We start from the raw sequence: 288,358 nt of genomic DNA on the forward strand, positions 1-288,358 counted from the left end.
CATTTCAAGAAATGATGGCATGGGCCACAGAACCCACTGGCTTATTAACTGGGTCTACAACTATTTAATGACATATGAGAGAAATAGAACTTTTCAAATTACACAAATAATATAAGCAACAAACCAACACGAAAATAAACATGGCTTTGGCTCTGCTTCGAGGGAGTAGCCACTATGAACCTGTTGACGTGCGGCCTTCTCATCTTTGGTCTAGATGTATATTTGTTTGTTCCCTATTTCCTACACGTCTTCATAACCTGTTCTGTATTTTTTAACTTTAACAATGTATTGTGCGTGTTTTCTTTCCTCAATCATCTCTGAGAACACATTTGAATAGCTAATATTACATGTTGTGACACAACTTACTGCTTATAGTTTAATACTCATATTCTCATTTGGAGTTTTCCAAACATTGGCACCAATGTCAGTGTAGCTAAAGAAGCCATCATGTAAGTGTTTGTTCTGCTTATTCTCACCTTTATCCCCTTAGATTGCCAATAAATTCCCTTTCCCTAAACTTAACTGTAGTCCGCCTGTATTCACAGTCTAAATAATTTGTTAAGCATTCATGGAATCAGCAGTGGAAGACAGTTCTGTGAGACCAAAGTGTGTGTGTGTGTGTGTGTGTGTGTGTGTGTGTGTGTGTGTGTATGTGTGTATGTGTGTGTCACAGTGGCTGTTACTAGATAATTTGCCTGATGTGACATTAAGCCACTTTGGTAAAACGGACGGCAAAGTCTGGTCCCATCACTAGAAAGAAAAACATCTGCACCCCACAGCTTTCATCACGTCTCTGCATCCATCCTTAAAGCCATGCATGTGTGAGGATGCCACACAGCCAGGAAGGATGAGTTCAAAGCTGAAACAATGGGAAATGGAAGAGTAGAGTGTGGAATGGATCATCTGACTTAAATATTCTGCTTGGGAAGAGAGGAGGAATGAAACCTTCTCTTAAGAGCTGATTTTGTTGTCCTGTACCGTTTTAATAGATTCCCAGTGTGTGTGTGTGTGGGTGTATGTGTGTGTGTGTGTGTGTGTGTGTCTGTCTGTCTGTCTGTCTGCCTGTCTGTCTGTGCTTGCACACATGTGCATGTGTGTATACCCTTCTCAGAGAGATTTAGAATCTCTTTGTGTGAGATCCAGCATGTGCAGGAATGTGGTAAATCTTCCTCGTGAGCTCCTCTTATCCAGATTATGGGAGGCAATTTCATTAAATGTGTCATGGTTTATATCCCCATTCAGAATCTTCTCACCATATAGCTCACCTTTACAGTTTAGTTCTTTCTTAGAAAAAAGTATACCTTTTTTTCTGGAGATTTGGGCATATCTAATTTTCATGCCATTGTATTTCATAGAGTGCTCTGTCTACTGTATTTTGAGCTATCTTCTCTGAATGGGAGATGAGAAAGAAAAGAACCTCTGCATTTGAAAGGGGTTTAATTTTGCTGCCTAAGAATCAGAGCCAAGTGTGAGAGGATTTCTTGGTTCACAAAGTCAAGGTTAATTTTAGGAAAATAGCGTTGGTGTCCCAGATAGCTTGAAATTGAATTCTAGTAGTTAAAATTGGCTTTATTCCCCTCTATTTTTCATAACCCCACATTGCATATGAGCAATGCTCCAAGGTGTGTGTTGATTGAATATCACATTACCCTCCTTGACCTTTTGAACAATTATCTCTGTCTACTGAACACGTGGGCATTGCATCTAAATTCTGTGAGGGTAGAGAATAGGCCCAGTACCTGTCATAAGCCTAAACATATAGGAAGTGGTCAGTAGTTACCAAATGAGCAAATAAATGAATGAGCCATTCAAACTAGAAACTTTACTACTAGATAATCCACATTGCCAAAATGAATTTCCTTTAGTTACTGACAGTTTGCTGGATTGACATACTATTCTTTTGAATACTGGGTTGGTAGCAGTAAACCAAAGAATATTAACATCTCCTTGTAAGCATATTTAGGATCAAAGATATAAACAAAGAAATCATGTAAGACAAAGATGACACCTCACAAAGGAAGTGTAGGAACACCTTATTCTTGTGGACTCAAAATGGAACTATGTCTAAAAAATTCCAAAGTGCTCACTACCATTAATTTCTTTCATAGGACACCTTTCCTGGATACTAGACAGGAACATTTATTTGATCAGCCTTAATATCAGATTAACCCATTGTCTTTATGAGGTCTGTATTTTCTATATCATATTGATGATACATTTTTTCACTTTAATAATTTAGTTCTGTGCCTCAGTTTCTTTGTGTGATTAGCAGCTAGAAAAATAAGAAATTAAAAGAAAGATGGTGTATCTGTACAGCAAGGATCATGTATTCTCATCCCCTGTCATTTCTCTTAAATGTTGCTCTAGGCTTGTTTAAAATTAGGGCCAAAGAGATGGCCCAGTGGTTAAGAGTGAATATTGCTTTTGCAGGGGACCTGAGTTTGGTTCCCAGCACCCACATCCATCAGCTCACAGTTATTCATAGCACCAGCTTCAAGAAATCTGATGGCCTTTTCTGGCCTCCATGGGTACCTGCACTTATGTACATGTGTTCCCCACTCCCCCTAATTAAAAATAAAATGATTACTCAAAATTTTAAATAAAATTTCAGTTAATTGGCTTCTTAATTTAAATTAAATAATAGCTTATGAAGCCATCACGTGACGAGAGCTTCACTTGTCAGGAAGAGCAAAGGAACTTAGAGCAGAGGCTCCTTTGAGTTCAAAAGAACTGTGATAGAGAAGGATGGACCAGTGTCAGATGCTGTAGATATTAGTTATGGCTAGTTCATAGAGTTAACTCATTATGTATTAACAATATGGTAATAACAGTTGTTAACTCTGACAATACATTTTATCCATTATACGTACAGAGACAACTAAACTAGTGGGAACTCATGAACTGTGACCAATAGCTGTGGATCCTCCATCGGACTGGACTAGGCCCTCTGCATAAACAAGACAGTTGTGTAGCTTGACCTGCTTAAGGGGCCCTTGGTAGTGGGATCAGGATCTGTCCCTGGTGCATGCATGGGCTTTTTTGAGCCTACTACCTATGGTGGGACACCTTACTCAGCCTTGGTGCAGGAAGAGGGGCTTGGACCTGCCCCAACTGAACGTACAAGGTTCTGCTGACTCCCCATGGGAGGCCTTGCCTTGGAAGAGGTGGGAATGGGAGGTGGGTTGGGGAGGAAGGCTGGGGGGCAGGAGGAGGAAGGAGAGAGGGAGATCGGTGGTTGGTATGTAAAATGAATAGAAAATTTCTTAATAATTAAAAAAAGAAAAACAAGCCGAGCGGTGGTGGTGCACGCCTTTAATCCCAGCACTCGGGAAGCAGAGGCAGGCGGATCTCTGTGAGTTCGAGGCCAGCCTGGACTACCAAGTGAGTTCCAGGAAAAGGCGCAAAGCTACACAGAGAAACCCTGTCTCGAAAAAAACAAAACAAAAACAAAAACAAAGAAAAAAAGAAAAACTAACAAAAAACCCAACCAAACAAAAAAATAGAGTTTACCCATTGTAAATGAACAATAGCAATGATGGTGGTTTGAAGTACCTATGACAGTGTATGTAGGTTTCATGGCAGTGCGGTGGTATTTCATAGAGGGAACCTGAGCTTCCTCATGGGCTTATATTACAAGGGGGTGCTGAAGCCAGTGTCCAGTGGATATCCAGGAACTCAGTACTGAGTGCTCAGTATTCGTTGATTTCAATTTTTGAATCCTTACGTGTTTGTTCAACCACCTGTATGGTACAAATACTAACATTGAGGATAAGAGGATTGAGGTTCCATCCTGGCATGGTCTATGCATTCAGTAAATAATAACTATTATCAGCCCTCTTCCTCCTGCTACTGAGAAAGCCCGCGAGAGATTTTTCTGGAAAGTTCCCAAGTCTCTGATTTTTACAAAAGATACTGGGGCGAAGATGAGGTGTAGCTATGGTGCGGGTGGATCTGTCAGGGAGAAAGAAAGCCCCCGCAGCCGCACATTCCAGTCAGGACTTCTGTCTGGCACAGAGCAAGAACCCAGCTCACTAGCACAGGTACAGGGCTGCCAAGGTGATCCAAGAACTGGGAGATCGAGAGCTGAAATGGGAACCGGGAAGGATTAGGTAAGAAAATAAGGAGGAGTAAGGGCCATGGCGGACTGAGATGAATAGACCCTGCCCAGGTGTGTTTAAATTTAAATTTGACGAATAGCATCTGGCCAAACATCTCCTCTCTGTGGTTTCCAGGCTGTCACTGTGCCGTCTGAGAATGAAACCAGTACTTACTTTCCTGAAGGGAAAGCAGGGACATTCACTTGAAGGACTACAGATAAATGATTCGTTCTTTGGTCAGAATGAAAATGAACCTTGTACCTTAGATTTCTTGTATGTTGTTATGTTTTTTATTATATTAATTAAATAATGGCTCGTTACTAAAAGTTTAGAAGAATGAAAAAGTATCAGAGAAAACAAAATGATTCCTCACATCAAGGTGGCCCATTTTTAGAGCAGGATTCTCCTAGAGTTTCTCAGTACAGATATATAATGTAGACATTATATATATGAACTCACATAGAATGGAGATCACATCATATAGTCTGTTTCACTTAACCCAAAATTATAATGTATTTTCCTGTGTCATTTAATGCTGCTTTAAGAGTGCCATTGGCATTTTATCAGGTGAGTGGGCCAAATTTTATGTTACCATTTAATAGTTAACCATAGAAATGGACATTTAGATTCTCTATAATTTTTCTCACTTTTAAATAATATTGTGATGAAAATCATCTCATATACATCTGTCTGCAGGCAGTTCTCTGATATTTAGGGTCAGCTCATGGAAAAGGGTATGGATATTCTCCAGAGTACTGATAAACATAGCCAGATTGCCCCTCAGAAAAGCTTTTACTGTTCGTGCTTACACAGCCCATGTCTATAACTCTTTTCTGTACTAGACGTTGTTGTTTATGATATGAAATAGGGCTGGAGATGTGTAGCTTAGTTGGTAGAGCGCTTGTCTAGCGCTTGGGTGAGTGCTTGGGTCCAATCCCCTGCACCGAAAATGAAACTGTAGGTGTGTAAGGCTAAAATGTCATCTTCTAATTCTTATTTATGCTTCATTAATTATTGGTATTTATTAGTCTGTTGTGTTTCTTTGTGAATGTTACCTGAATGCGATTACTGTTACTCTTTGGTTTGCTCATCTATTGCATAGGCGTTTATTACTCAGCTTCATGTCCTAGGCACTGTTATGGCACTGAGAAGACAATAGTGAGGGAAACGGCAAACATCTGTCATTGTAAGAATGACATGAAAGAATTTCTGTAATATCCTTCATGCAGTAACATCTGGCTCACACAAGACCTCAGCAAGTTACCCACCATTTTTGGTATCGGTGTAAGACTGTATTTATAGCACTGTTATTTAGATCTAGGGGTATAGCTGGGAGATTTCTTTTATTGAGTTGGCTAGCAATATCTCTGTTTTCCTGGCCATGACTATGAGGCTCATATAACACACTGCTGGTGATGCCTGGCTGTGGGAGAAGAGGGGAGTTGTATAGAGCCAATGTGAAGGGAAGCAGAGTCCTCAACTGATGGCTTTACATATTTTACTTCTGAAAAATTGGCAAAAAATACATAAATCTGCCCTTAGTCTCTCTGTCTCTGTCTCTCTCTGTCTCCTCTCCCTATTCTGCCCTCTCCCCTCCCTCCCCTCCCCCACCTCTAGGTAATTTTCTTCTGTGTGGGATGGACCTCCACATCCTTGTATAGGATTGCTCCGACCACACACTCATGCAGAATGACCAAGAACCTTCTGTGTGTTCTTCATAAACAAAAATGTTCAAACCCAGGCACATCACCAGTATGACAGCTGCAGGAGCATCATGGAAACTAGCCGCCATGAGAGCTTCCCGTTTCCTACGACCAATCTCACCCGTGTCCTCACTTAGCATGTTTTCTGTAGGACTGGGTATAGAAGGGCTGGCTTTTGTTTTTCCATACCATTCCTCTATGATCTGGCTGCAGAAAGCCAATTCCTGAGCCTATTACGGGTCTGCCTATTTCAGCTGGACCCCAATTCCTCCAAACCCAATCTTCTTGTAAGCGTTCTCACCCATTAGGATCAGGGAGAGTTGGCGAGGTACTTGTTCATTTCCAATAACATATTTCTTGAAGTTGGGTGGTAGAGAAGTGGGGTGAAGGGAACAGACATATAAAACATTAGGTGTTGGATTTATATTAGAATAATCTCCTATCAAGCAAACACCCAGGGCTGGAGAGATGGCTCAGTGGTTACAGTTTTACTGTTCTTACAGAGGGTGCAAGTCTGGTGCCCAGCACTCATACCAGGTGCCTCACAACTGCCTGTAACTCTAGCTCCAGGAATTCTGGCACTCTCTTCTGGCTCTTGTGGTCACTTGCACACATGTGGAAGACAGAGGCATGTGCATGCATATGTGCATGCATGCACACACAGACACATACTTATAAAAATTAAGATCGTTAAAGTAAAAGAAATATGGAAGAAAACATCACCAAGTCCTTGCCTTTTCCTATAAGCAAACTAGCACTAGCCTAGCCATGTGTGTGTGCGTGCGCGCGCGCACGTGTGTATGTGTGTGCTTGCACGCACATGCACACACATGTGGGAACCACAGGACAACCTCAGCTGGAGACAGCTGTAATTTCTCGGGCAGTTTCCACTTTGGTTTTTGAAACAGTGTCTCTAGTGGGCCCAGGACTTGCAGTATAGATGAGGCTGGCTGGTTGGCAGCCACAGGAATCTGCCCTCTACTTCTCCCCAGTGCTGGTGTCTGTTTTGAAAACACAGGTTTTGAGGGATTGAACTCAGACCCCCATACTTGTAAGGCAAACGCTTTACTGAGTTACCCCAAACCCAAACTGGACACTTGCCATCTTCTGTTTCGATGGCTTTGAACTTCTGATGCCAGAGGCTGGTGGGGCTGTCTGTGGAGTGCTGTGTAAGGTCCCCTTTCCTGTGGCCCATGTGCTACGGCATCTCATGAGGGCCTGAATGGTTATTGCTTTTCATAGTTAATGAACTGAGCAACTGGGAACGAGACCTAGAGTCAGTGCTTGGATTAAAGCTTCTGAGCCTCAAACTGTGCTCTGATTAGGAACTGGGCAAAAGGAGAGTCCTGAACCATGGATGACAGATGATAAGCACTCACCTTCCCCAGGAGCCCAGCAAGCTGCCTGGGAAGCCCATCAGTGACCAGTGGTGGCCATGTAGACAAGATGTGAATACCAAAAGGCTTGCTGAAGGATCCATAACATGTTTAGTACAATTTCCCCTCCATTATTTTCCCACACATTTTTTTCTTTTTTCTTTTCTTTTCTTTTCTTTTTTTTTTTTTTTTTTGAGACTCCTTTTCATGTTAGGAATATTTGAGGTGAGGCTCTTGTACATTCATAGGCGGATATGTTTATTAGTGGTGCAGCCTGTGGTGATCACTGAGGAAAATGGGCTCGGGCAGGAACCAAAAGAAACTTCCGGTACACAGAAATGAAGGGCAGTAGGGTTTGGTGGTCTCTGAAGGGTGGGTGGTCTGCGAACAAAGGAATTTCAAGATAGAGTCCTTCGGGTGTAGAAATGGAAGTCTCTCTCTCTCTCTTTCTCTCTCTCTCTCTCTCTCTCTCTCTCTCTCTCTCTCTCACTCTCTCTCTCTCTCTTTTATTCCACAGAAAAGACAATGTCTGTCTGTGGGTATTTCATACCCCAGGGAGGAAGGACTGACCCAGTGCAAGAGTAACTGCATTAGGATTATTTCCAATAGGTCCCTACCAGCTTTTCTTCTGGTGTGTGTGTTAATTTTTCTTGAATGCCTACAGAAGTCCTTTTTCCTTCTATTTTCCTGATATTCCGTGATGCTTGCACTCATTTCCAGCGAAGGACGTGAACATTCTTCTGTATGGCAAGGTGAAAATAATTTTATTTTCATCACTTTCCTCACCCCCCCCCACCCCAAACCTTGTGATGGATTTCCTTGAAAAAAAATAATGACGGGGCTTCACAAACTGCCCTGACAGTTGTGATGCGGAGAGCGAGCCGGCTGAGTGGGAACGGTGAGGCATCTCTGTACCTATTATGGCAAAAATCAATAATGCTTTCTGTAAATTGCTCCTCCCAAAGGAGACGAACAAATGCAGGAGACAGGGGAAGCCATCATTCTGTGTGAAGGCTCTGCACACTCAGACCAGTGCAATTATGAACAGGAGGGCGGTTAGCTTTGCCAGTGTGTGTGTATGTGGTCAGAGTAAGAATTCGGGGTGGGGGACTTATTTGTCATAAAATTTTAATTGTCTGCTTCCTTTCTCAGAAAGGCGTATGTTTCCATCTGTCCTTTGGAGGAGGGAGCACCTGAGTCTAGACACCCCAGTAAAGCCTTTGGAAGTTGCAATGGGTGGATTAAGGCCATAGTCCGTCGATTTAACTGTTGATTTCCTGGCAAGGGACTTAATGCACTTGTGCATTTCTGAAAACTCCCCTAAGCGCTGTGGGAATTTCACACTGGATCTGTGTCTGTAAACCATCTTGGAGCTCGAGCTGTGCTAGTCATAGGTTCTAAATCTCAACAATCCCTTTAGGTTCTGTATCTTCCCAGGCCCCTCTTCCCAGTGCTCACGGTACAGACGGGAGTTAGCCACTCCTGCAACGCTGAGTCTCACGGACCACCGCTCTAGGCACTCTTACTCCTAGCAAGCAAAGCCTCGAAATTAGTTACCGCCACGACACACAAGTTGGTAGACATAGGTAAGTAAGACCATGAAAGTCATTTTCGATCCTTGTGTCAGGTTAGGGGCGGGGAACACACAGACTGCAAGGGCTTTGCGTGGACTATTGTGTAAATACGATGAGGAGGGCATATGTGACTGTGGGACTGTTCCTGAGGAGATGGGAGAATGACTCTTCCCTCCCGGTCGGGCACTGAGGTCAGATGAAAGAAATGCTTGCAGGACTGTGTGTGAGGAGTTACACACAGCATCATGGGTAACTAGGCAGCTGCATCACGGGAGTTGCCTGTGCACCTTGTTCTGTGAAAGTCTCCACTTCTCTAGCAATTGTGCACTGAATATATGACCTGGAGGAGGGGATTCCTAAGTGTCACAGGCTTCTTGAGTCTGATCAGACTGTCTCATAAGGCAGGGACCATTTTAACAGAGGAGATACACTATACAACCTATACACATTGGGAAAGTTACTGAGTACAGAGGTCAGAAGACCTGTGTTTAAAGACCAGCTGTGCTATGAGTTTCGTGACCCCTAATAAATCCCAGCCTCCATGTTCCAATTCATGAAATGGATGGTGATACCCACTGTGGTTCCCTCACAGGCTGTCAGAAAGTTTTGTGAAAATCGTCAGCGTAAACACACCACATGGTTATCAATGAGAAGTGTTAATGGACAGAAGCCAGGTTAGGCCTGGACACACTTGAGTGCAGTGGCCAAGTGTGACTGTGGCTGCCTTGTAGACTAGGAAGCTGTTTATTAAAGTCAGTTTCCAGACATGGAGTTATGAAAGAAACATTGGTATTAGCCCACGTTGGAGTTCAGCTGTTACGATGTTCGGGGGAGAGAAAAGTAGTTGTGAAGAAGCAAACGTTTGAAATTTTAGCTGAGCACTCTGGCATGATAATGCCACATTTCCCATGGCATCCTGCTTGGATCCAGCAGGGAGATTAAGGGTTGACATGATATTCTCAAAGGAGAAGGAGCGCCAGCTTCAGGGGAGTGAAACTGGAGGAGGGTAGAGAAACAGAAAAGTCCTTTAATAGGCGCTGGAGGCTGGGTGTGGTGACGTACCTAGAGGTCCAGCATTTGGAGGTGGATACGCAAGGACTGAGGAGTTCTAGATCAGCTACATAGTGAGTCTGAGGCTAGCCTGGGCTCTACAAGGCCCTGTTAAGCAAACCAAACAAGCAAGGGAAAATAAGACAACACAAGGTTCTCATCAAGATCTAGATTTTTATCTGAAGAAATGAGTTTCTAGGTTGGTTTTCATGCTTTTTTTTGTTTTTGTTTTTGTTGTTAAATTCTTCAAACTAACAGGAAGAATAATAGATGAGTGGGTGGGAGGGTGAGCATGCATTTCCGAATGAGGACTTAAAAGGCAGCCAGAGTTGGAGGATACCACAGTGGAGAGAAGGGAGACACAGAGTCAAGAAAGGGAAACAGACACTTCAGAAGGCATCAGCAGTAACGCGCCGTCCTTCTGACCCAAGGAGAGCACACAGTCCTGGTTGAAAACATGTTCTGGGTGATCAGGAAAGTGGAATGATGGAGAATCAGCAGAGAAGGATGCTCACATGCATACTGAGATGGTGTAAACAGATACTTCCATGCCTTAAAGAACCGGAGGGAACTTGGAACATGAATGGGAAGGTGTCATGATTTGGAGAGCGTTTGGGTGGATGGACACACTAGAGGATGTAACATTGAGAAACGGACTCACAAATACCCTGGGGAAAATAAGGCTTCTCGAATCCTACCAAGTCATGAGGACTCCAGGGTCTAACCATCCTCTTTAGGAAAGAAGATAGAGTTGAGGGAGAGGGCATCTTCTAACCCAGGCATTGGCAGGATGGGAGGTGTGTCCTTTCCAAGGGAAATGTCTGATGCCTGCCCCCTGCTGGATGCAGCTGCCACCCTTCTTAAAGATGGAGTGTGAGAAAGCAAAGGCAGGGGGATAAAGAAATTGACCCATTAAAGTCAATAATTCCAGGATGCTAATGTATCCAAGTGCATCTGAATAGCATATTAAAATTACCAAAATTGTCTTTTAAAACCTACCGATGTGGGTCACCCAAGCGGCTTGCACCCGGTTGTTAATGAATACTGCACATCCTGGGGAGGAATCGCCGTGGATAATTGTAGCCAGTGAGTACAAGTCTGGCAGCCCAGTGTGCTGTGGGTCAGAAAAGGGCAGCGAGGAAGGTATCATACATCATGCTGGTGCCAGCCGCTGGGTATCGGCGATCTGCTTCCTCTAGCTGTACTTATTCTTGAGATGCGAAAGCCTTCTAAACAAGGCTGTGAATTGGTTTTCATGCTCGCATTGACAGATTGGGAAAGCAGTTTGTTCTACCAAATTTAACAATGATATATCATTATCACAACTTTGGGGGAAATCTATAAAATCAATAAGTTTGTAGCCTGAACAGGATTTGTATGGCTCGCTTGCTGTGCCGGTGTCAAAGCGTGAGCATATGGATTGAGTCACAGCCTGAGATCAATGGAATTTGTGGACAGTCAGCTCAATAACAAGCCCTTCTGAAAAGAAATAGATGTAAAAAGCAAATTTACTAGAGTATAAAAAAAAAAAAAAAAAGCTAATATCTTTTCCGCGCCTGGCTGTAAAGTGCTGTTTGGCTGCTGTGGGCTGCGGGTACTTTGAAAGCTGGCTAGGGTATGTGCTTGCAATGCCCAATGCTCCTTCCCCGGCTTCAGACACTGCATGCATAGTTAGGCACTTCTATTTGCAGGGTTCGTCCTAGGAAACTCGCCAAGAATAGGAGAAGGGGGGAAAATGGCCCTTTATATTGTAAACTGAATAAAGAATAAAAACAGCCAGTGCGTCTGCTGAGGGGAAAGACCACGGTGGCTTTATTTACTTTGTGCTGGTAGCACTTGCTAACAGAGGAAAATAAAAAGGCATAATTAAAGAGTTTAATGAATTCGTAGCTCTTTTGTTTGAGTGGGACGGGAATGCATGTTCCAGAGAGGCCTCACAAAGAGCGTGGCTGGCAGTGAGTTAAGAGTGGGAAATCAGTTCTTTGAAGGCATTTTTATACTTCATTATCCCAGCATGTAAAATGACTTGTACTAAATGATCGAGGATTTTATTTTTCACTCTCTCTCTCTCTTGCTCTTTCTCTCTTTTCTCTAAACAAAAGAGAGCATGGGGTGGCTGGTGTCTAATTCCCATCCGGGTCCTGAGCCTGGAGATTAGCCTGTCACCAGGCTGGTGGGCCAGTCCTTGCAATCCCAGAGACTGAACACCTGATGAACCCCTGTCGGTGGCAGGGGACAGCCCTGTTCAATGCCACAAGCTCTGGAATCTGCTGTGAAGGCCACCGGAGGCTCCCTGCTGCCCAGAACAGGGCTGTGAATTGAGGTGTCTTTTATGTGGTGGTTTGGGAGAGCCAGGATCGCTCATCTTGCCCTTCTAGGGTGGAACAAAGGAGAAACAGAAAAACCTGGGGGAGATAAAGCTAAGAATGAAGAATATGTTCCTGGATTGTCAACTGTGGCTTGCTTGCTTTCTCTCCCATAAGGAGAGTGTTTCTAGGGTAGGTGACAGACTCTTAAGGGACAACTGTCTCCAAGCACCCAGCCACTCCCTCTACTCTGGCTACAGGATTCTCTTGCTCAAAGAGCCTGTCTCCTGGGTACAGAGGGGCTGGCGAGGTACCAGAGTCACACAGGGCTCATTGTCTATGTGCAGAAACAAAGTTGAGCCCCATGAAGGTGGCTTTTCCAGTGCAACCGGTCAGAAGGCTGAGGGTGGGCAGGAGACTTCGGTGGCCTGGGTTTGAGTTCAGGATATTTGTTGATGAACTACCAAGGAAAAGGCCCCAGGAAAGTTGCTTTTTCCTTCCTGAGGAAATTGGGGGACTTAGAGGGTCGCTGAGAAGCTGAGTGTGGTCCTAAGGGGCTGGTAATCGGTGGCACTCCAGGGCTGTTGTTTAAAACCAACACTACTAAGTGATAAGCTCAGCCTCACAAAGCTTAGGGAGAAAACTAACCCCAGGGTAACTCCCGGGGCTCTGTAGGCCTCATGACCAGTCCAGACCACACTTCCACCTCTCCACCTCCACAGAAGAGCCCACAGGTGGAGAGAGACAGCAGACTGCTCTCTTTTAAGGTCTTGATTATTTTAACTGATTGGCAGATGTCTGTCACCCATCCCTCCCCAGGGTGTGTGAGATCAGGGCTTCCCTGAGGGTGACTTTCTCAGCTGCTCTAGAGCCCTTCCACACAGGTGTCCTCATTTCTTACTTCAGCCACAGTGCCAGGTCTTTGGGAGCACTTCCTGTGGCAATGCATGCAAGCAACAGGAAAACAAGCCAGCTGAGGTGGTTCTTGACGACACACCTAATCCATCTTTGCAGGAGAAATGCCCTCTTGGGTCTGAAAATAATGATTGTTCCTGTCCATCAGCCTGCTACCTCACCTTCCTCTCTCCCTCCACTATGAGCACACTCTGGTCTTTCTTCCACATGGAGAGCCACAGCATGGGTTTCTCAGCTGTCTCTCCACTTGGACTCGTGCCCGGAGGACCCCTCAGTAGTGTTTCTCCCACCCCCCACTGCAGAAGACCCCCTTGGGGTCTCCTTTTTTCCCACTTGCAGAGTCAGCTGCCAGCAGCAGGGAATTTCCATTTGTTTTTCTGTCAGGTTCAAAGATTTGCATTCACAGAGCTTCTGTATGCTTATTTGCTTATAAACAACCCTCCCTGTTTGCTGCTTGTTAGATTTTACCTCATAAACAAAGATTACTATGGAAGCTCTTCCTGATAATTGTTTAATCTGGAATCCTGACCCCTTTTGTTCTGTTTTATATACCTATAATGCATTGACTATAAACCTACAGCTTTAACATTGTTACTGGATGACAGTTTTTCTGACTTTCCTCAAGGGCTGGAGGTTGGTCTCTGCATGGTCTCTGTATGGGAACTAGAAATGTTTGGACTGATGTCCATAAATACCAGGTAGAGAAGGCCTCTGTGGGGATGGGCAGAGTCAGTTAAACCCTCTGGTTAAACTCTAAATGGGCAAGTTCTGCATTCTCTTCTAGCTCCTTCTTTGATGGGGGTCCTGAGAAGTGGGAAAGAAATGCTGTTCACAATTAGTCCTAACTTTTGAATGACGACATTTCTCTCAGTGGAACGGACGGGCAATGTGGTAATTTACAGCTAGTCCCTGGCCTTGCTGAGTAGCAGGGAAATGCTGTGGAAGTGACTGTTAATATTGATCAGTGAGGGCTAGAGAGAGTTGGAGACCCTCAGCACGGCCACTTAAAGTGGGCAGGAAACCCAAATTGACCAGTAATAAAGTGTTTGAGGTTGTACAAGGCGGCTCCTGGGAAACTGCTGTTCTGAGAGGGAGGCTGGGGGGAGGAGCTGTCAATTACTCCTGTCTGATACCCAGTGACTCAACAGGACAGAGCAGATCGAGAGCCTGTGGCAGGAGGCAGGCACAGGCCTGCCTCGCTGCAAAGCCAGCTCTGTCAGCCTGGGAGGGAGGTGAAACTCAGGGCTGCCTTCCCTAGCCCTCTGAGGTCACCTGTTCTGGGACTGAGTGTTGCTTTAGGTTTGGGGGGGGGGGCAGGCAAGGTGACTCCTGAGGCATTTGTGACTTTTCTCTCACCTGTGTGCTGGCTATTGGTAGATGACTGGGCTTTGATCTTTGTAGTCATTGGTGTTATGGGTGAGAAAAAAATAGAAATAAGCAGGAAGGAGTGTAGATTTGAGGGTGAAACTTAGCTTTTCATGGGTGTTAGCCAAAGTTGAGAAATAAGAAGAAAAAAAAAAACCTGTCTTTTTTAAGGCTTTAAACTCTTAGAGGACCGTGTTCTTATTCCCATTTGACACATTTGTTATTGTTATTCTTGTTATTATTACTGTTATTATTATTATTATTAGTAATAGTAGTAGTATGAATGTGTGCTCTAAATGCTGATGTCACAGGGAGAAAAAAAATCTCATCTTTTCCTCACCCATCCCAAGGCTCACAGCTGCCACCCCAATAACAATGGACAGACGAACAAAGGGAAAAGTCTCCTCGGCAGTGTATTTAATCAAAGTTGGATGTGAAATGACAGCATTCAGAAATGAAGACCCAGGGAAAACCGAGTTATTATGCTAAATCAGATGAGGGAAGGAGATGGGAATAGGGAAACCTGATTGGACAAAAGAGGGGTCGTGACCTCACGGAATAAACTGGGGAGAACTCTGTGAAACCCATTAGGATTCTTCTCCCCCCCTCTGTGTAGCAGTCCTTTCCCTGGAATGGGGCAAGGAATGAGACTCCTACTTTGGAGAAAGGTGGGTCAAAGAATGCCTTTCTGAAAGGCACTATCGCTTCCTAGTAGTCCAGCCTATTTTAATTCTAGAAACAGCGTGGTGAGGGTGGCTACTGTTAACTCCTTACTCGGGAGAGATGGAGTACACCGTTCCTGGAGAACATGTTCCCGTGGGGAATCTGTGAGGAATCTCTCCTTCTCAATCTTGTGCATTATTGCTGGAGTACTAAATCCCTTTTGGTGGGCTTGTGCTGTACCATCATTCCTTGGTGTTTGTGTGAGTAGCCTTCCAGTTTATTGGGTTTTCATTTTTTAAAGCAGCTTCATATTTTTAATTGAGAGATGAGTGATTTAGTGCAAACAGATACTGAGTCATTGACCCAAAATAGATTATTGTGATTACTTTAGTAAAATTACAAAATCAAAAAGTATTGATAAAATCTCGAGAGTTTAAGGATTGTGATAGTAATTGTCTCTTTTCACACTTTGCCCAATGCTACATGGCATGCTTTGTTATGTCATTGATCTGAGGTACACTCACTTGAAAATCCTGCCCCCCAAATCAGAAGAATTTCTAGTATACAAAGAAGCATAGAGATTAATATCTACTTTACCCAATTTTGTCCAATCTAAACTTTTTTTTTCATGTTTGTTTCCACATATAGAGCATTCTGTGAGGCTTGTTGTCATAGTCCTATACTTCCAGCCATTCAAGGGCCTGAAGCAGGAGGATTGCAAGTTCAAGGCCAGCTTGATCAACTTAGTGATATCCTGTTTCAAATTACTGCAGACAGGGTTCAGGACATACCTTGTGATGGAGCATTTTCATATTGTGAACAGGACTGTAGGTTCCAGCCCCATACTTGGGGGGTGGGGAGTTCATTTGTAGCTTTCTATGTGGACTTTTTGACCTCATGTCTCTCTCCCTTCCTTCTCATTATCCAATCCCACCTACTCCCAAGAATTAATAGTATTTCAAATTTGGTCCTTCTCACTCTTTGTGTGCATTTTTTTCTATCTCGGCTTGCCATGGTAAATGGCATGCAGTTTTGTTTTGTCTGGCTTTGAACTTCATAGAGAAGTCACCGTCGTCATGCATACATCTCTCTACACACTGCACTTTGTCACTCCCTAGCTCAGCCAATTATTTTTATCACCTTGACTGAATTTAGAGTGGCCTAGGAGATGGTAAGACACACTGCTGGGCTATGTCTGTGAGGGTGTTTCCAGAAAGGAACAACTGAGGCGGGGACTCCCACCTTGACTGTGGCCTCTAACTACACACCTGCCCCATGGACTAGGAACCGGAAGAGGGGGGAAGCCAGTGGAAGGCCTCTATTCCTGCATCCCCTCTTCCGGTTCCCTTCTAACACAGTGTGAGCAGCTCTGCGTCCGTTTCCTGTTGTGTTGGACAGAACAGACCCTTTGACCTTAGGTTGTCTCATGTATTTTGTTAGAACAGTGGGCCAGGCAGCGCACTTTGCTACCATTTGAAAAGCATCCCCTTGTTGATGTTCTTGGGACTTTACTACGGAGCATCTGAAAGTCTGTTTCCTCAGCACGTCCATGACCACCCTGTCAGAGCACAGGGAAGCATACTTAATTGGCTCCATGCACAGGTGTCTCTCTGAATGGTAGGATGTTAGCTTCAGTCCCAAGGGGGAAAAAATCAAATATCAAGAAAGGTAGACAGAGAGCATTTTTAAAAGTCAGCTGACCATTCAGACAAGTTGAATTAATGTTTTTGTTTGAAATCTCTGACCAACTCAATACACCAAGTGCTGTAACACAACTAGGTTTTAGACTTCCAATCTGGATTGTCTTATTTGGACTGAAATGGGCTGAGCATCAGTTGAGCAAGCATTAAAGTCCAGCTGTGTGCACTTCGCTGCCAGGTGCCTGAGGAGGGAGGAGGTTAGAATAAGCCGGATGAGAGCAGGAAAAGCAACTCAAGCTCCAGTTGGCAGGAGCGCCATGAACCAGCGGGGCAGAGCTGCTGCCGTGTAGAACGGGGAGTCTGGGTTTCAGGGAGGAATAGCGTATTGATAAGACAGACTGAGGTTGCTTTTGGAAGGATGGAGAAGGTACTTCCGAGGAAAAGTACAGATGAATACAAATAGGACATTGTTAGGGACGAGCATATAGTTTCATTTATTAGATCATCCAGGTTGTGTGGGAGCTGGCGGGTTGGGCCGCAGTGTAAAGGTGGGCTCATTCCCAGGGAAACTCTAACATTCCGTTGAGGTCTGCTCTGCTCTTTAAGACAGGGGTAGGTGATGAGCCCAGAAGCAGTTTCTGGTGCTTCAAACTAGAGAGTTGAAGCTGAGGGCTGGCTCTGGAAGTACTGAGAAGGATCTGGAAGCCACAAGAGTCTAGAGCATCCCACCATGAATGGAACTGGGCAGGCAATCTAGAAAGCTGTCTTCAGAGCTGGGTGTAGAGGACAGTCGATACCATAAGAGTTCCAGAGAGCAGGAGGTGAGCAAGCTGGGTAGGGAAGCAATCGTTCCTTAAATAGAAAGATGAAGGAGTAACGGTTTGTGGAGTGGAGACAGGCCTGGGGCTGGGGTTGTTTAGCCTGCATTCAGTCTTAATGTTCAAGGTGGGACACCGTGAATGTGGGTTCAGCAGACAGGGAGGAGGAGAACGGCTAGTGAAGAATTCGGTCACTCCAGTTAAGGAGCAGCAAGGCCACCACAAGTCAGCAAGAACTGGACTGTCAGGAAACAGGAGAATTCTGGGAAGCCTTGTATACAAAGGAGCAGCATGTTCCGGGGGAGCCCTCTTGGGCCCTCTCACCTATAACCCAGCTTCAGGCTGGACAGGCCCAGTGTCCACATGATGGCACAGTTCCTCAGGCCTTGGGGTTTGCTTTATTGCCTACCCCAGATCAGAAGTGTCCCGTTCACTTCCCATTGGAGAGATCCTTGAGTCAGTGACTGAGTGGAATTTCTGCCTGGGAGTTTGAAACTGCCTTGTGTTGCCTTATAGAGCTGATTGTTAACGTTGCAGGGATTTTATGTTTAACATAGTTGTTATTAAAAATTAGATTGCATACAATTAAATAAATTATATCAAAATCAAAGATAATAGACAGCCACTTCCTAATTATTTTGCTACAGTTTCCTGTTCTCCGTGCTCTTGTCTTGAGATTATGTCTTTGTGTCTGTCTGTCTTTTGGTTAAAAGTGTACATTTAGTGATGTTTGGGTTCTCTTCCTAAGTCCTTTATGTCTAGCACTGTGCTGTTGACAGCTTGAAGTCATCCATGATGGGAGTCCTTAGACTACAGATGTGGGCAAATGCCCTGAAGTATGCCTCTGCCGTCCCCCTCCTCTCTGAACTGGTGTGGAGAGCTGGCTCAGTTGGTGACATGCCTGCTGTGTACACATGAGGACCTGACCTTGATCCCCAGTACTCACACTGGGAAGGTGGGGAGGGGGGCTCACAACTATTGTCCCAGCGCTGCTGGGCAGCTGGAAACAGGTGGATACCACCTACTGTCTTAATGGCTAGCCTAGACCAATCAGTAAGCCCCAGGCAACCCCCACCCCACCACATGTGCACATGCCCCCCCCTACACACAAACACACATGCATACACACACATACACACACACACAGGCATGCAAACATAAATACATATGCATGCATGCACACTACACACACACAAACACACACACAGAGGCATGCAAACATAAATACATATGCATGTATTCTCACACACACAGAGAGAGGCATGCAAACATAAATACATATGCATGCATTCACACTACACACACACACACACACACACACACACACACACACACACGAGTGTACCATTGTGCTGCTGAGGTGGAATATAGAGTTTAGTCCTTTATGTCTCGGGTGGGGTGGCTCTGAGGTGGCACTCTCTACGGTCCCCAGAGGGGTATCCTGTGAGACAAAGCTTCTTGGTCCCTCTCCTCCTCTTTGTCTTCCTAGCTTGCTCCCTTACCAGTGAGGTTCATCCTAAAACAAAAGACTTAGAATTAAAGCTTTGACAGGGGTAACTAAGGCAAGCACCAGGAGGCCCTTCTTCCAGGTAAGGAGAAATAACAAGGCAACCACAAATACATTGCACACAGTGGGTGGCAGGCGCTGGGGGGGGGGGGGCTGGCCAGTTCCTCCCATCTAGGAAGTATTGTCATCATCGTAACTCTGGAACACTTGGCTTTCAACCTTATTTTATTTCTTGGTATTGTATTTTGTTCATGTTTTAATTAAACAACAGGAATTAATTAAAGCCAGGAAAATCTCACATGGCTCAGGCTGCCCTCAAATTTGTTATGCCACTGTTAATGACTTTGAGTTTTTGACCCTCCTGCCTCCCGAGTGATGGGATTATAGGTGTACCCCAATATGCCTGATGTTTGTGGTTTGGGGATGGAACCCAGGTCTTATCTGTGCTAGGTAAGCACTCTGTTGACGGAGCTACACCCCCAGGCTTACTTTATTATTATTTTTAAATCATCTGTATTCTTCTGTTTGAGAGTAGCCTGTGAGAACAGTTTCCTGTCCTCTGAGATTTATTTTCATTCCTGTACATTGGCCCTTCTGGAGTGGGAATTATAGGAGGGTGTGAGCCACTTGATGTGGGCGTAAGCTCAAACCCTCTTATCTGCTTAGCCACCTCTCCAGCTCACTACTTCCTGTCTCTTTCTTGAAGAACAGTGGGTATGGTGAACAAAACATGCTGCCCTTTTCAGGGCCTAGAGGCTCCCATCCCTGCAACATTACAATAACAGGAGAAAGTCACCCAACAACTGCAGGTACAGTTGTGACTGATTGATTAATTACATTTTTTTTGTTTAGTCTTTGGAGATGAGGTCTAACTATGTATCTCCTTGAACTCACTATGTAGCCGAGGCTGGCCTAGAACTTGTGATCTCCCAGCCTTGATGTCCCGAGTGCTGGGATTATAAGCCTATACCACCACATCTCGCTATTTAATTCTTTTTCATATAGAAAAATCATCAGTGTGAGTGAGAAGAGTCCTGCTTTTTCTACCTAGAATTATATAATATGAAACTGTATAATTTCTGATTCATCTTCATGGCTGCTAGGAAACAAACTTCCCATGTTTAGGTAGCTCTTACATGAGATATGATCTTCATTCCACAAGGCAATTTCCAGCACCCACAGGCATGATAAGAGCCAGCCACATGGGTAGAACAGGCTAGGTTATGGGCAGCCTCCTGTTCCCGTTCCCCTGGCTTTCAGTTTTCCTACTTTTAACTCACGCCACATCATTACAACTGAGATCCCTTGAAAACATACCACACGGAGGCAGACAATTTTTTTTAGTGGATCTTAAACCTGTATTGCCTATCTGTGCTTTCTTTCCATCTACCCCTGAGTCCACCTTAATGTACTTCTGTTTAGTTATTGGAAAGTCTTGTCTGTTGTCTGCTGAGAACCTCCCAGGACTCTTAAATATTTCTCACTCCTCAAACAATTCAGGTAGGCACAGTCTCCCGATCTCTGCACACTTCTTTATTGCTGGATCGTTATGGGTACCGTTTCATGGCTCTCTCCGCTGGTACTGCAGGAAATTACAGACTGTTTCTATAAGACTGCCCCTTCCTCTCCCTGCATCAATTGTTCTCTTTTCCCTTGCATTTTGGATTTCAATTCTTATTTGAACCTAGAAAACCTATTTTTAATAGTATTGGCAAATATCTATATATTATGTGAGATATATATATATGGAATGACTCTTTTTTCCCCTCCCCTTAGGTGGGTTGTTATTTTTAATGATTGCTTTAATGGTAGTCTGAGATGTCCCTGCCTGGAGAGGCCCTTTCTTTCTGTCCATAATGAGACTTACTTCATTTGCACCGTCCTGAGATTTATGGAGGGATGGGGGTGGGGGGCACACCCTTCCGATTTACTGCATCTTAAATGAGCTGCTTCTAGGGCAAAACCTAAACAAAACAAAAGAGGCCGTAAAGCGGTGTGTGCATACTGTGGAGTCTGATGTTTATTGAGCCGCAGAGGGGTTTTGTGAAGAGTCTAAGATTAGGAGGTAGGGGTGGTAATCATTCTTTTGTGTCCTGCTCGTCCTTAGTGATGTATCCTTCTCCACCCTCTCCACCATACCTCCCATCACCACCTCTACTGGGTCATCTCTGAGATGTCATGTCCTCTCCCCTATGCTTTTAGCTGTGATGGTTCATTTTGCCATCGTTTGACTTTTGGGTGGAAGCAGGAAGAAAGAGGACTCTCTATTTCATGCCATTTGGCAGAATGACATCAGATTTTTAGACAGCCGATCTCAAGAGCATTTGTCATTTAGAAGCAATGGTCTTGTTCCCCTTTTGTGTGAAAAGGGGATGAAAATTCCATTGGTTTTCCACTGTCACATTGCCTCACAGATCCCAGGCCCACATTCTGTGCTGACCCATTTTTTTCCCCACCTCCTTATAACAAGGACTATTCCTCCGGTGCACTGACTTCTCTCTGTTGGCTTGATGGTGACTGGGAACGGGCAGCTACTTGTACAGTGGGAAAGCTCTGATTGGGATGTGTGTTCAGATTGCCACCAATGGACTTACAGAGCTGATGGCGGAGTTTAAGGGCACCATGGCAGGCTGCCAGGTGTCTATTCTTTACTCTTGATTTGCCTGGGTTTTGTTGTTTTACTTTGTCTTTAAATCCTGGAATGCACGGGTCAGGCCTGCCCTTCACCACGGTTTTGACACATCCCAGGCAGCCCAGAGGTGCAGGTATCTCCTCCCAGCTGTGCCAATGTTGCCAATGAAAAGGCTTATGCCTCAGCCCCAGGGAACGCCTTCTCTTTGGTATACCACAACATTTCAGGCTGGATCTAGGTGCTCAGGCTGCAGGGTCCATTCTCCCTTGCTCTCCTTCGCCCACGTGAAGAGAAGAGGTGAAGTTTTATCACCCACGGTGTCATTGTGTACTCTCAGCTCAACACAGTTGCTGCTTCAGGCATCCTGGGTTTGGGAAATGAGGCATTCTGTTCCTCATCGTGGTTTAAAGACTATAGAGATGCATCTCGCACAGTACAAAACACCAGCGGTACATATATGGATTCCAATATTGTTTCATTAAAAACCCTTTGGCGTCTTCCCATTGCTTCTCTTGATAGGCGAGGTGATAAGAAGCTTCTACGCACCTAAGCTTTCTTTTTTTTTTCCCCTAGACTCAAACTTCAGAATATTTTCAATATCTGCAACATTATCTTTTGAATAATAATTACCTCTTATATTAAATTATAAGACAGCAGGATTCAGGATTAGATCTCTCCATATTATTCTAGTGAAGGAAATTATGACAGGGGTCATTTTTTAGAATTATGGAGCAGGGTAAAAGGTCCCAGGCAGCATTAGAAGGCAAAGGCGTTTATAATTAAATTGTAATTTAGGCCCGTGATTTATCGTTTTCTCAATGAAAAATTTGGTGCCGCCGAGAGATCCTAAGAGGAACTTTAGTGAGATACAACTTAATGAAATAATAAAAAGAAAAATTATTCTGGAATAGATTGCATTACAGCGCAGAACAATCGTAGCCTGCCTTCTGCAAGCACCTCCATGATCCAGCCTGTATTTCAGGGGTTTTTCATTTTAACTAGAATTTTCTTTTGAGGCTAACGCAGGACATAGGAATTTTGAGTTTGATATCAAAAGCACTTTTGTAGACTGGCGAAATATGATTCAAAACTTCGATGTGCTATATTTTTGCACATTCATGTATGTATTTGCAAACATTTGTCAATTTGCTAAAAGCTGCACAAATTGAAGCCATGTTGCCTGGCTAATCACTGTAATAAAACTTGATTGATTGGTTCTATGATTGGTTCTATAATAATAGGTGATTTCTTGTGCTTTGTTTATCATTGAGGCTATGTCCATGAAGGTGGACCTCTGGTATTTTTATTGTCTTCCTTTGGGCGTACGCTTCTGTGTCTCCCCTGGGTGGCTCTATCTGACTACATAGCCATAGATATACAAATACACAAAACCAGAAGAGGGAGTGCAGAGAATGAATCGTTCAGATTTCATGACATAAAAAGGTCATAGTAGAATTCAAAGAAAAACAATGGAATCCTTGGCTTTAAGAAAAAGAGAAAGACTTTTTTTTTTTTTTTTACAAGCTTTCAGTATATGAAGTCAGCGATTTTATAAAACTAATTTTGACCAAAGATTTATTTCACGATAAGTCCAATTCAGTGGGTGTTTTGAGCAGAGAGATTAAACAGTTGAGTTATTAAAAAAGAGTACATCTTGTACTGGTGATAAGATTCTTGCATTTATTGTAATTCAAATTGTTCACTTATTGTTATGTATTAATTGAATCCCCAGAACCTTGATTGCTTTAATGAGCTTGGTAGTAGTTCCTTAAAATAATCAAGCTAATAAACTTTTAATGGCATGTGTTTTAAATAATTGATTGGAAATGATGTAAATATCTGTTTATCTAGTAGTCTCTAACAGCTTCCTTACTCAACGCCTAGTCTGTGGGTTAAGAGTGTGTGTGTGTGTGTGTGTGTGTGTGTGTGTGTGTGTGTGTGTGTGTTTACATGATAAATTTGAGGTATATTAAGAAAACATGTATTTTCCATTTTCTCTAAATATTTTCTTCAGTAGCAGACATTGGTAGTATTCAATGACTAAATAACAGATGTGTGAGGAATTATCTAAATGCAAGGCTATATAAAAGTTCATCATGCCTTGCAAAGATCTTTTAAGTTGTATATATCTCTGATCTCATAAGCTTTTTGCCCTTTTTATGTCTTAAAATATATCTGCTAACTTCAGAGAACTGAAGCAAGGGACATCTATTTTTCAGAAAACAGGTTTTTCTTTTTGAGATAAAGTCTCCTTTGTTCAAGGCTGGCTTTGAACTTATTGTAGCCAAAGATACCATGACTTTCTGGTCTTCTCAAGTGCTGGGATTATAGGTCTGGTCCTCTGTGCCCAGGGTATGTGGTGCTAGAGATGGAACCCAGGTCTTTGTAGCTGCTAGGCAAGCATTCTACCAGTTGAGTAACTTCCATACCCCAAGAGACATTTGACTAATATTTAATCCATGATATTTGACAATGTCCTTTTGAATATCATTTCTATCATAATCCAAGATTTGTTATTCTGTTTTCTTTCTTTATCTTCCAAACTTCAGGCAAGATGAATGTGGTATGGTGGTCCTGGCCTTGTTCTCTGGTTGGCTCAGAATATGGTATGGTGTCCCTGCCTTGTTCTCTGGTTGGCTCAGAATATGGTATGGTGCCCCCCCTGCCTTTTTTCTCTGGTTGGCTCAGTAGTGGTTAAAAGCACAAGCTAGCAGCATGACCTTCTGAAGTACTTCAACTATTTCTCAAGTTAACATATGTAACAAACTCAGTAAGGTGTTGGGTAAACAGTAAGTACTTCATATGTGTTGAAGTCTTTGTTTACTTGTAATTATGGAGCATGACATATTTTGATAGAAAATTTTTTCAAGGGCCTTTATTAATAACAAAAAATAATACTTGGCCATCTACATTTTGCCCTAAATGAAATGACTAATTCTGAAGGGAGCCTATAAAATGTTGCTCTTTCATGCATGTGAAATATGTTAATCTCTCATTTACTCTTAGACTCTCGCAGTTTTTTTTTCTTTTCAAATAATTGAGACTTAGGGAGAAATAGCTATGTTACAGAGATTCTCATCTACTCTTGCATCACTACTTGAAAACTCTCTCTCTGCCAACATTGATGAGATGAAGTGGAGCAAGATTAAATCCTTCTTGTGACTGAAGAACTGTCCTAAACCTACACTGCATTTACTTGTCATATCTTATTGCTTTTTAGTCTGTCTTCCATTTCTGTGACCTTGACAGTTTTGAATAGTAATGGTCAGTTAGTTTATGGATTGACTCTTTTTTCCCTGATTAGATCAAGGGTGTATGATTTGGAGAATATCATAGACAGGCTACACCTTTCTCATGCAATCATGTTATGATCTGTGTGTCTTATTCCTGGTGACGTCACCCTTGGTCACAAGACTAGGAAGGCATTATGCTATGGTTCCTGGTGACATCACCCTTGGTCACTAGGCTAGGAAGGTGGCTGCAGCTTTTCTTCTCTGAACAGTTGCTGGTTTTCCCTTACTGGCATAGAGATGAACTTCCTGGAGATGAAGTTGAACTCCTGCTTCTTCTCAGCTTCAATAAGTGTTAACATCCATTGGTAGGTCTGCTTGCAACAGCTCTTGCTGTGAAAATTGAATCGCAATTTCCTATCCATTCTTCAGCCTGATTATCCTTAATTGTCAACTTGACATAGCCTAGCGTCACCTGAGAGTAGAGTCTCAGCTGAGAGCTTACCAATTTGTGTGGGCATACTTGTGGGGGTTTGCCTTGATGGTTAATTGATGAGGAAGGCTCAGGCCACTATGGTCAGTACCATCCCTACACACGTGTTCCTGGGCTATGTAACAAATTTAGCTGACCATGAGCCTGGAGGACTCAGTAAGCAGTGATCTCTGTGATTTCTGCTTAAAGTTCCTGCTTGATTTCCCTCCTTGACTTCTGTCAATGATGGACTATGACCTGGAAGTATAAAATAAACTCATTCCTCCACAAGCTGCTTTCAGTCAGAATCTTTTATCACAGCAGCAGAAAAGAAAACAGAACATCCTTATTTATTCTACATTTGATAGTTATAAGTAAGAGCTACCTATTCTTCAAAACTGGTTAATTAATTTTACCTCAGATCACTTTCAATATTAAAAATAGTTAAGACCTTTTTTCCTTCTACATGATTTTTTCTTATTTTCCCCACCTACATTAATTCTCCAATGTATCCCCTTTTGATTGTCTATGTACACAAGTATTAGAATTAGTTGCTACATGTTATATATAGCAGTTACTATTGATTACTGTGTAATTTAAGCATTTTTTGTGCCTTTCTTCAGAATCTTTGTTAGAACTAGGCCTGGTGGCTCAAGCCTGTGATCCTAGCACTATAGAGGTTGGGACATGAGTTTAAGACTAGTGTGATTGCTGGGCAAGCCTGGGCTACAGTGAGACCCTATTCCAAAATATCTATCTATCTATCTATCTATCTATCTATCTATCTATCTATCATCTATCTATTATTTAAATGTTCTTCTCACTTTTCAGAAGTCTCTGGAAAGGCTCAGTAATGAAAGGCAGAAACATAGCAAAGTGGAAATTAATAAAGGATTTTGTATAGTCTTGTGGGAGTACGAAGGTAATTAGAGGAAGACATCTGACTGCCGCTTGTGGCATTGACACATTTAACATGTCTGGTTGAGTTGACACCACACACAAAGGCACACCACGGTAGCAATGACTGTAGCTAAGCCACATCTGCATTCTGTTCCTGTTGATGTGTCTTAACAACTCCATCTTATGAGGCACTTTTCAGGTTAATGGGTGATGGGGCTTCTGCTGATGTCATTTCCATGTAGATTTCTTGACCCAAGAGCCCATTTCCTTAGCTAATATTAATCCCAACAGCCTCCAGAAGTAGCAAGTGTTGCAGTGTCTGCTTTAGAAAGAATCACAAGGTGCTATTTATTAAGCAGCCTCTTTAAGTTGAAAGCCACATTGGTCACCATGGCAACCCTGAATGCTTTGTCACCCATATCTTATGTGTACCCATGTCTCTATACTGAACATTGCTGTGAACAGCTGTAATCCACAGTATTTGGCTTTGTCTGGCTGCATGTTTTACATGGCTGTGTATAACAAGCCAGACTTTCCACAGTCTTGATGTCACTAGATGCAGCCTTCATCCAACAGCCAATAAAAGTTTCAGAGATGTGCCTTCATTTTCCTTTGTTTGGACTAATATGTTACTCCCAATGTCCCCAGTAGGTTTGAACCACAATTTTTCATTTACCCAGAAGTCTGTAAAAGAACAACTTTTGTTATCATCATTGTTGCAAAATTTTCTTTCAGGGGTGCCAAGAATCCTGCCAGACCAAGCCTAAGTAAAGTGTTGACACAGATATATTCTAATCTTTCTTCTTCTTCCTCCCCTTTCCCTACCTCCCTGCATCCCTCCTCCCCTCTCCTGGGTGTTGTCTGTGGGGTTATTCCGATCTCTTCTCCTATTAATTACTTCCATGAGAGCTTGGATTTGAGCTGATGAGTTGGGCAGAAGGCAGTCAAGGTCCTAAGACAAACAGACATTGCGGAGTTGGGAACAGAAAGAAGAATCACTCACTAATTAAGCCCTGCTGTGACTGAGGCCCTGCAAGCAGGGCGTAGGTGGATGACCCTGACTTTGTAGATAAAAGAAGCTGCTATAAGAAATCAAAGATGCATATAAAGTTACAAACCTGCTAATAAGTGGGACGAGGTTTAGACCCCAGCTATAACCCCATCTTTCCTGCTCTCTTGCCCTTCTACAAAGAGACTTGGACTAGAGCCAGAAAACCTGGGCTTGAAGCCTAGATGTTGTATGTGCTGAGGTCTTGGGCACGTAGAACCATTTGATCTCGTAGAACCTGTTTTATCAACTCTAACACAAGAGATTTAAAAAAGTGATAGGAAATAAATGGAGTGACTTTTTCTTAAGTATTAAACATTAGTATCAGCCAGTCGGGTGTATTGGGGTCATTGTTTTCAAGCACAAAGGCAGTAGCATGCAAACATTTGTCTAAAAGCACGTCTGAAAAGGATGCACTGATCGACCAATCCATTGGAGACAGGGGGAAGTGATCTTCCTTAAACAGCTGGCTTGTGCACTTCCATGTACAAAAGATGCAGCCAAGCACCTGTGTGAGTTGTCTCAACCCTACAGTGGCCCACATGGCCTTCAGTAGCTCCAGCTTCTTGAGTTCTTGGGTTAGTCATGATCATTTTTTTCCCTGTTGGTCAGTGAATGGTCCATTGCTTTATATCTGTCACCGTCAAGCTGACTGTGTGTTTTGAAAAGCTTCCTATACTCCTTACAATGAACAAGAAGGAAGAGAGAAGCTGGGGAGTGAGGGAGTTTTCACTAAGGAAAGTTCCTGTTCTCTGCACAGAGACTCCAAAGACCAGAAGATGCTCAGAGAGACCTTCCTGCACTCTCCCCTCCAAACCATTAAACTTGAACAATCTGTAAAAATACTTTTTTAATAAAAATCTATAAAAAGAGAAAGTGAAGCTCAAACCTCATGGTTATTTAAGTCTGGAGAACTAAAGGCATCCTTTTTCCAAATTACACCATGACAGGCTTAATTGTAGATCTCATTTTGGTTCTGATCCTTTATCATGTTCTTCCATTTCTTCTTGCTCAGGAGTCATTGGTAAGTGTTTCATAGTCCACAGGGAGACACACAGGCTCATGAATGGCCTTCTTTGGTCACTGTAAGAGAAGCAGAAGATTTCTAAGAAAATCTTATGAATGGAAGCTAGACATTTGATATTATGTTTTGCCACTGGGATCCTAATTGAAGGGAGAGGCCTTCTACACTGACCTGCAGAGATTCTCTTTATGGGATGACAGAGGCCAGCACAGAGCTGTTCTCCCCTCCTTTCTTATGGCCTTCAGGAGAAGGAAAGGAGTTGGCTTTCATGTCACCTTGATGGTGCAGGTTGTCACTTGGTCCATATTCTTGCCTGCTAGGAGCTGCTTAGCAACACATCTGGATGGAGCCTAGACCCAAACATCTTAAAAAGCCCTAATCCAAAGTGAATCTGCTATAAATAATAAACAGCACATTGGCTCCACTTACTTCTATTAATTCCCAAATAGGTCAGGCACGTTGTTTAAAAATGCAGGCACCACAACAAAGAACCGTCCCTAGATGCAGAGCTTGATGTGTGCGCGCAGATTTTCTGGACACACTACGGAAAAAGTAGCCCACACCTCTACTTCTCTACTTAAAATATTTATATATTATCTCTGAAAAGTGCTACTTCTGAAATGCAATTTATTATAAGCTGATGGAGCTCAAGGGCTCTCCGTCCTCTGAGAAGCCCTTCTTATTCTACAGCTGCTGAGTGATTTGCGCTAACTTTACTTTCTTGGACCCACGGAGTCCTCAGGAGGATTGAGGCTGTTGCCAAATTTCTCCCAGTCTCTTGCCGAACAGCTTGGCACTCATCCTCAGTCCTCTTTTGTTTCTTCCGAGGGTCTAATTTCACACATTGGGGGAGCTCATTGTTAGCAGGCCAAAATAAAATGGCATATAGTTCAAAACTCTTTACACAATTCACAACATTCCCCCGCCATCCGGAGTTTCATCAGCTCTCCTTTCTGCTCAAGTCCAATGTTAACTTTCTCTCTTTCATGGCAAGAATAATTAGACAGGTATCTGCACTTTCAATGTGAAATGGCATATTTTCTTTGCCCCCTCCTGAAATTCAGAGGAGTCACGTGTTCCACTGAGAACATGAATGGTTAGAGCCTAGAGTATATCTCCTTGGATAAAGATATCATAGTATAATTCCACTGGGAAATGTCAGTAATTACTTTTTTCTGAGTAATCATTTGCAATTAAAAAAATATACACAGGTGACCTTCATTACTGTGTTTAAACTTCTTGACCCTTAGAAACCAGTTACTTCCTTTAAGCTAGCCTGAATTGCCTCCTGTCTCCTCCCCAGTCCCTAGAAAGACTATAACTAAGAATGAAATAGAAGTCCTGTGGAGTTGGGACTGAGTGTACATCTGGCTGGATCCATTCAAATAAAAGTGATATGAGACGGCTTGCAGCCTGATTGCTGGAGGTCCCTCGCTTGTCTCCTACATGAAGTTTGCACTGGTTTCTAATAAAAAAGGAAACCCTTCAAGACTCCGGAGAGCATCCTTCCTACTCTCCACTCTAACACTGTCTGCTGCTGCCATCCATCCATCATGGATGAGCATCTAACTCTGGGACACACTAAAGAGGAGGATTCATTTATACTCTGGGAGGGAGATGTAGCCAATAATTTGGGGATATAGTTCACATACGCCAGAGTCCTGGAAAGGGAACGCAGACAAAGGAGAGACTCAGGTCATACAGTGGGAACGGCTGATTGGAAAGTAAGGCACCCTATGCTGACACAGGGAGAAACTGAGTCACTTGGCTCTAATCTTCTTTCCCTGTTAAATCTGAAATGCTTTATGAGGCAGGGTCTACCTCACCATTGATCTTCAAGCCTTAAATCCCTTGTATATAATAGGTATTTTCCCTCCTCCCCTCCTCCTTTCCCCAGTACTGGGGATTGAACTCTGGATATTGCATATGCTGAGTACACATTTTACTACTGAGGCACCTACCCAGCCCATGTAAAAGGTATTCCTTAACTACTCTTGGCATGACTAAGTCAATGGGTTTATTGATTAAACAAAATAAACAAACAAATACATCGCTATGTCACACAGTTCAAATACCTTGAGTGACAGTTTCCTAAAATACTGGAGAATGTGTCTCTCAGAGTCATCCTGCCTAGATCAGATATAGACTCCACCACATACCAGATCTATTGTTTTGGAAACTCACTGAGTTATCCTAAGTGTTGTATAAAGATGAGACTATTTACAGAACCTGCCCCATAAAGTTATTGTAAAGATTCTGGGCTAGTGATTATTAGGCACCACATTGGATGCATAATAAACACTTAATGGATCTCACTATTTTTACCCATCTTCTCTAGCTATTCAATACCAGCACCAGAACTGGAATCGATGTGAGTCCCAGTGTGAGCCCTGTGGAATTTCTAGACCTCCACACCGCAGGCGGCTTTCTTTCCTGGACAGAAGTAGTTAACACTCTTGGAGTTCAGTTGGCCATGTGTTGATACAATACTTGTTTATCTAGTCTCAGAGCTTTCTAGAAACTGAGTTGTAGGTGAAGACCGAGGAGCTTCTCTGGTGTGGTGATTTCCCAGAACCTTTGCTGTGATTCCTAGACCACAGCAGCAGGGCTTTTGTCCTGTTTAAGACATACTTGTTTCTACTGAAGTTGATACACTAGGAATAGAAGCAACAGTGAAAACACATTGCAGTTTGGTTTTGATAACCCAGAGAGCCTGCACACAGCCCATGTTGGTGAGCAGATGAACCATTCTTCATCCCTGTGGATGAGTGTTTCTTACTTTAATATATTCTACCTCATCTAGGGATTGGACATTAGGTATGTGTGCCATAGATTGTTGACACATTGTTGGATAATATACCATTCAAACTCCAGAAGCCAAAGACTATTATTTAATTTGCTCAACTATCTTGTATGCATGTATGCATGTGTATATGTCTCTGTGTCCATGATCATGTGTGACTACACCTATGTGCACAGGTATGCACTTGTATGTGGAGGCCAGAAATTGATGTTGAGTTTCTTCCTGGGATTATATGTAGATATACACTACCTACCATGCTCAGCTTTTGTGCATGATTCCTTCAGGATCAAACACAGGTCTTGACATTTTTTTGCCATAAGCATTTTTACCACCTGAACCATTTTCTCTGCTGCTCACCAGTCTTTGGTTTTGGGTTATATAGGCAGTGCTATATAGAACCTTCACAACTGAGTGGCTGTGATAAGGACATCAGTCTGATGATGGGATAGTGGTGGTCTGAGCTCTATGTCTCTGGCGTCCAGTAGGGTTTAGTCACATGATGGGGTCAGGATTCCAAAAGTAGCCCATAGAGGGAATGCCCTAGTCCCCAAGTGCTTTTCAAGCCCCACCTTGCATTATGTCAGTTAATGTTCAGTTGACCAAAGAGAATAACACAACCATGACCAAGATGAAAAGTAGAGAAACAAACACCACTCCTGATTGGGGAGCTTCAAGGTCAAATTGCAAAGGTGTGAGACAAATCATTATGACCATTTCTTAAAAACAATTCCCAACGTGTGAAACATAGTTTCAAGTTTATGGTGGCAAGGCATAGATTGAAAGTTTTTAAACACCTGCTGAGGCATTTCCAGCTCAGAAGTCCAACAACCCCCAATTAATTTGAAGTGTGTTTCTTACTTCAGGCAGACTACTTTGGGGTTATATGGTTTTAGTCTGGGGTCATAGACAGCTTAATGCTTATCACAAAGTGTGCAAACAGAGCCTGGACTGGTCCAAGGGCATGTAAAAATCTCCTTTATGCTTCTTTTTTTTTTCTTATACATTTTTTAGACAGTGTTTCTCTGTGTAACAGCCCTGGCTGTCCTGGAACTCACTCTGTAGAACAGACTGGCCTTGAACTCACAGAGATCCACCTGCCTCTGCCTCCCGAGTGCTGGGGTTAAAGGCATGTGCCACCACTGCCTGGCTCCTTTATGCTTCTTAGGCACTGTGTGTCTCTGGTTGTGGATAAGCTTTGCAAAGGGATATGTGAGTCCCTCTGACTCAGGTCCCCTTAACTCCTTGTCTAAGACAAGCAGCTATTTAGATGCTGAGTAAGTTGGGGAGGAGATCCTTTTCTCCCAGAGCAAAGGAGGCTTCTGAACAGAGCCTGGCCTGCTTCAACTCTTGCTGGATTAGCTGATGTGCCTGGAGTGGTCTCTCAGACCGTGGTCATGCAGCTCTGACTAGCTATAAAATCAGCCCCTGGGGTCAGTCTGTGGGACCATGTGGCTGCTTCTCTGGGATGTTGTAAGTTCAGTTAGGACTTTGAGGGCTTCTTAAAGTATACACATATGTGGAGGTCAGGGGCCAGTTTAGGGTGTTGGTCCTTGACGTCCACCTTTTTTGAGACAGTCTCTTCTCTGTTTTTTCTGTTGTGTATGACAGGCCACCTGGCCCATGAGCTTCCAGAAAGTCTCCTGTCTCCACTTCCTTCTCCTCATGGGGGTGCTGGCATTGCAGGCACTTGTACTACGTCCAGCTTTTATGTGGGTTCTGGGGTCTAAACTCAGGTCCTCACGCTCCACCCACTGAGCCATCTCCCCAGCCCTGGCAGCCTAAGCTGTTACATGATACTCACTCAGAGTCTTGGGGAACAGCGTTCATGGATCTTGCAGTGTCAGCTCCCTGCAGAGAGCATTCACTGCCCTGTGCTTTGCTGCTGTACCCTTGACCTACTTGAGGGTGTGGTACCAAGGACCTGTCAGTGTGGATGCATACTTGGGTATTGTAATCCACATTATCACACAGTAGGCACAGTGTGAAGATGCACCTTATGTTAGGGGTCCTAGAGTTGTTTCTACCTATTTAGTGTGTGCATGCATACATGTGTCCTAGTTCACGTGTGGAGGTCAGAGGACAACTCGTAGGAGTTGACTCTCTCCTCCCACCACGTGGGTCTAGGGAATGAGACACAGGTCCTCAGCCTGCTGAGTGACTTCACCATTCCCCTCATAGACATCTCTTGTAGTTGATATAAGAGATCATCCCATACCCAGTGGGTTAGCAGGTCAGTACATCCGCCATGTGTCACCTTACATTTCTATAGGTAGGTCTCCCTTGGCTAAAATCAAGACGCAATAGGGGTGAAATCTCCTCTGTGGACTCTCAGGATTATTTTTCTCACTTTGTCTGACTTTTCTGGGCATCAGCATTTCTTGACCCTAACTCTCTCCATCTTCAAAGAAAGCTGGTTCAGCCTCTGATGAGTCCAATTTGGAGTTTCATTCTTCTTCCCTCTTCCACACTGCAGATAACCACTGTGTTTATAGCACCCACTTCGATAACCTGAGATAATCTTATTGTAACTTTAGCTGATTACATATTAAGTTCCCCTTTGCCACGTAACCTAAACTATTGTAAAGAACAGGTGTTGGATGTCTGTCACAATCCAGTATATAATTGATCCTCTTTGCTTTGACTTCTAGGATACCCAGAGGCATCAAGGAACTGGACTATCTTCCATCTTATTCTCCTGACAGTTTTCTTTTGTCCCTGTATTCTAATTCATGTTGTCATATGTGCCCAAATATATGTAAGCCATGCTGAAAGTTGATAATTACTACTGTTGGTGAGCTTCCAAGGCGTGGATCAGTAAATTACAGCCCACAAGCTAATCCTGACTCCCTTCCTGCTTTTGTAGATAAAGGTCTATTGGAACAAAGCCTCTGCTTTACCACCAAGAAGACAGGGTTGAGTCGTCGGGGTTGTAAGTAGCTCTGGTTCTAGCCATGCTGAGGGTTAGCGCACGCCACTGTTTCTTCTTTCTATGTCTTCTACATTGGTGGCTCCCTTATCATTCTTGGAAAATGTTGCATAGATACCTCGTTGGTTTCTTGCAGATTCTGATTTGATTTAGGGATTGTAAGATTACTCAGGGACTTTGTGACAGTGTGGACTTGTCAAATCATGTTGTGTTTTTGTAGCCAGATGATCCTCTTGAGGCATGAGAGTCCAAAGAGACTGTTTATTAGGGGGTCACTCTAAAACCCTGATGCTCCAGTCTGCCTGACCCCACAGCTTAATCTCTGGAGGTCTGAGAGGAAAGTGAGTGGACTTTGGACTAGTTTAGCATTCTATAAGCGGCATGATGGTGCAGTACTCACCCATAATTCACATTGGGGGTGGTTTCAAAATACAGCGGCATTACTTGAATGAACAGCATTTGTTTACTAGACAAAAATATAATGAAAGACAGCTGTGTGTGCATGCATGCCAGGACTCTCTGGTGTGTATAGTCTATCTCTGAAAAAATAATCTTACAGTTGTCGTTTACTTTTTCTTAAAGCAGTGCAATGGGTAGGTTTGCAGGCTGTATAAATAACGGCATTCCTTGTGATTATTTCAAAGGAAGTGGAGTTGAATTTTCTTCTAAGCAACTACTATGTTTTACATAATCATTCTTCAAAGCACCATTCCTGGGGCCTTATGCATAAAAGTACCTTGAGTTTGAAGTGTGGTTTGTACACACAGGGAGGATTGGATATTGAGTTTGGGGACGAGGATCGGTTACCTGTCTAAGGTACTTCCTATCTTAGAGAACCTACATTGGGCAATACTAGGCTCAGCTCAGAGAGAGAGGGTTTTTATCTTGTAAGTGGTTTAGAAACACCAACTGCAGCTATCAAGACTTGAGACTGTTCTGAATTAAGTTCTAGCATCGATTTCTGGTTCTTTCTTCCTGGTTTTGGTCATTCTCACCCCCTTTAACCTCCAACTTCCTCTATTTCTGGTAGCTGCAATGAGTTAAGGCTCATGCTTGACTTTTATAATTGACTCTGCATTTCTTCACACTGTGGCTTGAGATAGTCCTTCTTAAGTCTGTCTTGCAGAGCAGAGGGCGACTAGATCGGTAGCTGTTTACCGCTCCTCCAGAGCCGCTCCCCTCTGCGGCAACAGCTGTCCATCCAATCCCTTCATTTCTATAGCTATTATACTCTGGGGATCAGAATAGCAAGTGCTTCTGGAAGCCACCCTTTGGGTGTCTTGACGTTCACTTCTGCACTTAAATAAGTAGGGTGTTCTCCCCTTTGACTAAACGAGTGATTAATTCTTACACTGGGCAGCATTACTGAATGGTATTTTCTAAATAATTTGGGCCTGTGCTCTTCCTGTTAGCTTCTGGACTTTGGATTTCCTCTTTGGCACTCACTCCATGCATCAGTTTTCCCTTACCTGAGAGCTGTTGAGGAGGGACAGCTTCAGCTGCTAAGGCATTATCTCTGTGTCAGCATTAAGTACACACATCAGGTATGTCTGTGACTCACACCTGAGGCAACAACATACTCAAATCCACCCCCTTTTCCAAAATATAGCCTGAGGTTTGCCTTTTTATCCTAAGTGTGTGTGTGTGTGGGGGGGTGTGTGTGTGGCTATTTTCACCATGGACTCCTGCCAGAGCTTTATCCTTAAGTTAGAATTTTGTTTTCTATTATTGGTGAAGAAAGTTCCTTTTATTTTCTTCCTACATCGAAACCAGTAAGAAAATCACAAATTCCCTCCCATCTTTTCTCAGATTGTATTAGCAATGAATCAATGTATCCACAGATGGAAACTTACCGTTTAATGAAAGTATGCATCTCCTGCCACCTTCCCGCTCCTCCTTGGGAAGGGAGGGCATAGGCTCTCTCTGCAACTGGAAGGCATGCTTTCTCTCTTAGCTGTAGCGCCTTCTGTGTTCATTACAACCATCACACCCATGGCTTTGAAGATTTTTGACAATGTTCTACAACCCCAGATAGGCCTCATTTTTAACCAAGCATATATGCTTTCAACTTCCACAAATGACTTTGATTCCTATTTTCTAGATCTTTTCCTGAAACCAAACTTTTTTTTTTTTTCATATTTGCAGGCTTCTGGAATTTTTTGAACTCTTCTGAGACCAAAAGAGAAATAAATCAAAGAAGACCTCTGACCTTGGTATGTAGACACATCCCAGTTGGGGTGTCCCAGAAATGATCAGGGCACCTCCTCTGAGTGCTTTGTTTTATCCAAAGTTCAAGATTGCTTGAAGCTAGGAGCATGTGTTCCTGTCAGATTTCTTAGACATAATGATTTGGAATACATGTGACATAAAAATGAGCAACTTGAACTTGAATGGATTTGCTTTAAAAACACCTAGATCTCTCTTGCTCCAATACTCGGCCATGAATTTGACTTCAGCCGTCAGGCGTCTATTGCAGAGTAAGATACTGTACCTACTGGCTAACGTTTGGTTCTGGATAAGTGAATCTAGTTGCTAAAGATTGTTGCCATATGAAAGTGGGAGCAAGGGGCAGTTTCTAAGGAAGGTGTGTTGACCTTCTAAGACACTTTGCTTGGATCATTTTGGTGTATACTTATGGCCAGTCTGGGTGAGTGCCTGTGGATGGTTTAACGTTACATTCCTTGTTTAGATGTAATGTAAATCTAGACACTCATGGCTCTAAATCCAGAATGAAGCACAATGATAAATTCCAAGGATAGTGGCTTGGGTGTCATTTGTTGGGGTCATTTCTGTGTCTGCAGGTGGATAAGGATATTGTAGGTCCACTCACCAGCAAATGGAGATGTGAGGTTTTCTTGATGGGAAGCAGGGAGCTTTGTAATGTCAAGGTTTCTTGGAGGCAGAAGTTGGTTGACAGTTGCTTTTTCTGAGCCTCCTGACTATCATAGAGGAAGAGAGTGTTCATAGAGCTGTGGACTCTGGAAGCATTTCACCATCCAGTGGCCTGAAATATACAAGACAGAATTTCTCAGTGTTTTGGTATAGACTTTCCATGTTGTCATTTGAAAATGGCAACACTTAAGAAAGATCAGGGACCAGGGTCCGGTGGCAGATGCAGAAGATAATCATTTTGATGTAGTGCTGAGTAGCTCACAGGCTTGCTATCCGATACCTTGATAGCATATTTTAGAAAGTAGAGCTGGTCCCCATTCACAAAAATATTCCCCTCTGGTGAGATTGTCTCATGCCTTTGATCATTTTGTTTTCATTTAGTTTAAATAGCTTTGCAAAGTAAGTGTGGCTACAGGCACAAGGCATGCTTGGATGGTGGATGTGGAAGAGTCCCATGCTTGACCTCAGATAGTTGGTCTCTGTTTATTGTCACTTGCTGCTTTTCATCCTGGTGGGCAGAGCAGCGTTGGTTCAGACAGTGTGAACCTTTTACGTAGTGAACCTCCCAAACGCTTGGATTTTCTACCAGGGAGAATTCTGGGTGTTTCTCTTTGTGTGTGCTAATGGTATGGACTGATCTTGCAGAATCATTGCAGCAAGCTGTAAATGATGTATGAAATGAAAAATTCCTGCCCAGTGCACAGAGCGAATAGATACAGTTCTGTGCAATCACCGCAGTGCTGAGCTATTCATTTTAATATTTCCTTCAGACATACAATCATTTTTTGGTGAGTCACATTCATGTGCATGCCATTGGCACACTGCTCAGATTTCCTTTATATATGCTTCCAATGAATTTCAGTGCTGTACACTCATACGTGAATGAATATATACTGCACGGCAGAGGAATCAGCCTCTCAAAAATATTTTTAATAAAGACAACATCAGCATTTTCATTTTTGAAAAATGTTGAAAATAATGAAGAATGCAAATAGCAAAAGTAGAAATGATTTAATTCCATGCTGGGAAAATGCCCTTAGTAACATTTGGTATCTGTCCTTGAAAGCATTTCTCCTTCTGTTATTAGATAAATGGTCGTCTTCTTCTTCTTCTTCTTCTTCTTCTTCTTCTTCTTCTTCTTCTTCTTCTTCTTCTTCTTCTTCTTCTTCTTCTCCTCCTTCTCCTCCTCTCTTCCTCCTCTCCTCCTTCTCCTCCTCCTCCTCCTCTCCTCTTCTTCTTCTCCTTCTCTTCTTCTCCTTCTTCTTCTTCTCCTTCTTCTCTTTCTCCTTCTCCTCCTCCTCCTTCCCCTCCTTCTTCTTCTTCTCCCTCCTTCCTCTTCTTCTCTTTCTCTTCCTCCTCCCCCTCCTCTTCCTTCTAATTCTATAAATTTACTTTCTAAATTTTTTATTCTTAGTTATGGATAGGGCTTGATTTCTTCCCTTGGTCTTCTTCACTGTAAACTTGAATCATCATATATTGTCTGTATGTGAACACAGCACACAGTTTTCCTGGTTTTTATCATTGGCTAGTATATATTTATTTTTTTCTAATTCTGCTACTGCAAATATTTTGTCTCAGTATTGTCATGCTCATGTGCTGATAGTAATTTTGCTGTTTATTCCTGTTATGCCCAATGTGTCTGAGTTTTCTTTTTCAATATTTCCTGACAATTGTATTTGTTTTTCCGTGTCAGATTTGGATGATGACTGAGTTGTATCTGTAAATTATGGGATTGGAATTATTGTCTTTGTAGTATGAAGTCATTCCATTAGAGAACAAGTGTGCATTTCCATTTATAGTGTGTGAATTCATTCCAACATGAATTCATCTTTGCATCCTGGACTAAACCTCCCTAAGACATGAGCTTATTTTACTCAGGGCTTCTGAACATTATAGTTATACTTGTGTAATTGTATTTTTATTATGAATTTTCTGGTCAAGACTAACAGTGGCCTCATATTATTGACTAATAAAGACTATTTCATCTCTTTCTGGCTCTGGAACAGGTCACATAGCATGGAGGGACCACTCCTTTTCTTTAGATGAGAATTAGTGTGTGAACTGTTTCACTGGGGGGCAGTAAGGTATTTGAACCCTCTAATTTTCTTTCAAGATTACAATATGTTCCTCATGTCTTTCTAACCTCTGTTTGAGTTAAGTTTAGTAAGTTTATAGTCTTCTGTTGAAACACCAGTTCATCTGAAGTTTACACTCGTGAACACCGTCCCCACCACATGTGAATTTACAACGTGATTCTGTGCAGCTAGTGTTGAATCACTTCATGGGTCGTCTTTTCCTTGACCATGAATGTCAAGGATCGTTAAGAAGAATCAGCCCTTGAGATTTCTTACTTTTAGTTTAGGTTTTGTATTTCCTTGCTGGATTCTTAAGTTGTATGTTTAATTCATTTACATTTTATTTCTTTCTGTTTACTAATGACAATATGTAAAGCTATAAATTTTCACATGGTTTCCACTTCACTTGGTGCCATACAGTTTTCTATGTGCTGTGTCCTCAGTTTTACATTGTGTAATATGAACCTGAGATGGTGTTTTTTTATCTTTCATGATCCCAAATTATTTTCCAAGAGTCATCTTAAATTTTAAAAGGTGAAATTTGAATGTTCTATTTGTGTTATTATTACTTTTACTTAATCACTTTAAACATACATGACTTTAAGTTTAATTTTATTGACATTATCCTTTGAGGGGATAGAATATAGGGAAGGAGTCCATGGTCATTGGAAAGAAAGGTTGCTCACTATGAAGAGGAGAATTTATTCATTCCTTTATCATGCTCCTTTGGGTCATGCTTCCTGATTTACCTCTGGCTCCTTGATCAACTGTGAGGGACTTAGTCTTTTATGAATTCGTTGTTACTGTTCTTTAACTCTGATTTATAAGGACATGTGCCTTCTCTCAATGAGCAACACACTTTTGTGATTAATTGTTCTCCTTCCAGAAGAAGTCCTTCTTTAAGAGTTAACATGTTTGCTCTTCAGGCTGGCCTTAGCTAGCTAGTAGGCTCTTCTGTAATGCTTACATGTGACGTGTCTATAGGAGTGGGGTATATGTGCATGTGCAAGAGAATGTGTCTGTGGTTTGTATGTGTGTACATGCACACGTGTATGTGGGGTGTGTGTACATGTGTGTGCATGTATATGTGTACGTGTGTGTGCACTTGTCTGATTTCTGTGACAGCAGTTGGGTTCCGAATCAATGTATGTGCCTGATATCAGAATCACACTTAGATCATCGACAGGGGCCACCCCTAGTACACAAGCACTTTTCAAGCCTGATTCAACATTTTGCTAAGATTCTGTGGGCCAGAGTGTCACATGAATGACCATCCCAATTTGAGAGGTAGAGAGATAGACTCTGGACTTTAAATGGAGAAGTTGCCTCTTACCGTGTCCTCTCAGTCGTCAGCCACCTGCCCTTTTGGGTTCTGACTTTGGAAGATGGATCTATCTATGTTTCACTTCCTATTTTTCAAGGAGCTTCACTAACCCCTGTAGTCTTAGTCTCTGGCCTATGGAAGGCCATGAAAACTCCAGTTCCCAGCATGTACTTCTGTCCTCTTTTGCCCAGGGTTCAGTTTAGCACTTCAATTTTGAGGCGATGTCCTTGGGAGACAATATGGTCTCTCCCTCCCTTTTCTCTGTAGTCACTGTTTCTGAGCAGATGTCTAGCAGGTTAGTAGAGAGAGTTTTGTGGTAAAGATTCCAGCTTCGCTGGAGATAGCCCTTAGCTGCTCTAGAGATAGCTGTTAGGCTGCTTATCTCCTGGATTGACAAGCCAGGAGTCTCCCTCATAGAGGTGGTTGTAGAAGATTTAAACAGAGGAGTACAAGTCCCTTCCCTATTTTCTGTCTTCATGGTTGTATGACTTCTTTGCAATCATTTTTTTTTTAAAATCAGGAATACTGTATATATACAGAATGAAATATATGCTAGAGATGCCAGTTATGGGGTATAATAATGAAACAAGTGCCACAAACATATTAACTTGGTTGAACAGTAGGATAACAAGTCCATGGCACATGCTCTGTGTATCTCCTAGGTTCAACCTCTCCATCCTTTTCTCTCTAGGAGATGGTCAGTATTCAGAATATTGTCCTATGGGACCTTTGCATTTCAAAATACTATTTAATTCTTTAGGTATGTTTAATTAAGCAGTATATTGTTCAGATATTTTAAACTTCAAATATTACAAAACTATGCCATCCTGAGTGTAGGTTGATAAATATGACATGATGAACTTGCACTCAACATTGTTTCTAAGATCCACCGAGACTGTCACATTTGCATACGTTCTTGTCCTTTCTATTGCTGTACAGTAGGCTTGTGTATGAAACATTGTACTTTAAAATCTATTTATTAAATTGAAGCTAATATTTTTTATCTTGTAATCATTGTTTTTTGAGATCAGTTCTCATATCATATAGTCTAAGCTGACCTCAAACTTAGTGAGGGTGACCTTGAACTTCCGACTTGCCCACTTATCCAGGCTTGCACCATCAGGCCCAGCTTCTGCAGAGCTGGGGATGATAAAAGCTATGACTTTATGTATGCTGAGCTCTCCCATTTGAGCTACATTCCTACCCCCTTTCCATAATATTGCTTTGAATATTTTTGAATGTTCCTTCCAGTATTCATGCATAAAAGAAAGTTTTTCCAGCCTGTATAGACACTTCATCTCCATCAAAATGCGAAGTATAAAAGGCGATGTGACCTTACATTCCTTGCTGGGTCTTACATGTAGTGTTGATCAGAAATGCCATGTCCGTCCGTCCCCCCCCACCGTTTTGATTCTATCTCATCTCATGTTTTCTTATTTTACTATTCATCCTCTTGATTACTTGCATTAAGTATCACTTTGGACAAGGCTTTGCAACATAGCCCAGGTTGGTCTGAAACTCCTAATCTCGTCTCCAGCTTCTGGGCACTGGGCTAACAATGATGCTCTGTCCCGTTTGGCTCACGGTATTGATTTTTCTATTTTACTGTTTCTTGTTCTTACCTCTTATTTGACATGATTTCTGTGTTTGGAAGGGTAGGTATAATTTGGCCAGCCGAAGCACATACAGATGCTTAAATATTTGCCAGACATGAAGCATTCTTGAGAGTATTCATGGGAGTACAGGAACCGCTGTTTCAATGTGTGTTTTAAAACTGGTTCATCCTGTTCGCTACCCTGAAGTTCAGAAATGTCAACACAGAACTCTTAAAGCTTAAGGTCATTTTATTTCATTTGAGGGTGACTGATGATATTTGAGGTCTTCTGTTTGTCTCGCAAGCTCATTACATTTCTCTTGTTCTCAGAATGTTCTAGTCCCTTCTCATTCCCTGGTTCTTGTTGAATTCTGTCTGCAAGACAGAAATAAGCTACCAAGGAATGTCGGAGTAGAAATTACATGCTGGGTAGTGTTTTCCTAATTGATCTGATGGGCTACCTCAATCTTTCCTTCATGCACGACTCCATCTTTAAGCTAGCATTGATTTTTATTTGCATCTGTAATCTATGTTGCCTTCATGTAATTTTATCTCCTCAATTCTACCCTTCATTTTTAGGTCCTATCAGTTTCCTTCTGTTGGTATTTCTATCTTTGTCAAATATGGACAGATGACACTGTAAAATGTGCCATTTGACTAGAGAATGGTATGGCCGCCCTTCCTTTCCATATGTATATAATGAGAGCGACGTGTGTAGGTTAATGTATATATTTATAGAGGGAACTATTACAGCTATTTTATGATATTTAAAACTAAATGCCACAGTTGTATTTTTTTCCCTAAGTAAGTCAAAACTTCCCTTAAAGAAAAGCCGAGCAAAGTAGTAATTTGGAACTAGTTGGCTTAACTTAAAAAGCTCCCTGGTGACACCAGAGCATGCTTCATGCTATTGCTTTCTTAGACTTGCTCATTAAAATATTGACTACTCGTTTTCCTCAGTAAATGCTAATCCCAGCTCCCATGTACATGTGTTTACGTTTCACCACAGGCAGCCTGCCAGGCTAGAAAGAAACCCAATTTATTAATTTCGCCATTTCCTTTTCAGCAACGAAAAGATACATTAAATTAAAGGTTTGCTAAAAATAACAAGAAACAGTTCCTGTCCGTGCCAGGCATGTATGGCTGTCTCTCTGGCTGAGGTGGTGATGGTTCCGGTATAAAGGTCTGCATGTGTTTGCTCATCCATGCTCCCATCTTCTCTGTGTGGAGTTCTGTCTTCTAAAAGATCTCCCCGGTAGGCCCTGATGTTGGCTTTTCTTTTGTTCCTTCTTCCCGGTGTGCTTTCGCTGGCACCTGCTGATGTCTAGCCGAGGAGGCAGAACCCTTTCTGTTATTGTTGTTAAAACACGGACAAGTGCGGTTAATCCTCCCTGAGCTCATGCCACCATGATGGAGCACTCTCCCCAGAAATCTTAGAAATTTTGGGGGTGCGAGAGTGTTCCCATTTGGTTTATGGTTCATAAATGGATCGGTGTTATTAAAATCCACAGAGGTCTTTTGTTCACTGAGTCATTTAGAGGACCACCCATCATGTGCTTTCTTATATGATTTGAACTGGATCATCCTCCCGGGTCCTAGGGCTGTTTCTCAAATAGCCCTTCTGTAGAAAGCAGCTAATTACACAGCTGAACACCTTGCCCTTTTAGGAACTGTGGAGTAAGTATGCACATTGCATTATCTAAACTTGCAAAGTCAAGGGAATTTTCAACAAAAGCCAGCCATCATTAACCTTATCAGTATCCCTTGCCGGGGTGGATGGTGCTCTTTACTTTGTGGAATATTTAATTTATAAACTGGATTGACTGGCAGAGGCATACTGTGAGACCCACCATCCATAAGGACAAAGGAGTCATTTGCAAATGTAGCTGTCTACTTTGGCGCTGGGTACAGTGAAATCTGTGCCCTAAAAATGGGTTTGTGTGTTGTCTTAGTTTTTTTTTTATTTTTATTTTACCCCCTAGTGCCTTGTGCTTCCCCACTGTCTCTCTTGCTAAGAGCAAATGGCCTTCACTTTAGCAGGGCTAGAAGAACAGGTCTTATTGGTAATCTTCATGAGCTGTTTCTGCTTTGCGGAAATATAAAGAAAACAAGGTTTTCCCAGTAGTTCGTTGATGGTCTTTGTTCTATTTGTCTTAAATGGCCTTAAGATTTGAAATCTTCAGCACAAAGTCCATATGTCTGTTAGGGTTCTGAACCCAGGCAGGGGCAGTGGCTCAGTTAACAGACTGCTTGCTCTGCAAGCGTAAGGACCTGAGGTCGATACCCTAGAAATCATAGGAAAAAAAAAAAACCACTATGTGTCATATGTCTGTGATCTCAGGGAGGGAGGTTCCAGGAGGATCCCTGCGACTCACTGGCCAGTCCCCCATCACTCACACACACACACACACACACACACACACACACACACAGAGAGAGAGAGAGAGAGAGGAGAGAGAGAGAGGACAGAGAGACAGAGAGACAGAGACAAAGAGAGACAAAGACAGAGACAGAGAGACAGAGAGAGGGGGGCAGAGAGAGGGGGGCAGGAAAAGGAGAGGATATGTTAGAAACCCCTTCCCCTCCAGAGCCCTTGAATTATTTCTGCTTTGTTTTTATTTATGTATATGCTTATATATCTTTGCATGTGTGCTATGCATGTGCATCTGCCCACAGAGATCGGAGAGGGTATCATATCCCCTGGAACTAGAGTTACACACAGTTGTGAGTTGCCCAGTGTGGATCCTGAGAACCCAGTGTGGGTCCCCTGGAAGACTGGCTAGTGATTTTGAATGACTGAGCCATCTCTCCAATCCTGTTTGAGGGAGTTTTATTCCATCTTATCTCATTCCCTTTGAATGAAGCTGCTCCTTGTATTTGTATTTGGGGTGGGTGTGTTGTCCTGTCAGTTGCTAAAGTCTGGCCAGACTTGAACTGGATGCAAACTAACAGCTTGATGGCCTCTCTGTGATAGTTTTGCTCCTCAAAGTGGTCAAGTTCAAGACGCTTCTTGGGAGGACATAGTTAGCCGTGAAGTGTTGTTTCATGAGGGAAACTGCCTCATCCAGCTGGTAAGCAATTTATGCCCTGAAGCATGAAGATTTCATAGCCCTTGTAATTTTATCCTTCCTGGTGTCGCTGCAGGTGCTATTTTTATTCATATAAATATTTAATCTTCTATAAAACTTATTAAGCTGTTGGCCTCAATACTATTTTTTTGGCAAGTTCCCTAGGTTAAAGGCACACAGTTGAGTACAGCAGCTTAACTCTAGATCACAGTTTTAAATAAAAATATACACGGCGATTTTCTGAGATTTAAAAATCAACCCCAGCAAAGCTGTTTGGGCATGGCTGGGACATTCCCATCATCCGGTCAGTCTCACGAGCACAGGGATGCTATCTGAGAAATCAGAAAGCAGATTCAGGGAAGCTGAGGGGAGGGAGCATAGTTAACGCCTGCCTTTCTGTACAGCTGGTGAGGACAAGCAGAAAAAGCATGCAAGCAGTACCCTTCACTTTCTTAGGGCCTCATGGAAAGGATTTTTTTTTTAAGCTCTTTTTTCTTATTGGTTGAGAATTTCATGCACACATATCATATTTTTTGATCAAATCCACCTCTTTCCCTCCCCTCCAGTTTCTTCCCTATCCTCCCTCAGTACATTTCCCTCCAACTTCATGTACTCCTTTAAAAAACCATTGAGTTCACTTAGTGCTACCTATATGTACATGGGTGTAGAGCATCTGCCGGAACATGTGTAGCCCATCAGGGGCTGCATCCATGAAATAAACTGACTCCCACCCACCCCCAACAACCACTTGCCAATAGCTTCTTCAGCTAGGGTTGGAACTTCATGAGTCCCTCCTCCACCCATGTTGGGTGTTGGCTGGCTTGATCTTGCACAAGTCTTGTGCATGCATCACAGCCATTGTGAGCTCATGTGTGCAATGGTTCTGTCATGTCTAGCAAAAAAAAAAAATACTGCTTTGCTGCATGTATCTACCCCCTCTGGCCTTAATGGAATACACCTTACAATTTCTAACTGTCTCTGAGGAGCTTCCTTCTTTAATGGCTATGCCATTTGCATCTTAAAACCATTTAAGCTTTCCAAGGCTCTTGATCAGGTGGGAGGACTAACTAACCAGGTGTGTATTGGTGATATCTTCTTCCCTTTAAAAGACTCTTGAGAGTAGAAGTCAGGCGCAGATTCCTCCAGTTGAATTCATCTAAGCTAGACCTCCATTAGAAACTTTTTAAGGTAAGTGGCATTCTTTATATGCACATATTATTTAGGTGTACGAGAACTTGCTGTAGTTGTACATGGCTTTGTCTTCCTGGACACTTGTGGCTCTTGTGTTTGTCCTTGAATGTGATGAGTACTTGTATCACAGAAAAGCTGGAGACTCACAGTAGCTCAGAGAGTGGTAGGTAAATAGGAGTCAATTTCTTCCAGTAGACCCAACAGAGAACACAATCCCCAAGAAATAAAAAATGAGTAGATGAGAGCCTGAAGAAATGGCTCAGCTGTTAAGAATGGATAGTGCTCTTCCACAGGACCCCAGTTTGGTTCCCAGCACCCATGGCAGGCAGCTCACAACCACCTGCAACTCCAGTTCTATGAGATCTTCCTCCTCTGGCCTCAGGGCACCTGCTTTCATGGGCACATACCTTCAAATCTATTCCCCATTAATATATTTCCTTCAACAGGCTCTACCTCCCAAAGATTCTATTTCCTCCCCTAACAGCACCACCAACTGGAGGCAGGGTGGAGTCACTTCTTTACAGGATTAGAGATTGTTCAAATACCTTGTAGTCATCCACTTCCTCTGGCTCTTACAGTCTTCTTCCCCCTCTTTCACAATGGTTCCCAAGCCCTGGGAGTAGGGGCATGTGATCTAGATATACCATCCAGGCTGAGCATTCCACAATCTCTTATTCTCTGCACTTTGACCAGTTGTGGGTCTTTGTGTTAATCACTACTGAGTGCTAAAAGCAGCTTCTCAGATAAGGGTTGAGAGATGCTCTAGTCTACAGGTATAATGATAAATCACTAGGAGGCGGTTTAGTACTGTGCTCATGTAGCAGAGTTAATAGCAGTAGATTCTCCTATGGGGCCTATGACTTGTCAAGTCACAGGTTCTGATGATGATGTCAGATGTGGGTACCAACTTATGGAGTGGGCCTTAAATCCAATAAGAAAGTGGACAGTTACTCCTATGACATTAGTACCACTGTTGTAGCAGTTGGCATGTCTTTCCAGACAGGTTGTTGCTGCAGCTTCCAGGGTTCACAGCTAGGAAAGATCTGTGATTCTTTTTCTCTTCTGGTGGTGTCATAGGACTTTCCAGTACTGCGAGAGCTAGCCAGTGGGGATGAAGCTTCCAAGTGAGCCCCCAGCTCGGTCTTCCCACGTTCTATGACTCAAGTGAGTGATGTCTTCAGACACAGTATTTTACCATCAAGTTTTAGAGGGTAGCCCAGAGCACTGATAATAGCCTGTAATACTTCGGGGTCTATGAACCTCCAACAACTCCAAAAGAGGTAGCCCATTCATGACACTGGAGTTTTATTTGTTAGTTCCTGGTTTCTAGTAGGGGCATTGTTGCTGCATTAGATGGTAACCCCACTTAAACTCTTTTTATGTGTGTATGTGTATAAATATATATATATATATGTATATAAATATATATGTGTGTGTGTGTGTGTGTGTGTGTGTGTGTGTGTGTGTATTTTAGGAAGCTTCTACAGTAGGTGTTTCCATATGACTTTTAGAAAGGTCTTTAGTGTTGGTTATCATCCCCTCTTCTGTGCTCCCATCCCCCACACCATTTATTAATCATTCCTGTTCCTTCATTTCCCTTGAACACTTTATGCTACTGCATTCTATCTCCCCTGCCTTGAAATCCCTCTCCAATGGCCTCTTAGTAATTTTCTGACTCTCTATGTATTCCAAATTGAGCATCTCTATCTGGAGTCAAAGGTAACATCCACAGACAGGGGAAACATGACCTTTTTCTTTCTGGCTTACCTCACTCGGAATGATTGTTTCCAGCTCTTTCCACTTACTTGCAAATTTAATGATTTTTGTTTGCCTTAAAAGCTGAATAATATTCCATGTATAAATATACCACATATTCACTATCCATTCATCCATTGCTGGACATTTCTAGGCTGTTTCCATTTCCTGGCATTTTTTTTTTAATAGAGTGAGTATCAGTGAACATGGCTGAGTAGACATCTCTATAATAGGATACAGTCCTTTAAGTATAAGCCCAAGAGTGGTACAGCTGGGTCATATGGTACATCTATTTCAAGCCTTTTGAAGAACCTCACATTGATTTCCATAGTGGCTGCACCAGTTTGCACTCCTAACAACAATAAACATTTTCCTTTCTCAATACCATACCAGCATTTGTCATCATTTGAGGTGATGTGTGTGTGTGTGTGTGTGTGTGTGTGTGTGTGTGTGTGTGTGTGTGTGTGTGTGTGTAGGGTGAAAGGCATGTGCCATGATGTGCATGTAGAGATTAGAAGACCACTTGCAGAAATCACTTCTCCCTGTCAATCATGGGAGTCCCAGGCCTTGAACCAATACTGTCAGGCCGGACAGCAAGAGCCTTTAGCCACTGTGCCATCTTGCTGGTTCCACAGTCCGAGTCTTTTTTATCTCTTACGTTAGGCACTAAGATCTGTGAGAGAAGACAATAATACCCTTTCAAGCATTTCTTCTTTAAGTTGCTGTTTGTTTGTTGTTTGTTTGTTTTGGTTGGGTTGAAGCAAAGTGGCAGTTCCTTCAAACAAGTGCTCAGTAGAGATGTCACCCTACTGAGAAAAAAAAAAAAAAGCCTACCCTTGTATGATGCCATTCTTTTCCTGTCAAGGCCTACATAGTTTTTTGTTTGTTTGCTTTGTACTGTACCATATGCATTTTACTTTGATACTTACTATTAAAGTTTTACTCTGATTTCCATGCCTTACATTTTCCAAAAGGCATTCATTCCCTCTTGAGTAAATAATTATGTATCTTCTCCCATCTCAGCTGTGGTCATTCCCTTAGGATACACCAAACTAAAGGACAAGAGCGAAGTATGTTCAAATCCTCATCCGTATCTCTTGTCCTTACAATCATGTAAAAGCCACACATCTTTTATTTCTTATTCCCATTAGGAAAAGAGAAAGGGTTTGTGCCTTCCACTGAAAATGCACAAGAAGTCACTGTCAAATTAGTGCCGGAAAGCACAGCTTTGTGCTTCCAGTGAACTTTACCTTAATTACACCAGGCAAGACCTCAGGGTGTCAGGAACAACAGTAGCCCATGGAGCTCTGCATCTAAGCCTGTTGCGTCTGTCTTCAGGTTGTGACCTCCTGAAAGACCGCTGGACTCTTCAGCAAACTATACCAATGTTCCTACAAAATGAGAGTCAGTCCTAAAGATGGTAGACAAGGCATTGAGTTTCCATTTTTTGGTATGTATATTTGGAAAGAGGGATATATATAAATAAATAAGCATATATATTTATAAATATTTTACATTTATATATATTATATTTATATAAATATATATTTGTGTGTGTGAATATATATAATTATATCTATGATTTTATATATATATATATATTGTGTGTGTATGTATATGTATGTATGTGTGAGAGAGAGAGAAAGAGAGAGAGCGATTCAGAGAAATGGTGTAAAACAAAAGCAGTTTTTCCCAACTCTTATGTCTGTCAAGACAAAACTAATCAGAATGGCTTTCTCTCCATGCCTCCCCACCTCGGTTATTTTTGATTGTGTTGGAAGGGGAGGGATGGCCCTGCTGTATTTTGGAGTATGCCTATAGCAGCTTTTAGCAAATCACAGCCTCAGTGGTAGGTTCAGCTCTGAAGAAAGATTTACAAATCCCTCACTGCTTTATAAATATCTGCATTTATATCTTAAAGAGAAAGAAGAAAAAGCCCCACGCGGCTGCTCCCAGCCTCTCCCCCCTCTCCCCGCCCACTTCCCCCTTTCCTTGCGTTCCTCTTTCAGAAATTAAAGATTGTGATGTGTGCAGGAAATGAGGGTCTATAAAATTGTGATAAAATGTTCCTGCAAAATTGCCTTTGAATTTTCGCCCTGAATTGCAGGCGAAATGAAATTGTTCGCTCTCAGCGTCGCTTTGTTTTTGACCCCTTTTTGTGAATTCTCAAAGGAAAGAAACATGTTCCCATCTTTTATAGTAATCAAATTTATCTGGCATCTTTCAGCCTCTTGGATTACTTATGCTAGAGTTGGCTAGCCTCCGGAAGGCTGTGGCTGGTTTATTTATTTATTGTTCTAAAGTGAGGGTTTTTGACATGACGTTCTCTCCCGTTCTCCTGTTTGGGGGGCGGGCGCGGGCCATGTGGGAGAAAGGGGCTTTATGGCATCCTGTGTGTATATGCACGTGTGTGCCTGAGTCTCACGAAAGGTGAATGGTGTCTATCTGATGAGAAATAATAGAGGGGTTTTAACAATCCTGGGTCATAGATACTTCATTTGCTGTTTTATCAGGGGAGAATAAGTCTTCTTCTCACTAATAGAAGATTTTACATAAAGAGGAATTCTAGTGAGAGCTTTATACCGAAGTATTGAGGCCTGGCTGTGGCCTGTTAGCACCGGCTGTTCCTGGACCGGGAGATGCAGTGGCTTTGTGCTAGCCTAGCTTTAATGTGACTCTTGGCCGTCATAAATGCACCGTCAGAGGCGGCTTGCCGGGCATGCCGGGGTCACCTGCCACAGCTCTCCAGTGCCTGCCAACGCCGAGTTCTGGAGGGAGAAGATTCTCTTGTCTTTTTTTCATTTTTATCCCTTTCTCCTCTCAGACCTCAGACAAACTGACGAAACCGAGGCTGGGGGAACAGACTTGCAGAAATGGAGTTTGTGTTCGAGACAAACTCTTGCACTAAGAGAACAACGTTGAGGGTAAACACTGGTTCTGGTGTCACCTGGATCGAGTGAAAAATTAAGCAAAGAGATTTTTTTTAAAGTGTCACCAAGATGTCACCTGTTCTTTATCAAATTGTTGTTTAGATTAAATTATTGTTGCAAGAATATGATACATCCAGCTGCTGCAGACTTTAGATCGTGCTTAGAGACCTCTGAATTAGATTGAATTGACTCTAGGTCATCCCTAAACAATTAATTCTTAATTTTTCTCTCTTATTCCTTTTTTCTTTTCTTTCTTTTTCTTTTTTTTTTTTTGCAGTATAGGCAAAGCATGTTTACACAACAATCTATTCTCCATACTAATTTTTCACCGACTTTCATTGTGTGGTTTTGACTTATATTCATTTCCTAGGTAGCAACTCACATATACAGCAGTACTCTTTCTTTACAAAAATTAATACTAAGGCCACTGGGTCATCTGCATACATTTCAGAATCTGCAAAGTGAAGGTCCCAAGAAGATATGTGTAACAGGCAATTTCAGTATCTTTCCTTTAGTCTTTGCTTAGGTACTAGGCAAAGTTTAGAATCCTTAGGATAGAAAGTTGGCTGTGGGACCCCTTGCAATGAATTTGAATCTGTCTGCACTGGGAGTTGAGGTTAAGCAGAAAGTCTGTGAGTTCAACATACACGGGATGGTCTGTATTGTAGCTAAGTACATACTATGTGCTTTAAAGTTACTCATTTGCATGAATTCGTTTCTAATTAATTTGTATAATCAAAGAAATCAACTTTACCACCTGTCACATTTTTTTAAAAAAAAGTTTTTTAATGAAGAAGAGAAGAAAATGGATTGTCAAGGTTTACACACAGAAGCGGAAGTTTTCAAAGGACATGGCATCTTAGTGAGTCATGCACAGGACACTTGCTGCCTGTGTGTATTGTACTTCTGTTCTCATATTTACATACATACATATACACATAAATTAACATTTATATAAATGCTTAAATCCACCAAAAAAAGGGATTGATGTGGTCCTTAATTGTGAGGGATCCAGAAGGACTGTGTTTATGTGGAAGAATTTTCAAAACTGTTTTCTCCAGTCCACTCTGAGAAGGTAGTACATACTTCTAGTTCGTGCCTGATCATTTAAATGCATTCGTTTTGTAGTTTTGCCTCTGAATCAATGCAGCATGGCCTGATCCACATCGGAAGAAAGTTAAATGCCGACTTTGAAAGTAGAGGAACCTTCCGTGGCCCTCCTTCGCTTTCAAACACAGCATGCACTTGACTGTGAACCTTAAAAGCTTTTTATCAAACTATTTTACTTTTTCTGTTTGCAAAATTCACAAAGAGCTGTTCTGTAAGCCCTCTTCTCATGCCCCCCTCCCTGGCTCAGTCCTAAATTTTGCCTCAGGGGAATAAACAGCAACAGTATTCAATTTCCCTTTCCGAATGTATACGCCAACACAGAGAGCTTTTATTACAAGGAAAGAAATCAAATCATTGTCACCTAAAGTGCTAATTATGTCTGATAAATGTACAGCATACACTTAATGCAAAGAGCTTAGGAAATGATACACCTTCAGTAATTACAGTGACCAACCCAGCTCCATCAATCTACATCTTTTTTTCAATCCCTCTTCATTTGGGTGGCTCTATTTTTATTAAATGGCTTTCCTAAGCCTCAGCAACCCCACTTGCTACTAATAGGGAAACTCGCATTAAGTATATTTTGGAACTGTGTGTCACTTTTTTTTTTTAAATGCCTGTTACACAATACATGCCCAGATGCGTGCACACAAAGGGGCATGAACCACAAACAAAAGCCGTTACATTCTGACGTGCCCTTTGGGGCCCAGAAGTGCTGTGGAAGGCTTCTTTGCCTGTCCTTTGGGTTCTTAATGAAGTCGTATATGGGGTACTACCTGGGGGTGGCAGTTCAGAGAGCCTCCACTCCATCTCTGGGGACATCATGGGCTTGGGTATAGGTACGTCCCTGGGACCTCCCATGACAACGCTGCCGAATGACCCCTCCTGCCCACTTTCTCTTTACTAGAGAAAGCCGTCGTTCCTCCCAGAGCCAGCCCGTACCAGCATCAACCAAACCTGACAGTTTTAAACAAATAAAACAAAAGTAAGGTTTCACGAAGCCAGGGGATGCTGCTTTTCTTTGACTTGGCTGTAGAGTCCTTCTTGTCCCCATGGCCCCAGTGGACAGGTGGGGCCCTGCCCACATGCTCGGCTGCTGGAAGGTCTTGCCCAGCACCAGGACTCACTGGTCTGGGGTGGGGTGGGGCTCAGGTTGTTACTGTGTCTTTGTGCTATGAGTCCTCTGGGGTTTTGTCCCTTCCATACCCACGAAGGTGCACCCCACAGGCCAGGGAATGCTTGAGTGACTTCCTTATCGGGAATGACTGCAGACCTAACCTCCTCCTGCGGTTTTCTCCTTACTACTTATTTTCAAATCCCTTCTTCTCCCTTAACTCCCCCACCTCTTCATCCTCTCATTTCCTCAGCCTCACTCCCCTCCTTGATGCTTTCTTTTTCACTCTGAATGTTTAAGAGGAAACGGCTCATTATAAAAATGTGTATTTGGGGAAACAGTAGAGAGGGGTCTCAATTCTTCTACGTCCTCATCCTCATGTTTGGTCTTGGGGGGTGGGTGGGAGTTGAACCCAGGGCTTTATGCAAGCTGGGTGCATCTTCATCCCACCATTCCCTTTCAGTTCTGTCTTCTATCTTTTGAAGTTGGGAGGAGAGCTGGGGCAGGTGGATAGCTCTGTTGAGAAAACTGGTTCACAGCATTTCCCATTTTTTCCCCTCTCTAACATTGTGAAACAGACCAGTGATGCTACAATTCAGTGTTTTGTTTGTTACATGGTTATGCAAATAAATCTGGGAAAGAAGTGCCGTTTTCTGGAATCTTCTTCTTTTTTTTACTCTTAGTTTACAGTGAGCTCCCTGCTAAATTTGCAAATTGCCAGTTCATCTCAGGCTGCTTTCAAAAGCATGCTTTTGGATTGTGTTAGGTCTGGTATGGTTAAAATACAATAATGTGTTTGGACTTACTTAGTTGGGTTCTGATTACATGATAGTTCATAAATGTGCTCTTAAGTAAAGAAAGCCAGAAGGAATTTCATTCTAGTTTGAAAATTCTCAAGGACTAGGAACTATGATGTTAAAGACTAGGATTCCCTGAAAATCACTAGCTCTAGCTGAACAAATTTAATTACATTAGTCAGAAGGATAAACATGAAGTTAATTGTAATATTGTATCTTCAGGGTAAGTTATACGTCCATCTCAGTGAGCTCTACTCAGCACTAGAAAACTGACTGTATTCACAGATTCTTGTTCCCAAAACAGCAGAGGAGAACTGTGCTTTCCAAATTATATTGTCATAGGTATGAAGCAAATACTAAAGCGTTCAGACTAATTCTGTTTAGTGGCATACGCCCCACAGAGGCAGCATATATACATCCCACAGAGAAAGAGCATTTCTTTCTATGTTACATGCAGATCTTTAAAGCTGAAATTGAGAGATAATCAAATGCCTAATGGAAAAAGAAACTGTGGTACATCCATAAAATGAAATAGCATACAACCATGAAAGTGAGTGGCATACTGATATGTGATATAACATGGATGGCCCTCAGAAACATCATGACTAGTCAAAGAAACCACATCCCAAAGAGAACATATCATACGATTTCATGGAGACTAGGCAGGTTTCTACAGACTGTAACTTTATGGTTCTGGGTTTCTCCAGAGGATGAGAAAATCTTCTAACACTGATTGTGGTGATGTTTGTATAGCTCTGGAATTAATCCACCCAAGTCCACAGAGTTGACGTCTAGGTGTGTGTTCTGTAGTGTAAGAATTATGCCTCAGAACAATAGTTGCAACTGATTTCAGGATTTGTATTCTGTTTAGAAACACCAGCTCGCAAAGAAAACACCACATTACTTCTGCAAAGGAAAACTTCTTACTTAAAACTGTTTTGTGTAGGATCAAGTCCCAAGCTAGCACTCTGGAGCTGTGCTTACTACTGTTCTGTCCTGGGTCTTCCATTTCCATCAGGAAACAACAACAGTAATAACAAAACCAAACCAAAACAGCAATCACAAAAAAGCAATATTGTGTTGTGTGGCTGAAACTCTAGAAATGGTGTTTTCATGCTGATTGTTATAACATTTTGATAGAAATCCTTTCTGAATTTCAGGAGGATAAAACTTGAGTCTGCTTTGTTTAAAAATTGTGTATGGTTCTCTAACTCTTTCAGCTACCTTTGAATATTGTTAGAACACCTTGCTTAAAATTGTGACTTGAAGTCATCACTAGGAAGTGGCAGGGTTCATCTTCCTGGTTTATTATCTTTTTAGAATGAAATTTAGCATCCAGAGAATCCCACAGCGCATGCTCACATACACACACCCTTCATCAAGTCACTGGGCAAGCCACACTTCTATGTCTCTACCACACATATGAGGGAGAGACTTGCTGCCTCCCAGAAGTCCCCCACAGTCTCCTCTCCAGTCTAGCATTTCCATTACCCCAGAGATCTGTGACCATCTGACGTCACTGTTTAAACACTTACCTCATGGATGTGCTTCTCAGAACAATAGAAGTCCGTCATGTCGTTAGCATTCTATATTATAAACTATTTTGATATACATTCATCAGCTATGTTTCCATGGGTCAACATTGTGCCTCTAAGGTTGATTTCTGATGAAAGTTGGTATCTTATTTCATTAGGTCAGCTAGTGAAATGAAAGGTTCTTGGTTTTTCAGGGCATGTGGTTTCTGTTAAAAGTTCTGTCATTGTGCTGTGAAAGCTGTAAGAATGATGTATAGGTGGAAGGTCACAGTGTCATCTGGTAAAACTTTACAGATAGTACCAGGACATAGTTGCAGCCATTGTGGCCAGCCTCTGATTTAAGTGACCCTATAACTACTATTCACTCTTTGCTATTGTTACATAATATTCTACTGTGTAATTATGCCACCATTCACTTATCTGTTCTATTCTCTATGGGCATTTGAGTTGTTTCTAGTTGAGGCTATTGAAAAAAAAAAAAAGTTTCTGTAATGTGTATATATTTTGATGCAATTGTGTAATGACTTTTCAGGGTGTGTGTTTCCAGAGACAGAAATAATGGATTTTGATATGATCTTTGGCCTGACGGTTCAGTGTCAAATGGGTTTTACAGTGATCTCTGCATTCTACACTCTAACCAGGGTATTCTGAATTCTTATTTCTCAACAGCTTTCTCAATATTTGGTGATACCAGACTTTCAAATATTGACCAGTCTAGAGATGGTGGCTTTTTCATTTTGATTTTATCTATAAAATGATGGCCTTCCCCCCCATATTTTAAAGTATGTTTCTGTTAGGTTTATTGTTGTTTAACAGCGATGCTACTGAGATCCTTTAAAGTTTTTCTAACTTGCTGTGGTTCATGTATGAAAACAGAATTGATGTCTAAATGTTGGGTTTTTTTTATGCCATGAGATCAGTGGAATCTTCTGTTGTAATAATTTGTCAGTAGATTATTCTGGATTTTTAAACATGTCCACTGATACACCTATGGGAATAAGTTTCTTTCTAGTTCTTAAAAATAGTTTTGTATTTATTTAGTGTGTGTGTGTGTGTGTGTGTGTGTGTGTGTGTGTGTGCTGTGTGCGGTAGAGGGAGAAGAGGTATTGGATTCTTTGGAGCTGAAGTTATGGATGGTTGTGAGCCACCATGTGGGTGCTGGGAACAAAACCTGGGTCCCCTGTAAGAGCAGTAAGTGTTCTTAACACTGAGCTATCTCCTCAGCCCCTCTAGTTCTTGTACATTCTTTTCAAAGATTTCTTTTCCTTTCATTTTGTGTATGATGATGTGTGTCTGTGTGTGGTATATGCCTATAAGTGCAGGTGCCTGTGGAGGCCAGAAGAGGGCATCAGATCCCCTGGAGCTGGAGTTCCAGGCTGTTGTACACTGCCCTACATGGTTCTGGGAACTGAACTCAGGTCCTCTGGAAGAGCAGCAAGTGCTCTTTACCCCTGAACTGACTCTCAAGCCCCTTCTTTATATTTTTTCTTTTTCTTTGCCCTAATATATTGGCTGTGACCTCTAGAGTAATGTTGAGTAGAAGGTACAATGAATGTTCATACTTTTTATTCTGTTTTTAAGGGGAAAAAATTCACCATCTTAATGTTAAATATGATAATTGCTTCAGTTTGGAGGGTTGGTTAGAGAAAACTATTTCAGATTAAAAAATAATCTTTTCAATTATTAAGATATGCTAAAATATCTTTTTAGTATAAATGAGCTCTTAAATTCTTCTCAGTGTTTTACATTAAATTGAAATGTCCATTTCTCCCATTTAATCTGCAAGCCTGCTAAAACACATTGTTTACTGGTATTAAATTTACTATATGTTCCTTGTATATAATCAAAGTTCCTATTAATACATTATCATTTATATATTGCTGGAATCATTTAGGTAACAATTTCCCTTAGGATAATTTTTTTCTTCATGAATGACATCAAGCTGTAATTTTACTGTGTGTATATCAGGATGAGGGTTTAGAATCAAATGAAGTTAGCCTCATAAAGATTTCTTCCTGTTTTTCTGGTTTGGGAGTTAATTTTGCTAAGATTGTTGGGTTTTGTTTTGTTCTTGAGCATGTTACAGAACTCACTGGTGACATGACCAGAGAGTAAACTTTTATATTTGTGGAAAACATTTAATACTGCATAAGCTATCCAGATAGTTACTAGACTATCAACATATTTGGCTAATATAGTCAACATTTCTGTTTTGCATTATTTTGTATCTGTTATTATCAAGATATCTAACTGTATTGAGATAGGTTTTTTTGTAACATTCTCTTTCATCCTTTCAATGATTGTAATGAATGTTGCATTTTTGTTTTTCTCTTTCAACTTTGTGCATGTGTTCTCATGCCACAGCACACATGTTACATGAAAGGTCAGCCTCCAGCACTGGGCCCCACTGTCCACTTGGCTGGAGACATGTCCTCTTTTCATCAAATGCACTGTACACTGCGCCAACTGCCTGGCATGATTCCAGAGAGCACCCCGTCCCTATCTCTCATCTCTATGGAGGAGTGCTGTGATTCTAGATAGATGGCCACATGTCCAGCTTTTCGTGGATTCTGGGCATCAGAGCTCAGGTCCTCATGCTTATGGGGCAGGTACTTCCCACTCTGAGACACCACTGCAGATCATAGTTCATTGTTAATGCCCGTTTTAAGTGCTTTTTTCCTTGTCTTAGTGTTTCTCTAAGTGCTTGATGATTTTGTCTTTTCACTCAGAGAGCTAGCTTTTGGTTTTCACTCTTTTTTATTCCCTCCAGTCTAGTCAATATACTCATAATTGTCTTCCACTGGCCTTCACTTCTGTTTGTTTTGGGGTTTTGTTATTTTATACATTCAGCATAGGAAGCTAATCGTCACCTTCCAGAACTTTTCCAGCTCACCTGCAATCATGCTTGACTCAGCCACATCTCATAGTGGATCTAATCTTCACCACTTGGCATCTTGTGTCATCTCTAGCGGATTCCTCCCTGGAACCAAGGCTAATTTCAATCCCATTTCTCTTATTTCCAAACTTGTCTTCTAGTTCTTCCTGTATTTGGTGATTTCTGGTGGGGTCTGGAATGTCTGATCAGGAAAGTGCCCAATCTAGCTTCAGCTGGTAAAACTTGTTGGTGACTTGCTTTAGGGATCGGCACATGGGAGGAATGTACAGGTTCCATGTGGACATGAGAAGACACAGCCATGTGTTGTTGAACATGGTGTCCCACATTTGGTTATTAGGTCACATTTTTTACTCATTGAAATTTTCGAGATTCTTTTTGACTTTTCCTTTCCTTCCATTAATGAGCCAGACAAATATGAATTAAATCTCTAGCATTGCAGAGTGACTTTCTTTTATAAAGATTATTTTAGCTCTCTCTCTCTCTCTCTCTCTCTCTCTCTCTCTCTCTCTCTCTCTCTCTCTCTGTGTGTGTGTGTGTGTGTGTGTGTGTGTGTGTGTGTGTAAGCATTCTCACATACCAGGTGTATACAGGTTCCTGCAAAGGCCAAAAGAAGGCCTTGGATCCCTGGACCTGGAATTATAAGCAGTTATGAGCTGCTCTACATGGATACTGGGAAAGGAACCCCAACGCCTACTATGATATTTTAAAGTTTGTGTTGTTTTCTTTATTTGCTTGGGGTGGAAACACCTAGAGCCTGTGGATTATGGTCTTTGATCACTTCCAGAACATTCTGTTATTTTATTTTCAAATATTTACTCCTACCCATTTCTCTCTATTTTCCTTCTTGACCTCCCCTCAGAAGTTGCACCTTGTTCCCATGATGTCAACCTATATATAAGATAGTCCAGCATCAATTGTGATATTTTTATTGGAAGCGTTGGCCCAAACCTTCCTATCCCACCATGTTTCCAAGACAGTGAAATTTCTAAGTTGATGTTTCAATTTTCTTTTAAAAGTATTGATAAATTGTGTGATAGATTGATGCTGGGTCTGGACCCCAGGGCCTTACGTGCTGGCCAAGGTCTCTGTCACTGAAATGCATCATAATCTCTTTGAGCATTTGCTTGCTTGCTTGTTTTGTTTTGACTTTGAGGCAGAGTCTTGCCATACATCTCAGGCTGCCTCAGCCTCCCAAGTGTTGGGATTATAGGTGTGCACTGCTGCATCTGTTCCAAAACTAAATTTTGAAGAGATGATTATTTTAGCCACCATTTTTGACATGAGTAGTCAATTCTACTGTCCAACTTAAGGAGAACGTCTAGACCAAAGACAGAAACTTTGAGCCCATCACTTTTAGATCCTGCCTCCATCTTTGTGGTAACCATAGTCTTTGTGATAATAATAAGCTGATGCAGTTGCCCCCTTTCTAAAGGTAAGTGTACCAAGGTCCAGATAGGCAGTCAATTATTATAACTTTTTGAAGTCATAGAGTTGTGACTCAAACCCACCTTTGTGTATAATCCTAGCCTGCACATGACATTAGTGTGCATGTCTTCTCTGTTCAGGTACAAGTTTACTATGCCTTGTGCCTCCCTGCCTTGGAGTTTGGATTCCATGTAATCTCACCGGGCATGGACTGGTCTTTCTGCAGCTTGCTAAGCTCCTTACCTCAGACTTCAGACATTTGAGTACTGACCAGTAGGAAAGGTTACTTATGTTCTATAGATGTTACAAAGGAGCTATGGGGTGGGCTGAGGTCATCTTTAGTCATACAGAGCTTATAAAGCTTACACAAGGCCAGGGTTCCATCTAGCTGGCTGGCAAGGACATTTAGTGCACAAACTTTAGCAGATTCCCACACTCCACAAGTAAACATTACAGGCTATTATTTTTAATATAAAACTCACACACACATTGTAGAAATCAGGAAACACAAATGATCAGATGGCATGTGAGATCTTATCCGGAGAGAGTCCCTTACAAGCCCTTCTGGGTGCTTCACACATACTCTATATTTGAAGTATGCTCTCAAAAGGAATTATGTCATGCCTGCTGGTTCATGGCTTGTTTGGGCCATGTTGGATCACATGTGGGAATGGTGATTGTACACGGAACAGTGTGCATTGAGACCAAACCCAGGAAGCAACAGGAAACCAGACTAGATGTCTTTTATAAGATATTATAGTCTTCACTTTGAACAAAAAAAAAAAGAAAAAAAGAGAGAGAGAGAGAGAGAGAGAGAGAGAGAGAGAGAGAGAGAGGAAAGAAAGAGAGAGAGAGAAATAGCATGTCTTATTTTCCCATACTGGTCTCTAACATTATGCAGTACTCACCATTCACCTGTGGAATATGGAGATGCTGGTTTTCCCAGCAGCAGAAATAGTTATGATAGCTAATACTGAAAGCTTGGGCTCATGGGGTTAAGGCTATTGTGGTATTTTGTTCCTGTTGCTTTTTCTATGCTGGCATAGTAGTTATTTCAAAGTCTATAACATAAAAGTGATCACTCTGATATATGAATGCAAAGCTATTCACATCTGGGGAACTTAGCAGTTCCTAAAAACCCAGGAAAATTAGACCATGATTCCATGCTTCATTTGACAATCACACTATTGAAAAGAGCTGGTTGGTGGTGGGCCATACCTGTGGTCCCTGCACTGGGGACCTCCAGGGCTAGAGGATCACGAAGTTAAAACCAGCCAGAGCTACGTAATGAGAGGCCCTCTCCAAAAGAAGAAAATGAAGGTCTGGGAAGATAGACAGGAGGAGGAAGAGGAAGAGGAGGAGAGGGAAGGAAGAAAATACTGAGATGCAAAGTTAACTCATGTCAAGGGTGGAAATAACTTTGGAGGCAAAAGCTGATTAGTGCAAAAAGGTTAATACATTTGGTCCTTAGTATCCACATTTGGGGACTACAAACTCTCCCAGCCCCTACCCAAGTATGAATCCTAAAATCTACAAATGTTAGAGTCCTCTATTAAATGAGGTAGTATTTTGTATCAGCCACACCCCTCCTTACACATATTTAAACATAAACCTCCAGGTAATTTATTATAGTTAACAGTGTTTCAGTGCTATGCAGAGAGTGTTACAGGAGCCTGCTGAGGGCATGGTCATGGGAACAGTCTGCACACGGTCAGCACAGGATACTGTTAACTCAGAGTATTTCTCTCACTCCTTTGCTTGCATTCACAGCTAGGGACCTTACAGACTCAGAGAGTTAATGGTAGATTTCTAATCAAAGGGTCATAAACAGCCATGGAAATCTTACGTAAGAAATTACATTGGTGAGTCCTCTACATGATCATAAAACTGTTGGTTGACCCTAACCCTTTTCAGGTCAGTTGATCCCAGCATCGAGCAATGAGGGCTTTGTCTCCCAGTAGGATGTCACTACTACAGCATCACAGCATGGAGAACCCTCAAGGGTCATCTTTGTTATCTTTGTGCCCTTGATCAAGCTTCTCTGAGTATACATTCTCAGTAGGGAGCGTATTCTATCAAAGGATTTGTGCATTTAAATGTTTGCATGGTCATGTGTGTAGGTACAGGTGTGTCCATGTGCATAGCTGTGAATTGGGAAGGCTGGCTTTTTATGTGGGTACTGGGGACTCAAACTCTGGCCCTCATGCTTGCATGACAGGCACTTTATACACTGTGCCATCTCCCCAGCCCTAACATTCTGCTAAGGGACCTGCAGATTACCCTCCAAAAGGGAGCGCGGCCTTACATTCTTGCCAAGAGTGTATGCAAGACTGTTGGTTTTGCCATTTAATCGGAGTAACTTTTTCAATCAGATAGGCTAAAATATGAACATTTATATATTTTTGTCCATCATTACTAGTGGGTTTGATTGTATTTTTCTTATGTTTATGATGTCTTCATATTTATTTTCTGTATTTGATTTTTTTAATCATCTTTTGACTATTCAGTTGGATTCTTTCTTGCTGATTCATAGGTGATGTTTGGGAGTGTGTACAAATATACACATTTGGTTTATTTACTGTTTATTGTAGGAAAATGTGTCTCTGGCCACAGAGTTTTGGAATTTTGTTTGTTTTGTTTTTTGTTGTTCCTTTTTTTCCTCTTCTGCATTTCTTGTCTGTGGAGTGGAAAACCTGCCATCAACTCTGATGCCAGCTCCAAAACTTTGGAAAGATGTACCCTTGAGAAGTACAACCGTGGACACAGCCGGTGCAGACTTTTGTTCTGATTTTCCAGGAGCAGTTCCTGTCTCATCTTGCCCCAGCTTAATTATTGACAGCACCGTCTCTCCACAGTTTAGCTGATCCTTTCCTCAATCCCCCTGGGATTAGCTCAAACTCAGATTTGCTTGGGCCTGAGGCATTCAGGGGTCTGGGTCAAATATTTCCGTTTCTAGTGTGGTTATTGTCTATTCAGATTCTTTTGTTCAGTTTCCTTTTCAGCTAACTGGAAATGTATATATTTTCTTAGAAAGTGGCTTGTTTTCCCTCAGGGTTTGAGTTTGGTCAGCTTGCATTCCCGCAGTTTCTGTTTTCAGATTAATTGTAAATATCAACCCATTTTGGCTTCTGCACTTACAGGGATAAGTCTCCTTTTTAGTACCCAATAGTCTTTTTATTTTTATTTTATTTTTGGCAGATATTTGTCTGTTTTCTAAGATCTTTCTTAGGAAGATTTGTAAAATGTCTTGGTTTCGGCTCCAGCCATCTCTGCCTTCGTTGGATGAATTGTTAACTTCATTTTCTAGCCTTTTATAGTGAAGGTTCAGCTAAGCTGTCGTTCTCTTGATTTTGATGAGAGATGGTATAGGTCGCAGGTTTTAGTGTGTCTACTACTATGGCCACATGTCTTAGATTATGGATGGCTGTCTCTTTAATAGCTTGAGATTTTGTAGCTGTCTTTTTCCTGTCAGTCAACAGATGTCCATCGTGAAGACACACTCTCCTCCTAAACTCACTGCCTAACTCTGGAAGGTTACGCTCTAATTTTTTTTTTCTCTATAATACAAATTTGTCCCTCGTTCATTTGTTTCTTAGGAATAAAGTCTTGGGGATGGAATTTTGCTCAGAGAAGAAAGCCTCAGTGCTCCTCTTCATTTGATGTGTGGAGGGGTCCCTCACCTTTTAAACTCCTACCCATAGAGTGGGGGAGGCTTGCTTCTGCACATCCATGACAGTGGCAGGCTTTAAGGCCATCCATCACTGGTGTATGGTCATCACTCTGGTGTCACCATCACCCTCCTATGAACAGAAACATTGGATTTACTGAGACAGGACACAGCAACAGTGTTCTCCAGCTAGGGAAAACCCCAACTCTTACTTAATGAGTTTAAAGCATAGTTCATTGTATCATGGCTACAAGTGAACAGAGTTAAACCTGTGCTTTGCGACATGCCTAGTCAAAGCAGGAGGAAAAATAATTATATGCATCAGATTTTGGTTCACTTAAGTTGGTGGTCATGTTTGTATATTTGTTATAAAATTGCAAATATAAATGTTGTTAGGATTGATCAGTGGAAGGCCATCACCTTAAAACCAACTCCAAAAAGGGGCCACTTGTATTTGTATTTGTGAAAGGCTGATGCCACTTACAATTTGACTTTTTTTTTTTTTTTTTTTTTGGCAAGGTCTCATGTATCCTAGGCTGGCCTTGAACTTGCTGTGTAGACTGAACTCTGGATCCTCCTGTCCCTAACTCCAGAAGGCGGGTGTTATGCACCCACCTCCAGGCCCTGTTGATGATTTTAGCTAATACCTATTTGCAAAACAACTTCTTTGAAGGACCAAGATCACCCGATGGCTTCTTCACGTCAAGAAAAACTTGCTGCTTTCTTACTAGTACAAAGAAGTTGTAGGTGTTTTGCCTAAAATACCATTTTTAGTTCTGTTACAAAAGGTACCAGCAGAGCTTTCCAATAGTAAATGTCTCTACTTCTCATTCCTCTGTGTGACCTTAAGAGTTAAACTGCTACACGGGGGAATTTTTCTTTAAAATTAATTTAACTGAAAAATCTCTTCAAATTGTATTGTTGGCTTCGGCGCGGGCCATGAAATAATTTTCCATCGGACCCCACCATTCCTCGAAGGTCAGCTCTGAATTGGGCTGTTGCTGCCCTGCTGCAGAGTTTCCAAGCTACGTTAATTTTGGGTCTGCTGTTGATGGATGGAGCAGTTTGAATTCTGACATGTAGCAGGCTGACGTGAATGACCTGCACAGGCAGATGTCAGCCTCTTATTTCATGGCCGTTTGTCAGGAAGGAAAAACAGCGTCTGTTCGGGCTGCTGGATTCTAGGGTGCCTGTGAGAGAGTGTACACACATGCCCCACATTTCATATAGCTGGTGGGGGCAGTGTGCGTAAGTGTTTATATGACACATTGACTCAGAAAGGAGTAGCACAGTGATGTGTGCACTACGGTTTTATATGCTGTTTTATGTTTTGGTATATAGAAATGTTGGTGTGGTTGCTAACAGAGGTGTGATACACACACTACAAAATTGCTTTTTGAGTGTGGGAGTAGAGCCATGGATCATGTCCTCACACACCCTTCTGTGGACAGCTAGCCAGCCTTCCCATCTCCAAGTGGCAGCTACCCAGCTTATCAATATGGACGAGACAATAGAGTGAGCACACTGCAAGGCAGGGGAGTAACCCCTTAGGGGTAGGAGTGAAGCCGGGAGGGATCTAAGGAAGGGGGGGGGGACCCAGGAAAATGGCAGAGGATAGGTGCTGGTGTCTTTCAAAGACTTGGCCCCGAGCTGCAGACAAGAGTGTACGTGGGGTAGGAATAGGCTGGTGGGCTGTCTTAGGAACTGAGAGAGCTGTACTGCCTTGCGATCCGGCTGCTTTCATGAAAGAGTTGAAATAGCTCGGAGTTCATGAATCATAGTGACCTGAGGCCACTCAGGCCCAAGGATCACCTTCCCTACTTAAGCAGGAGCCTTGAAGAGGAGGAACAAATGAGCTGGGAGGGTTCCTTGACACTGCCTTGAACGAGGCTTTCTCTGCCTGTGGACCGCCCTCTCCATCCCAGCCCAGAACCAGCCTGACTCCCACTCCTGCATATACATCTGGGAAATTGGAAAAGTCCAGCTCACAGGCAGACACGTGTTTATTTACAGACTTTTATGTCTGTAAACTAATCACATGCATATGGTGGCTTTATTTTTGTAAAGTAATAGATGTGCAGCCTTTTCAAAAATCAAATAATGTGGAAAGCTTATGAGCATAAACAGCGCTTTCCCCAGTCCACCTTCCACCCTGATCCTTGATGCCCAAAGGAAGTGGTTCCCCTTTCACTTACCCATCTGGTCCGTTGTTTCTCAGTTGACCTGTATGAGATGCCATCAATGGGCTTCCATTCCAATGAGTGCAGGTCCCACTCCTGTCCATCATCCTCCCTTCCTTCATCTTTCATCCCTAAACTGGCATTAAGGTGTATATCTATGCTAGGATAATATAGTCAGGGAAGTTATATTACTGTTCTTTAAAACATTTATCTTCATTTACTTAATTCTCTTAGTGATGCTCTAACCCTTTCCCCAATAAAATCCGTCAGCTACTCATGCCTGCCAGGTTACAGATGATGTGTGGTCCTCCTGAGACCTGACCTATACACACATGCCCACTCCTCTGTGGGCGTTCACCTTACAGACTTGATTCAAGATTCCTCCTTTTGGTTCTCCATTTACTTTTTTTTTTAAAGTCCTATACTTGGGCTGGAGAGATGGTTTAGCAGTTAAGGGAGTGTGCTGATTTTGCAGATGATCAGGTTCAGTTCCTAGCACCACACATTTTGGGTGACTCACGACTGCCTGCAACTCCAATTCCAGGATATCAAATCCCCTTTGCTGGTCTCCCTGGGCACTTGCGCTCACATGCACTCACATGCACATGCACACACACAGATCTACACATAAATAAGAATAGTTACCAGTCCCTCTTCTTGATTGTTTTTTTCTTGATTTCTTTTTTGTAATTTTCCTGGATTTTAGGTTATCTAAGTTTTCCCCATCATTTTTTTTAAAAGAGTACTTCATAGGTATATTTCTCAGAAACAAAAAATGTATATAAAGATGAGTGTTCTGAGCACTTAAATACCTGAAAACATCACTGTTCTACCTGATGTTTGATTGTAACTTTGGTATGGGAGCTGAAAATGATTTTGTCTCAGACCGTTGAAGGCACAGGCCTGCTTCCTAATTTACATTCTTGCTGCTGAGAGAAGGGAAAACATTCTCGTTCCAGTTGCTTTCTTATGATCCTTCTTCATTCAGGAAACATCTAGAATCTTCTGTTTTTCCCAATATTTTGTGGTTGTGCAGAGGTATGCCTGAACGGTCTGTTTGCCTTCACTTAGCAAAATGGATACCCATTTGGAATGTTTTAATATGGAGGTTTTATATCTTCTGGTTTGAGACATTTTCCTGGAATTTATCTTGGGTAATTTCTGTACCTATGCTTTCCTTTTTCTTTCATGTAAGTTTTTGTTACTCACTGTCAGAGTAACTGGGTATAGGCCCCAATTCTTCTCCTCTATTGCCTTTTCATTCTTTCAAGTGTATTTATTTTCTTCAGTTTTATCTTCTTACTATTTTATTTTTCAAAGAAAACTTTTATGTTTATCCACTGTGTGTGTGTGTGTGTGTGTGTGTGTGTGTGTGTGTGTGTGTGTGTGTGTGTGTGTGTGTAGGTTCCCCCAGAGGCCAGAAGAGGGCGTAGGATGCGCTGGAGTTAGAGGTTGCTGTGAGCTGCCTAGTATGAGTACTAGGAACTGCACTCAGGTCCTCCAAACATAATACACACTCTTAATCACTGAGCCATCTCTCCAGCTCCTGATATATTTTTACAATTCTGCTAACACAGATTCCAGTGTTGGGATTGTTTCTTTGTCTATAGGATTCTGTTCTTGCTGAATGAATCGATTTCCTTTGAGGTCATTCCCTGCCCCCCACCCCCATCATTCAGCTGTCTCCATAAGCCTGGTGTTCTTGGACTCCTATGCTCAAGAGTGAGGCACTGGAGGCCAACTGGGTGGCTTTGCTTTCTGTAGGGTGGTGCAGGGAGCTGGAGTTTTTACTGGGAGACTTTAGGGCAGATGTTGGTTTTTCCTAGGGAAAAATCCCTTTGATATTAGCCTTGCGAACAGCACTGTACAGTTTGCAAACTCTGGCTTATTAATGTTCTGTCCTTTTAGGATCTTGGACCACCTCAAATAGAACAGTCCTTGTGATAAACCATGTGTCATCTAAAACCTAAGCAGAACATCTGGAATTTTAACAGCTCCTCCCACAAATTTCCACACCCCCTCCTCCTATTTTCAGACTATTTCTTTTTCTTGTATGTGTGGGTATGTTTGTCTCTGTGTGTGGTATATGTGCAGTTACATGCACACACACACACACACACAAACACACACACACACACACACACACACACACACACACACACGAGAAAAAGAGAGGGGGAGGAAGAGAGAGAAACTAGAAGAGGCTGTCAGCTGTCCCTTTATTATTTTGAGTCAGGGTCTCTCAGTGAACCTGGAGCTTGGCTGGTGGCCACCTAGCCCCAGGGACCCTCCTGTCTTCCCTGCTCCCTTCACAGTGCTGAGTTTATAGGTGCCTGTGGCCACTCAGCCATTCACATGGGTGCTAGGAATTTGAACTCAGGTCTTCGTGTTTACAGAGCAAGTGCTCTACCCACTGAGCAATTGTCCCAGCTCCTCTTCTTAGCCTTTTGGGGATTCTGTGAGGAGAACCCACTCACCTCTACAGAGATCTGCTTAAGCTTGGGTGCTCTCCCAAGGCCGGGTCTCCTCTCTTCTTGCCTTCATTTCTTCCAAAGATCTCTATACATTTCTCCTGGTATCCTTTCTCTTACACTTTCCTTCTCCTTGTGGGTTTTATCTTAAAATAAATCCTTTTATTACTGTGATTCCTTTCTTCTTCCTTTTCATGCTGATTGCTTTGGTGGGATCTGGAGAGGAAACAGAGACAAACATGTGTTTATTCTGCTGAGTTTAACTAGAAGTCCGTGAGACTTGGCTTTCACACCTGCTTCTAATGCAGTTGGATTTGTACAGGGAAAGCTCGTGCCTTCAGAGCAGGGAAAAATCCTCATTTCTCATTCTGTCCTCGCCACTGTTCTACACACAGCCCAGTAAGGTGGCATGTTCCTGTTTTAATATTAACTTTCAGGAAGGGAGATGATTAAACCATGATGCTCTCAAGAGCATGCCAATGAAGAAATGCTCAGCGACGGGGGAGTCCCCTGGGGCGGCTGTAAACCCAGGGTTTAGAGTGTCTTGGCTTGGAGTTTTCTGTTTGTGGACAAATGGGTTTATCTTCTCCAAAACATATCAATGGCTTCTGTTGCTTACACAGTATGAAGAAAATCAAGGAGATAACATGCAATAGTGGAATGTCTGAGCAGAGGAGCTGGTACCTGCAGATTGGTCCAGGGCAATAGCCGATGAATAGCTATGGATTAATGGTTCTAGAATGTTCCATGACCAGTTCTTAGATGTGAAGAAAGTGGAGAAAGGGGAGTATAATAATGTTTCTCCACCACCTGTCTGCAGAGAACCATGGCACAGACTGTCTCCTTCTTTTTGATGTGGTGTGATTTCTTATGGTCAAACCACAGACAACCACTTGTGTGCCTGGAAGAAATTGCTAACACACAAGTTTTCCTCCATTTCCCTCTTTTCTCTTCAGAAGCCTCTGTCACTGTCAGCAGGCATCAAACCCACACCCTTGAGGTGATTTTAGACACCTTTAACTTTGGGCTAGTGTTTGGGAACATGTGTGTAACCACCCATTTCTGAAGTGACCTATTGGCCTTGCATGTTGTTTATTCATTCAACAAACCTTTGTACGTGTCCAGTGCTTTAGCGTAGGATCCAGGAAGGGGAAATTACATGTGTGTCTGCTTTCAGAGAGCCATGCTCTTCTGAGGGCCACAGACCTTGAGCCAGCTGCAACACGTGCTATAATAGATTGATTAACTTTACAAACGTCCATTAAAGGTCAATTCTGTGTAACGCTCATTATTCTACAGAATAGACCTCTTCAAGAATTTGACCATTTGAGCTCCCTTAAAGACCTAGGGCCAAAGTGCAGATGAAAATACCTCAGACTATACATATCAAATAATCACAAGAACAGCTTGAAGTACTTGCATTGTTTTATCTGGTGTTTTTGATAATCCTCTTCAGTATTCCACTCTTTACAGAGTACTCAGAGCTTCTAATGAGTATATCCCACTGTTTACTTCCTAAAAAAAATTTCTGTTCATCTCAAGTGTGAAAAAAAAAACCTGTCATTGCACATTAGTATGTGCCTGTGTGCATGCTCTAAATGGGTACTGGAGACTCGAACTCAGGTCCTCCTGCTTGGGACGCAAACAGTCTTGCCCACTGAGCTACCTCCCTGGGCTTCCTATTTACAGTTTGTTTTGTGATTATCTATAGAATAAAGTTCCCTAAGAGGGCAATCTTTTCTTCACTTTTTTATTTTCAAGATGGCTCTTGCTATGTAGCCCAGGCTGGCCTCAAACTAAAGATGCTCCTGGCTCAGCCCTTGCAAGTGACTCATCAGACCTAGCTCATTAATGGCTGTTGAAGGACACTGACCTATGTCTCTCCATATGTAACCCACAACTTAATATCATAAAATATGGGGGCCCATGAGAATATCTTTTTCCCTGGATACTATCTGACAACTAGGTTCTTAACTCTTTTTAAAAAAAATACCAAAAATGACACATCATTGTTTTACTGTCAAAGCCTGTGTTTATCAAAGGAGCTGAAAGTAGTTTCATGTTTCCCAATTGTTTCATTGACATTTTCTCCTCATCAAACTGCCTAAACCAATTATTTGTCTTATTTCTAGTTAGCTATTCACCATTTTATACTGTTTTGAAATGTTATTTCTGTGCTGTAGTCTTTTGTCTTATGGATAGTGTCCTGGCTGGTTTGTGTGTCAACTTGACACAAGCTAGAGTCATCAGAGACAAAGGGGCCTCAGTGGAGGAAATGCCTCTGTGAGATCCAACTGTAAGGCATTTTCTCAATTGGTGATCAACAACAGGGGAGGGTCCAGCCCATGGTGGGTGGTGCCATCCCTGGGCTAGTGGTCCTGCTTTCTATAAGAAACCAGGTTGAGCAAGCTATGTGAAGCAATCCAGGAAGCAGCACCCTCCATGGCCTCTGCATCAGCTCCTGTATCCAGGATCCTGCCCTGATGAGCTCCTGTCCTGACTTCCTTCAGTGATGGACACAATGTGGAAGAGTAAGCCAAATAAATCATCTTTTCTTCCCCAACTTGCTTTTTGGTCATGGTGTTTCATCGCAGCAATAGAAACCTTAAGACAGACAGTATGCAAGATTGACTTTTAATTTGTTCTTAGTGTCTTTTCATGTCTCAGTTTTACATCTTAAGCCAGTCTGCAAATTCTCTCAATTCATAAAATCTAGGTTTTTAAATTTTGAAGTAATAGTACATTTCAGATGTTTCAAATGTACTATATGATAGCTCCCCACATCCCTACTATCCTGCTTTAACATGAAACACAGGCTTAGACAGAAGTTCCAATCTATCTTTGGAAAAGATAAAATATAGCTTTAACCTCATTTTCCCTCAATAGTACCTAACTACCATGTGCTTATTTAATTTTAGCACATCTCCTATTGATTTGAGACCTTAAATTATACACATTTGAGGCTACATCTTTTCTTCTCATGTTGTTCCATTGTTCTACCCGTTTCTAGACCAGAGCTTCACCACCATGACCACAGTATCTGCCTACATCTTAGTAGCTCCCTGGATAGCCCTCCCTGCTGCTTCCTGTTTTGCCCCCGATTTTCTAGCTAATCTTCTGCCGTTCATTGTTTTCAATTGATGTCTAGAAGTATTCCTATCTCATTCTACCCCTAACGCCAAAGAAAAAACAGAGGACATGCCCAAGATAGACAGGTAGTTTCAGGGGGAAGTAAGCCAAAGGAAGTAACTAATCAACATTATCCATGGAAGAGATAGATGAAGGAGAGGGGTAGTTGATGTGAACAGGTGGCTCATGGGAGTGGTGGTCTAGTCTGTGGTCTGTGGGAGACAGTTTAGATGAGAGAGAGAGAGAGAGAGAGAGAGAGAGAGAGAGAGAGAGAGAGAGAGAGAGAGAGAGAGAATAGTTCACCTTTGGAAAGGAAAATTCACAGGGGGGCTGTTTGGAGGTAAGAGAAAAACAAGATTGGTTTCATCTCCTGTCCCCATTGCAAGTCTGCTGTGAGCTCGGCTATCGGCTCCCTCACAGGATTTCTCTGAGGGTGCCGGGGGTTGAATCTAGGGTCTTGCACATGAGCTAGGCAAACCCTCTACCAGCAAGTTATGTCTCCAGTTCTCCCTTGTACAATTTAGCAGGACACTGGGCTGAGTATGCATTCAGATTCTCTCTCTGTCTCTGTCTCTCTCTCTCTGTCTCTCTCTCTCTCTCTCTGTCTCTCTTCTCTCTCTCTCTCTCTCTCTCTCTCTCTCTCTTGTTTCAAAGGCGCACTTCTTGGCTTGAGGAGTCTAACATGCAGCTCTTCGCACCCATGGAATGAGATGCCTCATATACCATGTTCTGAGTGAAGGAGCATCAGCAGTAGCACATTGAGTAGCGCTTCGCTAGAACTCCGAGTGTGTGCATTTCCACCACTACAGGGAGTTGTTGCGTTTCTCTTTCTAAGTATACTGCATGAATACCTTGGCCTGAATTTATTTTTTGTGAAGAAACTTTGACAATATTACCCAAGACTAAAATACTAAAATAGCATCGTTTGCAAATCTGAGTGTTTCTTCCACCTCTGCCACTGCTGCCCATCATCTCAAATAGTTGTTTTTATATAAAGCTGAGTTTTAATGTAGTTACTTTTCCTATTGTAAAGGAAATGACTTGGGAAAGCAGAAACTACATCCTTGTATTACTGCTCAGGTTTACAGGGACCGGAGCTTATACCTTTAGGCTTAAAGTGTCTCCATCTGTGGCTTAGTAGGGCTTGCTTCTTCTGAGAAGCTCCCCAGTGATGGCCCAGGATGCACAGATATTGGGAGTCATTGGTGAGTGGCCTCCATGGGTAACATGGAGAACCTATCCAAATGCCTTTTAAAAATGTTTTTAACTTTAATTTTATACATATCAATGTTTTGCCTGTATACCACATTCATACCTGATGCCCAAGAAAGCCAGAAGTGGGTATCAGATGCACTGGAACTGGAGATGCATGTGGTTGTGAGCTGCCATGTGGGTGCTGAGAACCAAGCCCAGGTCCTCTGCAAGAGCAGCCAAGTACTGTTAACTGCCAAGTCCTCTTCAGCCTCCTATGTGTGTTGCTTTACTTGTAGGGTCTGTGTATGCAAAATGAGTTAGGATAATCTGCTGGTATGAAATCCTGTGAATATATTATTTCTAATTTGCAAGAACCATATCTATAAAACATCTGAGTAAATACACAAGCTACTCATGTTGATGGAATTAAAGTTTTCATACTGAACTACATGTGAATAAAAGTGTTGAGTTGCCTTCTCTCCCTACATCTTCCATTTTCCCCTCAAAAGAAGAGTCTATGCCCATTTCTCAACTTCAGCCAACTCTTTATATCAACTACTTGGAAGGAAAAACCTTTTCTAAGGAAGAGGCTAGCTCTTGCCCCTTTCCAGAAGGGAAAAGATTAACTGTTTACATGTGTCCTCTGGTGGGGGCATGTAAATCTCCAAATCTCCAAATTTCATGTTACAGAGATCACATCACAGTCCTTTTCATGCTACTGACATTGTATAGCATACTCGTGTATAATGGGATCTCTGTGAGTATGCATGTCTGTATACACAGATGTATGGCCAGAACTTGGTATCCTGCTTTGATCATACAGCAGCCAGTTTTGATGTTTTTGTGTATACAAATGTCAGAGATATTATTTTAATCACTTCATAACAGTTCCTCTTCTATACGTTTTGTGATTCTTGCACCAATCCTTCTTTGTTGTACTTATTGGGCATTTTAAATATTTTACTAATGGATGACGCTTTATTAAACACCACTGCTCTTAATTGTCGGTTTCTGTGCAAACCTCTTCCAAGAGGAGACTCAGAGCAGTGGAATTGCGGTCAAAAGCCATTTTATAGGCCTTGATGGTAGCTGCCAGGGTTTGAAGAAAGGCGCTAGCCACCCCTGCCTCAGTCACAGCCACCAGCATTGGACAATATGACATCTCTCTCCTTGTTAAATGGACTCCTTCTGTGACACAGAGAGGCTTTGGAGAGCATTCTCCTCCTCATCCTTTTCTTCCTCCTGCATCTCTGGACCTGGGCTGGACCAGCTCTTCTAAACCATTTATTAATTGGGCAGGTGGCAAAATCCGACTAGAAGTTTTATTTGCTTAGTATTTTTTCCCTTTTATTTTATTTTACAATACCATTCAGTTCTACATATCAGCCATGGATTCCCTTGTTCTCCCCCTCCTACCCCCTCCCCTTCCCCCCAGCCACCCCCCCCCCATTCCCACCTTCTCCAGGGCAAAGCCTCCCCCGAGGACTGAGATCAACCTGGTAGACTCAGTCCAGGCAGGTCCAGTCCCCTCCTCCCAGACTGAGCCAAGCATCCCTGCATAAGCCCCAGGTTTCAAACAGCCAACTCATGCAATGAGCACAGGACCCAGTACCACTGCCTAGATGCCTCCCAAACAGATCAAGCCAATTGACTGTCTCACCTATTCAGAGGGCCTGATCCAGTTGGGGGCCCCTCAGCCTTTGGTTCACAGTTCATGTGTTTCCATTCGTTTGGCTATTTGTCCCTGTGCTTTATCCAACCTTGGTTTCAACAATTCTCACTCATATAAACCCTCCTCTTTCTCACTAATTAGACTCCCAGCGCTCCACCCAGGGCCTAGCTGTGGATCTCTGTATCCAGATCCCTCAGTCCTTGGATGGGGTTTCTGGCACGACTCTTAGGGTGTTTGGCCATCCCATCACCAGAGTAGGTCAGTTCCGGCTGTCTCTCGACCATTGCCAGCAGTATTTCTGAAGTCACTTGCAGGTCTGAAGGCATGTCCTAAGTCTGGTTACTCACGGTCCCTATCACTTTCAAGCGGGTCTTTGCATCATCTTTAACGTGTAGGTCACTTCCCAGCCACAGCTGTAGAAATGCACTTATTTGCTGTCTCTTTGTTTCAGATGCTTTCTAAAATGCAGAAACTAAAGCACAGCAAAACTATCTGCCTTGCATCTTGTTGGCTCATCCATTGCCTCCAGGACACTAGGTCCTCGTGTGGAAACCAGAGCCATCTCATTCTCTACCGCTGCTTGAATTGGAAACAGGCTGAATTGTCACTGTGTAGCAGTCACTTGTGCTTTCTGCTACCAACTGAACATAGACATTTTCAAAGCAGCAGCCATTTCTGCCGCCTTTCTTTACTGCCCTGCCTGTCTCTCCCCTTCTAGGAACACAGAACCTGTTCTATTTGCTAATTAAGGGAGTGTGTGGCTCTTCCTATTCTGTTTGCAGGCACTCTAGTGTAAACAGTTCCCATCCCGTTGGAAGTCTGTCCTGGAGCCATTTTCTTTCTGTCTAGCTCTTTTTAATCTTTTTTAAAATTAGATTGACATTTTGAGGAAAATGTTTCCTTGCTTTATAAAAAGATAAGGCTTATGTCTGATTGGAGATGCAAACTGTTTTATTACAGAAAACCAAAACAAAAAAAGGAATAGGGTTTCATGCTTCTTACACCAGACAGCTTCTTGTCCTCTATGCTGGACTCCACGTGAGTTTGAAACACACACACACACACACACACACACACACCACACACACACACACACACACACACACACACACAACACACACAGAGAGAGAGAGAGAGAGAGAGAGAGAAGAGAGAGAGAGAGAGAGAGAGAGAGATCTTTTGAATTACACATAGCTGAAGTTAGACACTTAGAAACTAAATGTTGCCAGTAACCGAAGCTGCTAGCTGGAAGATGGCATTTCCATACCATATTTTTTTTTCTTGAAAGCTGAAGCTTTGAAGCTTTGAATTCCCCATCCCGAGTTCTTAAAGAAAATACACATTTTTGCAGACATTCAGAGGAGGAATTAATACTCACAGAGGACACCTGGTGTCTGTGGGCCACGTGGCTTTCAAATCTTTTGCATACTGATGCTTGGGTATGTGTATGAAACTCACATGTAAAAATCCACACCTGACAAGATCTAGCGCCTAGTTCCTCTGGCTTTCTTGACAATGATGAGGATTAAGGACCCAGTGCCTGCATCTCAGAACTTGCCCTTCTGATATTTCACCTCTGCTCTACCTTGAGGAATACTGACATTATATTCAGGGAAATCCCTGATACCAGACCCCACAACCCGCAGCAGCCTATGGGGTTCTTCAGACAAAGGAAGACAAGAATAGACACACATTATCCTTTCTTTCTCAAGGGACTCTTTCTGTATTGCAGCCATCATTTCTTGCAAAGAAATTATGTTTTGAAAAAATATATTTAAAAAGCTTGAGGACTGTGGTACCACTTGATAACAGCCAGGAAATTAAAAGTTGAATTGCTACCGTGTCCCTACCCAGACTGGGCATATCAACTCTTCTCTGAGTTTATGAATGAACAGCCAGCTACCAGGAGATCTTTCCAGATTGCCTGTGTCACCATCTGGTTGGAACACAACTTTTAAAATCCTCCATAGCTGTCATTGCTCCTGGTATAAAATGGTAGCCGAGCCACTCCTCAGACTCTGGTGCTGGTCAGTCTCCTTTCTGTTTAATTGCCCAGGGTCTAGTGACATCCTTTAAAAGATAAAAAGTGGCCTTGAAATCGTTCACTAATATAAAATAGTCTTTAATCTCTTCATAAACTGAAACTGACACTTAATGATTCCATATTAGATTTTGCTGGCTGTTGATACAGAACACACAATTGGGCCTGTGAACTCCCAAAGTAAAACCTCCTATTTCCAGGACAGGGTCTTCCCCTCCAAATGGTGACATTCATTTCCAACTTTCTCTGGACTCGATTAAGGGCTTTTGTTTTGTTCTTGGAGGTGGAGTTAAGTTGGGAGATTTTGATTTGTCTGGGTTTTCTTGTTAAATGTAAACTACCTCTGAGAAGGTTGAAACGAGGCTAACATTTTCTAAAGTGTCTACCTCTCAGTCTCACAGAAGAGAATCTCTGAATTTTTTTCCCAGTGTGCTGAAATATCATGACACCTGTCTAGACCAATTAGAGCGAGAGCAAGCCTGAGTCTCTGCAATCGAAATGATGGATGGGCCAGGGATGGTTTTAGTAACTCATTAGCCAAATGCTACGAAGAAATAAAAGTTGTTGTGGTTTTTATTTTTCATTTACATCAAGAGGCTGCTTAAAAGCCCCAGCATTTTCTCCATTACCTCTTTTTTTTTGTGTGTGCAGTTGAAAAAAAATAATATATCAACTCAAACCACCTCAAATTTCGCCACCTGTCTCAACGCCTGGATCCTTTAGTTCGCCCCGTCCTATTTCTTAACTAGTAGAATTTCTGAGCCAGGGAAGGAAAGCATTAGGGCTTTTAGGATAACTTGAATCCACCTCTTGATGGGCTTCTCGAATGCAGGAGTTGTAGAAATGCCCTGCCCCCTTTTTCCTTTCCTCTTGATTTCATATCAATTGATCATTTGGGGGGCTTGCTTTTTGTCTTTTGGAACCCCCCCAGTCTCCATCGTCTTCCTGTGAGTAGTCCTCTGGCAGGCATGTCTTTCTTTAGGACCTTGAAAATCACTAGGTCTTTCTTCATATTAAGTCCACAGTATCATAAATGAAATTTTGATTTGGGTGTCAAGGTGGCCCTGCTTATAATAGGAATCTTAAGCATCAGTGCAATTTGAAGGATCTTCCATGACTCACCCCACACCCCTCCTTCTCTCTGTCCCTTTCTCCTGCCCTACCTTTCTCTCTCTCTCTCTCTCTCTCTCTCTCTCTCTCTCTCTCTCTCTCTCTCTCTCGAAGGAAGGAAGGAAGAAAAAGAAAATGTCCAAATCTGCTGGAGTCTGACTGCCTGGTTATTCACTCTGAACAAAGGGCTGGGCGATCTCAGTCCTTCTGATTGCTGCATGAAATCTCAGGCAACATAGAGAGCAGGAAAGGAAGCAGAGTGTGCTGGGAGATGGATTGCACCTTGCTCTGTATTTATGTATCAGCAGCCTTGTTTGTGTGCGCGCGCACACACACACACACACACACACACACACACACACACACACACCACGTGGGAGGTGGGGGGAATTGGACTAGATTTATAGCCCCCATCACTGCTTCCTATCCTTTGGGATCAACTTTGTTGCAGGAACACCAGCGGGGGTTTATTACAGTGTGTGACAGCAGGTATGGGGTTGTGTGTGCACTGGCAATTCATTGGCCTTCTGCATCAGGATTTATACAGCCACACACCCCTTTCTTCCAAGGGCCAGCTTCGCGGTCACTCATATATCTATTGGGTTGAGCCCGGTACTCTGCCCCTTGGGTTCCTGGTAGGATTCTATATATCTCATAGAGGGCTGGAGGCACATTTTAAAAGGTTTGTTTCTCCAGGATTCCTGCTTAAGGGGCATGAATGCAATTGAAAGCAGTCCGAGAGACACCATGAAGCAAGATATTCAGAGGCTTACTGGTATGAATCAGAACAATTCAAATAGACTCTTGTGCTCTCTGAAGCTATAAATGGCATCAAAATGAGTCACCATTTACTGTGTATCTACATGGTCAAGTCAGGCCTAGGGCATGGTACAGTAGAGGACACAGAATTAAGAATTAAGAAAATTTAATTTCTCAGTACCTACATGACCCCTCTTTTCTCTCCTCTCCCTCTGGTCCCTGTTTTCTGGTACTGAAAACTTGCATAGGGCTGAACACAAGCTCTGCTGGGCTGGATCATTGTCCAGCAGATTATTTTTTCAAGCTTGAAAAATATACATATGGAAGCATTTTGTTTTGTTTTGTTTTTCTCCTGTAAATAGATCCATACTTTGAACCCCAGGGACTATCGTTTTAAAGCTGGTGAAACCAACTTTTAAGGTTTATTTTTATTGTTGTTAAGTGTGTGTGTGTGTGTGTGTGTGTGTGTGTGTGTGTGTGTGTGTGTGTGTGCGCGCGCATATGGGTATGTTCACATGAATTCAGATGCTCACAGAGTCCAGATGCTCACAGAGACCAGAGAAGTCAGATCCCTTGGAGCTGGAATCACAGGCAGTGTGGATCACCTGACATTGATGCTAGGAACTGATCTTTGGCCCTCTGCAAGAGCAATAAGTGCTCTTTACCACTGAGCCATCTTTCCAGCCCTGAGGAGAAAAAAAAAAACCATACAAAGAAATACAAGTAGCAAAAGACTGCTGAGAACAAGGAGAAATATATAGGAGGGCTTGAAGGGAGGAAAGAGAAGGGGGAAATGTTTTCTATTATAATCTCAATGAAAATAGTAAAAAATTAAATATAATACTTCCATATTAAAAAATGAACCCACATGCACCTGCATACATAGATACATGTGTGCATGAGTGCATTCTCACCTTTGAGAAGATACCTTAGCTTTTTAGGTCCTTGTCTGACAAGCAGGAAGACAAGAGTTTACTCCTCAGAACCCATGTTAAATTTGTGAAATCCAAGAGTGGTGGTATATGCTTATAATGGTTGTGCTCAGGAAGCGGACAGATCCTTGGGGCTCACTGGCCACCTAGCATAGCTTCCATGGCAAGTTCCAGGCCAATGAGATACCCTGTGTCAAAACCAAATAAAAATGTCCATGAGGCTTCAGGAGTGTCACTCCAGGCTGTGCTCTGGCTCCCTCACTCCTAAGCACAGGTGTGGGTACGCCGTTGGCTCTCAGGGTACCCGAGTCTGGCCTTAGCACAGCCCATGTCTTCCTGCTACCTCAGAATCAGCTCTCCCTTGCTCTGTGTTCTCTGGCGCACTAGTAAGGGGCTGATGAAGCGACTCGGCAGGGAACGGTACTCGCTGTGCCAACTGGCTATATGAATGCAACCCTCAGAACCCATGAAAAGACAAGACGAGAAAAATGGACTCCACGAATTTGCCCTCTGAGCTCCACACACAACATCTGTGCTTACACACACAGCAAAAGTAAAACTATTAAGTGCAAATCCAAATAACCTATAACTTTAAACATTGCAATCTATTCCCTTACTATGAATGGTTTAAATTTCATTTATGAAACATACATGTTTTTAAAATACCACTAAGCCATTCACAGATGTGGTCATTTGTATCAATAAATAGTTTAGGAGATCCACATTTCTGGGCACCTCAAGAGAGTTCACAGAAGAGAGCTGGAGTAGAAAGACTCAAGTCAAGTTCCTCTTGACAGACTGAGTTTTTCTCTCTTCTCACTTCCTTAGAGAACTTGGGAGCTTATGCTGGTGAGCTCCATGAGAGCAGCAGACTGACTGTCCAAACACTAATCTGGTGATGTCTTTTACATCATAGCATAAATAAGACCCTTCACATGTGACCTCTGTCTGCCTATTTGGTTTGTCTCCTCTTCCCTCTGCCTTTCCAGTTTCAGCAAGCATAAAGCACACTCATTCACTTGGCTATGGCCTCTGTCTGTGTCTTTGCATTTATTTGATCTCCTCTCCTTCAGTGGAACTGCCTCTGCTTAGGCATTCTATTTGGGGAGACCCTCTATCTCTTTGAGAACTTAGTATATGCTTCCACTTGATAATCATAATGGCACAGTCATTTAGATACCTGTCTTCTCTGTACTAGTATAACGTTTTTTTGAATGCAGAAAACCAAGATACTATTGTATCAGAAGTTAAACTCTGTCTTTAACCCTTGACCCCCTACATCCTATATGTGGCCTGACATAACATCAATGTTCAATAAATATCCATTGCCCTGTATGTCATGTCGAGGGGGGTCATGAAAGTTAGAGAAAACATCTGAAAAACAAAACCAAGCAATAGTACCAAGTGAAATACAGAGTCCTAGGTATGAATGTCACCATGATGGAGAGAGATGTGAAGTTGATGATGGTCAAGGAGTTGCCGAGTCTTTAAGTCAAGTGCACGCTACTTTAGGAGTAGGGAACATAAGCTCTATTGTTAAAGTACTTGCTGCGCAAGCATGGAAACCTGAGTTTGGATTCCTAGGACCTGCATAACAGAACACTGGGCATGTGTGTATCTGTGATCCCAGTGCCGGGGAGGCCAAGACAGTAGGCCCCCTGGGGCTTGTTGGCCATAGTGTCTAACCAACTGGGGAGTTCTGGTTCAGTGAGAGACCCTATCTCAAAACAGTTGACAATCACAATAGTGTATGTTTTCCTTTTAATGTCAATGGAGAAGGAAAACATTCATTGTTGACATCTGGCTTCACATGCATGTGTACACTTATACAGGCACACCCTCACACATGTACAAATATACACACACGAAAGTGAGGGTATTTAGCAGTTGGAAGGAAGGGATGAATCCTAGTGCAAACAGCATTGGAAGTAAAGGGCTGCAGACTGTCCCTTGGTGATCACATCGGCTAAGTCTTCTAGACGGCTCCAGTTCATGTGACTTACTTTTCTTTAATGAACATCATATCGGTGTCTGAATGTAATTTCATTTTTATGCCTTTTAAATTATTATTTTTTGAAGTTAAGATATAATTATATAATTTCCTCCTTTCCTTTCCTCCCTCCAACCCTTCCCATTAAAGTCTTCTTGCTCTCTCTCAAATTCATGGCCTTTTTCTTTAATTGTTATATATATATATGTGTGTGTATATATATATATATATATATATATACATACATATACATATATGTATATATATTATACTCAAAAATCTCTTCCTATAAACAGATTTTCAAATTAGAATATATATTCCAATTTCAGGTTTGAAAATATGGCTGCACATTTCCTATGAAGATTTTCTTTATTATTATTATTATTATTAAGAGATTTTCTAATCATTTTACATACCAACCACAGATTCCCCTCACCTCCCTCCTCTCATCCCCAGCCTTCTCCCCCAACCAACCCCCCATTCCCACTTACTCCAAGGCAAAGTCTCTCATGAGGAGTCAGCAGAGCCCTGGTACACTCAACTGAGGCAGGTCTAAGCCCCTCCACCCTGCACCAAGGCTGTGCAAAGTGTCCCACCTAAGGCAATAGGCTCCAAAAAGCCAGCTCATGCACCAGGGATGGGTCCCGATCCCACTGCCTGGGGGCCCCCCGAAAACAGTTCAAGCTAAACAACTGTCTCGCCTATCCAGAGGGCCTAGTCCAGTACCATGGGGGCTCCTCAGCTATTGGTACACAGTTCATGCATTTCTTCTAGTTTGACTGGTCATCTCTGTACATTTTCCCATCATGATTTTGATGTCCCTTGCTCATAGAATCCCTCCTCTCTCTCATTGATTGGACTCTTAAAGCTCAGCCTGGCGCCGGGCAATGGATCTCTGCATCTGCTCCTATCAGTCATTGGATGAGGGCTCTATGATGACAGGGTATTCAGCCATCTGATCACTGGAGTAGGCCAGTATAAGTGGATACTAGATGTAAAACAAAGGATAAGCAGACTGCAACCCACAGCTCCAGGGAGGCTAGCTAGCTAGGAAGGACACATGAATCTCCCAGTGAAGGAGAAATAGATGAGATCTACATGAACAAACTAGGGGTGAGGGGATAATGGAGGGCAAGGGATGGGGAATGAGAACATAAGGGATGGGAGGTTTGAGCTGGAACAGGGACAGAGTGGGAGAGCAAGGAAAGAGATACCATGAAAAATGAAGACATCATGGGGATAGGGAGAAACAGGGTGCTAGGGAAGTTCCCAGGAATCCACAAGGATGACCACACCTTAGACTACTGGCAATAGTTAAGAGGGTGTCTGAACTGTTCTATGGAGATTTTCATGTAGAGGTAAAATTTTGTTGGGCAAAGAAATAAGTTCAAGGCCATTGAGGTCTGGATATTTTTCCTTTATGGCTTTGTTGTCCATTGCTTCCTCTTCAACTGAGCCCATCCTAGGTGAACCCGCCACATACATCACTTAGCACTCTGCTAGCATCCTCTACATGTTCATAGCCCGAAGAGGGGGAAAGCTCTGAGAACTTTGCTGCCCAGTGGTTTCAGGATCATGAGCTCTGAGCATTACTTGGAGTTGATTGGAAATATAGAATCCTGGGCCCCACCCTGACCCCACCCAATCACAGTCTGCATTTGAACAGGCCCTCCTGGGTTCTATACATTCTCCTTTGGCTCATCAGGCTTGCAGACCTTTTTTAATTGGAGGTTCTTATCTGAACTATGAAAACTTGGGAAATGATACAAGGCTGTTTCTCCATCTCCCCAAATGTGGACGTGACTAGTATATTCTAGATATCATAGTAAGAAAGTAAATTCATTACACACCTACTGGATGCCTTGGAGGGGCAGGGCTTAATTCTCTCACAGACTCTTAAACCAGAATCCTGAACTTGAAAGCAAATTCAAGTTACATCTATTACATTTAAACTTTATGAAGTGTAGACATGTCCAGTGAGGCAGGTGTGAGCTGCAGTCTTACTGGGAGGCTTGTGCCTGCTCGCTGATGAAGAGGGTTTTTCAAATATTATTCTGAATTATCAGAAAACATAGCCAGCTTTGTACAAACAGCAGTTTTCCAAAAATGCAGCACACTTTCCATGCTTGATTTATAAACTCAAATGGTGCAGATCCAGCTGTGGCTAAGTTGAGTAAATAAAAGGTACAGCACGTGCCTTTCATAGTTCCACAGCTATGGTGTATTCAGATGACTTCAGAATCCAGACATTTTTCATAGATACCTAAAACAAAAAAATCACTAGCTCTCCCTGGCAGAGGATGTAGAACTTTCACTGGAAATACAGCAATAGAAAGATACATTTTTTTCCCCTGTGGCCTGAGCCCATGGAGATGGAGCCATAGTTGATGCTTTGGATTTTTCTTTCTCTTTTAGCATTCATTTCTACACCTCCATCTGTCCTGTGAGTGGAAGCAGATGGGAGGCTAGATGTGCAGGAGAAAGAAACATGTCTGAATACGAGGTGGCAGTTGACCTTAATACCTGGAGTGAGAAATCGAGGAAACACGGGACCCCTTGAACAGGGAGGGGTGTCTTATGGTGGCCGCCTACAAAATTGGATGCGGCTTTTCCCGGGTAGTCATATTTAGCTTGATGAGATATGTGTCTGAAGTCTGTGTGTTTGCTGGCTTTCTTTCTTTCTTTTTTTTTTCCTTCTTCTTCTGGGGGATAGATTCTTTATTGTCTCCTGAATTCATTTCACTCTGTCAATATTCTGGAGAAAAATGATGGACATTCTAGAATTTTGACGTTGATATTAATTCACCCTTTGGATGGTTCTACCTCAGGGCAGCTTTTTCTCTGTCTGTCGTTCACATCTTCTCCTCCCTTCTGCCCCTGACCCTGGGTCTCAGGTTCTTCCATGCAGCAGCTGAGTGTATGGCAGCTGCGTCCTTCCTTATTACCTCTGCACACTGCAGGTCTTTTTTCATATTAAAGCCCACCATAACAGCAATGACATTCAGATTTATAGTTGGAAATCAGCCTATTTGTAATATAAACATAAACACTGAAGCCCTAGAAACAGCTAAGAAATTGATGCTTTTTTTTTCTCTTCTTGCTTTGTATTTTTCCCTTTCTTGAAATGTCATGACTTAGGCCTTAGTCCAGTCCTGTTTTAAATTTTTCTCAGACCATGTAATATAATTGATAATAGTCTATAAGCAGCATCTAATACCATCCTGCTTGGCACAAAGTGAGCCATCCTGGGATATGAGCTTAAAAAAAATTGCATTAACACTTAGACAAAATGAAATTTTTATACTTGATTTGCTCGTGGTTGGATGAATGCAACCAAACACAATCTGAGCTGTCACTTTGCAAAGGGGGAAAAATATGCAACTTTGGAATGTTTCAAATGAGCCCAATATTAGATTCTATAACTCAGAGTGACACGGGAAATACTATTTGCTACATGATTGGTTCATTAATATTTGGTAATTGTAGTACATCATTTTAAGGGGGAAATAAAATGTAAACAAATGTCCCTAGCTTCCAGTCAGTCATCGCGTCTCAACTGCCACCACCAGGAAAAACTGGGAAGCGGAAGGATACAACGGACTGGGGACTTTGAGTTCCCTCCACCCCAATTTCATTTTGGAAGAATAATTTCACCATAAACCAACATGTCAGGCAAAGCATCTACGCTTAAAAAAATATTATTTCACCATTTTCCACACGCACATTTGATGTAAACCCTGGGGGTGTATTCCCCGAATACCTATTACCTCCATTTTAGGGAAATTACATTAAATTATTAGTGACAAATTTACTTGTCTGCCAATGTATTTTTCTGGAATTTTACTACAACATCAATACGTGGCTGTTTTATATGGGCCCTCATTTACCTGTCTTTGAAGGCAGCCACCCCTTAGGGAGCTCTGCCTGTCACGAACAGAAGCTAGAAACAGTCTTTAAGTTTAATATTTCCAATTTTAATAGATGGGAAAAATATGTCTCACTTAAAAAATGCAATGTGCCCTTCTGGATTGGACAATTAGGCAACTGGTTTCGTTATCCACTGTCTTTGCCATTTTGGACCTAGATAAAAACAGCACTTATCACTGGTGGGAACTAGAGTGGACAATGGACATTATGTTTAAGAGTAAATATGTCTGTTGGGTGGCGACGATGAGCGTGGACCTTGGGCTTCTGGGACCTGGCTTACACGGAGCCCACAGAGTTTCCAAGAGTCATGGAGGGTTCCAGAGGGAGAGTGGGTGCCATCTGCTCTTGGACAGCTGGCCAGACTCTCTACACAAAGGAATGTGGGATGCCCAGGCTCTGTTTGTGAACACACCCAGTAGGTAGAAGCAGCACATGGGAAGTCTAGCGTGAAAGTGACATTTCAAATCTTTAAATACCTTCATACACTATTTATTAATCTATTTTGTGTGCGTGGGTGGGTGGGGGTGAGTGAACAGCTCTTGGGACTCCTTTCCATCATGCAGGTCCAGATCCCAGGACCTGGATTGTCAGACTTGCTGGCAAGGGCTTTTAGCCACTGAGCCAGTTCACTGGCCCAACGTCTCAAACACGTAATAAGCCTCTGGAGGGAAGTGATTGGATAGCTAAGCAAAAAGCGTAAGGTAAACGGGAGAGAAAAACACAGAGGAGGAAAATCACCAGACAAGAAGGTGAGTCCAGGGAAGCGGTATGTATGTCTGTCCTCTCCCGCAGTGGGCAGCTCTCCTCTTGTCTTCTCTATTCATGTGTACCGAAGGCAGAACGCTGCTCAGGTGACATTTATTTATTTATTTATTTTAAATTTATGTTTATTTATGTTTCTGTCTGTGTGAGTTTATGCACATTTCTGTGTACGTACCTCCAGAGGCCAGAAGAGGGCATCGGATCACCTAGGGCTGGTGTTATAAGTGATTGTGAGTCATTCAGTGTGGGTGCTGGGAACTGGACTCAGATCTTTCATAAGAAAAACGCTCTTAACCACTGAACCATCTTTCCAGTCCCTTTTACAACAGTTCAAGTCCTCCTAGCCTGCTCCCTGACTGATTCTCTGATTTGTGGATCTACTTTTTATGGTGCTGTGGAAACAATATTGTCAGCAGATTTCCAGCCGGGGTCCTCATGTTGATTCAACTCTTTCTTGGTATCACTAAGAACATACTAATAATTTGTTTTCACAGATGCTTGATCTATCATTGAACATTACCCGGACCTGACAGGCAGGCATGGTGGTGCATGCCTACAATCACAGCTGATCAGGAGGATTGCAGGTTCTTAGTGAAAGTTCTTGCTTGGGCTGCATAGTGAGTTCAAAGCCTAACCTGTATTACTTAGGGAGACATTGTTGCAAAGTAAATAAACACACAAACAAATAAATAAATGAAAGCAGCCTTGGGCTGTAGCTTATTGGCAGGGCACATGTCTGGAAAATGCAAGGCCCTGGGGTTCAGTCCCCAGTCCAACAAGGAAAATGCACAGACATTTCTTTCCCTAATTCGTGGAAATTGCATTGCTGTGATGTGAGTTCCATGTGTGTAGATCTTCGGCTACTGCTGCTTCTCCTCTGTTCTCTACCAGCCAGGAGCCTCCATTTTTAAAAGGCCTTCCCTTCCCTCACCATATAAACACAACCATTTAGAACAAATTAACTAGAATACCTGTTTGAACTGACCTAAATTCATCCTGTGCTATGGCTTGGGAGATTTGACCTTAATTAAACCTCTATTTTGCCAGAGAATGAGACTGCTGGAGGGTGAGACCATATGAATTTCTACTTTCATTTCAGGTGGAACATCTGTAGCACCTGGGGACAGATTGTTAATGAAATATTTGTTTTATCCAGCAGAGCTTTGTCGAGACCTAGAACTTGGGCAGCCTGGCATGTCTAAATGGGGAAGAATCACAGCTAACGCTGCCTGTAGAAGGGAGACGATATTCTAGAAGTCAGTATTCCAGAAGGAGAAATAAGAAGCCAAATGACCACGTGGAAACAGGATCCCATTTCCAATTCCCTTCCCCAGTGTCCCTTCTTCCCTTCATGGTGGTCCTTTGTGCTAGACAAATAGAACTCAGCATCCATTTACTAATCACAGCCCGTATAAGATGGCTACCATGATCCATTTTTTTTTTCTGTAAAGAGATCAAGGTACAGAGAGATATAGCAGTTTGCTGAAAGACATTTAAAGGCCTGGCTGGGAGTCCCACCAAACTATGCCTCATAGAAGCACCTGGTTTAGCTCCCCTTACTTCACCCACTCATCCACTGTTTCTAAGTGCTGAGAAGTTGCAACGTGTTTGCTCTTAAGTTGCAGCCAGTTAAAAATTTTTAACATTTTTTAAATGTTAAAAAACATTTAAGTTTTAGAGTCTTGAACGATGATCCCATGTAGTTGTTGCAGATATTATCAAAAGCAGAATAAAGGGAAATTAATAAATAACGATGCAGCATGCCTGCCTTCCATCCACAGGGCACACTGGCAGAAAGGCAGGCTTTCAGAAGGTGGCAGGAGCCAGCACCCCATCCGCCATTCTGGTCAGATTCCCTTCATTCACAGCAGAGGCTGTGCTGACTGGGAGCCATTATTGCTAACACATTCCATACCTCCATTCTTGGCAGGTATGGAAGCTTCCAGATTGCTGTAAAGCAAACAGACAATTTGGTGAAGAGGGATGGAGCTAATAAGTGGCAGATGATGATACCCAAGAGAAAAGCCATCAAAATCATTGGGTTGTTTTTGTTTTGTTTCCATGACGTTGGATCTCAGTAACCCATTTATAAGTCCTCACCCGAGAAGCAGATATTCTTCCTATAGGCTTAGTTCTTTAGATGCCACGAAATATAGCTTTCTTCTTTAACTCTCTCTAGGATCCTGCGTGCCCAGCCTGTCCAATGAGGGATAGGCCTGGTTCTTTAAAACTAGTCTATAGGTTAGTGAGTATATAGTTAGTCTATAGGTTAAGTGAGTAATGACTATTTATTCAAGCCTATCTAAATTAGGGATTTAGTTTAGAGATTTAGTATGTATAGAAGAAATTTTTTAAAATGGCCCTAAATTTAGAGAAACAACTAACATAACATTTATAAGGCATTATATGATGGAAATTTAAAATACAAGACAGAAAGTCTTGTGGGTACTCAGAAAACTTCGAGGAGCATTGACAGTTTGTAGGTGGAGCTAAAGGTTGGTTTTAAGCAGGCAAGAAACATACAAGACCCTTCCTGGTGGAAACACAAATGAGGGTATAGGTGGGAATGACCTGTGGTCTTCAGCGGAGGCTGGGCATCAGGAAGAATCGGAAATAAAATTGCAGAGGGAATCTGGGGACTGAAAACATGAGGCCACCATTCGAGGCAATGGGAGAAGTCGATTCTCTGGGTTCAAAGTCAGTAATGCTGTTGACAGAACCGTGCATAGCTTGATAGACTTGCTCATCTCTTTTTCTGTAGAGCTCGTTAATAATTTCCATAGCTTTGTCCTTGTCTTGACTCTTCCCATAAGGTGGATTTTGTGTTTCATTTTCCTTGTCTTCCCATCTCTAACACAGTTGAAAGGGGCATGGGTTAGTGTTTTCACAGACATTTCCGATTTAAAATATAGACCCCCCCCCAGCATGAACAGCCTCTCAGCTACCCACCTAGTCCGCTGTGCCCCGCCATAACCCATCTCCCCTCACCCCCTCTGTCACACACTAGGCCAGCATTCTGTTTCAGAAAATATGATCTTCTAAGCTGCTGAGGGAGAACAACAGAGAATGAATGGGTGTCCAAGGCCGAGTCAGTCACCACTAAAGACATACTGTTGTTATGTGGCCTCTTCAAGGCCGGGATGGAGGTGTGGCTGCTGCGTCACTTCCAAAGGTGAGCAGAGCCTGTGGTACCTTCTGAGCGTGGAGACTCCTTCTTTTCAGCAGGAGTTGGTTTGGGGCACAAAATGGGAGGTAGAATTGCAGCAGTGTATGGTTTAAAAGCCACATGGAGGCCAAAGGTGCTTCTTGGCCCTTCAATCATCCTGGAGGGTGTCTAACATGACACGGAGTTTTGAGTACTAACTGTCGCAATGAACTGTGGAAATTCATGTCAGTTACAGAAGTTTTCCTGTCAACATAGAATAATTTATTCTAGGCTTATGATTTAAAAAAAAAAGTTACACATAAACTGTAAACACCCTGGCCAAGTGCATGGATCATAGTGGCAGAGCCCGCCTATCTTCCTGATCATGATGAGGCCCCCCAGCCCTCGGGAGGCAGAGAGAAGTAGGCTGATCTCTGAATTTGAGGCCAGCCTGGTCTACAGAGCAAGTTCTAGGGTAACCAGGGCTACATAGAGAAACCCTGTCTCAAAACAAAACAAAACCAACAACACAAAAAGAGATTTCTAATCCTAGATGAGCTGATGACGAGCTGACATTTAAGGCATCAGTGGACAGCAATGGCCACCTTGCTTCTAAGATGAGTCTGGGAAAACTCCAAAATGTAACGACACCTGGAATGGTGAATATTCTAATCATAAGCAGTATTCACAGCAAGTGTGGATTCCAGATGGCTCTGCTATGACCACTTGTACCTAACTCACTTCCAGGAATGGGTTCATGGATTTTCCTTATGATTGAGCTGACAGAACTTCAAAGCAGTGGCTGTGTTACCTATGGGTCAATATGCAGAGCCACGAGGACACAGGTAGCATGGTCTTGGGAGTCTAAGGGGGGGTGGTGACAGGTCATTCTCTAAGACCCTCTAGTGAGACTACGTGACTGAGGGTGGCATTTGGGTAGCTGAGAGGAGGTGCTGCCATTCTAGGAACAATTCTGGGGATTTGAATGAGGTTCCTTTCGGGACTGTGAGCATTTGAGCGTCTCCATTATGGCCTGCTCTTTTATAATACATAATTTCCCATTGGTCAAGTCGCTTATCATCGTTTTCTTGCAAAATCAGTCCTCATGAACATAATGCATTTGACTAATAATTTGACTAATTTCTGCCTTCTTCCTCCTGGCTTTCTTCTATACTGCAGGACCACCTGCTCAGGGGTAGCACCACCCACAATGGGTTAGGCCTCTCACATTAATCACTAATTAAGAAAATGCCCTATAGACTTATAGGCCAATATTATAAAATGATTTTCCCAGTTGAGATCCCTTTTTCCCAGGTATGTCTGGGTTTGTGTCTAGTTGACAAAACATCAGCCAGCATAACTATAGAGCACTATTTTGTCAAGATCGTAAATGATCCCATTGTGTATGCAGAGATGCCTACCTACACTACAGCTCTTAGTGTGCCTTCTAGCAGCTTCTTCAAGAAGAACCCACATCGTGTGTGTCTGTCTTCACTATCCAGTGCCTCTGATTTGTCCTTTGCTATTTCCCTCCCTTTATTATCAGGGAGTGATCAGGACTCAGCTGCCTGCTTGGTCTGTCAGGCTGGGTCACTAAATTCCCATGTTATGAGCAGCCTGCCCTATAAATTACAATGGATGCGAGGGAGCCTCGCCACCCCCTTCTTCCTGCATGTAAGTGTTACTTACATTTCAAAATGGTGAGGAAACAAGAGTCCGGTTTTGAACAGAAAAACCTTCTCTGGGCATTTGCTGTGTACAAACTCATCTCCGCTTAATCCCTCATCTCAGCTCAAGATGGAGGGTTTATGAGTAATACAGTTGATGCAGAAAATGGCCGAGTGCGCGGCTTCTTTTAAATACAGCATGCTCAGTGCACACAGACTCGGAGCATCAGTTAGAAAGAAGTGACAGCAAACTTGACCTTTCTCTCAGCACCGCGTGTGCGAAGGGGGAATTAGCTTTCTACAATAGCACTTGAACTTGCTTCAACGTATTGCTTTCCTCTTTAGAAGGAGGAATTGTGCATTAGAAACATGAAATCACCTTCAAGCCTCGTGTTGTTTAAAATGAAACCGAGCTTCCACCTCAGATTAAATCAGATGTGTCTTTGGGAAAAAAAAATTCACTGCCGTTATCATAAATAGCACCAGGAGCTTCTTTTTCTCCTCTCTCATTTTTTTTAAACAAACCAATATTTGCATTCCATGTTGACATGAATTCCATGTGTATGCGTGTACATGTGTGGATGTGTTGGATTTTGCAATGGCTGTTGAGCAATATAGAAAAAACGGGAATAATAGGTGTGCTAAAGAGGTAGGAGACATAAAAGCTTTTTACTTGGCTCCAATGTAACTGAAAACCAAATAAACGGCTACAACAGGAAACCCAACAGTACCCTCCCCCATCGTTGCCAGTTATTGCTGTTAGAAGGTCTGGTTTGTCCTGCTTAGACCTTAAAGAGCAGTGATTGACACAAACCCCAGCCAATCATAATGTTTCCTTGTCAGTTGTCATTAACCTGAGCTCAGTCACCATGACTCTAGTCCAGCCCAAATGGACCAAAAAAAAAAAAAAAAAAAGGAAGTTAAATTGCATTGTTACCCCAAAGCTCATCATGTAAATATACCAGAGAAAGAAATAGATCTCCCCTGACCTCAGTGACATTTTCAAACTGTTTAAAAGCTGAAGTTAATTCTTTCTGACGGTCCTTTCATCTTTGGTTGACAACGGAGAGCCCTCAAGTGATGACAGCTCTTGTCAAGTGGGAATGTCTTATCAAAAACAATACCCTCCAGATCTTTCCATCCAAATATTCTAATCAAAAATAATTGCATTTAAAAATTTCATGTCGCTTTCATGTCTCCCCTGCACCTTGCCACAAAACCACTTGAAGCTTCAGCTTTTCAAGACTGTGAGTTTCAAGATGCATAAGCGAGGCCGCTCATGAGCTCTGAAATCGCAGAAGCTGCGTGGATGACTACAGTTGGTTCTGCCAGGGCCTTTTATTTGCGTCTACATGGTCCGGAGGTGTTTCCATGACTGTCAGTTCCTGCTCTGTGGCTGTGTGGCTGTGCCGTCTGTGCTCAAGCCAAGCAACAGACAATGAGATCTGTGTAAAAACAGTGGAAGGACCTAGATGTGGCTCCAGGACAGTCTGAATTATCTACTGAGTATTTAGAATTGAAGGCAGCAATTTAGTTCCATCTGCTGAGCTCTATTTAGTTCATGATTTGGAGAAAGCCTGTGACTGAGGTGGTTGTAGGTGGACAGTGTCTCCCCTGGAGGGACCTGTAGGTAACTGCCCATACCTGTTACCAGATGCCTGGAGAAACACACCTCAGCCACAAAGCACCAGTTTATGCTTGTGTTTCAGATTCAGAAATACCTTTTCTTTTCTTTTTTTTTCTTTTCTTCTGTTTTTGAGAGGGAGTGGAGGGCCTTCTCTTCAGTCTCCCATGTGTTGGGATTACAGGCATCTGTCCCAGCTCCCAGCTATAAATAATTCCTCCTCTGTAGCTGGAGTTTTCTCTAGCCCTGCTTGGGCCTGCAGCCACTCAGACCCAAGTAAACACACAGAGGCTAATGTTAATTATAAATTGTTTGGCTGTGGCAGACTTCTTGTTATCTCATTCTTATATCTTAAATTAATCCATTTCTATAATCTATACCTTTCCACATGGCTTGTGGATTTACCAGTTCTTTACATCTTGCTTCTCATGGCAGTGATGGCTGGCAGTGTCTTCTGACTCAGCCTTCCTGTTCCCAGAATTCTCCTCTCTCCTTATCCCGCCTATACTATACTTCCTCTCTGGCTACTGGCCAATCAGCGTTTTATTTATCAACCAAATCAGAGCAACACATTCACAGCATACAGTGTGATATTCACAGCACTCCTCCTCTTCTTCCTCGTCATCTTCCTCCTCTTCTTCCTCGTCATCTTCCTCCTCCTCTTCCTCCTCTTCCTCCTCTTTTTCCTCCTCTTCCTCCTCTTGCTCCTTCTCCCCTGAACTTTCTCCAACAGAATTCAATCACAGGTCTGATTTCCCTGTTGTTTTGAGACACTTGGTCACTGACCAGTCCTGTCTCATCATCACTGGCTATGGTCCTACTTTTCTTGGGACATGGATCATCACATGTTCACCTGTTCCTTCTTAGCTCTCTATGCCTGCTCCTTGAACGGGGCACCTTCTTGTGTTGGACATTTTTCTTTTTTGTAGTTTCCCCTCTTCAAGCACCTTGTTGAGCTTGTACAAACGAGAGGGAAAGGAAAAATGCCCTTGCTCAGACCATTTTCACTGCTAGAACATGTCAACTATGCTGCCTAGCCCTAAAGAAGAGGCCATACTGCCCAGCCTTTTCCCAAGCATCCAAGGAGTAGGGTCTGGAGAGTGTCCCTGTCTTCATTCCTAAGAGGGGACCATGAAAGGCAAAGCATGATTCTCCTCTCTCAGAGTTTTCTCTCAGATGAACCTACAGAATCTAAGTTACATTTTCTGCTTTTACCCAGGGAAAGGAGGGAAGGGGGAAAGTGGTGTCTATAGCTTTTCAAGCCCAATATGAGAAAGAAATGGAATGTTTGGAATAAGAGGAGAGCCTTCATCCTACCATCACACTCCTGGGAAGACTGTTTGAAAACTAAGTTGATCATGCAGCATGTAAGTCCCTGAATATTTATCTGTTCACATGTATTTAGTGTCTTTGTTGTTGTTTTCATTTTGAGGCAGGGTCTCACTATGTAATCCAGGCTGACCTCCCATTCCTGGCCCTCCTATTTCACCTGCCTCACATTAATATAGGATTGGTATATATCACCACACTTGGCCTGAATCTTTATTTTTAGATGGATACATAACCCTGATGTGGTAATTCATATCTGCACTCCCAGTTTAGGAGGCTGAGACAAGAGTGTTGGGGTGAATTTGAGGCCAGCACTCGCTACAGCTTCAGACTCTGTCTCAGTGAGGGACCAAATGAATGGTATGGCTGACTGAATGGTATGGCTGGCTGCCCATCAGGGATGCTGACTGGGAGAAAACAAGGCTCTTTATACTTTTACTTTCATCCGTTCACATTACATAGCATCCTCCTCCCTGCTAACACCCCCCCCCGCCACCCCATGTGCACCCCTTCTTTTTCTGCCTTTTGTCTGGCAGTGTGCTTCACTACCACGGAAATGCCACTGAAAGTGTAAAGGAAACCTTCCAGTTTTACCCTGTACTCTAAGCAATGTAAGGTAGAGACAGGAAAAGGTCCACTCTTGTTGCATCACATGATCTTTGGATGAGAAGATGAGTTCTAATTGAGAATAGCAGTATGGGTGTCAAGGGGACTAGGGTGTGTGTGTGTGTGTGTGTGTGTGTAGAGGAGGGAGAGAGAGGGAGCGCACAGGCGTGCATATGCAGGTCATACACAATGGACTCAAACACAGAGCCTTTACTAGGCAAGTTTTCTACCATTGAGTTACTCTACCCCCAGGCCCTAGGTTTAGATTTGGTTCCTACTTGAGTAACATTTTGTCCATCCCCTCCCTCACTGTTTCTGCAAGACCAGTAACTTCTGTTTGTTTATGCACTACTGTTCCTCAGATACCTAAATGCCAACCTGAATACCACACCGGGTTAAACAAGCTGAAATCTGCACAGAATGGCTCCTCCAGGAACATTTCACAGTAGGTGTGACTACCCTTTGGATAGCATAGGGTCCTGTTGAGCTGTTTTCAGGGTGGATCAATGTCTCTCCTTGCCTACACCCAGGTCATTTCTACAAACCTGACTCTCCTATGACTAAAAAGTCATTTTTTTTTTCAAGACAGGGTTTCTCTGTGTGGCTTTGCGCCTTTCCTGGAACTCACTCTGTAGCCCAGGCTAGCCTTGAATTTACAGAGATCCACCTGCCTCTGCCTCAAGTGCTGGGATTAAAGGCGTGCGCCACCACCGTCCAGTGGACAAGTCTCCTTTATAAGAGCAAATCCCAGCCACCCTGCCTCTAGAAAGTCACACCAGTTTCCTAGTTAAGTGCACTGTTATTGTGAGTCTTGGAATTCCCAGGGGAAGGAGAAAATGCAAACACGGGAAGCACAGTGGCTTCTTCCTCTGAGGAGCTGCTTTTCTTCATTATTGCTTTATCCTGATGGTTGTCACTCTTTGGAGCACTAGGAAAGACCCAGAGTGGAGCAAAGCATATGAAAAACCCTGGTGCCTGATGCCCCACAGGGGCCTCGGCATGAGCCCCAAGGTGATGGCAGATTTTGCTGTAGTTCTCTGGACCCACAGGCAGTTGGGAAAGCATGGATTTGGATTCCTGTGGACTTGAAGAGCAGTCCTAATCTCCTGAAATCTAGACTTTAATTTGTCATACATATAAATGGAAGGCTGGTAAGAAGGCTCGTCAGGCAAAGGCACTTGCTGCCAAGGCTGCCCCACTGAGTTCAATTCTTGGAACCTCTGTGGTAGATGAGAACCAGCTCCCTTGAGCTGTCCTGTGAACACACACACTGGAGCATGTGCCTCCACCGATAAATAAATGTATATAAATAATTCCTTAAGAATGTGAATGAAAATGCACCCCCTGATTCTTCTCTTTAGCAAATTCTCAGAATTAAATCTTCCATTTCAGTTCCTACTAACCTTTAATTTCAAAGAATGTCCAGCTCACAATTTTCCCTCTCCGAGTAATAAAATGCTGGGAGCTTCATGGACAATATTTCATCTTCTCTTTAAGTCTTTCTTCCTGTTTGTTATTTCTCTGAACTCACATTCCTTCTTGCCAACTTTTCTTTGAATGTTCAGTTGGGAATGTTCCTTCCTCCTCTCCCTCTCTGCCCCCCCCACCGCTTCTTTTTCTTCAAATTCAGATGTAGGATCCCTGTATTCCCTTTATAAGCTTTAGAAAATAAGTACAAATGAATTTTTTTTTTTTAACTTGGGAGTGTTCTATCAAAGCAAATCACACGGCATGTAGAGCATGATGCTTTGCTTTTAGAATGTAGGTAATTTTGTTAACAGTTTTACAGATGTTAGAGCTGCTTTGTCCTTATTCACTAGTCAGTGGCAGGGCGCTCCTCACACACTCTCGGCTGTTCCGTCATTTTGTTTGGAAATCACTTTATTGCAATATAATTTACAGAGCCTACGATTTGCCCAGTTTAATTGTTCTGAGGAAATAAAAGCTTCCTTTTTGTTTAACTGTATATGATCATTTATTGCTTGAACGTAGAAAAGCTGGGAAACATGATCAAATGGGAATCTAAAAGCATTGTGAGAGCCCTGTTCGTTTTAATGCATAATTTTCCTATTACAGCCCCGTATTTGCACCTCTAGAGTTAAGGTCACGGCAATTCTCGCATTATAAACCCTTTTTTTCAAGGGTTTATCAATGCAGCGGCTTTGTTTGCTCGGGACTGGAGCTTGCCTCATGAGGTTTCCCTGCAATACCACAGCTTTGGGGGGTTGGGGTGAGTCTTCTTGAACTAAATTAAAATTTTAAAACACTGCATTTCCCTTAAAAAAAAAAAAAACACTGCAAGTGTCCAAAAGCTTCAGTCAATAGGAATTTCTCCCCAGATTACTTCTTCATGCAAACCCAGTTTTTAATTGCCTTTAGTTTCCAAAAATTCTCTACCATGTATAGTTAGTGATTGATGTCATTTATTTTGAATATTTGCAAATCTAAATCCAACTTGGTGTATAAGCTAAAAAAAAAAAAGGGTACACATTAGATTCAATTGCTGCCTTTGTGCGGTTGTTAATGGAATTGTTTGACGCTTTCTAATACAGCCCAGAGATGGCCTGGGAAGACAAGAGTCTGTCAGACTTCGTGACGTGGAGACTGTGAAACATTTAGAAAGAAAACCATCCACATTTAAAATTGTATTTTCCATATTTTCAAAACAATAAAAGTAGATGGTAGAAGATGTAAGAAACGACCATAAATTATTAAAGCTGGTTTTAAAGAATAAAATATATGATCATTAAGCAAAATACCACAGTGGCATGTCACTTCGGATGAAATGTAATTGAGAATCCTGGCTCTGTTTGTACACAGTTACCAAAACTTTCTAATCAGACCATCACTGGATAATTTTGGAATGTTTTTCACTTTTCCATCACCTGGAAGTGATGCTAACTAACTACCACCTTATGCTTCTGAAATTACATTTCATCCAGTTCATTTTATTTACATTTTTAACTTTAATATGTTATATAAAAATTTAGATTTTGTGTGGAAAAATAATAAAATCAGAATGAAACTATTGTTTCAAAATTTATTTACGTGTGTGTGTGTGTGTGTGTGTGTGTGTGTGTGTGTGTCTGCTTTTCTGTATATGTGTCATGTGAGTGCAGTGCCAGGAGACAGCATTAAGTCACGTGGAGTTGGAGTTGCTATTATTATTATTATTATTATTATTATTGAAGAGTATGTTCTAACATGTACCATTTGATGGAAAATGAGTCTTTCTCCTTGTAGACATCTATACTATTAGGGACAAATACATTTGCTTTTCTGCGTGTCCATTTCAGGGGGAAATGAAAACCCCCAAAGTCGATGACTTTTTTCTCTCTTGCTTCTATGTCCTATCTGTTCTGGTACAGTCTGTGCTCAGAAACAAGTTTGCTGAGTGAAGAAATGACTGTCCTGCCCACATGTTAAGAAGCAGCGGACTTGTGAACAGCAATGGATCCCTCAGAAGTAGAGACTGCTTCTACTCTTCTCAAGACATGAACTCCCAAATAACAAAACCAAACCAGCAAAGAAGCAAAAGGTTTTCACCGGATTCCTGAGACCTAGGCCAGGGGTGACAGCTGGGGCGGGTGGTTCCACTCTTTGGTTCCTGTTAAGTTAGTGCTGCAGCTACAAATGTGAGAGAGAGAGAGCAAGGAGAGGCTGTCCCCAATTTTCCCCGTTGTCAGAGTCCTGGGATAAGGTCTCAGACCTCGACTGGTGACAATCCTTTGGATATACATGCATATACATACACATATGCATATACATACACATATGCATATACACACATACATATACGTACATACACACACATGCCCTTGTTCTGCAGTAGACTAGAATACTGTTAGGTTTCGCTTTTATTGGGTTTGGAACAGCTGGACTCATGGACTCGCAGGGTTTCTAAGTAGGTGTCAAGGAGAACACTGCTGTTTAATGATTTCCCTTCCTCCCTCTCTTCTCTCCTCCCTCTTTTCTTTTCCTTCCTTCCATCTTTTCCTGGCAATTCCCCCGTGCTTTTAAATAGTCCCTGGTGTCCTTCTTTTGTTTTTGAAGTTTTGTTTTGAAAATAAAAATATGCATGCTCTCAGCCTGGACCCCCCGGGAATGGAGAACTCCGAAGGGATACTCCCCCTCGGCTGTCTGTAGCCCCTTCCATTCCCTCTGCTCCTCTCAGGGACCAGCAATGGAGGGCTTGAACTTGATCCTTTTATATCTCCACATAGAGCAAAGTCAGATATTCAAATTCAACTTGATCATTTAGTTTACAGGGGTAGAGAGTAAGCAGCACGTGTGGCATGTGTTAGTTCTGGAAGAGGCTGTGGTACATAGGTGGGTTGATGTAATGAGGAACTCAGGTGGCGGGGGGTGGGGTGGGGTAATGGTGGGGTGACTGGCAGCTGTCCTTGAGTGCCTTCCCACTTCTGAAATGCTTAAGTCAGAGCTTGTACAAGCCTGGTAAGCTGTTCCCAGTGTCTGTTTTTTGAGTGAAAGGGTTCAGTTCCTACCAATGGAGACTGGAACAGAAGAGGGATTGGTGTCCTTTGCAAAGACTGCAGAGAGGTTTGTGGGTGCCTGAAGGTCAGGTGCCTACTGCTGCAGATGGCATGGGCAGATGTAGGCATGTGTGAGTGGGAAAGAGAGCCAACAGATGCTAGAACCTACGGGATAGAGTGATGAGGACACACACTTGCTACATCCCCTAAAGTTTTCAACAGGATAGTTTTGTTTGTTGTCTTTGCGAAATAACCTTGTGATGCATATGAAATCTGGAAGCAGGTTTCATCAAACAAGACGTGGGGGTGAACCAAAGCTGACGTGCCACCAACTGCGTCCTTTTCCAGGTAATACTTGGACCCATTGGGAAGGAGCGGCCATGTATACAGTCCTGTGTTAATATCCTGGTGCTTCCAACAAGGAAAGGCCCAAAGGAAACCCTTTGCCTTCAAAAAGCATGCTGTTGTTTGCTTTGGAATATTAATATTAACAAATACTGAGCTCTCAGGATTTTTTATAAAAATGAGAAAAAAAACTCCTAATCTTGCTTTGTTTTCCACTTTCTAATAATCTTTGTGGATCAGCAATGAGTGCTTTCAATGGGTCTATATTTGTTCATTCAAGCATAAAGTCTACCCAGGCAGAACACACATGGTGTTTGTTAGTGCCTACTAAGTGCACACACACACTGTTAGTGCTTACTGTGTGCAAGCGCTAGGCCAAGTTCAAGATAGAATTTCCAGCATGTCACCCTGTCACCCTGGGGGAGGTTTGTGCCCTGATCTTTTAGATTGAAAATAGGTCATATTCCAAAACTAAAAACATAGGAAAGCAGGTGGGATGTGTGAAGATCTTGGACACAAGGTTTTTTCTGGGGCTTAAGGCCAGTTTCTACACACTTTTCATATCTCCAATCTCCATTCTTTAAAACAAAATGTTATGTATGTGTGTGCATGCTCATGTGCGGGTGTTAGGGGAGAATCTGACATTGGATGTCCTCCTCTGTCACTCTCCACTTTATTTTTGAGGTAGGCTCTCTCACTGAACCTGGATCTCACTGTTTCATCTAGATTAGCTAGCTAGCAATCCCCACCCCAGATCTGCCTGTCTCCACCCACCAGGTTAAAAATGGGTTTTCTCCATTTTAAGTGGGGACCACAGTGCCGTTCCCCATGCCATCTTGATGAAGCATGGCCTAAACCTCACTCTTAATGTAAGCCAGTGCTCATACCCATTTGAGATGAATCAGTCAGTGCTGTCCTGATGAAACTTGACTATAAACAGCAGTGCCACAGTGCACCTTGCTGTGGGGACAGAAATTTTCAACCCTTGCTTCTTTCATGTTTCCTTTTTCACGGGACCTTCGTCAGCAGTGGTGCTGTATAATTATAGGTATAAAACATCTTACCCATTTTCTAGATAAAGAACTGATTTGATTAAAATCATCTAGGAAGAAAGTGGAACTGAGGCTTCCTTGCTCTTTGTGTGTGGACACGTTTGTGTGGGGAGTGTGCATGCATCTGTGTGTACAGCCTGTGGAGGCCTGAGGCTGATGATGTCTTTCTTCCTCTCTCTCCCCCCCACCGCCTTTTTTTTTTTTTGAGTCAGGGTCTCTCACTGAACCTGGAGCTCACCACTTTAGCTAAGCTGGCTGACTAGTGAGCTTCAAGGATCTATCTCCCTCTCTCTCCAGCCTTGAGATTTTTGAGGGTGATGGTAAGCACGTGGCCAAGCATTTTATCAATCTAGCGCCCCCCACTCCCCCGCCAACCATCTCCCCAGGGCTCCCAGACCATTTTCCTCTTAGCCCAAGACTACTATATTCTCTCTCAGATATCAGCTAACTAGAACCAAGACCAGTCTGTTTTGTTTTGTTTTTTAATAGACTCTGTGAGCTAAGAATGCTTTCTACATTTTAAATGGTTTCATAAGTATCCGTATAATATCCGGTTTTACCTCTTGATCGCCAAGTTCAACATGTTTACCATCTGGCCCTTTAAAAGAATGTTTACTGCTCCCACCCTATGCAGCCCCTCATTCTATATTCCGAGCCCACCCTTCCTCCCTGTCCCACCCTGACCCCTTCCTCCTCCACCACCACCACATTAGCCTTTTGACCCCCGTAATGAAGGCACCAGCTCTCTCCTTCCAGGGCCCCTTTCAAACTCTCTGTAGGAATTTGGTTAATACTATTTGCCCATTCAGCTTACCCAGACAGACTCAAATATGCCAGCTATGCCTGGAATCCTGACTCAATTTGAGGCTCAGGTTAGACACAGCGATGGAGTGGAGAGGCAACCCAACCATAGTGTCTGGTTTCCCCCGCACGAAATTGTTTTCAGGACGCCAGAGACAAAGCTTTTTCTTACATACTTAAAACCAAAAACCTGGCGATCACCTTTCATTTCCTTCTCTTCCCAGTTTCCATTGGATTTCTTTTTATCTTGTTTGCTTCTCTGACTTTTGTCTAGATGTGGTTCTGTTTTGAGTGGCTTAAAACTGTTGGAGTGACCACATCTATCACGGGAAGGTGCTTCTTGAGATGAAGTTCTTCTCTTGGGTGCTCCTCAGCCTAAACCACTGATTCCTTTTTTTATTTCATGTTTATATTTTTAGCCCCAGCAGAGTTCAGACAAGGTTTAAAGCTGAGTGGGGCCCTGTGAGGAAGTCAGAGCAGAGACAGCAATTTCTTCTTCCATACATGAGAAAACTGAGTCTGCAAAGCTACACAAAGCAATTTGACTTTTAAAAAAAATGTGAAACAGTTGGAAGATGGACTTCTCTCAGCCTACCCTGGCTTTAAAACTGTCCATTTACGGGCTCGTGGGAGCTCATGGACTCTGGACCAACACCTGGGGAGCCTGCATGGGACTGAGCTAGGCCCTCTGCATGTGTGTGACAGTTGTGTAGCTTGGTCTGTTTGTGGGGCTCCTAGCGGTGGGATCAAGACCTGACCCTGGAGCTTGAGTTGGCTTTTGGGAGCCTATTCCCCATGCTGGGTTGCCTCGCCCAGCCTTGATGCAATTTGATGTGCCATGTTGATGCCCATTGGAGGCCTGCCCCTTTCTGAATGGAGACAGAGGAGGAGTGGGTAGAGGGGAGTCGACAGGAGGTGGGGGGCAGGGGACAGGAGGAGAGGAAAGAGGGGAAACTGCGGACGGGATGTAAAATAAATGAAAGATTTTAATTAGCAATAAAAATGAAATATAAAAAAGGATTGGGGATACAAATCATTGGAGGGGAAAGATGGAGGAGTAAAATGATGTGTATAATGTACTCACATATGACATTATTTAAAAATAAAACAAAAACAACTTGGAAAAAAAATGTCCAGTTGCCAGTGACTACTGTGGTGTGTCATAGGACACATTGGAGTCAGGCATTCTTTCTGCCCTCCCCATCAAGATCAGACCACACCCGGTGGCTCCTGCTTGCCCAGATGTTTTCTAGGCCCCTTACTGATCAGGGGACTCCAACATGGTCGGCAACATTCTGCTCAGTTTATGATCACCTACGTGAGTGCTTTTCCCTCCTTTTGAAATGTGGTGTTCATTTGAGATCCCATTCCCCGATGATAACAAGTAACCAAATACAGCCAACCTGGAGGGAAAGAGGAGGCTGGTGAGATGGCTCAGTTAAAGGTAAAGGGGCTTGCTGTAAAAGCACGAGGCCCCAAGTTTGAATCCCGATACCCACATAAAATGCCAGATGTGGTTGTGCGCTCCTGTTGAGGGTGGAGACGGGAGAATCGCAGCCTTCCTGGCTGCCTTGCTCCAGGCTCAGTGGGAGACCCTCTCTCAGGGAAACAAGCCAAAAAGTGTTCGAGTGGAATACCCAAGGTTCTCTTCTGCCTCCTATACTTTTATCCCCTGATACGTGCATACACACAGACACATACACACATACAAACACGTGTACACACACACACAATTGCATCATCTTTCTGCCCAAAGCCACTATAAGTACCATTTCAATGTATCTATTATTCTTGTTTTCTGTTTTTTTACATATACTATGTAATGCTATTTGCATGTGATAAACATGTATATATATATTACAGATAATTTTTTAAAAAATATTGAGATTATACTAGCCTACTGTTCAGTTATGGCATGAGATACTTTTTTTAAAAACCTGCCTGAAACGGTTTGAGTGACTGACCACACTTTTAAAACTTTATGTGCCTAAGTTTGAGCCTACACGTGTGTATGTACACCACATGCATGCAGTACCCATGGATGCCAGAAGCAGATGTCAGATCACCGAGAACAGGAGCTACAGATGGCTGTGGCCATTCTGTAGGGGCTAGGGTCCAAACTTGCTTCCTCTTTGAGAGTAGTAAATACTTTTAACTGCTGTGTTATCTTTCTAGCCCTGACTAAACTTTTAATAATAAATAATATTGATGACAAAATATTCCATTTCAATATTGATAACACAATTCATATTAATGTATGCCGTTCATTCTCCTAGAACTGGCTGTGTAACTTACTTTAGTTTGTTGATTTATTGTTGTAAATAATGCTTTGATGCAATGCTCGGATTTTGTTTTCCTTGGATAAAATCCCTTTTCAAGCTCTCCTGAAGTCTGAATCAATTCATATTTTTTATTAGCTCTCTATAAGAGTACATCTCACTGGCTTTCAATATTCTTTTATTTTTAATCTTTGACAATCTGATTAAATAACATCAGTGTTTTAATTATATTTAATTTTATGGATTTATCAACCAGTTGGGTTACCTTTGAGAGCTATCCATTCATGTCCTTCTTCTCATCCATTTTTTACTGCAGTATTTATCTTTTTCCTTATTGACTTACATGTTACCTATGGCCATCAGATGGTGATATTTGTAAATTAATTTTCCAGGGAGAGTAAAGGTAGAAGCAGTTGAAATTAGTAATCTTAGAGTAATCCTAGGGGAAAGGTTTAAATAAGCAATAGAAGTTCTTCCTGAAGCATATCTTTTTTTTTCAGGGGAGGGGGCTATGTAAAAGAAGAGGTCAAGGAAAAGGTTTTGGTCATCCCCATCTTCCCACCCCTGCCCAGGGCTGTGAGACCTGCTCATAGTGGAGAGATGTTTACATCCTGTAGCTATCAAATCATGTTCATGTAAAACTCTCAGCTCCTATTTTTGTCACATTCATAGTCTGGACATCTCTTGAAGTGGATTTTTCTCTGTGATTCAACTTCTTATGCCTTCCCAGATTAAATAAGTAAAACATTGTTTTAGAATGAAATATTTTGAATTTTGAAACCTGCCACACAGGGTTGTTTTTTTTTTTAATCTTTTTTTTTCCTTTATGATTTATTTATTTTATGTGTATGGGTGTTTTGTCTGCATGTATGTCTGTGAACCACATGCATGCCTGGTGTCTATGCAGGCCAGAAGAGGGCATCAGAGACCCTGGGGATGGAGTTACAATGGAGCTGCCATGTAGGTGCTGGGAATCTAAGGCAGGACCTCTGGAAGAGCAGCTGGTGCTCTTAACCACTGAGCCACCTCTCCAGCCCATGCAGCATGTGTCTTCAAGGTGCAATCATTTTATATTGCTTTGAACTAATACTTGCTTAACTCTGCAAAGAAATGTCTCTGCTCCCCTGCCCTTCCCTCTCACCAAAGTCCTTTTCCCTCTAAGCCTGTCACACTATTATTATACCCAGATGTTTATTCTACTGGTCTTTGCTCTATGTTTTAAATATGATGATGCCGTTTGTCTTGGTAATTTGCTTTCTGTTCACTTGATATTACTTTCAAGATACCTTCACATCTTAAAGCATTGAGGTGTACAGTTAGAAATTCTTTGTTTTGTGACCCACCAAGATTCACCAAGGCCATCTGACTGTGGATTTGGAGCTACACATTGGAGCTGGGTAGGCTCAGCAGGGGCACACAATGAAAGATGGTGAAATGTTTCCCTACATCTATCAATAGCCAATAGTTCAGAGGTGCAGAGTAGAGCCTGTGAGCCTCTCCTCCTTCCTTGGCTGAATGTTGATAAAACTGGTCTTGTATGGGCCCAGTTCAGGTACTGACAGTTGATGTAAGCTAATGATTAGAATAGTTGTTTGTATCTCCTGTTCTTGGCCAATGATATAAAAGTGATGTGGTGTGGGATTTGGGTGGTAGAAATGATATGGCTTAGCTTGGATGGACTCGCAGAGCTGTCTGGAGTTGGGCAGCATTTGGTGAAGAGTAAACATGAGAAAATGAAGGTAGATATATATTAATGACTTTTTTGAGGTTTGTGGAGTCATCTACAGGGAAATCCTTAAGGACCTGTCTTTCCCTCAATATTCTGCACTCTATTTCTGAGCTACACTAGAGGCCAAGGCTCCAGGACTTTCCTTGAAGTGTAATAGGAAGCCTCCAGGAGAAACTTCTATGGAATTGGTGTCATAGTTGTTGGGTTTAGGGTAAGAGGTAGGGCCAAGATGTATAGAAAGAACGTACTGAGAGCATATGATAAGCAGCCTGAGCTAGGACATGGTGGTGAAAATCAATGGAGCAAATCCACATGAAATGTAAGATGTTTAGAGAATAAAATGTACACTGAGGGCAACAGCCAGAAAATCACAGGGCAGATCAAGAAGACCACAAATGCCCAGCTAGAATGTTTGCCCTCTGTTCAGCATAGTAACCAAAGTTTCCAAAGGAATGTGATATGTTGAGTTTTATGTTTTAAGTAGAACCAATGATAGAAGTATGAAGAATGCATTCATTCATTCATTCATTCAATTATGCTACACATATGCACTGTCTCCTAGATATTGAGGATTTTAGTAGATCAGAAGATCTGCTGGTGCTGTTCTCGTCCACTTGGAATTCAATGCTCTGCCTAAGAGGCAGATGGTAACACTTAACTGTTGTGATGAACTGTTATATCGGGACAAGGAGAATTGCAGAGAAATGCTCAACATAACAATGGGAAACATGTTTAAAAGAGTGACGCCAGAGTAACAGTGGGAGGAAAATGGCAAAGAGGGTGATAAGGGTAGCATGCTCTAAGACTTAGGGGCTATGGCCATGTGATGGTTAATCTTCAACGTCAACTTGACTAGATTCAGGGTCACTTAAAATGTCTATGAAAGTGTGTTCAAGAGAGGTTTAGTGAGAAAAAACATACCCTAAACATGGATGGCACTCTCCCAGTGGCTGCAGGCCCGGAACTAATCAAAGTGGAAACTCTCCTGGGTGTCAGCACCCCCATTTCTTCTTGATGCACCCAGATGTGAGTAGGTGGTCTCCCACTGTCCAGCTGCAAGCCATACCTGCTGCCCTGCTTTCTCTAATGTAGTGGGTCGAATCCTGCGAGCCAAATAAACATCTCTCCTCCTCAGTTACTCCTTGGCAGGTGTCTGGTCACAGCAGTGAGGAAAGTGGCTCATACAGCCATCAGCAGAAACTGAGGGCTATTTCCTACATGAAGTGAGGCGCGCTGGTCAGAGATTCTCAGCACAGTACAGAAAGAGATGGGGAGGGGTCAGGAATGAAGCAGGACAGAAGACAGGAACCCTGTCCTGGAAGCACTGTCTCAGGTAGTGCTGCAGTTTAGAAAGACCCTCTCTGGCCCTTTGGCTGGGAACAGATTGGAAAATGATGATTGGGGATGCCTTGCTATCACCATGGACAGTGGAGACAGAACATAGAAATTTGATTGGAGATTTTCTGGGAGAAATCCTCCAAAGGGACTGGAGAATGGAGAAGAAATGTTGCTAGGAGGAAAAGGAAGGTACCACAAGTGACCCTCAGGCACAGGTAATGAAATGCATCATTTAGTGAAGTAATGATTGGAGGGTGAAGAGAGGCGCTGGGTTAGGGGAGATGCTAGATGCAGTTTAAATGAATTTGAAGCTCGAGGAGATATTTAAAAAGATATATCCAATAAAGAGAGATAAATTTGGGTATCAGTCAAGATATCTGGAATCAGATAAGTGTCAAGCCATCAGCGTATTAGCTGTAATTGAAGAGTGGGAGAGTAGATGCTATCACCCAGGAAGTGTGGATGGAATCAAAATGGAAGAAGACCTTGGCCAGAAGCCAGCGTAGGCAATTAAGGAATGGCAGGCCAAAGCGAGCACAGAATGTGACCAGGGAAATAGGATGAATGGAAGAGAATGGTGTAATTGTGTAGAAAGGAATGATGTTTTGAGAGTTGTGGATTCTTAAGTTGGAGGTGAGAGGTCAAGTAGGCTAAGGACTGAACATTGTCCATTGGGTTTAATGACCAAGAAGTCCTTGGTACCCTTCGCTGGAGACCATTGGAGGCCATTATCCAGCCCATGGGATGTGCTGACCCGGAAGAGCAGAGTGGAGGCAGAAATAACTAAGATGATTAATGGTCAGGTAAGCAATCTTTAGCTTAGGTAACTGGTGATGTTGACAGAAAGAGGGACACAGGGTGGGGGTGGTTATTTATGTGTGTGGAAGGGAGCTAATGAGCTCCATTACTTGAAGTGGGAATGTCCTGAGTGTTGCCTCCTGCTTGCACAGCAGTCATGCTCCCTGGGGGACCTTGCAGGAGTTTCTCTGGGGTATTACAGAGAAATGGAACCGCCGACCCATGCCCATAGATTACAAGAATGCTAACAGCCAAAATGGTCTTCAGATGTTTCAGTAGGGTCCTCCAACTAGTGCTCCCACCATACATAAGTGAGGGCCTGTTCTTGCCATTTCTTATTACTGCTCACATTTGCCCCTGTGATAGGTGTAAAAGGTATCACGGTGTTGTTTGAAAACTCAATTTCTTTATTAGTAGTAAGATTTTATCTTTGTATGTATCATGGTTAGCTTCAGCTGTCAACTTGATACAAATTTAGAGTCACCTGGGATGAGGGATCCTCAACAGAAGAATTGTCCAAAAGAGATTGGCTGGTAGTGTTTTATTAATGATAATTGATGTAAGAGAACCAAGTTCACTGTGGGCTGTGTCATCCCTAGGCAAGTGGGCTTAGGTTCTCTATAAGAGAGGTGGCTGAGTAAGTCAGAGGAAACAAGCCAATAAGAAATGTTCCTCCATGGCCTCTGCGTCAGTTCTTCTACCTTGAGTTTCTGCCTGACTTCTCTTCATGATGGGCTGTGAGCTGAAAGATGCAATAAGCCCTTTCCTCCTCAGGTAGCCTTTGTTTAGGGTGTTTATCACAGCAGTGGGAAGCCAACCTGGACCATAAGTCTGCTAACGTTCAAGTTCTTCATCTCTCTGAATTGCCTACTCATATCCTTTGTCCATATGTCCCCCACTCTGGTTTCTATCGTTTTCCACATTGTGCTGTTTATGACATCATCTTCGTATCAAATCTGTTTGGTTTTAGACTTTGCAAATAGCTTTCGTTTTTTTCAGCTTATGATTTCCTTCCCTTTTCCCTGACATTACATTCTTCCTTACCCCCCTTTTTTCCTTTTGGCCATACTTCTCTCATTCTGTAATTCTTAGTCCACACTGAAATACAGTATGACCTAGGGACGCACACGGCTTTTCTCTTCTTCCATTGAACTAATATCTGCAAGCCATTTAGGAAGCCACGCAGCTCTTCTACTGGTTGGTTTTGCTATTCTGGTAACAAGCCACACCAACTACAGTCCTAGACCATTTATCTGTGCATGTTGTATCTTGATATGTGTAGGACTCTCATTTATATGAAATATGTATTTTGATAAAAAATATGAGTCTAGTTATATTGATGCCTTTAAAAAATTCTGTTACAATTTTAATTGAAATTAAGGGAGTTTTCAGACTAATTTGGGGCAGCTGATACCTTAATGATATTCAATTATTATATCCATAGATAGAATGCCTCTTATTCAGATCTACCTGGTATCCTTTAATGCGATTGAATAAGTTCCACATTTCCTTAGGACCTGGTCTTTTTGTCAGGTTTGTTATTTGGTATGTTTTAGTTTTGGGGGGCTATTGTGAATGACATCATGTTTCTGTTCTATATTCGTGTTGGTTGTCAGTAAGAAATACCATTGATTTTATACCTGGTAAAAGTACTGGATGTCTTAATTACTTGCAGCCATTTATCTGTTATTATGGGTGGGTCTATGCTCTAGAAAACAACAGTGTCTGCTGCAGCGACAGTGTCCTTCCTGTCCCCTCAGCTTCCCCATGTCTGTAGCTCATCTGTTTTTATGAAGGTACTGGTCTTGGGGAAAGGTACACAGAAGACAGTTGCATGATTCACTAACATCCATTTTGAATTAATCAGAGTTCCCAAAGGTTATACTCAAACCATAATACCAGGACCCAGTCAACATGATCTTGTTGTAAAATAGAGACCTTCCCAATGTATTTAAGTTGAAGATCTTGTAATGAGACCATCCTGGGTAGCCTCTAAATTCAATGACAACTTCAGTGTCCACTGAAAGAAAATTGAGGGAGATTTGAGGCATGCAGAAAAGCCGTGTGAGGGTGGAGGTAAATAGAGACTCAGGTGCTGTACAGCAAGCCAGAGGACTTGGTAATGCATGATCCAACATGAGCAAGGCAGCGTATGAAAGAGATTTTTCAAAGCCCCCCAAAGAGCCACTACAAATACCTATACTTTGATTTAAGGCCAAACTTTTGGACCCCAGAGCTATGAAGAACTAAAATTATAAGCAAGATTATGTTACATATTATGGGGGCCATCTTTTACTTCTCTTCCAGTTCCTAGTCTAAGTTCCTGATCTGGATGTTCAGATCATTCCTCTTCTGCCTTTCGTTATGCAAATATACAGAATGGAACTTATGAATGTTCTTAGTCTAGCTTCATTCCATGGATTATTGAAACACATATATTCTGCAGATGTTGATATGACATAGCATATCATTTATCACTAAATATTTCTGGTTTCCTGATATTTCTTTTCAAGTGTGAAATATTGAAAAATGCTGTTGTTTCTAAGAATAAAATGTTTCATTTTTATTACTGATTTTAGGCTATCTTTAAAAATTACTAGTTGTTTATGGTTTGGGTATAGACTCCTGTTTCATCTGAAGCCACAGGGGTAGCCAATGTTCCCAACACTATTTGTTGAAAACTTGCACCCTTGGCACTAGTTAAGCAATATCATGTCTGTCATACATCTAGAACTTTCTGATCCCAGCTTTGTTCACTTGGCCAACCTATCTTCTAATCTTACTCCATATTGGTAAGATTTTATTTAAAAAAATCTGTTAAGGCAAGTTATGTCTCCTAATTCTGTATGAATTATTGTTAATTCTACTAATGAATCCCTGTTGGATGAGATTTCTTTCCATTGAGGTTGCCTGGAATCTATAGTTCCATTGGGAGTAGCTGGTTAGTTTGTTTTTGTTTTTGTCTATTTGTGCTGTTGAGCCTTCCCATCTCCAAATGTAGCACAGTTTTCTATTTATTTAGTTAGGTCTTTTCACTTGTTTCAACAAACATCCACATGCATTATTAGATGCATTGTGTTTTTGTTTTATCTTTCATATTATCATTTTACTTTAAGACAAGGTCTTATTCTGTATCTTAGGCAGGCCTCAAACTCCAGAGATTCTCCTGCCTCAGCTTTTTGACTGCAGCTGTATGTACTACATCTGACTTATTCTTTCTCTCACTGGTAACTTTTGAGTGTTAATTTTGCTCAAATAACAACTTTTAGCTGAATTATACGGAACTGTTTTCTGTGCTTTGCTCTAGCATAACTTTATATCACTTTCTTTTGAACTCTAATAATTTCTATTTTGAGTTTCATTTTTTTTCTTTCAAGATAGGATTTCTCTGTAGCCCTGGCTGTCCTGGAACTCTCTTTGTAGACCAGACTGGCCTCGAACTCCAAGTTTCATTTTTTTATTTTCATGACCATAGGGATTTTTTTTTTTTTGGATCAACAATCATTACACCTTTTATTCTCTTCTTGTACAACTGTGTCCTCCAATGTAGTGATGACTATGAGTAGCAGCAAGGGCAAGCTTCCTTACCTCCTGATTTCCAACAGGAAGTTTTCAGGATTTCACCGTTGTTGGGAAGTCTGCTAAAGGCAAATGCCTTTTATCAACCAAAGGATGATTAATAAATGTTGAATTCATTTCTATTTTTAACCTACTGAGTAAATCATACAACTTTTTAGACTATCAGTGTGAATTAAATAGTAATTCCCTTTCTAGAATCAGATAAACTTTTTGTATCTGAGGGAGTAAGTTGTCCTTGATCATGATATATTTTATCATTTTTACATACTACTTGGTTTGGCTAACTAGTACTTTATCTAGAATTATGCACCTTTCTTTTCAGTGATGATGTTTTCTGTTATTTTTACTTTGTCATAATGTTCTGATCATGGTTTGGCATCAACTTCTTTATAATATTAATCAGGGTCTGTTTTCTTCCTTTGTATTTTAGAATAGTTGATATAATACTAAATTATTTGTTTCCTGGTTATTTGGTAAAACTCATTGATAAGGCATTGGAGGTTTCAGTTTGCCTTAAGAGGAGATACTTTTTGTTACTGATTCAACTATTATTTCTATTTTTTGATGTTTATAAGACTATTTAGCTTTTTTATTTTGAGGTTCATTTTGAGTAAGTTACAGTAGAGAGAGTACTTGGTATAGTTACCTCTAAGTTTTCAAATGTACTGGTGTAGGACACTGTTCCTAGAGACATGTGCACAAACTCCTCACCCCAGATAGGGGACCAGTGACAGACCAAAGGAAGGGTACCATCAAAGTCCAATGAGGTGAACCAATGAGTTTATTGGGGTCACTTCCGGGAGAAGAAATGACTGAGATAATTCAGTCCTGAAAGCCCATCCAGCATGGGTGACAGTTCACAGAACCTGGAAACTGGGAGGGACGTAAGGTAAAATCCAAGTCACATGTGTCTGAGACTCTGGGGTGCTCAGGAAGATAGAGCACAGGTTTCTGCCAAGGAAAGCTGCAGCCACCAGGCAAAGCTAGCCCTAGAAAGTGGACACATAGGCAGTAAATGGCAGAACCACAGAGCTTAAGGTTCTCAAGCCCGTCAGAGCTTATACCACGTACATGTTCCTGGACACAGGGCATCGTGCCACAGGATTTGGGTTTTGCCTTGCTGGGTTTGCATCTTGCTTTAATCCAATCTCCCCTTGGTCTCCTCTTGTTTTTCTCTTTGGAATGAGAATGTTTATTCTACACTACTATATACTTGACATGTGTAAACTTTCTTCTTGGTTTACTTTGGCTGAGCTAAGAGTATGCCTGGAGTCCCCACAAGGACCCTTGAATGGTAATAAAACTTGAGATGAGGGGAATTTTATAATGGAACTAAATGCATTTCAGAGTAGCCCTGAGCCTTTGTGGCCAGGGATGCAATGTCATGATTTGAAACTGAAACGTTCCCCACAGGCTTACACTTTGGGCACTTGTTCCTCAGTGGCTGGTGACATTTGGAGAAGCTGTAGAACCTTTTGCAGCTGAAGCTCAGGTGACGTAAGTAGATCATTAGAGAGCTGGACTTTGAGCTCTTGTGTGCTGGCCTGGGTTTTCTACTTCCTGGTCCTTGGCATGTGAACACACGGCCACAAGTAGTACTGTCACAGATGAAGTCATCTCTGCCACTGTGCCCTCCCTGCTATGATGGCTTGAAACACTGAATCTGGGGGCCAAAATAGATCTTTTCCTTCTCAAGTTGATCCCACCAGGTCTTGCTGTCATTGGGACGCAAATGTAACAGACCCATGCACGATGCTCTTGACCACCAGGTGGGTCCTTTGGCTGTCTCTTCCGGTCCGCCAGCTCTTCTATAGTCAACCTACTTACACTTTAGCCTGCTTTTGACATATTTATATTTCAATGTCAGAGTTATGGTTTTTCTGATTTAAAAATATTGTATTTATTTTGCTTTGCATTGCCTGCTCATGTTTCATGGTGAATTATTCTTTCCTTGTATTTTATAGCCTTTCCTGTATGTCTTTAATCATTTTGTATCGATACCTGTCCAGTCTCTATCAGAATCTAATCAGAATTGGATTCTTTTTAGCCGTTCTGGAAGTTCTTAATTTTCTGTTTAATGGGATTTGCTAATTCTTCTTCAAAGTAGATTATTTTTCTTGTCAAACTATAAATTTTGGTTGATTTTTTTTGTGGGGGTATTTATGGACTAGATTGGAGCATGTCTGTCTGAAAGGATGTTGTAGTACATTCATTTCTATGATTTGGTCTTCCTATACAACTGCAATTTGTTTTCCTGTCCAAATCCCAGGTATAGATAAATTTTATTATCTCCTTATTTTAGGATGGTAAAATTTCATTGTAGCCTGGTTGCCACCAAGGATGAGCTGTCTGAGGTCCACAAATTACGTGAATGTTATTTTAACTCTATAGCATGATGGACCTTCAAAGTTGTTGTCTGTCTCTACCTGACCATTAAAATCCAACACACCAGAGTCCTGACTGTGAGACACTTTCCCCGTCCCCACTCACTATCCACAATGGCAGCTCATGTGATTATCTCTCTAGTCTTCAATATATTTCTTTTTCCTAATACCTCTTTCTCCTTGTCAGATCAGTTGTAGATTTGAAAACCACTATTAAGTTAATCCAGATTTTCTAAGTTTGTTCCAGTGGGATGACTTCAGTTGGACCAGATGTCACACACTCACATTCTGTGGTGGAGTAGGCTGTGAGTATGGTAGCAGAATGAGGAGAATGCAGGGGAGCCTGGATATAGTCATAAATGTTTTCTCTGATATCGTCTGTGATCCTGTCAGGTCCTTCTAGGAGGGCCATGGCTTGTACACACTCCCCACAAGCCCACAGGTGTCGTTTATCTGTGTCCTAAGTATAAGAAATGAGCTCCAGAGGCTTTTATACTTGGATTAGCAACATGCCACATGCTATGTTAAACAAATAAAACAGTGAGTGGAGACTCACAGAGTGCTTAGTACTGAACATCACCCCAAGGCAGGAGCTGGATCGGGATGGGGAACCTGAGTAACAAATGATCATTAGATACAGGTTCAAGTTCCTGTCTTCCTTTACTGATGTCAAAGAACACTGAAATTTTGTAAGAATGAGCTGTTTGTCCACGTGGAGATTTTAAGGAGTAAAATACACAAGAACTTTGCGTTTTGAAGGTCAAGTATAACTCAAAGACTGAATCAAAGCTAATGAGAAGACCACAGTCACAGGGATCCCATTTCGTGTATCCTTGTCTTTTATACTGCCAGGGTCTTAAGGTTTCTCCAGAACATCTTTGGGAAAGTTCTCACTTATAGGTCACTTACACTGTTGTTCTTTGCCTTTTTTCTACACTGTGCTGTGATTACATTTGCCTGCTAGATCCTAGGCATTGTCTAGACTGATAACTTGTTTCATAGAGCAATTGTGTTGTTGTTGTTGTTGTTGTTGTTATTGCTATTTTGAAAAAAATCATGGTTTCAGCAACAACAGTGTGGACTTAAAAGGCAGAGGAAACATATATAGTGTGTGGGAAACTTGTTCAAAGTTTACATAATTGATTACTGGCACTGATAAGAAAGCACACTTTAACTCTTTGCAGTTCTTATGCTAGAATTAATACCCATAGGAATATTAACACTTTAAATACTCACCTCCACCACTTAAACACTTCCAATGCATCCTTGGGATCTGTTTGAAGGTAATAAGGTCCTCTTTATGTAAATGAACATGTAATGTATGGGAAAAATTATCTTATGCAAAGGAATTCTACCTAATACATAGGGAAGAAATTATAAATTAGATGATCACTGTTTTAAGACCCTTGATGAAATAGTATCTTTTATATTTCATAATGCTAAAGACAGGATTTTCTCATTTAGTCTTTGTGACATGTATATTTTATAAATTATCCATAGGGAATATTTTATATATTATCAAGACATTTAAATTAGGTATTACATAGACATCAGAAGACAGGGATAGGTAAGGCAAACTTGAAGGATACAGAATCTATGATGTGAATATATAGAGTATGGTTTTTTGAGTATGCTGACAAACTTTGATGAACAAAAGAAATGTGAGTATGTTGTGATTTATTCCAGAGGACAAGGGTAGGAATGGATAGGCTCGAGTTCAATTTCTCACTCCATGCACATGGAGCATTCTAAACAAAACATATTACTTACTTCCATATTTGTTTCTGTCTATATGCTTCATCCTATATAATAGCATTTCCAAACTTGTTACCTGGAGTTCTGGTCTAGAGGAGGTAGGGGAGGGAGCTTCTATGATGAATATAACTGTGGGTGGATGTTACACTTCCATCCTTTTGGATAATGGTGTGTATTAGCATTTTACAGCCTTTAGGAAATTCTGTAGCAAGCTAGGAAGCAATGAAACCATTACACCTCTCTCCTCGGGTCAGTGTTTTCCAAACTTATTTAATGCAGTGATTCTTCCCCTGATTCTTCTCACTTAACACTGTGCAGCTTTGGGGACAACCTTGGCGATTTCTTAAGGACACTTTTGGTGCTAAAATCATGCAAATTTGTGATTTTTGTAAACATTTTAAAGTTGATTTTTAAAAAGTCAAAATAACCAGTTAGTACATACAGTAGGGAAAAAAATCAATCAAATTTGTTGTCTGACAGAAGTATTTATTTAATTCAGTCAGAATGTGTTATCAAGTAGCCCCAGGTAGACCAGCTTTTAACACTGAGAAAAAATAACCTTGGCAGCACCCTGTGATTGCAAGGTTTTTCTCATTTGTGCGATGAGGAGCTTGAGGAGAGCACAGTGTCTATTTAGTCTAGCACAGGGTGACTCCTCCACTGCTCTACAGTTTGGGCCCAGTGACTTGTGTCAGTCAGAATGCTCAGTCATCAGGAAACTTGTGATCTGCATCCTCAGATGCTACTTTTCTGCTTAATATGCCCTGGTCATGGTTAGTCATGAATAGCTAATGCTCTACCATGTCAAGAATAACTGAAGTGACCATACACTTTAATTTGGAGTAAGTTTGATGTTTGACGTTGGACACGAGTGCAGCCACTTTATTTCCTCCATACAGATAACTTTGCTAATCTTTATACAATTAATAAAATTCATAGAAAGATAAATATAAAAATAGGATGAATACAAAGAGGCCTGTGGCTAACCATCTTTTGCAAAATGAATTTTTTTCAAGACATAGACTTTTAAAGTTTCCCTCCTTAAAGCAAAAAAAAATACTTGAAAGTGCTCTAAAGGTCAAAGTACACTCAGACCCTGTAGCTAGAGTTTTCCTGCCTTGCCCACAGTCAGGACAAATCTTTGTCACCCGCCAGTCCCACAGCCGCTCAGACCCGACCAAGTAAACACAGAGACTTATATTGCTTACAAACTGTATGGCCGTGGCAGGCTTCTTGCTAACTGTTCTTATAGCTTAAATTAATCCATTTCCATAAATCTATACCTTGCCACGTGGCTGGTGGCTTACCGGCATCTTCACATGCTGCTGGTCATGGAGGCGGCTGGCAGTGTCTCTCTCTGCCTCAGCCTTCCCGCTTCCCAGAATTCTCCTCTCTCCTTGTCCCACCTACTTCCTGCCTGGCCACTGGCCAATCAGTGTTTTATTTATTGGCCAGTCAGAGCAATTTGACATACAGACCATCCCACAGCAAGACCCCCAGTATTTTAAAAATGTAATATTTTAATTGATTCTTTGATAATTTCATGCAGTGTATTTTGATCTTATTCACCCCACCCTCCTCACCTAACTCCTTCTGGATCCATCCCTGACCACTACCACCCCCCAAACCTTCCCCAGCTTCCTGACTTCTTTTTAAAGAATAATTCCCTGAGTCCAGTGTGTGCTTTCCATGTGTTCAAGGATGTGTGGCTGTCCACTGGTGTGTGGTCAACATATCAGTGACTAGATCCTTGAAGGAAAATTGGCTCTGCCTCCCTGAGAAGCCATCAGCTGTCACAAGCTCCTCAGTTATGGGTTGGAGGCTCGAAAGTCTCTCCACCTGCTGTGCTGGAATGTTCATTGGCTTGCTCCTATGCAGACAACCACAGCTGGTGTGAGTTCATGAGTCCCATCATACCCAGAAGACACTGTTTCAGTCTGGGCATCTTCGGCATCTGACTCTTACAGTCTTTCTGGCCTCTCATCTAGGACGACCCCTGGGCTTGCACGGTGAGGGATGCTGCAGCTGTCCTCACTGTGTCTGAGCACTCCATTGGCGCTCCCTCTGCACACTTGGACCAGTTGTGAGTTTCTCTGCTCATTACCAACCAGTACAAAGAGGAAGTCCTTGGGGGAAGTCTGAGCACTGCACCAGTCTCTAGGCACAGAGATACAGATTCAGATTGCACTTTTACACTGTGTCCACTTAGCAAAACAGAAGTAGCAGGTTCCCCCCTGGGGCCTGGGAGCTTCCTTACCATGGGTTCTTGGCTGGATTTACAGAACCAGCCGTGTGTTTCCTCCTGTAAAGCAGGAGTCATTCAGTCCATTCAGAAAGCGGTTGGTTATCCCCATGACGTAGTTACCACTGTTGTCTTCCTGGTCCTATCTTGCTAAGTTTTACTTACCACCACCCTCCCCTCCGCCATCCCACCCACTCTAAATCTTAAGGAAAGAGAGAAAGCTGTTTCCAAAATCCTCTTTGAAGATTTGTAGATGTGGGGACTGGGGGGTGGCAGAGGGCAGATATGTGAATTGAGTTAGCATTAATATAACAAAAGCCCTGACCAAGTCTAAGTTTACTGTATAGCTAATTGTTTTGTGGCTTTTTAAAATATAACTTTGTATTTTGAGATAATTGTAGGCTCAGATGAGTTTGTGAGAAATACCATGGATATACCAGGCGATTCCTCAGTCTGTGGATTAGTTGCTGTGGCTGAATACCTGTGAAGAAGCAACTTGATGAGGGAGGGCTTGTTTGGGCTCACAGTGTGAGGGGTACAGCCCACCATGGAGAGAAAGCATGGGAACAGTGCTGTTCACCTCTGAGATACCGGGGGAACAGGAAACGGAATGGAGCCAGGAAGTAAGTTTGGGCTGGAAATCCTCAAAGCCCTCCTCCAGTGACCTTCTCCTCTACTGAGGTTCTACAGCCTTCCAAAATAGCAGTACCAGCTAGGGACCAAGTGTTCAAACCAATGGCCCTGTAAGAGACAGTTCATACTCAATCTGTATCTTCCCATAGTAACATCTTACAGAAGCAGTCAGTATAATATCACAACCCAAATCAGGGTGCATCATTTTTAAAGGGGTTACTGGTGTCGAAGTAAGGAAAGACAAAGAAGAAACCAAGATACAGTTCTCTGGGAATTTACCTTCAGATTGCCTATTCATGTCCTACAGTTTAAGAAAGGGAAATGAATTGCCATCTTTATCAGTAATGAGGCATCCTGATGCTTTCCCTTTCTGTGTTTGAATGAGTGAATCATGTATGGTTTTGTATGCAAGGAAAGTATGAAAATATTCAGAAGCTACCTATAGATGTAAGCATATACAGAACAACTTCCAAGTGTTTCTATATCCTGTCTTCCACAAATACACCAAGTCTCAAAATGTTTCCACATGCAAACCAAAGCAAATATATTAGAATCTATACTTAAATAAAAGATGTTGTGGACTGGCTGACGTATGAAAATTTAAACTGCCATTTATTCCGAGTCTTCTGGAGGGGTCGCTCAGAACGGCTGCCTTCTGGTGATGTTTTGGAAGGTTTGTATCATCAACAGGGTATTGGCAGTTTGTCTACTCAGTATGTTTCCCTGATGATGAAAAACTCATGTGTCCCTGTTCCTCCAATTACCTCAATACTTGATCCACATGAATTCTGTAGTAGCCAGAGGTAGATTTTCTATTCTTGACCATCACTCTGGTCCTCTGGTGATGTGTGTGTGTGTCTGTGTGTGCGCGCGCGTGTGCACGCGCCCAGGGTAAATATTTGACCATTGTTCCCACCACCATTGCACAGCCCTCGAGTGACCTTGCATTAATTAGCTGAGAATTTCAGGGCTTTGAATCTGATTGAATCAAAATATTGTTTTTACAAGTTGATGAAGGCTCTTGATTGATGCAGGCCCTGCTGGTTCTTTGAAGGATTAAAGTGTATGTATAGATTACAGAGTCCTAGCTGTCACTGCTCAAATGGGAACTGCTTTTGAACAAAGGTAAAACGAAATAGCCCACTAGAGGTATTTTTTTTTTCTTTCCAATAGGTGTCATGGGTCGTTTGAGAAGACTTGTGGTTGTGTCAACATAAAAGAATTAGAGAAATTGGGAGACATGGTCAAGAAAAAAATGCCAGGGAGAAATAACAAGAGGCAGATGAGGAGGACACAAGGAAATGGAGAGGGGAGGAAGAAGGGCTTGCCTTTCATTCACCCTGAAAATGTGTCTCGTGTGCACATGCCCCAGGGTAAAGCCAGCCATAGTCTACCCAGGGAGCAGAAGAGGAGCGTGATCATTGGGGTCTGAACCAGTCAAGGCTTAGAGGAATTGAGTGGCAAGCTGCATCTCTCGTGACATACACTCACTCGGCCTGAGGTCACATGGCTCTCTGCCTGATGAACCCAAGATCCCCATGGCATGAGTGGGATATGACAAGACCCTGGTCCAGAGAAAGGGCAAGACAGAAAATGCTCAAGGGGTGGGCATGGTATGAATAGAAACGGGAGGGAGGGGAGCAGAGCTCCCCACCAACCCTTCTGTATACGTGGGAAATAACACATCTCCACGGAAGTCAGACTCCGGATGTTGTCTCTGTATTTCTGTACCGTGAGTCCTCTCTGGTTGGTCCCCTGTGGATTTTTTTCCCACCTGCAAATTTACAAAATTTGGGTCTAATTTCATTGTACACCTGCTCACTTGAAAAAATGACTTGTTCCCATGAACTCTGTGTTGTGCAATGAATCAAAAGCGATCAACATACAGAAGAACTATGAAACAGACAGCAAATGACTGCTGTGTGCTAGAGCAGGGAGATCCCAAGGCCATGGGCAGAGTTCTGTGGACCAAGCCCTGGTTTTCAAATACATCCGGGACTCTGTCACTTTCTCTGGTTTTCTTGGGGAGGGTGAAATAGCTGGAAACCTGAATGTGTTTTGAAGTTCTGTCCCCTTTTCCCTGGCACTATAAAAGGGATCCCGGGTGTCAAGTAGGCCACAGAGTAGGTCCTGGTGTTTGTAACATGGAAAAAGGGGAGCTGGGAAGAGTGAGGCGAAGGACACTTGTGGCTTTGTTTTTCAAAATAATGATACGCCGCAAAGCCGTCTGAGTATCATTTAAACGAGTATGTCAAGGCTGGTGAGATGGCTGAGCCAGGAAAAAGCTCCCACAACAACTCATGTCCTGAATCTGACCCCCTGGTGTGCACACAGAGGGAGGAACTAACTCCTCTAAGTTGTCCTCTGACTGCCACCTGTGTGTCACGGTGCACATGTGTGTGCTTACATTCGTGTGCACACACAGAGATCAATAAAAACGTATGTCAGTAGTGCAAAGTAGAAGCTTGGAGATTAAACTCATAGAGAAGGGTAGCTGCTTAGTAGGACAAAGGAGTGGGCAGGCAGGGTGAGGCCAGCGGTGAAGACTCAGGAGAGCTGCTGGTCTTCGGGGCCTCCTTGAAAGAAGTTTACAGGGAGTGTGACAAGAGTGGCGGGGGAGGCCTAGAAATCAGGGCGGCTTGTGATTGGCTAGCGGACACAGAGCTAAGTGAGTTTAAGGAGACAGGCTGCTGGTGGAGAAATCTTGGCTCTTGGCCGGAGATACTGCTGTGATCCTGGCAGAAAGATGACAACAGGAAGAGATCTCCATGAGATCCTGTGGGAGCCTGTTTTCAGGTTCCTCGTGGCTTTACCCAGCAGGTCCACATAGAGGATAATCAGGACCACGGGCCTGAGTGCAGGTGTCTGAGATGGTCTGCACTTGGCTGTGCTGGGGGGAGGTCTTTTGCTCCACCCCTTGGCGTCTCTATAAATACCCTGGGGCAGAGACAGCTGGGGCCCGTTGGAATAGGTTCCAGGCCCTCTCGAGGCTATCGTTTATTTTCTATCTGTTTAGCTCCACAATCTAAATCCTTCTATCTAATATTTCCTGCTGCTCACACTCAAGAAAACTCGGGGGAACTGTGGGGTTGGTGGGTAAATGTCCCACAAGATTGCCACTGTGCTAGCTAGTTTTACGTCATCGTGACATCATCATTTGAGAGCAGGGAACCTCAACTGAGAAAATGCCTCCATGAGATTGGGCTATAGGCAAGCCTGTAGGATGTTTTCTCAATTAGCGATTGATGGCAGAGTGCCCAGTCCATGGTGGGTGGTGCCATCCCTGGGCTGGTGGTCCTGGGTTCTATAGGAATGCAGGCTGAGGAAACCATGATGAGCAAGCCAGTAAGCAGCACCTTTCTATGGCTTCTGCATCAACTCCTGCCTCCAGGTTCCTGCCCTGCTTGAGTTCCTGCCCTCACAGATTTCAATGATAAACTGATACATGGAGCTGTGAGTGAAATAAATCCTCTCTTCTCCAAGTTGTTTTTGGTCATGGTGTTCCATCACAGCAATAGTAACACTAACTAAGACATCTACTTATCCATCATCAATGGCATGGTCAGAATCCACAGGGTCAAAGCTTGATGACCATGTCTTCATCCCAAAGAACATGGTTTTGTAGCTTAAAGTAGGTTCAGAAATAGGTCATTAAAAATGCCCCAACCTTGGGCTTTCGTGTGTTGGAGTTTACAAAAATGGCCTGAGATCTTACTGACAAATCTGTTCTGGTGTATTATTATTATTATTATTATTATTATTATTATTATTATTATTTTATTATTGATAGGGCCTCTGGTTCTGCATATTCACCAGGCACCAGATGCCTGGGCCACTTCTTGAGAGGACTTTAGGCCCTGAGGCCAAGGGAGGTGCAGGCCCTCTCTGGGTTGCTGTTTATGTGTTTTTTAAGCAATAGAAAAGAAGAGCCTCCCCTGCCCTGTGTGTGTAGCCAGACTATCCAAGAACTCACCATGTAGCTCATGCTGTCCTTGAACTCACATGGACCCTTCTGCCTTAGCCTCCTTAGTGCTGATATTATAGGCATGCATCACTTGGCCCAAATAAGAGGTGATCATTTTTAAGAGGGAAAAACTATGTCCATCAAATAATGAGAGTATCTGTTTTTCACATCTCTGAATAAGTCATGGTAACTGTGGCATCATGTTTACCAGAGAAAGAAAAGCAAACAGAGGTCTCAAAATTTCCCTAGAATGGAGAGATAATGGATTATTGTTTTCCTGGGTGGTGCTTGTTTTGAGAACCAAGCTGACATTATTTTAAAAGTCAGGAAAGACAGAAGAGCAAATAGTTAGGAGAGAGGGGATGGGGGACAGGAGCAGAGAGGAGCAGGCTAGAGAGCTGCTGTGTGCTGACTTACTGGGGAGTAGCACCGCTCTGCAGAGGGCAGAGATATAAATCTTCCTGAGTAGTATATCCATAATATATAAATATAAATGCAATATATCATTCACATATAAATATTTGTATAAGTTATAGAATTATATGTTATCATTATGCTTACAGACATGTGCATAGTTTATATATACATATATGTACATATATATAAAAGAGATAACTTAATTGATGCAGAGTAAGCCATGTAATTTAAACACAATAATTATATCTAGAGTTACATGTAATATCTATATTATTAATATAGGTAGATATATTCTAATAGATCATAACCATCATCATCAAATTTTGCTACCACGGTTTTCTGAGAGCTTCATCTTTGGCACACTTGACCAAAATAAACATTTTGTTTGTTTCAAATCACTAAGTATATTCTTTCTTGTGGATTTAAGGTCAGCAGATGTTCAGACAGGGATTAGTAATAGCCCTTGGTACATGATTCTCTCTTCATGGGTCCATTTGAAGCTTTATATTCTCTTTTTCTGTTAATAATAAAAAAAACATTAAGCTTAATACCCTATGTAAAAACTTAAATCCCCCTATATAGTGTCCCTTTACTTCTTGTGTCTCCTTTTCCCTTCCAGAGCAGTCGTGACTCAAATTCTGTGTTCACTGTGTTTGTGTTGCACAAAACAAGCATTTTAAGTCACATTCAGCCACACCTAAGGCTGGGGACCAGCCCCTGCTCCACCTTCCATTTACATGAGAGCTCCATTTTCCTTTTCCAGGAAGCAGTTCTGCTATTTTTCTGTGAAGGGACAAGTATCCTCTGGGCTGTGGCTTCTCTTGGTGTCCCACTCAGAGCCTGCATCGGGTAAACTACATCAGCCAGGAAGAGATGGAGTCTGAGCACCTCTGAGAAGCTGAGGTTCTCTCCGGATTCCCTGCCCTGCCCTTCTCAGCAAGGGGGAATCCTGAGGATCTTTGGTGTTAGGGTGTAAGCCAGAGCAGGGCAGAGAGGCACAGACTTCAGAGGTGCCTGCGGTAGGTTAAATATCCTTGCAGAATAGCAATGCATAAAATGCAATAAGATGTGCTCCTTCCTCCCGCTCACCATAACTCTCTTATTATCTTGGGCTCAGGTGTGTTGTATGAATATACAATAATGGGGCTAACAAGATGGTTTGGGGTCACGGAGGGATAAACCATGGCATAATCCAGCTCCGAAAGCTGTTCTGGTAATGAAAATTGTGGAGCAGTCTTGTGGCTAGTTTTGTAATAAAGATATACAAAGATGAATATAGGTTTGCAGGAATTAATCTGAGAGCATTTGATCCAATTTATAGTGGAGTGGCTGCGTGGAAGGCAGCTCAGGAGGCAGAATTCCAATTTAGGTTGATGGAGTGCTTTGGGATCCCAGGGAAGAAGGGTTTCCTGTAATTGGGAGATGATTTTATTTTTGAAATGCCCATCTCTTGGCTTCATGAGAGGCCACACATCCATCTGCCTGGCCCGTGAATACAGCCAGGCACAAGGCACTGAACCCCATGGTGTGGGCTTTTGGTTCCACATTCCGCTGACAGACAGGCTTCCGATTTCATTCTTTCAGAGCAGCCCCCAGGACACGCTGCAGTTTACTGTTGCAATTGTTCGATAGACCAAGCATCAATAGACCTGCTGGGGGAAGGGAGGCTCAAGACAGCGGCAGTCCCCTCCAAATCCCTCCAGTTCCTTTCTGTGAGACACCAAGTTTAGGATTCCTGAGAGTTCTCTTTCGGAGGCCATGAGCTTGAATCTAAGCAGTGTGTAGAAAATGTTCTTATGTAGTGCTCCAGAGTGTGACATTCTCTGGCAAATGGCCAGGTTGGGGACAGAACTTGAGATACCGAATTGATAGAGACTCCTGGAGTCAGTGGCACACTCTTAATAAAACAACCCTGAACCAAAGCACGTTGACCGTGTTATCTTTTTGTATCAGTGTGATCCTGAAAACTCAGCAATAAAAAAGAAATTCTTTGAAAAAGAATATTTCGGTTCAAAGGCAGTTTGAGACTGGAGAGATAGCTCAGTGGTTAAGACCACGCTCTGCTCCGGCAGAGGACTCCCAGCACCTCTCTTGAGTGGCTCACAACTAGCTTGTAACTCCAACTCTAGGTAATAGGGCACCTCCACCAACAACTGTACTTATGTATACATACACATGCACATTCATGTGCATGTGCACACAAACACACAATTAAAAATAGTAAAATCTTCTTTAAAATATTCAAACATGATTTGCTGTTCTCCATGGGCTTTTCTTTTTAAAGTGGCAATAGGAAACAATTCTCAAATTTTGCATGGGTAGACAGGATAATTAAGATGGAATCCAAAAGCATTTGACTCTGGACTTTTTTCCTTGGCAACTTCTGGTTTCTTATTTTTTATTGTATTTAATTCCATTCAATGATTTAATAGTCAAACATACATGCATTTCTGTATTTTACCATGCCCGAGTTTCTGTATTTACATGTGTGGTTATGGGGATGCTACTTTATACCCAATTTGGAATGTTCTTGTCACAATTCAAAAGGAGCTTGGGACCACCTTTTCACTTGGGCTATAAAATAACACATTATACTATTGTCACATCGGTATTAGAAAAGTTAGCTGTGCAACTGTTTGCTGCACTGTGTGAGAATGACATGTAATTATTACCAAAGGCTTTTTATTTATTTGCTTGCCATTTTAAATTCTTACCTTAATAGTTTCCTAAGTAGCATATGGTAGCCTAATTCCTACACAGCAAAGGCAAGATGTGAGCTGCCTTTAATAACAAATAAAAGAGTCGTTTGCATTCAGATGAAATTAGCCCACAGCTAAAACAAAGGCTATAGCTCTTTAGCCACCCAACCAGGAGAGAGTTTAATCATTTAGTGTGCACATTTCAACTTAAAGCATTTTTAGAGGCATGCATACTCATACTCTCTCTCTCTCTCTCTCTCTCTCTCTCTCTCTCTCTCTCTCACACACACACACACACACACACACGTATACATATGCATACAGATATTTATATGCATACTCTGGAACTTGGTTGGTTCTTATATAAATCATCTTATTTAGTACAAGGATGAAGGTTTTTAGTTCATTTTTACTTCACTGTTTTAGCTGAGCTCATCTTTGATGGGAGGTGGGAGTGCTATTTCCAGATGCATCAAGCAAGAAGGAAATAAATGCATTTCCAATTGCCAGTAATACTTAATTTCTATCAACAATTTCTTAATTGTTCTTCTGAAAAGCAGAGCTTTACCATGTCAGCCTAAATTACAATACAAAAGAAATCAGAAATGGTGCTGTTACCATCCTCATTTTTAGATATTACTGATTAGATTAGAGAAAATTATTCCTCATAAATTAGCTATAGAAAACTATACATCTAGTCATATCATGACATCAAAACAAAATTAAAGAGGAATGGTTTCTTAATACAGTGTTTGCAGACTTTTATTTTTGAGGAAAAAGGGTGGTAGCTTTAAATTTTACTAATATTCTTATGAGAAGCTCTTGTCAGGGAATTAAAGTCTATCAGGTAGAGCATTGCTTTAAAAATACGAAACTGGTCACAGTGTTGTCCTGTAATAAAAATTAGATGGATTTTAATTTAAAGAGATTTGTAAATAGGTCTCTTAAGAATTTTGTTGTTTTATTCAAGTTAGTAGCTCTGAAAGGACCATTGTTTATGATGTTTAACTTTGCAAGTTAATGAAAAACCAGTTCCCTATTGAAATAAACTAGGTATTTCTTTCTTTCCTTATAAAGAGGTCAAATTCACGTCTAAGAAACTTTGGAAGCTTAGCAATGACTTAACTGAGTTTCTTTCTTGCATATTTAAGATCAAACACCTTCCTTACCAAGGAGCCCTTAGCCGCCTTAGAATCCGCTGATGACATTTGGTGATGTGGTACACGTGTCGTGAGATCAGGGCATCTGAAGAGAGTCAAGCATTTCCACCTTCAATGTTCACAAGCAAATGCCTTGAGAACTGTGTTTATTGTACACAAGGAGAGCAAGCCACTCTCATGAACTGGCACTAATTTGATTAATGACAGGTGACAGTCAGGAAGCAGGAAGGAATGCCACTTAGGAGTCTGCTCCCTGAGTTAGGTGGGGGCCACAGATCCGAGGATTTTTCTGAATACCTGGGCTTTGAGGGGATCATTGTGATGTGAGTTAATGGGAGGCCTAGTTTGTGTCTGAACACAAAGTTAAGCATGGCTTTGCTACCATTCATGTTTCAAAGAGGCTTTGTGGAAGTTTGGTGCCTGTATAATATACACATGGAAAGTGCCAGATCACAGGAGAGGATGTTTAGAATTCAAGGAAGAAGCATGGTTTAAGGAAAGCTTGGAGAACTGCCTTGGCAAGCTGTCCTCTTCAGGACACTCCTGCCTAGGAATGCACCCTGACTCCTCATGCAGGCGCTGGGGGGAGAGCCCAGGGTTACTCCTGTGTATAGCACAGGATCAGTTTGTACTTTTCCTTCCAAATATGCAGAGTAAGATCAAAAGAGAGGTTAGTTCCTTGAGGAATGAACTTCCGTTCCAGCCCCACCCTGACACCAATGGCATCTGGGTGCTCGCTCAGCCTGGCGTAGGGATGTGCATGTTTGTACACCCAGGCTTTGCCGGCAGACCTAATTTCAGAATACATAATGCATGATTTTGAAACCAATTTGTTATTGTAATAAAATATTTTTTTAGGAATGCATGGAAGTACTCGGAGAGGTGGATGTTAAATTATACATGCATTGTGGCCGAGTGGATTCATTTAAGCTCTGTCTGCAGGTGAATCTCCCTGTGACCTTGGCACTTGCTGGCTAGTATAGAATAACAATCAAAGCTTGGATTGGAAATCCGACCATTTCCAAATATTAACAACTTCTTTCAAAGGAAATGCTGATTTCAGCATTTATGTTAATGGCCACATCAGTATCTCTCTCAGAGATTTTAGGGATGGGGGCGGGGGCAGTGGGTGGGACGCAGCCAGGAGATCTTAATAGGATTAAAAGCCAGGCTTTTTATTTTTCAAAATGCTAATTTGTTTTCTGCATTCTGTTTTTCATATCAGGGCTTATTACTCACTATCCTAGAATCCACAACCCACTGGACTCACAGACTCAGATCTGGAACAGTGGCAAGGTAGAATCAAGATTCTGCCTGGAAGGGATTCTGTGCTCCTGCCCAGTGCATCTCCTTTATCTCAAAGTCACTTGGAAAAAGAGGCCTCAGTGATGGGGGTGGGCAGGACAGGACAGGACAGCAAGCTTTGGGTCCCTACCTTAGTCCCTTCACTTACCCTTCCCTCCGAGAGAACCAAGTTGAGTCCTTAGAAGGGGAATTAATTGAAACAGCCCGTGACCCTCATGAAGCAGACACACTACTAGGGTTGGAGACGTTGGGCTGTGAGGTTCAGGTGGCCAAGGCACAGGACATTTTGTCGTCTGATTACCTGGAAGCCTTTCAACTGGAAGCTTGGCCATGTGGCATGCTGGAGCCCTACAGCAGTCCAGACCGGAGGCCAGGAAGGAGATAACAATTTCCCACGCAATTGGCCTTGCGTTTCCTTTGATAGTTTTACCACCAAAGACATTTGCACGCAAACAAATGTGATTCTTAAGTCCTAAAGCCAGTTGGATGCTGTGGCTAGAAAGCCGTCATGCATCAACCAGGTTTGAGGACTCCTGTGTACTTACCCAAGTTGGAAAACATGTCTTCCCTTCCTTTTCTCTCACTGCGTTTATCCTTTCCTGTACAAAGGTGGAGAGGAAGGAAAAACATACAAAATTAAGTCCGTGAATGTTGAGAGAAGCCAGTCAAACGGCCAGGTAACTTTGATTTCAGATGTGTGAAGCAAATGAGGCACACCCTTTGTTGTGATGAATATTCTCGTTTGGTCCAGCAGGTGTGCTGATGCAAGGCAGATTTCTACTAGCTGCCTGTTTTGAACCATGCTAAAAACACAAAAACTATTTAAATGCCCTCAAAGACCTTAACAAAACTATTCCAAGTCTCAAAACCACTTCCCCAAAACTAGGAGGGGGAAACAAAATCAAAGGAAAAAGACCTGCGCTTTGGGGTCTGCTCAGTTATGTTTTTAATAGTTGTTTAATAACCTATAAAGTCACTGTTCTCAGAAAAGAAACATAAAAGAATTTGGTAACTGAAAAAAAGGTGGGGGATTGCTATGAAATTTTCTTCCAGTTGCTGGGAGGAACCAAACTCATTATTTTCTAGAGTTCTCTATGTGTTGTGAGTGTCCACCTTTCTTTCCTAATGGAGTTTGTTGGAGAACATCAATATTGAGCTTTATTTCTTTTTTTCTTCCAAAAGAAAAAGGTGGTTTGTTTTCTGTCTGAAGAAAAAGAATTACATATTGCTCAGGACATTGGTTTAGATTCAGTGTGGGTTCATTTTTAATCTCTTTATTTGGTTCAGGGGGTGGGGGCCTCCAAATAGCATTTCTCACCAAAACAATTATTTTGCTCTGTTTGAAGCTTGTTACTGCCAAATTCCAAGGCCTACAACATCATATGGCCTGTTGCTGTGAAAATGATGTGTGAATCATATCTTATATAAAAGGCCTCTTAAAGGACATACGAGCCCAGACCTGGAATCAGCAATGAACACATGAGTGGAGCCTGTTAAACATCCTTCCCAACTTTGAAGGGCACTGTCTTCCATAGGACTTTGGCATGTATTATGGGGTCTGAAAGGACAGGGGGTAGACAGTGTCCCAGAAACATTGTCAATGGAAGTGTTCTGCTTAAAACAATGCAGGTAAAGATTGCTCACTCTGTCCAGGTGGTCCCTAGGAGGATGAATGAGGGACTCTACTAGGGGGGACACTGACGGGTGTTCTCTTTATATGGCCCAAGAAGCTTCTAAGTTCAACTTCACATGGAGAATTTGTTCAAAGAAAGAATTAGTTGTAAGAATGCTGAGAGAACTTGGAATTGAGTAGTTCTTCCCCCCCACCCCCCACCCTCATCCATGTCTACCCAGAATGTGACCTTACTTGGAAAAAAAAATCAATCTTTGTAGAAGAAATCCATTGAGGATCTCAAGATGAAATCACCTTGAATTTAAAATGAGCCTTAAATCCAGTGGCTATGGTCCTTATAAGATAAGGAAGAGGGGACTGGAGAGATGGCTCATTGGTGAAGAGCTCTTGGACCTCTTCCAGAAGAGTTCAGTTCTTAGCACCCATATTGGAGGCTCACAACCCCCTGTAGTTCCAGCTCCAGGCAATTTTACACACACACACACACACACACACACACACACACACACACACACACACACGTGCATGTGTGCATACGTAGACACAGGTACATGCACATACAAATAAAAATAAACCCTTAACTAAAAAAAAAAAAAGAAGAAAGAAGGGGAGACTCGAGACACTCAGAGACACAAGACAGAGCCGTGTGAAGGCAGGGGTAGAGATGAGAAATAAGATGGTAAGTCAGCAATGGCATGGACCACCAGAGCTGCTGCAAGGTGGGAGAAAGGCCTGCAGTGAATTGTCCCTCCGAAAACCAGGAGGAATAGATCCTGATGACCCCTTAATTTAAGACGATCTGCCTTTCCATACTGAAAGACTGTATGTTTTGTTATTTTAAGTGCTTATGTTTATGGAAGTTCATTTTGGCAGCTCAGAAAATGACTAATCCCAGAAATGCAGCACTCTTATTGAATATTTTCAGCCTAACAAGAGAAGACCCTTTCTTGGTAAAGTAAATCTCACTGTGATTTGTGAATAGCTTATTGGTCAGATTTGTGGGGCACATGGCTATCATGGTATTTGCAGGATCCAAAGCCTGTTAGCATTGCCCTTCTACACCATGAGATTCAGAAAATAGGTCCAGGAAAGGACATTTGGAGCCTTGGGTCAGTATTGGGCTAGTATCACCATGGTTTCACACTGAGCAAGAAGCCTAGACAAATGATCATCCATTGAAATAGGAGCATATGTTTTCTCCCAAGGACCAAAACAATTTTAGGAATATGTGTTACTTGTATGCCCTAGAATATTGTCAAAGACTTCCTGCAAACATTGAGAACTACAGGTACCATCATGCTCCTGACCTTAGAATTCTCATGTGTTGGTGCATACAAACTTTCTACCTTACCCTGGCAGATATTTATCAATTCCCAAAAAAAGATTCTTTATGTATTAATTCCTCGAGAATGAATATAACGTATTTTGATCATATTCATCCCCCACTATTCCCACATCCACTGCTACCCCGTGATTTCCTCCCAACTTCTTTTTGTATTTGTTTGGTTTACTCGAGTCTAGTTTATGCTGCCTGTGTTCTCACAGGCGTGGGCATCCACTAGAGCATGGTCACACACCAGGGACCATACCTTTAAAGAAAACTGACTTTCTCTCCCCCAAAGCCATGAACTGTTAATAGACCCTCAGCTAGGGGTGGGGAGTCCATGCTGGAATGCTGACTGGCTTGATCTTGTGCAGATCTTGTGCAGGCAGCCATACCTGGGGCGAGCTCACTAATGTTAAACCTGGTCCTGTCATACCCAGAAGCTATTGTTTGGGCCTGTCCCCCCTGACCTCAGGTGCTTACAATCTTTCCACCTTTCTCCTATGATAACCCTGAGGCTTGGAGTGTGTGTGTGTGTGTGTGTGTGTGTGTGTGTGTGTGTGTGTGTGTTATAGATGTTATTTCTTAGATTAAAAGGACTAACTTGTGAAGTAGGGTTAAAAAAGTGAACTAATCTATACTTGAAAGAGGTACCTGGATGGCCTTGAGTGATCTTGGACAGGCCACTGAACCCAGGGGAAACTTATTCTCTTCAGTTGAGAGAATGTATTGTTCCCTGAGTTGAGAAGTGGCTCAGTTCATGAGTTCATATGTTTTAAAATGATTTGTTAAACTGAGATGTGTGAGCTAAACTGTAGGGAGCAGGGCCCACAACTAGTTTTTTCACTCCCTACCGCCATCTTGTGTCCAAGTTGCTGCTCCTGGCTTAATCCATTGCTTAGCAACCAGCGTGGAAGGCCATAATGTGGAGAAAACAGTTTTGGGGAAACTACTGTCTAATTCTGATAACTCAAGCAGGCTTGGCCACAGGGAAAGAGAGTTCTCGGAAGTATAATGTTAAATCTATGAGGATTAAGACTGGATAAGGTTAGAAAACCAAGTTCATTGAGAGCTAATGTCAGAGGCTGCCGGGAAAGTCCAGTGGAGGACAGTGATACATTGGCACTGCTTTATGGCCCTAGCTTTTACAGAACGGGAACTGGGTAGAAAGGAGACAGGAGAGGAGCCAGGGTCTCAGGACCATGGCCTGAACTGTAATGTGGTGTGCTGATGTCAGATCTCCTATCTCAGTAGGATATAGGACACAATTTGGTCCAGGAAATGAGCCCCACTCCCAACAGTTGCTAGTGGAGATGAGGCAGAGCTGCCATCTTGGAAAGAAAACACAGGTCTAAGCCAGAGAGTTGGATAGAGGCATAGTATTAAAACCACTGAGTGGGGAGGGAGACCTGCGGGCACAAAGCCGTTAGCTCAGGGAGGCCAGGTTCTTACAAATGGTGAGGACATGCCTTGTGATACATAGTCAAGCCTGTTTCCTACAGGTTCAGGATGGAAAGAAAGTTAAAGGAAACCCAGAGGTCAAAGGTCTTCTAGACATCTGAATGGGACCTTGGGACAATTCAAGAAGACCATCCTGGACTCACTCTAGTTGTGGCCCTGCGCTAGTTAACAGAATCACACTCCGACTTACAAACAAGTTGCATTGGATTCGGCCTCAGGTCTGTTCTTAGTGTTTTTGGCTGTGAACCACAGTTCACACCAACCTTTGTTAATGCGTGTGTGTACCTTCATGTGTGTGGGGGATGTACTTGTATGTGTGCCCACATGCATATGGAGGTCAGAGGAAAGCTTGGGTGTCAGCATGAGAGAGGCTGTTCACCCACCTTCTGTGAGACAGAGAGTTCACTAATTAGGCCAGACTGGGTGGCCAGCAAACTCCAGGGATCCTCCTGCCTCCTCCTCCCTACTGCTAAGGACTTGAATTCAGGACCTCATGCTTTGACAGCAAGTGTTCCTAGCTGCTAAGGCATCACCCCAGCCCCACAATTTTAGAATGATCTTACGTACTTGTTTCTTTATTTTGAAAAATTTCACAGAAATGTTCTGAGTCACTTGAGGGCTTGGCTTAGGCTCAGCTGTACAATATAAATTATTTTCCCTGTGGTTATTTTTTTTCCACTTGAACTATAAACTCTTTTAGAATAGTAACTATTTTAAAAACGTATTTTTTTCTTTAAAACAAAACCTTGGCTTCAAAAAAATATAGCATCCTGGATTAGAGACGTCCCCTTAGTTGGCAAAGAGCTTGCATAGCTTGTACAAAGTTCTAGGTTAAATTCCAACATTTCATAAAGCAGGCGTGGAGATGCATACCTACCATCTCAGACCTTCAGAGATGGAAGCTGGAGGATCGGAAATTCAAGGTTATCCTTGGCTGCACAGTGAGTTATAAGCCAGCTTGGGCTACATGAGACTGCATCAGGGAGTGGAGGAGGAAAGAAAGGACAAAGGCCACACCATTAAGATTGCTCAGCAGGTAAAGGCTCTTGTTTCTGAGCCTGGTGGCCTGAGTTCAATCCCAGGACCCACACGGTAAAAGGAGGAAAACCAGCTCCCACCGGATGCTCTTTGACCTTTACATTCATGCCCTGGCACCTGTGGACCCACATGAATAAATATAATAAATAATAAATATAATAAAAAATTTCAAAGAAAAGAAAATACACTAGGAACCAGTGTTTGGATATGATACGTATGGATGGGTGGGGGGGATGGGTAGAAGGCCGGGGTGGGAACGTGAGTGAGTGAGCAGGGTAGGTGCTGATCTACACTTAGATTATTGCTATCTCGCTCAACATGAAGCCAGGCAGGCACCAGTCACAACCCTCAGACCTGGAGATCATCATATGTGAGATTTTACATGTGAAGGTTAGATCTTAAACTTTGCCTATTTGGAGCTCCTCCCCCAAATGGATCATGTTCCATGATCCTCCACTGACCAAGCCTTGGTTTTTATCTCCATTTTAAAAGCTCTAGGCACTGCTATTCATTGAAAATTTCCAGAGCAAGATTCTGGACCACTGTCATGAGAGGTGGGACTCAGTGGTTCTCTGTGTTTCAAGCTGAGGTCTCCTCTACTAGGGCAAGGCTTTCACACTATTCTTATAATGATGTGGTAGCTTGGCAAGGGGGCAAATTCTGAAGCATTACCTAGCAGCAATCCATTTCCACAGGAACGGTTTCACGGCAAAACCCTCACAAACCAGGAACACTAATTTGCTGCCTTCTCATCCTCACTCCTCTTCCTCCTTTTCTCACTAATTATGTTTGTTGACCTCATTTGTCACTTTAAAAGTATTTTTATAAATAGAGGTGTCCTCGTTCCTCTCTGAAAGACACATGAACAAAGACGCTTCTCCCACCCTCCTCTTGGATTCGTCCCATGGTGGCACTTTACTGTTCAGACTACAGGACACAGCTTCCACCCTATTACATTGTAGTGACTATTACAGAGAAATTCCAAAGAGAGGCGCTATCTCTGCAGATCCTATGAAGTATTCAGCCCCTAAACCAGTCTTCAAGTCCCATCGGCTCTGTCTCAAGCAGGAGAACGGACCACACTGTCTTTGAAGGAGGAGGTTAAAAACATATCCCAACTCCATATTTTTTTTTAATGTGTTGCATCTTTAGGCTGTAGTCATCGTAAGATGACTGAGTGGGTAAGTGTGGCTGCTGTGCAGGCCCTGTGAGGGCCTGAGTTCAGATCCACAACACTCACATTAAAGCTAGATGCTGCCACCCAGGCTTGCAACCCGAGTGCTGGGACTGGAGGGGCACATGAAGATCACTGGGGCTCACTGGCCAGCCTGTCTGTCCATCCGGAAAGCTGGAAGGGTTTTAGTAAGAGACTGTGTCTCCAAGAAGTAAGGTGGAGAAATGGCAGAGAAACCGACTTCTTCCGACCTCTGTGCATGTGTTCACGCACACACATGCACAGGCACACATGCACCGCACACACCATACACATACACACAGCAAGTGTCCACTTTTAATGGAAGTGTTGTCATGTGGATTTTAACCTTGACCTCTGAGTTTACCTAGTATTTGTTTATTTGGGCACTTTCTTCCTAAGTGAGGAATTCATTGACACTGCAGGTCTTCACTGTAGAGGTTCAAGGATATTGAAGGTCTTCGTTGTTGAGATTCAAGTGTAACCTGCACCTGGTATGAACAAGGTTAATCCAAAGTTTCCCAGACATGGACCAAACATAACATGGGGGCCTGGGGCCACTAAAGTTGGGGAAACTGAAGGGAAAAGAGGGAGAAATCAAGGGCAAATTAGTGTTGTGATTAAAATAGAATAATTAACCCTGATTATTTAGAATTTACTACATTTAAATCTGGGGATAGTTTCACCTGGTTGGGATAAATTTTTGGTTCTTATTACAATTATCCTCATTTTCTAACTATGGCCTGTGAGATGGATGGGAGATTTGTAAACCAAAGTACCTGAACCTCTGTAAGGGTTTGGAAACGGACTTCAATATACGTGTGCTTGACATTTGGCAGTCTGCCCATCCTTGCCAAGGCCTTCCTTAATTCTTGGATATTTAGATAATTGTACATACAGAAAATAAGGTATAAACTGAATCTTTGTTGCAAAGGCAATTATCAAATTAAAATATTTCATTAAGAATAACCCTAATGTCAGGGACCAGAGAGATGGCTCAGTGGTTAAGAGCACTTTGCTCTTGCAAGAGGACCCAGGTTCAGTTCCTAACTCCTACCTCAAGCACCTCACAACCATCTGTAACTCCAGTTCCAGGGCATCTGATGCCCTCTTCTGGTCTCCCTAGTACTACATGCACATGGTACACAAACTCATTCCTGCAAACAAACATATACACATAAATACCTAATGCATACCTCCTATCATATATTTAAAAAAAAATGGAACGTGTTCTATGCTTGAGATCTTGTTTCTAGAAAGCTCTAAAACTTGACTACCCTGCCTCTGAAAATCACATTAGCTTGAGTCTATCACAGGGTTGTCAGATTTAGCAATACAAATACCAAACACCCACTTAAGTTTGAGATCTCAGGTGATAAACACATTTTTAAAAATTACCTTTTGAAGTCAGCATACAAAGCAGTGAGTTTCATTATGGCATTTACGTGCCTATGAATCATTATGCACTGTTCTTTTTATCAACTTTATTATTATTGTTGTGTGTGTGTCTGTATGCATGTGATATGTGTGAGCGTGGGTACACTGTAATACGGCATGCACACCGAAGTTAGGAGATCACTTTGGGGACTCTTTCCCTTTCCAGCGTGGGTTAGGTAGTTGGGCTTTGCTGCAAACATCTCTACCCACTGAGCCATCTCACCAGCCCCATTATATGTTGTTCATATTTGTCTTCCTACCTCTGACCTCTCCCACAGCCCCGGCCCAGATAGGGAGCATGTGCACACTAGATATCTTATTCTATTGTCTATGCATATACTAGTTCTGGAGTATCAGAGAGTCATAATTAGGGATGAGTGTAGACTACTCTGCCTCTTTTCTCTAATGATTTCCTACCATTAAAATAAGGCATACGTGCCGCCTCTCAGACCTGATGACCTGGACATAAAAATAACTTACAAAGAGAAAAAAGAATTTCAGAGGTTACATCACAGAGCATGGATGCCATATCTTCCCATCTCCTGGGTATGGAGATCTTGCTGTTAAATTACAGATGGGGTACCCATGGGCTCCCTGGGCTGTTCACCTTGGCGGCCTTCAGAGACTACTGAATCCCTCACTAGAGCCCTGGCCTCAGTGCCTGGAACTTAACTTCCGCGGGGATTCCATCATTTTAACTTGGACCCACTCCAAACCTGCCTAGCAATTAAGCTGGTGATTCAGGCTTTATGAAGTACAGACTTGATGGAGTAACATAAGAAAAGAAGTCCAGGGCCAAAAACAGAGAGAATAAGCAAGGTTCACTGGGAATGTTGGCATAGAACATGCATTTAAAACACCACTCTGCCATTGGCTTTGCAATTAAGCAGCAGAGATCCTTTTCTTCCACGCACACTGAGGACTGAATGCACACCTAAGGCATCACAGATGCTTTGTTACTGAATATATTCCCAGCCCTCTTTCTTTTTTCTCTTGAGACAAGGTCTCACTCTGTAGCCCAGGATGGCCTTGAGTTCACCCTGTAGCCCAGGCTGGTCTTGAACTCCTTCTGTGGCCCAGTCAGGCCCTGAGGCCGTGCTCTTCCTGTATCAGCCACCCAAGCAGCTAGGATAACAGGCCTGTACTACCAAGCCCATCTTTAAGTAGCATTAATGTCAAGGGGGCTTTGTAGCCAATTCAGCATGGATGAATTTCATGCAGGTTCTGTTTGTTTTTGTTGACATCTCAAGTTTTGGTATGCTACTCACCTAGAAAGAATAAACAAAATCTTTTGCATATCTGTGGACCTGAAATAGGCCTAGGAAAGATTCTCACGACTGAGAAAGCATTAGCACACTGTAACTTCTTTTTACAATAAACAGCCATGGGAAAACAAGGAAAACAAAGCACAATGAAACCTACAATCTGCCGATCTGAATGGCACTGGAGATTCCACCCCCAGGTCCTCAGTGGATGAAATGTCAAGTGAAATGTGCCTTTTTAATTCTTCTATTAAATCCAGCTTTTAATAACCCCCATCCGGGAAGAAGAGCTGGTATCTGTCTTATGAACATAGCATCCTTTCCTGAGAAGAAGCCTGCTCCTGACCTGTTCTCCAACTTGGGATGGTTCAAGACTCAGATCCAGATAAGGCAGAGGAGTCATCGTCTCACCCCTTCCCCTGGAGGGCACAGTTGCCAAGAAAGGGACGAGACAGAGGCTGACCTGCTGGAGACCTTTTTATTCTGGAAAGTCCTGCCATGCTGTCTCTGTCTATTTTTGTTTCACATGTGGAGCATCAATGCTATCCAGCAAGGAACCATAGACAGGGAGGAAGAAGCCAGGCAGAGGCAGCTGCTTAAATAACTCCTTCATCTGCATTTTCTCTGTCTCTGACATCTCAACACGTGTCCCACTGGCTCCTAAGCTGAACTTGCAAAGACACAGACTTGAGAGAAGACCTGAAGGAAGATGGTTCCATCAAAGCTGGTGTCACATGGCCACCTCTAGCCGCTGGATTCAGAGTGCCTCTGCAGACTGCCAACAGAGCCCTTGAAATTGGAGCTAGGGGGTAAAAGAGGCAGAAAAGGGGGCGGGAAGACAAAAATCAACTTCTCTCTTGTGAGTATTGCGGGAAGGTTGGCCAATGGAGAGTTCACTCTTAAAGATTTTGGTCTTACTCCCTTACAGCAGTCCTTCTGCCACCATCCGCTCCTTTATAGCTAGCTGCCCTTGTCTTTCTTACTTAAAAATAAACGTATTTATTTTAGTAGATGTATATATGTACATGCATCTGTGTGACTATATGTGTACATGGGTGCAGGTGCCGATGGTTTCCAGAAGGTGGCTTCAGATCTCTTGGAGCTGGCCTGGCAGGAGTTTGTGAGCTGCCTGACGTGGGGACTGGGATTCAAATTCTGGTCCAGGTGATGGAGCAGCAAGCACTCTTGATCTCTGAGCCATCTCTCCAGCCCTTCACCCTTGTCTTTCTAATACTCATCGCTCCCAGTGACAAAGCTGTCCAGATTTTATCAACTTGTCTCTATGCTCCATCTGCTTTCGAAATGAGACAAAGGAGGCCGACAACCCCAGTCACGTGATTAAAAATGTAAAACAAAATCTCTTGTCTCCATGTCCTTTGACCAGGGGAAGAATTACCCTGCCGCCTCATGGCCCTGGTGTTTGGGGTGCTTTTCTTTAGAAAGTTCCAGGTGCCTTTGCACTCAGAGCACATGGACTATTTATGAGGCAATGTCGTCCCTGTTTATAGGGGATCTGCTTTCTTTCTTTCTCTCTTGAAGAAACCTGTTATTCAGTGGGCTGTAAAATGGAAAATAAAGATCAGAGGGAGTGGAAATCATATAATGTACCTGGGTAGAAGCCCTAGAAATCTCCCATAAAATGCAAGACATTTAGAAATTTGCACCCTATTATTTCAGCGGGGCTTGTGGGGAGTCTCTGTCCTTGCTGTCCTTCTGTCTTTGTTCTGGGACAGCTTGGTAATCTGGTGTTCCCTCTTCTACCTGTTTTTTTGCTGAAGGAAGAAGAACCGGTAAAGGCTCACTTCAGGGCCATGAAATTTTGTTTTCCTAGTTAAAACGACCTTGAGGTACACCAAGATGTTGGGGTTCCGTATAGACTGCAGAATGACTTTGGTCTCCAACAGCCACCCTTAATGGTGTGCTTTGGTGGTGCTGGTAGAGCAGGCTGACCCCTCCCCTGCGTAGACCAGGACAGCACGTACACAGTGTGTTTTCCTGGAGCCCTGCTTGTTCTCCATTCCCAGCCGCCTTTAGCTGTGCTGGGCAGACTTTGTGGATGTTCTGGATCTTCTAGCTGATCCTATCGCATCTGTGTTCTGGTTGGGTGGCCCGCCACTGCTTTTGACCCGGTGGCAGTGTCATGCATGCTGTGGATTCTTGTACATCCTGCTCCTTCATCCCGGGGTCCTCTGTTCTCCCCCATCCTTCTTAGGCCTTCCTGCTTGAAAACCTGGTGTCCAGAAATAGACTCTCAGCAGGAAGGTCGGGGGGAGGGCGGGTGAGGTGACCTCGGCCACCCACACCAGACACCAGCCCAAATGGAGTCAAGTCACTGTTTCTTTTGGTCCCTATGTGTCACCTTTCCTGTCTTTGCTCACTGCTCCCCACCCCCAGCATACACCCATAAAACCCCAGTAGGGTTTTCTCCAGAGAACAGCAAGCCCCCATAGTCTATGTCTATCTGTGTCTACCGGAGCTCAGAGGGAAAGTTGAGGTCAACGTGGCAGCTTTTTTTTTTTTTTTTTTTTTTGAGGCAAACAGATGGTGAAAGTTAAGTGACAGCCCCCCGACTGCCTCTTTTGAAGTAATTGGAGATAATTTGTATTTGGAATCAGAACTGGACCACTGTCAGAAGGGAAGGAGGTTGGTATAGAAACGATTTTACATTAGCCCCCGTTTCTTAGGACGCCCCCTCCCCCGTTCCGGCTGCCCCTCCCTAGGGTCCCTGCCTCTTTAATCTTTGCTCCAGGCTATGGGGAGGATTGTCTCTGGGCTCTGTGGGCCTCATTTTAGGCCATGGCTGTTATGAAAGCCAACGAAGCTTATTAAGGACAGTGATAATCTCTTCTACTGATGCATTGCTGTTTTTCCTGAGGTCCAATTAAAGCCGCACATCCAAAACAAGACCTTCCAAACCCTACCTCCTCACCTAGAACCATTCGCAAAGGAATGCACAGACTCCTTCCTTTCTGCTTCCGACACAGACCAACTTCACATAGCACGGAATGACAGGGTGTTGGCATTGGAGAACCAGGCAGGCTTGTCTTCCACTGCCCTCCACTCACCCTCTCCAAATACTTTAGGAAAATTTATTTTAATTTCAAAGCCTGGCTTTGGGGCCCCCTCTGTGTGAAGTGTGGTATTGTTTACCTCAGGACTGCTGCCTTTCAAAGACTTCAGAGGACCTCCTGAAACCCCACTGGGGAAAGCTAAGAGAGAGGAAGAGAGCCCCCAAGAAGCAGGAAGTGTTCCTATGTTCCAGGAAAAAAAAAAACAAACAAACAAACAAACAAAAAAACAAAACTCCCCCCTCCCTGCTCACAAATTCTCCCAGAACCAACAGGTTGTTGTCATCATTGTTGCTGTTCTTTTCCTTCTCCTTCCTCTTTTTTTTTTTTTTTTTTTGTGGGCACATGTGTGTGTGGAAACCAGAGGTTGACACCAAGTGTCTTCCTTGATGGCAGAGTCTTGGTGAACGTGGTGCTCACTGACATCAGTCCAGTGGGCATGCGTGCCCCATACATCTTTTGTTTCTGCCTCCTGAGTTCTGGGATTGCAGGCGTTTATGTGAGCACTAAGCATCTCTAAGCTGGCAGAGCCAACCATTTCATACCATCTCCCCCAGACCATCAACAGGCTTTGCAAGGGAACAGGGAAAGAGGTTGGATGCTGTTGTTAACAGCCTACTTTGGGAGAAACCTGGATACAGAAGATGCTCCCTGGCAGAGGTGGCCACAGTATTAATCTGACTCACAACTGCACCATCAGGGAATGAGACCTTTGGGAAAGGACACAGCCTTGATCCCCTGATTGGCTGGACGTTAGCTTACTGTGTACAGCTGATGAAGACAGAGAGCCTGTGCCTGCACAGATACACATTTCCTATGAGTTGTGGTACTCAAGGGATGCTGGTCAGCCAAAGCAATCACCTTTCTCTCTCCTGCCCTGTGATGTCAGCCAAAGGAGAAAAATCTGACCACTGAGCAAATGAAATAAAAACCCAGTCTTTTATATGTGGAAATCTGTAAAGCAAGAAATAGTGCCATCAGTCATAAAATGAATCTCAATACAATATCTAATATAACATATTAAAATATAGACATATATGTGCATATATATTTTTAAACAGAAGCTTTATTCTGCATCATCACAGAAAGGGTCAGTGATGGAGAGGAGGAGGGAACATGGAGACTGAGGTCTGTTCATAGCACGTCAGCACAATTTGTAGCCGAAGTGCCCGAAGCAATATTTGTTCTATCATATTCATCTGGTTTATTACAGAGCACACGCCCCCCCCCCAACACTAACTTGGAGAAAGAAAAGAATTTGTCATGTTATTCCTGGCTTTTTCTTAACCACCCCATAGAAATGGCTACAGAATCTTCAGAGGCAATTCAAGTACCTCTGTGGCTTTCATCAGATGTTCTCTGTACAAGGAAAAGGGGGAAAAATCGTTCTATCTTTTTATTTTTACTTTGCTTTAATCTTATTTGATGATGTCTCAACAGGCTGGGACATGCTTTCTTGGATGGCAATTTCACCACGCCATATGTGTCTCTCACAAGATAGCAGAGTGAGATGAATCTTGGCAGGAAGAGAACTAAACACATCGACAAAGAAAAGAAAAAAAAATTATTTACTTAACTCCCTGTTGCCTGCATGCATTTCCCCTTCCTGGAGACTCCTGGTGCCTTGCTTCAGACTTGGTTTGCTTCAAACAATTGTGTGACATACGGGCCCCCATTTATCATGTCGTCCTCATCACCTGCCCTAGTTCTCCTGAAAATGCCCATTAAGCATTTCAGTGACCATGGAAAGAGACAGTCAGGTTCTCCCCAGACCCTCGCTTGGTGTTGGAGAAGCAGGAAACCTGCCCTCTAGAAGCAGCATAAAGCCTGTGTCCCCACCTTCCACTTCCTTAGTGATGGCCGAGTTGGGGTCTGCTCTGCCATCTGGTCAGGTGGGGGTCCTCTGTTCTGCCTGATGCGATGTGGAACCCAAGTTCAGAGTTTTCTCTGTCATCATTAACAGACGAATGTGATCAGGCTGTGCAGCATCTGGTAGACTCCTAGAGCTGTCAATTAAATATAAAGAAGCTATCGGCAATGACATGGGAGGTGACCACTGGTTTGAACTATATTGGAAAATGGTCCTGATATACCAGACTTGAATTGTTTATACCACAGGGAACAGAGACTGATTCAAAGATGACATCAGAACCCTGGTCTGAATACCTTGGTCATCATAAATGGGGCTGGTAACTGGTGGATGTCATGTGTTGAGGTCATAGGTACTCAAATACCTAATGAGAATACTGAAATTATAGAATATATGCACATATCTGTATAACAAGAATAATACATTTCCATATTATATTATGCATATTATAAAAGATTTAATACATGATACTGTTTCTTTTTGGAAATTATTGACCTTCTTGTGACCTCTAGTGACCTGTTGTGAACTGCAGCTTAGAGGATGATGAAGTTCAATAAGCCGTTTTGAGATGTGTCAGGATTTAGGGGCTGGGGAAATGGCTTGTGAAGAGCACTTGCTGCTCTTCCAGAGGACCAGATGTCTTCCAATGCAGCTCCCACCTTCATGTCAGTCAGTCAGCTCCTAACTGCCTGTGACTCCAGCTCCAGGGGACCCAACACCCTCTACTGGTCTCAGAGTGCATCCACACACAAGTAGCATGCACACATATTTGAGTGTGTGTGTGTGTGTGTGTGTGTGTGTGTGTTGTGTGCACTCAAACTCACTCTCTCTCTCTCTCAAAGCAAATCTTTAAAATTCATTGCAATCAAGATGAACTCCAAAACCAAATCCGATAGTACAAATAACTGTCACCAACTCTATTTTGAAGAAAAAAGAAGCTAGAAGCTTCCAGCTCCCAAGGATCAGTTTAGAGCATTTGGAGGCATTGTTTCACTGGGTTTAATGTGCTGTTGGAGCCAATGGGCTGACAGTCCCTAGCTCTTTAACCTTTGGGTCAGATCTGCAGGCAGTGTGGTTAGGATATGTAACAAAGGTCCGCGGAGGATAACATTTCCCTAGAATATGGAGGCTGTGGTGTGAAGGGAACTCTAAAGAGGAATCTTGGCTGCTAAGGGTAGGGAGTGAAGTTGAGAATTAGTTGCCTTCAATTGTCTGTGTTGACTGGTACTTGATGTTCTAAGAATCTCTTGGGCAGAAGGATCAATCATATAAAAGGGGACATAAATGCAGCATGATGAGCAGGTATCTGATGTTCTTTTGCTCCTGAACAAAATGCCTTCCACTCTGTTTTACTCACATCCTCAGAGTACCAAGTTCTGAGAATCCCAGTCTCCCAGTTCTCAGAAAAATACCCAAGACGCTGCTGCAGTCGTGTGGAACCCGTTTTACTTCTCTTGGTTTTGCTGTGAGAATTCGATCTGTGCTGAGGAAATGCATTGTTAATGTGGAATTGCAGCTGCTTGTGTAAAAAAAAGTCAAGTTGACTTCATGACATCAGCGGATCTCATGTCTTATGCCCTTTTCAGCTTGTGCCCTGGAAATTTACTGTCAGATCATTTCTGCATGCCATGGCAGTGTTTGTGTGGATTGCAGAGAGACCTGTTCAATGACCTAACGGCATGCTTGCACTAGGTGCTAAAAACATGCATAGGAGATAGTAGATAGATATGTGTCTTAATTGTACATTTGCTTGGTTTTGCAAATTAAAAGGAAGAGGTGGGGGAAATTACTGGAAGCATGGTAAAGAAAGAAAGTTCTTGGCTATGAGGTCATTTCCCTTTGGTCTTCTCTCCTGCTAAAAACCCAGATTGCCCATTAGAAGTATCAGATTAATGCACTTTATTTCTTGAGTTAGGCTCTAGCTAGAAGTCTGTTTGGATGGGTAAAAGATGCTTGTCTTTGTGTGCTTTTTCTCTTGCTCCCTCCGTTGCTTTCCCATCATTCCCCCCCAACACATGCCCCACAATAAACACATTCATACACTTATAGACATCTATATGCTGGTAGACATCTATAGTAGGATTATTTATGCGCCTTCACATAAACCATCAAGATGGAATTAACCAATGTTGATGATAGTTGTAAATAGGAATACAGGATAGAAGAAAATGTCAATTACACATTGAGGGGAAAAAAAAGAAAAGAAAAGAAGAAAATGGCTGGCCATAGTGGCTCATGTCTGTAGCCCTGGCTATTTAGGTGGCTGAGGCAGGAGGATTGCTTAAGCCAGGAATTCATCTGAAGCCAGCCTAGGCTGTACAGTGAGATACCCTTTCCCATCTCTAAGCAATAGATAAAAATAAAAGTATAAAGAAAAGAAGTGATTGTGTTACTTCTAGCAAGTACACTGATTTATGCACACACACCCCTCCCCAATCATTCAAAGTCTCTGAATTCACAAAAATCTCAGCTCTGGGAACAGGACGTGACAGAGCAGGGTGTGGGTGGGTGTTGTAATGTATCCAATTTCTCCAGAATGAAACAGTGCTTAAATCGATTTGAAAATGAGATGTAATCTGCATGGTTTGATAAACCGACTCCTTTTTAGCAGAAAGAATTCTGAATTTTAGCAAGCACTAAAGCTTTCAGACACATTGGGAGACAAAGCCCATGAACTCTGGAAAAGTCTCTGAGGTTTGGATAATGCAGAGGGGACAATAAGAACCTGACATCTACCCCGCCTCCCTCACCCTTGGTTAAACATATCTCGCATCTGCTTCCTCAGTGTTTAGAAGGGTCACTAAGCACTTCAGGGACCACTCTGTCCTTTTAATTAGATTTTTACTTTTAAGATAAAAATAGATGCGTGATTTGGTCAAATTAGTCCATTTGTGCCAACTTGGAAAAAGAAAAAAACTTAATTATGTATTTAATGATAGTAGTTGTCCAAAGAATGCAAGGTGTGGCATACGTGCGTGCATGTGTGTTGGGGTGTCTTAAATGTCCCCTTTCTTTTCCCCTTCCAGGGCAGGGAAGTCTCAGGAGGGACCCAGAGCATAAGCGCAGAAAAGCTGCTCTGTGGAACTGCGGCCCCGTGGCTGGCGGGAAAGCAGGAAAAAAGTAAACAGTAGCCATGTCTCGTGTAACAGGAGATTTGGGTGTAATTTGTTTAAATAGCAGCAATAATGATTATTAATTCACCCTTGCAATGCTAACAAAGACCCGGCTTCTGTTAGTTTGTGCTTCAGATTCATTTTCGAGCTCAAGTTGATTTTAGGCTAATGCCCCTATCAATGGGAAATGCAATTAGCTTTGGCCTCCGCCCCTCATCGGCCCCCTCCCAAATATATAGATAAATTTGATATTTGCCAATCCTGAATAAAACGCTTCCCCTTCAGAATGGTGCCCAAGAAACATGGTTCTCCCCAGCTTTCGCTTTGTAAGAGTTCTTCTCCACTTTACTGAGAAACAATAAGGAATTCTTTTTGTTCTCTGCCGCTGAAGGTGTAACAGACATGTTTTGAAATACCTGCACTATAGAAACTGTGCTTGGAAGAAAGAGAAGAAGCCAAGCCAGAAATAAAATTACAAAATGGTGGAGCTAGACCTCATTGTCTACAATTTGCTTATGCCCCTCATTGTGGCAAAACTTTGGGAAGGGTCCTGGTGGCTTATTGTCACTTTTGGATGCTGTAACCTTAAAAGTAGTTTTAGCTTTACTTTATCTTGCTTGGTGTAAAGGGGACAGACTCCCTAGAGGTCCTGGCCACAGGGACCCCTTGTGTTCTCTGAACTGGGTTGGAGGCCTGCTGTCAACAGAGGCAGGCTCCAGAGCAGGGTCCAGCTTGTCCTATCTAGTTCATTGTCCACTCCATCAAAGGGTCTAATGGTCAGCAGAAGAGGCTAAATGTCTCCCCCGTGACCTGACATTAACGGAGTGGACTGGTTTAAGTGTTACTGAGGGTGTTGCAGAATGATTCGGACGCCAATACCCGTTTCCCTCAATGAGCCGTCATTTGGGCATGACTTCATACAGCTTTGCCCTGACACAGCCCATCCCCGAAGTGCTCCTGGGGGACCTCCTTCACCTCGGAGACCAGCAGACAGCCCACTGATCAATGCCTCCTGACAACAAGTGAAACCGTCACCTCTTCCCTCACCCCTCCACCTTGTGTGCCTCCCAGCCCCTCGCCCGTCTGACCAGCTCGAAAATGATAAAGATAAATTGTTTTATCTACACATAGAGGCTGACACGGAGAAAAGACCGGGGAAGGAGTAGACCCACCCAGTTTGTGTAGAGCCTCAGATTCCAGCTTTCTGCTTCTCATGTAATTTTGATGGGAGGGAAGAAATCAGGCAGTATATCAAATACAGAGCTTGAGTGATCCAGCGGGGGAAACGTGGAATTGTGAATATTTTCTGCTCATATATAAGGCAGCTTATAAGCATGAGCTCTGTGGGTGTTAAGGAGAAATAGGGCATTTTCTGCATCTGGATTGGGATTTTTTTGTTTGATATATATATATATACACACACACATACATATATATGCATTGGAAATAAATATAAATTGTAAGGTTTTTAAGAAACTGTATTTTTCACAAAGGAACCCAAATGACATGATACTTTAGGAAAATCTTTAGAAAAAGCCTTGAAATGCTTTTGAGAAAGACAATTTCCTGCAGGATTCCAAAAATAACCATTTAAACCAAATACACCCCTATGTATTTGGATTTGAAACAAAACTAAAGAAGACAGAAAACTGTAAATATTTTCTTCTCTTCATAACCATTGTTTACTTTGTGACTTAAAAATGAAAGCCAGGAACCTATAATAATACCCAAGAAAGAAATATGAAACACATAAAAATATAGATAAAATATTTTAAATATATTTGAAATAATCGATAAGTGGATTAAAATGTTTGAGGATTATTTCCCAGTCTAACAATAATGAGAGTTTTCTTATTTTTAATGGAATATTTTTTCATTAAATAATTTAAAAATCATTTTCTTTCAGGCAGGAAAGCAAAAAAAAATGTTAAACTGAGATTCACATTCCTTGTGTGAAAAGCAGACATATGCCTGAATATTTAAAAGAGAAAAAAAAAGTATATCAAAAGACATTCTCATTTCAAAGTACTACCTTTTGAACTATTTTTCAATGTCCCTTTTGTAATTTCTGAGAAGTGACTAAATTCCATTTCTGCTTTTTTGCAGCCAAATACTTGCTTTCATAGTTTTGGCTACTAAGAGCTGTCTTGACCCAAAAAATTTTCTTTTTATTTGCTGTAGTAAATAAGGAACATAAGTCAATTAGAAAAGAGTGAAGTAATTACATTTTTGATAAAGACTCATTTTTTTTCCAGATCATTTTATGCCTAATTTATTTACATAGCAGTTCAGTAACACTTCTCCACACAATTATTTGCACAAGTTAACTTTCCTTCTTGGCTTTATTCACTTTTTAAAATTTTGTTTACACCTCTCAATGGAGCAGAGTAAATACATTGTGTATAGTATGTTTGTGCTATCTCAAAAATATTAGTACCTTAAAGACGATGTTTGGAAAAATGTACATCCTAAAAACAAACAAAAACAAAAAAAATCTGAGAACATTTTGCTTTTTACAGACTAACATTAGTAACAGATCAGCATCTCCTTTCCAGGGAGCACAATTATTTATTATGTAATTGCACTGAAAATATTAAAAAGAATTAGTCCGAAAGTGTCAAAAGTCAAGCTTAACAAATTTAAGAGCAATGAAATGAAAACTCAGCTAAGCACAAAAGGGCCCTTTTGAATTTCATGAAAAGCTATGCCAAGAACAGAAGAAGCCGGGGTCTGTGACTCTAGTATTTAGTTTATTAGGTCCAGCGCTTGTCTTCAAAGGGGGAGTACAGCCGTGTAGCAGTTAAGGATTTAGAGGAATTCGGAGAATTTGAAAGCTTTTTTTTTTTTCTTTTTCTTTTTCTTTTTTTTTTTTTTTTTTTGGCCAAAATGGATTCCGTGTGTACTTGAGCCATAAATACTGATTTGGGATCTTTTACTCGATTCTTTGCTTCTGGCTGTGTCTGTACATTTAGATAATTATGAAATTCCAAGTCAGGAAAGGTAGAAAAATCAAGGAGGCATGGGACCAAGCAGACGTTCTCTATATTAGGAGTGAAAGCATTAGAGTTCTCTGTTGAAGTGAGTGAGGGCAGGTGTGAGCTTTCTCACAGTAGAGCAGTATTTGGAGTGACTATTTGCTCCTACATCAAGTTCTTCAGTTGTTTTCAAGTAACCTTGGGCATCGTGTCTCTGATCACAAGTTCCAGGATCATCAGGAAAGCCACATTCTCAGTGCATTTTGAAACAAGAGCTACAAGAATCTGGTAGGAAAGTAAGTTGAAGTGCCTGGGGGAAGCACACAGCCTGGAGGGGGCCAGGACTTGCCACCAGGGCACACATGGTTTGTGTCCATCAAGGACAAGCCCCTTTCTTGATGCAGGATTTAAATAAGGCATTTCAGAGCTGTGCTTGAATGAAAAGACAACAGCCTCCACTTTGTAGTAGGAAAACCAAATCCTTCATCGTCAAGATTAGCAATGAAAGCTGCCCACCTCTGTGGACCCTCCAACTGGAATACTGTCCGAGGACAGACATAAAACCTGCTCCTAAGGTTCAGAAGGAAATCAATAAGGCTCTCGGGAGACCTGGTTCTGACATGGGGGAATTCCTTGTCCCGGAAACCAGAAGAATAGTCAAAGAAAGAGAAAATTTCAGGAGGCTCAGAGAAAGAAAGTCTGAACTTGGAACAAAATAAATGAAGTAGGATTTCATTTAAACGGGGTTATTACTTTCTTTTTATTAGCTCTGATTGTGCGGTTTTCTTTCTTCCTTCCCGTCTCTCCCTGTTTAATTTAAAGGCAATTGGGTGGCATGGGGTTCACTTTGTAAGTATGAAAATACGGTAGTATACTAGCAGATGTGCAGGAGAGGAGGGAATCGGGCATGCACCCTCACTACAAAGATCACTGGATTTTTACACAAAGAACAAATCTGTACGTCCTACATTGTCATTAGGATGGAAAGATTTCTTTTTCTTTTCTTTTTATCATTTCAATACAAAAAAAGGGGGCCCCCTCTCAGGATGAGGTTTCTGCTTTTGCAATGTTGGATATGTTATTATTATAAAACGTGGTTATATTCTCTGCTTCTTGCACTAACAATGGGGACAGGGGTAGGGGGTGGGTCGGAGGGGCCTGAAATGACAGAATGAGGGACACACAATAGCATGGCCGTGACTCTGAACAAATAAATAAAACATGCGAGTCGCAGTCTCTGCTGTACCTCCCGTCTCTCCCCCTCCCCCCTCCCCCTCTCCCCCCCAACTGTGATTAAATTTGCTGTGGTCATTTCCCAAATGTCTGCCTGATTTAAAAAAAAAAAAAAAAAAAAGACCAAAACGAAGAAGACCAAGAAGCTGCAGAGGCAGCCTCAGCCGGAGCAGCACCCAGAGATGTTTCTCACACACGGTGGCTCTAAGCGAGGACCCTTCCTGGGGCTGGCAATCTCCACTCCTGTCAATCATTTCCAAGGGCACAGACATGCGTGCCACTTTCATTAGCGAAAAATGCTCCCCATCTGATTGCTGTCTTCCTCCTACCCCCCCCCCAAAAAAAAATGAAGAAGAAAAAACCCTGCAAACCCTTGGACAACAAACCTGCCCCCCCTAATAAAACACCTACCCCCCAAACACTCCCAGCATCCCCTCGTAACCCTAGCCGTTTGCCCGGTGCGGTGCTGACTAACAGGATTTCTCATACTCCTTCCTCTAACACAACACAGCTTCCCAGCAACCTATTGGATGCATAGGAGGGAGAAAAAGAATATATTTTAATAAATCGAGGGTGATGGGGGGATGATTTGGGTTGTGGAGCCCTGTTCTTTAGTCCTAGAAAAAGATGAGGCTATTGTAGGATGGGGTGAGATGGTGGGGGGGGGGTTAATATTGCGAGATAATAGCAACTATGTTAATATCCGGAATTTTCAATGTAGCATAAGTACATTTTGTTTTTCCTTTTAGCGCGATTTATAATTAAAGATTTTAATCTGGCTTCACATTGAGTTAATAAGCCCTTTGATTGATTAGGATTCATAAAAATTGCCATTTCCCGCTGCTGCTTTGTGTTTCTGGGGATGCTCCTCTGAAAAGCTGGGTTAAGGTGAATAGGAAGCAGCCATTGTTCGGGCTGAGCTGGGCCAATTCTGGGAACTCCAAACTGCTGTATTCCGTTTGTCCTCGGCAGTATCTTGTTGTTCAGCCAAATTAATGCAGATAGGATCGGCGGGGCTCCAGTTTAGCCAGGTTTAGGGGGAAAGTTCTTCTTTTTAAAATGTTCACCAGGTGTTCTGCATACAATCCATGCTTCTGTGCCGTGACCTGGGTTTTGGTTTATGCAAATAAATAAAACCACAGTGAAATGTCATCAAATTGATAAATAGAAATGTTAAGAACTGTTTCAAAGATAAAGGGGGAAAGTACAAAGTAAACCCATATGGATGTGACAAACCCTAGAATGCTAAGCTCAGATTTTCTTTACAGAATTCAACTTCAGAAGCTGTGTGAGCCGATAAATTACCCGTTTGCATTAATGGCCAATCCTGCAATATGTGGGAAGTGTCCTCCTTCAGCTAAAGGGATGTCTTAGAAATGTAAACACAAATGAATAAATAGGAGACAGAGAGAGAGAGAGGGAGAGGGAGGGAGAGGGGCGGGGAGGCAGCCAGGCGGTGCGCTAATGCTATTTATCGAGTTAAATGATAGACCCTGCCACCCTGTCCTTCCAAAACCAAACCAAAATTAAGAGCCAAATCAAGAAACAATGATAAATTCTGAGAAGAAGAAGAAAAAGACCGCATATGTGAGCAGGAGCCTGTAATTTGAAATGCCCTGTCAGAAAGGCCCCTTCTCTTCAGCTTCTTGTACCCTGGACGTCTGTGCGGGGGAGGGGGGGGAGTTGTACAGGAGAATTCCTGTCCTCCTGCCTTTCTCTCGCTTATTTTTATCAGGGGAAGAAAAAGTGACTGTGTTCAGCTTCCTAAGGGCCTCACTGTGGGGACTGAACCACAGCAAAGTCCTTTTGTGTTTCTGGTTCTGAAGGGACCTGCTATTGTTGCATGCCATGACTCTAGACAGGCAGTCCAGGGAGCGGAGCTGGAGCAAAACCCTCCCCCAACGATGCTCAACTTCAGGAATCAATACTGTCTCTCCTCCCCTGTCATCCACCCCGATCTCTTGGCATGAGTAGCATTTTTGTGTACTCTTTCCGCCATTCAAAAGGGGTCCAAATACAAAGAATTTTAGAGATCATGAGAAAAACCAGAAACCCTGTCCTGAGCAGAGCTCAGGAGGCTTGGGGAAGTGTCCTCAGGTGGCGGGCGGGCGGGACACCTGTCTCCTCCGTCCCACCTCCATTCTGGGGCTGTGCCTGAGGTTCATTTGTAACATTGAAAACCCGTCTTGCTGGCTCTATTGTCAAAGACATCATTCTTGAAAGCACTTTGGGTCCTGGTCCCACCACATCTCCATCTCACACTGACCCCCCTGACCTCTTCCTCAGGCCCTCCTTCCCATGGGCTTTCTGTTTTCCCACAGTGCAGCACACACCAGCACAAGGCAGAGAGCCACCAAACTGGTAGGATGAAACCAGTTCGAGTTTCCAATCAGACCACAGTGCCCATACCTTCCTGGGGAGTCCCTGCTTGGCCATCATTGACCGCATGAATTCCGAACCAGCGGACATTATGGGTGGGCTTTTAAACCTGACTAGTGAAGAAAATTGACCCTAAGCAGGGGAAGCCCACTCCCATATGACCATACAGCTTGTACCTTAGTACATTCCTTTATTTTTTTTTTTTAAAGCAGGGAAGAAAACAGTCTGACACATGTATTTGCAGCAACATAGAAATAAAATACATTTAAGGCAAACTCCACCCCCCCCCCCCCGTTTTCCCCCCTAACCCAGGTCCCAGGGAATGACAGCAGAGAAGGAATAATTCCTGGTACAGTGTGCTACATCAGTTAAAGGTACCTTTGAATGAATGTCAGCTCCTTTCTACCTTAGTGCCGTCGATCGATGCTTCATTAGGACTGAATTGTCTTTTGCCCATGCAACCTTGAAAATAGTCCCTTTAATTACCTGTGAGGAAGTCTGTAGATCTCTCTCTCTCTCTCTCTTCTCTCTCTCTCTCTCTCTCTCTCTCTCTCTCTCTCTCCTCTCTCTCCTCTCTCTCCTCTCTCCCTGTTCCCTTTTGCAGCAGAAGGGGAGTGGGGGTGTGGAGACAAGGGTCATTCACATTTATTTACAGTCTGTATCCATCACTCTTCCAGAGAGAAGCTGAAAGGAGAAGGGGAGTGGGGGCAGGGGGGTTTGAACAGGAGGGAAAAAATGGAAAAGAAAGAAATATTGGACCCTGAGGTGAGAGGGCAGGGTTCAAGTCCAGACTACAGATCTATTGAAGAGGTTTCAGTCAGGCAGGCCTCCACTTGACTTTCTCATCAGCCAGCTTTATGGCTTCTCAGCGGCTCCCCTTTATATCAGGGCCCCTTACATTTCCTCGATGCTAATTACCAGGAGGTGCTAAGTGCAGAGCCAAGCCCTGCCTGTGCCTTCCAGAATGCTGGACCTTAAGAAGAAAGACTTGTTGGTTCAATGTTTTACAGGGACCAGGGATGCTCAGTCTGGTTTAATCCCTCCCACAGAAACCAAAGGTTTTCCAAATAATTATAGACCCAGCAATGAGGGTCCTAGAAGAAAGTGCATAAATAATCCTGTTTGTTATGCTCTATTAAAAATTCAGAAAGATTTTAAATTCAAGTGATAATCTGGTCATCCTGAGGGATAGGCTTGTATTTAATAGCCAGGCATTTTTACCTATTCAATTATGATGAGAAATATTCTAATGAAGTTATAAAGCTCAGCTGAGGAATGTTAATCACCTGAGTGAGTTCAGTAAGAGCCGTGTTGAAAAACACACCTGAACAGGCTGAGCCTCCTCCTAACATGGTAATTCAGCATTGTGTATAGAACCCTTCTTTCCTATAGTCCCCTGGCACTTGGCAACGTAAGGCTAGAAACTACAAAGCTCATCTGATTGTCTCTCCAGTGGCCATATTTCCATCCTAGCAAGGAGTCATGGGTCAGGCATGCATTTTCCCCAAAATTTACACAAGAGAATAAAGATACATTGTTTTAGCCCTTTCCTGACTACACACACACACACACACACACACACACACACACACACTAGAGAGAGAGAGAGGGAGAGAGGGAGGAGAGAGAATCTGAAGGCTTGAGATTCTTAGATAAAATACAGGATGGCAGTTACATTTGAATTTTAGATAAACAACAAGTTAGGTTATGAGTATATCCCAAATGTTGCATGGTATACATTTCTACTAAATAAAGGCACTGTTTATCTAAAATTCAAATTCAATTGAGTTGCTTTAAAAAAACAGAAATACTATATACTATTTAGGTTTGACAACTTAGGCAGATTCCTCTCACCTTCAGACATTCCCTACAAACAACTGAAGATAATGGTATCGATTCAAAATCCATCATCATGTAAGGATTTATTCAAATGTTTTTGGATGTAGTCTGTGGCCCTAAGAAAATGAGGTGTTGCACTGTGTGCTGGTGACCCTGCTCCTTCCTGTCTTCCAACTCAACCTCGACGTCTAAACTCCATCACTTCAAGGGGCACAATGGCCCTGACTACTCAGCTCAGTAGTATAAAAATAAAAACAAATTAAAAACAAACAAACCAGTGACAGCTGCCATTTTCACATGCTCGGTTCATACCAGCATCCCTTCTCCCACATTGCTACCCAAGCGGCGTCTAACCTGGTCCTGTCCAGGAAGCATCCCAGGTGGGTGGGTGTGGCTCTTAACGACCCCCACCTTCACTGTGTCAGTTAGTCCAGCCACAGCAGCGAGCCTGCTCGTGCATGAGCTCAGTCCCTGTGAAGTGTGTAGAAGAGAAAGCATCCTGCCTTCTCAGGATTTAGTCTCACTTGAGGAGCTGTGTCCTTGCTACCTAATAGTAAAAGAACCACTACAGGGTGAGGAGGTGGCTGAGTTGGTAAAGTACTTGCTGTGGAAGCTTGAAGATCTGAGTTCTAGCCTTAGAACCCATATAAAAAGCTGACCGCAATGGTGCGCATCTGCAGCCCCATAGCGGGGAGGTAGAGATAGAAGGATTCCTGGGGCTTGCTGGCCTGCTCATCTAGATAAGCCAATGAACTCCAGGTTGAAGGAGAGACTCTGCCTCAAAATATATGATGGTGTGCTATTGAGTAAGACACTAACTTTGACTTTTAGCCTCTTTGTGCATACACGTACCTGTGCACACACATGAATACATACTTGTATGAACCCACAGGAAATAATAATGATAATAATAATAATAATAATAACAATAATAATAATAATTATAAGCTTCCAGGCAGGGAAACAGGAGACAGGACTGAGAAGGGAGACAGAGGAGGGGTGGGTGTGTAGCACCTCAAAAGTTCTCTATGCACCCATTGTCTGTCTGAGGAGCAGCAAGGATGGCAGGGTCCAGGCATCAGTCTTCATGCACCGGGTTCTCACACTTTCTCTGAGCGTGGAGTGAAAGGACATTTTCAGAGTCTTTATTTAATCCGCAAAATAAATAGAAGAATTAGATTTCTAGCTATGTTTCTGACTGCATGTTTTTAATACTTCATGGAGTAAGGAGGAGGAGGAGGAGGAGACCATATCAAATCCCACATAAATTTGCTGAGCCCAGAATAAATATTTATAAAGATGGGAATGTGTTCCAGAGTATAGGTGGATGGAGGCTGGGCATGCAGAATGAGGCACCAGGTCAGGCTGACCTGACACTTTTGGCTAACTGCTAGGTGGACAGGGACAGAGCTGTCAAATCTGAGGTAGAATAGAGAAAATGTGATCTTTGAGACGACTGCTACCCCCGTCTCAGAAAAGACACGCTGTTTACCTGGATCCAAAGACTGTTTACAAAGCATAGGCCAAACAGTTCATACCCACATCCGGGAGCTCAGGTTGACTCCCAGCCATGTCAGCGGCAGCCTGAGCTGACTGGTGTGTTTCTCTATGTAGGGGGCCCACTGTAGAAAAGGACGATTGTGGTGCTCCTGGTCTTGGTTACAGTAGACAGGTATGCTTACAACACACCAGTGTCAGATCTGGAACACAGTAAATGATGCAAAATATGATGTTTCTTTATAATAGTGTGTGTGTGTGTGTGTGTCTGTCTGTCTGTGTGTCTGGGTGTGTATGAGTGTGTGTGTTTTCGTGGGAGACGGGCAACGTGATTTCTCCTAGGAACAAGATACCTCTCTTCTTCCTCCTCCCCCTTTACTGACAGTAAAATAATTTATACTTTTATACTTTTTTCGCTGATAAAGTGGGAACATCAGGGCATGGGCTTTATTTTTTCTTAAGGAAATACTGATGGGATTAGAAAGTAGAACTTGAGGACTTTGGTATCCTGAAGTACAAAGAAGCATTTTCTCTGTTTCTTTCTTGTGAGAGAGCATGTCTACCCTAAAATTAGATGGAAGAGTGTTTTCACTATTGGATGGAGATGAGAATTTCACACACATAGCATGAGGTTTTGCCTCATAGGTACCTGGGGGCCCAACCAGCCCACAGGGTGTTGGATACAACTGTTCCTTGGAGCCATAGAAACCCTGTCCCCTTGGGCTCATCACCCATGACACTGAACAGCCACATCATTGTCAAAGCAAATCACACATCTACATTAAAATGATAACAACAGCCTTCATATTGATCATCCCAATGTTACTCCCTGGAACACACAGCTTCAAGCTGCCCAGGAAGGACAGGTATGATACCCAGAATACAGCCCTCTGCTCTCAGAGCCTGCATTGACCACAGCATCAGCTGTGAATTCCTACCGTTATCTATACATGTGAATGTAGGGGGTAAAGCAGTGTGCCTGTATATACTGGGCATCAAAAAGCAATTTCTTGCTGCAGTGACTTTAATGTATTCAGTAACCTTCTGTTTATTTGGGTATTATTTGCTGAAAACACTTGGAAAGCTTTGGTATAAGAGTGTAGGAAAACCCTGGCTGGGTGTTGATACAGAGCATCGCTCTTCACACACCGGCAGCCTGGACCACTTGGGCAGGCAGCGGAGGAGCTGTCTCTTTTTGCTGCACAGCATCAAATAAGGTCAGTGATACTGCTGGTATGCTGCCTTCTTTTATGGTCCATGTTATCAAGGAGACCTGTAAAAGTTTCCTGCTTTTGATATCTTGACCCATGGTGTTACTTGCTTGCTGCTTGTGGTTTAGAGATTTAACGAAACAGACAGGGAGAGAAGTAAGGGAGAGAGTTGGCATTAGGTGAGAAACAGAACCATAAAGACAAAGGCCTTGAAAAAAAGAGGAGGAGGAGGAAAGGAGAAGATGAAGAAGGGAAACATAAAAAGAAACAGTCTGGGAAAAGGATGTTTGGGAATGTTCTGGACTTGGGGGCTGGAAGAAGGGACATGGGAGATCCTAAATGGGACTGTGGCATGGGTTTCAACTAGAACAATGTAGAATAGAATTTAAGATGTTGGCAAACTCCTCTCTACCATAGCTAGAATGTGGAGATAAGTGCATGATACATGGGTTTACAGGGCCAAAAGAGAAGGATTTGCAAGCCCCTAGGTACTATTGCTCAACTCTTCCAATTTACAGAGGCAAAAATCTGTGAGAGCAAGCTATTGGTTTTAGTGAGGATTTAGAATACCATGATCTTATGGAATCTTGAGTCTCACTCTTTCAGGGGGACCATGTACATATGTCTAATGCATTATCTGTGGTTGCTGGTAGTGATTCTTATAACATATCTTGGTTAGTGATGTTGAGTTTGATGAACACCCTTACAGAGGTGACCAGTACCTTATGTGCAGTTTGCATAGCATGGCAGCGTGAAGTCAGGGTAATGGTTGAAAACAAGACAGGAGAAGATGCATTGGTTGACAATGGGAGTTTGCCCAGTGATTCGGAAGGGCAGATATGCCTGGTGATTTTTTTCCATCTGATCCCGTGTAGAATGTCAAACCCTCAGTCCTTGCCTGTGCAGTGATTTTATGTCATCATGTCCCCCTGTGTTAGCTGATTGACATGTGCCAGGAGTGTAGAGTGAGGAGCTATAAGATGAATAGGAATGTGTGAGAGGTAGATGGTGACGCTGGGCGGTTCGTACTTTCCCAGTACTGCTATCTGAATTTCATTGGCTGTGTTGCTTTGCCAGGAGGTAGAATTACTTGTCTGGCAAGAAGAGAAGCAGTCCATGACTCTCTTACAGAGGTATGCTGATATAAAAACCACCAGGATTTGGGGTTTGGGTTTAATCATGAGATGTTTTTGAGATGATTTGAGGGATGACCTTGGGTTTGGTTGCAAATAGAAGGTAACTCTCTCCACTCATTTTTTTGGTAGTCTTTTTAACTACAAAAAAAAATTGTACAAAATTATTTCCAAACCCTATTCAACAGAGGGAACAGAAGAGAGCATAAGGTGAGCAGGTGGTGATAGACATGGGGACACACCGATAGAGATACAACTTTTCCAGGCCTCATCTTATGGTGCTTCATGAAAAAAAAGAGAACAAAATGCTTTTGGAACAGTTATACATTTGAAAGGTTCATATGCCATGTAGCTACATCCCAATCATGTTCAATTCTCAAAATGTTCTTTCTGTACTTTGAGACAGTGTCTAGGTAAGCAACCCAGGTTGGCCTGAAACTCTAAACCCTTTACCTCGGCCTTCAGAGTTCGTGGGTTGTAGGTGTGCACCACTACAGCCAACTAGAATGGTCTTATATCTCATGGTTTTTATTTACCATCATCATCATCATCATCATCATCATTGTGTATATGTGTGATGTGATATGTATTGTGTGTACATGTACATGTGGAGGCCAGAGGATAATTTTGTGGAGTCAGTTTTCTCAATGACTCTGACCTCACAGTTTAATCAGAATATAAAAATCAAAGTACAAAAATAATTAATCAGTATGCTTGTCTCTTAGTACTCTCAGAGAATGGACTCTAGGTGGGATCCCCCCACTTCCCAAATACTTTTCAGTTGGTTAAACCAACACTGCCTTTGAAATATCCATGGGTGTGGAACTATCACTAAGTTGAGCTCACCCTATAGTTCCAGAAAACATATAAAGCAAGTGAGACCCACATATGAACTATGGAGATTAGGATACAAATTACATTAAGCAACATCTTTTCCCAATAGTCTGCCAGTAAGTCTCAAACATCTTGATATAATTTGAAGACACTACTGTTTGGTGAGGAAGTCTTCAATGTTTTGACAATACCAAGGTCATAGTAGGGTAGTCAGCTCTGATGCCTTCATTATATTAAGGAAAAAGAGCAGATGGCTATGTAGCTCCAGAAAAATGAACTTCTTTAGAAGTAGAGGAGGCGTGGACTGGCAAGTTGTAGTACCATCAGACATTGCCTTTTCATTAAATATAGAGGTGCTCCATTTCTGAAGCTGTTACAGCTGCCCACTCCCCCACCCTCACCCCACCACCATGAAGTCGGTAAGATGTGACTTTAGAACTGAAAATGAAACACAAGAAAAGGCTTCCTTCTCTTTGGGCTGGTTGGTACTATTTTCAGTGCTGAGCTGGGAGCCATCATCTGCTGAAGGTTTGAAGATAAACATCATCAAGAAGCATCATGTCTACCTAGGCCTGGCCACTCTGGGTTGAGAGGATAAATTCAATTCGTTGTGACTGAGACAGGTCTCTTTTTCTCCCAGCATGTGATGAAATAGATAGCTTATTGCTGGTATCATTGGGCTGCTGGGGTCAGAGCAACCCTAAGGCAAATTAACATGAAGCTGAAAGGTAGGATTGGCTGCTGCTCACTGTGCCAGTTTCTGTCTGTCTTTCTTTTTTTTTTTTTTTTAATAAAGAATGTCATTGAATTAACCTATGCAAATACATCTTCCCAAATAATAAAACACAGATCCTTTGGTGAAATGTATGCCTACCATGTATTGCTCTCATTTTAATAACAGCAGATTAGTTTCTTCCACCACGGAGGCTGGAAATGTAGCCTCTGACAAATCTACACTCTTGTGGGCGACACAGTGACACAGAGAAAACTTAAGTGACAGGGACAGCTTTAGAGAATCAAGCCTGGCTGCTCTGACGTTTCCCAGATGTGACCTGGCTACCACCGCAGATAGTACATAGAGTAGCAGTATACTATAGTTTAAGATATACTAAGACACTATTAACACACAAAATCCATGACTTTCTAAATATTTTGGATTAAGTTCTAATGAAGTTCTCCTTTATACTATACAGAGAGAATGAGCATTTCCTTTCTATGGTACATTGACTTTGATGGGATAAAGTCATAGGTAAATCAAAAATGGTACAAGAAGACCAGCTGTTGACCAACAGTGTGCATTCAGATACCACTGGACCTTGTAAACAGAAGCACAACAACTTCCAACATCCCCACCTCCAAGAAGATAAATCTATTACTTTTTACTCATTTAAGACTCCTATTTTGAAAGACTTTGAAAACCATTTTTCCTGATGTAAACTTCATGGTTTGAAGGATTCTTTTCACCTCACAGAGGTGCACTCCTGTGCAGTGATTCACTTTTCCACCTAAGGATATCTCTACCTGCCAACAAACATAAAGCAATCAGTGTGACTGATTGGATCAGTGTAACTCAGGCCAACCCCAATCAACAAAGCATAATAATAATATATCCTTAGGACACACGCTTGCATCCAAACCACCCACAGCTCTATGGTGATGGAAAAATTTGTTTTAAGGATAGAGAGAATATGGAACCCAAAGGCCAAGCATCTGGAACAGCTGGAGTCAGAACCTGGAAGATGACCAGCACCAGAGGCAGAAGTCTTTCTTGGTTTCTTGTTGATGATCCTCTTTGGAGATCATTATTATTTCTCGGCAGCCTGTCTTTCTCTGGTGCGTTGTCCAAATGGAAGATGGCTGCATACCACTCCCAACTTCATTTCTCAGTAGACTGAGGACTGGCTCTCTGTGTGGACACCATGCTTCTGTGGAGCAGGCTCTGGCTCATCTTGCTTCAGACAGATGTCCATTCTGATCTCACCAATTGTATGTTGATGCCCACTCACATAGGCTCTTGAGAAAGTGTTCAATTTATAGTTTTTGGCAAGGAGGTTGTTAAATACAGCCATCATTAAGAATTAAACTTGTTTTCTTGTAGATTTTAGGTGAATCAGGTCAGGAGAGGAGAAGTGGGAGGAAAGATGGAGGATGAAGGAACAGGAGACAAAGATGAGATCGAAAGCATAAGGGTTTAGTTATGACTAGGGCTATGAGGGGACAGAAAAAGTAGGTACAGAGGAACTGAGTCAGAACGGAACTGAAACTGTGTAGATAGAATCTTGTTGTAGGGGAATAAAGTAAGTGGGCAAAAAAAAAAAAAAAGAATTAAACTTGTAATTGAATAACAATCATAAAACAAATCACTTCCTGATTGAGATATTTTACCATTACTAATACTTTTGATCATGTATATCTTATAGAAATATGTTATTGTATACTTCTCTTCAACTCTCCAGTCAGTGACATGTTAGAACCTTGAAATCAACTATGGTAGAAATTGTCAAACACTGTAGATAGGTAAGAGAGTGGTTATTGGTTTGTTTCTTTGCTTGCTTTATCATTAGACACCTACCAACATATCCTCTACCCACTTCAGGAGTTTCTCCTCTATTACTGTTATAACATTCTCTGCCCAAAGCAACTTAAGAGAAAAAGGAATCATTTTAGCTCACAGTCAGAGGGCTGGAGTCCATCATGGTGGGGACGGCACAGAGGCAGGATGTGAGGCCAGGCATTCACATTGCATCACCAGCCTGGAAGAAGAACAGGAAGTGGAAGCAGGCTATAAAACCTCAAGCATATCCCCAGAAACCCCCTAAAGGTGCCTAACCTCCAGCTGAGCACGAACTGTTAGAACACATGCACTTATCCATGGGGGATGAGAGTGGGGTCTGGGTCTCTCTCCGAGTAAACAAACAAAAACAATGACAGCATTCCACTTTGTGGCAGGGTTAAGGGATCAAAATCGATAAGGAGATCACCACTCATGAACTAGACTATGCCTACCCAGATCTAAAGACCTTCCTTTTGAGTGAAATAAATCTCTCAAAGTTTGTTCATTTGGTATATACTTATTTTTATGCTACAAAACATCACAGGAAAGTTTCTGAGGCCTTTTTGGTTTGGTGCCTATGATGATAACAGTGGTGGGAGCAGTAGCCATAGTTATTAAGTATGATTTTAAGAGCGTGGCCTATATGATTTCATGTTATCTGCAGACACCTGTCTTTCAAACTGAGTTAACTTTAACAGATATTTATAGTGTTTAATATATAGCAGATATGGTTCTATATAAGCATGATACATCAGTGGACAAGCAGAGATCCTTGGTGCTGATGGTGTATCTGAGGGGGTTGAACCTCAAGTATACATTGCAGTATATGGCAGACAGAATTGGATAGGGGGAACTGAGAAGTCCCTGCTTAGACACATGTCATAGCAATTTTAACTGGAAGGTTTAGTAGAATATTATTTGGAAGTGTGTTACTTTTGTTTGTATTGCATTTGTTTAACTCTGTGAAGCTGTGTTATTGTGCCTGTCTAAAACACCTGATGGTCTAATAAAGAGCAGGCCAATAGCAAGGTAGGAGAAAGGATGGGTGGGGCTGGCAGGCAGAGAATATATATAGAAAGTGAAATCTGGGAGGAGAAGCTCAAGTAGCCAGAGAAGGAGGAGGCCATCAGGGGCCAGCTACACAGCAAGCTGCGGAGTAAGAGTAAGATTTACAAAAGTAAGAGAACGGGAAAAGCCCAGAGACAAAAGGTAGACAGGATAATTTAAGTTAAGAAAAGCTGGCTGGAAAGAAGTGAGCTAAGGCTGGGCATTCATAATTAAGACAAAGCCTTCATGTGTGATTCACTTGGGAGCTGGGTGGCAGACCCCCCCAAAAGAGCCCAAAACAAAGAACAACAGAAGGTCAAAGTGGAACTCAAGGAGAAGGTATTTGATGAAGACTTAGTGGACCCAAGGTTGTGTTCTCCAGACAGAACTCTAAGTACAATGGCTCCAACATACAAACAGGCTCATTGTGTCAAAGCAGCTGAGGACACCACCATGGCTGAGCTTCATTGGTAAGGGACAAGAAATAGGAAGTCATGTAGGGTGAGGGGGAGAGTAGTAGATCACCCTGTAAGCTACTGTAACATGATGGTTTCTAGGTTCCAAAAGGATCACCCTGCATTCTCGGATGAGAATAGACTTCAGAGGGAGAAGACTTCAGCTCTTATCCAGGAGGGAGCTGATGTAGCTTTGGGGTTACCAGGGTAGCAGACAGGTGCAATGAGAAACAGCTAGTAGTCAGATGTTTTATGGGTTTTGAGAAAGTGCCAAGAAAAATTTCCGATGGGCTAACTAAAGGCAACGAGAGAGAGAGAGAGAGAGAGAGAGAGAGAGAGAGAGAGAGAGAGAGAGAGAGAGAGAATATGAATGAATGAATGAATTTGAGGACAACACTGGTGTTTATGTCCTGGGTAAGTGGAAGGATGGCATGAACATCAGTTGACATGGTAAAAGTGAAAAACTAGACAGACTTGGAAAAATGCCCAAGCTTAGTTAACACTCAGATGTCTAAGAAAACAACCAAAGAATTATGTCAAGTTGCCCCTCAGTTATTCAAGTTTCACTTTTGGAAAAGAAATCTGGGCTAGAGATACAAATTATGACATCTCTGGGACATGGATGGTATCTAAAGTCATGAAATTGGGTGTGTTACTCAAGAGAATGAGGCCCATGATCCAGAACAGAGAGAAAAATAAAAATAAAAATAAAAATGATGATATAGAAGAAAAAAGGGGAATCATTCAACCTTTGGCCAGCAGGAATGACTCGATCTAGAATGAAGCAAAGAGATGAGCTTTTGATAAGAGTGTGATTAATTTATCTGTAGTAACAAGAAGGCAGATGTGACAATGTAGGTCCTGGCTGGATGTGATAGGCAAAGTCTTTGGAAATCCACTTCATATTTATTTTCCCTGGCTGAGTAGAGAGCAGGATCCCAACTGAGAGCTAAGATGAAATGGAAAGCATTGATTTGAGGTTAATGGAGAAAGAGACAATCTTGGAATTTGTTGTGGAAAATGGAATAGATAAATACATTGATGGCCAAACAGCCTAAATTGTTCAGTTGAGGTCCAGTTCACAATCTGAGCATAAATTAGTATTCCTATCACAGTGAGAAGACTTATCAAGAGGTTACATTACCTGCCCAAACTACCCAACTATTTTTTTTTAGTATTTAATTATTTCTCCCCCATTCTCTCTCTCTCTCTCTCTCTCTGTATCTCTGTGTGTGTATCTGTGTGTGTTCACGCCATATGTGTAAGAGTACCTGTAGAGGAAAGAAGAAAGCACCAGATATCCTGGAGCTAGAATTAGAGGCAGTCACCTGACTTGGGTCCTGTAGAAGAGCAGCGAGCATTCTTAATCACTGACCTATCTCTGTAGCCCCTCTAATACAACTATTTAGTGGAGGATCAGAATTCAAATCCAGGCAAGGAGCCTACTCTGTGAAGTCCAGGAGATAGGCTTCTAAAGTTAACTCATGAACAACTGCAATTTTTACTTATAATGGTGAGCATTAAAACACATAATATCTACCTAGAGCTTCAATATTCAGATCTTTTGAAGACACTATCTTTAATTTTTAAAAAGTCCTATATAAAAATTTTCAAGTATAGCATACAGATAACTTCTGAGCCAGTATTTCTTGAGGGAGGATTTATTATTGAAAGTTCTGCAGAGGCATCTGAATAGTAGGTGATGTTGACCTGAGACATTGGAAAGGATCCATCTAGACATATTAGGCATCAGGTATATTTTTAGCAGCACTAAAGGGTAATGAAAGGTGGCCAGAACTGTGTCAGCCTAAGCCCCAAACCAATTAGACCTGGAATAAAGATTCCCATTAGAAAAGGCAAAATATCTTCAATCTTAAAGAAGCTGTGTGCATTTGGTAAGTTCCTTTAAGTATGGACTAGTCTAATGATGAAAGTTCTCTGCTGTCTGTGGTGTAGAGCAACTTATAACCTGTGTTTCATCTCTCCTGCTGATCAGGAGCACCGAAACAACTTTTAGGTTCCCATCATGTTAGTTTTATTCCTTACATGTAACAATAATGATTCCAACTACATGTGAAGCCTGAATGATTCAGTTCAAGTTCACACCTGGTTATCTGAGCCATACATGAGGTTGATGGAGATGGATAAAATTCAGGCCTGATGTCATGAAGATAATAATATGGACCTAATAGTAATAGTACACAGTGTATTGCTGGTCCCTGAGGAAAGTACCTAGACAATGAACACATAAAAGCTAGCATCTCAGATGACATCCTCTTATCAATGGAAGTCTCTAGAAAACAGAAAGGAGTTAAAAATCACACTGTAGAACTTGGTACCTCTTACCAAAACAAATAAACAACAAGTGGTTTGTAGGTCAACACTGGTGTGTACTGGCAGCCTTGTACCCACACTACAGATTCACAACTCTGGTGTAAGAGACTTGAAGGCCTAATTTAATGACTTTTATAGGAGAAATAGGTTTCCAGCCATGGAATCACATGTCTAGATGTCCTGGTCACATTTGACATGCTCAAAGAGGGTACTTAACCTGTGACACTGTTAATATATTGGCACTGCCAGCTACAGTGGAGTCCATCCAAAACTCTATGAAGAAATATACTCCCTTATAGAGATGAATTTTAGATATCAAGGGAGTTATTTTCTAGGAACTTTCTACTGCTGCTTCCCATCACGCATAGCCCCAGACCACCTAATTAAGCTACCAAGAAATAGACAAATCAATCGGAATGTGCCTGCCACTACTACAACATTCCTAGTTATTTCCCATGCTTGAACTGAGAAGTTTAGAATGGGGATATCATTTTCCCATGATTTATGATCTAGGTCACATGCTATTGACTTGTTCAGAGGTGTGTCTCTTCATAGGATCTTTCTGCAGACTCTGAGGGGTGTTCCATTTGACATCTGGATAGTTGTCTTTGGTCACAGTGATTTCAGGCCAGCCAGCTAAACTCAGCATGCTCCAAGAAAGCGACATCTATGGGGATGGGCTGCTCTGTCTCTGAGTGGTATCACTGTAGCCTGCCAGCCTACAGAGGCACCATGTGAAATGTATTTTTACAGGAAGCTGTTTGAAGCCATCTCTTGATTGAAATCTGCCAAATCGGATTCTCAAGAAGAGTCAAGATAGGTTTTTTTTTTCTTGTTTTGCTTTCATCCATTTTGTTTTTCAAATCCCCTTCCTTGGCATCCAACTCCTTGATTTTTTTCTTCTTCTTTCCTATACAGCAGTGTTTCTCAATGTTCCTAATGCTGTGACCCTTTAATGGAGTTCCTTATGTTGTAGTGACCCCAGCCATAAAATTATTTTGTTGCAACTTCATGACAGTAATTTTGCTACTGTTCTGAATCATAATGTAAATATCTGTGTTTTCCAATGGTCTTAGGTGACCTCTGTGAAAGGATCACTTGAATCCCTGGGGGGGTCACAACCCACAGGTTAAGAATCACTGCTACACAGGCTAGTTGTTGTTAGCTCACCTGAAAGTACTAGTAAACTCTTGACCAGGGCAGTCTCCACAGCTGCTCTGTCCAGTGGCAGAATTGCCACCCCCAGGCGAGGTGGCTGGGGAGCATCGTTAGACACTAGACAGGGGATGTAGAGATGGCTCGTGTGGTAAAGCACTTGTCACAGAAGAATGACGACCCCTGTTTGGATCCCCAGCACACATGAGAAAAACGGGAGTGATGGCCCCCACCTGTAATTCTAGCACTGTGGATGGGGGCTTGAAATAGGAGGATCCCTGGGGCTGGCATTGGTAAGTCAAAATCTCTACTTCAGGTTCAGTGAGAGACCCCATCTAAAAAAAAATTAATGGGGGGCGGGCTAGGGAGACTGTTCATTGAGTAAAGTGCTTACTATGCAAGTGTTAGCACCTGGGGTTAGATCCTTAGCACCCATGCAAAGGCTACATGTATTATAGTATATATCTGTAACCACAGCACTGTTGGATGGACAAAGACAGATCAGAGGGTTCACTAGCTACCTAGTCTGACAAAATGGTGAACTCCAGGCTCAGTGAGAGACCCTGTCTCAATATATATATATATAGGGTTGGGGATTTAGCTCAGTGGTAGAGTGCTTGCCTAGTAAGCACAAGGCCCTGGGTTTGGTCCTCAGCTCCGGGGGGAAAAATATATATATATATATATATATATATATATATATATATATGTGTGTGTGTGTGTGTGTGTGTGTGTGTATATATATATATACACAAATATATATACATATATATATTTATAGTGGAGAAATTATTGAAGAAGATATTGCCACATCAACTTCTGGTCTTCTCATGTGCCTACACACACATGTATACACATGTGTGCACATGCACACACATATACACACAATATAGTGGAGAATGATAGAAGATACCCAGTGTTGACCTCTGCCCTCTACATACATATGCATAGATACATGCATACACATACATGAACATATACACAAGCATCCAATACATATGTATATAAACACAGTTGTATATATAAAGGCAGAGAGATAGTTATAGAGATGAAATAGAGATAGGGAGACAGAGAAACAAAGGCAGAAAGACAGAAAAGGAATACAGGACTGATCAATGACTTGAACATTAAGACCCTAGTTGCATTTTTCTTTCTTTTGGAGCAAAGCTGCTCACTCATCAAATGTATTGTTTTCCTATTGTAGAGAGTCTTTCTCTGTACCACCAACTCCCAAATAATGTCCTAAAGACTTTATTAATTATGAAAGCTTAGCCTTTAGTGTAGGCTTGTTTCAACTAGCTTTTATAACTTAAATTAACCCATTTATATTTATCTATGTTCTGCAATGGATCATTAACTCTCTTCCATCTTGTACCTCCTGTTTCCTTTCCATGTCAGCCTGGTGACTCCACCTTTCTTCTTCCCAGAGTCCTCTCTGTTCCCTGAAGTCCCTAACCTCTTCCTGCCTAGCTATTAACATTCAGCTCTGTATTAAACCAATCAGAAGGCACCTTGGCAAAGACACATCTTCACAGTGTAAATAAATGTTCATTTATGCTGTGTGACTTTGCTCTTTGCCTACTTGTGCTTTGCTCCTCACCATCCAAGGAAACCTTAGCTTATTGATTGCTGAGCCTGGCACATATGTAACTGGGAAGCCATCACTTGCTCCTCTCACCTCAGAAGATTGGGCAGCCAGCTGCTTGTTCTGTATTCAGGGTGCTGACATTTAGAAAAGAGTCACTGTAATAAAGCCAAGGTAAGGAAGCTGAGGTCCTATGTGAGTCCTACGGTACCTGATACCTTTGCTTTCTAGATGCAGGCCCCAGTTCTCTGGGATTCTGCACCTACAAGCTGTGGTACTGATAAAATCCAGACTCTCCAAGAGGCTGTGGTGAACAAATCATCACTACGTTGACAACAAGAATATATATGCTTAGTACATTTCTTAGGGTTAATGCATTTGCCAATTCTTTAAGGTCCCCTAAGTCAAAGCAGGGTCCTGTGTTCTCTGACTTTCTTGTTGTACCCCTTGAACCCTTACTCTTGGGGTATATGTCTTCTCCTGCTTTCGATTCCAGGAATTACTGTTCACCTATAATCATCCATGCTGCGACTGCAAACTCCTCCAAGACATAAACCACATGGAATATGTTTTTATATCTCTTATATAGGTATTTTTGTATGCTCAATAAATCTTTTCTGAAGGGCTAGATAAAAGAATGGATGGTTGGGTGGAGAAATGGATGGATGGATAAGTGCCTAAGATATCTTTTGTTGCTGGTATTTCTATGGATATCCGTCAAGGACAGATGACTCAGAGATGTAAAGTATACTATAATAACTATGCCTGATAATGACCCTCCATCTTCCCAAACTGAGAAATCAGAGAAGGTAGAACACATTGCCCATCATATGCTGATAATGCCTAGAATTTCCCACCCAACAAATAAAACCAAATCTGTGTAGTTATCTCCCATACTGTCATCCCTCTCTGAGGGGCTGCTTCCATTTTGGAGAAATAGAAACTAAGTCCTGAGCAGTTGGATTGTTCTGCACATCATCAGAGAGGACTGGTCAGGTCAGTGATGTGAGTGTGTTCATTATATCCATCAATCCATAATTCAACAGCTCCAATATCAAATGTATAAGCTCAATTTCCCATGGTGAGGAATTTGGGTATAGTTTAGCTCAGTGCCTCTGAGTAGTTCATGAGGATGCAAGCAAGGGGCCCCCAGAAGTTTGCCATTTCAAGGCTTGAGTGGTGATTTAAATGAGAAATGTCCCTCATAGGATCAGGCATTTGAACATGTGATCCCTACTTGGTGGTGTTCAGGGAGGAGGTTTTGCAGGTGTGGCCTTCCTGGAGGCGGTATATCACTGGAGGTAGGCCTTGAGAATTCATAGGCTCACCTTACTTGGAGTTCACTCTCTCTACTTTGTGCTTGCCGTAATGGATGTCAACTCTCAGTTTCTTGTTTGGCCACCGTCTCAGCCTGATGGACGCTTTATCCCTCTGCAGTCACAAACCCAAATAGACTCTTCCTTGCCTATGTTGCCATAGTCATGGTGTTTTATCACAGCAACAGAAAAACCACTAGTACAATTGGGGCACATCTGTTTCCAGCGGTGGGTCGCATGTTCTAGGTCCTCACTGGTCCTCTGAAGTTAAAGATGCCTGGCCTTGTGGGTTGATCCAGAGGGAGACACACCATGGCAGGTTACTCCTCTATGTGAAGGCTCTGAAAGAATACAAGGGCAAGGATTGTTTGTGGAGGTCACAGTATTTTAGCAACCTCACTACAAAAGGACATTCCACCATGTTCAATGAATGCTGCCGATCAGAATGTTTCACTTGTTCAACTGAAGAAAGAGATGATATACAGACTCTAATTCCTGGCATGATTATAGGTTATCTCAGACACCATCAGTCATAGTGGGTCCCCAAAGGTCACAGAAAGACCATATGGGAGCTGTCTCTTGCCTGTGTGTGGATACAGTGTTGAATCAGAAGATGGTGCTAAGTGGGAGATCATAGAAGCATCCTACTTCCAAAGTGAAATTTCTGGTCTCCACTTCAAGAGAATGCCTTGGTGAGCATAGCCTCTTTCTGGGAAGTTTTAGCAGCTACCCTTTGTTCCCTGAGTGCCACCCAAGCCTCTCGCCTTCGCAGCCCAAACACTGTGAAATGGTGATGGATTTCTGAGACTATGAAACAAATGTCTAGCCTGGCTCTGGGCGCCTCCTGCAATGGCGATTGCTTTCCCAGCAGGATTAGAGGAGAAGTAAGGAATGTGTCTATAGACTCAAGGAAACTCTGGCTTGATGGTGGGAATGAACCTCACTTTGCATACAGTTGTCTCGTGTGTGGGGAACATGTGCTTCAACTTCTCTAAAATCCCTTAGGAATGTATTCCTTTGTGTCTTTTAAAGCAAGGATTGTTGGGTGGATATAATCAAAGAGATACGGTGTGCTGCCTAAGAGCAGAGGGTAGCTTTAAGCCCCCTTTGCTCCGAATGGCCATTTGCCCTCCAAGCCAACTGTTAGTGCCAAATCTCCTTAACTCCTTAAGCAAGATAATGACATTTTATTAAAGAGCAATTGCGTTATTAGCCACTGGGCTTCAAACACTGAAGCGTCACCAACACCCCACCCCCACCCCACCCCCCACCCCTACCCTGCTTCCCTTGGCTGGATCAGCATGGTCTAAGCTGCTTTTGAGATGTGAAGTTCATGGTAAGAGGTTCTCATTCCCACTCAGAATTAACCAATAAATTAGAATAACTACGTGAGAGGAGGTAAGACAAAGGGGTGTGGAAAGTGGATGGAGGCCAGGGCCTGGGTCGTTTTAAATATGAAACGAAGCCTGGTTTACGTTTTGTATTTTATAGGTTTCAAAATGAAGTGAAAGTCTAACATTAAAGATCAAGGTCAGGGTGTTATCTTTGGTGGGGTGAATGGGGTGGGGGTGACGAGGTCACAGCTTCTGCCCAAGGCTTGGCCCCTCCTTCCTATGGAGCATTTATTTTCCTGGGCTTCTGTCTAATTAATATAAGGCCTTGCTGGAGCTCACTGGCCCTCATTGGGCCTGTCACTCATTAATCAAGCGACCCTTCTAGCCTTGGGTAATGACCTTGAAAGAATATATCAGCCCATGATGGCGGAAGTGAGGAATTAAATTGTTTCTCTGAGTGCTTATGGTCATTGCTGACAATTTATATCACACAGCTGCCCTGGGCTGGCCGGGCTGGCCATTGTACAGCAATCATTTTCCTGGCCGGGAATGGATTGTGTGTCGGACAGGGACCAAACTGGCCTCCTGTACATCTCCATCTTTATACTCCTTTCCCCTCCCCCAACGTCTTTTAATCACGTCTTTGTTTGAGAGGCAGGGATTTCACAAAGTTAAAAGCTCTGTCATTAAGGCCACCAAGAGCCAGGAGCTCAGGGTAAATCTTGAGTCTCGCACTGCTTCAGAGCTTTGTCCCTGAGCACGCTACTCTCGCCTCTGCTGATGTAAGGCTTACAAAAGAAGTGTCTTGAGAATTACGTTAGCTCAAAACTCATAAGAGAAAAATTACTGGAAATATTAAAAGTCTGCAGAGGGGGTATTGTGTATAAGTGATTAAGCACAAACCCGTTCTGGGTCTGTCTAAGAGGTCAGGGAGATATTGGTTGCTGGTCCTGAGAGAAATGGGCAAGGGTGGAGATGCTTCTCCTTTCTACCTTTCATGATAGTGTATTTAGGCCTAGTGGTATCATGGGACATGTGAATGTATAGCTAAAATTGTACCTTCATACCAAGACAGATGTTATCTGTACTTGAAATAAAATACCATTTGTCCAATAGAAGATTGTTTACTCATTCCTCTTCTATTTTACTCATCTGTGTGTGTGTGTGTGTGTGTGTGTGTGTGTGTGTGTGTGTGTGAGTGAGAGAGAGACATGCATGTGAGCATGTTAGAGGACAACCTTGGGTATTATTCCTCAGGAACCATTCATCTGTTTTGTTGGTGATGCTCTTGAGATAAAGTCTATCACTGGGGTTCATCCATTAGGTGAAGCTGGCTGGCAAGTTAGCCCTATGGATCTGCTGTCTCCATCTTCCTGGGGATGGGATTGTAAACACGTGCTAACGTGTGCCTTTTTATGCGAGTGCTGGAGGTCCAACTCAGGACCTCAGGCTTGCAAGGCAAGCATTTTACCAACTGAGCCAAACTCCAGTTCCTATTTGCTTATCTTCAAACTAAGTCAACAAATTTGAAGAACTCTTTCCTGCAAGATAGACTTTCTCATTGGTTCATAATGTTGCAGTTGAGTTTACTCACAGAAGAATTCAGAAAGAGGTGAATCCCATTAACCAACAGCCAGGAAACAGTGTGCTCCTATGCAGCCCCTTCCAAATCTCTATGACTGGGTTTTGTGTGCAAAGTTTTATTCCCATGATGAGATGTCTGTGACTTGTTCTGTTTTTTTGTCCCACTAGTATGTAAAAATTTGACACTGTTACTAAATGTATGTGCCAAAACTTCAAAGAGAAATCACCAACAGGACCCCGATGGGTAGAAGAGAGACGAGTGTTGGCCAACTGAGGCTTGTTTTTGGTTCTTCCAACTTGCTGTCTATGTAGCATTGATGAACAGTGCTTGCCTCATGCAGTCATCCCCGCCCCCCAGGTCTAATGGCATGAATGTTTCTGCTGGTCCCAGTTGCTTCTTGAACTTGAATCCTGTCCTTCTTGTGTGACCAAGTTGGCTACATTGGGTAGTTGGCAGAAGGAAATAGGCAAAGAAAAAAGATACTGCCTAAATTTCCCAGACCTCTGTCTTTCTGTAAAATGGTACAAATATTTCTTCTGTCCTTAGCCTATCTAGGGAAGACCATGTATGGATTAGGAAAACCTGATAACACAAATACCAGGGGAAGCAGAGGGTGAAATGTATGATAACCCTAATGGGAATTATGGCAAAATGTTGTCCCTAGTGGAGAGAGCATGGGAGGCCAAGGTTTTATCTTTGTGGTTTCATCTTTGAATTCTTCACCTTACCGAGTAGAATAACTTGTATCTCACTCAAGAAAAGAACAATGTGTTGAGTGGTGGGATTCACTTATTCACTCATTTATTGATCTAAATACGAGAATCCAGAAGGTTCCTTAGTTCTCTGGGAGCTAATATGAAGGGAACTGCCGTGAAAATGCATCAGAACTTTGCCTTTCTGCCTCATGGAAAGTCCACGTATCTGAGAGTCTGAGGCCTCACTTCCCATGCTCAGGACTGCCCCCAACTCTCAATGTCAACTTTGAACAAATCACCGTTCTCAAGAAACATCAACATCTATCAATTTTAAATGAAGGGGTTGGACTTGCTATGTCCATCGTCTTGGCAGCATGACGGTTCTGTAATTCCAGAGGACTGCCTGTCATTCTCGGAGAGAGAGCCAAATAGCAGGAAAAGAATGTGTTCGTGTTTCTTGAAAAAATGGTCAGAAATGCTTGGACTTTGTGCATATGCGGTTGTAAAGTTGTCCTGAATTGGCTGCTAGAAGGAGTTAGTTGACAGATGAAAATGCCCTCCATTCAAATCCCTCGGCTCCCCATCCTCTCAAACAAGTATTGGTACCAGCCGGTCACTCATCCCCTGCCAGAGGCTCATTTCTCTGCTGTGCAGCTCCAATGATAAGCACCTGGAGTTTTCAGGTGCAATGATGGAGATGTGGGAAGTTTTCTCTGCCTTTCTACCAAGCTCTCCATCATCAGCCCATCCTCCTCTTTGTGCACAGTCAATGAGATGGTGCACATTTTTCAAACTCCCCTCATGCTTTCAATGAAGGATGTCTGAATATGATGCATATAACTTCCAATTTTGAGGTTTGTCTTAGTAAAGGTTGGAGCACATTCTTCATGAGGTGTGTGTGACGTGAGGAAAAGTGGAGTTCTGGAAGTTTCTAACAAGAGAAATCTTTCTTCTATGTCTCATTTCTTTCCAAACATACACACAAAACAACTCAGCTCTTCCCCCATCCCTGGGATCTTGTATGAATCGAAGTGAAACATGACAGACATGATACTGACTGTCCTTTTCAGGTCTTATTTTGCCACCCGGGTCTGTGGAACAGTGCTACAGAGTGTGGAGCATACTCCCAGAAACGCGTGGGTACATGAAACAAGCAACGATTTCATGCCCCATCTGCCTCTAGAGTGGCACGTACACCAATAGCAGAGTTATGTGTACAGCAAAGGTACATCAGGTCACCAGTTCAGATACCATGGAGTAACTTTGGCTGAAGTGGTACAGGATCTTTGTGCATTGCCAGTGGTGGATTTTGGAAATGTGTAAGTAAATACCTTCTTTCATGTGCATGTAAGTTAATTTTGCCTCCAAAAAAGAAAGGAAAAGTTTTCAAATCCTAGTAAATCGCAAGTCACCCTTTAAGAGATCATGGAATATAGTATGGAAGGAAGGGAGAAAAATCAAAAGCTGGTGAAATCCCCGAGGAATAGAGTAAACTCCAGGCACAGCTTTACAGTGAGGGAGGTGGACTTGGATGACCCAGGTTCTTACCCACTGTGCCAGTTCTTCCAGATGATGGGTCCTTTGACTGTACCCATTCTTCATCTCTTTTCTTGTACCCTGCCCCCGGGAGATAGACACACAGCCAGTGAAGGGGTTCCTCCAATCCCTTCTGCAGACCTGCTTGCAAGTGAGATGACCAGACACCTTACAAAATCAAATCTGCACTAATGGGGGGCATCAGAAACTGATTGCATAAGCATTTGTTGAACTTACTCCATCTCTCTAGCAGTTCTTGGAGGAAGGTTGAATCAAGCCAGTTTTGTGATGTGCCTTTAACTTCTTCCATCTATGTCTGGTCTCTTTGAAAGGCCTTTTAAGATCCCAATAAATTTCTGATTTATTCTCCATGTTTCTCGACTTCTTTTTGTTTTTTAAATTGATTTTATTATGCATAAAATGACAGACACCCATGTTCCAATACCTAACACCACTGGCCGACTAATATGGAATTCTTCCTGTAATCACTAAGTGAAAGCATATTTAACTGCCAGAGCATATGTGCAGCATTAGATAGCCAAGGCTTCTCTGCAAACTTGTTATATCTTTTTGCAGAAAAAAGAGGAGCATGGCCTTCTCATAGCACTTGAGAGATGGTTCTCATTATGGGAAACATTACCTTTGCAGACTTGGGATTCCAGGGAGCTGCAGCTGGGAACCCATGACTGTTGTCGGTAGAATTAAGGACATTATAGAAAGCAGCAGCAGCGAAGTAGTCAGCATGAGCATCTGCCGGAGCTGCACCAGGACACAGTTAACAGGAGAGGACATTTTCCTGGGGTTCCCTCCGCTCTCCTTTTTTCATTCCACTGTGTCTTCTCACAGTGACCTTCTCAAGAGTTACCAGAGCATAAGAGAGTGAGGTTTGGGAACAGATTAAATGTGGGGGTCAGTGTGAAACATAGATACCATGCCCACTCCACCCCACAGTTTGTAAGAGGTGGCCTGTACTATTCTTACCCCTCACATATATGGTGCAGTGTTCCCATAGAACACATTATTCTGGTTGTCATTATTACTGTTAGTGCTGTTAAGGACAGTTCACATTCAGGGAGCTGAGCTACATGTCACCCTCCAGTCTAAACACTACAACATTCTTTATGGAAGGCGGTAGTCTTTGTATTTTATTAATGAGGTTGTTCAACTAGTAAGTGGCAGGTCTTCTTGAGTAACCTCACTGTAATCTAGTATATGATGGCGACCAACCGACACACCAGCCAATAACGAGACCTAGTTCAAGTTAATTTTTGAAGGCAAGGATTCTCTAATATTTTGAAAAGCAAGTGTCTCATTGGAATTATTCTGTCTTTATTTGTTGTACTTTTATTTCTTCCTTTGTGATATTTTGAGGTGTTTTATACATTACTCTAGAGTTGTCACAAGGACAGAGGGTATTTTTCACACAGGTTGAGTTTCCTCAACTGTTAGGTTGGACTTCTAACTGGATATGTTTGGACCTCTAACTGGATATGTTTGGACCTCTAACTGGGTATGGTTGGACCTCTAACTGTTAGGTTGGACCTCTAACTGGGTATGTTTGTATCTTCAGGGGCAATTTTAGCTTGAACCAACAGGTGTTCATTATCAGCCTAGTCTATCAGGCTTTCTGTCCTTTTTTCCCTTCTCTTTTTTTCTATATTGGTGTTTTGCCCGCAAGCATGTCTATGTGAGGGTGTCAGATCTTGGGATTATAGACAGTTGTGAGCTGCCGTGTGGGTTCTGGGAATCAAACCCGGGTCCTCTGGAAGAGCAGTCAGTGCTCTCAACCACTGAGCCATCCCCCCGTCTCCCTTTCTGTCCTTCCTTTCACTGTACTATCTGATGCACTCTTCCAAAGCAAAAACAAAATGAAAAACCCAGCTATGTCTTCTTCATGATCATTTTTTCCTTCATTGCAAATAGAAGATGCTGAATAAATACTTGTTAAATTAAGTTGATTTGGTCTAAATTTACATTTGACTCTGGAAGACGTGGTTTGTTCATGATCTAAACATTTGTTTCACATCTATTATGAGCATGTGTTAGATACCAGACGTTTGTAGAAATGATGAGCAGAAACAGTAGACTCTTAGTACAAGAGGCCAAGAGATGAGGAAACCAGATGGAATTTTGAAAGCTGCCTCAGTTTCTCTTCTAAACCAATGGAAAGGACCAGATCAACATGTGTGAACAGAAAATGTTTACCCCAAACTCATCTCTTGTTATAGTGAAAACTAAGTTTGCTTGATACACAAATTTAGCAAAACTTTGGGTTGATTTCCTAGTCTCTGCTTTTATGGTTTTAGACCTCACCTTGGGTGAACATATGGGTTTGGATAATTATGAGCCTGATGTACAAAATTTGGTGCCATGTGTGGTTATTTCTGAGAAATGGAATTTTTGGAATAAGACATTCTTATGAAATATAACAATTATAGAAAAGCACTGAGGTTTGAAGCCCATTACCTGAAAAGAACACTTCAGTTTTCCATCCCATACTGAGCCTTTGAAGAAGTACTTGGCATGAGATCAACTCTAATTTACAAAATGTGTCCACACAAACCAGTCCCCAATGGCAGAAGATGTTTGCATGTGTTCATTTATCTCCAACTATGTGATTTGCTTTGGTTTCTTAAAATAGCATCAGTTTTCTAGTCTAATCACATTGCTAGCAAATCTTCATTTCCTAGAAATTTCCTAGAAATAGCCTTCGGTCTTTACCAGTTGCAAAAAGATGCCCCCTAAAGATGAGCATATTATTACTCAGATCTTTTCTTAGTGGTAAATATCCTTGGAAAAAGAAGTAGACATTGATGTATTGCTGACTTTGCCTCAGTTCACACTAGTGGGAGTACTGTGAAAATACAAGTGTTAGGGGCTGCCTTCTGGACCCTTCTGTCATTGAAGTCCCCAGCAAGAGAGGCTCTGGTGAAGTAGGAATAGGAAGATGAGAATGGAAAGGAGAAAGGAAGAATGAGGAGCAGAAAATGGTGGTCTAATTTGAGAAGTGGAAAATGGAAGGGGAAAGAAATTCTAAACAAGGTTCAAAGGGATGCATTCCAAAACTATCTGAAGGGAAAACAACAACAACAAATTGTGAATGAGAATCATTGTATCAATTACTTCCTGTGCTGTTGGGACAGGGCACCTGGCAAAGGCACCCGCAGAAGAGAAGGGATGGTTTGTGCTCACAGTCTGAGGGATACAGTCTCTCGTGGTGGGCGGGGGATCGCGGCAGCAGGAGCTCAAGGCTCCATCACATCTACAGTCACAAGCAGAAAGTGATTAGTGCTCATACTTAGCTCACTTTCTCCTCTTTATTCAGTGTAAGACCCATAGAATACTGCCACCCACAACGAAGGATGAGGGTCATTATTAATATCACAATGATAGGTTCAAGGTTAAAAAAAAGAATGGAGTTAATAAGAAAGGCATTCTTCGTTTTTAAAGGAAATAATTTAATTTTAGAGAAATGTAGATGAGAGGATATAGAGTAAAAATATACAAAAAAGTCTTGAAAGACACATAAAATGTGGAGTATTTAATTTTAGATAAATAAGGAGGTAAAATGGGTTTCATACCAATAATGCAGGAAGAGTTTATAGCATACCACTTCTGTTTCTGGTATTTCTGGTTGTTTGACAGTTTGCTATAAAGACTTGACAAGTATAAATACTTGTCAATTATGAATAGGATATGAGCCCTTCCCCCATATGATACACACTGAGCTCTTCTCTCACATTCTCTCAAAGAGATCTGGGGTCTCATGCTGATGGTCAGTCTTCATTGCCAATATGACTAGATTTGGAATAACCTAGGAGACTGGGGAAGGACACCACTGAATATATCTGTGAGTGCACAGCATGCAGCCAGCACCATCCTATGGGCTGTGGATCCAGACAGAGTGAGAGCAGGAAGGGAGACAGCCAATCAACCACCGGTGGTCTTTCTCTTTTCCCTGCCCGTGACTATTCAGCTCTGCCACAGCTGTCCATTGTGATGAACCAGACCCTCTGAAACCATGAGCCAAAATAGATCTTCTCCCTCTAGAAGAGCAAGAAGGAAAGAAAAGACAGCACATTGGTTATGTTTCTCCCATTACTGTGACCAAATGCCTAGTGAGAGCATCTTAATGAAAGATAGGGGGATTTGGGGGCTCATTCTTGGAGGAGATACATCGTGGTGGGAAAGGCATGTTGATGAGGCAGCTTGTCAGATTTCTTCTGCAGTTAGGGAGCAAAGAGGAGTGAATATTGGTATTCACCCCACTTTTTCTTTCCCCCTTTATAATTCAGACTGGGAATCCAGCCCACTCTATAGTGCCCACCACATTTAAAGGGGTGTTTATCCCTCTCTGGAAACTCTCAAAGACATGTCTAGAAGTGTGTCATTGTGGGTGTGCCCTTGTATGATAGATCTTTCCCCCTTGTCCCTAGGATAGTCTCTCCATCTCTTTCTCTACCTCTACCGTCCAACATTTCTATCTCTGTCTCCCTCGGCTGCCACAGGGTGAGTAGCCTTCCTAGACTGTGCCCTTTTGCCCTTACCAGCACTATCCTACTGCAATAACAAGACATGTATCACAACATAGGGCATCCGGTTATTTGCATACAGTGGAAATACAATAATCATTGGTACAACTAAAACACAATATTTGAGGGTGGGTTTCAAGACAGGATTTCTTTGCGTAGCTTTGGAGCCTGTCCTGGAATTTGCTCTGTAGCCCAGGCCAACCTCGAACTCACAGAGATCCACCTGCCTCTGCCTCTTGAGTGCTGGGATTAAAGGCGTGTGCCACCACTGCCTGGCCCTAAAACATAATTTTGTGAGTGTGCATGTGTATCTCTTGTGAGTCGTTAGGTTGTAAGTATGCATACATGTATGCATATATGGATACCCACACTCTGGCATTTTCTGCCTGTACTATTCCATAGAAATCAGTAGTGATAGGATGTAAGCCCTGGTTGTAAAGGTCTTTTTGTTTAAATTTTCTCTGGATAGCTCTGCCAGCAAGAAGCAATTTAATGTGGTTCTCTTTCCTAGAGGTGATGGTGCTTAATGCTGGGGTTTGGCATAGCTTGTTTAACATTTCAAATGTATTTGTAGAAGTCACAGTATTAGACTCTTGAAAGAGTGCATGGTTTAGCAGCCAGGACAATGGTAAAGAGTTAGCAATAGAGGTGTTGACCTGTGTTCCCTGCTTTCTGACTTTTAGTGTTAATTTATTTCCTAGGGATCACTTAGCTTTGTGTTCTAGTCCATGAATAGCAAATAACTGCTGGAAGCATCATGTTCGCTTTTACACAGGCATGGTAATGCTCTAACTGTCTCTATACTATCTTTCAGGTAGGCTTGTTTGAATGATGCAACCCATCAGTCCAGCCATATACTCCCTCCATTTAAACAGCTGGCCAGATGATCAAAGAAGGAGGCAGATCTCAAATATCTTCTAAACAGAGGCCCAGATTCTCCCATAACATTTTAAATAGCCCCCAAGTTCTTCTTTACCATAGATCAATTCAAGGCATTATTTTCCAGCCTCTTCTGCGTATTTGGCACCCTCTCTTCTGTCTTCCTTTCTCTCCTCTCTCAGCCTCTGCTTCTCTATGCTAGTTGAAGCCTTGCCTCGTTGGCTTTGGACCTCCACCCCATCTGTGCTGCTTGGGAATCTCTTTACATATTGGACTTGGCTATCATTAGCCAGTGCATTCTGCTCCAATTTAACATGGTGTGTCCTTCACATCTCTGAGTGTACAGAACTGGTAATTGGCAGCCTGGGAAGTTGAACAAAAAGATGACAAGACTTGCTGAGCCTCCATTGTGTGTGCCCTTCTGCACACACAAATCTGATTTAGGTCAATGAAAGTTATGTAGATAAAGGCATGGAGGGGGGGGGCCTCAGAAAGTACATTTCTGGGCCTTGATGAGATTCAAAGCATTCTGGGAAAGCACAGAAGTGCCTCAGAAAAGCATGTGGAATGTACATTTTATAACACATGTACTAGAACATCCTTTACTTATCAAGATGTGAGCTTTTAGATGTATTGAGAAGACAAGGAAACTAGAATATTAAATAGTAAATTAGTAAGGCCAGCTCAACCATTGTCAAATTTTGTCTGCCGTTATGTGTCTGTCTGTGTGTGTGTGTGTGTGTGTGTGTGTGTGTGTGTGGCCAGAGTTTTCCTGTGTCCTGCCCAGTCCCACAGCTGCTCAGACAAGCAAACACACAGAGGCTTATATTACTTACAATCTGTATGGCCTAATGGCTCAGGCTTCTAGCTAGCTAGCTCCTATAACTTAACCCATTTCTATTCATCTATAAGTTGCCACATGGCTGTAGCTTACCAGTACTTTCACATCTTACTTCTCCTGGTGGCGTCTGGTGTCTCCTCTACCTCTCCTTTCTCTTCCTGTCCATCTGCTCAGATTTTCACTAAGCTGCCTTGCCATAGGCCAATGCAGCTTTATTTATCAACCAGTCAGAGCAACACATATTCACAGCATACAAAAAGACATCCCACAGCATATGTGGGTGATTGTCAGGAGAGAGGAAGAGGGGAAGAAGGCTAAGACAGCAAGCTTTCTGGCATAAATGACACACATAGGTAGTTTCTCAACCCATTCACTCACTAGCTGCATTATTACCCACTTCCCTGGCCCACCCTGAGCAGTCTTCCTTGGGCTTCTAGGTACAGAACAAGGGGAACAGAGTATTCAATGGGAGGTTGTTCCAGATCTTAGTATATTTACCCAGGTGACTTGGTGACTAACACACATGGTCATCTTTTTTAAGCTTGTATCAATTACTGTATAACAGGAATAACCGTATCAATTTCATAGGGTTTTTGATAGCTATATAAATGATAGATTCAAAGTTTGTTCTTTGTTTAAACAGGGTCTCATTTGGCCAGGCTGGCCTCAAACTAATTATACCCAAGGTTCACTGTAAGCTTCTGATGATCTTTCTGCCTCCACTTCCTAGGTACTTGAATAATAGACATCTTACAATAGCTGCTTTTATCCACTGCTTAAAATACATGGTTTCAGACATTTTAGGCAAGCACTCTACCAAATAAACTACATTCTTAGCCTGATGAGGTTTTTTTTTTTTTTCTCTTAACTGCTGAGCCATCTCTCCAGTTCCAAGGTTTTTTTTTTTCTTAAGCAGTGTCTATTCCTAGAAATAGAAGTATAAAGTAGTAATAATAAGTACCAAACAATATTAATCTTCCTCTTGTATATTAGTTTCTATGTAAAGTAGTGATAAATAATACCATCTGCTTTGGTCGAATGTCCCTCAAAGCCTTGATGACTTATTTGTAGTGCTCCTTAGGAGATTCTGGAAACCTTAGGAAATGGGACCTAGCTGGAGGAATTAGGTGCCGAGGGCTGGGAGTCTTTGAAGAATGTCTAGTTCTTGATGCTACCCAATCTCTTCAGTTCCTGGATGCAGTGGGATAGCCAACATCTGCACAGAGAAGTCTAGAATGTAGTTCAAGAAATCCCAGCATGCTCTTGGCAGAGCTTAGTGGGCAGTTCTGGTGGGACAGCAGAAGATTAGAATGCCAACAAAATGTGGGTGATGAAGTTTGTAGTCATGAGGTTTTAGATGGGAGCAAGGATTGAACTAGGAACATGAACAGAGACTTCATGTTATATCGTGGCATAGAATTTGTCTACAGCAAACCTTTGTGGTAATCTGAGTTTAATTAATTTGATGGAATAAATTTCAAGGTATCCCAGTATTCAGGCTTTGGCATAGTTCTGGTTGGCTGCTTTTAGTCCGGTTTCTAGCGGTCATTGTGACTACATCAGAGGGAAAGTTTAGAAGCTTACATTTTGAGCAACATGAAGTAGATGTGAAGTTGAGGATAAAGGAGGCAAAGTTGTAAAAAGATGAAAAAAGAAACCAATCACTTTATAATTGACTAATGGCAAATATACCTTGATACAATGTCAGAAGTCAGTGAGATTCCACTCACTGCAGTGTGAAAGTATAAACTCGTTAAAAAGACAGTCCACTGAGAACAGACTGCTGTTAGGGTACTCTACACACTGCTTACACAGCTGCTTATGATGCTGGTGTTTTGGAGGTTTCTTTTATTATGCTCAGCTACCCAGGTCGTCAGAGGCCAGTGTGACCATGGTCCCGAGTGACTTTGCTATCACTTTAACTGTTGATAGGCTTTGGGGTCATCCACATGATAGTGGGATTTTTTTAGTATGCAAAAAGGAAGAGTCATGATGGCTTCTACTCAGATTTGCTAGGAAAGCTTCAGAGCCCATACAGTGGGTGACAGGATCAGAGTCCCTATGGGCATGAGTATTTCATGAAGCTGTAGTGGTAAAGCTTACATTGCAAAGAAAATGCTAAGATATTGGAAGTGGCAGAAACATGGAGACAAGGACAATGACAAGACACTATGTGCCAAGGACAGCCACAGCAAGTGGAGGGAATTCAGGAGAGGAGCCATGTGGATTGCAGATGGCAAGGCCCAAGGGCAGTGGTTCCCAGGCTCATTGGAGTTCACATCATGATACCATATGTTCCAGATGCTGGACATGGGGCCATGGGATTTAGTGTTCTGTTCCTCTTGCTAAGCTTTAGTCTTGCTTTGGTCCAGTCCTTCCTTGCTGTATTCTCCTGTTCTTCTTCATTTGGAATGAGAGCCTTTCCTCTGTGCCGCCATTGTGTTTTGGAAGTCTGTAGCTTCATTTGACTTCATAGGTGTTATCCTTGAGAATCACAGGAGACTTGAAACCTGGTGGTTTGGACAATGTAAGAAATGTTCAACTATGGAACTCTTGGAAATAGACCAAATGCTTTTCTGCATTATGAGATAAACATGAGATTTTAGGGGCTGGGGGGGCAGTTAGAAATGGAGTGTTATGGTTTAAGGATATTTTTTTTTAGTTGTCAGACTAACAAAGGGTAATTGTTTACTTGATTAGATTGAAAAGAGGTTAGAAATCACTAAAGCATACTTTGGGGTATATTGCCCAGGGCCTTTTCAGAGTATATTTATTAAAGCAAGGTCTGCCATGCACTATCTTGTGGACTGGAGCACAGAGAGGATAAACAGGGCTAAACTGGCCACTGTTTATCTATCTATCTATCTATCTGTCTGTCTGTCTGTCTGTCTGTCTATCTATCTGTCTATCAGTCTATCTGTCTGGCTATCCATTCTCTATCCCTGTATCTCTGTCTCTATCACCTCTCTCCCCTCTTTCCTTCTCCTTCCTTCCTCTCTGTCTCTCTTTCCCTCCCTCCCCTTGCTCTCAGGCTCTGTCTGACTATCTCTTCTTTTTCTTTCCCCTCCCCTCTTCCCCCTTTTATCTAACTTCATCTCTCCCTTCCTGGCCCCTCTCTTCTTCTTGTTACCGTGATGTGTGCTACCCTTCTCTGCCATGCCATCCCTATCATAACAGACTAAAACCTCTGAAGCCGTGAGCCCACATGAATTTGTCCTTCCTTCAGAAGCCTGTGTCAGACATTGTCACGGCAGGGAAAGCTCTAATACACTTGGGTTATAACAAGTAAAAGACGTTTTCCATTAGCTTCCATTCCCACTTGGCCAGTATCTAGATAGCCATGCTTAGATGTTGAATGATGCTCAAAGTCAAAGGTTACTGTCTTGCTGTGTATACAAAAATGCGGTTCATGCCTATGAAAAACTAGCCATTGCATGCAGTCCTAGAATAGGCAGTGAGGTTAGAGAGGCAGTTCACAGGGGATTCTCTAGACAATATGCCACTGAGATCTACCCGTAAGAGCCTTTGTAAGGGAGAGTTGGTCAGAGTAAGCTTGTAACATAACAAGATTCATCCCAGAGAAAGAAGTGAAGGAAAAGAACTCTTCCTGACTCTTCTTCCTGAGAAATAGAAATGCAAACCACTGCCACCTGGGGTTGAACAGGTTGGAGACTGCACAGCTCTTAGGAAGTTATCTGCAAGTTGCTTATTTTGGAGTTCTCAGGACATTGTCTGTATATTAACACATGGTGACCTTAAGTGCTTCTCCTAATTTTGGACTGCCAAGGCCAAAGCAAACAAACTATATCTCCACCCTTCAGATATTGTGGCCTATTTGGGACTTTCATTATGAAATCTATGATATAAATGGTGTCACAGTTTTAAGCCCAAAGAGATGCTATGGGGGGACAGAATAAATACCAATGGGATGAGTTAGGGTCAGGATGGTCATTCAATATATTTTTCTTATTTTTGTTTTGTTATTTAAGACAAAGTCTTGCTAGGTATTCCAGGCCTCAAAGTTGTAATCCTCTTGCCTCAGCCTTCATGTGCTGGGATTACAGGTGTATATCATGGCACTCATCTCTCAATATAAATTTATCAAGTACTTATTACTTAGTATCCAGGGATGGAGGGTGAAGCAGAATAATAACAAAGACAGTCCCTACTGTCAGAAAACTTAGCTTACATGGGATATAAAAGAGAAATAAAAGTAAGATGATAGGATGACCAATGACCAGAGGACACTCAACCCTTGTTGATCAGGAATGTCTTCTCAGAAGAAGTGACATTATAGTCTAGATCATAAAGACAAAGGATGCCACCACACAATGCTGATAAGAAAACAGAGTCTGGAGATGTCCTGAAAGCTTGAAGACCTGGAGTTCAAGCTTCAGAACCCATGTGGAAAAGGTTCAGTGTGGTGACACACACTTATAAATCCAATACTGGGGAGGTGGGTAAAGGCAGGTGTCTGGGGCTCACTGGCCAGTTGCTCTGGTATACTCGAGTTCCAGGCCATGAGATACTGCCTCAAAACACAGTGCATGACTCATGAAGAACAACACTTGAGGCTGTCCTCTGGCTTTTATCATGAACATGTACGCACATGCATCTACACACATATTAACATATTCAGAACACACCCACATGCAGCAGACTCTAAAGAAAACGGGCAATTTACACAAAAGTCTGGAATGGACATGCTAGGCATGTTTACCATGAGAAGAAAGCAAAGCTGTCAGACACATAGGAGAAACAAAGTGCTGAAAGAGTTGACACTATGCAAAACTGTGCAGTGTGACTCTTATTATAAATGGGCCCAGAAAATTATAGGAACCAACTTGTAGATTACTGATGGGAAGGGGGTATGTGAAGAAGAGGTAAGAACTGAATGGACATTATTAAATTTACATCATTTATAGAAACATTGAAATCTGAGTTCTTTCAGGTACGTGCAAGGTCTTTGGCTATAAAGGACATTTCATAAAGAATAAACAAAATGGGTGGAGCCCTGACACGATAACATTCTATTCTGGTAGTTGCCTGTGATGGTTGATTCGCATTGTTGACTTGACTGGATTTGGAATCACCTGGGAGACACACCTCTGGGCATGTCTCTGGCAGTGTTTCCACAAAGTTCCGACTGAAGAGAGATGGACCTTGAGTGTAGGCCACGTTCTCCCACAGGCTAGGGACTCCAGACTAAATTAAACTCAGGAAAGGGAACAGGCAAGCCTGACAAAAACTGACTTCCCCTCTTTGCTTCCTGACTGTGGCCATGTGTGACGTGTGCCTCGCATCCTTGCTACCCCAGCTGGAGCCGCTCTTGCTTCCAGCCTTCCCTGCCATTACAGGCTGTAATGTCAAACTGAGCGCTAAAGCAAGCCTTTCCTTCTTCAAGTTGCTCTCGCCAGACGTTCTCTCACAGTAGTGAGTCAGGTAACTAATGGGTCATCATTCCAGTCAACATGTTCCCACGAGCAGCAGCAGCGTCAAAATCAACATAGCCATGTCAGAGGAAGAAGACCTGAAGAACTCCTAATAGACTATTATCAACTTTGCACACTCTCATTTAATCTATGAAATGACATTTGGGGTGGACCAGATCCATCACACTGGATTTATCTGTCCGTCAAAGAATCTAGAAGTTGCCCTGAATGTTAATATCTGGGCCTTTTATAAGTTTGGTATAGGATTATCTTTTTCCTGACATCTATTCAAAGGCATCACAGACCCTCCACACAGTTCTAATTTTGGTGGAATTGTCAAAGGAACATAGCTCCTTTGATAAAAGAGGACAGACACACTGCTTCTATTTTTGTCATTTAAGACTGGTGTCTCACTGAGCCACAGATTTCATTCATGTCTGGACAGTAAAGTCCCACTGCACATGCATGCTCCAGTATATACTGTTCTCTCTGTACTGTGTTTTGCCTGGTTTTGATGGTGACTTGTTGGATCATGTAGAATGAACTGAGTATTGTTCATGGTTGTACAAAGTTCAGCTCACACTATTCCGCTTCACTGGTTCTGTGTGGAAAAGTAAAAGCCTTGTTTCTGGGCTTGCCAGACTCGTGCGCCTGTAAGGACAGCGGACAAAGCAGTGTGTGTCTGATGGAAGCATAGTGTCCTTCCACCCACAGGAGTCCATGTTGCTGGACTTAAACATGTCCCCCAGATGTGTGTCTTTTTCCTCTTCTCCTCTTCCACCTCTTCCTGCATCCTCTTTCACCTCCCCTCTCCTCCTCTTCCTCCTCCTCCTCCTTCCTCTTCTTCCCCCTCCTCCTTCTTCTTCCTCCCCCTCCTCCTTCCTCTTCCTTCCCTCCTCCTTCTTCTTCTTCCTCCTGTTCCTCTTTTCCTGTTCCTCTTATTGATCTTTCTTTCTCCCTCCTCCCTCTTTCTCTTCTTCCTCTTTCTCCTCCTTTCTTCTGGAAAATATGTATGAAGATGAGCAAACAAATGGCCCATAGCATGCATGCAATCTAACTATATTTTATAAAAAATAGAAATTTCCTCCTAAGCATGTTGGCTTCATGTCTTGTCTCAACCCTTACACAGAGAAAGTCAAGACCTAGAGAAAAGAGTTCTCTGAACTAGAGGGGAAAATATTTACAAAGTTTTCTGAGCTTTGATTCAATATTGTTTGGCATGCTGAGTGGCCTGTGATGGTTTTGATTTCCAAAGAGGATCAATAGATATTGGGGAGAAATCATTTCACATCAATACCACAGTGTCCACCTTATGCACTTTCCAAAGGACCACATTATCACCCCTGTCCCTGCCCCCTCCCACCTTAGGCCTGACATGCATTGAACATCTATTATATTCAGGTATCAATATAATTCAACCTCACAAAAATTTTACAAGCATGCTGTAATTATTTCACATTATTAACAAGGCCTCTGAGGATCAGGGAAATTTAAATTTTCTATAATCCTATAACTAAATAGTGGTAGAAACAAATTTCAAGCTTTCTTTGGTAGAGAATCTGGTGCATTCTCTACTGTGTCCTCTGGAGTGGACACTTCCTCCAGAGGTCACTATGGAGTTAAAAGCATTCAATATTGAACTTCAAGTTATATGGCCAATAGACTTGGGGTCCAGAGGTGTAGACAGTAAACACAACACAACCTGGACCTTGGACTTTACCTTGTTTTCCTATTGAAGCCTTCTTTCCTGACACATTTTTACATACACCCTCATCAAACACCTGCCAGAATCAGGTGGTGGCTATCTAAAGAAATCTTAAAATCTTTATGCAGACACTGGGACACAAAGGCTTTCTAAAACTAGAATGGGTATTAAACAGGTCCTGGGAGTGTCAGTGTATAACCGGAAATCCTGGAGACAAAGGGAATGCCTTTGGAGGAAGACACATTGTCTTTGTAATTCTATGGAAGGAGGAGATGAGGAGGGTCATGTGAGACCCTATAAGTAATGCTGTCCATTACACACTGCACAGTTTAGAATGGGTTTCTAGAAACAAAATACATATTCACCTGGGTTCGGCCAGAAAGAGAACTCTCCCTGGCTGCATGCATATTAAAGTATGTAATCTTGCTGTTACTATGGGGAAATAATTTACAGAATTATACAACCTGCTGTCTCCTGTCATCTGCGAGGACCCTGTGGTTGCCGTGGCTGCACATGGGGACTTAGCTACCAAGTTAATATCACCTACTGTGTAAAATTGCCCCTAAGCAGAAAGAGAGGGCCGATTGGTCTCAGTCAAGGCTCCGTGGAGTGAAGGCTTAACTAAGAGAGAAGCCATTTGAAGTCCTGTGGCTCTGGGCAAGGAGGTATCCTGCTCAGACCTATACCAGAGATCTGCTTGGGTCTCATAGCATTGGAACGTTACAGCTATAGGCATTGTTAGCTGGTCTATACTAAACGTCAGAGCACTTTCTTGGGACTCTATGTTAACCTAAGAATGGGGATAGCCAACAGAGGAGTTAAAATCAGGAAGCCAGGGCTTGATATGCCGGGTAGGAGCATAGAGGCAGGAAAATGTGGAGGAGTGAGGTAGGAAAAGTCAGAAATTGCCTCGCCATTGGGTTTCTTAGGCATCTTGACATAGAAGGTGTAGATCAAAGGGCACCCAGGCCTGTTTTAGAGCCAGTAACGCTCGCTGAACACAAACACAATCTTGGCATCTCGAATCAGGCCAGGGCTTCTGAGGTTCCGCAGGACCCAGCCAACAACTAAATGAGTGAGCCTTATGCCAATCCCTTTCAACTCTGGGTTCTATTATTTCAGTCTGCAAGGTGGAGACATTTAAATGAGCTCAACTCCAAAGCTCTTTCCTTTCTAACTCTCAGCCTGCCACTTGCCACTTCTGAACCTTTGTTGTCTTAGAAAAAAAATCCCACTAAGGAGTCCTGCACATAGTAGGAAGGCAGAAGACCATGTATGGAAGAAAAGAGCTGTGTAAGAGCCACACGCCCATCCTCAATGTGTGGAGAGGGAGAGATTCGACTTAGGGAACCAACTTGTGTTAATCTGTCTACGCTACCGGGTCTGCTTTGCCGTTTCCTACCTCATGCTTTCTATCTTGGCAACAGTGACAGTCCTTTACAAGGCAGGCAGGACAATCACAACCTGTCTGCTCTAGGAAGTAATGTGACAGGCAAAAGCCTGGAGCCTGAGGTGACCAGACGGAGAGCTGAAGCTCTCTTGTAAGCTCAGGGGAGTAATTAAGAGTTGGGCATTTGGGTGTATCACAATACCGGCTGGAGTAGCTCCTTCTTTTTTTTTTTTTTTTTTCCTGCGTTTCTGACTTCATTTCTGTGTGTCTCGTGCCTGTTTCTTGTCCCTTCAGCGTAGGTCAGAATTAGTCGAGGCATATAGGTGAGTGACTGGACAGAGTGGACAGGCGTCCTTTGGAATGGAAAGGCAAACAGCTGTTTGATGGTGTAACCAAGCCAGAGAGGATAGTTCACAGAAAGGGGGTCACGGGAACCAGCCTAGGAGAGAGAGTGAGAGAGAGCAGTGCTCAGTCCCACGCCTCTGGCCCTGCTGCCTGGGAGTGTCGTCATCCACCTCTTAGGGACCAGACAGGGTTTGTCATTTGTTTATTTCTTCTATCAGGTGGTGTACCCTGCTGCCATTCCGCATCTACCCCGCGGAGCAGGGGGAACATACATATATATTTATATTTATTGTATTTCTTCACACACATTCATCTGAAAAGACTTAGGTTGATTAATATTTTCCGCTGTCCGGTAACCATGGCAATAGGGTCAGCAGATATAATATTTAATTTAATCTTCCAGCTGCCTCAGTGAGCTTCACCGTACCCAGGATAATAGCAAGCCTATTGCCCAGCCCCCTGTCTCTCTCCTTCTCTCCTTCCCTCATATATTATTATCTTTGCCAGTGGCTCCCTCACATGACCCAAAAGGAATACACTGGGTGTGTGTGTGTTTTTTTTTAAACTCCCCCTCCTTTCCTTTTGTATATGCACTTAAAATAAATGCCTGCATGATTCTGCTCACCACCAGTGTCAGCTCTGCCTCTAGCCACCTAACCATCCTCTTCCCCCTCCACCTCCTCTCCCCACGGCTCCCCCTCACCCCCCACCCCAGCAGCCAGTCTCCACGGAGTGACAGGAAACGTGGGAAGATCCTGATAGCTTTCATAGCTGCACCGTAAGGTTTATGAAACACACTCCTCGGCCAAATGAACCCATGCCGACTCTCTTCCCGCCGCAGACTCCGGCGATTGGCTGAGAGCGCCTTGCTGGTCCGATTTGCTCTCCAGGTGGGTTAAGCGCCTTGCTTTGTCTTCATCTGGCCTGGCTCCCTTGTGCCATCTCTATTTCCTTTCTTTTTCCTCCCTTCTGATAATTACCTTTTTTAAAAAAAAAATGCTGCCATGTTTTTGTGCACACTCAATATATGGTTGGTTCTAGGGGGAGAAAATGGAGAGACTGGTTTTGAAGCCCAGCTAGACTCTGATGGTGAAGGAAAATAAAAATAAAAATAAATAAAAGTAAAGCAGTTTGGAGATGAGTGGAGGGGGTGAACTATTTGTTTTCTCCACTTTCACAGATACTCAGATTCTTCCATTTTAGTCTACTTCATTTTGTCATCTGCCATTGTTTACTCTATTGCTATTAAAATGAAATGTTGGGATTGAAACAGGACTTTCCTTCCAAAGTGGGGGAGTGGGCAGAGGGGTCAAGGTGGGCACCAACCTGAAGGAGAGGGTAACATGAGAAATGATTAGAGGCTGGCTATGAAAACCATAGCAGCTTTTTCAACTCTGTTTATTTATTCATCAGACTTTTATTAATTCTGCCACTGACTCAGACAATAAGCATATTTTCCTATATATCCCCTTTATTGTTGTCTCTAGGATAAAATCAGTTTCCACAGCAGAGAAGGCGGCTGCTTCTTCTTCTTCTTCTTCTTCTTCTTCTTCTTCTTCTTCTTCTTCTTCTTCTTCTTCTTCTTCTTCTTCCTCCCCCTTCTCCTCCTCCTCCCCCCTCCTCCCCCCTCCTCCTCTTCCTCCTCCTCCTTTTCCTGAAAAAGTGAACAACTGTCACCTTCATTTAGTCCTCTGGAGCACATAAACCATACTTTGTTCCACTGGGATTTTTTATTTGACTTTTCAAAGAAATGTGTCAAAAGCATTACAAAGAAATGTTAAGTTATGTATTCATTGACACTGGTCTCAAACTGGGCAATTCAGTTGGTTACATTTCCCAAAAGGAGGACACGTTGTACCCTCCTTCTTACTTTTTTCTGACATTTTTTGTGTAGTTATACATTTATACATTTGATATCTTTAATTATCAAGGACAGAATCTCTTTCTGTTTCTTCCCGTATTCCCATTCAGTAAACTGTGCACCCAGTTAAATCCCAACACTATAATAGACACATTGATCTTAAGCCCCAGGAGCCTGTTTAGGGACTGGAGAAGAATGAATGTGTGGCCTAGGGGCCACTGTGAAGCCACCACCACCAAAAAGCAGATGTGTGTAGCCACCTGCATTATTCAGACAGGCTTCACTTGGCATTGCTCATACTGAGCCTGTGTGTGTACATAGTGACGTCTTGACCTGAAGGAAACCTGTAGCCATAAGTATACCCAAGGCCATAGAGATCCTCAGGGACAACAGTCCCTCCAGGCTTACCTTGTACTACTAGTGCTGTTGACTTTGGTGCCTGAGACACATAGACCCCAGAGGGTGACATACATCAGCTAAGTACAGGGAGGACAAGAACTACTAACTCATCACCACGGCTACAAATATTCTGCAGCTGAAACTGTAATGGTCCCCAGGCCACAGGCACTCTGCTTGAATGCCAGCTCCCATTCCAGGGGTACATCATCTAGCTCTGTGTGGCAGAGGTATCCAACCTCTTAACATCAGGATATGGAGTTGTCATCTACAATGTGTAAGCTTGTAAGCTCCATGATTTAATTACAAAAAGAAAAACAAAACACTCAAAGCTGAAAGATTCCCAAGATAGAATATGAAGACGTTTTCAGTAAAATTTATAATTTTTTTTTTTTTTGTTGCTCCAAACTCATGGCTGTCTTGTGACACAGGTAGCCTGCAGGTCACAGGTTAGAGGTGTCTGCCACCACCCCTTGGGAAATCTGAAAAGGGAGCTGGACATTCCAAGTAAACACAACACAATGGGCTTGATCATCCTGCTCTGAGGCCCCATGGGACAGCAGTGAAGGCATCATGGGACAGGGCTCCTCATGGTGGCTACGATTTTGATGCTTTGTGTCACAAAGTTGCTTTCAGGTGACAAGAAAAAGCTCCGAGTTCTCTCCCTTGATGGAGTCTATTTCCACAGTACCCAGAGAAATGAGAAGATTCTTATCAGTGCATCAGCAGATATCAAATAAAATGTCACAGGGACGTCAAGTAGCTGAAGTGGGCTAGCAGTCATCCTCATCTCATGGCATGATCAAGTGATCCCTTCGTTTTTGTTCTAACATGTGGTCCACCGAGTTCAAGCCTGGGTATCTAATAGACTCACTGGCCTCTTTCTAAGCATCTGCTCTTACTCCCCCACAGCCTCACATCTCCATACTTTTCCCCCCTTGCCCTTGAGGACTCAGGGTACCATGTGCTTTCTGCTCCCTGTGGCCTGCGTGACTCTCAGCACCTACATGGCAGTCTGTTAACAGGCCTGAAGGATCTAAATGGTCATTAACCAGTTACTGTGCTATACAGGCCACGTGAAGCTTCTTGGGCCAGGCCACTTCATGGGCTATTGCCCCATATCTATGGTTGCCTTGTGACCAGGGCTCATCTCTAAACTTTTGGTCAATGACTGGGGCTCTAAGTTGTAAAGAAAGCATGAGGACTTCTTCAAAAGAGAATCTAGTCATGGCAAGCTTTCCATATTTTTAACCAATCCCCGTAGTCATTAGATGTTCCAGAGTCAGCAACATAATGCTGCCTGGCAAGTCTGTCTGGCAGAGGACACAAGACTTCAAAGAAAACCGAGGGGGGAATGTGCACTTCCAAACTCTTCTCCTTAATGGCCTTTTAGAAGTTTCTATTTATATTCAAAGGGACTAACTGTAGGTTTCTTAATCTATGGCCCTTTTATATCCAAGCAAGGACTTTAAAATTCTTTCACCATTTCTCAGTGAGTTTGCCTTCGCCTGCAAAGAATCAGAAAAGGCTGCTTTAGGGAGGCCCAGCTTTACAAAGAAATCAAATGGCTCTTCATTTCTCTCTTCAGTCCCATATAATAACAAGGAAATTTCCTCTCAGAGTCCCTTCCTAGGTGGCAGCAGCCTCTGGTCCTCTCTTGCATCTCCTTACTCTGGCACTGGCATCCAAACAAAATGAGGCTGACCGTTGGAGCATCCATCTCCCCCAATCCCACAGTGGCTTTCCTTGCAAGCGTCTTCTAATTTTTCTAATTAATTTTGAGAGCTCTTTGAGACATTTTCCATTCTGTTCACAGTTTGAGCCTTGCTCTGAGGTATTCTCAATAAATGTCATGGTATCTTTTGTGGAATTCTTTGTGTATGATGGAGCCTTCAAAAGAGACTCATATTCCTGTTTAATTTAGATACCTAGTCTGATTGTCAGTTTCAATCCAGGGATGGCTTTGATTATTGATGGTGACTCATAAATCATAAGCACCTACCATGTGTTTCAGGGACAGGGTTGGGGCAGGGAGCTGCTAATGAAATGTCCTAGAGTTAGAGAGTGTCTATATGCTATATGAACTATTTTTTTCTACGATTGTAGGAATAGCTTTTCTTTTGAGTCAGTTGGTTTATTTCATGCTGAAACAGATCCATTCCAGAAACCTAAATTGTGGGGTGTGTGTGTGTGTGTGTGCGCGCGCGCACTTCTCTAGGGAACAAAAAAAATTGCCTATTTGATTTAAAGTACATTTTTGTGATAAGCCTCTGTCTGTTTTTCCTGCTTCTGTGTTTTCTTCTCTTAATTGCTGACGTGTTAGAAGACCAACATCTGCCGCCTGCATTTATGAAGCTCCTGTCTGAGGTTTTGCAAATTTGTTTCAGTGAGTCCTGGAGGGAAGCTGTACCTCTGTGTGTTTGTCTATCAGGGACACATTTGTACCATAACATGAAGAACTCAAAGGCAGTTCAGCTGTTTTCCCAAAGTGTGACTTGGAAACATCCAATATTCTGTAGTTTGAAAAACACAGATGTCCCCCTCCACTTCAGAGAATGCCTGTCAGTCAGTTGCCACCTGTTCAGAAAGGGAACCGCCAAATGCAAAGTGGCAGCTTGTCACCAACTTCCCCAAACCGAGTGCGTTAATTAACTCATGCCCCGTCCTGCAAACTCATTTGCAACCCACAGGGAGGTGCCTGTCTCTCTGGCATGGTGGCACTCAAGGAAATGTCGCTTGGATGGACGTGCCTGTAGCTCTGGTTTTTCTTTCTTGGCTGTGACCCAACAGAAAAGGTCATGGGTATGAGGGACAGAGAAGGTCCCTCTCAGTTTCCCCCGCAGGCCTTCGATTATCTTTAGCTACATGCTATTTGCAGGCTTGATGTTCTTGTTAGAATGCCAGAAGAAATAATTCTTTCAATAAATTAGTTTTATAGTTCAGTCATGACCCCAGCCCCAGCTTCAGGTTATAAACACGTAGCTCATATATTTGGGGAGAAATAGGATGGTATTAGGGGTGACTTTGGTACCCACTTTTTAGTTCATGTATTCACCCTGTAATAGAATCTTCCAGCACTGTGCAGATCCAACTCCCACATCAGAACTCATTCTTCAGCTATTGAAAATGGTGGGAATTGATTCTCTTCAGCAGGGTCCCTATGTACCACTGGATTCTGGGAACTGATTCTCTTCAGCAGGGTCCCTATGTACCAGTGAATTCTTGGAACTGATTCTCTTCAGCAGGGTCCCTATATACCACTGGATTCTGGGAACTGATGGTTTTTAGCAGGGTCCCTATCCACTGGATTCTAAGTATAGGCTAAGCTTTAAAAAGATACTCTAGGCTGCAGATATGGCTTAGTTAATGGAGTGCTTGCTTTCCAAGCCTGGAGCCCAGAGTTCAATCCTCAACACCACCAAACAAACAAACAAACAAACAAACAAACAAAATGTCCTAGCCACCATTCTTCCATAAAGAAAACTCTCTTTAACGTATCAGGCTCAAGACTCCAAGTCTTTTATAAATCAATTGTCTTTACTTTTAATTTTTTTAATATTTATTTATATTTTTGTGTGTGTACATTTTTCTTGCATCTATGTCTATGCATCATATACATGCTTGGTACCTCTGCAAGTAAGAAAGAGGCATTGAATCCCCTGGAACTAGAGTTACGGATGAGTGTGAGCCACCATGTGGGTGCTAGGAATTGAACCCAGGTCCTCTGCAAGAATATCAAGAGCTCTTAACTGTTGAGCCAACTTTCTAGCCTCCATCTTTGCTTTTATTTTTAAATTAACCTTTTGTAAGCATAGTAAATAGCACAAGTCTTGAGTATGAAGAATCCAGGTTAATGTTTACTTATATTTTATATACTCATAACCAAATGCAAACCAAAATATTGAACATACCCAGCATTCCACAGTGCTCCCTGCTCCCCCCTCAGTCAGTGTCTCCTAGAAATGATCAATAATGATCAGACCTCCAGTCACATGAATTAACTTGAAGATGTTCATTTCTTACATTGTGAGATCCCTATCTTTCATGTATGATCTTAAAAATTTAGTGGGTGTAGATACAGTAGCCACCACTTCTAATATACTCTTAAAAGGTGATCCAAACCTTAGGAGACAGAATGAACAAGGGGATGGGTATCACAACTCAATATTTATACCAATACCAAAAAATATAATCCGTGATACTCCTTTTACAAAAGATTCACTTATTTTTACTTTATGTGTACAAGTATTTGGCCTGCATGAATGTGTATTACCTGAGGAGGCAGAAGGCATCAGGTCCTCTGAAACTGTGGTTACAGCCAGTCGTAAAGCATCATATAGGTGTTAAGAACTGAACACAGGTCCTCTGTAAGAACAACAAACAATCTTAACTGCTGAGCCATCTCTACGGCACCCATGTCATTCTTCATATTGCACAGATATAAAATCATAGAGGCAATGAATTTATCAGCTGGATCTAAGAGGCTGAGGACTGGACAGAGCTGGGGGCAGATTTGTGTTTCTGTTCTGTGGGATCAGCTGGAGAAGGTAGGCAGGTCCCATGCAGGAAAAGAAAGCCTATGTGCTTTACGTGAGAAGTAATTTTTGTCAGGCCTGACTCCCAAGGTGCTGAGAGAACAAGAGGCTGGCAAAGGCCAGAGGCCAGTCTGCTTGGAGGAAAAGGAAGTGGATACAGTTAGGCTGCTTGGTGATCAGGGATTGTGGAGGAGAAGCCATAGCTTCTGGTGGAGTCGCCTAAGCAGAGATACAGGAGCTGAGGAAGGATGGAAATGACCAACCTGACTACCTCCCACCCTAAGAGCACCTGTCGGTACCCTCCTGTTGTATCGCAATCCCAACCAGAAGCTACTAGCAAGGGAGCTCTTAGGAAATGTCCTTTACACAGGATAGCTCTTGGAGTAGAGATCAGCAGAGGGAGGGGGGGGCTTGTCTGTGAGGGCAAAGAGGTGGATAACTGACCAATCCTCTCTCCAAGTCCCTCACCAGGATGTAGATCAAATCTTCCTATATCAGGTGGAGCTATTTTTAAAAGGTATGTTCCCGAGAAAAATGAAAGGCTAAGCATTTATTGTGCCTTTGTGTTTAGGGCCCAAGGGTTTCCAAGTAGGATGCTGTGCTCAGGGGGGCTCTGTGCCTAGCTCTTGGGGGGTTTATGGATGCAGTGCCTTCCTGCAGGATTTACAGGCCATCTCAGTTTCATAAATCAGCAATGTGCGCTCCGTGTGCGAGAGTCTGCAAATTCTAAACTAATATGTCGCTCTCTTTCTGTCTGGCATCATATTTATGTTAAGGCTCCATAAATCGCACCCTGTGTTTCTGCAGCATGGCCGTGATAGAAAGTGATGTAACCAACAATGGGAAGGAATGGAGAAGAAAATACAGGAAAACAATGCTGAGTAAAGAATTCACAGGACCTATACTATGAAGCTTGATGAGGGGGGAGGAAGGGAATGGGGTATTTGTTCCCTGGGCAGTGGCTTGGCTGTTAAGCTCTTCTGCTTGCCTTTGGTCAGGGGCCAGGGGACAGTTTCTGGGTGAGAGGCAGTGGTCTTATCTTTTCAGAGGAAAATTTCCAGAAGGATCTTAGGGACCAGAGCATTGATGTAAGAGGTAGAAGTTCAAGGGAGGACTAAATTCGTTGTGAATAGTTGAAGACAGAAGGGAGACCTAAGGAAACACTTTGTAGGTATAGGCCAGGAATTTTTCTGGCTCCCTGAATATACCAGCCAGCCAGAACCAGTTGAATCTCATGCACCATTTTAGCAGAAGTCTTCTTTTTTCCTAAGATGATCATAGTGTGTTTTACATGCTTCTACTCCTTCTTTGTATCTCACGCCTAGAAGACTTGACTATGTGACAGGGCCACTGCATAGGCTCACAAAGTGCTTTGCTTGGCTGGTAGAGGGCAGCGATTGAAAGAGGAACCCATCTCAGTGCCTTCCTTTTCTTGTGGTATACTTGCTTTTCAAGTTTGTTTATTACATTTGGAAGCCAACTGAAGCATCAGGTTATGCATTAGACCCCGGAATAAAAGGCAATATTTTAACATGCTAAAGGAATTCTGCCAGCCAGTCATAAGTATCAATCCATCACAATTATTAGAAACAATATACTGTGCAGTAGTAAAGAGATACAGCCACTGTGCAGACACACACTAAATAAATTCCCTTGTAGACTGCCTCTTTCTTTTCCTGCTTAGGCAACATAGGAAATGTTTATTAAAAAGGAATAGTGACAGATGGTATTCAACACTATATATTTTTTTCTCATTTGAGTCATTCCTGAAGACTCCAAGCAGAGTTTTTAGCTAGCATCCCAGTTTCCCTCTTTAAAACCATGTGGTCTTGGATTTGGGTGGGTTAATAGACACAGAATAAGTTCATAAGATCAATGGTTCTATAAGCATAAATAAAAATAGTCTTTGGGAAGGAAGAAATGCAACATGGGAGAAAAGAGGTCAGTTGACAATATTTAGAAAATGGACCTAAGTATTTATGCAGATACAGATGCCCGTTTTTTTGTTTCTGTTTCCTTTCTTTTCTAATCATTTCTTCATTAGCAGAGAGAACACTGGAAGCTGCCCCTCTGTTCCTGTAGCCATTTGCTTTACGTAAACCAGCCAGCAAACCGCTCCGTTCATATTGATGTAGACATTACCACAAATCGCCACTTAGGGACCTGAGCGAATTGACTAACTGGTTTCAGATCCAATACACATAACTTGATCAGACACAAGGTTTAAGTACACTTGCAGGCATGCCAAGTACACCTACCGGGAAGTGACTTTGGCTGCCAGCTTCAAGAGGCCCCAAGGGAGGCTCTGGGAGGAAGGCACGCAGACCAAGGGTGAGCTAGAGAAAGTCTGCAGGCTTCCAGAAGAGCAGCCCAAGGTGAAAAAGAGCGAGGCGTTCTGGCCACTTGCAAAAGCCAGGTGGCTCCCATAGTCCTGAATGCACTTGAGTCAACTTGTTCTTAATCCTCCCTTTCAGCCCCCACCCCAAGGTCTCAGAACTGGGTGTCAGGTGACACAGAGAGACTGTTATGCTATGTTTATATCATTATGAGTATATTTAATATTTTTGTGAAGTTATTCACTTGGGTAGTATGCACCGATTCCCCAGTCTGTCACAAATGTGTGAACAATGGCTTCTCAGTCCCTTGTCTTTGCCATGGTAAGGCATTTGCCTGGGCAGAATTGAGGGAGGGATTTTGAACGAAGGAGCAGGTTGACTCTGAGGGGTCAGAGGTAATGTGCTATGCTGCTGGAGCTGAGGACCACGTGAACCTATCCATCCCCGACATGGTATCCACATTAAACTGCTAGCCCTCCTAAAGGTGGTCACTCCGCTCAATTTTCAGCTCCATCTGGTTGTTACTAACTTTAGTGCTTCTCTCTCTGCTGGATAAGGTTTTGTTTTCCTCCAATAATCTCGAGAGTGGGGATGCTGGTTTCCTAGGCACAAGGCTTTACCTCAGCAGATTATATCACAGAACATGGAAGGCTATATGTACAAGGGGAAAAAGTGGCTGGGCATGTAGCCACAGAAGTTTCTAGAAAGAAATAGGGAAATTTTTGTCAATTCAACTGATGTTTACAAATCTAAATCTGTCTCTGTCAGATGTGTGTAGTGGTGGGGGCAACATTAGTAATGGTGCACCCTATAGGAGCCTGGCAAGAAAAGGTATACTATCTATTTGAACCAGACTGGACGGAAAGCTCTAAAGCAGTAGGGGACTCAGGAGGCAGGAGAGCTAGGGCAGAGAGAAGGGCTTGGCTCTAGGGACAGGGGTAGTTAGAGTGAGACTTCAAGGAGAGAGGCTTTGTTCAACTGGGAGGCCCTTAAAACCTGGAAGAGTTCCAGCTTAAACACACACTAAAACATTTTCCTTTTATTATAATGTTTAGTTTATTTTGAAGATCTTTAATGTTTTATTTTATTATTCACTTGTTTCGTGAGCATTTATTAAGCATCTACTAGGTAGTCAGGTAAGAGAGGCGACAAAAGAAAATAAGGCTTCTCTGATTGGTAACCAAATACAATTTCTAGTCAATGGTTCCTGAGAAGCAGATTATGAAAAGTTGAACACATTTGCCAATGAAAGCTTAATCCTTACATACTGATGTAGTTGAGGGCAACTTTAAAGGTATTCCAATAATGGCAACAAATAGTGGGGAGACATACTGAGCCCCTGTGGCAGCAGGGAATTTAGTATAACATTTAATCCTTACAACCATTTTACAAGGGAGAGGCTTTCAGCTCCACGTCACATTTGTAGTTTAGAGAGGTTAAGGTACAGTTGCCATGTTATGGAGGAAGACCTTAGTTTCCACGTAAGCCTGCCTAATCCCAGTCCTTCTCTTTTTGTGTTCTGCCATACAGCTTTCATAGCAGTGGTGTGGAGGGTAGACTGGCACCGAGAGGGACTGGGCAATAACAATGAATACATTATTAGTAGTATATGTGAATTGCAATAAAAATATCTTGACCCAAAAGCAGAACAAGAAGATGGAGAGAGATTTCAAGTTTCCGAGTCTCGTTAGGTCTAAAAATCTGCATAACTAGATAGCATGTGGTTTTGTGAAGTGGGTGGAGGAGCTGAAAGTGGTTCATTTAAAGTTTCTGCCTTGGTAACTGGAAAGGAAAACCAGTCAGTGGCGTTAGAGAAGACAGAAAGTCGGTATAGGGAGTTGGGCATGACAATGAACTTCACTTTGAGCAAGTTTCAGGTAATGGATGGCCAGCCAGACATTGAGAGCTTATAGACAGTGGATAGATGGTAGGCAAGGAGGTTAAAGTAAGATCTACAGGGTTGGGAACTATCAATAAAGGAAGCAAAGGAGCCAAAATGCTAGCTGAGAGAAAGCATTTGTGTCTAGCTGTTCTGCTCAAAGGAACTCTGTAGACACAATGGGCAATTGGCATTTCCTGGGCCATCTGGTCGACCAGATTCTCAACCTCAGCACTACAGACAATAATCCATGATGGTGGGGGGTCTGTTTTATGTATTATTGGATGCTTAGCAGCATTTCTGACCTTTACCCCCTAGGTGCCAGAAGCAAACTCCTCCCCTTACCTCTAGCTGTGAAAATCAAAAGTCTCTCCAGACATTGTCAAATGCAATTTTGCCTCTAGATGAAAACCATGGATGTAGAACAAACAAGTTTCATTCTTATCCATATCACTATCTATAAGCACATGTATCTGTGAACCTGTTTTCACCCCTCTATAAGTGCATGTATTATATATATTATGTATGCCTGCCTTCCCGCTATCAGTCCTCAGTGTGACCTCTGTAAGCACAAACACAGATTTGGGGGGTTATTTGTTATCACAACAAAACTTAGCTTTATTTTGACTGAGAAATTTCATTTGCTTAGAAAGCAGATTGCAAAAGAATATTTTAATGATATTTTCCCCAGAGTAGAACTGCTTTGTATTATAGGAACTTTGTATAAAATTTACCAGACTTTGACCATATATAAAAACTCATGCAGAAGAATAATGACTAATATCATGGATATTAGTCATGCCAAAGAAAAAACTTACCTATTGTGATATATTCATTCAAAGAAATCTCAGCTAACTGCCTCCTCTATAGTTTTGATAGACAGGTGGTTTTTATTTTCTTATTTTATATTTTTATTATTTGTTAAATGGAACTTGCGTCAATGAAAGTAAAACTATGTAACAGACCAATTCAGTTTTCAACATGGTCTCCAGATACTGGACCTGGGTTGTCGAGCCTGTGCGAGCACCTTTACCCACTGAGCTAGCTGGCTGGACCCCAATTCAAATTTTATTTCAGACGTGTCGTATATATGTTGAAATTAATTTCTACATTGCTTGAAACAAAATACAAATTTCACTAATGTGAACAATTAGAAAATTTGTCCCACATGCTGAAAAAGTTTTACAACAGGCATTCGTCAAAAGTTCACAAAGTCATGATATTAAAGATAAAGTTTCCCTGCCTTTAAAAAATACACTTGTGGGGTACTGTAGTTAATATGACAATTCTTAAGCTGGAGTTCTCAGTGCTTAGAGGCAGCAGATGCAATTCTCCCATTCTGAGCTGCAGTAGGGTTCTTGATAAAATTCTTAGTTTGCCTGCTGCTCGTATTTCCGTTAAGGCAGCTGTTAGAGGCAAAATGTAAAGGCACCATGGTGCTCTTCCTAAGTATTTTAGGAACTGCCACATGGGTGGGGTGGCTAATCTCCAGCCTCGCCCCATACTGAGAAGCTATTGGCAGTAGACAGTGGCTGTGGAGGAAAATCATCCTTTTTTGAGGGTGTGCCCACTGGCCCACTGGTCGGTGTCCAGTGCCCAGTGGATGTCCCTACGTCCATGCATGTATGAGCAGCATTAACTGGACTAAGTCAGTTATAGCAACAAAAAAGGATGTGAAGCTTGGAAGGATGTGTAATGGGGAAATACAGGGAGAATTGGAGGGAAAAGTAGGGGGTAGATATAATCATATTCCATTGTATATGTACATGAAATTCTCCAGAAATAAAGAAAAAAATAAATTAAATTGAAAAATATCTCAAGGGAGACATTTAAATTGGATTGCTTTTTTTCTTAATATTTAGTTTTTGTTTTATATATTTTTATTAATTGAGAATTTCACATATGCATATAATGTGATCTGATCAAATCTACCCCTTCTCCTCTTCCTTCCATTTATTCCACTTACGCCTCTCCATCACTTTTCCCTTCCTAATCCGTGTGCTCTGTTTTACAACCCACTGAGTCTGTTTAGTGATGTTTGTGCTTAGCTAGGACCATCCACCTATCGGGGCCACATCCCATAAGTCAACTGCTCTCCCTCGTCAACAGAAATCAATTGCAATAGCTCCTCACTAGGGTTAGGGTGGGACTCCATGACTCCATCCCCCGCCCGTGCTGGGATTCTGTCTGGCTTGATCTTGCTCAGGTCTTGTACATGTGTCACAGCTATTGTGAGTTCACATGTGCAATATTCCAGTCATGTCTAGCAAATGTTATTTCACTGCGAACATCCACTACCTCCTGCTCTTAAAATCTTTCTGCCTCCTCTTCCATGATGATCCCTGAGCCTTGGGGACAGGCGTGATATAGATGTCCCACTTAGAGTTGAGCACTCCATAGTCTCTGTATCCTGACCAGTTGTAGATATCTATTAGTATAAGCCTAAAAATTATATATGAATATTTCCCTTTATAATTGAATATTGAAGAAAGAATGCCAAGGCAGTACTATTTAAAGTAACATAAGTTATAGACAGGAATTTCTAGCAGTGATATTTGCTGCGCTTTGAACTGAATGTATTGAGTAACAAGAGCATATGATATTAATTGCTGAATTATTCCAGGCAAATCGCAGTACTTTTATAAATTATGCTGGACACAGATGGAAAGAGCCCTAAATGGGATGAGAGAAGGAAGATAGGGAATCATCCCTATGTTATGCATGTCACTTTGTCATAAAATGATCTTTTTAATGAACTTCAGTCCTTAAATCATATCTTAATGAGAACTTGCTAGCCAGATGAGATAGACGTAGACGTAAAGATCGGATATAGTTGAATGTTCATATAGATTTTTATCAGGAATAAATTAGAATCTCAAACATAAGGAAGGCACAAAACTGTCTTCTCTCATGCTGATTTAAATGCGGGGATCAAGAGGCCATTTTCCTTAATTAATATAGTTTAGATACCAAGAAAGGTATTGATATTCAAATAGTGAAGTCATCCTTGATTATCCAAGAAATTTGAACATCTTAGAAACAAGAAAATGTGGATGACTAAATACTGAAAATAGTAATTGGCTGGGCATGGTATCATGTGCTTGGAATCTCAGCACTCAAGAGGTTGAGGCAAAAGGAACATGAGTTTTGAGGACAGCCTGGGCTACAGAGTGAGACCCTGTCCCAATAAGAAACAAGTGAACCCAAGCTAATACTATTAGGAGTACTATCAACTACTGTGATAAACACTGGTGTGGTTCTCTTTAATCCTCATGACAGCAGATGAGGAAGCTGGGAGTCAGTTGCCTGGACTCATGAGTTAGAAAGTAGTTCTAAACCAGATACTTAGTCACCGCTCTGCCTTGGCTGTGTGACAAGACAGCTTCAACAAGGATGAGGTAATGCAGGTTAAAACAGCAGCAGCGTGAAGGCTGGCCAGCCACTTTCGCTGGGTTCTGTCTGTCTTGTCATGTGGGTTTATTCTCTTGGCATTCCATGCATCCTTCCTTTGTAGCCAACTGCCTAGAATGGAGACCCTTGAGTCAAGATGCCACCCTCACCCACATCGCCTCTTGCGTTGTACTGAGGTTTGCATCTGTCTCTAGCCATGTCAATACCAGCACCTTGTCTCTTAACCCTGCGGGCTTCCCGCGTTGGCCTGGCGCTGGCCTGGTGCTGGCCTGGCGCTGGCCTGGCGCTGGCCTGGCGCTGGCCTGGCGCTGGCTGTGGCAATCTTTCACTAGGAGTTCTGTTATTTTTTCCATTCTTCTGCCCTTCCTCCCAACCCCGCCAGCCCCACTCCAACCAGCGCCGGTCCATCTCCCTCCTCTTGTCACCACCGTGGGATATCCCTGCATCTTTCCTGCTCCTCCTAACTGCTGCCTTCCGCCTGCTCCAGCAGACTTACAGCTGGGAACTGATAGCCTCCAAGGGTAGCTGAGGTACTTCAGCTTTCCCTCAGTTTTTCTAGCCTCCTCTTCTGGGGAACTTGTAACAATTCTTTCTCTCCAGATAATGATGTCCCCTGAATTGGAAGTTTAAAATTTAAAAATGATCTAATTGGTTCACTATTCTTTAGGTGGATGATCTTAGCTGAACTTAGTTGAGGTAGCTGATCTTTGTTCTACCTTGTGTTGGTGAGCTCACTCACGAGTGAGACTTCAGCTGAGCCAGCTCAGATACAGCCAGACACCACCTCCCCTCCTTCTCCCTCAAGTTCTCACCTTAAGAAATGCCGGATAACGTGGATTTTGGTTTTGTTTTGTTCTGTTTTGTTTTATGTTGTTGGGAGGATTCCCAACAAGCAGCAAGAAAACAAAGTCCACCAGACAAGCGCTTTTCCCACCTGTGTGCCCTGCTTGCCTGCTAAGTAAAGTCCCATTGGCCAAAGCAAATCACATGGCCAAGTTCAGACAAAGTGGGAGGGGATTATGCAGTCACATGGATATGAAAAAAGAATGTGATTTGATCAGACCATTTCTGCAATGAGATCTGAACTAAAGTCCTCCCAGGGTTGTTCTCAATGTCTCCCAGGAGACAGGTGAGTGACTGCCCCGCCCCCAATGCCACATCCACACTACCAACCTTTGACCAGACTCTCTAATAGCCAAGGCTCTCTCTAAGACGATTTTTTTTTTCAAACTAAACTTTTTATAAACCTCTCCTCAAGAATCCTGTACTCTAGCCCCTGTTCCTATTCATAGTCTCTTCCCATTTCCTCAAGGTCAACGCTTTGCTGTGTCTAAATAGCAAGCTATTTCAGCTCAAAAAAACACCATTCTTCTACCAAACCCAATTCTAGTACCATTTCTCATCATTTCATTTCTGCTATTGATGTCATTTTACAAGCTTATTTTTCCAAGCAGGTTTTTATGCCCTAAAACATATATACCCAAGATATAAATTCTTATTAACCTGAACTGAATGGAGCTTACAGTGGAAGGAATTTGCCTCAGTGTTTATTTGTGAATTCCTTGTGTGAGTAGAAGTGGCCTTACTCTGAATTATATGGGGAAAGCCTGAGATCCTGAAGTGTGCAAAGCTAACCACAGCATGTTGAAGTATGTATCTTTGCAATATTTGAAGATGAAAACAAATTCCATTTTCTGGACAGAAGAAAATAAGGAAGAGCTGTAGTTTTAAGTGAGGAAAATTCTGAGTGATGCAAATTGTATCCCAAAAGCCCATAAAATAAGCACTATCCAGATGACTTGGTATTTGGAATACCTAGTAGCCTACATGGTAAGGAATCATTGGATTGTGAGCAAAATACCCCCAGTGAAAACCAGTTTTGGAGGTGGGTTGTACAGTTAACACACTGGAGGCACTCAGTGAAATTTTGGATCGCCAGATGGTGTTCGTTCACCACATGTTTATGGCTTAGCTACGATGTGCCAGGCACTGTGGTGGCAAGTAGAGACACAGTGGTGATTGAAGGAGAGGTGTCCCTGCTGCTCCCGTGCTCACAGCCTTGGAAATGTGATTAGATGGGTGAGAATTTTCTGACAGTGGGCGCTTTGTGAGCATGTAGGAGGGGACCCTAGAGGTCAGACTTAGAAGGCTGCCAGAGGAAACAGCATGTAAACAGAGACCTGAAAAAGAGAACAAAGGTGAGCCAGCCTGAGGGTGTGTGTCACACACAGGTGCTCAGGGCCATGTAGGGACATCTTGATGGGCACAGGGATGAGTATTTTATGTGAGTAAGAGATGAGAGAAAGCATCTTGGGTTCAAGACACTGAAAGATGCTTAGTGTGGCCAGAGCTCTGAGAAGGAACGAGAGAAATTGAGATGAAGGCGAGCTCAGGAGCCTGGACTCTGCAAACCTCACTGGCCATGGCGTCTAAGAGCTCACTAGATAGATCCAGACCAAACACAATTGTGAAGTGGGTGGCATTTCATTAAAAGGGGAATCTCTGTAATGCTACAGCTGACTTGGGTTTCCCTTGCAGCCCTCACCCACGGGCTTCCTTCAGAGACCCGGAGCCTGGAAGGTACTCTACCCTACACTTCAGTCACACCAGCAGGGCACTGGGGAATGGGGAGGGGGGGCTTTACACATTACAGAAAGAAAACAGATTGGTGTCTTCACTGATACTCACCCATCGAGTCCCAAGAATACCCTTAGTGATATTATGCAAGCACCTTTCTCTTCTCTTTCATACATGTAGCCCTTCTTTGGGTTTTACTGTGTCCCGGTCTATTTTTGTTTAGTCTTCCTTGTGTTTTAATTTTCTAAATATATGCAACTAGCCATTTGTTCTTTCTCTACCGTTCAGAGGACCTAACTGGTAGCATTCTTTTGTCACCCTGTCTCTGAGGATACTTCAAACCTTAGGGAATAAAATCCTATTTTTGTTTGTTTCCTTGTGGGAAATGTGCAGCTTGGTTTTGAAGCCATATGTCGAAGGCTGTAACTGTCAAGTTATCCACAGGCAAGTTCCTGTTGCTTTCTGTGTTTTCACGCTGCACATTCTTAGGCAGTCTAAAGTAAAGCGCAAAGCAATGTCTGAGCTACTCCAGAGTAACTGGGGGAATCATAAATGAAAGTCCTTATTTCCAGAGAGGACTGTTTCAGTGAAGGTATCATTCTGGCAGGACAAACATAAGCTAAAACCCAGGGAAATTGAAAATAGATTGTTTTCAGTGGGGGACTGCTTTTGAATGATCAGCCCACCATCCCTCCAGGGCATATATATTACAGCTTCATCCCCAGTGACACTGTGGCTCTCCTTTGGGGTAACCTTGGCCCTAAGATGACCAGTCCCCTTCACTCACCCATGCCACACAAAGGGCTGAGCTCATTTCAGTGTCATCTGATATTTCAGTGGCCCATCTGGTCACCTAGCTCCCTGGGACTTGGAATTAGGGCATCTCATGGGACCACCCAGGGCAAAAGTTCCAAATCTCTTCTGCCTGAGTTCGGGACTTAATGTATTTGATTGGAGGGGTCCAAGCTAGCATCTGAATTATTAAAATGCTAGAACTATCTAGAAGTTTAGACTCTTTGTGAGTGACATTGAAGACAAGGGACAGATAAGACCAGGAGATGTCCACTTGACTGAGGGCCTAGATCCTCCCTGGATAGAAAGTGGTCCCTACCCCATCTATTCTGAATCTTCTCTGATGGTCTGAGCTCTGGGCACTAGCAAGGGTCTCAGCTCAGCAACACATGTCAAAGCTGAAGACCCTGGGCTCTGTGATGCATCAGCAAAGCTCCTGACCCTGGAGCCCCTGCAAACATGGCATTCATATTCTATTCCTGCGTGGACATACTTGCAATGAAGTCTGTGCACCCTGTGTCTAAAAGGGGATCTCAGACTGTTTTCTTATTACTAAATGGGGAGGTATTAACAACACAATGCAGAAATTAAAAAAAAAAATAAAGGCAGAGGGTGAGGAGTAGCAGAAGAAAAGAAAAGACAGCCGCCTGCCCTTTTCTTCTTGGTATTATTATTTGTGACAAAGCCCTCAGTCCATTTTTCTTCATAATTTGCAAGACCCCTAATGGGAACAGCACCTCCCAATTACCATGGCTGCCAAAGGCTAATTTGGTTACCCTCCAGATCCACAGTAGCAAAACTGTGTTGCGCCTTTGTCGATATTTGCATACTATACATACCAGGAATGTAAAACAGCTGCCTGGCCCCTCTCCCCCTATCATGGCAATTATGGGTCATTAGCTTGAGCCCCCCCCCTTTCTTGTTCTTGCCTTCCAGGGTCTGGTGGGGAGTGGGAGACAGCTGACGGGTTCACAGAGACAAGGAAGGAGAAAGCCGAGCTGCCTTGCCTATTTTGTTAAGAGTCAGGGGCTAAGGAACTGCCACTTGAATTACAGGAACATAGCCCTGTGCCTTTATAGCTTGATTACCTCTCCTCCTCTTCCTCCTCCTTTTCTTTTCTTCCAGTCCTTGCCCTGGCTCCCCCTCCTTTCCAGTCTTCAACTGGGGAAGGCTTACAGAGAGTCTGTGCCCAGCGCTACCCGTGCCTGTGTGTGCACATCTCCCCTGGCACCTCTAGGTTAGGCATGTGGCACCGTGAGGGGCACCCTTCTTAAGAGCAGCCCATCGGTGCCCCCATATTGATCCGCATTCAGAAGCAGAGAGATGTCTCACTTTAAATTTTCTCGTTGAATCTTAACCTCCAGAAGGAGGGACTGGTGGGTGGGGCTGGGGAGAAGAAAAGAGTAGGAGGGCTTAGCCAGGAAGCCCTTTCTTTCGCCACAGAGAGTTGTGTCTTGCAGTAGTTAATGGGAAGTTATGGTTTTGAATATAATTTTTCCCCTTCAAGCTGCTAATTTTATTGACAATATGGATAGATTGAAAGACCCAAAGCTTTTGTGTTGTTTTGTTAAAGCAAATAAGTGAGGCACAGATGTAAATTACATCTGCAGGTTCACATTTGAGGTTTGCAAATAATACTGAGCTAATGGTTATTGCGAAGGAAAATAGCGCAGGGATCGATATTCTATACGGTGCTGGGCGATGCCTCTCTCTCTTTTAATCACCTCATTGCAGAAATGGCATTGAAATTTGAAATCTCATTTTCTCCATTTGTACAAATTGAACATAAATCACTGTGAGTGAGGGGAGGTGGCAGGCAGCTTCACTCTTTGTGGGATTGCATTACTAATTAGTGTGGGCCTAAAGCCCTTGCTCAGCCTGGGAAGGGGCTTCTTGAGGCCTCTGGCCAAACGGGAGGTGCTCTGGGAAGCTGGATGGGTGGGGGAGGGGCTGGGCCACGCTAATGGGGGAGTCGGTCCTGTGAAAGAAGACAGGCAAAGGGCGGAAGCATCTCAGACTTCCACGTGTTTCCTTTATCACATCTGCTCTGGGATACTGGTGCCCCACAATCCCCTTGGGTTGCAGGGATCTTGGGATGTGGAAGACATCATTATTGCCAATGGGAAGAAGGTGAGATACTCTCTTCTAAGCCTTGCCTTTTGTCTGCAGTTGTAGGAGTCAAGACTCGGGTATCAGGATATGCAGCCCCGCTTGGTATGGACATTGCTGTCCCGCTAGCCCCCACCCCACCTCCTATGTGTTCCAACACTAGTTTCCATGCCCTTCCCTCTGTCTGTCCGCTCCATCATTTCTCCTCATATATGCCTTCACTGAGTGACTTTCCTGGCTCCAAACAGAGTGATGTTTACAAAGGATATTCCAGCACGTCAAAAGTCCTCTAGCACTGTACTCAGCTCCATTTTCTTTTCTTTCTTTATTTTTTATCTATTCTTTATGTCTTTCACATCATGCCTCCCGATCCCACCCATCTCCTTCCCCACCTTAAAATAAAATTTAAGAGAAAAGAGGGGGGAAAGGGGTGAAGAAGCAGAAAAATCTCTTCGTGGAAGCTGCAGTGTGCCACAGTGAGCCACGACACAGGGCAGCAGTGGGATGTCCAGGAAGAGCCCCTGAGGGCCCAGCCTCGATGGTGCAGCAGAGACCAGGGGCCTCGAACCAGACCAATGATTCTTTTCAGTAAACACCTGCATGTAAAAATATATGGATAAAGTCATTTACTGTGTGACTCACAGTGGCACACTGCAGCTCCATTTTCTTAAGCTGCTCAAATGCTCCCTGCAATGGAGTTGATTGGCTCTGGAGTCATCATGGGAAAAGAACTTTAGACCTTTTTCTCCTTCCTTGGACTGAAGCATCCTGGTGCCCCACATTTCTGGCCTGGGAAGCCATGGAGTATAGGCCTGATTTTATAGATAACAAATGGATGAGATCTAGGACTAAAGAGAGAGTCCTTCAGTAAGATACAGCTTCAGGACCCAGGTTCAACCTCCAGAACCTATGTAATAAAGGCAGACATGGTGGCATGTATTTGTAATCTCACTGCTGGATAGATGGAGACAGGAGGATCCCTAACTAGCCAGTGTAGCCTGCTTGGTGAGTTCCAGATCAGCGAGAGACCTTGTCTTTAAAAAAAAAAAAAAAGGTAGCTGGTGCCTGTGGAATGATATCGATATCAAAGGTTCTCCTCTGCGTGTGTGCACACATGACAACACACCATGGCATGTATGATTTACTAAGTGGGAGGGGAAGACTAGGGGCAAAACTTCAACTCGGCTACCTGAACACCCACATTCTGGACTTTGTTCTTAAAGATATGAGGAAAGGTGGGTAACAAAGGAAAGAGTTGTAGACAACCCTTGACTCAACCTTGCAGCTGGCCACTCTCTCTGGAAAGAAATAGCTTCCTGTAGTGTGATGGGTGGAGGACGTTTCATTTGTTAAACTTGATATCCAAGGGCAGGATGAGCGAATCATGTATTTATATATTGGTATGTCATTCTAATCCCATAAGGAATGCGGTGTGCAGATCCACCAAAAATGGGTGGAGCTGAGTGTCAAGGTGTGGACTCAGCCATGGCATTACTGCCCACATCCCCAGACGTTGCCACTTTAAGATTCGATTTCCAGAGAAGGATGCCGTGGAGAAGACCATAGGAACCTGCTGCAGTGAAGCAGGACACCATCCCATTCAAGGCTTGTGTCTAACTAACCTCTGCCCGCCTGTCCTTCCCCACACATGGGGTCAAAGGCACAGCTTCTCCAAGGGACTTGTCAACACCTCGCAAATTTCCCATCCTCAACAGTGACAGGAAGAATTAAAAAAAAAAAAATAGGGGCGGTGAGGGAGGAAGCTGGAGATGAGGTTCACTACCAAAGGTCCCATCTCACCCATCTCAATAGATGAAAGCTAGGGAAATAAAGCCAGCTCCATCTAAACAGCAAGCAGGGGGCAGTCACTAATAGAGAAGAAATAAAACCTGTTTAGAAGTCGGAGGCGGCTACAAAAAAACATGGACAAAGTGAAATGAAAGTTTTGAACAGTCCTTTCAAAGTAAAAGGTATTTGAAATAAACCCTTAAAAACATTTCAAATGCTGAAGGGAGGGGTGGGGGTGGGGAGCTGCTCCAGATATTTGGAGCCAAGATGACTTAATCTAGAGAGAGGATTTCTTGGATTCTACTGAAAAATAAGTGTGTGAGGGGGTAAAGATGGAAGGTAGCAGGACTTGGAAGGGACGGCCGATCTCAGATCCATCTCTGATCCTGGGTTGACCTGAAGCCTTATCCACTCTCTGCCCCTATTTGCCCAGCTATAAACTGAAGTTACTAATAGGCATGTCCCCTCAAGTCCCCAAGGAGAGATAATAGGATAATGTACCCTATCTCACTGATAGAAAACGTGTCACTCCCATTTTTGCCCTCCACCTTCAGAGGTCAGCCAGGTGTACCCTTGAGGTCTTTTGGGGACCCTCCCCATTTAAATGAATCCATTTCTTCACTCCATATTCTATTTATATGCTATGTAGTAGGTGTGGTAGCACCTGAAGCACAGTGCCCCCTCCCTCGGGTTGACCACAGGTTTAAGGAGGGAGTCAAGGTATCAGGTACAGTGCCAAGATGGGGGAAGCATGAGGTGTCTTGAAGCACAGGTGGGGAGAGGTTTCCAGGAAAAGGTAACACCGATGTTACATTCCTTGCAGACAGACAGGCTGGGTATCAAGAATGGGAAGAGAACCTCAGGCCAGGAGAGCAGCATGCATGGAGGAGGAAATGGGTATATTGTAAGGTTTGTGGCAGAAATCTGGGGTCCAAGGTCAAAGTGAAGATAAAACCTGGGGTGGGAAACAAGAATTCTCCAAATGAATGTGGGTGGAAGTCTAAGTCTAGAGTTGTTTTCCCCAGCTGTGGCTGGAGGTCTGCAGCTAGCAATCATGGCAGCTCAGTGCTCCCCAGAGACCCAGACTTCATTTATTTTTCGGAACAAGCATCCATAGCAAGCTTCTTCTATTTTTGCTTCATGTGTAACTCAGGAAGTGTCAGTGTGAGCCAGGTACTTCACAGACCTTTACAACCTTTTATAGGTGTTTGGATTTCACCTGGGGTGTGGTCTGCAACCAGGATCTTGAGATGTGCATTTACCCTACAGGCACCGTCCATCACACGGCTTATCTTACCTGTCCCTGAATAGAACAGATTTCAAAGGAGCTGAGGGATGGGCACACAGAAAAACTCTTAGAAAAAGATGAAAAAAATTAGAAATGTATCTGAACGAAAATAAAAGCCAAATTCCAAATATATGATATATGGGGGGGGCAGGGTATGGAACCCTGATATACGCATGTCTCTCTCTTCTTGTCTGCCAGCTCAGCATTTGTCTGAGATATTGTTTTGATTGTTATTTTTAACAGTGTCATTAGTCATGATTGCATTAAACTATGCAACTGGCTAATTATTAATGCTAGTGTTTTTCCTGGGAACATGCAAAACACACACACACACACACACACACACACACACACACACACACACACACAATCTATTCATCCCAGAAAGGAAACCCACAACAGACCAAAACAATGACTATACAAAAGTCCAACTTGGTCAACCAATGAGTTTTTGTTGGGCTTAGTAACAGGAGAATGGGTGAGGGGTTCTAGTAAAGGGGGAGGGGTGGTGCATTGTGGGAAAGTTCACACCAGCCCTAGAGGTGACTCATGAAAACTGCAGCCCTGAAGTTCTCTGATAGCTTGCAGGCTACTCTGCAGCTTGGCTGCTCAGCCCCTCCCCACAACAGTTGTGTGCCTCTTTTTATTCTGCTGTGGAGGGACCCTTGAGAATCTTCGGGGTCTCTGTTCTCCCAGACATGTAACCTTTTGTTACATCTTCTGGTGCTCCTGAGCTCTCCACCCCGCTCAGCAAGATTCCGACTGAGACTGCCATACAATACCAATACTCCCTTGGTTCTGCCGCCCTCCTGCCAGGGTGTCATGCCAAGGAGAGGGAGCTGTGCCTTTGGCAAATGGGGTTCTGTTATCCTCCAGGGCTGACCTAGCCCACTTTTACACCACTGTTCTAGGCGTAAAGAAATTGATACCCTCGACATTCTCAAGTAATTCGGGATGCTTACTGATGATGCCTACTGAGTTTAGGGGAAATCACACCTCTCGGGTGAGACACTGAAATCATCTCCCTACTATCTACCTGGGCAGTGGCCAATGCTAGGGTCTGAGAAGTAGAGCATGAACTGTGAAGACACTTAGGTCCATGTGGGGAAAAATTATCAGTCCATTCCAAAAATGTAGGCTAGGTTTCCCTCCACAGAGCACCAAAGAGTCTGAATGTTCATTCAATATCAACCTTGTCAGTGACCATACAACCTGGATCTGGGATAACTTAGTGTAGTATTTGTTAAAAATATTTAATTCAAAATAAAATTTTTTAGCAGTTATTATATCCAAAGGTCATTAGTGAATGCTTTACAAATAATTGTTGAATTTTCCTCTTTTTCTTAGGTGCAGGAACATATAACTTGCCCAAAATATCTACCAGCACTAACCATCCACCGTGACAAATGATCACATTAGAAGCATAAGGCAAAATTTGCAAACAAAATACCAGCAGCCTAATGTCAAAAACAATGGCGAGGACATAGCTTCACTGGTAGAAAGTGTGCTTAGCAGGTCCAAGGCTCTGAGTTCAATCGCTAGCACTAGAAGAAAAAAAGAGAAAGAAAAAGAAAAAAAAAAGGAAAGGGAAAAAGAATCAGTAATTATTCCTCAAACAGTCTCCCACAGATGAAGAATTCCCACAAATCTTACAGAAAGAGGTTTCACAGAATCCTCTGAAAATCACGAGTCTTTGTCTATATTATGTACGATTTAAAGATTTTTGCAAAAACTTGTGTGTGTGTGTGTGTGTGTGTGTGTGTGTGTGTGTGTGTATACATGAGTCCAGTTACCATGGAGACCAGAGAGGGTATCAGGTACCTTGGAGGTGAAGCTACAGATGCAGTAGCTGGATCCGAACCGGGTCCTCTGCAGAGCAGTGAATGTTCAGCCACAAAGCCATCTCTGCAGCGCTATTTATTACTCACTTATTATTTATATGGTATATATTTCCCCAAAATTACATTTTTTTATTCAAAGTTTCCTTAGTATCTATAAAACAGAGATGATTTGCAGCTAATGTGTCAGCACGTGAGGCGGAAGAAAAACTACAAATAGTTCAAAGCGTGTTATTTTGTCAGTGATGCAAAGGGTAATTTCTTGAAGTTTATTACCAAAGTAAAACATCAGAACTTATGGCTTCACTCATTTTTTTATAATAATTTTTATACTCATTTTTATATTGATTTTTAAAATACTTTTATTTTTAAGTAATTTAATAATAATTAAATGATTTTAAAATAATGCTTATTAATATTGAAAATAAAATTATTAGTTTTGTTTGTTTTCTTGCTTGGGATTGAACCCAGGGCCTCACACATGCTAGGCAGGTACTCTAGCTCTCAACTCTTCTGCTCCTTTTTACTTTACTAATTGGCCCAGGCTGGCCTTAAACCCACTCTGTAGTATAGTCCAGGTTGACATTCTCCTGCCTCAGCTTCCAAAGTAGCTGGGGCTACAGGCCTGCACCATCAGGCCTGTTTTCAATTTTACATTTGCCTGGTATGATGTTGCATGCCTGTAATGCCAGCACTGGGGAGGCTGAGATAGAAGGAGCTGGAATTCAAGGCTAGCCTGGGCTACTTAGCAAGATGTTGCCTTGAAAACACCACAATTAACTCCTATGGTGATAATACATCTCAGTTTTGGTGAAGCATGGTTGAATGGGAAAAGGAATATCACTATGAGGATAAGTACTCCCTGGAGCAGAATCAGACTTAGAATTTATTTGGGGTTAAGACCTTCCTTCCTTAAATCTGATGTCAGATCAGTTAAAATACAAACTAGAATGTTTTAAATATCCAAACATTTTGTATGAGTCCCAACATTTTTGTTACCAAGCTGACACTGAATACTTTTAAAGCTAATGGCTATGGGCTCTTCTCTCTTCTACCTCCCCTCAGTGGGGTTCCCGAGAACTTCTCACATTGGAAAAACTACTTTGTAAACTGCCCTAAAGTCCTACAAGTGGCCTTGAGCCTCTCTTGATGACTTGTAAATTTTGCCTGTTTTTTTAACCAGTTATATATATTTAATCAGAATCTCCAAAGAATATTGTGTTCAAAAAAACCTTTAAAATGTTTAAATGGTTCAATTTTAAAAATAGTAACAAGGCTCAAAAACAAGAAAATTATGAGATTTATTCCTGCAATAGAAAGGGAGAAAACAAAACGAATTAAGTTCTGAGATTTCAGAACATTTTGGAAAATTTTGGGTTCAGATTTACAACTGCTCTTTGGAATGACCAGTGGGAGAATCTTAGGGATGACTGTGGGAGAATCTTAGGGATGACCAGTGTCAGAGTCTTAGGAATGGCCAGTGGGTAAGTCTTAGAAATGACCAGTAGGAAGAATCTTTCTCTTTTGATTTAGATAGTTATATCTTTCTAGTTGGAATAAAAGTGACTTGGGGTTTGAGATCACATATAATTTAGAGACAATTTACTGAAGAGGTTTCCTGAATACAAAAAAAATAAAAAAACTTTTCCAAGCACTCAGTAGGTAAAACAAGAGAATCTCAGAAAATACTGGAGCTAGCCTCCAGAGCTGTTTGGCGTGCAGAAGGCCACGGCTTTGATCCCAGCGCTGGGAAAGTGAAAGGTGGGAAGAGTTTAGCAAAAGCATTTGCATATTTTCATATGAAAGTAGAGAATTGAGGTAGGCTCTAGGAGAACTTGCATTAAACTTGTGACATTTTCAGTAACTTTGGAGGAAGTATTTTCTCAATTTAAAATATTATTACAATTTATAGTAAGACTCCACTGAAGATGTCTACATTTTTAAACAATGAAATAGAACTTTAGTACGTTTCTCTCTATAATTCTTCTAAAAACTTCAAAACATAACTTTGAAGAAGAATACATCTAATTTCACAAAACAAAAAGATTAAAAAATAAATCCATATTAAAATACATTTTTTAGGAAAAGCCCATGGCACAGTAATATTAGATATGGCTATAGCTAAAAAAAAATTAAAATATATGAATACGTCCTGCACATCATTGTTCCATTAGCGGTGTTGTTTCATAGATAAATGATTTAGCAAACTATTTTTATTTTCCTTCCATGGACCCAAATGCATATTACATTTGGTTGGTAGAAAGAATTTCATTTTTGGAAATAACTTTTAAATAAAATTATAAGCCCATCAACAAAGTCCATATATTGTTGAATAAGTTAATATTTTATATTACATAGTTTGATTATTTCTAGCAGCCCTGTTATTTTAAAAACACGCCTCCCTTTAGGTGAAAAGTGATGTTGGCCTCCCTGATAGCAGGATTAAAACCCGAGGAATAGTCACCAAGAGACACAAAGTAAGAAGCAAAGATCAGCATGCAGGACAGGCGGGTGTGGGGTGGGGGGAGAAGACAATGGGGAACCCCCAGGAAAAGTAAGGACAAATGACCCAATACCCCCCAAAAAGAGGATCCTTCTGGTGGGAATCACCTCCTCCCCACACTCTGAATGAAATAGTCTGTGAGATGGAGAGACAATGTTATCTATTGTTCATTTTTCTGTTCATCAGTTCATCTCTTATCCATTCACACACTGACTCCATCAGTGCTCCCAGGCACGTGGGCTCCCAGGCACGTGGGCTCCCAGGCACATGGGCTCCCAGGCACATGATTAGGCTCTGGAGATATGTGAAATGGAGTAAGACACACTGAACATATGCACAGTCTAGTTCCAGGGCTGGATGAGGAAGTCAATAGCAGTGATGGAAGTGGGTTGGAGAGATTAAGAAGGAGCCCATGCATGTGGGCCTGTCAGGGACACCTACTCAGGGTGGATAATCCAGGCTCTCTAACTGGGTCGTATTGACCCTGATGATGGGGTCAATCACTGGGCTGCCTCCTCCTCACCTTCTTCTGTCTTCTCTTCCTCTTCTTCTGCCTGGCCCAGTGTTATGATGTTATAATGTCCAAGTGTGTGTGTGTGTGTGTGTGTGTGTGTGTGTGTGTGTGTGTGTGCATGCGCGCGTGTGCCTGTGTGTAAAATCTTTGCATTTATTTTATGATGTAAGGGGCATGCCCATGCCATAACACACTGTAGCCTGCAGGAATCTGTTCTCACCTTCTACCACATGGGTCTTCCACCACGTGGGGCCCAGGGATCGAACTCGGGTTGTTGGGCTTTATAGAAAGCACTTTTGTCTGCTGAGCTGGCCCTGATCTTGGTATATTTCACAGTAAAAGAAAAGCAGCAATGTGGACCCTAAAGGCAGAGCTCTCTTGGTATGGTTTCCAGCTCTTGTCTCATTCCTGTCTGGCTCGGTGTCCTGGGAAGTCATAGAGGACCCAGTAGCTGTTTCCTATGCCAGGTTCCTTGTGTGTTGTTTCTATACAGAGAAACAAATCCAATTCAAGCAAATAATGCTGTCATCGGGATCTTGTGCAGGCATCGGAAGGGAGGCAGCCAGGCCAATGGAGGGCTGTGTTTGAAATATCTTGCGATCTTCGGAAACATTTGTTTTTATTCACAAGTGTTCATTTGATGTTTCCCTGACCCATGCAGCGTCCCCGTGGGCTTAAGCCCCCATTTGTTAAAGAAACAGATGGGGAAACCAGCACAGTTAGTGTTTGTTTTAGCGTTTAAGACAGCTTCACGTGAGATGGGAGTTTGGATATTGCAGGGAGCGGCACACTATTCTTAGCCGGCAAGTAAAAGAGAGAATCATGGGATCCATATGTCAGTGGTGAGACTAGAAGTGAGAGCCTCCAGGTTTACTGGGGCCACATTTGGCTTAAAGGAGACAAGCCAAAGCAAGCCAGACGATGTGCTCAGAAGACAGATCTTGCCACCTGCCGCTGGTATTTCCTTACCTTGCTCTTCAGATGGAAGTGACTACTCAGTCAGCCGAGCTACATCCCTCCAGGTATCCCCAGTACTAGTCTGGTTTTGACAGAACAAAAAGCTAACATGAAGTATTCCTTTTAATGAGGAGTTCAATAATGAAACTGTTTGTAATGTAAGAGTGAAGGGAACTGACAGGGAGGGAGGGAGTACCTCAGAACATGGACATGGCCAGATGGGGAGCGGTGTGTCTGGGACATGACAGGGTCTGTGGTCGTGGGAAAGGAATGCTCCATCAGGAGCTGTGCCAACATAGGTTATGGGACACAGCTCTTGCCAAAACCAAGATGAGGCAGGAAAGAACCAAAGCTACCAATAGCCTAACCTCTAACCTCTGTCTGGCCTTTCTCATTGGTCACACCTAAAGGGAAACAGAAGATGAGTAAGGAGATACAGTCTTAGAGGCCAGTCTCCCTCAGGAGAGTCACCCCCCACAGCAGGGTGGGGATGGGTAGAGGGTAGATGTAGAAGGACAAACAGAATAACAAACTTCTAACACAAGCACTGCTGAGCTTCCCAACTCAAAACACTGCTTCTCCTCTTGGTAGCTCAGGTAGAAATAGTTCCCTATCAGTGTGATAGAGCTTTGGGTAGCAAACCCGAAGCTTTGTGGCTCCATCCAAATCTATAGTATGAGCAATGGCCTATGAAAACTAATTTCCTAGTTTCTCTAAGCCTGATAACCATGACTATACATTGTGTAGCTGTGGGTGAGATAGTTCAAATGGTTTATATATATATATATATATATATATGAACAATACATATATAAATATGTATTGGAGTCTTCACGTTTGGACCTCTGCTCTCTTTTAAAAAGAGATCTCTAAACTGAGAATTAAAAAAACCTGGATTTGTGTCCCATTTGTCTGTAGGACCTGTAGTAATTTCTCTTATGTTTCTCAAATAAGAACATGTTCATTTAAACCCCCTGTTCTGGGGGTCTCTAAGGCAAGATCAAAAACTAGAAGGGTTGAGTTGCTTATAGAGGTAAATGTCCACACCAGACTCAGGGATGAGAGTACAAGATGCAAGAGCAGCAGATCCACTGAACATCCCATTGGCAGTATCAGAAGGTAGGTAGGTGGCTTGTCACCAAGGAGCAAGCTACTACCCATAGTTAACATGTCAGTTCTTCCAGGTGTCTCTAAATGCCTTAGGGTCTTCCGGGCCAAGACTAGACCTAAAGATACAGACTCCATTTTCATTCTCTACTTCCCCAAGGGATGAGAATGGAGCTATGCTAGTGTCCTTTATGTGAAGGCCTCCCAAAAAGGGATTACTAGAAACCCCTTCCTCCTATAATTCCCTCTGACCTAGTTCCAAGAATATTCTGTCCCTAAAGGGTCATGACCCCTCATTCCTCTGCTGTTACCCACATCCATTGAAAGTACAGAGAATGACACTTTGAAGGCAGAGATAAATGAGGCTTAAAGAGATCTGGGAAGCAGAGGTCTGTTTGCTCATGTTAACACATGTAGGGCAGAAATAGCCTCTTGGCCTAACTCTTTGAACTTCCATGGAGCACTAGAGTAACAACCAGATGTGCCTCAGAAAGACAAGTTTCTGCTCCACGTGCCATTTTGTGGAGACACTGTTAAAAAAGGAAACACCACACCAGTCACACACCCAAAGAGCAATCAAGATTCCTGTTAATTGTTGCCTGTGATAACATGTCTTGCTACAGGGTTTTCTTTAATGAATTCCTTAATAGGTGTCATTAGATATTAAGTGTTACATTGCTTCCTCTAAGGAAAAGTACTGAAGGAATCTGCCGCCAAGAAAGAAATTATATTCTGAAGCAGGCCTTCATTTTGTCCTCTGCAGTTACACTGTAGAGTCTTGTTGATCTTGGGTGTGTCAGTTTCTTTGGCGTCTGAGAGCGTGGGACCCTCAAGATGCAAGCCAAGAAGAGTAGGTCTTCATCCAAAGGAGGGAGCAAAAGACTCTGAGTTCTGAGAAAGGCACCAGACTCCAGAGGAACCATGTAACCATGGAGATAAATAGATAAACAATCTCAGCTTGTCAGCACCCCTTGTAGGGAATTAAACTCACAACTTCCATGTTAATGATTCTTGTACATTTAATTTCCTGGGTGCCACCTCTGCAAACGTATCTGCAGAGGGAGGAATTTTGCTTTGTAGAGATGTCTTACTAAGTGAATGCGTGTGAGTTTGTACCTGTCACAACATGATTCTGGAAGCTCATTTAGAACTATAATTTTGGGGAGGGGGGAACTGTGGAAGTGGGGCTGTGTGGGGCTATTGCTGTTTTCTTGTCACTTACACTAGTAGGAACTACTTGCTTCTTAGCACTAATTATTAATGTAAAAGTTTGCTGTAGGAAGCGCTCATGGTGTCTAGCTTTCTGCTAGACTCGATGTGGGCCATTCTAGATCATCCATTTAATGAACCACATGCAAATGGGAAGACAGATGTAGACCAACCAAGCAAGTGACATGGCTGCTTATCACAGCCAATAGCACAATTTTAACTCGGTACAACATGTGGAGTCTCTGTGATGACAGAGCCACAGGTATCCATGGGAAACATAAAAGGATTGCATTTCTCTTCATGCCCCACCCCACAAATAAAAAAAAGTTCACCTGGAACTTTTAAGATGACTCTTAAGTCCCACCTTGGACCTCATGAATAAGAATTAGTATTGCTCTGTACGCTCAGGGTGATGGGTATACACACTAAAGGTGGAAGATCATAGTTCTAGGCAACCAATTCTTTAACATCATTGCACACAGAGAGCAATTGTGTTGGAGACATGAAACCTGAAAGTTAAATTAGGAGTCAGCATGTTGTCAAAATCCCTAGGTAGTTTCAGTGGCCAGTGAACTCTGAGAACTTGTACCTAGAAAAATGGTGATATTGGTTCACTAAATCTTGGAGAACTGAAGAATGTGTATTCCAATCTTTCCAGTAGATCTGGGGCCACAGCATATCTATGTACACATGTCCTGTACCACTCTGAACACCTCCCTTTGACTATCCTGTGGCATCTTCCCATGCATTTCCACCTACCTTGGAGAGGTGGTCCACTGGTCTCTTTCTCTGCCTAGCCGTTCACTTGTAGCTTCTTTGGTGACTTGTTCTTACCCACCTGGCTCAGAGGTAAGTACTGTCTTTTCCAAGGACTTTCTTATCTGATCAGGGAGTGGGGCTAGGTGATGGGAAAGATGGGGGCCTTTGCTCTGTATCTTCACGCACTTGAACAGTGGTCCACAGATAAGGACCTCAGCAGTTCTTTGAGTTTAAAGAGGCCTTCCTTTCTTACCTCGGAGATGTTGATGTCAATTGCTGTCTAGCATACTGACACATAGACCCTTAATTCTCTTCCCCTCCTCTCAATACGATCAAGCCAGGAAGGAGAAGACTGTTGTCAAGGTCTGTTGGTAAGGTTTTAACTGACACTATGGAAAGACAGGCCAAGTTGAAGCTAGGGGTTTGTAATCAGGGCATTTTTGATAGATATTGACATCTCCTACATTCCTTCTCCATCTCTCATAGCAATGCAATACTTTCATTATTGGGTGCTTCGTGACAACTTTGCCCACTCTTCCTTGCAGCTAAATGGGAGCAGGCAGGTAAGCGGGAACAGCAACTTCTAGGAACTTGCCTTGAGCTGTGTCTGCTCTTGTCCTTCTTAGCTTCTTCCCTTCTCGCTGCTTGGAATTCAGGGGCAGCCATGTTAGACCATGAAGATAGGGATGCCTTGAGGGTGTGGAAGGGACTAGAGCTTTGAGGTGCAGGATGAACATAGTTAGGATGCCCTTCTATCTCATGCTGTCAGGCATGATGTGAGTTTCTACTTTAAAAAGTAGACTTGTTGACACCAATCTCTGGTGATTTACCACGTACATATTCTTTTCTAGAACCCAACATTTCATGCCACTTGGGGTTTTTGTTTTGTTTTGTGTTCGTGTGTGTGTGTGTGTGTGTGTGTGTGTGTGTGTGTGTGTTTATTTTGTTTTCCCAATTACAACACAAGGCTCTGAGGTGAGGCGCACATGGCTCGGCGTGGAGGGAGCCATACCAGGAGCACCAGATCCACCCCACACGATGGTGAGGGTAAGGGGCCTGCTGGTCACCTTTCAGATGCAAGAAGGAGAACCTTGAAAAAGACTCAGCTTTCGGATTCCGTGCTTGCCTCTCCTTCTCTGAGAGATGAATTGTTTAGCTCCGTATCCTGGGCTACCTGCTGGTCTATCATAGCCTGGCCTAGAGAGATGGTGAGCAGCCATTCAGACCAGGGTAGTCAGAGAAAATGCCAGAAAGCAGTCTCGGTGGTCCTCATAAGCATTGGGACTGTTTATGGTATGCTCTAGCCCAAAATGAGGCGGTACACAAGGCCAAGAGCAGTGGATCAAGTGAGATACTGGCCCTCTTGGGTCATTCGCATCCAGTCCTGCCTGCTCTGTAACCATACGACTGCCTGCTCCGGCCTAGCCTTCACCGCCTCCATTATGTCCCTTATCCAACAGCCCTGCCTACAAAGAAACCTAAGGAAAATCATCTGAGTGGTGGCCTTTCAGGGATTAGGGGCAGGGAAGCAAATCAACTTTTCTATCTGGACAAAGGAAAGATAAGGGGAGATGGAACTGGGGGCGGGTCTGGGCCTGAGTTGGACCCCCAAGCTCCTCGGTGTGACCAAGCCTCGGCACAGCTGTGACATTAGCCGCCATCGTTTGAGGCCCAAAGATAATTCTTCAGATCAAAGCAGCCCCGTCTTTAGACAATTAGAGTAAAATTGAAGCTCTCCTCCAAAAGAAACACATGCTCTTGTTGTGTTTCCCCCTCCCCCACCCCTGCCTTATTTGATTCTTTATGAACAAATTGGTTTTCAGGGCTATAGAAAGAACTGATTGGAAGCTTAAATTCTCACTCTCTGCCCAGGGGTGGATTCATGGGGGTGAACACGTTACATCTGACTTCTTTTTTCTTCTTCTTCTTCTTTAAATTGATATCCAAGAATAAAAGAGGACGGTAGCAAAGCTGATCAGGGTGAATAAAGTCTCCTTTTAAGCGGAAGCCACCCCTCCCCCATCTCCCCTCCAGAAAAGCCAGACTGTAATTGCTTGCAATCACTCCGCACAAATTGTCTGCCCGTGTTTGCTTTTTAATTTTGTATAATCTGGTCCATTTCGCTCTCTCTGCCTTTGAGCTTAACCTTCCTCTTTCTCCCTTCCTCTTGTTGGAGTCTCTCTCTTGTCTCTCTTTCTCCCTTCTCTCTCCTCTCTCTTTCTCTTTCTCATTCTCTCTCTCTCTCTCTCTCTCTCTCTCTCTCTCTCTCCCCTCTCTTCTCTTCTCCCTTCGACTCTTCAAGATCATTTTAAAATTATTACTAATTTCTAATGATATTTGATGGCTTTTCCAAAGCAAAGGCACTTAGAGAAAAAACAGGGGCAGGTATACTGAATGGAATAGGTCTAGCATGCATGGTCTTAAATGTTCATTTCTGTGCCCCAAATAATTTATGCATTAATACTGTTTCTTGAGTTGTAGTATATATTTTAATAAATTGATGACTGACCCCAGAGTAGGCAAAAATGAGCCAGAATGATAAAGAAGACTGCTCACAGTGACAGAGCATCTTTTCCCGGAGGTAATGCAGCAGCTGCATGGTTCCCAGCACCCCTGGCTGCAGCTGCTTGTGTTTGACGAGTTATGCTGTCCACTCCATCCAAGGATCCCTTGGTCCTAGGCCTGTGGTTTGCTCTCATGAGAGCTGATGAACCTAAGGAAGATGCGTTACCTGGAACTTCTTACTTTCCAACAGCATAAAAGAATAGGCGCGTGAGGGGTAAGGGGAGACTGGGATACAGGCAAGCCCAGAGGCAAAATCCCTAGCTGGCAAAGAATGAAACAGGGAAAAGAGGCTGAGATGGATAGTTTAATTGTCTAGTTGACAGGCTCTAGAATTGCCTAGGATAGGGGTCTCCAGGCACACCTGTGAGAGATCATCTAGATTAAGGCTAGCCTCTGAAAATGGTTATAAAAGGGACTACCTCGGTTAGGTTAATTGATATGGGAAGACCCAGTGGTCTAGTTTACTTCCCTGTGGCTGTGACGAACCAAGCAACTTGGGAAGGAATGGGTCTGTTTCGGCTTACACTTCCAGTTCACAACGCATCACTGAGGGAATTGAGGGAAGGAACTCAAGCAAGAACCATGGAGTAACTGGAAGGATGGTATTTGCTGGCTTGTTCTCTAGTGTACTTAGTTAGCCTTCTTCTATAGCCAATACTCACCTCCCTAGGGATGGTGCCACCCTTAGTGGACTGGGCCCTCCCACTTCAATCAAGACAGTTCCTTACAGACATGGCCACAAGCTAATCTGATCTAGGCAATCCCTGACGAGATTCCCTCAGATGATTCTGGGCTGTGTCAAGATGACAGTGGGAGCTAGCAGGGACACTACCTTAACTGTGTGGGGGCCATTTTCCTGTGTGGAGTCCTGGACTGCAGACAGAGGAGAAAATGAACTGAGCACAAGCGTTTGGTGCTCGCTCTCTGAGTCCTGATTGCGGGGGCAGTGTGGCAGCTGCTTCCAGCTCCTGCCGCCTTAACCTCCCCACTGTGATTTACTGCTCCCTGGAACTGGGAGCCAGAATTAACCCTCTTTCCCTGAAGTTGCTTGTGTCGGGGTGTTTTATCACAGCAATGGGGAAAGAAACTAAGACATATGTGAACGGCCGGTGGCCCCGATGAGGAAGCAAACACAAAAGGAAAGGAGGCACGGGTTACATGTGACAAGAGAGGTGAGACTCAACTCAGTGCTGTGTCTCGGTTCTCAGAGACCCATAGGCTGTTTTCCTCAGAAAGAGGAGCTGGGTGTCTGAGAAAGCATTTCCGGGAGCTAGGGAAGGAGGTTCAGCTGTAGTTGAATCTTGCTTCTGATCTGGGCTGGCTGCTCCTAGCGCACTCAACATCTCCGTTCTTCTGTTCTGTCTCTGTACAATCAGGCTGGCCGGTGGTCCTCATGGAATTGCTCACAGCTGTAGAATGCTTGGCATGTTTTGGGTGTTTGGCAGATGTCAGTCAGGATAGAATCGGGAAGCAGATAGTTATGAGTATAACCATCCCTCCTTAGCTACAGCTATGGTTATTCTCAGTTAATCATGATCCTAAGAAGTTAAATAAAAGTTGCAGAAATAAATAATATGTTTTAAGTTTGTTGTGTTCTATAGAAAGTAGTAAAACCTTATACCATCTCGCCCTGGTCTATCAGCAATGTGAATCCTCCTCCTTTGCAGAGTATCCAGGCAGTATATGCTGCTAAGCCATTAGTCATGTTACAGCCATTTGAAGTATCAGATTGACTGTTGTGGTATTAAAATCCCTGAGTTCAAATAACCCTCAAGTTACTTATTGCCCCAAAGCACAAGAGTAGTGATGCTGGCAACTTTGTTTCAGTCTGTCATCATTATTGTTCTGTTTTAGTATTGTTGTTAATTCCTGAGTATGTCTAATTTATAAACTAAGTTTTGTAGTCGGTATGTATGCCTAGGAACTAGAAGATAGTATGTACAGGGTTTGTTAGTATGTTCTGTTTCAGGCATCCACTGGGGGTGGTGGGATATATTTCCCACAGGTACGAAGGTGACTACTGTATTCTGGAATAAGTAGTTGATTATAAGCACTCGGCTTTGCCCAGTTGTGGGGGAACTGGGGAGGTAAGGTATGGGATGTGTGTTGAAGAATCTCAGAGAAGCCACTGACCCTCGTGGGACTCGCTCACTAGGGGCAGTTAGTGAATGTCTAGAGAAGAGTCAACACCAACCCTACACAGTTTCACCTAGCAAGGAAACCTGTTCTGTTTTTATGACACTAATATTGTCCTGATATCAAAGACAGGCAAGAACAACCCAAAAGCAGGGCAAGTGCAGGTGGCACCGGGCAAGCACAGGTGGCACAGGACAAGCACAGGTGGTCCAGAAGAAATGTGGGTGGTATTCCTAATGAACCTTTAACACATGTTAGAAAACAGCTCCATCACCATATAAAAAGAATTACATACTGTGACCAAATGGTTGATTCTAGCACCCCAAGATGGGTTAAAATTTAAAGAACAACCAATATAATCCACTATGTTAAAGAACTTAAAAAAGAAGAGTCACATGCTCTTATCAATTGCTGTAAAGGGTCTTTCATCAGAATTTAGTACTCATCCATGATTCTTTACAAAGGTCTTAGAAAAAGGAAATTAAAATCTTCCTCAACTTCATAAACAGCAGTTATATATAGAAGCCTATCTAATGCTAACCACAGAGTCCTGAAAGTCTTGGTTGGCATGCTGAGGGGAAAGGGAAGGAAATAAGGAAAGGAGGGAAGAAGAAAGGATGGAGGGAGAGAAGAAATGAAAGAAGAGAAGAAGGAACAAGAAAGATGGGGAGTGGGAAGGGAAATGAGAGAAGGGAGGAAGGAGAAGAAAGATGTAGAAGGGGAGAGGAGAGGAAGGGATTAGAGAGAGGAGAAGGCGGGGAAGGAGGAAAGACACTTGGCATAGAGGTTCTTGGAACTTCCAAATGTAATAGTAATAAAACCTCCTAGAATAAGCAAGTTCATCACAGTCACGGAGTACAAGAAAAATATAAACAAAATCAGTTGTATGTCTATATGATGCCAAGGAAAACTAAAATTAACAACACACTGTCACTTAAGACACCCAAAAGCAAGAAATACTTGGCTGCCAGTAGACCAAGGTGTGTGCAGGACTTGCTCCCTGAGAGATACAAGATGCTGTGGGAGAACTCAGAGGCACTCTGCGGACAAGATGCACTGGATTCTCAGGTGGCGAGACCAGCTAGAGAAGATGCCAGCTCCCTCAGAGTGGCATGTAAGCTCAGGGTTACGCCTATCAATATCCCAGGAAGTCATTGTTGCTTGTTTGTTTGTTGCAAATGCAACGGTATTTTAAAATGCACATAGAAGGACAAAGAACGACACTAGTGATGTTGAAGGAGAAGAAAGGGGCGAAAGGACATCATGGCACTGGATCTGAAGACTTCTTACAGAGCTGTGGCAGTCAGCACCATAGCCATCGTCATACAGATCGATTTGGAAGAATAGAGAGCCCAGAAACAGACCTTTGTGACTATTTCCAAATGATGTTGACTTGCAGCCAGTGTGACAGAGGTATAAAAGCAGTCCAGTGGAGGAGAGCCAGACTTGCAGCCAGTGTGGCTGGCACAGTGGGGCACCCATAGGCAAACAAAAATACAACTCAACCCAAGTCCAGCTTGCATAGACAAATGAATTCCAAGTTCATTACAGAGTTAAAATCGAAATCATAGACCTTGAAAAAGACTTCTTGGAAAAATCTTTTCAGAAGAAAGGCTCTCCAGGATCTACAGCTGGCCAATGATGTCTTAGATAAAGCCAAAAGCATGATTGGTTTTTTAAGTAAAAATTGCTAAATTGGGGCTGGAGAGATGGGTCAGCATTTCTGAGTACTTGCAAAGGACCTGAGTTTGGTTCCTAGCGCCCATGTGACTCTATCTTCTGGAAATCTGACACCCTCTTCTGGCCTCTGTGTGGCACTTGCACAAGAGTGACATTCATTCACCTAACCTCACACACATACACATAAAATTTTTTAAAATCTTCAGAAATGCTAAATTGGACTTCAACAAAATCCAGCACTGTTTTATGAAAACTTTTAATGAAACAGTGAACAGACCACCCGCAGATCGGAAGAAAATATTTGCAAACCCACATATTCAGCAGAGGAGCAGTGCCCAGACTACAGGAGGAATTCTTACAACTCAGCAGCATTGAGGCAGGTCAAGTGGAAAATAGGTAAATAACATGGACAGAAATTCGCCCAAGATGGGGTGCAAATGTCAGATAAGCACATAGAAGAAATACGTTCAATGTCATTAGCCGTTCAGAAACTACAGATTAAACCTATGATGAGCCGGCACGACAAGCATGTTAGAATGGATAAAATATAAAATTTGTGGCGATACCAAATTCTGGGAAGAATGCAGAGCAGCCAAATTGGATTTTGCTGGTGGGATTGTAAAGTGATACCAGAGGACTAAAGACAGAAAACCGTGTGATTCAAGATGCATCTCAGTTGACAGTGGGGTTACCTCCCCATGAATCCATCCTAAACTGAAGACATAAATCGACTGGGTGTGGTCACATCTGCCTATTATCTCAGCACTAAAAGGCTGAGAAGAAATGACTCAGGAGTTCGAGATCATCCTTGGCTACATAGTGAGTTCAAGGCTAGCCTGAGGCTCTATGAAACCTTGTCTTACAAGAAGGAGAATAAAAAACTGAGAAACAGCAGCAGGAAGAAGAGAAAGAAAATAGCATAGCACACTTTGAAGATATATTTAGTACAATATTTAGACAATCTATTTAATACAGCTATCCTTCCTGAGTGTCATACTTAGTATGCTGTAGAGTGTGACTCGCCCTTGTGATTATATGACTGACAAGGGACTGATCCTCATTACTACTTCCCATCAACACACAACTGTATGAAACTACAGCAATAGTCCAAGAAAAGATCAAAATTCAAAGTTCATTTCCACTGAGTGTGTATTGTTTTTTAAAAAGCTCCATTGTGAGGTTGAAAAACCACAAGTTGAACCACTGTAAGTCAGTGACCATCCATATAAGACCTAGCCTAGCAACTGCATTCTTGAACTTTTATACCAAAGGAATGAAAACTTACACACACACACACACACACACACACACACACACACACACACACACAAACCTATGCAGGAATACTTGTGGTACTTTCATTTGTAATAGCCTCAAAGATGTAAATAGTCCAGATGTTCTTCAAAAAAAAAAAATGAATGGTTGGTTGACTTATGTGTATTTGCTATGTGGACCACTACTCAGCAATAGCTATGGTTCTAATTACATGATCTTCTTCAACTGGCAAGGTCACTGAAATGCCAAACAGGTTGGTAATAGCCTTGGGTCAAGAAGAGAGTTGGGATGGAGGGAGTGGGTATGCCTGTGAAAGGGCACTCAGAGATGCGGAGAGAGGCAGAGCTGTACCTTGACCTTACTTCACCAATGCCTGCTTCTCAGTTGAAATTCTGTCTCGTATCCTTAGCGGAAACTAGGTAAAAGGCATGTTGTGGTTCGAATGAGAAATGTCCTCTGTAGGCTCATGTATTTGAACGCTTGCTCTCCAGTTGGTAGCTCTGTTTGGTGAAGTTTTGGTACCTTTAAGGAGGTGCGACCTTGCTGGAGGAAGTGTGTCAGCCTTAGGGTTGCATAGTGGGGCTCCATTTCCAGCTCACTCTCTACTTCCTGCATGTGGATGGACATGTGACCCCTGGGCTTCCTGCTCCAGCACCTTGCTTCCATACCTCTCTACCATGACTCTTATCTATCTGAAACTGTAAACCCAAAGAAACTACCTTCTATTGATTACTTTTGATTATAAAATTTTATCACAGTAACAGAAAAGTAACTAATACAAAGTAATGGGAGTTTTCTATATTGTTATTTTTTTTAGTTGCTTGTGGATCCAGTTATCTCAAAAAAGAAAAATTACAAAAAGCAACAACCAAAACAAAGCGAAAGAATTCAAAGGATCCCATTATTCTCTGTCATTTTCCATGTTTAATTTTTTAATATTTATACTTTTGCTGGTCTTATTCATGGTAGCTGACTCACTCTATATGTTTTAAATACTCATTCATTCTTTCATCTTTCCTCCATGTCATTTGTACCTCTCAACTGAGCATATAGGAGGGAGAGAAGGAAAGAAGTGCCCCAAAGTGGGGTGATGACTGACTAGCTCAGTTAGCCAGACAGACTAAGAGGAGCACCCACCGTAGAGGTGGTGGTTATCTTCTCATCATAGGTGAGTTCAGGTGTGCCTGACACAAGACCTTGCTGACATGCTTCAGTGTCTTAGTCAGGACTTCTGTTGCTGTGAAGAGACACCATGACCATGGCAACTTTATACGAAAACATTTAATTGGGGCCAGCTTACAGTTCAGAGGTTTAGTCCATTATCTCCATGGATGGAAGCATGATGACATGCAGGCAGACATGGTGCTGGAGAAGGAGCTGTGAGTTCTACCTCTAGACCGGCAGTCGGCAGGAAGAGCGAGAGACCCTGGGCCTGACTTGAGCTTCTGAAACCCCAAAGCCTACCCCAGTGACACATTTAATCCAACAAGGCCACACCCACTCCAACAAAGCCACACCTGCTCCAACAAGGCCACACCTCCTAGTGGTGCCGCTCTCTGTGGGCCATTTTCATTCAAACCACCACATTCAGTTACACAGGTTAATTGTTTAGAGCAAGAGCAGGCCACTGGAAATCACTTTTAGTGGTTTTTTTTTTTTTGAAGGAAAGATACCATACCAAAGTATAGGAAAATGAGCTCAAGATTGGAGGGGTAAGAAATGGGGGTGGGGCATGAGGAGAAATGACTGACAGTAGGGCCATGTTGCTCAAGGGTACCAGATAGAAAATAGGTGAGCCCATGAAAGCCATCCATACACTGCAAGAATCGTATTTACATGTCTTGGACAGCAGGTAATCGCTGTAGGCCTGAACATTATATTTTCAATGATGGTGGTAAAAGAGGGAGGACATGAGGAGCAGGGAGGGCAAGAGGGAGTGAGGGAGGCAGAGAGAGGTTTTGGTGAGGGAAGGAGAGCTTTTTGGAAGGATTTTTTTTTTTCTAATTACCTAAAGAAGGGACAGGAAAAATGTCTCCTGTGGGTAGAATTTGTGACAAAACAAAAATGGTCCAGGCATCATCTACGGCATCAGTACATACCAAAGGCCAGGAGGCATACTAAACAACAGAATTTAAGCACTGCTCTGCTGGGTCAATGTCAGTCTTCTCTGAATGAACGAAGCTGGGATGGAAGGGAGCCACAAGCCAAGACAAACGGGCCTGTCCTGAGCTAGCCTGTGTGGGGAGATTTGTCCTCAAATTCTCTCCCGAGTCACCACCATGAAGCCTAATTTTGTAGGTGACTGACAGTGCTTCAGAGCAGTTTCACAGCCTCTCCAGGACCATTCCTGAGCAATACAGACCCACATGGGTGGAAAGAAACACTGTAGTCGCAGACAGGGGTGGGCTCTCCAAGAAATGAAGAAGAGGATTTCACCGTCTTCCCTACTTGGGGCCAGGAAGTCCCATTGAGATCTTTTCTCGTTACCTCTTGCTTAATTGCTCTGGTCTGAGAGGGATGCTATCCCATGAAGGAAAACAATCAGCTTCCTCCATAAAAATCCTCTACAATCAGCACAGGAGTATATAACTTAGGTGGGATACTGGAGGCCAAGGAGATAATGGAGCTCACAGCCTACTCAGAAGCACGGAATTCAGCTGGCTCAGCATGGGACAGTCTTCTCCATTTCTAATGACTACAGTCAGAGGCTTTTCCTTCCTCGTAGGCATTATCTCCAAATCTTTCCTCAGTGTTTAGATCATCCACTGCATCATGCTTATGGGGAACTAGGGGTTAACCCTCTGCCTGGCCATTCAAGTATTTTGCCCGGGATAGAATTACATAACGTAAAAGGGAAGTAGACAGAGAACTTCCAGTTTGACGGTATATACATGTTTTCCCTATAGGTGATGCCTAGTAACACTTTCTAAATCAAGAAATTGTTAAATTAATCTTGATTAAGTCTTTGTGCCAGACAGGTGGGCCCCTTTGTCCAGACCCAGGAACAACTCTTTATTAAGTTTGAGATTCTAATTTTAATTTTTATTTCTTTTATTTTTGAGATTATAATATAACATTATTTCCCCTTCCCATTCCTCCCTTCAAACCCTCCTATGTACCGCTCTTAGCTCCCTTTAAAATTCATGGCCTCTTTTCTCATTAATTGTTGTTGCATAGAGATGATAATTTTAATCTCTCAACCTACTTTTCATGTGTTTTAGTAGTCTTTAGCATTAAGCCTTCTATGCAGAAGAAAGACGATTTCAGAGGGTTTCTGCTGCTCTGGGTGGTTTCTGGTGGAGGCAGTCTCCATGATACTCCAGTTGTCTATGCTCTTGTTTTGCATAGTAGTATGAAAGATGATCTCTGCTCACCATATGGGCCTTTTTTTATATACTACAGAAGAAAATGGATGGATGGCTACAGGGGTAAATGGATATGTAGATGAATTGCATAGATATATGAATGTATATATGTATGTATGGACGGACGGATGGATAGATGGGTGGGTGGTCAGAAAGAAGAAAAATCCCTCTTCCATTTGGAAACTTCTCTTTGTCTCCAGTTACTTTATTAATTCAATACACTGAGGAAGCTTTCTTTCCTTCCAGGGACTTGAAAGGAGAAACCAGGAACTACAATAAAATGCCCCTGTCCCATGACCCTGCCAGGTCTTCAGGAAAATGAACCCTTCAAAAGCGACAAGATATCCTCGAAGAGTAGGCAGAAGACTCCTGAGCTGGGAGGAGCTCTCCCACCCAGTGGCCCCATCAGAGGAAAGAGGGGCTGCCTAGTCATCTGTTCTTGTCAGGGGCTGTCTGGGACTTCCGGCCTGGATTCCTGAACTAGAAACACCTGAAAGCAAGTTGTTCTAGGTAAGTGATATTTTTTACTTTAAGTTCTTAAAAAAAGAAAATGAAGAATTAAAAAAAATCAACAATGCCATGAAGTTGATTAAGAATCAGGCAGAGTGCTGGGAGGCGCTAGCTAACCCTGGGTCAAGGATTCGCTACCTGCTACCCCCACATTCTTCCCCCAAATCACACTGATACCCTCAGCAAAAATAAATTGCTACCAGCTTCTTAACAAATAAACCTTTGAGGGAAAAAAAAAGAGCAATATTGTTTAAAGGGAGGAAGAAAATTACAAGTGTATGTTCTCATGACACAGTTTTAAAAGCCGTTTGTAGCTGATTCACAACGCTCAAAGTAGTCAGTTTTCCATTTGAAATTCTAATAAGGCCTTTGAATGGTTTGGGGCTTCTCACAAAGTAAAGGGAATAGAGTGACTTAATTGAACTCAGAGGCTGGGCTGCCTTCCTTATGGGCATCTGGGTCTGTCTAGTGTCACCTTTATGCCCACGGAATGACCTGGAGCTGATACGGTCAATAAAAGTGAGTACCGAATAGGAAGAATGACCAGGTAACCATCATGTGTATTCTGTTGTATGTTACTGGAGTAGAGGGGTCTTCATTTTGTACCCCCTAATTTGTGTGGTCCTGTGATGTGATAAAAAATTGGATGAACTGTCTCTTCTGTCATGCTAAGAAACCTTCCTGTTTCCAAATGCTGTGGTCAGGAAGACATAGATACTGAGGAGCGCTTGGCCCTCGCAGACCACAGGGACTCTTTCTGGGGACTAAATAGCTCACCTTTGTTGTGGAACAAGAGCCTGGCATGAAAGCCAGACCTCAGGTCTTATCAGATTTTATGAGCTTATCCCATCTGTGGCAGACATGGAACAAAGCTTCAGGAGCCAAAGAAAAGAAAGACATGTTGCATTTGTAATGGCAGCTTCCATTTTTAATTTACGTTTTTTGAGAATTTCATATGATCCCAGGATATTTACATCATTTCCACCTCTTCCCTTGCCCTCCAACTCCTCCTGTTTCTCCCTCAAATTCAAGATCTCTTCTTCTTTATTATTGGTGTGGTGTGGTGTGGTGTGGTGTGTGTGTGTGTGTGTGTGTGTGTGTGTGTGTAAATACAGCCTGCTGAGACCATTTAGTGTTGACCATATGTGTTGTGTTGGTTTGTTTTGATGGCTGACCACTTGGCAGAGGATAACCCATCAGGAGTTTGTCCCTTGAGAAGACTGATTCCCACCCCCCTCAGAATCCATTAATTACCTATAGCTCTTCATCTGGGGGTGGGGGGCTTGTGAGATTTCCCCATCCTCACTGACTGCCAACAGGTGTTACTTTTCTGGTCTTGCTTAGGCAACAATATTGTTGAGATTTCGTGGGTACAGCCTCCCTTACATATATGAGACACTATCTCACAGCAGATGTCCGGGTCCTCTGGATCTTACAATTTTTCCACCCTCTCTCCAGTGTTCCCTGAGCCTCAGGTATGGGGGTTATGCTGTGGATGTATCCCGTTGGGATTGTGCATCCCACGGTCAGTTATCTGCATTTGACTAGGTGTGGCTTCCTCTAACAGTCTTTGTGCTGCAAAAAGAAGCTTCTTTGATGAGGGGTGAATGGCTGGCTACCTTTGCACTTAAAGATTTGGATCTAGAACAAATTCTGTCTTGTGTGTGTATCTTAGCTCCACTTGTAAATCATTTGTGGAAAAGGTAGGTAACTGGACTGGAGAGAGAGCTCAGTAGCAACACAGTGCATACTGGTCTTACAAGGCCTAGAGTTTGGTTCCCAGCCTCCATATTGGGCTGGTCACTAAAGCCTGTAATTCAGATCTAGGGAATCCAGTGCCCTTTTCTTACCTCTCTAGGTTCCTGCAGGCATGTGTGTATACTCTCACGTATACAGGTAATTTAAAATAAAATAAAAAAAATAATAGATAGTATTTTCCTGGTATGAAAGTTCTTGATTTTCATAGAATCTGATCTTGGAAAAGATAAATCAAGGCCCAGGTTAATTTTCTCTAGCCGTTATTTTTAAGTGTCCAATGCCTACTGGTCTGGATTTTCCAATATTGTATAAATGATGAGAAAGTCTTGACTATTTGCAGAGATTTGTGGCTGAACGGATAAGATGTAGCTCATACAAATGAGATCCATACTTTCTGTTGGGTTTCTAGTTTCCTCCTATCTCTTTGTCATGAACAGCTGGGTTTTTGTTTATCTGTTTGTTGTCTGTTCCTTGGCTTACTTGCTTTGGTGAAGGGAGCCTTCTAACTAGAAAGGAAAGAGTTGTTGGGCACACTCAGAGTGTGTTGAAGGATAAACAGAAGGAGAAGAAAACGAAACAAGTATGAACAATTCTTTGCAGAAGTCTGAATGATGGAAGAAGAAGAAAGGGGCATATTTGGTGCTAACTAACCCGAGTAAAATTTCCAGAGAAAGCACTGGACTTGGTGGGCCTGGTGATCCAATGACTGTGTTAGAGAAGTCAAAGAAGTGTATGTAATAAATGAGGCCCTCATGAGGTTTGTAATCTTTGGGAATTGATTGACATCAGCTTCAACATTCCTGCTTGCTTAATTAAGTCTGCTGATGGTGAAAAGAGCCCACTAAATTCCCACCATCCTTGACAGGTTTCAAGAAGAACACACTTGTGTCTAGCTTTTCTCTTCAGAATGAGAAGAGGTTGGTAATGTATTGAAAGCAAGATCATGGGATGTACTACAGCATTTGAGGATGATCCAGTTCTCTACAACTGCCTTACAAAGCACCCATAATGCGATGGTACAAATGGCAATATGGTGGGGTGTCCTTGAGTTCTGTGCGTGGAGACTGTAGGTACAGAGCAGGTGGGGAGATCATCTTTGTTCTTGATGTCTAGTGCTTCTCTGGGGGACTCAAGATGGTGAGGACACATAGACAGGACAGCTCTGTCTGCAGACTTCTCCACATGGGCTCTGTGACTGACAGTTTCACAAGCCCACAATGGCTCTCTAGCTTCCATACCTAGCACTTTGGCCAGGAAGGCTTACCTAGTGTGGATAGTGAATAGCGGACCTTCTAATCTAACAACTAGAATTAGCCAGAGCAAATATTCTAAGGTGAGGGGAGAAGAGCCTTCTAGGCCCCTTAAAATATAGACCCAGGTTGGCACAAGCTCACTTCCATCATGTGCTGTTGGGCAAAGTAGTCATGGGCTGGCTTACTTTCAAGGGAATGGATCAGTGTACCACACTGAGGGACAAGGTACAGAAAGCAACAGCTGATAGCCTCTTTGTAGCAAGCAACCCTTTGGAGTTCATGTCCGGAGGACCAAGTACCAACCCAATAAATCAGCTATTCTATAAGCAGACATTTATTCTGCCAATTACAAGTAGACAAAATAAATAAGAGATATTATGTGTTTTAAGTACAGTTTGACATGAAACACTCATGCGAATACACACATTCTCTCTCTCTCTCTCTCTCTCTCTCTCTCTCTCTCTCTCTCTCTCTCTCTCAGAGGCATGGTAAATCCAGCTAAAGGAAAGAATTATCCAGCAAGGGGAACAGAAGTGACCCTATAGGGAGATTGTTAAGCCACATGTTGAAGAATTAAGTCAGAGGAGTGAATATCTAGTGTGTTAGTAGAAATGGTAACCCTTGGCCAGGCATAGGAGTACATGCCTATAATCCCAGCTACTTGGAAGATTACAAGTTCAAAGTCATCCTGTGTCACTTAGTAAGACCCTATTTCAAAGTAAGATTTAACGAAAACGTCTGGAGATGTGATTCTGTTAAAAGTCCTTTCATAGCGTGGGGGTGGGGTGGGGGGGAACCTATGTTCTATTCCAGGCACCGAGGGACAAAGAATAGATTACCATCGTTTGGAAGGCATTAGCTGGAGACAGTGTCAGTGCAGAATGAAAGGCCCCTGTCCTCAGGCTCACTCCATCGGAAACCCTGAAGTTCCGTCTCAGAACATGAGCTCCTCCCTTAAAGGAAATGGAACAAATGAAAGATCCCTGTACTCTGGGGCTCTATGGCACCGAGAAGGGTAGCTGCTTGACTTGGCTGGTGTGTGGAAGAGACTCCTCTATGGCAGAACCTCCTGGTTAATGGAGAAGAGATTTCTGCCTCTTGTCTTGAACGGCTGCTGCTTCGTGAGACAATGCCTGTCACCATGGCAGACTGTGAACCTGCCAGAACTACCTGCCATGTCTTGCATGTATCAGATTTCAAAGGTGCTTCCTAGAGACGGTGCATTATATTTTTAATGTGATTTTAAAAAATTGAAAATGGTGATTTTTATATACAGATGTTGATGAAAGATGTGTTTTAAAGAAGTAAATTAAAATCTCATTAATATTTCAGCGAGTATTTTGTGCTTATCTGCTTCATCTCTATTTTTGACCTATGGCTTAGAGTTCACAGCACGAAGAAGATGGTAAAATCTGCTCACCATAAAATGTTAATTATAACTAAATTACAGCACAAGCGTTCAATCAGCCACATTAATTCTACATAAAGTGAATTATTGTAGCAGAAAATTTTGAAATGTGACTGAATTTTGTAATCTTCTGTCTCCTTTTTTTTTTTTTAAACCACTTACACTAAACCTGATTCCCATGTGTTTATCCTAGAACCCCAGAATCCTTTGTGGAATGGCAAGCTCACTCACCTGACTCTGTTTTGAAAGATAAATTCCCTGTGCAGGCCTCACCTCTCTGTATGGCTCTGAGTTGGACTTCGCTGTCTTTGCTCTGTGGCAACATAAAGGAAAACTTTGATATTTTACAAACAGTTATGTTCTTACAGTAAAGGGTTTGGGCTTTTGCTGTGGAACAGTTCTCTCCAAAAATATGACCCAGGTGCATACATGTGTTAATAATATGTGTTAATAATCACAGTTATTGTTAGAACTGTGGTTGGGGACTATAGAAATGGTTCAGTCATTAGAGACTAGGCTCACAACCAAAACTTCAACAACTGTGACTTTCCTCCTAAATCTATGTCTGGTGGAAAGTTACAAACTTGAACATTAATGCTTTCATAGCCTAAACCAAACATATGTCCCTTTTGGCATTATCTCGGTCAACAGAGAAGTACTTAAGAGTAATAACAACAGAAGGCAGTATTTAAAAAAAAAAAAAAGTTTAGTAAATGCTGAAAACATCCAGGGTGTAGGTAGTACATTCTGTCAGCTCCGTTAATTGTATTTTACTAGCAAAACTCCTGATGTTCCTTCCCTTGAATGAGAGTACCCCCATGAATTTAGTGTGTCATTAGAAATGGGATGTTGCTTCATGCTAATGGGATATTTAATGCAGTGATAGATGCCATTAGGTACTAATGGATACAGGGGCCAGGAGGGGCTGCAAATTTTGCAAAATACCAGGGAGCAAATAAAACTTTTCATTATGTAATGCTGCTAACAGCCACCCATATTCATGCCACACGCAGCATGAAAGCAGTGCGTAGTAGGAGTCCTGAACTCCTCATCACCCTGTATGTTGAAGCAGTGTACCATGGGTCTGCCCTGGGGCATCCTGCCTGCCAGGTCTAGTGCATCCCTAGTGTAGGGTAAAAACTGGAGCCCCATTGTGGAGGATCCCACTTCAAGTCTGTTGTTTATGAGACAGAAGCTGGGCACTTCCCAGTCTCATTGTCAGTGACTCAAGCAACGTTATTAGAGCTGCAGGTACACTCATGCCGCTGGTCTCCTGACAGCATGAGGACCTGGGGTGGGGGACAGAGGGCATAAACATGTGCCCTTCACCTCCCTGTGAGCAGTGTGGTCAGGCTCTGTCTTCCCCTTCACAGAAGGTACAGGCTTTGCTCCATTCCCACAGGTAAGCCATTGTATTTAATACTCAAAAAAACTTCCACAGAAGTCTGAAGAGCCGAGGAACATAGAAAGCCTCACATGAGAAAAATGCACTAATAAGTGCATTATTAAGGAAAATGAAACAACAGAAATTACATACTATTAAGAGGAAAGAGGCTCCCCCTACTAGAGGAGTGAGGGAAGGAATTTTCAATCTGCTAATGGCGGAAGCTGTTAATCTGCAGATATGGGATGCAGGAGGGGGCAGGGGTGGAGTCGGGGTACTCCTTTGACATCCTCGGGCACCCCAAGGATTAAAGCACCTGAGTCAGAGTTAGATCTGGCCACTAAAGTTCAACAAGTAGCTCTTCCCAGGGCCTTTGATCTTCCGAAGAAAACAAAGACTAAGAAGATAGAGTGGAGCTGAGTGAGCATCCTTCAGCTTGGAACCACAAGCAAAACGATGCCGGAGAAATGAAGATGATTGGCAGTCTGTGACTGTCACCCGCTTCCCCATCTTCTCTGCCCCAAATTCTCAGGATCTTTGAACTTCCTAACTTCCTTCTTCGTCCCCTAGAAAATCAGGAAGACAGTCTTAGCCTGAATTAAGGATCCTGTTTTTGTTTTTCGGTAGAATGATAACTTTGTTTTTGTGAGAATGACACCCGCCCACTGTGCAGGACGTAAAACTGTCAGATCCGAAGAAGAGAACAAAATGTTACCAACACGTTCAGCTCCCCAAGACAGCCATCTCTAGATTCTGTGACCACTTACCATATGTACATAGAAGAAAACAGAAGGTTGGACAACAGAAGCAGAAAATCTGTGTTCCAAAGAAACTGAGATTTGAAAAGGATTGTGGGATCTCTAATGACTAATACTGCATTATTTACCAAAAATGAGGTAAGAGGGCAGAGGTTTGTGTCCTCAGCCACACAGGTGCATGGTGGACACACTTGCAGATGATGACTGTGGGTGGTGATGGATGGGTTGGCAGTAGAGTTTGGTGAGAACTACATAGGGTATACAAAAAATCAAATTGCCGTTGTTCTTGGCCATTAATAGAATTTTACTTTTCAATTAAATTTCAAAAGGAGAACATGTATGTTAAAAGTCAGGAGTGTTGAATTCATTTTGTATGAGTGTGTACACAGATGCGTGCATGTGGGAAAAACATATGCATACCAGTGTGTTTGATGTGAAGGCCAGAGGAGGACAAAGGGTGTCCACATGTATTGTTCCTTATTCCCTAGAGACAGGATCTTACACTGAGCCTGGGACTGGCCACATTTTGGCTAGGCTGTGGCCAGCGCACTCCAGCCATCCGGTTTTGCCCGATCTTTCCATGAGCATTTGTGTTACAGGTGCCTGTGACTGCTCCTGGCTACTTCTGTGGGTGCAGCCTTCTTAATTCAGAAACTCCTACGGGTACAGCGAACATTCTCACGCCGTACTCCACAAGTATTGACTTTAATAGCACTAAACTATTAGAAATTGACCCCCCCCAAAAAAAAAACCCACTATAAAGGTGAATCAAAAAAATTTCTGATCTATTTCATCAAAATATAGTTCCTAATCAATCTATAATTAAGAAAGAAAAAAGGTATTGGGGGGAAATATTGTCTAGCTCCATTTTTATGTGATATCATGTTTCAATCTTAAACATTACTGACCAACGCCCTTCTTAAAACATGGATGAGTACATTAGCACAGCTGCCCCACTTCCCACTTCCATTTCCTACTATCTCCTGGTTGTTATTTTACTTTGTACTAATCTGAGACGTTTTCCATCTGTTATGGAACTAAAAACCCCATATTTGCTCCTGTATTTTCATGTTTCCGTTTATAATGATTCAGTGCTCATGTTTTGAGATCCATGCTCTCTCTATTTTGTGTTTGTGACTTATCTCTTCGTTCGATGACTCTTATCTTGAAGTAGAATTGTTCTTTATTGTTATTTTGGTTGTTACATATTTGCTCGTATTTATAAGGTGAAGCGTGATAATTTGGCATATGTACACACTGTGTAACGATAAAATCAGGAAGTCTGGCATATTTCCTGGGTGACACTTGCAACTCCTGTCTGCTAGTTCTTTACAAACGTGTGCGAGGCTGCAGGTTTGGCTCAGCAATTTGGAGCATGCACTGCTCTCACAGAGGCCCAGAGTTTGGTTCTCAGCATCTATGCTAGCTACTAACAACTTCTGCAACTCCAGCTGCAGCAAAGCCAGTGTCTCTTCGGTCCTCTGTGAGCACTGAACATATCCCCACCCAGATACACAGGTATGCATAATTAAAATAAAATAAATATTCTAAGTAGGTAAGGAATTGTGGTGAACTTCATTCAAACAGCCAGGCTAAAGGACATGAGAATGAATTCCCCGTCAATCTATGTTTTAAACCTGTTGCCCATCCTCTATCTAGCCCATATTTTTCTCCCTTCCTCCCCTCCAGTCATCAGGATTTTTTGTCTTTAAGTAGACATTTAGAAAAAGTTGAAATGCTATGTTTTAACTTTTTTGTATGTCTAATGATATTGATTAGGCGTGTGTGTGTGTGTGTGTGTGTGTGTGTGTGTGTGTGTGTGTCACTGATAAAGAAATAAAATAAAAAATAAAATCAATTAAACTAACTGAATGAATAGAAGGACACCCTAGCAGGACATAAAGTTTGGAGAAAGTATACATGTTCCAAACCTCTGGGAACTTTGTAGACCTTTGTTTGCTGTGCAATAACCAGTGTCATGTAATCATGCTTTTGATTTATAAGAGCTCATCAGTGCTATCTCTATGTTTGAGAATTTCTGTCTGTTGAGATTGTGTTTGAACATAAACTTGACTGGATATTATATTCAAAAAAGCTTTAAAAAAGAACACTGGGAAATGTCACTTTCTTATCTTCTGGGAGGAATTAAAATCTATGCAGAAGACTAATACTCATCCAGATGTTCTGCTTACAGAGGACTCATTGAATAAACAATTTCTACTAGCCTCTCAACTCATAAAGAATAGAGTCAACATCAACCAATTCATATCAATTTTTCCTAAAATATATATACTGTGCCCTTAAATTACTACATGCATACATTCCTTTCTGACGTGTGTGTGAGAAAGAGATATTTTCCCCTTACATATATGATGTTTTCCCCCTTTCCTTTAATTCTTTGCTCCAAGGACATTGATTATTTTTCTTTTCCTATTTCCTCTTTGTTGTTTCTTTTTGTTTCTTTCACTAACATTCCTTCAAGGGTTATCTCTGTGTAAATAGTTCTATTTTCAACTGTGTCTAATTTGTGCTACTAATTAAAAAACTTGTTTATTAATTCTGTATTGATGATCTGAGCCTCATGTTATAGTCTAAGATCCAGACTGGGGTGTTTTGTTTTGTTTCTCTCATTCTACTATTTTAACAGCTTGTCATCTGCTACCAACTTCAGTAAATGTCTGTCATGTTAAACTCTTCTGTAGCAGGAGATGCACAAAAGGAAATCTCATTTCTTTGGGTTGAATTTTCTTCCAAGAGAATGCTCATCTCTCTCTTGAATGCATGAGTAGTCTTTAAGACCTAATCCATAACATGACTTACGAAGCCTAGGGACTCCCTTACAGTGATGTAAGTCTGGATCTTAGACTATAAACTGAGGCTCAGATCATCAATACAGAATGAATAAACAAATTTTAGTCTGGGTAGCACAAAACAGACACGGTTGAAAATAGAATTACTTGCATAGATGTCACTGACTCTAAACTGTGAAGGTTTTTCACAAAAGCCTACATATTTTCTCTATTTCTTTTAACCAGGATATAGGAAAATAGTTAAATATTATGTATGTTTTTCCCAATCATCTTTAAGTGTGATTATTTTAGGGGAAGGATCTTTGCTTAATACAGGGAAGTTTCCTGCTAGATTCATCTCCCTAAATCAGCTCCCTCCTCAACACAGAAAAACTGTCCAAACCAAATTTGCTGCCTTAACAGCTATCTCCATCAACAAATGCCTATGGGTGATGAGTGCTTGATTTCACAGTTCTGGTACTTTCCTTGGTTTGACTAACTCTTTCATCCCACATAGCTTCATGGTATGTTTAAGGCCTCTTCACTGTTTTATCCAGCATACGTTGTTTTCACAGGAAGGTTCAGTTGAAAGAGACTCACTTGCCATTATTGAAAGACTAATTATTCTGTTTTTATTCATGCATTTGCCTCATTCTTACTTCATGTGTGGTACTCTACAGGCATCATCTATTTGTGCTGACAGATGTTTGAGATGTTGACCAGCACCCTGCTTCATCTGATACCTGACTTTCCTCTTAGCCTGACTGTATTTTACCTGCTGGAAATATCTTTAGTTCGTCAAGGGAAAAAACTTGCTGATAGGCTATGTCCCAGAGAACCAGAGATTCTGTCCATCTCCCGAAACTGTGTTAAATGTTCTCTACCAGGGTTTACCCCACCTACTGGGAAATATAATTTGGTATCCTGATGTCCCTATCTAGTTCTGTAAAACTCAATCCCATACAGTTTTCCTGTCTCCAGTAAGAAGGAGGTGTTACAGTGCTATGTAGAGGGCTTCTATTCTTTTTCTATTTAATCGTGAAAATTCATTAAGAATGTGATTTATTTCACATGGCCACATTGGAAGAGGGACAAGGTAATGTCCCCAAGTGTGTCTTCAGTCTTCAGAGGTCTTGACATAAAATCAGGGTTTAAATAGAAAGCAAGAGCCACATAACTAAGCAGGCCCCCAAGGTATGACCCTTGGTCATAGGACTTCTCTTAAAATTACATTCCTGGTCTATGACGACTTCTTGCTTGGACAAAATGCCTGAGTAAAAAAGCTTAACAAGAAGCTTGCAGCTTCAGGGTTTACATACACATCTCTTGTTTCCACTGCCTTTGGGCCCATAGCGAGGTGGATTATCACAGCAGGGGGCAGGCAGGAGCAAAAAGAAGCATGGCCATTACTTCCAACATCCCCTTCCAGGACAGGTCCCTAGTACCTAAGTTCCTCCCCCACATCAGGTTCCCCTCCTGAAAGTTTTACAGCCCAAAGGCACATGCACTGGTGACCAAACCTCCATCATGAGTCTTCAGGGACAGTTAACATCAAGTCCATAACATGACTTAAGAAGTGCAGGTGTTTCAAAGAAGTCTAGATTTGTACTCCTTTCATAGGCTTCTCCCTAAGTTGTGAGGGATTTGGGGAGACTTCCAAACTTTCTATTCCTTTAGATCTACCCTAGGGTAGAGGATATAACCGCATACACCAGAGCCATTTCCTTCTGCCCCTGGCTGATGCTTTTAAGCTTGTGGTTGGAGGTTTTACCATGTTCTGTGACTATTGCTGATTCACCATTTCCTCTCCTTTTGTAAGACATTGGAACCAGGGAGCTCTGTGGCCCCCAAACCACTCCAACCATCTCCCCTCAGGGCTGGGATTTTATGTATTAAGAGCAATACTGTTACCACACCAGTCAAATGAATGTGCATCTTTATTTCTCTCAATGAAGTAGCCATTTATTTGTAAGGTGATACCAGGAATTGAGAGAAGTTTGGAGAGACAAAAGAAAGGGAAGAGAATACTAGTGAGAAGCTCTTTATCAATCAATCCCCTTTTGTGGACAACTGGAACTTGATTTCCTGGGTAAAACCCAAGGAAGAGTAGACCACATACCCAAGTGAAAGAGAGCTGGTGTGTGTGCATATGGACTCCTGTTATCCATAGGCAGATACTCACTTCTAGGCTTAATTCCCTCCCAGTGCCTGCCTACTGCACACACAAGCAAAGTAAGAGCTGCATATCAAGAGTTTTGGAGAGGCTTAGGCTCCAGAAACTGCCATTTAGCTATGGGCAATGGCATGGAAAAACAGAAGGGGAGATGGCCAGGGTGGGCTACATGATTACAAACTTCAGACATCTCAGCATGTGAGGAAAAGGAGACCGGGAGGGAGGGAATAGGATGTTCTCAGGTCTGGTGTGTCATCCAATCAGGTTAGTCTCTGATAACAATACAGACCTTAGATATTCATCTCAACTAGTTGGTTTACTTATCTTTCCAAACGTAAAGAATGTTAGGGCTGGAGAGGTAAACCAATGGTAAAGCACACTTACTACTCTTTCAGAGAACTGGAGTTTGGTTCCCACCACCCACTTAGTCAGTTATAATTGCCTGTAACTCTGGCTCCAGGAGATCTGATAACCTCTTCTGTCCTCCATGGGTACCAGCGCGCGTGCGCACACACACACACACACACACACACACACACACACACACACACAAATAATTTTTTTTAATTTAATGACTGTACTGTAGATAAGAAGCAGAATTCTTTTGGGAGGTCTTAGAAAATGTATGGGGAGCTATATAAAGGTATAGTGAATAAATATGGGAAAACAATGAGGTTTTATACATATGTGTGTGTGCGTATGAATGTATGTAGAGAGGGATGTATATATATAGAGAATTCATGTGTATAATGTATGCATGTATAGAAATATATGTATCTACATTTATAAACTCTATCCATTACATGGTTGTCATTGGTAGCCATTAGATAGTCTCTGAGCCCCTACAGACAACAGAGTCTGTTGTCTCTCAAGTCCCTTATCTAAAATGGCATAGATATTTTCATAGAAGCTGTATGCATCCTTCCATATACTGTAAGTCATCTCCAAATCACTTACAGTGCTGCACACAATGTAAACAGTGTTTATGCTTTATTGTCTAGGGAACAATAACAAAAAGTCTGTGCATGTCCAGTAAAGGTGTAAATTTCAAAACACTCTTTCATCTGCAGTTCATCGCATTTGCAGACACGGAAGCTGTGGATGTGAGGGGATAGCTATCTGTATGTGTGAAAAGAGTTTCATCAGAGGTGGGGACAGGTGAGAGGGCACAGACATAAGTGCGTATGATGTGTGCTGTGTGCGTGCTGCACGGACACTCCACTTGAGAGCACGGAGAGTGTCACTCAGTCGCCTCCCATCAGCTTCTGCCTGACACCAAAGGACCACATCTTTCTTATGGAGGCCACTACACAAATCTACTCAGCTAAAATTCTACTTTCAAATAATCTTCTTTTACAAAGACATCACACTGAGTTGAGTTTTAGAAGGGACCTGACTTTTGACTGGTATGTATCTCACAGATTTGAATGGAGTCACAGAAGCCCAATCCCTTTCCTCTGTGTGAACTGTCTAACCTGGTGGTTACAAAGTGCTGAGTTACATTAACACTAAGGGGAGAAACTGAAAAGGATCTCTACATCCGTTGGTTAAGGGGAGAGAAAATTCCCATGCATATAACAAAGCTGGGCCATTCCAAACCAGCTCTTTTGCATATAAGGTCATTAGTGCATGTATAATTGTGGGTATGTAGAGAATTTTATGAATATGAATATTTAAAGTATATTTAGTGATATAATTATTCTTTCTATGATAGAAATATAAATATATTTTATACATTTAATAATTCTATTCCATTATTTATAGGTTGTGTTATATAAGATACACTATGTTGATTTCATATTTAATATATTCTATTAAATGTATCTTATGTAAGTGATAGTCTATGAAACAAATATTCATGACATATTGTGTTAAATTATAGTAGAAATATATCTTCAGTTATAATTACTGAATTTCATTATATAAGTTCAATATATCTAATTATATTAAGAGGAAGGGTTTTTTCAAAATCCCCATCCAAGACATCATATATGTATGTGTTTTCATGTGACGAGTATATCTAACATGTGTGCTTTGTGCCATCTGAATAAATTGCACATATTAGAAATCATTTTAATATTTCTTAAATTTTTAAATATTTACCAAAAAAAAGCTAAACTTAGGATTCCATTAGTGGAAAGATTGGTGTATATATTTGGTATGTATTTGGTAAAATAAGAAACAATGGAATAATACCCTCTGCCCCCCTCAAATATGATGGGATTTTCTGAATAATTCATTTTTATATTCATGGAGAGAGGAAGAGAGAGAGAGGAAAGGAGTTAGTGAGACTGGGACACCAGTGGGAAACAGGAAAGAGAATGGATTCACACAAGCCATGGGGTCTCAGTGCTGAGCTAAGACTTCAAGAGACAGTTGGTCAGACATCTTTAGTAACTTCCTGTTAGGCTGAGTGGATCTGGAAATGATCTCAAGGAGCACCCATCTGTGGAAACTTTGAAATGAGACACTACCAACTCTGGTTAAAAAAAGTTTACATGAAGGATCAGCACATTCTTGTAATATACAGTGAGTTCTGATTATTTTCTAAGGAGGGGAGTTGTTTATTTGTTGAGTAAAATGTCTACACAGAAGCATAACTCTGTGACTTCCATAGTCACAAAATGCTTCACAAAAGCATTTCCATAGTCTTCTAATCTTTGTAAACATTGGAAGCTATCCCATAGGCTTACAAATCTGTCATGTTTCACTGTCGTGTTAAATAAAGCCTTAGATTCACCTAGAAATGTATATGCTGTCATGAGATCACTAGTTGTAGACTGAATATAACATTCCCCACTGGCTCATACACTGAAGGCTTTGTCCTCAATCGATGCTGCTCTTTGAGGTGACTGAAGAGAAAAGTATGTTGTCCCTGACTCCTTCCTGTTACGTTTTCCTGCTTCCTGACTATGTTGATGTAAATGGCTCTCCTCCACCACACACTCCACACCTGTGATGTCCAAGCACACAGGATGAGAAGAATATAAATCAGACCCTCTGAAACCCTGAGCCAACATCATCCCTCCCTTCATTCCGTCAGGAATTTGGTCATAGCACTCCTCCAAGGTCATGTGTGGAAGTTCTAACTCCTGTTGCTACAGAGTGTGATTGTATTGGAGACAGAAACCTCTAAGTGTGCAGAGGGATGGTCCTGAAGACATCGGGAGACACAGCCCATGAAGAGAGAGGCCTCACGGGAAAGCAGCCCTGCCAATACCTTTGTCTTGAATTCTCATCCATCAGACTATGACAAAATGTGTTTCTGTGGTAGAACTCCCCAGTCTGGGCACTTGGTCATGGCATCCCTTGCAAATTCATGCATGTCCTCTCCCTCTCAGACCTCTCCCATCCTTTTTGAGTCTTGTTAAAAGTGAAGCCCCAGACTCTGACTGCTGTGGGAGTTTCCAAGCATGCAGAATCTCATCGCCTATTATTTCCTCTTATTGCTGAGTGCTTGTTGTAGGAGACTTGCTCTCTGGGCTTGTGGGACATGTGCATATTTACAGAGTATTTTTGCAGATGTAACAACATCTCTAGTCAGTGGCTTGCAACAACTTAATGAAAATTATGCAGACAGGAAGTGGCAAGACTGGCTTTGGAATCGAGCTTAAGATGTTCACTCTCAAGGATGCCCAGAGTGGGATGGTCAGGGGCAGACAGTGGCTTCAGAACACAGTTGACTTGTCCCTCCTGTTCGATGACGTCTTGTGAGCTTCCTGTTAGTGTGTGCTGTTACCTCTAGCTAGGTGTTTGCACATGTGGCATTCGTACTCAGCCTAACTGGAATCTCAAGCTAGGCAGGTTCTGAGCTGTCCTTTATATTTGTCACAGGGTTTGGGGAGAATGTGTTGATTGATGGGTTAGTTACATGTAGTTTTTAGCCAGAGTCCAACATATCGATAGCTCAGCCTTTATGTTCCCCAAATAAATGTAAAAGTGACAGGACACATATAATATCAATCTGGTCTTTTTTAGATAAAGACTAGGAGGGGGTATATATAAAAATAATACCATGAGTTGACATTATATTACAATCATAATTATAATATTTATTATATTTATATAGCATCTCTTTCTCTCTCCCTCTCTAAGGGGCTCATAGTCATTTGTAAGCAGTGGGCCTGATCCTGTTGCTAAATAGAAAATAAATTGCTTATCTCTTGAAAGAGAATTAACTCTTTCAGGGCACTGGGGTACCATTTAGTAAATTAATAATCCTCTAAATGACACTCCAGATACATAGGATCCCCACTTATAAACCTGGAAAATGAACGCATTCCCAGTGCTTAAAAGAAATTGGGGCATGCCTAACAGAAATCAGACCGCAAGCTCAGACTACATGTAATGGACTCATCTCTCTCCCTCTAATAACTTTATGTTCATTCTCATGGAAATCCATGTGTGATGGAAGATGATTGTATTTGCTAAAAGCTGGCACTTCTGATCTTTTAATCTACTAATATGAGAGCAATAAATGGGAAGGGGTAGACGATGAGAAAAGGCGAGTGGTGGTGTCTACACATATGGGAGCAGAGGCAGTTTACACTGCTAAACGGATTTTGAAAGGATGATGACTTTTTTTCCCAAAGCCATTTGGAAGGCTGACCTTGACACTTCCAGAAAAAAAAAAAAAATACATCTACCTCCAAAATAGTAGTTAGTGAACTGGAATTCACCTCACGGATCTTCCTGGATCCGTGACTATGGTAGGTAGGGGGCAGATAGCAATCAAGAGGGGCATTTCTGGTCAGACATTGACCTCTTGGTCAGTCAGGAAAGAAGCTGAGAACGTGTGACTCAAAGCTGATGGAGACACTCTTTTACGACTTTAGAGCAACAGAAGCGAGGAGTAAGAGGTAGGTTAATGACAAAATGCTTGCTCTGCTAGTCCAAGGACCTGAGTTCAGTCCCCAAAACCCAGGACCCCCCCCCAAAAAAAAATCCAGGCAGTGGTGGTGGCTGCTGCTGCTGCGGCGGCGGTGGTGCCGGCAGCGTACACCTTTAATCCCCAGTACTAGGGAGGCAGAGGCGAGTGGATCTCTATAGTTTTGAGGCCAACCTGGTCTACATACAGAGCTAGTTCCAGAACAGCCAAAGCTGCACAGAGAAACCCTGTCTCGAACAACAAAAACAGGCTCACGTGATAGCACATGATTCTAATCGCAGTGCTGAGAGGGAAGGGCCAGGACACCTAGGACTTGCTGGCTGGCCAGCCTAGATCACTTGGTAAGTCCCAAGCCAGTGAGAAATGTTGTCTAAAACAGAGCAAAACATAAGAGGAGTGGACAGCATAAGAAAAAAACGACACTTGAAGTTAGCCTTTAAATTTTATGTATTTATATATTTGTATATATGTGTTCTCATACATACATGTGTGTGCCTACACACACACACACACACACACACACACACACACACACACACACACAGTAAGATGTCATTAATGCTGAGTGGATTCATTCTTTAAAAAAAAAAAAAAGCAGACCAGCTTCTCTCTTTCAGCACTGTCTCTTTCCATACCCCCAGTATATGACCTCATCTCATTATAAATTTCTAGAGTTCACTCATTGACTCAGATGCCTCTTGGAGTCTTGCTTGTCCAGTGTTGCTGCACTGAATTCTGATTGTGATTCAGTCACACATTATTGATTGTGAGGCTTTCAGTTTATGTGCAATGAGATAGAATTTGGAAACTGGCGGTGTCTTATTGACTTTCTGATTTGCGCTTCTAGGAAATTCACCGGATGGTCGGAGGGGTTGCTAGCAGGTAGTTTGGTAGTTCAGTAAACACAACATAGTTACTCCTTCAAAATGTGGGCCATTCCTACCAGCGCCCCTCTCTTAGATGCCACATCCTTGAGAAAAGCATCAGCATGTACTAGTACACCTAACAATCTCCGTTCTCCCTCTTAACCCAAGGTTGAGCCTCTTTGGGAAGCCTCCTGGCTTTCCCTCACCCCTGCTTGCCCCACTGACAGTCAGCTGCCAAGGGCCTCTTTACACAAAACTGAGCTTTTCAAGAGAAATCTGCTGTATAAGTCCGATTTCAGCAGCCCACACACCTCTGCGTCCCTCAAGCTCCAAGGAGCAGCCTTAAAGAGAAGCATCAGCAGGCTGCGAAGAAGAAATCGGAGCAGATCAGCAAAATGTCATGGAAGCGGGGAAGGAATTATGAGCTACATAGATAAACGGGCTTCATTTTCCAGTAAGCAACATGACTGGTAACAAACATAAACACTGATGGGGAAAATGTGTGCTCGGTCTAATTGTATAATTGAAGGTTGCTTTCTCTATATCACACAGGGATTGAAATAGCGGAGCATCGGCAAAGCCACGCCATGCTCTCCCTCTTCCACGGGCATTTTGCGTGTGCTTGCACTATGGTACGAGTCAGGATTGAAATAAACCGAGTCTGAGGGTTCTGTCCCTGGGATGGTTCAGTAGTCACCACTGCAGAGGTAGTACTGTACACAGCTCAAACTTAGCAAAATGAGATGAGGGATGGAGCCACAAATTCACCTCCCAGGTGACCCTTCTCATCTTCCAAATGCTGGTTAATCACCACCTATGTGATAAACTAAGGAGCCTGGTCAGCAGCATCCTTCTGCTGCTGATGACTCTTCTATTTAGCAAGTTCCAGAGGTGATAGATTCTTTACCCTCGTCAGTGTTGCTGATGCTAGACCCTCAGAGAGGAAGCTGGATCCTATTCATTTCTTTTGTTTTTGAGCCGAGAACCACCCTCCCTCCCTTGAAGGCTGTGTCCTATGAAGGTCCTGCCTCATGTCCCAGTTCCAACCCCTTCAGTTCTGGTATTCTGTCACTCAAAGGTTTGCCCTGTCCTTAGCAAATGGTAGCCACTGGCTTCTGATCTTTGTCGCTGTGGCCCTGACCACTACTTTCTTTACTATCCTGTGACTGTGGGTTCCTCTGCAGTGGAAACCATCACCCGTACACAGTAGCAGACACGGAGTTTCTATGAAGGAGGGCTTGTGTTTCCATGGGAAACTCCATGCATTTACTTAGCTCGTATATTTCCAGAGGGCTGAAAATACACGACAATCTTGAGGTTTGAAAATCCTACACCAGTGGTTTTCAGCCTTCCTGAGGCTGTGACCCTTTAATACAGTTCCTCGTGCTGTGGTGACCCCCAACCGTACAATTATTTTCGTTGCTACTTCATGACTGTAGTTTTGCTACTGTTATGAATCCTAATGTAAGTATCTGTGTTGTCCGATGGTCGTGGACAACCCCTGTGAAAGGGTCGTTTGACCCCCAAGGGGGTTGAGAACCACTGTCCTGTACAAACTAACTGGTGATAATTAAGTTATCATTAATAAAATTTGGCTATTTTGTAACTTCAAAAAAAACCCACAGGGTTTCCAAATGCTTGTATTTTAAAAAAACTGTAGGTGGAATATGGTTAAACATAATTTGCCTTTAACGTCTTTTTCTTACCAAAGTGGAAAATGATGGAAGTTAGCACACATAATTAATACTTCATTATTTCCTTTATCTTGTGATTCCTGGTGATTTGTTTTATATCCCCTCCTTTCCTGGATTTTGTCACCTTGGTTCAAATGGATGAGACTGTATTTGTACCATTATGAGTTTCTTTTGATTGATAGACTTATCCCAGGGACTATATTATCAGCATCCACCCTCCTGGAAGGAACTGGCTTTCCCAGAAAAGAACCAATTTTTGTTTTCCACAGTTTGTTGTTAATCTGACTTTGTGATAATGTCATCAAGCTGTATTCTACACTTTTTTCTTGATGAGCTGGAATTCTCTGGAGCTCAGAGCTGCAGGCATGGGAGAAGGTGATAAACAGGAGGCATAGAATTAGGCAAATATAGTTTTGACACCCTCCTGCCCTGGATGTGAAATTGATGGGAGCACATTTGTCATTCCTGAGGTATCAGGCAATCCCGGAGTCATTTTATTTTCAAATCAAACACTATTAGAATATCTGAGCCAAGGGAAGGAAGCCACCTAAAAGAATGGCATTTACATTGGATAAGAAGAGTTGCTCTTAGTTTTCAGTCTTTATTTAGCGGTCATCATTTTAGAAGTGTGATCTGATTTGGGGAAACACTACAAAAGAATCAGCAAGGACCATTTTGCTCTGTAAAAAAATCCTGGGGGGAAAACAAAGCAAAAAACAATAACAGATATTAACGCTGTTAACGTGGGAGAAAATTAGAAGTAGATAGATCACACTTAGGAAATGGTGAGATCTGACTTTCTTGAGATTAATATTTGCCTGTTGCAAACAGTTTTGTCCTCAACAAAACCTAGAAAAATCTAGATTTGTTGGTAGAAATAATTGTCTCATTGATATAGAAATCATGTAGACTAGTTCTGATTAGTGGGGGCAAAATAAAAAGCTCAAAAGTTACAGAAACAAGTATATAGCAAAGCAGATATGACACATGCTGCTGAACACACATTAGCTGAGAATCTTCACAAAATACATGTTTCATGTGTTGTAGGAAATTTTCATCGACACATTTAAAATGCAAATAATGCTCTGGCAGTTGAAAAGATAAGTTTCCCCCATTTTTTTTGGCCATTTTCATGTATTTTAAAAACTCACATTCTTAAAGTTAATTTAATAGTTTTGATGGTACTTTTTAGAGTTTGCCAATTGAAGACAGAAGACACCAGAAAGAGAATTGAGTGCCTTGTTCTTGTCTTTGCTGCTTATTACTTGTATGACTTTGACTGGTCAGTTTCTCTCTCTAAGCCTAAGTCTTTCCATTTATAAAGTAAGGTAGTACTCCAAAATCAAGTTTCTACTACTGGCAAGCAGTTGTGTGGCATGAATGAGTGCCACACAAAAGATCTGGTTGGGTTGTGAGGCGGCTGGACTTCAGGTCCCCCTAGAACAGGCCAAAAGACTGGGGACATTTCAGTCTAAGCAATGCTATTTGATGAGACAAAGGAAGACATGGAGATAAGAAACGGGTTGTGTGAACTTGGGTGAGTCAGAATCACTTTGGTGTGCTATGTGTCCATGGGACCAGGCTTTGCTTCGATGAATCCAATGACCATCTTACATGAAGTTCTGAGCTATTGCCATATAAAAGGTACATCAGGGGCTGAGGAGATGCTCCAGTTACTAAGTGTTTGTGGTACAAGTATGGGGACCTGAGTTCAATTCTCAGAACCCATACAAAAAGCCAAGAGATGGTGCTCTTCTAGAGGACCCGAATTCAGTTCCAAACACCTATGCCAGGTGACTCACAACCAAGCACCTGTAACTCTAATCCAGGGTATCCAATGTTCTCTTATGGCTTCTACACACACACACACACACACACACACACACACACACACACACACACAATAAATAAATAAATAAATAAATAAATAAATAAATAAATAAATAAATAAATGAGTTTTAAAAGCTAGGAATGCTGGTGAGCAGTATGAATCCCAGCACTAGAGAGGTAGAGATGTATAGATCTCTGGAGCTCTCTGGCCAGCCAGCATAACCTAACTGACAAGCCCCCGTCCCAGCGAAAGACCCTGTCTCAAAGAATAAGGTAGATGGTTTCAGAAGATGGCACACAAGGTTGACCTCTAATCTTCATATGCCCATACACAATGTACATGTCATCACACATACACACACACACACACACACACACACACACACACACCACACACACGTGAGCACGCAAGTACATCCACAGAGAAACACATGGACAGCTATGGACCATTTTTATCAGCATACTAGAGAATAGAGACAAGCAAAGAGGAAGCCATCTACCTTTTTTTTTGCTAGGACAACCACTAACTTTATGGCATAAAAGATGTCAGGTTTCAGAGTAGCCTGGGCAAAGGAGGCTCCCAGGGAGCTGATGGGGTAGCCTGGGCAAAGGAGGCTCCCAGGGAGCTGATGGCAGCAGCTGTTAGCCGGGCTGTGGGAGGATTCTTCATCCACCCAGGGAATGACAGTAGGTAACAATGCACTGGTGGGGACATCAGTGCTGGAAGGTCGCCTCAGATGTCCCTGATAGGCAGGACAGTCAAAGAGGCACATGGCAGATGTCTAAGGATGCTGGGAAAACTGATTTGCACGGCCAGTGAGGCCCAACCCAGTGATGAGGTGACCTCAAACAGAGGCCAAAATTCTGTTCCAGGACATGAGGCCAGAGTCTGGAAAATATGACCCATGGCCATGGTTTAATCTCAGTTGTTTTTACCCAGGGTATAGCTGCCCTTCAGGGAACATTTGATCCTGGATTGTCCACCTAAAGAGACAAGAGTGCTACTGGCCACTGGTGGTAGAGACCACAGGTGTCTCTCTGAGTAGGACAGTTTCAAGATTAATAATTAGTTGGTTTATAGTGTCAAAAGCACAGAAATTATCAAGAGTATGGAAAGAGTCTTCTTCCTTTGAAACAATGCATCACGTTCATTCATGTGATGTAGGAAAATTTTAGGTTTTACCTGTGTACATCGTGCAGGTTAGTTTGTCAACTTGGTACATACTAGGGTCGTCTTGGAAGAGAGAACCTCAATCAAGAAAATGCCTCCATAAAATTTGCCTGTAGGCAAGTCTGTCTGGGAGATATTCTTGATTAATTATTGGTGTGGAAGGTCCCTGCCCACTGTGGTTGGTGCCAGCCCTAGGCAGGCAGTCCTGGGTTGTGTAAGCAAACAGACTGAGCAGGCCATGGGAAGCAAGCCAGTAACAGCATTCCTCCATGTTTTCCACGTCAGTGTCTGCTCCAGAATCCTGCCTTCCTTCCCTCAATGAAGGCTATAACCTGTAAGTCAAATAAACCCTTTCCTCCCCAAAGTATGTTTGGGTAAGTGTTTTATTACAGCAGTAGAAAACCAAGCTAGGATTCATGTCTATCAATTGACCATTGTGCCATGTGGTCAGCCAATTTAATGAATGAGGATGGCTTGGTGATTAGAACAGTACAATATCACTAAAGAAAACTAGCATGTATCAAACTATCCTAACCATATCAGAAATGTCCACCCATTTTATGTACCTCGAAACCCTAAGGGGTAGATGAGTTTTTACCTGCAACTTACAGGCAACTTTCCAGAAACTGTCACCTGGACTGCTCATTTTGTCAATTGGAGTGTCACCTCTGTCCACTGGTCCACCTAGACGTGAATGACTCAGACCTTGCTTCTATCTCTGTCCCCACAACTGGGAAACAAAGGATGTCTCAGCACTCCCAGAAGCCTCCTCTACACTGGGAGGTCAGCCCCAGTTATGGCATCTGTCCTCTCCTGCAAACACACCATTAGGACTGGGGAGATGGCTCAGTTGGTAAAGGGCTTGCTGTGTGAAACAGGAAGACCTGAGTTCAATCCCCAGTGCCTGCGTGAAAAAGCCAGGCACGGTACCACACATGTCTGATCCTAGTGCCGGGAAAGTGAAGACAGAGGCGGGCGGGGGAGTTCCTGGGCCTGCTGGCTAGTTAGTGTACCGAATCTGCTAGTTTCAGGTCTAAGCAGAGACCTTGTCTCAAAAAAATAAGGTAGGGAGGCTGGGTAGATGGTTCCCTGGTTGAAGTGCTTCCTGGAGCAAGCATGGGGACCAGAGTTGAGATCTTCTGAAAACCACATAAACCTGTAACTAGAGCCTCAGAAGACAGAAATCAGGGTTCCCAGAGCTTCTGGCTAATGAGAAGGGCTCAAGGCTTGAGTGAGAGACCCTGCCTGAATCCGACAAGTGGGAAGCATGATTCAGGATGATTCCTGACATCACCCTCAGACCTCCACTTATATGTGCAGACACATACTCGCATATTCACATACATTATGTACCCACACATACAAAAAATGTACAGATGCATACACACAAAAGAAAAATAAAATGGAATAATAAAAATTTAAAAAATAAGGTGGAGTACAATTGAGGAAGATATCTAATGTCAATCTCTGGCTTCTGGACACACACACACACCACATACAGAACTAAGTAAAGTCACAACATTGCTTTCTTAGGGAAGAACAGAAAAATGAGGGTGTTGTAAAGCCACAGACAAACCAACCGAGCCCAAGGACAGGTGGGAAGGGGTCTGGGATCAGGACCTCAGGCCACTGTCAATATCTGTTCAAGTAGAAGGCATAGGCCCAGGTTCTTGTGCTTACATCATTTGCACACATACAAACTGTGTGACACACTCCCCAGATGCCTGGGGCAAAGGAAGGAGCGTCGACCTGTCTGCGTTGTAGCGTTGGGGTAGGTAAATTTTCTCCGGAAGCCTAATTAGTCCCCTAGCCCAGGGCCCAGGGGCCTCGGTTTCTTGAGAAGCACATCACAGCCCTCCTATTCACCTTTTATCTCAATCAATCGTCCCGTGTTTACCAGGGGCCCCAGGAGTGGAGCTCAGGAGGTCTAGATCATTCCATTTGTTGCAGCACATATTTTCAATATTATGATAAGAAGACAAGGGACTGTGCATTTTGTCAACTTACAAGTCCAAGATCGATCAGCAAATAGATGGGCCTTGCCATATTCGGAATTAAAGTGTGTGTTTGGATGGTTTATTGACAGTTGATAACTACTGACCACACAGCCTGATAGAGTGACAAAGGTCGGGTCAAGGCAGGTCAGAGCCATGGAAGACACCCCTGCTCTGGGGCTCGCTCCCCTCCCAGAATGGATGCATGGGTCAATAACGAAGCCACCTGTAGGACGTGAAGGCTTTTCCAGGCTTTTTCCCTCTGGCTGGTGGTGACACAACCTTAAGACAGCCAGTCAGTCCCTTCTTTCTTGCTCTCTGGTCACTGTTCTAAGAGTTACCAGGGCTCATCCAGAAGGGAAAGATGGCTTGTCCTCATCCCCCACCCCCAAGGCCTTCTAAAAGGGTTGCCTCTGCCCCAGAACCCTCAAGAGCTCAGGACACACGGGGGCCAAGACAGTGGCTGTCTTTATGGCTCCCCCAGGAGCTGTCTCTGCTGTGCACAGACAAACCACTCTTGGCACGCGGAAGGGTAATTAAAAGCTTCTCCGAAGGCCTCTCCAGCTGGGGTGGGCCTCCGTCATCGCCAGGAGGGGCCTTATCAAGTGGATTTGAAAACATACAAACGAGAGGCCTTGTTCCCAGGAAATGTCATCTGGTCTGCCTCAGTCGGTGTCTTGCTGAGGAGGAGGAGGTGGGGGAAGGGAGCGTGTGTTTTTGATGAGGTATCTGTTGTCTACCTGGAAGATGCAAATGATATTCAAATTTGGTTCCAGTATGCAGGCTGCTTGCATATACCCCACAGCACCCCTCAAGCAAGTGACTAATGGGAACATGTGTTCTTTCTATTTTTATAAGGCTGGGAGAACATGGGGACGGAGGGCTGAGCTTGTGGGGTTTGAAATCTCTCTTCGCAGGGGGCAGGTTGCTGTCTGAAGTGACAGTAATGTCCAGTGGCAGCTTTGTGGCGGCAGGCCCTGACCTGCCTACGTGATCCATTCCACAGAGGCCTGTGGTTGAGCAACTGTTTCTGCCTGTCTAGACAGCCAGGAGAGAAACCTAGGGAGCAGCAGGGACACTGGACAGTGCAGTGACTGCCATAGCCTGTGGCCTGGCCAGGTGCTAGTCTTAGTCCAGTTTCTTCTTGTTGGACACATGCTCAGCGTCACTGTCACTGGGATTACATTTACCTACATATGTCTTTCTGTTTGCAGGCCCAGGGACTGAACCCAGGGCCTTACACATTCTGGGCAAGTGCTGCATCGGTGGGGTATACCCCGTCTTTGCCGTGTGGGTACTTGTTGACCATCTCGATGTCGGGTCAACAGAGGGTAACATTGAAAATGACATCACTAGAACCTATTTCTGTCCAAACTCCAGGACAGTCTCTTAATAGACCGAGGTTGACAAAATAAAAACAGAACGGAATGAGTTTATCCAGCAGGACCTTCGTATGAGAAATCATCTTTGCTTCCCAGTTTCTGTTGCTGCTTTTGCTACCAAGCCAAGGGTGACATTTGTCTGCTTAGCACTACCTCAATTCAGTACATAGGAGTCACATGGAGAAGTGGGGGAAAGATGAGCAAAGAGAATCTCTGGTGTTTGAAACGCTCTCTTACCATGAGAATAACAAGGTGTAACCATCTGGTAATAGGAGGATTAAGAAAGTTTGAGGGCAATGGTCTGATGAGTGGCTCTCAGATGGGGCCTCAGAGATCATCTCAGAGGGGTGCAAGTGATTCCAGCTATGTGTTCCTCACCCCTGGAAAACAGTCCCAGATGGGTCTGGCAGTACAGGCCTAGAATCCCAGCTACTTGGGAAGGCAAGACAGGAAGATCTCAAGTTCACAGCCTCTTGTGCTACAGAGAAAGTTCAAGGTTAACCTGGGCACTAGTGAGACCTGGGTTCAAAACCAGCAAAATGAGGACTGGATATGACTCAATGGTAAAGCACTTGCCTGCGTACATAAGACCCTGTTTTCATTCCCTGGTACCCCAAACATGTTCTTTGAAGTTTAATTCCATTTGATTTGTTCCATTTGTGTGTTCTAAAATTCACATATTGACTAGACTGGAATAGCATGCTAATCCCAGTCCTCTATTAGTGAGGATCTGTGTTGCTATGTTGAGGACCCAAAACTGAAGTCCAGAATCAATGAAAAGGATGGCTGTCATCAATGGGGATGGGACTGAGAATACCATCAGTTGGATCACACATTTGCTGTCTTCTAAGATTTTAATAAACTCAAAGACCAACCGTATTCTTGCTTGTAGGTGAAGCTCCTCGTCTCATCCTAGATGGGATACATTTGTATTATAAAAATGGACTTCTTAAGTGGCCAGGGTACCTGCTCAGTCCTCCATGTGAGACAAATAACCAGCTGCCTTCATAAAAATCCAGCCCCAATGTTCCCCTTGTCAAATAGAGGATGTGATCTTTGAGATGAGATTAGAGTCCCAAGATCTGGTTTCTTCATCCTGTATGAAGGCTCATCTCCTAAGATACTGTTTGGGGACTGTGACTATCTTAAGGCCATTCATGTTCCTTATTTGGTTGTAGAGATCCTCTGATGTCAGAAATTCGATACTTTTCAGGCATTATATTCAAGGTGCATCCCTGTGACAAAACTGCACCATTTTTCTACCAAAGAAATAAACTATGGACTATATGCCATTTTTTCCACATTGCTGTTATAAATGATTATATATATATGTATATATATGCATATATATGCATATATATTAGGATCAGTTAAATGCCCAAAAAAATAATGGAACGTTTATGGAGAATGTATAATATTTTTAAAGTAGTCTGTAAGAGTTAGAGAGCACTATTTTAAAGGCACAGCTCTAACCAGTCTACCCAGCATCCATAAAAAACAAGCGATGTGAATGTTAATGTTTCCTGGGGGTAATATATGCATTGTATAATTCAGGCTCCAAGGAAAGCCACATTTTCTCTGAATCTAGGTCTTTGGCCTTCTTTGTTGGAGTAGCTACTTCAAAATTCCCTTTCCCCTTGCTGTATAGGAGGCAGTCAAAAATCCATGTCCTATTAGGACTTGAGTACGTACCACTGTAACCCACAGCCTGGTCCATGGAGTCCCTACTATGAACCAGCATCCTGTCAAAGACTAAAACACAAAGCAATTAGGACATTATCCTTGCCTTTGAGGGGCTTTTTGTAACCAAGGGGCTGCAGAAACAGAAACAATTAAGAGAGAATATCATGTGTCACCTGATGCAATGTGTCAGCCACCTACTTCGTGCCATCTATTGTCCTACACCAGTAATTACCATGTTCATCGCCTCCCTTGCTCACCATAACTGCACAAAGGCACCAGGGCCTTGTTGTAGAGATAAGGACCATGTGATCTCCTCAGCTCGACAGCACAACTGACAGCCCGCTGGAGCCAAGACTCAGCACACTTCTGCACTTCTCTAACTATGACTTTTCCAACTCCTGAGCCAAAGCAGCATTGGAAGAGAAGAAAACCCTTGATTCTAGCTACGGAACAGAAGCTCCGTGTGCAAAAGAACTTTTATGATTTTATACATTAACTTTGTGTGCGTGTGTGCGCGTGCGCGCCTGCGTGCGCGTGTGTGCGCGTGCGTGTGCCTGTGCACCATGGTGTGTATGTGAAGGTCAGAGGACAGCTTGCAGGAGCTAGTTCTCTACTTCCAACATATGAGACTCAGGGATTAAACTCGGGTTGTTAGACGTGGCGGCAAGCACCTTTACTAACTAAGCATTGTTTCTGGCCTGGATTTTTTAAAATAGATTTTGGTTCCTACAGTCCCTGCCAACACCTAGAAGAGTGTCCCAAGGATGTGGTGGGTAGTAAAGGCAAAGGTGAGTTAGTCAGATTTAGCAAAGTAACATAAACGTGATACACAGTTAAATTTCAGATAAACTATGAATGATTTTTAGTAGAAGTGTATCCTATGTGATATTTTAAACATACAAGTCCTTTCAATGCATTATTAACTGAAATTCATGCTGTTTGGGGCACAACAGTACACCTGGGCGTGTAGAGCCATGGCAATGGAGACTAGGTTGGTTCCGAGTTTGGGTAACCGCAGCAGACAGTTCTTAGTGACCACAGAGCAGAGATGGCAGAATCAGGAACCAAGCATGAAGCAGTGGATGGTTTGTCTTTGCCAGGGAGCAGCAGGATACAAGCTCTTAGAGCCAGAGTGGAGGCCAGAGTTTCCCGGCAGGGGCAACCTTCTAAGTTTAGTTACTTACAAATATTCCAAAATAGGACTGTTCATGTTTTTATATTTTTGTTTTTCTTAACATCTGTGAAACTCTTTATTTCCGAACGGTAGCAATAGAAAGGGGGTGGGACCTGGTGTCCCTCTGTGAGGCCTGCATCCCCCTAGTGCTTGCTTTAGATGCTGACTTTCTCCTCCTGGGCCACATAGCGTTTATTCCTGCTCTCTCTGGAGTAGAAGACAGACGAGGGGAGGATGCTTTTTTCCGAGTTATAAGGGGCTGATAAACCATGCTACATGTTTTGTCGTTGTTTTCGTGGCTGAGTCAATGAGGTGTTTCATAAACTAGATAAGTGACTGTCCTTTATGTCCTTTGGAATAACCCTGGTGGCCTTAGGAAGACTAGACAGGAGTCTAGAAAGCCTGGGATTGTGTACGGAGCACAGCAGCAGTTCTCGGCACAGGGCAAGGACGTGAGCTAGAAGACAGCTTGAGTAAGTATGGTCCTTCCCTGTGAAGAGTCTAGAACCTTCTGGAACCTAGAGCACTGGGTTCTACTCAGGATCCAGTGTAACCTCGCGGGTTTAAATGAAGACTGTGGTAGGTTTAAGGAATGGGACAATGGCCTGGGGTGTCCCACCCACCCCCACCCCCTGTTTATTCTCCACTAATTTATTTATGGTAGTGCAAGAGGAAGGAGGCAACAGATGGAGGTAGAAATGGACATGACCCTGCATTTGCCCTGCTAACTCTTCTTGACTTAGGGAAATGGAGCTATTCCCCTGCCCTGTGTGTCTAGCTGACCCACACTGCCCCCGCCCATTGCTAGTGGCTGGGGGCAGATGTATTTGTAATGGAAGAGGTGAACTCACTGTTGAGGGGATGGAGTGAGGGCATTGCATCATTCACCCCCATCAGGAAAGAGCCCAGGGAGGTGTTTTCTTCCTCCATAATAAGATTGACGCAGAGCCCCTTCCTGGCCTGAACATTGCAGGGACCAATGGTTGCTGCCAGAATGGAGAGCTCACTCTTCTTAATTAGCACTAATGCAGTTGAGGCTGTTTTCTTAGCCTGACCAAAGGGAATAGTAATTAACATGGTGGAAGAGACAGACGGAGAGTTCAAGGCCAGCATGTGTGCCCCTGACCCTGAGGTCACTGGGGAAGGGGGACCAAAGAGACAATAGCCCAGCTCCCGCAGGCCTGGACAAAGCCTGGCTCCAGTTCTCAACCCCCAGCCCACAGTGACCTTCCCATTAATGAGAAATTCTGTCCTTCTCCTTCTGGAAAGGGACTGGCTTATTAGGCCTCCCAAAATAAGTGTCTGTATTATGGAAGAGTGTGTGTGTGTGTGTGTGTGTGTGTGTGTGTGTGTGTGTGTGTGTGTGTGTTCTTAGGAATAATTTGTTTCTTCTCCTTAATTCACAAAGCATGCCAAGTGTCTTCCGTCTTGGTGCTAGGGAGTGGCTACTGTCGGTGTTGGTGAGGGCTGTGTGGGGATCACAACAGACAGAGCACATCCCCATCCTTTCTGTGGTATTCAATGCACCCTGAAAATCACCCAGCATCCTGGAGCTAGGAACCGGGTAGACCCTTTGCAAACTGGAAAGTAAACATCCAAGACAGAGGGAACAGGTGGCGGGGCACCAGATGCGGTTCTCAGCACCAGGAAGTAGGATGAGTAGGTTGACCCCACAGGGCCGGAAGGGAAGCCAGAGAAGGTGATGCTTTACCTACCAGGGACTCCTAGTGGAGGGAGGGGACAGGGGCCCTTGAAATGGGATCCACGGGACTGTGTCACGCATTAAGGAAGACCTTGCCACTCACAAAGGACAAGGGGACACACAACAGCACCAGTGAGTAGAAACCCATGGGCTTGCTGTGTGTCTCCCATCCTAAGATGTCCATCTTCCCAGAGAGAAACTTGCTTCTTTTAGATTCTGCACTCCACTTTTCTCAAGCCTTTCTCTCTCCTTTTCTTTAATTAAATACCACTGCCTGGCTCCTTCAGGTCAGCAGCAATGCCCCTAGCATCAGCCATGAATCATGGCCAGGGTGACATTTTAAAAATGGCACCGTCAGGGCAGCGATCGCAGGCCAGACACCCAGGCGCAGTTGCTGGACCCCGTAAATTACACTAAAAGTGTAATCAGAATAATCAGCATGCTGACATCTTTATGCACGCAGTCAGAGCTTGGAAAGGAGCTGCCTGGGACTGCTCTGAGCTGTCACTTACTGCGTGCTCTCTGAGGATGAGGGAGAATGGATGAGGTGTAGCTTCTGGGTTCTCTGCAGCCTCTTTTCTCTGGGTGATGTCTTGAGATCAAAGTAGACTGGTTAAGTACATCTTAACAGTGTCTTGATTGGGGTGCTGCTCACGCAGTGCCGTCAGTCATTTTGTCTTGCAAGCATCTCACATGTACATGCGTCCTCACTCACAGAGACCCACATGAATGGCCCCTCCTTGCCTCTTATATTCATGCCGCATACCTGTAAGTGACCACATTCTTACGTGTTCCTAGCTGCCAAAACCCTTTCCCCGTGAATGTACTTTGCATAATTCCTACCTGCATCTTTCCTGGACCCCATTCCTATAGTTTCCTAAGGTCAGACAGGATAGCCATTGCCTAACCTGAACTTTCCACGATTCTTTGTCCTCTATTTTCATTTGGTACCTCTTTTGATTTTTTTTTTTTTTTATCCTTGAGTTTCCCTCCAATATTGCCACACTCCTGCTTATTGCTCAGGTTTGCAAACAAGCAAGCGAATTCTCCTGAAGCTCTGCCCCTGCCTCCTCCCTGCTCTGGAAGATCAGGACTGCTCTCCGCTGCACATATGCAGAAAACGCAGTTTCCTATGATTAATTGGCCCCACCAGGTCAGATGCACAAAGGGCCCATTTGTCACTGGTGAGCTCTGACCATCATAGCTAGTCTGCCCAGGGCTATGGGCGGGTCCCCAAAGCACATCAGCTGGCATAAGCCAGTTAGTAGCTGCTGAGGTATGGCCAGCCAGAGCCTAAGGGAACATGCATGCTGAGAGGAAGCAGGAAATGGCAAACAAAAGGAAGAGAAGTAGAAACGGCAGGTCACTGTGGGTACATGGGCAGCAGAAGGGTTTGTGTGTAAGGGACGTGGACTCTGCTATACTTTCATTAATTCCTTGTCAATTGAACACCTAGTGTGTGCCAAGAAGAATGAGTTGTGGCCCCTGGATCTGGTGCTCCCAAGTGCCTTGGTAGATTTTGCTCTAAGAGGGAGCCATGGCTGGTAATCACATGCTCATTTGTCAGGTGGGTAAACAGAGACAGTTCTGTGATTTGTTGTGGCTGTGGAGTGGTGACCATCCTTCTTCCATTAGAATTTCTTTACTTGACCCCAAAGTGAAGGGCTCCATGAGGGTGACCCAGGGTCTTCCCCTACTTTATCCTACACTGGAGATAGCTCTCAAAACCCTTTCACTCCTAGACAGAGAAACATAGCCTTTGATTTGAGTTTTGACTTTTCTTATCCAGGGCTTGGGGCAAATCAATTTACCTCTAGAACCATGGAACTCATCCATAAAGCAGACTTCATGCCTTAGAATTAGAATTTAGTGAGATTATGAAATATGGGCATATTCATTGATATACATTGAGCAATTAATAAGTGCTAACTGTATTACTACATAAGGTTCAATCCTAGCCGGGCTTCTGGCAACCTCTGGTAATCTCAACATCAGTGTGTATTCATAGCCACAATGGACAGCATTGAGTCCAAGAGACCCATGTCACAACTGTCCCATGGTGTGATTCCCAGGGACCCACTTCCCCAGGTCCCCTCATACAGCCTCATACCACCAATTCTGCCCCTACCCAGGTTACAGTTATTTCGACAGCCAATTGTTTGCTCAATAAGTACTTCCTGTTTTAGTCCTAGGAAGAGTAAGAACCAGCAATGGGCTCTGTCTGTAGACCTTTGGTTATACTGAACACTTGACACCCCTGATCTCTCAGAGTCACAGGATAAGGATGCCAAGTGGGCATTACTTGCTCTGCTCACAAGCGAGGAACCCTCCTGTTGCACAGAACATAGGCGTATTTGGGGAGGAAGTCTTTAATGAGGAAGTCACACTAAAGGGCAGCAAGATGGTTCAGTGGGTAAGGATGCTTGCACTCTACCTGACAACATGAGATTGATCCCCCAGACACACATGTTGGAAGGAGAAAACTGACTCCTGCGTATTGTCCTCTGACTATCACATGTGCATCCCCTCAGAGGGCACACAGACACACAAAACAAGTAAATATGAAAAATGAGGTCATGACAGTGGGTTCTGATCCAATTTTACTAGCATCCTGCAAAAGCCGGGCAGGGTCTGGTATTGCAGGTCTGTATGCTCAGTATATCAGAAGCTAGTGCAGGATTTTGAGTTCAAGGCCAGCCTGGGCATCTTAGCAAGACCCTGTCCTAAAGTTGACAAAAAATAAAAAGTAGCTAGAGGTTGGGTAAGGCTCATGAGATGTCACTCCAACTTAAGGATCTATAGACAGTTAATAGTTGCTGGGGTGACCCATGACAAACTGTTGTCTGTTTGGTTTTGAGGAAGAAATTCCTGGAAGGCATCAGGTGTTACTGTGGGTCACTGTGAGGTCTTATGAGTTCTGAGAGGGTACTCTAGTTGGAAAAACCTGGTGTGGTTTAATTTGAGGGCTTTTCTAATGTTCTCTGAAATATCCGGTGGTAATCATTTGGGATAAGACCAGGTTACATTTTTCAGAGACAGAGAAAGAAAGAGAAAGGGAGAAAGAGAGAAAGAGAGAGAGCTCTCTTGAAAAGCTAAGTCCTGCCCAGTAACTATATCCGCACCAAGGGAAGAGATAGAGCCATGTTCTCAGTTATCAAATTTAGAACATCTGGTGCTGTCCCCTACCATATATGAACCCCATACCTGCCAAGGGATGACCACACACACACACACACACACACACACACACACACACACACACACGCGCGCGCGCGCACAGCAGATCTACAAGGACAATTATTTAGGTTCTCCTGCCTAGAGTTTCTTGATTTTTTTCCTGTTGATTTTTATTGGCATAAAATGTTTTACATCTACTTTTCTGCATTTATCATGATGACAGGGACATTTAGATGGTGGCTGCGAATGAAATATGTATGTATCCTAAAGATATTTGTGTAATTTAGGAAAATTATTCTGCACATTCATTCAAAGGAAACGGCTCCATCCATGTCTTGCTAACACTGCAAAAAGACTTTACTAATCATACCCACACATAAAAACGAGCACACATTACTTAAACATACCAAATCCACGAACATATAAATAGTGTTTAAAATATCTCTTACACAATAAATTACCATCACTATGTTAAAATACCAATTCTAGAGAAAATTGATTTAAGAAAAATAGCTAATCACAGTGCCCCATGAAAGCAGCATTTTTTTTCTATAGCATTTAATTTTCAAGCCAAGAGATTTGGATGCTTGTCTCATTTTGCATGTTCCATTATAATTTTTTTCCATTCATTTGCTGAACAATCATCTTCTAAAACATCCCACTTCTGCCGTGGTATCAACTGGCGAGTTACCAAAAAGATGTAAATGATTTAATTGAATTAGTTTAATTAGGTAAATTAACAGTTAAGCATATCACACACAAGCTTGTTCTGTTTATACTACGTTAGGGAGATAATTTAGTGCGGAAGCAGGAGGGGCATGACCAAAATTCCAATGTAATGAGCCAGATTAGCTGGCAGGGGGAGAAATACAAAGATAACAGTTGCTGGAATTACATCTGGGTAAATAATTCATGCGCTGGAGTTATTACGTAACTTGAGTCATAGACAATCAGTTGATAGTCAGCAATGAGTGTGCAAAAACACCCGCGTGAGAGTGACTGGAGCCCCCTGTCCCTTCCAGAAACACATCCCCAGGAAAATTCTAGCCTTCTTCACTAATTCAGACAAATTGAAGCAATGCATGGCAGCCTGGCGAGACAGACAACTGAACGAGTACAGAAAGAAACAAATAAGCCATGGCTTGATTGCCATGCATGCATACCACTAAATTAAGTCAAAACAGGGCCTTTCAACCGTGAGACTACATGCCTTCTTTGTTTGGGGCAGGGGGTCTCATGCATCATCAGACAGTTACCTTCATCCCTGGCATCCACCTATTAAATACCAGTAGGACTTTCTCTCTAGTGCTGACAAGCAACCTACCTCCAGACATTGCCAACTTTCTCAGACAGGATGGCCAAAAAACCCTGGCTGAAAACCCCTGGAAACAACCTATTAAGTATCATGTAATAGGAACATGGGTGTGGGTATGTTCACATATGTGCAGATGCTCAGGTACATGTGTGCTCATACATGTGGAGGCCAGAGGTCAGACTCGAGGCATTCCTTGGGATCTGTCCACTTGTGGGACTTGCCAATTCTGTTATGCTGCCTAGCCACTGAGCCCCAGGGGCCTACCTATCTCTACTTCCCACTTTTTATGTGGATGCTGGAGCTTAAACTCAGGTCCTCATGCTTGCCTGCAAGTACTTTACTGTCAGAGCTATTTTTTTTTTCAGTCCCTTACCTAATACACATTTTAGGAGTCTTGCTCTAGTGAATTATTCACAGGAAGATGTAACATTCACAGTACCTCAATAGAACATTAGATAGAATATAAGAAGAGAATTGTTAGTTCCTTTAAGTATCTGAAACTTTTTCTTATTCTTTCTCACTCATTCATTTATTCATTCACTTGGCAGGCAGGTGTTGAGCGTGGGTATGGATGGTCAGTAAGTTCAAAGAGTGCTGATACCTTCATATGTGTGAATGACAGAACCTCAGTGTGTCATAAATGCCGCCAACAGATGGAAGAGGAGACTGAGGAAACCACAGGCATTTGTGTGTACCCTGAGGAACTCTACTCTGTGGACAGGGGAACATGAGCCACCACTGTGGCGTCAAAGACTGACATTAGCTGGACAAGCGGCATTGTGACAAACTAGAGATTTGGAGCATGGGACTAAAAGTCCGTGTGGACTTTTGGAAAGAGCAGTTTTTAAAGCCACGCCCATTTAAGTCGATGCTGACGTGGCCACTTAGCAGTAGCGTTGCATAGGGGCACTGCTGTGTCTGAGCTCCTCTGTCCTCACCTATAAATAACAGCATCACTGTCCATTCCAGTGAGGTGGGCTGTAAAGGTCCCTGGCATCATATCTATCCCATGAAGGTCAATCAGTAAGCATTAGTTCTCCCATCTTTAACTAGTCAGCCCCTGCTACTGTCTCTCTTGTGATGGCTGCAATGGAAAGCATACAGCTATGTGGTTTGCATTCCCAACATCTGGGTTGCATTGTGGCACATCGCTAAAGTTGTCCAAAACCTTTGCCACTGGATTTTGTTTACTCTAATGCTGAATGTTTAAATCCCTTAAATTGGTACCGTCAGTTTGACGTCCATGTTAATCTTCCATGAGATTTTTGGATCTGGAGTCTGGGGGTGGCTTTTTATACCACATCCATGGATCTGGAGCCAAATGTCACCATCATTACTGCAAGAAATGGGGAAGAGTACCCACCAGGAAAAAAAAGTAGGTATTTTTTCTATATAAAAGAATTTACATATTTTGCCAACTGAGTTTCTGGCCGTGTGTCTTGAGTGCTGGTGTTTTTAATCTGTTGGGAAATGGACAACCAAGCACTGGGGCAGGGGGACCTGTTTCCCATTTGAAAATACCATCAAAACCACACCCCCACCCTTCTGCAAATGTGCCACTAACAGACACACGTCTTTGTGCATCTGATGGACTGAGTGGATACACTTTCTTCTTTGGGACTGGATAGGTCTCTTTCCTCTCTCTCTCTCTCTCTCTCTCTCTCTCTCTCTCTCTCTCACACACACACACACACACACACACACACACACACACACACACACACACACTGCCGTGATAGAGGTATAAATGAAGAGAGCATTTCCAAGAACACATTTCCTTGTCAGAAACACCCTGAACCAAGACACACTCTTTCCTACTACTCCAGCTCCCTGAACGGCATCCCTTCCTGTGACAATAGTACATTCCAGGTGTCCAGGCAAGGCAGTTCTCTCCCATTGTAGTCTTTGGGATGACTGCCTGACTCCAGACTACTTCCTCATACTCCCTGCTCCCCTGCCCTCCAGCTCTCACTGGCGGAGAAAATAGGATCTTTTAAATCCCTTCCATACTCACGGACATATTTTCAGGCACTTTTGTGATTAGTCTATGTTGTGTTTATGATAGCACACAAATTCAGATCAGCCCAGATGGAAACAGTCAGTTCCCCAAGACCTCAGACCATCTTTTGGAATTTAGAAGGTTCTAGAAGGAATGGTCTATACTATGCTGTATCTTTATCCCATGACTCGCGCCCTGCCTGCACAGACTTTCTTCTTGTTTCTTTTTTTTTTTTTTTTTTTTTTTTTTTTTTTTTTTTTTTTTTTTTTTTTTTTTTTTTTTAGTTTCAAAAAGCAAACATTTAATTTTAACTTTTTTTGTTGGTATGTGTGTGTGCACGAGTGTGCTAGAGCAACTGAGGAATCTAGAGGCTTTAGATCTCTTGAAGCTGGAGTTCCCATTGTGAGCCAGTTAATGTAGGTACTGGGACCTGACATCATCTGGAAGAGCAGCAATACACACTCATAACCACTGAGCCGTCAGCCCCAAACACAGACTCTTGAATACCTTGTCTGGTTTCCCCAACAGTAGCATCTTTCATAACTGTGATACAGTATCCAAACCAACAGGTTGAGTTTGGGTGAGCTGTCACCTAGAGTCCAGGATGCTGAGTTGGCTGAGGCAAGGGAGTCCGTGCCCCAACGCTAGAGGTCAGCATGAACAATCAGGACCCCATCTCAGGAAAAGAAGCAGGGCCGGGGAGCTGGGGAAAGGCTCAAAGCCTGATGAGCAGAGTTGGATCCCCGGAATCCACGTGGTAGGACAAGGGAATCAACCCCTGAAAGTTGTCTTCTGGTCTCCACACTCGGACCTTGCCACGTGGCTGGTGGCTTACCGGCATCTTCACATGCTGCTGGTCATGGCGGCAGCTGGCAGTGTTTCTCCTTGTTTCTTTTAATTTACTCTGAAATTGCTTTAGACAGCAGAAGAGTTACACAGTGCAGTCCCGTGCACCCCCCACCCCCCAGCTGCCCCCAACCATAGCATCCTTACGTTACCATAGGACAACCACCAAAATCTAAGAGATTAAATCTCCCAATTGATGAGTGCAATACTATTAAGAAACTACAGATCCTACTTTGATTTCACGGGACTATTTTATTTGTGACCTTTTTCAAGTGCCAGGATCCAGTGCAGGAACCCATATTGTGTTTTGTGGTCACGTTTCCTCACTCTTTGCCAGTCTCTGGCAGGGCCTTGGTTATACCCTGTCTTTCACAACCGGGACATTCTTGAAAAATACTGCCCTCATGATGACTAGAACATTCCTCCATTAAGACAAGTCTGTTTTCTCATGCAGACAGTAGGGTTGTGTGTTTTGGATAAGAATATCACAGAGGTAACATGCCCTTCTCAGTAGCTCCTACCAGAGGTACCCAGCACCACTCTGCCTTATAACTTTGGATAATAACTTTGGTCACTTGGTTAAGGTGGAATCTGCCAGGCTCTCCCACATAAAGTCACCATTCTTCCTTGTGTTCTGGCTGAGTATGTTGGTGGAGCCCCTTTGTCACTGTGTGAATGCCTGGTTTCCCCCTCAAATGTTGCCCCATTAAATTTGACAACCCTAGCAGCAAGGCTCTGGCTTGGAAAGATTACAATCAATGGTGGCATCTATTGGTATTTAGGGTCCCTTTATTCCTGTGCACAGAGTCCTCAGAACTCTTTGATTTGGCTCTCCTTGGAGTCGAGATACTCACCTTGCAGGCTTTTAGCTGGCCTCACACTCCAGTCCCTATAAAGCATTCTGTCCATATTATATCAAAACTGGGTAGGAAGATGAGAAAAGAAAGAAAGAAAGAAAGAAAGAGAGAGAGAGAGAGAGAGAGAGAGAGAGAGAGAGAGAGAGAGAAAGAGAGAAAAAAAGAGAGAAAGAAAAAAGAAAAGGAATATATATAGAGAGAGGGGGGTGGAATAAGGAAAGAACCGAGATGTTTAAAAAAGGGTTCTAGTCTGGGCCGACCATGTGACAAATTACTACTGTCCTTTGGACATTAGCAGTGCTGGGGACAGAGGCCAGGCCCTTAACATTCGCTAAGCAGAAGCTCTACCACTGAGTGACATCCCTGGCTCGGCCTCTTCTGAAACGCTAGGATTCTGTGATGAGATGGGGAGCCAGGACAGAGCTGGCGGCTGCTATCAAGGGGCCCGAGAGAGAGGGAGCATAGTGTGGCCGCAGGACCAACAGGAATTCTCAAAGGGAGGAAATGGCCCATGAATCTTTTACAAGCTCCAATGAGGCCAACATTAATAATACTTTACACACTGTGAAACCCCTGGCAGCCCCATCCGGGTGAGCTCTTTTGTCTTTGCCTGGCCTGGAAATGGATGAATCAGCCCTTTTCCATCCAGACTGAAGAATCCGTAGCATGTGTTTCCCTGTGTGTGTCATTACTTTGTTTCAGGCTTAATACCCATTTAGGGCTTAATGGTTGCAGAATTACATTGCGTGTAAAATACAGTTTTTAACAGGGCGGTTTAAGAGCTGAAGTTTCACTTTCATCCTCTATAGAAAGCTCACAAAACATCCAGACGTAAAGATGCAAAATTCTCTTAATCCCTCATAAGCAAAGCCGGCTTCTGCTGATTTACAGCAGAGAACCCATTTTTATTGCTATTTTAAATACACAATGAGAAACTGCTGGTTATTTTGGCTGTCCTGCTAGATAGCTTCAGCATATCAGACATCATTATTTTTTTTTAAAAAGACAGAAAGAGATGATAAGGTGATAAAACGGATAGTTGATATCCAAGCGTTAACTGTACATGCTGACTCAGGGAAGACATCATGCAGTTGCTCAGAGCCCTGGTCCTCTGTGTCAGGCAGAAAAGATCCCAGAGTTGTGTAACATCCAAATGGGTCCCCAACCCTTTTATTTGAGATCGTGTGTTTAAACTCCCAGTCTATTTTCAAACCTTCCAACCAAAAGAGAAATGCTCTCACTCATCTGTTTCATCTCCATTCCTCCTCTCCTCCCTCCCTCCCTTCCTTTTCCTTTTTTTTTTCTCTTTCTTTTATTTTTGGTACTGTGGATCAAACCTAGGGCCTTGTGCATCTGAAGCAAGTGCTCTGTCACTGAGCTACATCCCAGCCTTCCTTCCACCTTTTACCACTTGAGAAGGGATCCCACCAAGTTGCCTAGGCTCACTTTGAACTCACTGTCTAGCCAAGTCCAGCCTTGAGCTCCTGGTTCACCTGCTTCTGCCTCTGAAGTAGCTGGGATTATGACATGGACCTCCCTGCCCAGCTGGAATCCTGCCCCTTAACTACCCTTTGTAGTAAGAAACTTCTGTAACAAGACTGTTTTCTGTAAATATAATTTAGAAACTCACAGAGAAACTGAGGATGGGAGATTGGACAGCAAATGTGTCACAAATTATAGCTGAGAGTCCACACTATTGGTTAAACTGTGAGTTTAGTTCCCTGCAGAGACACAAGTCTTAATTACAGCCGCAGGGCTAATGCCAAAAAGAATGCCTGGCACATAGTAGGTTCTCAGTAACCCCGCGCCCCCCCCCACCCGACGCATGAGTCAATGGTTCATCACAGGAAGCATCACCACATGCTGAGTGGTATACCCTGCATTACGTTCCCTTTCAGTTACTTCCTGAATGTGTGTGGTTGTGTAGTGTGTATGGGCAGATGTGCACACCTGTGTGAGTGTGTGGCATCCTGCTTTACTCCACTTTACTTCATTCCCTTGAGACAGTATTTCTCACTGAACTGGGATTACAGGTATGGACGGCTCCGCCTGGCTCTTGACATGGGTGCTCGAGTTCCACACTCGAGTCTATATGCTTGCACAGCTGGCACGCTTGCCCGCTGAGCCATCTCCCCAGCCCCTCCTGAGCTTTTTCTGAGGTGATAGGTGAAGGGTGGAGGTGATAATAGCTGGTATGACTATATTGAAACTCTCTATTCCTTGTCTTTATATAGTTCTTTGTAACCACATCTTTAATGCTTCTCTAGGAAAGTTTGTAAATACTATTCAGTAAAAGGATCCTGTGGCCAAAACTTGAACTCTGTAAAGCTAAACAGTTTGGTGCTGTTTTGAACTACAGGGCTTATCAAAGCCTTTGATAGTTTGAATAGGTGTTAAGATTCCCCAAGAGAGCTATTAAACATTTCACTTCTACATCTTCTTTCTTAAAATATCTTTCATGCCAGTGATCAGATGGAAACAGTTTAAAAACGATCATTAATAACATACAGAACTTTTGCTTGCGGCCTAGCATGTTCAGATTCCCCTGTCTTTGACCTTAGACCAGTTGTTTATATTAGGGAAAACTTCCAAATCAAATGTTCATACGAAGAAATGCCCCATACACATATACTCTGGATAGGTGGGTGGGTGGGTGGGTGGGTGGATGGATGGATGGATGGATGGATGGATGGATGGCTATATCACAATAATATTGTTAGATGTAAGAGTTAATTTATCATCACCAATGTTTCCCCTAAATGTGGTTTATCTTCCCATGTAACCTTTTTACTATTTCCATTATTACCTCTCTCCCCATGAAGTTCTTAGCTCTTTTTCGTTGCCATGGCTTCTTTACTGGTCTTCCAGCATCAGCATCCTTCTGTCCATCCGTGCCCACAGCCATATGTGACATTCAGGTTCTCATCCAATGTGGCCCCAATGCAGCTCATCCACCCTCCATTTCATTTTTCCTTCATGGATGGGCCATAATGTAGGGAACTGATAAAGTCCTGAGTGAATGTATATTGTCAACATGAACATGTCCATGTCAAGAATGCCAATGTCTCAGACCTATAAGAATGGTAAGGCCTTCCCCAGGTTAGGCTCAGGAGAATGTGAAGGTTTTCTCCTGGTCCCACTCTGGGCAAACCAGTTTGTGTGGACAGTACTGATCACAGCTTTCTCACCCTGGATGACCATAGCCTGAGACTGCTCCCCTACACAGCCTCCTATAATAACCACGATGAGTTTCTGGCTGCTGCTGGTGCATCACCATCCAAGCACATGGACCACCTGATCCCAGCTTTACCTTACCTGTGTCTGTCATTTCTTTATTCTCTGTTGCCCAAGTCTGAGTTGTGCCCAATCAGGTCACAACAGCCATGAGCTACCCAAACAAGCCTGCTCCATTTCCTGAGTACATTTTGAAATTCTTCACTCCTAAGAATTTACTTGGGTTGATGCCTCTGTCAGAGACCCCTGGGCAACCCCCCAGGATTTCTGCGGCAGGCCACTTGAAGTATCACCCGTTCACTTTGGTTTCAAACCATCTCCTCCTTGAGAGCCTCTCACCTTGCTCTTCTGTGGATCCTCATGGCGTTCTTGGTTAACCCTTCACAATCGCTGAGTACTCCATTTGCCAGCCTCTTTGCTGGACCCATACTCTATCTCCATACTCAGTGTGCAGTTGCCACCCTCCATGCCCACACCAACTGCATGGTGGCTTTTTCTTCTCTTTTTTCCAGTGCCCTGCACACACACAGTGGCTGCTCAAGTGCACGTTTAGTGAGTTGCACATTTTTCTTAAGACCCGACCACACACCTGCACCATTGCTCATTTGTAGTGGAAATAGATCCAGAATTATTTCAAGAACTCTAAAGTTCCAAACAAGAAGTCTAATTATGTTCAGGAATTTGGAAATACCATATTTACTAATGACTTTGACAGGTCCATTTCAAGTGCCTTGTTGGGAATCGGGGTTAAATTTCTCCTTAGAAACTAGATTCTAGCGATGGATGTGTCGTTTCCCCCCCCCCCCAACCCACAAGCCCACAGAAGCCTATTTAACTTGTAATGTGTCTAAAGTCCAAGCTAATAGCAGCCCCAGGGGTTCCTCGGCCTCTCCTCTCAGGCCATTGCTGGTCTTAACTCTACAGACCTTGCCCTGAGGCAAAGCACAAGACAGGGATGGACGAGATCAGGGGCCTTTCTTCAGCAGCTGTGGACGATGGAGGGGAGGAGGATAGAGAGAGAAAAAATCAAATGTGAGGGGAAAGGCAGGAGTAATGCAGAGCCATGAGAGACTACAGGAGGACCCCATCTGCAATGGCTAGCTGGTTGGTATAAAGGGAATGTACAAAACAAATGGAAGATGCATTGGTGGATAGGCACGCTCTCTAGCATTTATTTCATTTCTAAAAAATAAAAATAAAATAAACAAATAAATAAATAAAAATAAAAAAAAACTAAAAAAATATTTAGTGTGTGCCTGAGTGTATGTCTGTAGACCATGAGAGTGTAGCCTCTGAGGAGGCCAGAAGATACATAAAATCCCCTGGAACTGGAGTTACAGGCAGTTGTAAGCCACCCAATATTAGTGCTGGGAACTGAACCTGAGTCCTCTGGAAGAGCAGCTAGTGCTCTTAACCACTGAGCCATCTATCCAGACTCTGACATTCATTTCTAGAAGAGTCTTTGGAAGGCTGCCTGCCTGTACCTACGTTGGAGGTTTGGGGTTCTTCTTCATTTAGTTTCAGTTACAGGGAAACTTAACACATCAACAAAGAAGCCACAGACTGGCTGAATTCAACAGGGGCACGAGCTGTGTTACAGACACAGACCGTAGGCTGCTAGGGTTGCAGGACCAGGTGGCTATGGAAATTCATTTTGCATGGCAGTAGGAAAAACCAGGGAACTGTGACAACCTGCAGAGCATGTGTCCCTTGTAAATGGAGCTGCTTGGCTTCAGCTAAGGCAGAGCCCAACCTGGCCTTCCACATGGTAGGTAAGTGCTCTGACACTGAATTAGATTTGCAGCCCTCCCTTTCTGAGATAAGCTATCTGTGTATAGCCCAGGCTGGCCTCAGATTTATGAGCTTCCTGCCTCAGCCTCCTGCATTCTTGGAATGACAAGCATGAACATCATATGTGGTTGTCAGTCTGCATTTTAAAAGTATTATTGTCAGAGTTTTTTATGTTGACAGAGTTTTTGAAACATCATCATGCAAGACAAGTACATATGCGTGCCTGTGTGTGTGTGTGTGTGTGTGTGTGTGTGTGCATGTGCATGTGTGTACTCATGAACACATTAATGGGTCCCAAACCTAAAATTTTTGCTTTACATAGTCTTATTTTATTCTCTGTGGTCCTGGGGGAAAGAATTAAAAATTATAAATAGAATTGTTGTAGGTAGAATTGTGTATTATCATTTGATGGACATTAACATTTCTGAGATGTATGCCCACAGAAAAAGATTTTTGTTAGACAACTCTTGAAAATCACACTGTAGGGAGCAGCTCTTGTACATATTTCAAAGGCAAATGTCAATTCCTGATAAAAAAAAAATTAACAATAATGCACCAATCTTCTTTTAAATTTAACTGTTAAGACCTCTAAAGCCCCAGATAAAAGGACTCAGGAAAGGACTGAAATTCCTCTAGGCAGAGAGACACACATCGACATTTCTGAAGTTACCTCCAGAATGTGGCTGTCCATGTCTTTGCAAATGCAGAATCTCAGAATGCATCTTCAGAGCGCTCACTCATTACGGCTGTCACGGTACAAGACTGCACTCCCACCGAGCACATGGAGGCAGGGGCAGGGAGATGGTAAGTTTGAGACTAGCCTGGGCTATGTGGTGAGATCTCATTAGGGTTTGAATGTGAAATACCCTCCACAGATTCAAGTGCTTGCTTGATGCTTGGTCCCCAGCTGGTGGCGCTGTTTGGGGATGTCACACAAAGTTCGCATGACCTAACTAGAGAAGTGGGTTCCTGTAGACTGGCCTTCAAGGTTATGCAGTCCCTGATTCTGCTCTGTGTTTTCTGTTATTTGATCCACCGAGATGTGAAGAATCTGTGTCACGACCTTCTGCCACCACGGATGGAGCCTGCACAGCCACCATGCCTTTTCTCCAGTGATAGCCCAATAGCTCCTAAACCACAAGCCAGAACAAATCCTTCCTTCCTTAGGTTGCTTCTGTGAAGGATTCTGTTTAAAAGCGACGAGGAAAATGACGAATACAGGCCCTGTCTCAAAACAAAGCAAAATAAACAGCAGGGTCTGGAGAAATGGCTCCAGCCGTTAAGAATGCTTCCTGTTCTTCCAGAGGACCCAAATTCAGTTTCCAGCACCCGTGTCAGGTGGTTCATACTACCTGTTACTCCGATACACTCTTTATGGCATCGGTGGGCACTTGTACATATGTGGCATACGTTCACACAAGCACTCACATACACGTAAATAAAAACAAATCTAAAAAAACGAGAGGAACAACACAAAACTTCACCCTTTCTACAATAACCACTAGGATGGGCCCACCAGAGCCAAAGAGCCTCAGAGAGGTCCATCTAGAGTCTGTTAGCTTTTGGTAGCATCTCTTAAGGATGGCAACTCTTTGTTTGGTGGCCATCAGTGAAGTGATGGGAAGTCCCCAGTGCTGTGACAAAGAAACATATCTGTGTCACATATCAGAGCTATGTGCTACTCAACTATAGAGAATAAGGACAGCATGTGGCACTTTGCCTTGAAGAATTGAGTGCCAGTTTTAGGGTTGCCGATGCAAGCGTGGGCAGATCACTTACGCTCTTTGTGCTTCAGTTTTCCCATCACCAGAAATCACCTACCCATGGGCCACTGTGGGGATGGGGTGGAACCATGCTGGCACACGGCACAAACCATCACACTCAGTAGATGCCAGCTGTTGGGACTGCTCATGCTTCATCGGCTTCTTTGGCATCTTCAGAAGGTGTGCCCCCTCTCCTTGGGTCCTTCCTCCGCTCACCACCTATTATCACTTGAGATGGCATTTATCCAGGTGCAGTAGAGAAGGTAGCCCTTGTGGTGTAGTCCAAAGACTAGAGAAGAGATGCTTCTCGAAGTGACAGGTGCAGGGGTGCCATTTGAAAAAGACTTCTTATCTGGGCACATATTCCAGTTTGATGACTCAGCCAGGACACATCTCCACGGATAAGTCATTAGTGTCTTCAGGGCATAAAAGCTTTCAAGTGGCATATCCTTCCCTGCCATCTGCAATATCTGGCTTAGAGTTATAGACCAAAAGTACTAATCATTGGTTATAGCAAGGAACCTAGTCAGGGAGTGAGTTAGCAAGATCATTTCTCAATGACTCGCCTTGACCATAATCTGTTATACAAAGCCATGTTAAAATGAATAGGGAGAAGAACAGCTTTTTTTTTTTTTGCTTCTAAAGCTTATGTTTTTGACTTTCATCTCATGTGGCAGAGGAGGACAACTCTGGTTGGTATGCAGCTTGAGGTCATCCCCCACATGGCAGCCTGGATGACACATGAGGCCATGCCTGTCTCTCTTCTGAACAGAGGCTGAGCTTTCAGAGACCACATCAACATCTGACCAAAGGTCCAACTTTTGGGTCACCCCAGGGAAACATCAGGACCACGGCTGCCCTGAGTTCAAGTCTATAAGTCCCCAGATTCAGCTTGTTGGAAATCAGATTTCCAAAGCCCCGCTCAGCCTATGCCTCTTTCATTCCCAAGAGAGAGCAACCCTGGCCATGTCCTCCATACACTGCATCGGGGTGCTGATGGGGTCCCAAATCACCCTACTTCCTGGCCAAATTGCACTAAGGATGGAAGAGAAGGGTAGATTAGAGAGGATGAATCAGTAGTAGCTGTACTTGGTATTGGTTGGAGTTATTAACACCCAAATCTCTCTTCCCATTACCTGTTGGCTTCTGACCCTTAGACCTTGCCAGAGACTATCCTGGTTGCTTTCTTCTAGCTGTATTTACCCTCTTGTCAATTCCAAGTCCAAGATCATTTGCTCCATGTCTGCTTTTATGATAACTACAATAGTAGACTCCTCTTTCTCTGAGTCCCCTTGCAGAAATGCCTATGGGGGCATAGAATGAGCAATAATCCACTTAAGTCTCAGGCTAGATCTCTCCACCCAAGGAGAAAAGGTATCTCCATAGGCATGTGGCACCAAAGCTGTTCACTGTCCCTTATTCCCTATCTCTGTTCATCACCACCTCCCCCAAGAGCTCAAGGCTGCTGGGCCTATCACATACAAAGATGGGCACACATCCCTCACTGCTGTTTGCTTTTCTCCCAGCCTGTGGGAATCAGAGGTTGGGGTAAGAATTGATAAAAGTGAGCATTTTTTGCCATAAAAAGAATCTAAGAGGGCAATGGGAGGCCATCCTTGTGATTCCCCAGGCTGGCTGTCTTTGAAAAGGAAGAGCTGGCCAAACCTACAGAACTTGCTGCCTCTGGAGTCTACTCTTTATTTTGCTCTGAGCAGCACGTCCTTGTGTATGAATTAAAGATTAAAGGCAACTTAACCTGCATTTTGCTATATCTCTATATACAGGAGAGGAGAGGAAGGAGGGCACACATGTCTTTGGTGTGATCTCAGGGTTTGGACTCCAGACTGACAGGCAGGAGACTAAAGGTGGGGGGGCCAAGGGTCTTTTCCCAACCCGACTGGGGTTTTGCATGATCATTGGACTGGACCATTCCTCCATCTCCTTGTGAATGGGGGTGAGTGGAGCCATCCTCACTGGATTCCTGTTGTGGTCCTCTTCTTTGGGCCTCGGAGCACTGATGACATCATATCCCATTATCCATTTAAGAATGAACACAAGAGGGAACTGCCACCCAGTGGAAAACTAGCACTCAGGCGTCTATCTCACTTTCAAGAGAAATCCGTGTTGGATGATACACAACTGACGTTTCTAGTCTGGAAGGGTAGCAGCCACCTTTCCAACGCCTCAGAATAAGCTTGCTAACCCTTGTGAAATTCGAGACCAGAGCATCCCTTCTGATAGAAGGCTATCATGTGTATTATAGGACACTTAGTAACATCCCTGGGCTCTCTCTACACACTGGATGTCTCTAGCACCCCTTGAGTTGTGACAACCCAAATTATCTCTAAATATTGCTAAGAATGCCTGCAAGACAAAATCACCCTCCGTGGAGGCTTGCTACCACTGAATTAACCACCCTTGGAGGAGACATCCCCAAAACCCTGATTCAAATCATTGTTACTCAGAGAAACAGAGACATACATATGTAGGCTAATTTTATACCATATTCAGAAATTTGGAATGTTGCCAGAGAATATAAACCAATTGCAACAAAGGCTCAAAAAGATAAGGCTGCAGAAAAGAAGATGCATTCCCGACCCATTCTCCACTATCTTGCAAACATTCTTGCCACTAATATCCTGTTTGTGTGAATCATGGATCATTGACCTGATAAAGACCACCATACAGCCTGAGAGTTGCTATAACATCTGCCAGGCACTTGGGATTTTTCCAGGTACAAGCAGGATGTGAGCAGGCAGAAAAATACTTTATATACATGTATGGGCTGGGTGTGTCCATTTGGCTCTGAAGTTGTGGTTAAATATCTATATAACAAATGTTAAACAGAACATACTACATTCCATACAAATGTTTGAGCTTGGAAAGGCTTATATTAAGCTATCAGAAACTGTCAAAAAAAGGATGTGTGTGCCTTGAGGATGAGCCTTCTTCAAGATCAGAGAATAAAAAGACAAGCAGGCCTTAAAGATAGGCACTATTATATCTATGATCATCTGAGATTGGCCTCAAATTGCAGTTTTCTGATAGATGGTCTGGTCTCATGACCCCACCACACCCACCCACCCACCCACCCACAAAGAAGTACTTAGTACATGGATGTAGTGATACCTCCATAGTGTATCAAGGATTCGAGAGCCAGAATAATTCAGATTTTCCATGTCCAAAACTGGAATCACAAAGCACTTTTCAGTGATGAAACAATTTATTCTTGGTGTCTTTCTGGGGCTGCCTTGGAAATGAAAGAAGGAATTCAAGATGTTCTTTGCTAGTGATAGTTCTTTGCTAGTGACAGCACAGTATAGGATGGGGTATCCTTCTACCAGAGAACGTGTGTTCCCATGTGTCCATCCCATTGGCATGTACTCCTGTGGGCATCTATGTGGGATGCCTCTTGGAAACAATATCCCTAAGAATTATTATGTGCATGGCATTCACTATCCTACCGTCCTTGACTCACATTTTGCTGTGGGTGCTCCAGAGGTCCCAGACAGTTCCTCTCCTTTCCAGAAGATTCTAGATGAACATAAATCTTGCTGCAGCTCTGACAGCCTCTAGTCATCTGTTTACCAAAATAAACTTGAAGCATACATTGAAAACTAGTTCCTAGTGAAATATGCATCCCCATGGCATTCAAGCCTGGTATTTAATGTCTTTTTTATGGTTAATAATGCATCAAAAGTATCTCTAGTCTGAAGCTGTCATTACATCACACACATGATGAGCAGGACCCATTTCAGTGGCTAAAAAACTTGGAGTCAGGTTTTATTTCATAGAAAAAAAATACTAATGTATAATTACAGTGGCCTGCTTCCCTCCGTCTGTATTTCTTTTTATAAAACCATGGCTTGATGAGATCAATCCACTAAAAATACCTGGAGAGAGTCTTTGCTTTGTGCAGATAAAGTGACATGCTGGATAAATAAGTCCAAAATCTCCTCATTAGAACGTGATTCTGTTTGGAGAGGACCCTGGCCTATTCTTTTATTCTTGTTGCTTTATTTAAGAGAAAGGGGGAAGGGTAGGATTTTATCAGTATAAAGTGATATTACTCAGTCTCTTCTTCAGGTAGCTATGGGTGGGGAAAACAGCATTTGAATCAAAATGTTGGCATCCATTTCAATTCAGAGGCCCTAAAGCTTAAAAAAAAAAAAATCAAGGAATGCTCCATTTGTGGCAAAAATGAGCATCACTCTGAAAGCTTTACCTTCTCTCCTGCCTCGCTTTGGTCATTGATGCTGCGAGCAGTGTGGACGGTGGTAATGATGAGGGTTAAAAGGTTCCCTCTGGAGTTATCTGGAGAATCATATCAGGCTTGAAGAACGGCAGCCCTAGGGCCCATCACAGACATCCATAATGGCCACGTGCATGCACAGAAGTGATCTCACTGCAGCCCTAGACTGGTCCACATGTCTGAGGATGGTGCAATTCTGTGGGAACAGCAAGTGCCTGGGTTGATTTGTTGCTCTAGGGGCCAAGTGAGCTAATTAGATAATGTATATGTAAAGTGCTTGGAATGGGCTTTGCACCTGGGAAACTCTTAGGAAATGGAGACATGAGGAAAAGGAGAAGAGATCTAAGAGGCTGCATGTAGGACTGGGAACTGGCATGGACTCCTGGGACTCAGAGACTAGCCCTTCCCTGTAAAATGGGGTTAGTAATAATAATGGTGATGATGATGATATTGATGATGATGATGATGATGATGATGATGACAATGACGATGATGATGCCTAGCTGCTGTCTTACATGCATTTGAAGTTGGTTAGATGATAGGCCTTCAGCAGCTACTGTCTATTAAGGATCACGGACATTGCAAGAAGCGCCACCTATCTTCAGGTGTAGGAAAAGCAGGAAATGTGATTAAATCTAGGTCCTGTGAGTCCCTGCTCTACTACAGATTTGCTAATGCTGGAGGATTTCCACCCACAGCCTGAAATTTGAGCCAAAGTGCATCGCAGAAGATGCTCACAGGTGTCCTCGGAGGCAGAGACACACACGTGCACTGTAGAAAATGGAGAAGAAGGGAAGGATGACCACTTTGGGTCAGCAGGGCCATGGTGATGGACTGTTAGTTCCAGGGAACCATTTCAAGCTTCTGGTAGAAGACAGCTCTCTTTTGCACTTGAAGGGAATTCTTCTACCCACAGGCTGAAGGCTGGCCTTGTCCAGCCTCTAATGGAGGGGTAGTAAGGATGCCTATTTAAGGACTTCTCTCAGAATCAGCTTTAGCTGGATTCATATTTACACCTGACACACAGAACCCATAGGGGGAGTTCCTATTGAGGCATGACACTTGCCTCTGCCCTTAATGCGTTTCTAAGATCTGAATTTATGGGATTCGCTAAGAGACTTCTGTTTTTAGAACGCTGCCAAAGGTTGGGGAGATAGCTTCGTCAGCAAGAGCGTGGAGTCCTATGTGCAGAGCCCCAAGCATACACATCCATAAAAGTGAGGTAGGGCAGAGGCGGTGGTAGTCCATGCAATGAGGAGGCAGAGACAGAGGGGTGCCTGGGCTTGCCGGTCCGTCCGTCTGGCCAATTCTGTGAGCTCCGGGTTCTGTGAGAGACCCTGTTCCCCGTCTCAAAAGAAGTCAGAGGGAGATGCAGAGCCACAGTTGCTATTTGTGATCAGTGTTGTGCCCGGCTGTCATCTGAGAAGCTTCTTACTGAAGCCACGGTGGTTAATGCAGAGACCTGTACCTGGCCAAAGCAGGCCAATCCGTGATGGAATGCCCAACCTCAGCTGCGATAGCCATAATACCCACTCCAAGGCTCGGGGGACATTGAGGAAGAGGGGGTGGAAAGGATGTAAGAGCCAAGGATGGGGAGATTTGCAGCAAAAAGATATCTTCTGCAATGACCTAAGCGCCACGCTCATGCATACAACTGCACCAGTGGGTATCTGCGCAACCTGAACAAAATTGACCTGTCACTGTTTCATCAAGGTCGGGGGTGGGGGGCACATAAGCCTCCCCACCCCCAGCAACAGTTGGCAACATGAAGAAGGAGTGCTATTTTCTTCAGTGGCATGCCAAGAAGTTGATCTTACTCCAATCAATAATCTCCCATCCATGCCTGGGCATGATACTCTCATTAAACTCAGGGTTTCCACAAACAGAGAACATGAACATAGGATGGGGACTTAGGAGAGGAGTCCCAGTGGATGAGGGAGGTGGGGACGGGGAATGGGATTATATAAATGTATAAAACTGTCAGACAATAAAAACAATAAAGTAAAAAACAGATACAAATAAAAATAATAATAAAGTGGGAAATGATTAAAGAAGACACCCGTGGTCAGCCCCTGCCCCGCTACACACACACACACACACACACACACACACACACACACACACAGCTCTATACATGATTTTTTTTCTTCCATCTTTGCCTGGAAAAGACCATCCTGAAATCCAAAGCAACAGTCACCCCCATGTCGCCAGCACCAAGACAGTTCTGGCGATCTGCTCATTAGACTGATTCATGGTTCATTCTGTCCACACTTGGGCCTTGAAGTCCCACCCACTCTGTTTCCTGGGAGCTGACAGGCCTCACGGTCTGGAGACAAACGGTGCTGGCTCTCCCTTTCAGGGAGCTTTAAGAAGTTCCCGTTTTTTGGATGTGTTGGCCAGGCTTCCTTTGACTTATCCAGGCACCTCCTGCCCTCCCGATTCAGGCCCTTTCTCAGATCCGCTATTGTTTGACTCCACGGTGCCTTTTTAAGTGTCAGGACGAATTTGTGTTTCCAGGAAGAAAGCACCTTTTGCTTTGGGGGCCTGTTTTTTAAAAATTGCAAGGGGGTTTTAATTCCCGTGGAAAACTTAACTGTATCTCCAAGAAAACGAACAAACAGACACAGAAGACCAGTGAGCGGACGCCCTCGTGCCTTCACACACCCCGGCAGACACACAACTGCATACAGCCAAGCTGACTAATGTTGATGTATCCAGGTTGGAAATGACAGGATATTGTGGAGGGCCAGTCACTTAATGAACCCCTGCGGGACCATCTTGGTTACTAACAATTTCTCTCCGACTCATCAGGCCCGGGAATCTCAGCCCCCAGTGTTTCACCCCATCACGTTCCCCACTGCCCCCTTCTCCCTGCTCTGCACAAACAAACCAATTATGGCAACGGATATAAATTGGATCCCTTTTCGGAAAATGCTCCCTCAACCTTTTTTTTCTGCCCTCCCTTCCTTAGTGCTAGTCAGCCTGCCCACCAGGCACACTGTGCCTACACACGTACTCACACACATGGGCACACAAATGTATGTATATGCGCACTGTGGTGTGTACTCTGTTTGCAGCCTTCGCCGATTTTTCTGCCCTTTGGCTCAACTTGGTTTTAGTCATCTATATATTCCTTTAGCATCTTTTTTTCATGGAATACAAGTTGAAAATCTTTTTTAGTGTCTTTTACTCTATAGCCAGCCCCCAAACTCTTCCATGCCCTTACTATACCTTAGGGAGCCCTCCAGATTAATTCTCAGGCACTGCCTGGGTAATTCATATTGGCATTAATTGTCATCTGTCTTAGTTTTCGATTGATTACTCAGCTTAGAGATGCTGTGGAAATACTGACCCATGCTTACACAAAGCTATTAAAATATCGGCTTCACAACTCTTATAAGGTTAAGGCATAAGAAATGACCGAGCTGCCCTATGAGCCCCCATCAGAAGGCAAGGAAATTCATTTTACAACCATGCTCCTCAAAATGCGGTCATAGACTCTTCTTGACCAAGGAACTATTTGTTGGAGATCTTTAAAAAGTTAGGAAACTCAGAGTAAGCATTTGGAAACACGAACAAGTGGAGATGAGGGGTATAAACCTGTGTCCTGGATTTGAGGCTCAGGCCCTGAAAAAGAAGTTTAGAAACTTTTATAGCAATGCAATGATATAATCTCCAAATAATGGCTTACTTCTCTCTCTCTCTCTCTCTCTCTCTCTCTCTCTCTCTCTCTCTCTCTCTCTCCTCTCCCTCTCCCTCTCCTCTCCCTCTCCTCTCCCTCTCCCTCTCCCTCTCCCTCTCCCTCTCCCTCTCCCTCTCCCTCTCCCTCTCCCTCTCCCTCTGTGTGTGTGTGTGTGTGTGTGTGTGTGTGTCTGTCCCCTAAAGCTCAGCACCCCTGTCTTCTTTGAGGCAAAGTCTCTGACTGAACCTAGACCTCACTGAATGAGCGAAACTGGCTAGCCAGAAGCCAGGTATCCTCTAGTCTCTGCCTTCCCAATGTTAAGGTTATGGGTTCTCACCACCACATCCAGCATTTTACATGCACGCCAGGGATCCGAACTCAGTTCCATGTGCTTTTGTGGCAAGCTTTTCACCCAGTAAGCCATCTCTGCAGCATTGGGATAGTACATTTTTCTGGTTATTTGTCTTATAGGTAGCATACAAGAGGATCAGTTGAGGGAAGCCTGGATGTTACCAGCTGCAACAGAAGTTGTCTGTAGATAACTTCAAAACCGAGGTGCTCCATCCCCCTCATGGTGTGGGTGAGACAAGAGCTCAGAGACTCTCTTCGCATAATTAGGTTGCTTTGGTTCGGCAAAGTCTCGCCACTTAAGTAGAAGATATGGTCATACAAATACTGAAAAGGTGAAAACTGATGTGTGTCACAGTGAACTGGATATCTCGGCCCTGAGTAAAGCCAGATACTCTGCAAGAATTCTATTTAGAAATAACCTAGAGCAACAAATCTCTCCTGTAAAGCAACTTTGGATTCTCATGTATATTCTAGATGCATATTCTAGAAGGTGCTGGTATGCTGGCATCCTGCTCACTGACTCATGGAAAGCCTGGCACAGTTTCGGCAGAAGGATATTGTTAGTCTCTTGGCATCTGTGGTTATCTGTGGAGACAGACCTCGATATAACAGAGTTCTCTGTGTGTCGGCCTCCACACTGCTGCAGGCACATTTCAAAGGCAGATTTTTGTTCCCTTCAGCATGAAGAATGATTACCCAATTATCCAAGCAGAGTGATGGGTGTCTATGACAAATCGTAGGCTGGAGACATTTTAAAAATAATAACTCGAATCTTTAGTGTACTGTTTGATTTGCAAAGCACATCCAGGTCTATTCATTTCCAGGATCTGCAGAGCTGGCCAGTAGCAGGGACAGGGAAAGGCTGAGTACTTTTATTGTAGGCAGAAATCTGTTACATTTAGCCCATCCACGCCACTGTCCATCTGTCTAACCAAAGGCTGCACAAGGCCCAGAGGATGGCAAGGACCTCTTTCAACAGCCACCTCAGCATTGTGTAACACAAATCGGACCGGCAAAGTTTCCCACAGGCCTCGGGGCTTTGAGGATATTTAGGGGAAAAACACCTTTGGGCTTTAAGGCTTGTATCGTGTCTGGAGGGAAAAGGGAAGACAGGCATTAAAAATGACATAGCGCTTTCATTTGTGAGAGCCATCCAAGGAACTGGAAAGGAACTGATTTTTCCCAGGGAGAAGCAATTTTACGAGCCCTGCCTGGGTGCGTACAGATGCGTAGGACAGCAGGACAGCTGGGGGATGGCCTCTGACATTCTCAGGGCGGGAGGGGTGGGAAGTGTTTTCTCGTTATAGGATTTGTATGCAAAATTAAGAGAAGGAGGGAAGAAAGTCTGAATTCCTGCCCTTCTTCCTTTGTGAGGGCCGTGCTGAACCCCAAATAGACAGACATTGTGAAGGAGCTGACCTTGAATTACCCTGAGGGGACAGGACTCATTTCAGGAACAGTAGCTGAGACCCATAGCCCGGCTTGGTTATTGTAAAGGATGATACTCCTGGGGGTGGGGGTACACAAAGTAATAAATGCCTTCTGCAGCAATTAAAATGAGAGCAGAGGTAGGCCTCCAACTCAGCAGCGTTCCCCCCCCCCCCGCCCCTTAAGAGCAATAACAAAAACGACCATGAACAGCCAACCCGGAAGCACTTTGCCCCTCATCCAGAACTCACTCAGGCTGCTGTCTGTTTTTCCTATTAGAGAACATTCTGTTGCAAACTCCTTGTAGGTTTGCAGATCAGATATTCAGAAGCAGCTGAGAGGGTCCCAATCCATCTTGCATTTGCTAAAATGCGTTTGGAATCACATTATTATAGATTATGCAAGACTAGAACAGGATGAAGATGGAAACGTAGCCCCGGATGCTTCTGCAAGAAGGAAGTCAGGCTGACCCCTTGGAGACCTAGCTTCAGCCTCTTTGTTTTTTTCCACTGATCTACTTGCCTGAGGGAACCGTTCAGTTATTCCTGTCTTTTAATTCCTGTCTTGTGGGAGATGTGAAAACATGAAGCAAGGAGAGATTACCCCTGCACACTACTCATGTGCCAACATGAGCACACACGTACACACACATGCAAGGGGAAGGGCTTAGCACTTAACTTAGATTTAGCAGCTTAATTATAAGAATCAGAAGGAAGGGGATTGAGAGCGGGCTCAGTGAGTAAAGTGCTTGCCACAGAAGCATAAGGGCTTGAATTGGGGTCTCCGGTCCCCATGGGTGTGTCTAGCCAGATCCTTGTCACTCACAGCCCAGCCAGTCTAGCTAATCAGTGAGGTGCAGGTTCAGTGAAGACAACCTGCCTCCAAAAATAAAGTGCAGAGATAGAAGAAGACATCTGGCGTTGAACTCTGGCCTCCAAATGCTCATAGCACAGACACACATGCGCGCACGCATGCACTGTGATGGCTATTCTTGGTTGTCAACTTGACTACATCTGGAATGAACTAAAATCCAAAAATTGAGGGCACACCTGTGAAGGTTGATCCATTTCTAATCTGGATCTTGGAGAAGAGAAGGCACAAATCTCTAGTTAGGATCTTTTTTTTTTTTTTTTTTTGGTTTTTCGAGACAGGGTTTCTCTGTGTAGCTTTGTGCTTTTCCTGGAACTCACTTGGTAGCCCAGGCTGGCCTCGAACTCACAGAGATCCGCCTGCCTCTGCCTCCCGAGTGCTGGGATTAAAGGCGTGCGCCACCACCGCCCGGCACTAGTTAGGATCTTAAGGCAAGTAGACACACCTTTAATCTGGGCCACTCCTTCTACTGGAAGCCTAGATAAAGACGAAAAAGAAGAAAGCTTTCACTCTTTGCCTGTTTGCCTTCACTCTATTGGCCAGTCCATTCCCTCCCTGACATTAGAGCCTACTTTGGGATTCCAGCATATGCTACAGACGAGCGGAGACATCCAGCCTCATGTACTAAACATCTACTGGATTCTTGGACTTACCTTTCTCAACCAACCATTGTTGGATTGGCTGGACTGCAACCTATAAGCCATTCTAATAAATCTCCTTTTTATATATATTGAGAGGTTCATTCTATAAGTTCTGTTACTCTAAAGAACCCTAACTAACACACACACACACACACACACACACACACACACACACACAAAATGGCTAAACTTGATTGCCAACTTAACACATTTGGGAAAAGGGAACATCAGTTGAAGAACTGCCTTCATCAGATTGGTGTTGATTGATATTAGAGAGCCTGGGACACTGAGGATATAGCCCTAGGCAGGTGGACCTGGACTGTATAAAAAAGTAAAATCCCAGCACCCACCTGGCAGCTAACAATTGTCCCCAGTTCCAGGGGATATGACACCCTCACACAGACATACATGCAGGTAAAACACCAATGCACATAAAATAATAAATCATTAAAAAAAAAAATCTAGGTGAGCAGGCCAGAGGGAGCAAGGCAGTAAGCAGCACTCCTCCATGGTCTCTGCTTTGGTTTCTGCTCCAGGTTCTCTCCTCACTTCTTTGATATGGACTGTAACCTCTAAGTTGCTTTTGGTCATGATGTTTACCACAGCAACAGGAAGAAAACCTGGACAGCACACATACAACCACACCACACAGAGGAGTTAAAGAAAGGAGGACATGAGATTACATCTGCTCTGATTAGCCATG

This window comes from Peromyscus leucopus, chromosome 5 (genome assembly GCF_004664715.2).
Source record: "Peromyscus leucopus breed LL Stock chromosome 5, UCI_PerLeu_2.1, whole genome shotgun sequence".
Classification (NCBI taxonomy): domain Eukaryota; kingdom Metazoa; phylum Chordata; class Mammalia; order Rodentia; family Cricetidae; genus Peromyscus; species Peromyscus leucopus.